This window comes from Urocitellus parryii, chromosome 11 (assembly GCF_045843805.1).
Source record: "Urocitellus parryii isolate mUroPar1 chromosome 11, mUroPar1.hap1, whole genome shotgun sequence".
Classification (NCBI taxonomy): domain Eukaryota; kingdom Metazoa; phylum Chordata; class Mammalia; order Rodentia; family Sciuridae; genus Urocitellus; species Urocitellus parryii.
The window spans coordinates 63,954,392-64,242,749 of record NC_135541.1 but is presented as its reverse complement, the minus strand read 5'-3'; the positions used below and the strand labels follow the sequence as shown (position 1 = coordinate 64,242,749).

Genomic DNA, 288,358 nt, shown 5'->3' with positions numbered 1-288,358 from the left:
AGGAGGATTGTGGGAGGTGGTTGTTGGTGTGTGGGAGAGGCTTGTGGAAGCCGGTGGTGGCAGTTGGGCTCTGAGGGTTTTTCCTGAGGAGCTGTTTTGTTTGGCGTTTGTAGTTTTAAAAATAAAGTTTGTTTCTTTTGACAAGTGGCTCCTGAATTGTGCCCAGCCAGACTGCGGCATTTGGTGGCTCACACGGGGAGCGACTGAGGGTAAGTAAACTGCTCGCCCCTGAGGGCAGGGCGAGAGGATGGGTAGCCATTCTAAGTTTACTCTTTTGTTTTGCTTCATTTTTGTTTTAAGTTGCCTATCCCTGGAGATGAGTGAGACGGAAGAAAAACCGCTCACATTTGAGGAAAAACTATTTGCGTTTGAGGAACAGATAGGGAGAAAGGTCGGATGGACATTTCAGTCCCTGGAGATGAGTGAGACGGAAGAAAAACCGCTCACAACTGAGGAAAAACTATTTGCGTCTGAGGAACAGATAGGGAGAAAGGACGGATGCACATGTCAGGAGGATAGAAAGGCTATAATGAAATTTTGTTGTTCCATTTTTATTGGATTCTGTCTCGGTTTGGTTTGGTGTTATCTTGCTGGGTTGTATTATAGTAGAAATACGGGATCAGCAATTAGTAAAAAACAAACCGAAAGAGTGTTAAGTAAATTGTTAGACGAAGGAGGCATCTCAGTAAAATCAAGAATACTCAGGGCATACGTTGATACAATACAAAAATATAGCCCATGGCTTTTTAAGGAGGAGTTGTTAGATATATCACAATGGAACCATCATGGTGAAGATTTAAAAAGAATAGAAAAGTACAACCCAGGGACTCTGCCAGTTGGCACATTGACATTGTGGGCAAACGTATCTGGTTTGCTTAGTCCAAAGCCTTCAGATCAGACAAAAGTAGAGGAAGGAGAAGACATATTGATTCAAGTAAAAGAGGTCTCTCAAGTTAGTCAGAATGAGGAAAAGATTCAAGTACAAGAGAAGGTCTTTCAAGCTAGTGAGACAGAGGAAGGAAGTTTAGAGCAGAAAAAGCCATCAGGGGAAAAGTTACAACAGGAGACTGCTAATAACACCTTTCTATCAGAGAGCGAAAGTCTCCAACCAACAGCACCACCTCTACAGGAGACTGCTACTAACAGCATTCTATCACCAGAGGGCATAAGGGTCCAATCAACAGCACCACCTCCATATGCTAAGAGACTCCCAACCCCCGCAGTTGATAGTTGGGATCCTGAGACAGGATCTCAAGTATGCCCTGTATTTGAGGTAGGAGGGCAGCGAATTCACCAGGGTTTATTTTACAAAACAGTGAAGGAGCTAAAAGAGGCTGTAACAACCTATGGTCCTCAAGCACCCTTCACTGTAAGCTTGATAGAATCCATTACCAACTTAAACATGACGCCAGCAGATTGGGCTAATATGTGTAAAGCTGTGCTAACTGGAGGACAATACCTGTTATGGAAGGTTGCTAATGAGGAATTTTGCAAGGAGACAGCTATGGGAAATGCAGCAGCTGGTTATCCTCAGAGAAATCTAGATATGTTGTTAGGAAAGGGACCTTATGAGGATCGGCAGCAACAACTTGCATATGATCCTGGTGTATACGCACAAATTGCTATAGATGCACTTAAGGCATGGAAGACTTTACAAGGACATGGAGGTTTACAAGGTCAATTATCTAAGATAATACAAGGAGCTAATGAACCTTATGCTGAATTTGTAGATAGGCTTATTCAAACAGCTACCAGAGTTTTTGGGAATACAGAACAAGCAATGCCATTAATAAAACAACTGGCTTATGACCAAGCAAATCGATGGTGCAGAGATATCATTAGACCATGGAAACAGGAAGATTTAAACAAATATATTAAATTGTGTAGAGACATTAATGAACAAGAGCAAGTCATGGCAGCTGCAGTAAAACAGGCTTTAGATGCCAGAGACATTAATGAACAAGGGCAAATTGTGGCAGCTGCAGTAAAACAGGCTTTAGATGCCAGAGACATTAATGAACAAGGGCAAATTGTGGCAGCTGCAGTAAAACAGGCTTTAGATGCCGGGCTAAGAACATGCTACAATTGTGAAGAAATGGGACATTTTAAAAGGAATCGCCCCATAGGAGAAGGGTTTAACAATACTAGGTATCAAAGGAATAGAATACCGGGTATTTGCCCACGATGCCGTAGAGGGAGACATTGGGCTAATGAATGCCGTTCTCAAACCACCATAGAGGGTACTCCATTATCAAAAAACGAACAAGGACAAGGTTTTTATCCACAATATCGTGGACAAAGGCATCGGGTTCCGTTGCCAAAAAACGGACAGGGGGCCCCAATGCTCCGGGGCCCCAAACCACAAATATACGGAGCTCTGGAGGAACCCAGCAACCCCAGCAACCCCATCAGGGTAGTGCCCAGGGCATCAGATCCCTCATCAGACAAACCAGAGGGAGCGCAGGGTTGGACATCTGCGCCTCTGCCAGAGCAGTACTAACTCCAGAGATGGGAGTTCAAATCATTCCCACAGGGGTGAAAGGACCTCTTCCCAAAGGAACAGTAGGCTTATTATTGGGACGCAGCTCTTCTACTCTAAAAGGACTTTTGATAAGTCCTGGGGTAATTGATCCCGATTATGAAGGTGAAATAAAAATTATAGCCAGTTCTCCAAAGGGTATATCAGTAATTTCACCAGGAGATAGAATAGCACAATTACTAATAATACCAAGCCTACATGATAAATTTTCCAGTCATGTTGTAGAAAGAGGTTCCAAGGGATTAGGCTCCACAGGTGTAGATTGGGCTATGCTTTCTTTAAATTTAGATTCTCGCCCCATGCTAAAACTAAATATTCAAGGACATGAATTTAATGGGCTACTGGATACAGGTGCAGACCTTAGCATTATCTCTCGTCAAGAATGGCCAAAACATTGGCCATTACAACAAGCCACTCAAACACTTCGAGGCCTAGGAGTGGCGAATAATCCCGATAAAAGTGCAATGGTATTAGATTGGAAGGATCCTGAAGGATGTGAAGGAACTATACAGCCATATGTATTGGATCATCTTCCTGTAAATTTATGGGGACGAGATGTCTTAGATCAATTAGGTTTGACATTAACAAATAATATCAATCAAAATGCGCCCACTATTATGGCTAGACAAGGTTTTAGGAAAGGAAAAAGATTAGAAAAACAAGAACAAGGTATAGCAGCACCAATACAAATAAATCAAGGAACAGACAGACATGGGTTGGATTTTCACAAAGGGCCACTGAGACAATAAAAATTACCTGGAAATCAGAAAGACCAGTATGGGTCCCTCAGTGGCCCTTGACTAAAGAAAAGATACAAGTAGCCCATGATCTGGTCAAACAACAATTAGTGGAAGGACATATACAACCTTCTGTATCTCCCCATAATACTCCCATTTTTGTCATCAAAAAGAAATCTGGTAAATGGAGATTATTGCAAGATTTAAGAGCCATTAATAATGAAATGGTCATTATGGGACCTGCTCAATCGGGGATTCCTCAGTTGTCTGCTTTGCCAAAAACTTGGTATGTTTTAGTTATAGATATTAAAGATTGTTTTTTTTCAATTCCAATTCATCCTGAGGATAGTCCACGTTTTGCATTTACTATCCCTGCACTGAATCATGAAGGTCCTGATCAGAGATATGAATGGAAAGTACTCCCTCAAGGGATGGCTAACAGCCCAACTATGTGTCAAATTTATGTTAACAAAGTAATCCAGCCACTTAGAAATCAAAATCCTGAGCTACAAATATTTCACTATATGGATGACATATTATTAGCACACAAAGCTAAAAACACATTGCTAGAATGTTATGCCACACTTACAAACTTATTAAAAAATTATAATCTAGAGATAGCAATAGATAAAGTACAATTAAATTTTCCAATTAATTATTTGGGAGTTCTATTATCCTCAACCATGGTTCGTCCACCAAAAATTCAAATACGAGTAGATCAACTCAAATCACTTAATGACTTTCAAAAGTTATTAGGAGACATAAATTGGATAAGGCCTTATCTAGGTATTCCAACAGGAGAATTGGGACCTTTATTTGATATCCTAAAAGGTCCATCAGATCCAAATTCACCCCGAATGTTAACGCCTGAAGCAAGAAAGGCATTAAAAATCATTGAAACATATATGGAAAATATGCATTTGGATAGAATTGATATAAGTTTGCCTTTATTATTTATTGTACTATCAACAAAAAATATTCCTACAGGAGTATTTTGGCAAGAAGGTCCATTATTATGGATACATTTATCTTATTCTCCTAACAATATTCTTACTAGGTATCCTGAGGCTGTAGGACAATTAATACTCAAAGGAATAAAAACAGCAAAGGCAGTGTTTGGAATTTCTCCTAATAAAATTATTACTCCATATACTATGAATCAAATTGATGAATTAGCTAATGAGTTAAATACTTGGGCAATAATCATGTGCAAATCTAATGTTTCATTTGATAACCACTTACCATCTAATCCTTTATTGTCTTTTTGGTCATTGCATCCTGTAATTTTTCCAAAAATGACAAGAAAAACACCTATCATGAATGCTCCAAATATATTCACTGATGGGTCAAATAATGGTACAGCAGCAATAGTTACCCCTGATCGAACTTTTACATTTTTAGTACCCAAACAATCAGCTCAAAAGGTAGAGCTTAATGCAGTATTACAAACTTTTGTGATGTTTAAAGATTCTATATTTAATTTATTTTCTGATAGTCAGTATATAGTTAATGCTATAGTATCCCTTGAAGATGCTGGTAGGATTTCCCCTTCTTCTACTGTTTTCTCTTTGTTTTCCACTATACAAAGTTTAATCTGGGACAGAAAAGATCCATTCTTTATAGGACATATCAGGGCACATACAGGATTGCCTGGAGCCCTTAGTTTGGGCAATGATTTAGCAGATAAAACTACACATGACGTACATATTTTCTCTATACTAGAAGAAGCTATAAATTTTCATAAAAGGTTCCATGTCAATGCTAATACTTTACAAAAGCGTTTTAAAATAACTAAGGAACAAGCTAGACAAATAATAAAACAATGTCAAAATTGTGTGACCTTTTTACCACAAGTTAATCTTGGAGTCAATCCTAGAGGATTGATACCTAACCATATTTGGCAGATGGACATCACACACTTGCCAGAATTTGGAAAATTAAAATATTTGCATGTTACAGTTGATACTTCTTCTGGATTTTTGATGGGCTCCCTTCATGCCGGAGAAAAAACTAAAGATGTTATAGCTCATTGCTTACAAAATTTTGCCACTGTGGGCATTCCAAAACAGTTAAAAACAGATAATGCCCCTGGTTATACATCTACTTCTTTTAAACAATTTTGCTCATCATTTGGCATTACTCATATAACAGGAATCCCATACAATCCACAGGGACAAGGCATAGTTGAAAGAGCTCATCAAACTATTAAAATGTACTTATTAAAGCAAAAAGACGGAATTGGGAAGGGGTATATATTCCCCAAAGATAAACTTAAAATAACCCTTTTTACTCTAAACTTTTTAAATTTGGATTCATCAGGACTTAGTGCTGCAGAAAGGCATATGTGTCCAAAAAATGTACATAAGCCCAAGGTACTTTGGAAAGATATTCTAACAGGACAATGGAAAGGTCCTGACCCAGTAATTGTCTGGAGTCGGGGGTCTGTTTGTGTGTTTCCACAGGAAGAACAGCAGCCGATTTGGATTCCGGAGAGATTAACTAAAGTCCTGACCCAGTGATTGTCTGGAGTCGGGGGCCTGTTTTTGTGTTTCCACAGGGAGAACAGCAGCCGATTTGGATTCCAGAGAGATTAATTAAAGCAATTTCTACAGACCAAAAAGAAGATGATTTGGCTCAAATCCATAACAGCTGATATCCAAAACTCCAATTTGGCTATCCTTACATCTGCAACAGAACCAGGATGCTTTTTTCAATATCTATTTTATTCTATTTTGTTTTTTGAGCTCATATAGACCTAGGTTAATGTTTTGCTGATCAGTTCTATATATATATATATATATTTTTTTTTACTATAGAGTTTTTAAACATTGCAATGGAGATTTCACCTGTAAAAAGTTATAAGGCCTTTACTATTATGTTATGTGTTGTATGTATTATATTATGTGTGCACACTTGTGTTTTGTGTTATATGTTTGAATGTACATATGTCCATATATCATATATGATTGAGCGCTCATAAAAAAAAAAATGGATCCAAAATTTTTTTTTTTATTCACGTGATTTAAATGGTTTAATTTAAATTGGGTAAATAACTGTTAAGAAGGTTAACAGATCTGTTTGTTTACTTTCACCTATTCTTTTTATTATATTTAATAATTCTTTTCAAAATAATGTAAATTGTTAAGAAAATTGTTTTCTTTTAGTGCCTTCTAGAATGTTACACAATTATTAATATTAACCATTATTGCCAAAATTCCTATCTTCATCCCAGTGCCAGTGAAGATAATGTAAATTGTTAAGAAAATTGTTTTCTTTTAGTGCCTTCTGGAATGTTACACAATGTTTTCTTTAGCTATTATTGCCAGAATTTCTATCTTCATCCCAGTGCCAGTGAAGACAATGTAAATTGTTAAGAAAATTGTTTTCTTTTAGTACCTTCTAGAATGTTATATAATTTTTTCTTTAGCCATTATTGCCAGAATTCCTATCTTCATCCCTGTGCCGGTGAAGACAAAGATAAAACTAATCTACAATCTCTGCAATAGCCATCACTGAACCGCTTACAGAACTTGCCTAAACTATGTGTCACATGTATGCATTGTGAACTCACTTGTATGCATTGTGAACTATCTGTTGGTGCAGCGACTTGTGGTAGTGTTGGAGTATTTTTGCTGATGATGTCATCGGTGGTACAATTTTTCCAACAAGAGCTGTCAATTGGCTTGGTATATCTTCCTCTCTTCTGCTTGTCATGATCGTTCAGCTATTTGGGGGCCAACAGAGGTGAGGCAAAGAACCTCACCCCCCCGCTGGTACCTCTCCACAGGTGTGGCTGTATACTGGACCGGTAGTCAATGACGGGTAAGATCCAATTACAATGGTTCCAACCTAAGACAGGAGGCTGACGCCCTGAGGTCAGCTCATCCGAAGACGGGTAAGGACCATATGTAGTATTGGACAACCTAAGGCAGGCACGGTCCCTAAGCCACATGCTTGTTGTTTAAACAGAGAGGGGGAGATGTTGAGAGCCACAGCCAAAGGGGCCCCAGAAAACTTCCAGCTGCCAGCAAACTCCCAGCTGCCGGCTGATGATTGGCTCACAGTGGCCCCAGCAACATCTAGCTGATTGGCTCCTCTGTGGTGATGTTCATTGGGCTGTTTCCCTGCCCTTCAGACTGCCAGCTGATGATTGGCTCACAGCGGCCCCAGCAACATCTAGCTGATTGGCTCCTCTGCGGTCATGTTCATTGGGCTGTTTCCCTGCCCTTCAGACTACGGAACTGCTCATTGGGGGACTTCTTTGGCTCCGCCCACGCGACCTAGCCAATCGGCCTCAAGAGCAGGAGGATTGTGGGAGGTGGTTGTTGGTGTGTGGGAGAGGCTTGTGGAAGCCGGTGGTGGCAGTTGGGCTCTGAGGGTTTTTCCTGAGGAGCTGTTTTGTTTGGCGTTTGTAGTTTTAAAAATAAAGTTTGTTTCTTTTGACAAGTGGCTCCTGAATTGTGCCCAGCCAGACTGCGGCAGCCAACTCCATTCCTCAGGGCTTGAGTTGAGGCAGAACATCATGGCAGAAGAGTATGGCAGAGGGAAGTGGCTCACAGTGTGATCAGAAAGCAGAGAGAGAAACTCCACTTGTCAGATACAAAATACATATCCCAAAGACATGCCCTAATGACCCACCTCCCCCAGCCACACCCTACCCATCTTTAGTCACCACCCAATTAATCCCAACAGGGAACTAATTCACTGATTGGATTAAGGGTCTTATGACCCCATGATTTTTCCTCTAAATCTTCTTGCATTTTCTCACACTTGAGCTTTTGGGGGACACCTTGCATCCAAACCATAACACCCAATCTGTGGGTATTTTGTTATAGCAGCAGGAATGGACTAAGACAGGTGAAGATAATGAGTGAATAATGCTGTCTTTACCATGTAAATAACATTTTTATTCCTCATTACTCTAGGATTTTTTTGGGGGGCCTGCATGTGCCAGGGATTCAACTTAGGGGCACGTAATCACTGTGCCACATCCCCATCCTATTTCATATTTTATTTAGAGACAGGGTCTTACTGAGTTGCTTAGCACCTCACTTTTTGCTGAGGTTGGTTTTGAACTCTCAATCTCCCTTCCTCAGTCACCCCAGCCTCTGGGATTGCAGGCATGTACTACTGCTCTGGGCTCCTCATTACTCTTGCCAATAGAGCAATTTCCATGATAAGATCAGTATCTATGAAGGCTGTGTTGATCAACAGTCAGCAGCTGCACTTAGGGATATCACCTGGCTAACTTTATAGCAGTGCACAATATCCATTGCAATCCACTTAAGTTTTGCAGACACGAAATAGACATATTGACAGAAGATACAACTCCACTCCAAGAACTACCACCCCTGTATTCTGCATTCCTTAAGTTTTTGATAGTGATACTATGGTTTGAAGTTCCTCCTGGAGTATAGTTGCTTCAATTTAATATTTTGGCTGGGATGGGAGTTGGGTAGTAGTTTTAAGGGCTTCTGGATGGTCTTTCCTATAAGAGTGGCTTGTATTCCATAGACCAGGGAATACTTTGAGGCATCTGCCTGATATTGAGTACATCTATTCCAAGTGTATACTTGACGATTGGGGAACGAACTATCAGGAAAGTTATAGATCCAAAGAACCTACTTCAGGACAGACTTAAACCAGAACTCCATTCATTACCTAGTTTTTATAAGCCTATCAAGGGTTGTAATGTCACTTCAGGATCCCTGGTATCAACATCAATTCATGTTCCATATCTGAGAATTCTGAAAGTACATGAGCAGTCCCTCCTCTTCAGTGCATAATTACCTTGATAATTGACCACAGATGTTTTAAGTAAAGTTCAAGGGAATATTTATCATATATACTTGTATTGTGTTGAAAGATATTTCCTCAAGAGGGTTTGGCTTCCCTTCAATCAATGTGCTTTGGGTTTGTGAACTGACATAGATACAAAATGTCTGAGAGACTACTATTTTCCATTGCAGTAGCTAATCATCAATGGCCAATTTTTGTTGGCTATACAAATTAAGTAACAGCCCTCATTAGCTGTCCATTTTCTTCACTCCCTAGAACACAGTGATATTTTGGCCCATCAGCACAGTTCCCCGTGAGTTAAAGCACCCTGATTGTTTTATGGTCTTGTTGTCCATTGTAGTCCTTATGTCCACATTGCCTCTAGTGTACGGAGCCACCACCTGACCTCTCCCTTTCAGGAACACTCACGAACAAGAAAATCAGTTCCAGGGTGATATCTTCTACTATCAATCCTGAAATATTGAGCTCTGTCATTCATTCCTCGTTGCCTTAGTTAAAAAAAAAAAAAAGTGTCCCCTGGGCTCTCCTAGGAAATAGTAGGATAATGGGTTTCCAGTCTTCTATATCCAAAGCATTATGCCAAACTATCCCAAAGTATTTCTAGTATCCTCACTTCATTCCTATAGGCATCATTACATCCAAGCTTCAAAATGACATCTCAAAACCATACTAAAACTGCCCCCAGTCGTCCTTGTCAAAACGCTGAATCACCAGGCCTGGGAGGATATTTCCATGTTAATGTAACTTCCCTTATTGGTCGATATCCCTCCATGAGTATTACTGCCAATCTAATCCCCAAAGTTTTCCCCTAGTTCCTACAAGTACTTCACAGCCAGGTCCGGAAATTTCTTTTGTATACAAGGTGCTTCAGGGGCTGGAGTTGTGGCTCAGTTGTGGAGTGCTTGCCTCGCACATGTAAGGCCCTGGGTTCTATCGTTAGCACCACATAAAAATAAATAAATAAATATGCTAAAGGTATTATGTCCATCTACAACTGAAAAAAATTTTTTTAAAGATATATAGAGAGAGAATTTTTTAATATTTATTTTTTCAGTTTTCGGTGGACACAACATCTTTATTTTATTTTTATGTGGTGCTGAGGATGGAACCCAGCACCCTGTGCATGCCAGGCGAGCGCCTTACCGCTTGAGCCACATCCCCAGCCTGCAGAACATTTATTTTAAAAAGTACTTCAACTCTTGTTACTTGCAGTAGTTATATTATATAAAGTCATCACATTAGAAAATACACAGGGCAAATATAGGGGTAGGTTTCCATGAGCTTCTGGTTACATTTTTCTTATCAGATAAATATATAACCATTTTTATATGTGTTTTGTTTAAAGATACTTTATTTAATATTTTTTACTGATTCAATAACATTTCTTTTAATTTTAAAATTTGTTTTTAATTGACTCATTAAGAATTGTATGTATTGAGAGCTGAAGTTGTGACTCAGTGGTAGAGCTTTTGCCTAGCATGTGTGAGGCACTGGGTTCAATCCTCAGCACCATATAAAAATAAATAAATAAATAAATGTCTATCTACAACTAAAAAAATTTTTAAAAATTGTACATATTGGGTAGTATATGATATTTTTATACATAAATTTAATGTTCAAAAAGAGTAAGCATATTTATCTCAACAAATATTTAACATTTTTTGTGAAAGCACTCAAAATCACTTCTTGCTTTTTTGAAATATACAGTACATTGTGATTTTATGTACTCATCCTACTGTGCAATAGAACACCACAACTCCTACTTAACTGTACCTTAGTACTCACTGATCAATGTTCCCCTCCCTCCATTCCTTCATTCTTTACTCATTAATGTGGAACTTGCAGCCAATAGCACTACATAACCTGAATGAAGCTTATATAACTCCTACATTTTCTCTATAAAGCACATTTTGTGCCAAGAAACATTGAGACAGCATTCTATCACTACATCTGGGGTCCATTTTGAACACTGAAATTACCAATAAAGAGCACAAAAATGGGAAAAATATGGTTACAGATAGACTGGCAAAGGGGCTCATGTTTACAGTATCAGAGCTAACATAAGAAGGCACAGCATGACCTTATTCAGCCTAACCTGAGAATGTATGCCATTAACACTCAAATTTTTGTAGTTCTGTGTATGACCTTGAATGACAGGAAAGTTTCATATGAGTATTGTCTTGTGGTTACAAATAAATCCTAGTAAGTAGGTGAATTTGCAAACAAAGTCCATGAATGAGGATCAGCTGTATTTCCAGATGAAACAGGCTACATCTCCCTAGTCAAGGCAATGGGTGAATGATGGAGAAGGTAGATCTTAAAGATGGACAAACATTATCGTTTAAATCTGTCTCATCTCAGGTTCTTATAAGGTTTTTAGCGAAGGGGAGGCTACTCTCTTTTAATAAGTGCTATTCAGGGTACTCTAGTGATATTAGTCTCAGGCTCATAACCCTGTCTTTGACACTGGAGACCTGAAAAGGTTGGGCATTCTCTCTTTATTATAACATTGCCACTCTTATAAACAGCTCCTGAGTCTAGTTTTCAGTTAGCCTGCATGAGACAAAGTGCAGACACTACTATTGACCACATACATAGAGTTAATGGGGTTTAATTAATTGAGCTTGTGTTTTTCTTTTTCAAAAGAATTTTTAACTAAAAGTTAATAAATGGCCTGCAACAACTCCAGTCTTCATAATTACCCTCTTTCTCACACCTGTCAAATGCTATAACTACTATATAGCCCGATACTTTACCTTTTACTTCTACTCCATTCTAATCCTAATTAACCACAGGAAAATTCTAAAACAGGAAACTAATAGGAAAGCACAAGCTTTATCAGATATTAAAATATTTTACTATCCAGGTAATAGAGGGAATCAATAGGAATTAAAAGACAAACCCATGGAATTGAATAGGAAAAAAGTGTAATGTATATGGGAAAATAGTGTATGTTTAAATGTTGTATTTCAAAGTAGTTAAATCATGGATGTTTGGTGGTGGTGTTACAGAGCTGGGTCCTTCCGGGAAACTGAGGCAGCATGAAGACCCTCCTGCTCTTCAAACTCTGATTCTTGCAATGAAGTCAGAAAGATTTCAGACATGTCACAGAGTGACAGGAAATGTGTTTAGTGATGAGATAGGCAAAAGGAGAGGGGACACTCTCAAGGGAGAGAGTAGGTCCTCTCAAAGAGGAGAGGGACAGTGTGCCCCTCCTGCACTCCAGTTTTTGGGGGGAATCCCAAAGAAATTTCCAGAGAGTCCCACCCAAGTTCACTTCCTTTTTAAAAAATAATTTATTTATTTATTTAAATTAGGTATATATGACAGCAGAATGCATTTTGATTCATTGTATACAATTGTAGTACAACTTTTTATTTCCCTGGTTGTATATGTGGAAATATATGTGCAGTCATACTGAAAGCAGGATATCAGACTTTCAACTCCCCAGTAACATGACCACTCTTAGGTCACTTTGGCCTATGCTAACTAGTTCTAACTGATTTTTTTTTTCTTTTTTTTGGTACTGGGCATTGAACCCAGCATGCTCTACCACATCTCCCTAAGTTGCTGAGAGCTTCAATAAGTTGGTAAGGTTGGCTTCGAACTTTCGATTCTCCTGCCTCAGCTTCCCGAGCCACTTGGATTACAGGTGTGTGCCATTGCACCTGGCTTCTAATTGGATTCTTAACCATAAATTCTTACAGATTTTATGATTAGTAGGAATTATCCTTATCTCCCTGAGTGTCAGGATCTAATTTATGAAAAGGGTCACAAAAGTCTCCCCCTTCAGGATAACTTGAGTTCCTCTTACAGATATTATTTTAGGCCTACTACATTTCTCCTGCAAAAAACAGGTAGTTTGCTGAGGAATGTGACACAGATTGTCCACTTAAGCTAGGCAGAGTTGAAGGTAATTACTTCTTGGAAAAGAAAGTGTGTGGAGGTCAGCACAGTGAGTCCATTTTATATTTTCTTGACCCCATAATCCCATCATTCCCATCTGTCTGTCCCCTAACATTCTTCACTTAAGGACTTTGGGCCCCTAAATTCTTTTAGGATATTGGACATTGACTCATTCTGGCTGTTTCCTGCTGAGAGAGGGAAAAGTTGGGGGAAAGTGATCAAAAGTCCTTGTTCTCTATCAGGCGGAGCATGGATAGTTAAGGGTATTTATTACCTCACCTTCCCACCACTTGCCACTGTCCTCTAACAGTAGAGGCAAGAGGATCTTTCTGATGTGTGTGAGGTGTGGAAGTTGAAGAGTCAAGGATAATTCCTGAGGAATGAATGAATGAATAATAGTAGTATGGAGGAGTGAGGGAGTTTCTGAATGAGATCAGAAAGATATTTCTGGGGAGAGAGTGCAGATCAACGTAGGGTGTCATGGGCCACGGTGAGAATTTGAGAATTTGAATTATATTTCAAGTGAAATTGTTATTGGGCAGCTGTAATACCAACTGGGAGGAAAGAAGCTAGTCCATAACACTCTGCTCCAGAAATACTTTTAGTCAAATTGGTAGGAAAGTAGGTTTTATTCTTTGAAGGAAGAAGATAGAAGCTTAAATTGTTTCAAAAGTTCCATTTCTGATAATCCTGAAAATAAGCATGACTTAATTTTTGTTTTAATACTGAGGATTGAACCGAAGGGCACTGAGCCACATCCCCAGCCTTTTTTTTTTTTTTTTTTTTTTTTAATTTTGAGAGAGAGTCTCACTAAGTTGCTTAGGACCTTGCCAAGTTGCTAAATCTGGCCTTGAATTTGTGATCTTCCTGTCTCAGTCTCCTGAGTTGCTTGGATTATAACCATGGGCCCTAGCCTAGCTTAGCAGAGTTTTAAAGAAGAGGAAGGGAGGTGACAAAAGGCAGGAAATGTACACATGTTGATTTACTGAGCTTGCAGTTAAGACAGGCCTGAGCAGGCAATCTCTGCCCCCATCTTCTTTGGTGCTTGTCAGGTTGGGGAATCAGAGCCTTTCAGCTTCCTTGCTCAGTAGGAGGAATGTGTTCCCAATTTGGGGAGAGAGGGATCCAAATTCAGTCTATTTAAATCCCCCTCCCATTTAGTTCATACCCTCAATCTTGAGGAAGTTGGAGTTTCCATGTCATCTGGTTGGCAGTTCATAAGAAGTTAGATGCTTATTCCTCAATGAAACAAATTCTGAAATTTTAATAGCTCTGCACAGGGGAAGTATTCTAGTGTTATTCTGTGTAAGAATTCTCTTTTCATGAACTTCTGGCTGTTTATTTTTTTGGTGGGTTTTGACAAGTGATTCTACATGATTTACACTCCCCATCCCCAACTGTCTCAGAATGATTCTCTCTGAAAAATCTATTGTTCATTTGCCAAGCATCTTGGCTTTGCCCTTGTGGGAGCTCTTTCAGTTCTTTTATCTGAGTGCTCCCATGTTGATGCGAAGTGACAGTTGGAGTCAGCAGTAGAAGACCCCCTTTCAACCAATTTTAAGCAACAGAGGTTTTCTGAAAGATTAGCTCTTAATCAGATGTGGTGATGCATGCCTGTAATCCCAGCAAGTTGGGAGGCTGAAACAGGAGAATTGAAAGTTCAAGGCCATTCTCAAAAACTTAGCAAGATCCAGTTTCAAAAAAAAAAAAATGGGGATTTAGCTCAATGGTAAATCACCTATGGGTTCAGTCCTCAGTATCAAAAAGGAAAAAAAAAAAGATTAACTCTTAGACCTAAAAAATATAAACCACTAATAAGAGGATAGCAATCCAGTCTGTATAACAGATCTGAACTAATGAACACAGTCTCTTTAGTTTTATCATCTTTATCCAAAGAAAAACAGCCTGTCTGAAGTAGAATCCTGTCAGATCTGCACTGGAAGAGTGCCTATTTAGCTAGAATCCTTTATATGTAAATCAAAACTATCAACTGGGTAGAAAGCATCTTCAGAATTAAGGTACATTTTACAGATTGTAAAAGCTTTGAAAAAAGGTTACAAGGATTAATGTCATTCCATCTATTAAGAACATACATTTACTGGAAAGTACTTTTTAAACTAAGTTGCAACACAATGTAAACAAGTTTAATTAAGAAAATCCCTTTTTAAAAAATAGCCAGTCTTACACATATATTAAAATCTTTAACTTTTAAATTGCCTTGAGTTGGAGGATGAATGAAAAAGAACTACCCTCTATGAACTACAGAGACATGGTTTACATTATGTAAAAATGACTGCAAACAACATAGAAGTTATTATTATTACTCAGAGAACTTAGCAACTTAGTAAAACAATTTAGTTACCTCTCTAATATGTTAAGACACTAAGCATGATTTACAGCATTATATTCAGACTGTCAGATTTTTAAAGCTTCAGAACATTTGTAGCAATAAAACATATGACATTACTTTTTTAAAAAGTGATTCATTTAACTAGAAGTACAAACTAAAAAAAGACACTCTAGAACAAATGAATATTTGAACAAACAAATCTTTGAACAAATCTTAATTCTTGTAGGACTTTATTTTCTTTTAAGCAATTAAAAGCATAACAAAATCAGCAGAAAACCTGAGATTATCTTGATAAAACATAAAATCTTTTTCAAGCCAATTCTCTGCAAATTTTGCTGAGTGACCCAGTTATTGCCAAATTATTGGATCCTTACTTGCAAATGTATTTTAAAAGTTATTTTTAAGTTCCTCTGGAATTAAAAGCATTGCTAGACTTTTGAAAGACACAGAACAAAATTCATTTAACATTTCAATAAGGCAGTGAAGCACTTTGTTGATGGGAATAATAAAACCCAAGAAGTTTGTGCAGTAAATACAAAACCATGAATGGAAATTACTTGAGTTATTCCATATGTATCACCATATCCTATATATTCTCTAACAGGGCGGGCATGATAATAAACTCAAAAGAGGCAAACTAGTTTTATGGCATTTAGGTTATCGGATGAAAGTACAGGTTTATAGTTAATTTCTGAAACTGATAGAATTTATAATCAGTTAACAACAACAAAAACACTATAATTATGGATCATTATAAAATGTTTTTCTAGAAATCAGAAATATAAACTATATATAGTTTACCAGCCTTTTCAATAATCTGTTATTTCCTTTGGCTTCTCAGGTCTGAAACAAGGGAAGTGTTACTGAAAGCTCCATCCTTGTCCCCAATGCCAATTCAACAATGAGAACATGATTTTGACAAAAAAGGAAAAAGCAATGTATTGCTTTGATAGAAAAGGAGAAACCACTGAGCCACAAAAAAACCACTGAGCCATAAAAAGCCCAGCCTTTTTAATATTTTATTTAGAGACAGAGTCTTGCTGAGATGCTTAGGGTCTCACTAAATTTCTGAGGCTGGCGTTGAACTTGCAATCCTCCTGCTTCAGCCTCCCCAGCTGCTGGGATTACCAGAGTGCACCACCAGGCCTGGCAGAACAGTGTATTCTTAAAGAAGCTATCAAAGGCTACATTCCAGATGTTTCCTGTAAGGGGATTATGATTCACTTCTTAATTTGGGACAAAGAGAAGAGGAAAAAACTTGTCTTTTAAGATAAGTTTCAGTGACGGAGCAGCAAGGGCTGTTTCATTCAAAGCATGAAGTGGACCAATGTTACAAGAGGACAGTGAATTTCCACATCTATCACATAATTAACATTGTAGATAAACCATGAATGTCATACATAGATTTATTATAGAAAAAACACATTTATTATAGAAAACAGAACACTTCTGATCTTAGAACACGATGATTTTTATCCCTAAATTATGATTTTATTGTAAAGTCAAAATAATTCTGCTACTTTTCCTAATAATTTAAAAACCTACATTTTTAAAAATTCAAAATACCTTTCCAATTTACTCACTTTAATAGCTATCTTTAGATTGCTCAGGGAACTCAAGCATAGTTAACATTTGAAAGTTTACTTTTTTTTTTTTTTGCTGAAAAGGTTCTAAAAGGTTGTTGTATACAGAAAACATTAAACACTAATCTCAAGCATCTAGAGCAAATATTCTAATCGGTTAGCAGGCTAGAAAAATGTTACTACGTTTTAAAGACATTCTTATTCTGAACAAGTTTAAATTGTTTGTTATAAATTTACTAAAGTTATGTAGATCTAAAGGCATTTGGACTAAGTTTCTATAAGTCAACTTAGTCCATGCAAACAGACAACTCAGGAGCATAGAAACATACCTAAAACTTAGATTTAACATTTGCTAGTTTCAAAATTCAGACTTTTGACCAGATATTGAAAGCAGTCAACTTTTAAATGTGAGTTTGAAAAAAAAAAAAAAAAGTTGTTGAGGTCAGGTAGAAAATTTATGTCTTAAAGATAATGGCAAGGCCTAGTGAGCAAGTTTCTTTTCTAGAGACAGACAAAACAACAACAAAAAATACTTTAGGTAGAGAAAAGTAAAAGCCTTGATTATGCAAAGCAAAAATATACAACTTAATCATGAAGAATAAAAAACTCAGTAAATTCACTTGATGTGATGGGTTAGGGCAATTTATAAGGTCTAATAAAGCAATCATGGATGGATTTAATTCATTTCCTTTTGATAGAGGCCAATCTGATGACTGAAGCAAAGACTATGCGGGGAAGATAAAGCTGTTGCAGCCCTCAGAGTCTGCCTAATAAGCCAGTAGTCAAATTAACAAACATGAAAGAATTGCAATAAATCAGTGGCAATTTTAGGAATTCAGGCCATAATATACTCTTTTTTTTTTTTTTTTTTGGTACCAGAGATTGAACTCAGGGGCACATGACCACTGAGCCACATCCCCAGCCCTATTTTCTATTTTTTATTTAATTTAGAGATAGGGTCTCACTGAGATGTCTGGTGCCCGATTTTTGCTGAAGCTGGCTTTGAACCCTCAATCCTCCTGCCTCAGCTTCCTGAGCCACAGGAAGTGCACCACAGGCATGCACCACAGTGCCTGGCTCATGATCTACTCTTCCAAAACAAAACCAAACAAATTAATATTCAACCAAATCAATATAATCCTGGATTTTTAAAAAATCTTACTAACTAGTACCCCAAAGCAAAGGTATAGAACAGTTTACTTAAGTTCCTGGCAGCTCAAGTCCCAAATGGGTCACTTAAGCCCAACCAAGGAAAGCTCAATGGCAGCAGATACCCAGTACAGCAAAATGATAGCCAGTACTACCAAAAATGGTAGTCCAAGTATTACTGGGTGGCCCAGATTCTGCTTGGGGAAGAAAGAGGCTAGGCCATAATACTCACCACTCCAGAAATAGTGGGAATAAAATTGGTAGGAAAATAGGTTTTATTGGAAGTTAGCTTTGAAGGAAGGTGGAAGAGACTTCATTGTTTCAAAAGTTGCAACTACAAGGAGCCACACATGGTGACACACATGTGCAATCTTACTGACTTGGGAGACTAAGGCAGCAGGATGGCAAGTTCACGCCAGCCTCAGCATCTTAGCAAGACCCTGTCTCAAAAGGAACTGGGGATGTAGTTATAGCTCAGTGGTAAAGTGCCCCGGGTTCAATTCCCAGCTCACTACACAGAGCAAGCTCTGGGAGGAGGAAAGCTTTAAAGAATGAAAGGGGTGCATTAGGACAAAAGGAGTTACAAGGTTCTGCCTTCTTCAGAGTCATTTTTTTTTAAGAGAGAGAGAGAGAGAATTTTTTAATATTTATTTTTTCAGTTCTCTGCGGACACACATCTTTGTTTGTATGTGGTGCTGAGGATCCAACCAGGGCCGCACGCATGCCAGGCGAGCACGCTACCACTTGAGCCACATCCCCAGCCCAGAGTCATTGTTTTAAAGAAGTTTTCCAAGTTCCAAGTACCCTCCCCAGCCTCCTAAGTTAGGACCTCTGGGGACCAGCATCTGTGTCTCCCTTTTAGGTAAATATGTTATCTTTTTAATTGAGGAGAAGAAAAGGTATTAGAGGTTTTCTTTAGAATTTAGAATAGGAAAAGTAAGATGTCAGATGCCACAGTCTGGCTGGACACAATTCAGGAGCCACTTGTCAAAAAAAACGAACTTTATTTTTAGAACACACACACACTGCACCACACAGCTCTTCAGGAAAACCCTCAGAGCCCAACTGCCACCACCTGCTTCCCACAAGCCTCTCAACCTCCCCCACCCCTCCTGCTCTTGAGGCTGATTGGCTGGGCCGTGTGGGCGGAGCCAAAGAAGTCCCCCAATGAGCAGCTCCATGGTCTGAAAGGGCGGGGAAACAGTCCAATGAGCATCACCGCAGAGGAGCCAATCAGTTGGCAGCTAGAAGTTTGCTGGGGCCGCTGTGAGCCAATCATCAGCTGGCAGCTGGAAGTTTGCTGGCAACTGGAAGTTTGCTGGGGCCCCTTCGGCTGTGACTCTCAAGAGTCAGAGATGGAGAAATAGATTGAAGAAACAGGGAGGGAGCCTCCCCAATTTCCCTTCTTAGCAAAAGGAAGGCATTCTCTGTTTCAGATGGTGAGGGTTGGTGGCAAGTTTATTCTGTTTCATTGGAAGATTCAATTATAGATCACACAAAGGAAGAAAACATGGAGGTTAACAAGGGGTTGGGCTTGGGATAACTTATGAAACAGAATTATGAAATCGGATTTGCTGATGAATTGGTTATACAATATGAGAGGAAGTGAGGTGTCAAAACAGACACTTTTTTATTAGCTAGAGAAATTCAAAGAATAAAATTTGACTTACTAAGGGAAGCATGGGGGAGCAAGTTTGGAGGGAATTGTAGAGAGTGGAAGTCAGGAGTTTGGTTTTAGACACATTAAGTCTGGAGATGACTATTAAATGTCCAAGTATAGATGTCAAGCAGACATCTGGCTATGAGACTGGAGTTCAGGTGAGAAATTGGACATGTAATTAAATGCCTGTAGTATACAGGTCTCTTTCAGAACTTGTTCAGTAGGTATGAGAACATGGCACAAGTTCCCTAAAATACTTGCCTTAGGGGCCAACCCCACCACTTGGGAACATATTCCTCCCTCTAAGAAGGAACCTGCCTGGGGGGAGACTGCAGCCATTGACCCTGATAGGCACCAAAGAAGATGAGAGCGGGGACTGCCCCTCAGGCCTGGGTAACTGCAGGCTAACTAAATCTGCGCATTTCCTGCCTTTTGTCCCTTAAAGTACTCTTAATTTTTAGGGATTTCCGAGATGGAATTTCTGAAACAATTAAATGTCTTCCATCTTCTTTCAAAATTAGCTTTATTGGAGTGCAGTGGCCCATCCCAGCAACTTGAGAGGAAACTGAGACAGGAATCTTGCAAATTCATGACCAGCCTCAGGGAGAGCCTGTCTCAAACTGAAAAATAAGGAATGTGGCTCAGTGTTTAAACGCCTCTGGGTTCAATCCCCCCCACACCCCACCACATGCAAAAAAAAAAAAAAAAAAAAAGTTGGCTTCAAATAAAACCCATTTTTCTACTAATTTGACTCCAAATATTTCTGAAACAGTGAGCTTTATGGACTACTTTATGTACTAGTCTCTTTCCTTCCTGGGCAGGATCTTGTGCCACTCATTATTAACAATATAATGAGGTATCTCAGTGTGTGCTTCAACACAAATTAATTTTTTACTTTGAAATGTGTCTCCAGGTCAAATTTCTTTCTTTCTCCTTCCTGCCTTTCTTCACCATCTGGTGGGCCCCTTACACAGTTTTGCCCTTGCCTTCTGATTGCTCAAGAGGGGCAAATGCTTGCCATAACAACTGGAATCATGTCTTTCTCATTGGCCTGTACTTCCTCAAGGGCCCTAGGGTACTGGGTGCTGGAGAGGGTCCCAGACTAGCATAACTCATGCTAAATATAACAGGAACAAGAAAAGGCACACAGTAAGTCTTGGTGTGTGTGTGTGTGTTTGTTTGCTTGTTTTAGGTAGCGGATGGAATCTAGGGATGCTTTACCATTGAAGTATATTCTCAGCCCTTCTTTTTCTTCTTCTTCTTTTTCTTTTGAAACGGGGGCCTTACTAAGTTGCTGAGGGTCTTGCTAAATTCCTAGAACTTCTGTTCCTTCTGCCTTAGCCTCCAGAGACCCTAGGTTTACAGGTGTTTGCCACCATGCCTGACTCAGGCAGTAATTTCTTCAGAAGAATATAAACCTAGCAAAGACCTATACCTAAACTCTGATATATATTATTCATCCCATGTAACTATGTACTAGTATTAAATTCTCTTGCTTATGGAGTCCTGTTTTCCCCTCTTTCATACTTCTATTGTAATCCATTTCAAACTTCACTTTGTTTTGGTAAATATAGCTAAAATGTTAGTATATGATGTCTAGAAATAACCTGTCGTAAGAAGAAACCTGATAATGTGATTAAATGAAAAGTTTGCCTTACATTCCCAACAAAATTGCTTAAGAACTCTTTCCTTATGATATGAATCGCTAGCTAGGCCAAATTCCTTTGTTATTTACTTTACTTCAGAATTTAACTAATTTTTCTCAAGATGTTTTCTTTGACTTTGTAAAGACAAGAAAATTATGAGCATGTTGTATCACTTGGTTATTTAACTACCTCTAGTTTTTCCTTACTGGTTTTAAAATAAACTAGAGTTTATTCCATGGCTTTCATTTGAGCTGCATAGTAATGTTAGTCTGTGGTGTTCCCCAGAGAAGAAAATTAAAGAATGAGGTCTTGAAACGTCTGGGGAAACATGATTAGGTGGGTTTTAGGAGGGCTCTTGGGGGAACAACCTGAAGATTCACAAGCTGACATCTGGGGAGGGAGTTCAAAATATAACGTAGAAGGCAAGTTTAGAAAAGTGGGGTTAAATTCCATTGATCCTAAATGGCTTTCATTAAGAATTTTATTTGGGTTGGACTACTATAAAATGGTATTTAATAGCAGTCAAACCATTTTATAGCATCTGAAAAGGGGACTAAGGTAATAAAATGTTCCTTAGGAATATGATCTAAACTATAATGTGCAGGTTAGTTTGTCTAGAGACTGTACTCTCTTTTTGAGTATTCTGGTATTAGTACAATCAATCAGAAAATGCTTGGGGTTGGCTTAATTGCATATCTATTTCTTTTAATTAATACTGCACTTCTGGTCTCGGCAAAGGAATATGCAGAGTTTGACAGTGAACAACCAATACAATGTCTTTCCTGGAGTCATGACCGGTGTCCATTTTAAATGAGATTTTCTTTAGGTTTAAAAATAAGAATGAAGATTGATTCTTCACCCTTCTTGTGCATGTGTGTGTATGTGCATAGGTCACATATAACTAAAATGAACAAATAAAAAACTTTTTTAAAAATTAGGAGAGTGGCATTCATCTACATTTTAAAAAATTCTTTACTATCTGGCTTGAGAGAGCGCAGCTGGATTTCCATATCTGCCTTTGCATTTAATCTTTTGTAAAATACTGCTTTGGTTGAAATATTTGAGGAAAGTCCACACTAATACAACTATGTAGCTGGTCTTTTCAAATAATTTAGTTATTCTTCTTTGATACAACACTCAATTTCAACAATTGCTAGTTTTTTTTTTCTTTTTAGTTTTGGGTACCAGGTATTGAACTCAGGGGCACTTGGTCATTGAGCCACATTTCTAGCCCTATGTTGTATTTTATTTAGAGACAAGGTCTCACTGAGTTGCTTAGCACCTCGCTTTTGCTGAGGCTAGTTTTGAACTCATAGTCCTCCTGCCTCAGCCTCCTGAGCACTGGGATTACAGGCCTGCACCACTGTGCCTGGATGATAATTGCTAGTTTCTTAAGGGTTACCTGTGATTTGGAATTTGAAACTTTTTCAATAAACTTTATGCATACATTTATATGAAGAAGAAGAAGAGGAGGAGGAGGAGATGATTATGATAGTGCTCTACTTACACATCATGGCCTAAGAAGTTATGTCACCATTCTGAGCCATGCAGGTACTCAGAGGCCGGTGAGTCTTGATTCCAGGGAACCCAGACACTGAGTGAGCTGGGCAGCAGACCGTGGTGCATCCACATTGTTCTGGTTCTGCAGGAATGCTGGCTGCTCAAGTTAAGAGGTCATGGAGTCTTCCACTGAGATTTCAAAGGAAGGCCTGAGAGGCTGGGCAAAGCGTAGCAGGGTCAGAATCCCTGTGTAATGTCCCTGAGAAAGTGATGCATAAAGCTATGAAGGTGAAGGTGAAGCTGGATTGGAGACCCCAGGAATTAAAAGATGCTGGTAATGTAGACTGTCTGCTGGTTGTGGAGAAAGCCAAGCTAAAAGAGAGACCATGTGCACTACAACCAGTGAGGCAAAGTGGTGGGGCTTCCCAAATCCTTTGGAAATAACACCTCAGGCAGATGTGTCCTAGATGCTATATGTGGAGTTATAAGAACTGTTTGTCCAGTGGATTTTGATCCTGTTTTGGCCCCATCTTTTCTTTTTGTGCCCCCATTCTTCCCTTTGGAAATGGGAATGTTTACTCTGTGCCACAATATTGAATATATATAACTTGCTTTTGATTTTTAAAACAGCTTACAACCAAGAATTTGCCTCGAATCTTAGAGGACACTTTGGATGTAGACTTTTGGACAATACTGAAACTGTTAGGAATCTGAGACTCTTGGAGATGAACATGTGAATTTTGTATTGTCAGATGGAGATAAGCTTTTGGGGGCCAGGGATAGAATGTTATGGTTTGGATATGAGATGCTCCCATAAGTTTCTATTAATGCAGGAATAGTCAGAGGTAAAAGATTTGAATTATGAAAGCAATAATCTAATCAGTCCAGCCTAGTTTGAATAGACTGATGGGATGGTAACTGTAGGTAGCTGGGTCACGACTGGAGATAGGTCACTGGGTAAAGTACCCTAGAAGGGTGAATCTTCCTGTAGCTCTTCCCAGTCCTTCTCCCTGACCCTGCCATGAGTTTGGCAGCTTTCCTCTGCTGGGCCCTTCCCCTATGGTGTGCTGCCTCATCTTGAGCCCAGAGCAATGAAGTTGGCCATCTATGGACTGAAACCTCTGAAACTGTGAGCCTCGAATAAATTTTCCTCCTCTAAATTGTTTTGGTAAGGTATTTTGGTCACAGAGATTTCAAAGATGACTAAAACAGGTACCATGTGTAGTTTTCTCCTTACAAAATCAGTGCATTGTAAGAACATTTTAAAATATACAATTATGTGTTGTTCATTCAATTTTGGTTCACACATACTCTTTTTTTTGTTAATAACACATTTTTAGAGTAGCAGATAAATGACTCTGGGACATTGCCTGGGCTATAATTTTTTTTTTTGCGGGGGGGTGGGGAACAGTACTGGGGATTGAACTCAGGGGCACTCAGCCACTGAGCCACATCCCTAGCCCTTTTTTGTATTTTATTTAGAGGCAGGATTTCACTGAGTTGTTAGAGTCTGTAAACAAGTCAGGATGGCGCCTGGCAAAATGCCAGAGGGAGTGGTTTGTGAAGTAAGGCCAGTGAGCCATTAAGTGTGGAGATTTCTTATTGGTTGACTGATGTATCTAGTTTATGCTAATTAAGATAAGCTGTGTGGAATGTATAAATACCTCTGTTGTCCTACAATAAACGGCTTCCACTCCTGCTGTATCAATGTACACAAGTTGTTCGTCTCCCCCCCCCCGCCCCCTCCCCCTTATTTTGCTGCAGCTGGACTGCAGCACTGAGTTGCTTAGCACACCATTTTTTTTGCTGCGGCTGTCTTTGAACTTGCCATTCTCCCATCTCAGTGTCCCTAGACGCTGGGATTACAGGTGTGTGCCACTGTACCAGGCTGGGCTACAATTTAAAGAAACATAATCATAATACCTGGAAGGCTAAGTCAAGTATTTCATGAAAGTAAGACATTGAAAGCACAGAAGCAAAGTATGTCTGGTTCTGCAAGTTTCAGAAGTGTTGAAATCTACTAACAGTAGAAAGTAAAAATAAAATGTGCAGATGTGTAAAACACGACTATAGAACTAAAGTGCTGGAGACTAAGATGCAGGTACAGCTTTCAAGGCCAGTTCTTGTGGTGTATTCTCTGTATTTCTATTTCATTAGCCCTCTAAGTCTCATTTCCTAAATATGTGAAACGAGGAAAAATAGTGTCTATCTTACGTTATTGCTACCAAGATTAAAATGAGGTAAATCATGCAAAGCACTTAACACAGTGTATGATGCACAGTGAATACTAAATAAAAATGTCAGTTACTTCTTGTTAGCATTGTTCCTATAGCTTTCATTCAGAGAAGAAAAATCACTACAGGTGTACAGACTAAGGAGTTTATTATAGGGATTAGACCTTTCACAACTGTGGTAGTTTGTCAGACTGCATAGTCTTGTACCTGTGATTGAGTCTAAAATCACAATAGTTCAACTGAGCTGTCACTTGGAAAGTGCTGGGTAACAAGTGGGGGAGAATCAGGGCAAATTAGAACTGCAGTGATGAATTGAAACCATGAGAACAACTAGACCCTTAATGGTTTGAGGAACCTGCCGAAGAAAGTGGTGCTTATGCTATGGAACGTCACATCTACCTAGCCCAGGACAAAAAGAAGGAATCTGGGGTGAGCTGAAGAAGCTGTTCAGTCCTGATGGTGCCCCATACCTAAAAGTTAACTAGAAAACCAGTGTGACCTGCCATAATTTCTGGTGCCATACCCAAACTTGAGAGCACAAAAATGGCAGTTAAAAAAAATGCCACCATCCAAACTATGATGGTTAATTTTGGGTGTAAACTTGATGGGAGTGAGGAATATCTGGAAAATGAGTACAGTATACTTCTATATTTGTTAGAGTGTTTCCAGATAAAAGTGGCACGTTGGTCAGTGAACTGAGTCGGGGAGAGCTGCCCTGAATGTGAGTGGCACCATCCCCAGATTAGAGGCTCAGATGGGACAAAAATAGCAGAAGAGAGGGACAGTCTCTATTGCTGTCTCTGTCTGTCATCTCTTCCTCTCCCTCCCTCTCCCCTCTCTATGTCTGTCTGTCTGTCTTTCAACTTCCTGGTTTGAGATTTAACCATTTGCTTCTAAACACATTTCTGCCATGATGTTCTGCTCTCACCAGAGGCCAAACCAATAGGGACACTCAATCTTGGACTTGAACTTCCAAAACCGTGAGCTATAGAAAATTGCTGACAGTTGACTTAGGCATTTTATTGTAACAAAATAAAGATGACTAAAAGAGAAGATTGGTAATGAGGAGTGGGGCCATTACTGTAACTATACCTGAAGATGTGTAGAAGCCTTTGGAATTGGCTAATAGGGAGAGGCCAGAAAAGTGTGGAGGATCAGGCTAAAGAAAGCCTAGAATATTGTAAATGAAGCATTTAGGGGCAATTATGGGGAGCCCAGACCAGAATGCTGACAGAAATGTGGATAGTAAAGGGCTGCCTGACTGACGAGGTCTCAGAAATGAGGATTTTAATGGAAACTGCAAGAAAGTCTTCCCTTGTTATACTGTGGCAATGAATTTGAAAGCCTCATGTCTATGCCCTGAGACTTAGTGGAAGGTCAATCTTAAAGGTGATGAACTAGATCATTTGGCAGGGAAGATTTCAAAATATCAAATCATCAGGTTGTGGGCAAATCATTGTCTATTTTAAGCTAATTTTTCAGTTAAGAATTAGGAGTGGAAAAAAAAACAGAGCAGCAATAGATGAAAAATTTGCAGTCTGGCCAGGAAAAGAGTGAAAAAGCATGTAAGGGTGTGAGAAGGAGGGTGGAGTTAGTTGCTAAGGAAATTAGAACCCATAAAAGGAAGCCAAGTTCTTTACATATGGACAATAGGAAAGATGCCACAGAGATACCTCAAAAGTCTTGGAGGCTGTAGCCCCTCTCACAGGTTTGGTAGTTTAGAAGTAAAAATTTACTTTAGAACTTCCAAGACAAAATTCTTCCAAGAAAGGGATACCCTGTATATCCAGGACCACCTTGAAATTTCTTTTCCCAAGTTCAACCAGCAAGGCACCTCACAGCCAGTGACATGGTGCAAGTTGGCCCAGGTGCAGATCTTGCCTCATTGATGTGATGCTGGTTTGTGGAACATCCAAAGTGGAAAAGATATAGGGTCATGGTGGCTTCCACCATGATTTCAAAGGAAAACCTGGTGGCCAGGCAGTATGGATTGGGATCAGCTCCTGTATAGAGCCCCTGATGGAGTGAGGTCTAGAGGATTTATAGAAGTAAAGCCAAAGCCAAAGGGGGGAGGAGAGAGCAAGAGGTGCAAGCAACATACAACACCCACCAGAGAAATCAGCAGGCAGTGTGCAAAACCAGCTAGCTTCAGAGAACTGCCATGTGGGATGTACCTGCAAATCCATAAGAGCAAGGCTGCCCAAACCTTGAGAACCCACCTCCTGTTACAGTGTGCCTTGCAAGCTGGATATGGAGCTTCAGTCTTATTTGGGTCCTATTCCTCTTTTCTATTTTCCTATCCCTCCCTTTTGGTATAGAAATGTTTTCCCTGTGCCTGTCCCACCAGTGTATCTTAAAAAGATAATGATTTGATTTTCATTTTTAAAGGGGCTCACAGCTGAGAATTTACCTTGAGTCTCAGATGAGACTTTGGGATTAGATTTTGAGCAAAGTTGGAACCATTAAGACTTTGGGATTTTTAGGGGCAGAATTTTGCATTGTGAGATGGATAGAAACCTTTGGGGACCAGGGGAAGACGATATGATTTTGATGTAATTTGAATGTCCTCCCAAGGGCTATTATGTTAAAGATTTGGTGACCATGGTAGCATTATTGAAAGGTGCTGTGGGCTTTTAAAAGGTGAGGTTTATGGGAAGTCCTAGAAGAGGACTGAAGAGGTGTCTCCACAAAAGGATCTGAGGAGATGCTGAAAGGAAGAGGGAACTTAATTCAGGATTAAAGGGGGTCCTTGATATGAAGGGAAAGGACTTCAGCATGTGCCATTCAGAGACTTATGGTCTATTTAGGAAATTAGATACATATTCAAAGGAGGATACAAGTTATTTCAAGAGTAAAAGATGCCTCTTGGAATTCCCAGCTCTTCTTCTAAAGGAAAGTTGGTACAGATGGGTATGGGAAAATATGGAGGAATGATATCAGTATAGTGATTTCAAGATGATTTATGGTGATCTGGTCAGTCTTTGCATCCTTAGGCTGACATGGTCTCCACTATTGTATCAATAAATGACACTGGAAAGTCTCCTGCATTATCATAGTGAGTGGCAACACTTGCAGACATCCTAAGAGAGCTCCTGTATTTCAGAAATATTCTTCCTTACTTCCATTGTGGAATAGCCCTGCAATTTCCCTGTAATAGTTAGGATCCATCACTCCAGCCAGCACAGTAAGTACCTTCTTTGATTCAGAGGGATGAGGAGTCCAAAGTAGCCATGTGACAGTCTTACATTCAGTTCAGTGGAATCATTGTCTTGTTGGAAGCATTCTTGCATTTGAAACTAAGACTCTTAGGCCAGCAGAGCATAAGGTTACAGGAATGGGAAGCTAACATTGTCCTACTGGGTCACCAAGAATGTTAGTGAGTGACACTATTTCTACTTTCACTCCTTGATTCTTGGACTTTAATCCTAGCTATAGGAGTAAAAGCACTATATATTGGATGCTGATTCAGAGCATATATAGCATTTCACAGTCAGCCTTCCATAACTTTAGGTTCCACATTCATGGATTCACCAAACTGCAGATTTAAAATATCTCCCCCAAATTGCATCTGTTTTGAATATTTACCAATTTTCTTCTTGCCATTATTTCCTAACTAATAAAACAGAACAACTATTAACATAGCACTTAGATTGTATTAGTCATTATAAGTGATGATAATTTAAAGTACACTGGAAAATGGGGTTGAATTACATGCAAATACTATGCCATTTTGTATAAGGGACTTGATCATCTGCAGATTTTGGCATCTTCAAGAAGTCCTGGAACCAATTCCTCATAGTGAAGGACAACTGCACAGCCTTCTGGAGAACCTTTATCAGCTCTGTAAGGTGTTGCCATCTGTCTGGCTCTATCATTGTGTCTTCAAAATGCTATTCCACTGTTCTGTCAAAAGAGCTAATCAGGATAGATTGGGGAATATGATAATGCCACTAAATTCCATGAACCTGAGCCCATTGCAGATTTTCTCTGGCTATGAAGTGAGTTCCTGGATTACAAGAAATGCTGTATGGACTGCCAGCATGGTATTCATTAAGTCATTTTTTTAAGTCCACAGTTTTGTGAGAAGCATTTGCATGCAGGGAAATCTGTATCTGGAATTAAGTATCTATTCTAGTAAGAACAAAATGCTGCCCTTTTCATGATGGAAATGATCCAGTGTCATCAACCTGCTGTCAGGTGGCTCACTGATTGCTCTAGTGAATGGTGCCATAACAGGATTCAGTGTTGGTCTCTGCAGCTGGCATATTGGTCATGTGGTCATAGCCAGGTCCACATTGGTGAGTGGAAGTCCACATTGCTGATTCCATGCATGACCTCCCTTCCTGGCACCATGATCACTTTGAGCACAAGCCCATTGAACAACGAAAGGGCTGCCCAGAGGAAGAGGTTGACTAATTATTTTATCCATTTGATTTTAAATCCTTCTCTGGGGGCTGGGGCTATAGCTCAGTGTCAGAGCACTTGCCTCTGACGTATGAGGCATTGGGTTCAATCCTTAGCACCACATAAAAATAAACAATAAAAAAGGCATGTTGTCCATCTACAACTACAAAAAAAATTTAAAATCCTTCTCTGATTATGTCACCCTTGAGTGATCATTCAAATGGGCATAAATATCTTCATGTTTTTTCCTATTTAGAAGACATCTATCCATATGCCTCTTCCCCAAATTTCCTTGTCATCTATTTTCCAATCACGTCCCTTCAAAATCCCTGATAATCCAGCTAATTCACTGATCATAGCCCATGAATCCACATATGTAATCACATGTCTGGCTATTTCTCCTTCCAAGCAAAGAGAACAACCAGGTTCAGGGCTTGAAGTTCAATCCACTAGGAGGATTCCCCTTCACCACTGCCTTCAAGGATATTCCTACCGGCATCTGTAAGGTAATAGCATATCATGTAGAACCATGTCTAAATTAGGCTGAAACCTTTTCTTCCTCTGTCAGCTTATCATGGAAAGCTTCCCGTAGGGTCAAAGGTGCAGTCTTGGAGACAGAAGGCAGTGTAACAGGGCTGCCACTTCTTCATAGAAATTTCTTGGGCTTTCAGGGCCTGCTCAGGCCCACGACACATATACCTTCTATTTGATAATGGAGTGCTATTGTACACAACCAACTTTATAGATTTATGGGCCAGATAACACCCAGATCATGATGGGAAGCTCAGGTTTCATGTTAGCTTAGCCCAAAGTTAAACATCAGTCTTTACTAAGGCCAGGCTGCAGGCCAAGAGTTGTTTCTCCAATGGCCAATAGTTATCTGTGGAGGATGACAAGACTTTTTTTCCAAAATCCTGAGGGCCTATATTGTGATTTACCTATAGGGACCTGTTAACAGCTACAAACAGTATCTCTGACACTTCAAATACCATTCGATATGCAGGATCATATGGTTCAAGAAGCAGAGAAGCTTGCACAGCAGTCTGGAGCTATTGAAGATTCCTCTCCTATTCTGGGTCCCATTCAAAACTAGCAGGTTTTCAGTTCATAGAGTAAATGTCTGAGAGTAGAACACTCGAATGAGGAATATGTTGTCTCTAAAGTCCACAGAAACCCACTTCCCATTGTGTTCCTGTTTTGGGTTGTAGGAAAGTCCAGATGCAACACTTATTCTCAGCCTTAGAAAATAGATCTTAATATGCCTCCTACTACTGGACCTCTAGAAATTTCAATAAGATAGAATATTTCTGAATATTGTTGAATTATTTCCTAGCCCCTAGCATGTAAATATCTTATTGATAAGTCTAGGGTAGGTGCTTCTTCTTGCTCACTAAGTCCAATCAACATAAATTCTGTCAATGTAATAAACAATGTAGAATCTTCTGGAAGTTATTCATGCAAAATAAATTATTCATAGGGCTAGAGAGTTGATATATCCCTGATGTAGTTCAGTGAAGGTGTATTGATGGCCTTACCATCTGAAAGCAAACTGCTTCTGGTGGGTATTGATGACAGCAACAGAGAAAAAGGCATTAGCTAGATCAATAGCTGCATTTCAGATGCCTCATAGGGATGTGTTAATTTGCTCAAGCTAGGAAACCACATCTGGTATAGCAGTTGGAATTGCCATCTGTTTCAGCTTATGATAACTCTCTGTCATTCTCCAAACTCCATATTTCTTCCATATAAGACAAATAGACTATTTAAATGGGGATATGGTGGGAATCACCACCCCTGCATCCTTCAAGTGTTTGATGGTGGCACTAATCTCAGCAGTCCTTACAGGATGTAGTAATGCTTTCGCTTTAGTATTTTCCTAGGTGGGGGAAGTTCTACTGACTTCCATCTGGTCTTTCCTGTTGTAATAGTCTTCCCTCTGTGGGTCAGGGAACCAATGTGTTTACACTAGAAATGGCAAGATTGTTTTCCTCTACTGAGCATAAATGGAGGGATCATGAGCAATTTAAGTTCAGTTACAAAGAAATACAGATGGCTTTGCTGCTGCTTGTCAATATTATGACTATACATTTTAGACTGCTATCCATTAAGCCTGTGGCATATAGGAAGCATTCTATAAATATTTTCAATTATTATTAACCTCCCACTCTCTGAATGCTAATTATTTGGTTCTCTATCCAGGAGTCTTATTTTAAATTACAGATTCTGCTTTCTTCCAGTGGTCTATCCCTGCCCTGGAGTTTTTCGGTGATACTATGGTTTTCTGTTACTGACTGCTTGCTTTACAATACATATTCTAGGCCCTTGCTGCTGTCACTTGCTATTCTCACGGTCCTTGCATTAGTCTGTTCAGCTGATAAAACAAGATACACCATACACATGATGGCTTAAACAACGGACCTTTATTTTCTTTTAGGACTACAGAATGGAAGTCCAAGATCAAGGTTCTAGTTATTAAGTTTCTGGTAAGTATTCTCTTTCTGGTTTGTAGGAAGGGGTCCTCTCACCCTCTCAGTATATCGTCTTATGTATTTTTCTTAGTGTGTGCACATGGTGGATTGGAGAGCATGGGGGAATAGAGGGAGGACTAGCTTTCTGGTATCTCTTATAAAAACATCAAATCTATAGGATCAGGCCCCACCCATATGACTTCATTTTACTTCACTTCCTTAAAGGGCCACAGCCACACTGGGGATTAGGCTTCAACATATGAATTTTGAGGAGGCCACAAACATTCAGGTTGTAACAGGTCTGCTCCCAGCCTGTTACTCCATCCTCTCCTAGGTTACTTTCTTTGCCCTGGGAGTTCCCACATTTGCTTGGCTGTGGGTATTTCTTTTCTATGCTGACCATTCAAGTGAGTCAAATATTCTTAAGCATTGTTTCCTATTTACCCAGTGTATTTAAACCTATTAACACGATAAACAATAAATGCCATTAAATTATTCTATTTAATTCCATTTATTTTGTTTTATTAATCACTAGGAGAGCATGGTGCATTTCCATGGAAAGGCATAAAATAACAATTTCATTTGTTAGTATACATTTTGAAAACATGTGTTTTCAAAGTTATTACAACATATTATTGGGAGAATAGTCTTGTCTAGTGTTTTGACTTGCCTCAAAACTGAGTAATAAGGCAGCCGCTAGTAGTTCTATTTATTTAAGTTTGATTGACCGTATTCGCCCTTTCTGATCCATCCCTATCACTTCCTATTCTCTCCTGGCCCTTTTCACACACACACACACACACACACACACACACCACACAAAGGAGAAGGAGGAAGAGATGAAGGGTGGGGGGTGGAATAATAACTCTCAACAATCCATTGAGGTAAATATTTATAGATGTGAGGACTGAGTATTAAAAAACATTTTAATAGGTAATTTGCATAAATTATAATAGCCTTGGGAACAGAGGTGACTATAGTGTTGGTGGCACCAGCAGCAGCAACTGCTGACTCAAGTTCCTGAAAGGTGGAGCAGAGATTCACAGCAGCAGTGGACCATGGAGAATGCATCACCAGGGCCTTGACAAGGAATGGGTAAGATTTCAGCATTGAATTTTGGCTTGTTCAGTAGCAATAACCACTAAAGAATATTCTCCTTGACATTCATTTTATGATATTTCATTTGAAATAGTAGTGAGAAAAGTACTTTTGTTAAATCATGACTTTAAACTTTTAAGAAATTGATATTTTGACCCAAACCATATATATATATATATATATATATATATATATATATATATATATATATGGTATAATATATAAGGTATATATATATATACCTTATTTTTATTTATTTATATGTGGTGCTAAGACTGGAAACCAGTGCCTCATACATGCTAGGAAAGTGCTCCACCACTGAGTTACCACCTTAGCACCCCAAACCCCTTAACCCACATTTGCTCATAAATAAAATGAGGATAATTATATTACCTAGTTCATGGTGTTGTGATCAGTATTAAACTATATAATGTATGTACAGTGATTTATAGTGTCTGGCATGCAGTAAGTGATCAATAAATGTTAGCCATATACATATATTTTGATGAATGGATAAAGATGAATTGGGCTTTACTGTGTTGGGTAGGCTGGTTTCAAACTTCCAGACTAAAGTGATTCTCCTGCCTCAGGCTCCCAAGTAGCTGGGACTACACATGCACAACACTGTGCCCAGCCAGTCAAGTATTTTTTAAAGTTCAAGGAATGAAAATTTAAGTTTGACAATATCCTTAATGGTAATGCTTAAAGACATATAAATAAATAACTATGATTCAGTATGAAAAATCGTTTAACAGAAGTATCTAAAAGTACTATAGGAAAACAAAACAAAACAAAAAAGTAATTGTGTAGGGTTAATTGGGAATACTGTGGAATTTACATGGTTGTTTAGTTAGAACAGAGAGAGGAGTATACCTCCCCAAGGAGAACACACATTGATGAAGGTTATTTAGGGAGAGACATCAAAGGCAAGAAATATTGAGAGTGGATGAGGGCCTGAAATGATCATTTAATGTTAGTTAAAACTGTTGAAATGGTTTTCTGTGTAATGAAAAAATTCTCATCTGTTTTCACTATTATAATCTTATTCACATCTGCAATTCTTTTTTCTACTCCCCTTTTAAACTTTAAATTTTATTTTAAAAATTCTTTCTCATAAAATGATATAACAGTCAAAAAGTTAACATAGTTTCAAATTGAATGAAAAAAAGTAGAATCTAGAAAAAGGAAAACGATAGACTCTATTCTTAAGTCAAAACTGAGAGTTTATTATTCTATTATATCTGCCTTGCAAATTTCAAATAAGAGTTCTTTTTAAATTTTAATTTGTTATATATGACAGCAGAATGCATTACAATTCATAATACACATATAGAGCACATTTTTTCATATCTCTGGTTGTAGGTCACACCATTCATGTTTTTATACATGTACTTAGGATAATGATATCCATCTCATTCCATCGTAATTCCCTCCCTCCCCTTTCATCTAATCCTTACATGCTTCCCACCACCACATTATGAATCAGCATCCTTAAATCAGAGAAATCATTTGGCATTTGTGTTTTGGGAGATTGGCTAACTTCACTTAGCATGATACTCCCCAACTCCACCCATTTACCTGCAAATGCCATGATTTTATTCTCTTTTAATGATGAATAATATTTCATTGTGTATATATACCACATTTTCTTTATCCATTCATCTAATGAAGGGCATCTAGGTTGCTTCTGCAGTTTAGCTATTATGAATTGTGCTGCTATAAACATTGATGGGGCTGTGTTCCTGTAGTATGCTGTTTTTAAGTCCTTTGAGTATAGACCAAGGAGTGGGATAGCTGGGTCAAATGGTGATTCTATTTACAGTTTTCCCAGGAATCTCCATACTGCTTTCCATATTGGCTGTACCAATTTGCAGTCCTACCAGCAGTGGATGAGTGTGCCTTTTCCCCTACATCCTCACCAACACTTATTGTTGTTTGTATTCTTAATAGCTGCTATTTTCTTTACAAATAATTGAAATATTCTTTGCTTGCAGTGGTCAGTTCTGAGCACAGTGACCAAGAGGGACAAGGCAAACTGTAGTGCTTTCAGATGAGAACAACCACTATAGTGATGAGAAATTTAAAAAATTACCTGTGAAAAACATTTGAATGATACAGAAATGATAATTAGAAAAGAGCAGATAAAAGAAAAGGAGGGGGGAAACAAATGACCACAGAAAGGAGAATCACTAGCTATACGAAGTTAAGAGAAAAACTAATTCCCTTAAATGTAAGGAAGAATATCCTAAGAAATCAAACCATCTCAATAATATGGCTGCTTTAGGAAGGAACAAGCTTGTGACCACTAAAGTTGCTTAAGCAGAAGTTTGTTGGAAATATCGTATACAATATTGTAGTGTTATATAGGGAACTAGGCCAAATGACATTAAGGTCCCTTGCCTATCTGAAGCAGGGTCTCCCTTTGAAATTTGAAGATATGTGCCAAGACCCCACTATGTGGATGGAAGTTAATGAAAGATGCTTAAATGATTATAGATGAGAATGTATAAATAATCTTAATGGTAGAGTACAAAGTAGGAGAATATCAAAAACCCTCTTGTAGCAGTTCACTTTTGTTAGATAAGCTGGAGTTATATCATTCCAAAATGTTGATGGCCTACCAAGAAAGTGTCTTTCTTACTCTCATTACATATTAACAGCAGATGGACAAAAATTCTGGATCACATATTCTTCTTATGGTATCTGGCTGAAAAAAAAAAAGCCAATACCTAGCCACTTGTGAAGATTCTTAAAACTTCTGCTTATTGTTGACATTGCCATTTCCACTCCACTTCATCAGTCACAGCGAGACGGATGGCTAAGCCTGCAGTCATAATAACAGGATGCATGACACTGTAAGGGAGAAACAGCAACTATTTTGACTACTTTTAATGTATTACATAAAATCTTGTAGTTCTGGTTTGACACTTGACAGTTCCACACAGTGGAATGACTTCTAAGGAGCAAGAAAAACCTTTTTATATAGCACTTATTCTGAAAGTGCTTATTCCTGCCTAAAAACCAGAGTAATTTAGAAAAACCAACGGCCTACTTCATAGCAGGAAAAGAAAACAGAACTCCCACTAATTCAAAGAAAGTACATTTGTAGAGTTGCAGGAAAACGTGTGTGTCCTTATTTTTCATAATTGCCTGTGAAGAGACATAGAATATCAATGGCTACTTAAAATGGATGATAAAGACTGCGTTATAAAAATAAACGTTTGGGCAATAACTATGGAATTAGAGAATCCTCTGTAAGTTTATGACCAAAATGGTTGGATGATGGAGATATGATCTTGTTGCATGTTGGAGCTGTGCAGCTGGGTGGAGGAGCTGGTGGTAAATTGGACTAGAACAAAAGAGATAAGCAGAGGGTAAATTTTCAAGCATCTGTTATATCAAATTAAGCATCTGGACTAAATTTAAAGCTCTAAAGAGTCAACAAAAACTTTAAGCATGGGAGAGGCTGGATCAGATGTGTGTTATTAGAACAAAATGACTTGGACAACTATATCGAGAGTGGATTAACAGTGGGACAAAATTTGAGGCAAGATTAGGTAACTGTTAAAAAAAGTAAGAGTAAATCTGAGAAGAAGTAAAAAGTCCTTGAAGTAGTCCAAGAACAATATAATCCAAGAGTAATATAGCAGTGAGAATAAATGTAAAACTATTATAGAGATCAAATGGATGAGTCTTGGTGGTTAATTGAGTGAGAAGGATGAAGGGCTCGGTTGATTGTCACATTTTGGGGCTGGTATAGATGGGAAAGCATAGTGAAATTTCATAGAAGTGCATACCTAGGTTTAAGTCCTAACTCCTCCGTTAGTGGCCTTGGATAAGTTGTTTCAACTTGTTGAGCCTTGGTTTATTCATCTGTAAAACTGGGTTGGTAGTAATATCCCCATCATATCACTGTCCCCAGTGCCAGGTTTTAGAGACCATTTAGAGCACTTTAGAGAGTTGGGGAAGACATGAATCATTGTGCCATTTTATTGTATTGTGTTTCTGGAAAAAGTTGGACCCATTGGGAAAAGAGAACATGGATGCCTATTTTTTTGTTTTGTTTTGTTTTTGTTTTTGTTTTTGTTTTTTTCAGAATGGATATTCTGAAAAGTGCTTTCTCAAGAAAGCCAAAACCTTTCCTCTCTTGTGCATAGTTCAATTCTGGTTTGCCTCATATAAGTTTCTGCTGGGTGGCTCTTCTCTCTTTAGTTCTGTACTAGATATCTTTGAGTTTGAGCTTTTACACAGCTCCAGATTCACTATACCAAGTACTGAGAATTAGTTTAGCTTTTACAGATCTGGTAGGAGGAATGTAGCACATTTTGGGATTAAAGATCAAATGTTTTGTTTAGCAGAAAAGGAAGCTTCACAGAAAAGTGGACAAATTTTAAAATTTTTGCATCAACTATCACTATAAGCTCTTGGTATGTTAGTGGAGAAATCACAGAATGCTCAAAAAATTCTACAAATATCAATCAGATAACTAATTTCCCAGCCTGCTGTCAGCAGTGAAAACATCGTTCCTATTAGTTTTATAAGCTAGTATTATTCCAGAGAGACGGCCAATTGAAGTATAGCCAAAAACTATTAAGAGTTCTTGAGATTCATGAAAAACCAGAAGGGAATAGCCAAATTGGAAAAATGTGCTTGTATCCATTCACTCTGGATACATAGGATGAGAGCTATATGTGTGATTGCTGTTTGTCTCTCAATTTTCATTCTTCCCTCTTTCTTTTAGTAATGGATTCCATGAGCTTAAACCTCAAGTGAAGACTGAATCTTCCAGTCTATTTTGCAGCTGGGTCTGACCATGGGACCATTCTGCCCAATGAGATATGAGCAAGAGAGGTCCTATTCTTGAGAGGCAGCTACTTGCCCTTCACTTCTGTGTTCCTTTCCTCATGGGAACTATGTGTCTATCAGGTGAACAAAGACAACAAAGGAAAGAGAACCATAAGTACCTGAATGATATTGTGGAATAGACCCACTTACAGTCTACCTATCTGTGGAAAGTTACATGGCAGAGCACTGATTTCTATTTTTTTAGTACTATATTTTTATTTTGGAGTCTCTTCCTTACAGCCAGTTAACCTAACACTCTAAATAAAACTCTTGATTCACTTCCAATCAACTGCAAAACAAAACAGCAAAAATTTTAAAGATGTATAAATGATTAAAATATGTAATTAAAGATGGTGTCTAAAACTGTTATTATAATTAAGTTGTAATTTTCTGAGTGCAGAAACCATCACACCTCTATAACCTGCCTGTAAATTGCTTAAAGTTCATACAAACTCGTTTCACTTTTTGAGGAATACATTAAGTAGGGGATTCTCAAGTGTTTTTAAAGACATGTTCTTTGGAGTGTTGTGGCTTTCTCTGGCTTCAGAACACAGATAGCAGAGCATTTGTCTTGGTACGAATTCCAATGGGACTGCTATTTAGTTGTTAAGTAAACCAGGGAGTCTGCTCCCACATCATGTATCCTGGATGTGCATGAAAGCCTTCATGTTACACCAAGGTAGCGATGATCACAGTGCTGAAGAAATAGAGAAGATGTGCAAAATGAGAGAGAGGGAGGGAGGGAGGGAGGGAGGGAGGGAGGGAGGGAGGGAGAGAGAGAGAGAGAGAGAGAGAGAGAGAGAGAGAGAGAGAGAGAGATTGATTTCTAATTATAAAGAAAGCAGTGATTTTTTTGTTGAGTTATTATTAACAATCCCAACTAGCACCTGCTCCTTTCTGTACCATCTTTTGATGCTTAATATATTAGATATTCCTCAAAACTCAGACAAAATAATCATTAGTATAAATGAATAGTGTCATGTGTCTCTGGATCTAGTCAAGCATTGATTAAGTTCACAGATTCAATTTTCTGGTATTTTTTCATTTAATAAATTCTGTATGTGTACATATTATATTTCCTGAGATTCTATTGCCCAGATTTTTTTCTTCAAGATTTTAAAACCACTGAATTTATATTTCTACAAATGAAAAGCTATCATCTAAGATAAATAACAGATGGACTTCATGGAAGTCAGGGCTTTGATGCCAATTCTTGTCATGCCTAACTATGTGACTTTGGCCTGGTTACATAATTGATTTGGTTTCTAAACTATAAAATGAGAGAATTGAACCAGATAATTTCCTAATGGTTATGTTCTGTAACTCTACAAATATGTGTATCATGAGATATTTTATCCACAGGGAGTCAAATTCTTTGTTTTAGCATATTCAATGCATGAGGAATGTACATTTAAAAAATATTTTTAGTTGTAGATGGACACCATACCTTTATTTTATTTATTTATCTTTATGTGGTGCTGAGGATCAAACCCAGTGCCTCACACATGCTAAGCAAGTGCTCTGCTATGGAGTTACAACTCCAGCCTAGGAATGCACATTTTTAAAGGTAGACATTTTTTCCCATAAAGTGTATGCATTGTATATTTTCATGCGTTTTAATGTGAAAAATCTGAACTTATGAGACTTTAAAAACAATTTAAAGGCTTTTATTGGGTAACTGCTAAGTTCTAGACCATATAGTGGGGAACAAGGCAAATAAGATCTTGTCTTCTATGCAGCTCAGGGAAGGAGAATATCAAAAAGTAGTTTACATGTGTATTCTGAGGAAGAAGTACAGGAGGCTTTGGCAGTATTAGAGAACTGAGGACAATCTGTGTAGGCTACAGTACAGCATGAATAGGAGGAGGTGAATTTTGAGGTTAACTTTTAGAAAATAAATGACTATTTCTTTTGAATAGCAGTAGAGTTTAGAGGTCAATATTAGCACTAGCACACACTGTGTCATTTTGGAAATTTTTTCTAAACCAGATTTATCATCTGTGAATTGGGGGAAGTTGAGAGTGCCTACTTCATACGGTTTTCAGGAGGGTTGGGTGGGATACTGCTATGCCTTGCAGGATAATCATTACTATAAATGAATAGTGTCATGTGTCTCTGGATGTAGTCAAGCATTGTTTAGTTCCCAGCTACAATTGATAAATTAACTCTGATTTGCAGCAGTGCTTTTTAAATTTGCAAACTAACAAGCAATTAGTAGTTTAACCAAAGCAGAGCTTCATAGAACTTCCCTAGGCTCTTTCTCTTGTGTCATAAACAACATCTCCTCTATCAATCAGATGAGAGGTGTAAAGGGGAAATGGGAAAAGAGCAAGGAATGAGCAAGAACTACTCCCTTGGGGAATTTCAGCCCATGTGCCTGACTCTACTATGATAAACTTGAATCTGTCACCACTCAGTTGCCATTCTAGCAGGATGTGGACTTGATCAACATCCATTGTATACAAGACATAAGCCTTATAAGTCATGATATGCTTAATTTCAGAAAAAATATTAACTGTTAAGGAGGGCAAACCTAAACAGGAGTGACAAATCATGGCATTTGCAGGTAAATTGATGGAATTGGAGGATATAAATGCTAAGTGAAGTTAGCCAATCCCAAAAAACCAAATGCCAAACGTTTTCTCTGATATAAGGATGTTGATTCTTGGTAGGGTTGAGGGGGTTAGCACTGGAGGATTAAATGAACACTAGATAGGGCAAAGAGGTGGGAGGGGAAGGGAGGGGCATGGGGGTAGGAAAGAAGATGGAATGAGATGGACATAATTACTCTAAGCATATGTATGAAGACATGGATAGTATAACTCTACTTTGTGTACAACCAGATATATGAAAAATTGTGCTCTATATGTGTACTATGAATTGCAATGCACTCTGCTGTCATAGATAATAAATTAGAATAATTTTTTTCTTTTAAAAAAAGGAGTGACAAAAACAATTCCAGGAGGGGCAAGAGAAACATTTTTGGCCAACCTACAACTAGATATAAGATTAATGTTGTATTAGGTATAAAAAATACTTGAGTCTGGATACCGATAAAGAAAAGAGGTTCATTTAGTCACAGTTCCAGAGATTCAAGGGCATGGTACCTGCATTTGCTAAGCTCTGGTGAGGACCTCATGTTAGATGGCACCATAATGACAAGACCATATGTGGGAGGGAGTGATCATGAGAACAGAAAGGAAGGCAGAGAGTAACTCAAAGACCAGGATCACTCTTGCTCTTAAGATAATTAACTGAGAGTCTTATAAGAGCTATCTTAATCCCTTCTGAGGAGGGCATCTCCAATGACTTAATGACTTGGCACTAGGTCTCCTCTCTTAGAAGAGATCCGAACATCTCCCAACACTGCCACACTGAAGACCAAGCTTCTAGCACATGAACCACAATCTCACTTCCTTCCATGTCAGCAACATCACACACTCCCAGGTACTTCTGTGCCTCTGCAGGCTCTGACGTTCTGATTTGTAAGACAATAAGCTGTATGCACCCATGTTTCCATCCTTTTTCATGTTCTTGCTACCTAGATAGCCTCATCTTTCTTACTCTTAATCAGGTTCAGTTGCCTGAAATTTAATCTTTAAGCCTTGGCTCATTCAAAAAATTTTAAAATATGATGATATGCTAGAATATGCTATGATATGATAATATACAGCAGAGTTATGAGCAAGCCTGGGAAGAGATATGATCCACTTAATATCCAAAATAGTCCAAAATGATAAACTAGTTGAGGTAATCACAGTATCAAGTCTAGAATCTCAACTGATTAGAGGTTGATGACAATTATCATTTCTCTACATCAACCTCTTCATCAGAAAAGAAAGTAGGTTATTGGAAATTAAGCTCAATCTTTCAGATTCCTTAGGTAACATCCTCTACCCAGAAAAGCCCAATCATGTGACAGAGAACTTTTAAACATGAAATCATTTTAAAAAGTGATAATAAAATAAAAACTAATATAGTGGTAAATGTTATTCTGCTTTTCTACTAGAACCCAGAATGGATAATAACATCTTGGCTAGTCTTTTCTTGAACTTATAAATAATATTGACATTGATTTTTATTATTAATATTTATATTTATGATTTATCACTTTATAGCTTTTAACCAAAACCATTCTGAAAACCATTACAATTTAACTATTCTGGTTCCTCACAGAATGACATCTCAAGAACATTCAGGGGACTCCCCCACCTATGGAAATGTACCACATACTTCAGTGATACTGGAATACACAGGCAGAGCCCTGGAGGAATATATAAGATTGGCCTTCAGACATGGCAGTAAAATCATCTGAGGTTCTCATGATCTTCTCTCATTATCTTAGGGCAAAGTGATGATGCCAGAATGTAAATACATGAAAGAATTGCCTGAAGACCCTGTCATCATAAAAAAAAAACATTCATAAAAGACAAACATCCAGGCTGCCTCTACTTTTATGTTACAAGAGATGAGCAAAGAATAAAAGCTTTTCATATGCCTTTCCCTGAAGAAAAATATCATTAATATTCCTACTAAAGACTTCAATAAAGTCATGTCAAAGGAGCAATTAAATAAATCTCAACTTACATTAATTTGAGATATACATAGGAGAGGTAAAAATAAAGTAAGTGGCTGTTCAGAATTGTCAGACAACTGGAAAATGCAATAGAACTGGAGCAAGAGCTGAATCATTTCAAAGATGAATAAAAAATTGCCCAGAGACAAAGGGAAAACCAACAAAAACCTTCTACCTACCAAAATCTTGATTCTTGAGGTTTTTAGTTATGCTACATGGTAAAAATGGAAAATTTTGTTCTCCCAGTTACCTCTTCCTTTAGTAGCAAACCAGAGATGACAGTGTGTCTATCACTTATTGCCCAAAGTTAGATGTTAAGAAAAACTACAATTTGATATTATTGCCTTTTCTGAAATAGCTTTTTTTTTTAAAGGCTTTTGTAATTATAAAAAGTTCTACCAGGAAGTGAAATGTATAATATTTTAATCAAGCACCTAGAATTTGTTTTAATCAGGTATGGTAAGACATGAAGACACAGAAACAGTTGTCATGAAAGAAGAAGTTGGTACTCATAGATCCCTAGAAACAGAAGAAATGGCTCAGGGTATAGGGACTCTCTTTAGTTGCCTGATACCTGGACCTGAGGCAGTTAGGACAGGTGGATCGTGGCCCAGGATGCAAGAGCCTCATAATGGAGGTGAATGGGAATATGGGCTCTGGATTGGTTGCTTTAGCTCTAGGAGACGTATTAGCAGGTGAACTACCTGCTGCATAGAAAATTAACTAACCCAGGAAAGAAAGTTCCTTCAGGATTGGCAAGATCTCAAATGGCAAAGCATGAAAAACAAACAGACAAAAAAACCCAAACAAACAAAAACAACCCTAGAAACTATGGTTATAACATAGAGATATAATAATAGAATTCATGCGAAAAATATAGCCAAAACATTAAAAATATACAAAACTTTAGCCAGGTGATGTGGCACACACCTGTAATCCCAGTGGTCAGGAGGCTGAGGCAGGAGAATTGTGAGTTCAAAGACAGCCTCAACAATTTAGTGAGGCCCTAAGCAACTTAGTAAGTCTAAAATATTTTTGTAAGAATACTTTTTAAAATAAAAAAAATATTTAAAAAAGACTGGGGATGTGGCTCAGTGGTCAAGTTTCTCTGGATTCAATCACTGGTACCAAAAAAAGAAAAAAACACACACACACAAAAAAAACAAAACAAAACAATACTCAAACTTTTAAAAAACATTGAAGTACTCATCAGTACCCAGTATGCAGTGTGACATCTGGTTAAAGGCAAATTATTTCAAAGCCAATCACTATGTATCTTTTAAAAAAAATACTCCAAGAACAGAAAATGACACTTTCTCACACTAAATTATTTCATTCCCCCTCAAAACATATTATCTCAAAAAACCTGGCACAGTGAAAGATTATCATGACTGTTCATTTTTTTAAATGATCATTCAAATATGGCCTATTTACTGCTTTAAATTCATCCATATGTGTTTTTATTTCTTTAAAAATTTTTTTTTAGTTGTAGATGGACACAATACCTTTATCTATCTATCTATCTATCATTTATTTATTTTTTGGGGGGCACCCAGGATTGAACTCAGGAGAACTTGATCACTGAGCCACATCCCCACCCTGTTTGGTATTTTATTTAGTTGCTTAGCGCCTCGTTGTTGCTGAGGCTGGATTTGAACTCCCAATCCTCTTGCCTCAGCTTGAGAGCCACTGGGATTACAGGCGTGCATCAATACGGCTATTTGTTTATTTATTTTTTAACTTTTAAAAATTAAAAAAAACACAATTTTTTAGTTTTATATGGAAGAATACCTTTATTTATTTATTTATTTTTATGTGGTGCTGAGGATTGAACCCAGTGCCTCACACATGCTGGGCAAGTGCTCTACCACTGAGCTACAACCTCAGCCCCATTATTTATTTTTTGCTCTCAATTTTATTGCACCTCTCTCAAGTTCTGGATTCATACATCAAACTTTGTATTTGACAACTCCATTTGGACATGTAATAAACATCTTAACATAGCTGAAACAGAACTATTTCTACCCCACTCCTCACAATCTTTAACAGGCTTCCATAGCCTGTGCAATTCCACACTTCCAATTAGTCACGATGAATTGGAGACCTTTTAACTTCTCTTTCACATTTCATATCCAATCCATCAGCACACCCTTTTAGATGGGTCCTGCTGAGTTTTCCACAATCCATTTCTTTCTATTGCAAATTTGTGCCCCCAATATTTGTTTATTAATATAAAATAGTTAAATGTTGTTTTAGTCAGGCTTGATAGTTTGTTTAGCAATATATTTCCTCAAAAATGTAGAAGACTCGTCTATTTCTTTGCTAAAGCTTATCATCAAATATTTATTTGGTATATCTTACATACTGTCAATCTCATTTAAACCTGATCTTTTTGTGTTTAAATCATAATGATTTTAAGGATTCCATCTGATGGTTTCACTATCTGGGCCATCTCTGAATTGGTTCTGCAATTGCTTTATAGCTTCACAGTAGGCTTTTTTTTTTCCCTTAATTTTTTATTCAATGTTGATCCTGAAGGTAAACAGTAGAGATGAAGGTAAAGAGTATTTATAGCAGATGTGGGCCTATCTCTTCTTCTGTCAGGCCTTTAGCCAGTAATTGAGCTAGATTTGGGAGTTATTTTTGCTTTTCTGCTTTCAGCAAACCACAGACTTCAAAATTCTTAGCAGTTGGGATACTACTACTTTTTTACTTCTTGGGATAGACGTCAGAGTGCTGAAGAAACGGTTTCTCTCATGGTTCCTGCTCCCTCCTCTACTCTCAGTCATCTTGGTACAGCTGTGTTGCAGAGGGAGTCTGTGCCCACACTCTTGCCTCACTTTCCTCTATGGTAGAATGCTGTTTCAGAGAGATTCTCTGGGGTCCTCTTCTAGTCTCATTATTAGTAAGACCCTGTACATCTGGGCTGAGAGCATAATGCTCTCTCAGTATTTCTGCACATTCTCTCGGTGGCAATGAAACTACTTTGTACCTGGGGTTGGTTTTGTGCAAAATATTCTGCTTTAATATCCCAGTACCAGCGGACTTCTTCATTAGTAGAACTATAAGATACACAACCCAGGAGTGTGTGTTTGTTTGTTTGTTTGTTTGTTTCTTTCTTTCTTTCTTTCTTTCGTACTGGGGATTCATTCAGGAGTACTCGACCACTGAGCCACATCCCCAGCTTTTTTTTTTTTTTTTTGTATTTTATTTAGAAACAGGGTCTCACTGAGTTGCTTAGTGCCTCGCTTTTGCTGAGGATGGCTTTGAATTTAGGATCCTCCAGTCTCAGCCTCTGGAGCTGCTGGGCTTACAGGCATGTGCCACCACACCTGGCTCCAGGAGTGTTTCTTGTGTTTCTTGCCTCTCTCTAAGAGGAAGATGGGTTTTGCTTCTACTGTTTCCTCATGCAGAGAGTCTTTGGCTGTACCTTGTAGGCAAAATAATTTACTGCACCTTTCCAAGTGATTTTTTGGTGTTTGCATCACAGGAGAAAAGGAATCAGAAGCAATTAAGGCCATGTGTTGCTAATCATTTCCATCACACTTAATGTTAGTGCAGTGGATCTTGAAGATTTAGCAGTTAATTTGTGAGCATAAAATGCTTGAGAGTGAATGAAATCTATTCTTTTTGCTGGGATGCCCAATTATCTCATACCCCATATTTTAAAGCCATATGAGGCTTCAAATGTTTTAAAATATTTTTAGCATCTGTTGTTGTTATTGACTTTCACGAGGGTCACTAGTTTTACCACATTCTACTGAGGGTCAAAAGGTTTATGTGTTCTGTCTCTCCTTGAAAGAACTTGTCCCTCTCTGGAATTCAGATTATTTAGTTGACTTATGATTGAAGATTTCTGAAATATTTAAGGCTGGTTGTACTTTTGTAGATTATCTAGCCTTTTTCTTGTTTTTAAGTTTAGCATGATAATATTTATAACTTGGTATATCCTAAGAGGAAATTGAAATCTTCTCTTCTACAGTTTTAAGTTATAGAAATCAATTTTGGCTAACTTAAACAAAAAAGACATCTTATATTGCTTTTGGGGATTTAACTGAATCCACAAGTAAGTTAGAGAGACAGGTTCAATATTATGCAAGGACCAGGGAATTTCAAATGTTGAGGCAACAAGAATTACTTGACTTGTAGTACCTCTATGGAAGGACACACTCCAACTATTCTTGGTTCTCAAGAGTGAAAGTCTTGGGAAATTTCTGATTGGTCAGCTTATGTCTGTCTCTTTCTTGGTTTTAGGAAGTACCACAGCAAGATAAAAACAGGTAATGCACCAAAATAATTGTTACATCATTGTAGTAGGGTAGGCAGATTCTGTGTAGGTAAGAAAAAGGTATATTTCTACTATGTCTATAGTTGTTACTGATTTGTTGATTTTAATTTGTTGTAATCTAGATTTCATTCAACAAATTTTTTGGGGGTCATCTTATATACAAGGCAATGCTATTATTGGAATTATGGCCAAATAATCACAACACAAAGAACATTTATGAATTAAATCAGTAATTTTATGCTTTATTTTTTGGATTTATTCTTGAACATTTAGGTAATAATGAACATGTAAAATACTAATCTACTTTGTTCTGGCAATGAGCAATAATGGAAGAGTAGAAAATAATACTAGGGTACCTATTTTTACTCAATGAAAATGCAAAATGATGATGTGGTTTATTATATGACACTTTAAGAAAACAGCATATCCTTCAGAAGAGAAATATTCTGCATAGTATAAAACTACTTTTCTTTCTGTTTTTATATTTAGATGAGCTTTAGTGATTGCTCTCTATGTTCTGAGAATATTATAGGATCTCTTAATCTTGGCAGTGACTTAGGCCAAAAGGCAAAGTCAGAGGCAGTATAGAATCACATTTGATAGGATTATTTATTATGAGTCAGGTTTTCATTCCTGTGCTTCTAAGAAAATTTCTGTTTTGGGAATCTGAGAGTGGGCCAAAAGGTTAGCAATTTTAATGTTATATTATTTACTTGGCAGGTGGAATAGATTTCCTAAGGAATTGGCCTGGTGATGAAATGCTTTTTGTGGGATACTTGAGTCCCCAGATGTGGTGGACTACACAGACTTCTCTTTCTTAATGAGGTAGGACAGTGAAGTGGGAAGGATGGGAATGTGCTGAGAAATCAGGAAGAGCCAGATTTAGACAAACTTAGTTTTAAATCCTGAGAAATCTTACAATTTCTTCCTTTGTGACCTGGAGAAGTTATTTAATATGTTGAAAATTTCAAATTCCTCAGGTATGAAATGGAGGGTATGTGGTCTTCTCATAAGGATTAAATGAAGTATTTTATACTGTGTATTGTGCTTACTGTAAGTTCCTTTAAAAAGTTGTTATTAGGCTGGGGATGTGGCTCAAGCGGTAACACGCTCGCCTGGCATGTGTGGGGCATTGGGTTCGATCATCAGCACCACATAAAAAAATAAAAATAAAAAATAAAAAGTTGTTATTATTACCCTAATAATCTACCAAGCTTATAGGCTAGGTAATTTGGTTTAGATCAAATTGCTTTATTTTATTACTTATTTAGTTATTTTGAGACAGGGTCTCATGAAGTTGTTTAGGGTCTTGCAAAATTGCTGAGGCTGACTTTGAACTTGTGATCCTCCTGCCTCAGCCTTCCAAGTGGCTAGGATTACAAGTGTGTACTGCCATCCTGGCTTGATTTATTTATTGTTTTATAGAGATAAATTTGATACACTGAAATCTTGTTGTTAACACATTGACTTACTATAATTATCAACTAGAAGTTTTAGTCTCACTCCTAAAATAATCAGACTTGCAAATTATAAGGTGTCTGTCACTGGGAGCAGCAAACAGAAAACCGAAGTCACATTCTTGACAGAGTGGAGAAGTGGGAGCTGCATTGAGTAATAAGAATCACATTCCTTTTTTTAGATCAGATTAAACTAGTTTGGGAACCATGCACATACCAGAGATCACTCTTTGCCTGAGGGACTCATGGAGGTAGTAGTCCTTAAACTCCATCATAAAAATGTAGAACCCTAATTGGCAGAACAAATATTTGAGAGGGTTCTTTAAAAAATGTTTAAATTTTCTTTGTTGGTGATTCCTTTAAATTGTTCCTTCTCCAAGTAAAAAAAGAGATATCACTATGCATTAGAAGCTAGATGAACCATTTGAGTCCTTGGATCAGCCATGGATTTCTTATGGGACTCTGGAGAATGATCATGTGACCCGGTTTCCTTCTAGGTCAAGTTCTGATTATAAAATTCTATTCCTTCCAACTTCTAAGACTGGGAGTAAAAAGGGAGACTTTGCTTGAGATTTCAGGAAATCAGTCTGCTACTAACTGTGTCACTTCTCCCTCGGTTTGCTAGTTGATGATAAAATGCTATACCTAAAATGGGAACCAGTTGAGACTAGGAAAAACAAAACAAAACAAACAAACAAAAACCCCCCAAGCAGCCAAGATCCGAAATTAAGAAACACAACTCACTCATCTTTGTCATGGCAGTCCCAAAAGTCACTTTTTGGGAGGTCTTAGTTTACAGTAAAGTAGGTTTTCTACTTTTGCTTGAGCTCCTATCGTCTCTGGAATTGAATCTGGGAGCTGGGCTAGAGGATAATGTGAGCAAAAGATATTAAATTATACCCAAATTACCTCTTTCCTCCAGCACAAAGGCATGATATTGAAGCTTGTGCACCTCACATCTCCCTAGGATAAGTACTTTTTTTTTTACTAGGAAATTCCTCAGTCTCTCATTCAGATATATGCTTGGCAGAAATTAGTCTTCTAGTCAAACCCTAACCGATCTTTAAAGTATGGACTACCTGGACCCAGTCAGGAGCCCTAGTTCCATTGTCCTTATGTATCCTTTTTAAAATATGAAAATAGATGTTAGAATATGCAACAACAACTGACTCAGACAGCCTGGCTCTATGAGGGTAGCAAAATGGTCAGAGGACTCAGAGTAGACGCCCACTTCTCCTGCCCCAACATCTTAGCTTCATATAAACTCCAGAATCATGGCCCAGTCCCAAGGAAAATGTGGGACGATCTTGACTTGAGACTAAATCATTGACTGATAGAGAAATTCAAGTAAAAGTTAATTTGAGTTATCGAAGAATATGGCTAGGCCTAAGGGATATTCTGGTCATATGTTGACACAAACCCTGCTTCAGTTTCCTTCATCCTCAGCTTTCATGCCTCTCAGAAGCCTTATGACTTCTGGCTTCCATGAGCAGCTATGTGGAAGTGAGGTCTAAGGCTTTGTTGGGATTTTTAGCAGAGGGAAATTAGCACAACACTTTCTCACACAAGGGATGGACAAAGAACACCATCAGGTAGCTAGTTAGAGCAAAGAGTATCTGTCTTTGGGAAATGCTGGGTGGTTAAGAGTTCTCTGGGTCTCAGAACAGAAGACAATGTTGGCTCAGATCTCCTGACCTTCACGAGGCCAAGAAAGAACTGTGCAGGAAGTTAGATCTTCCTGTTTCTCAGGCTGTGAGAGTACTGGGAGACTTGAGATCAGGGGTGGGGTGATTTCCTTTAGGACCAGCCTCTCTGTTTTAAACTGTAGGCCCCTGTAGCTAGAGATAGCTTCATCTTTTACTATCTGTGGGATTCCTGTCATTTAGCAACAGCACCAATGAGCTATTATAGAAGAATAATCCATCTAATAGCTCAGAGGAGAGCAGTCATAAGAACAAAATCACTATTAAGAGTGTTATGGAGGAGATAGTGACATCAGGAATTAAGAGTCAAGAACAGTAGGAACATCCTTTTGAAAATGACAACATGGCTCCCCATGCCAAACATAAGGAAAAGAACTGAAGGTGATGATAGTCTCTGTTGAAATCTGAATTAGTTGTCTTGAAGATTCAGGCCTAAGAAATATCTCAAAGCATAATGCAAAAAAGTGAACCTTAAAAGGAATTGAAAATGAAGTCCACTGAATCCAGCCTTTCTCCCAATTTCAAAGGGAGAGAAAATAACAAGTGGGAAAAAGCCAATAATGTAAAATAATCAGAAGAAAATTTCCCTGGTTTAAGACTTAAGTTTTATAAAATTCTTGAATGCTAGTGATATAGAAAAAAAAATCTCAAAAGTTTCAAAGCTAAAGAACAAATTATTTATAGAGGAAAAATATGTCAGATTTCTTACCTGCACTAATGAAAACTAGAAATAATTAACCAGTATCCATAGAGTATTTTAAGAATAAGATTACAGTCAGATAATTCATTACCTGGACAAGATATCATTCACCTCTCAGCAAGAAAGAAAGACATTTGTAGATACACCAGAGTTAATTACTTGTGTATTTCATCACAAGAAAATCTACAAGATGAAGAAAAACACTTTCAAAACATTTTTCAACTAAGAAATAGCAATGACTATAGAACTAATACAAAGCCTAAAGTTTTACATATTTATCAAATTTTTAATATTTACTTGTGAATACATGTGTTAAGATACATAAAAAACTTAGAAAAGGCAAAAGCATCTTTTATTTTTTGAATGTAAATTATGTGCACATTAAATAGAGACTTATTTAGCACAATTTTTATTAGTGTTATACTTCTAACTTAATATTTTCTGTCTCATTTGTACAGATTTTCAAGAAGAAAGGTAAAGAGAATTTAATACTGAAAAACTATATATGCACTACATACATTCAATTATAATTTTTTAACATATTTTTTCTACTAGGTATCCAATTTTTAAATGTTTTATTTTTAGAATTGTTATCAATTTTCAGAAATATTATAAATATTACAGAGTTTTTCATATACCCACAGTTTTTCTTTTATTATAAACACCCAGCATTATCTTGGTGTGTTTGTGAACACATTGACATATTATTATTTGCTAAATAAAATTTTATTCCTATTTCCTAATTTTTTACCCAATTTCCACTTTTCAGTTCCAGGATCCCATATATAATACAGACTAAAAAATGTTTTGAAAGTGTTTAGACTTATAGTAGACATAACTTACAAATTATAACAAAAATGTGATGTGTTCCATTAAATTAATATTGATGTACTGTTTAGAAAATACGTTTACAAGTGAATTAATTGAAGTATTACAAGTTGTTCTGAATATTTTCTATATCAAATATGTTTGTATGTGTATATGCAAGTGAATACCACAAGTTTGAACATTTTTAAACTCATATACAATATTTTAATATTTAAATATACAATGATAGTGGGGAGTTTTATTTTTATTTACTATTTGAACTCAAATTGCTCTCTCTGTAATTTATATGCAAATATTCAAAGTTATTCAGTGTTGAACTTCAAGTGGTATCTTACTTCTCATTTCTCTTTTGTGGAGTGTGCTCTTAAAACATGAATATTTTATAAGAGAGATGAAATGCAGAGACTAGTTTGTAAAAAACCTGAAAAATATTTTAGAATTTTGGTGAATGATAAGCACAAAATAACTTAATATTCAATAATTGAAGACACTTGAGTCAAAGTAATTTCTTCAACAGAATTTTTTAACAAAAATGTATTTATGATATTTTCCTTAAATCTGCGTGTCCTACTAAAAGAGGCACTGCTGTAACAAAGTTTTATATTTTAAAACAAAAGGTGAACAGACTGCCCATCAAAATCACAAAATCTTTCACTGAGTAGTAGTAATTTTACATATTTTATTACTATACACATAAAATGATATTTTATGAAATATGTGGTTTAATTGTTCTAAAGGAAAACTTAAATAATTTCATGTATAAATATATTTTTAGTAAAAGGAAGATTTTAATTCTTTACATTTACTTTAAGTTTAATTGAACTATATATGAGTTTAAATCACTATTCAAAATCTTTAAAAGAACAAAACATTTCCTATACTCTATAATCTTGATTTTTGTTATATTTTCCTGCAATTTTCAGCTTATTTGTAATTTCATATAACATTCAACCAGAATAAATTAACACTAAAAATAAAAAAGATGAAAAAAACCCAACCTGAATCAAATAAGAAATAGACTGGAGCAGAAACCTCAAAATAAAAAAAAGATGAAGAGAGAATTAGAATTGATAGGAGAAAAAGAACGTTAAAAGAGGAAGAAAGGAAAAGTTTTCTAAAACACTCAATGAAGGAAGAAAAGAGGGAAATAAAAGACCTGGCAATAAAAAATATTCAATACTTTGCTTTCATATGCTAGTCCAGTAATACTCTCTAATTAGGAGAGCAAGAGAAAGGATAACCATTTACGAAAAGGAAAAAAACTGTAAAGTTTGCAAATAAGTGAGAAAAAAGGTAATGAATGAAATCTGATCAAACAGGCATGTATAAGGAAAAAGTAAAAGTGGACAACATGATCAGGCGAATTAAATACAAAATAGGATGAAAAGTCAAGAATATCAGGTATTATACAAAATGTGAAATTCTTTTATTAAAAAAGACTTAGATTTGGTTACTAAAAGAACAAATTTAATTGTTCTTTGCAAAAGGCATACTTAAAACAGTAATAAAGAGATTGAAAATAAAAGAAGAATCAAACAAATCAATTAATACAAACATATACAAAGACATCAGAAGAGGAAACAATAGTACAAAATGTGGAATGTAAGATTAAAAACACCAAAAAAGATAAGGATAGACATTGTGAATTGCTGTTTTTAGCAGACAACATAAGAAACAAAATATATATAAATTTTTTAGGAGTATGAGAGGACATTTTATTAAAAAAAAAAAGTGAGGGCTGAGCATGTAGCTCAGTGGTAGAGCATTTGCTCAATTCCAAGTATCACACTATCTCCCTCCACCAAAAAAACAAGAAACAAAACAAAACAAAACAAAAGAATCTGATTTTTCAGCATATCTTTCCAGAATTGGAAACAAAACAAAAGCCAAAAAACTATATACAGATGACATGCTATAAATGAATGATATAACTATTAAACTTGATTCAACATATTACATATTATCTTTAGTACAATCTGACTAGTATAACAAAATGCCATAGACTGACTAATTTATAAATAATAGAAATTATTTCTTTGTGTTCTGGAGAGCAGAAAGTCCAAGATCAAGGTGCCAGCAGATATAACGTCTGGTGAGGGCTCTCTTTCTAGTTCACAGATTGTGCCTTCTTGCTGTGTCTCACATGGTGGAAGGGACACGTCAACCCTCTTTTAAGAGCACCAGTCCCATTCATTAAGCCTTGTCCTTATCATTTGCTTATCTTCCAAAGGCTCCACCTCTTAACATCAGCACATTGGTGATTAGATTTCAATGTAGGAATATTGGGAGGGTACAAATAAACATTCAGATCACAGAACAATTTAATATAGAACATTTTATGTATTGAATAGGACATGTACATATAAACAAAATATATTTAATTGTTCCATAAAACTTTTACAAAAATAAATCAGTGCTTAGCCAGAAAGAAACCTTTAACAAATCCAAAGAATTAGAAAGTTTATGGATTACATGGTCATCACAGTCCAAAAAAGTTAACAGGAAATAAAGAAACACACAGTGATTTATGTCTTGTATGAAAGAGGAAATTAAAGAAGAAATATAAAAATGTCAAGAAACGTTGGAAAATTGGACACTTTTAAAACAAGGAGGCACCATGAAAACAATGAGGCTGAGCAAAATCTGAACTCAGAAGAAAATACATGGCCTTTAATTATGAAAGTAAGAAGGTGAAAATAAAGAAAGTAAGTACTTATCTTAAATTCAAGGAAGAATGACAACACCAAAACAAAAGAAATTTTGAAGAAGTATTAATAATGATAAAGTTGAAATTATTAAAGTAGATGAGATAGTAGAAAAAGATAATAAATTTAAAGATTGGTTCTCTAAAAAGATAAGATTGATAAACACCATGTGAACTTACTAAGGAAAAAAGAATGAAATTAAATTAGGCAAGATTAAATATATGAAAAGAGTAAAGAGATTAAAAGAATTCTAAGTAAATTCTAGTAGTGACTTGGTATCAATATATTAACAAAAAAACAGAAAAAATGAACACTTTCCTAGGAAAATGCTCATCAGAACTGACACAGAAGCAGTGAAAACCTGCACAGACCAATTTTATAGAAGAGATTGGAGAAATGATTAATGATATACTATTGAAAAAGACTGCAGGCAGATGAATTCATAGCTGAATTTTTAATCTAACTATTAAAAATAGATAATTTCAATATTAGTTAAACTATTGTAGGTGTTAGAAAGATTGAACGTTCTTCAGATAATTTTATGAAGTCAGAATAACTCAAATAAGAAAGCCTAACAAGGAATCCAACAACAATTAAAAATACAGGCCAATGTCATCTTGACATAGATGACAAATATTTAAATAGCATATTACAGAATATAATGGAGGAGTGAATCAAAAGAGCAATACACTACAGCAAAACTGACTTTATTAGAAGAATAAAAGATCAGTTCCATACCAGGAAGCCTAGCTACATATTGATTGCATTAAAAATTAAAGGATAAAACCCCCTGAGCATTATCAATAGACTATGAGAGGAAATCAGATAAATATCTAGTGACCAATGCTAAGTGTAACTCTTAGCAAAATAGAAACAGAAAGAAGTAAACTATTTAAATAATAAAGGTAATCAACCAGCCAACACCATTATAAATGGCAAAAATTAAACTTTTTAACTAAAATCAGGTGTCAGATTTACATTGGTGCTTCAAGCAATCATAAATAAAACAACTTGTATAAATGACAGAAAAGAAGATAAATCTCTTGATAATGATCATATACCTGTTTTCTTTGAAATCCAAGAAACTCATGAAAAGGCAAATACAGCATTTGATACATTGAATTAATGTAAATAAATTGTAGAAATCACCAGCCTCTCTCTAGTCAGGCAAAATTACTTAGAAAAGGATATAGAAATAACATTTGATTCAGAAGACAAACTAAAATAATTTGATATAAATTTGGTAAGAAAGAAGCAAGATACAGTATATGAGCAAAACTGTAAAAATATTATTAGGAGATGTGAAACGAAATATAAACAAATGGAAAAGCTATCATATTTTTGGATAAGATGACTTAATATTATAATGCTAACTCTCAAAAATTAATGCATAAATCTATGCAGTTCTAATAGTCTTTTTTCTCTGACATAAATGCAATATAATAACTGAAAAGGGCTCAAGTTGTCTACATTCAACAGTATACAGTATCTGTAGCAGTAATTATTAATAATTTTAATTTTAATTGACTTCCATATGTATTTTTTGGGATCAACCTAACTACTATATATAACCATAAAGCTCTAAAATAAGAAAAAGTCTTTAACTTGGAGCTTCATAAAGTCTTATTGAGAATCACTGAAACAACACTACAAAAAGGTTCTAAAGACTTGAATAAAAGCATTTCTATTGGGGATGGAGTTGTGGTAGAGTGCTCTCCTAGCATGTGCCCTGGTTTGATCCTCAGCACCACATATAAATAAAATAAAGGTATTGTGTCCAACTACAACTAAAAAATAAATAATAAAAAAACAGTTCTATACAACAAATGTCAAATTATATATAGTAGGCTTTAAATATCCATCTCCCATTTCCTGCTCCATAAATGGTGGAGTTAAGATTAAGTCTAGGAGGCTGGATTTTTTTTTTTTTTTGAGTCCACATTGCTCTTGTCCTGTAGGGTGTAGTCAAACTTGATTGATGGATTGTGTGTGTTAGAGTCACCTATGGACCTTCATAAGAATATCAACTCAGGATTTCATCTGAGTTCCTTCATTCAGAATCTGCAGCAAGAGTTATAGGAATCATAGGCAAAGTTTATGCTGTAATGATCACTTCTATCAAGATCACTTTTCTGATCGCAGAAATCTAGAAAAGGGATTTCCACTAGAGGACGGTCATTTAAATCTTCTTTGTGAGAAATGGCTCATTTTCTTTTAGAAATGAGTGTTGAAAATGAATTTACAAAATATATACATATCAATTTTTTAATTAGAGAAATCTGCAACGTACACCCTGCTTTCTTATATCAGGAAGCAGTAAAAGTATGTTGACAGGAACGGTTTGTGTTTGAAACCATATTTGGCTCTTTTTAGTTTACCTGGTGTAACTCTTAATTTATTCATCTATAAAATGCGCATGATAACAGTATTTACTTTGCATGATAATCACACCTAAAATGCACAAATTCTTTAGTAAGTTTTAGCTAAAAGTAGACAAGCAGAAGTGCTATTAATCTCTTAAACAAGAGTTATTTGAAATAATGTCAGTCATAATACATGTCTCAACATGAGGCTAACATATAGTAGATACTTAACAAATATTCTTGAATTAAGGTTCAACATTGTATGATTCATAATGAAGTTTTATCAAAGCCATTAAGTATTCTTTTTCTGATTTGTTATTGGTATCATTTCAATGAAATATTTTCCAACATCCCCAAGTAATGCTACTTTGTGAATACAAATGAATTCACCTTAATATTCAGTGTCTAAATCAAGTTTAACAATCAGCTTAAGTAATAATTATTCCTCCAACCCAGGCGCCCTCATACATCACAGGAAATCCTCAGCTACGTGTCCAAGGTGCTCAGGGACAATTCTACTCCTTCTCTTCACTTCTGTTGGATTCGAGTCATTTCCTTAACCTTGTATTGGTCACAGTGTCCTTCCTGAGAATATGCCCTTGCTGGGCAGAGTAGTTCTTTATTGGTGTCAAGGCTGCCTAGAGATCTATGGCAGGCTAGTGGACACAATGGCTCTGTGCTGTTACACTTTGTCACCAGACTCATAGTAAGCAGTTAATAGACTGGAAAACTCACAAATTATATATAGTAGGTTTTAAATATCCAAAGTATTTGTGAAAATGATTCCTCAGCTTCTGGACCTACTGTCTTTCCATAGGGGGCTCAAAACAATTTGAAGACTCTGAGGGAGAGCAGAGACTTCAGGTACCATGCAATCAGGTCCCTCCATTCTTTTTGCCGGTTTTTCAAGGCTACCATCACAAAAATTCTATTCTTCCTTTATTCAGAAACATAAGTTCTAAGCATGTCACCCATAAAATAGATGGCTAAAAATGACATCAGTTCATCAGATCCATAAATGATAAGTTGTAAATCCCATCTTGGTTTTAGGTGGATCACTCAAGGCCTCATCATCCTTCCTATACTCTACCATCCAGCATCTGACATAAGGCCCTAATTGAAAAGGCATCTTGTCAGCCCTTGCTCTGTTCATGTCATTGCCTTTGAAAGTGAAATAAGTGCTCATGGAGAGAAGAATCACATTTCTGAGATTGAGTCATTGGGCCCACAGTCGCTGCTGCCTGGCTTCTCTGGGGACCTGGTGCTCTGTCTCCTCAGCAACATGGAGCTCTGGGGATTTCTGTTGTGCTGGGATTGACGTGTGAACATTGACAATAACAGTTTAGATAATAACAATAACACACCATACAGAAACAATTTAATCTTATTCTTGATTTCTGAAAAAGTTTTCTTGAGAAAACGTGAGAGTTGTTAGTGCCCTGTTAACCTGTTGCTTTTTTTTTCTTGAAATTTTGGTAAGGTGCATGAAGAACCATGAGAGTAGGTTTGTTGTAAAACTCCTGCTCCTTTCTGGGATTGGAAGATTGATAGCATAATATGGTTGAAGTGCAGCATAAAGTGTAATCTAGTGCATCGACTGTAAATGATTAGGTAAGACTGATTAATGGGAATGCAATGGAGAATTGCTCCTCATATCACTTGATCCTAGCAATGCACTGCTGACATTGATGTTTCAGTCTAATTCTGGGTGAAGTCCAGGCTTTTCTTTCTAATTCCTATTTCTACATCAGGGTGATGTCTACCTTAGATACACCCAAGGTCTCATCTCTCAACTACAAAACCCATTTCTCACAAATGAAAGTTAAACAAATTCACATTAGGTGCCAATCACAGATGTGATAAGGCTTAATATGTTATCTCTCCTATAGACACTCTTGAGGAAAGGCATTAGTTGAGAAGTCCAGGCAGCAAAATCTTCTCTCTTTCACTTATAGTCTATGAAAGTTTAACCCAGCACTACAAACACTTGAGTCCAGTTCCCCCATGTAAGAATTAGAAAAATGTTACCAATCTTACAGTTTTTAGAAGAATAATGAAGGGTTGAAATTGACAATACTCTCAGTACAATGTTTAGTTTATAGTAGATGCTGAACTTATGTTGACTTACTCAAAATAGGACAAAACTTCAATCTTGAGAAAATTACTTTAAATTGTAAAATTTCGTATTACTTGTGATGCATTTGAAAGGACCTTTTTCCCCCCTTTTAATCACGTTTTATAGGTAATTGTTAATTTTGAACTCACTTCTCTTTCTTTCTGTAAGGAAAACTGTACAATTGTATTAATCTTTGCTATGGTCTGAAATGAACCTGTGTAAGTTTGGTTGCAAAAGGGGCCAGAACCACAAAAGTCCAAGGAATGTCATGTATGGGAGCTTTTCCCAGTTTCTATAAAGTTCATTTCATATTCAGGACATGATTGTCTCCCACTTCCAGACATTAATATTTAACATGGTGAACAATGAACCTAAAATATTCCTGAATTTTTTTCCTATAACCTTTTGTAGATCTCTAAATTGAAACAGAGTCCTAATCTTATACATTCCAACTGCTGCAATTCCACATTTTGCTTAGAACTAAGTGTGATTCACAACTCTTCCTCACCTTCCTGTAGGTGCCTTGTACCTACAGGATGGGGCTGCACCTGTTTTTATTTTCTAACTTTCAACACGATCTTGGATACCCCTTTTATTCTTTTGCTTCACAGAGATGCTTCGTTAAAGGATGAGCACCTTCAAAAATTCGAGATGCTCCACTGTCTTGTGGTGAGCTGTCCTTGATAAGCCGCACAATACAGGACCTGGTGCCACCGGGCCTCAAGGTAGAGGTGGAGGTGGCACGCAGCGCAGCGCGCAGGCCAACGCCCTTTCGCATCTCCTCCGTAGGGGACACCGCCCAGGCGCTCCCGTTGCTAGGTCTTCTGTTTGCCGCGTTCTAAAGGAGCCCTGAGCGCGACCAAGGCTAAAGGGGAGGGGGGTGCCAGGAAAAGCTCCAACACTGTCTTCAGTAAACCGCGAGGAGAAGCAGCGGCCCTTCCTGTGGTCCCTCCTGTCCCCAAGCCCCCACCGCGCTGGGGGCGTCGAGCTTTCCCCTGGTTTTTGGTCGCTCCCAGCATTCGCGGGCCCTCAGCGCCCTCTGCGCCCGCGCTTCTCAGTACGATGCGCACCCCCAGTCGCGGCGGGCTAATGGTCTGGCCCGTCGGTAGCCGCCACCCCCTTGGGCAGCTACAGCTGTTCCAGCGGCTCCCGGTCGAGCGCCAGAGTCCGGAGCCGTGGCTGCCGCGGGCGGTGGGCGGGCGGGGTATCACCGGACCACCTGCGAAGCTGCCCAGCCAGGGGCAGCCCCCGCCGGCCAGTGGCGGAGCGCGGGAGCCGCCGAGGGACCGCCCGCAGCGGAGTGGCGAGGACCGGGGCTGGGCTTTTCTCAACCCGGTGAGTACCTTCTGCCGCCATCCTCCCCGACACCCTCCCACCGTCCCCTAACCCCGGAGGTCTGGGTCCCTACTCTGCCCCCACCAGTGACGGTCCCCCGGACTCTGTCCTCGGCCCGAGCTGCGGGACAGAGAGCTGCTGCTGTCAGGCTAATGATTCAGCACCATTCGCGCGTAGAGGTTTGGGCAGAATGGGGGAGGGGGAAGGGGACGAGGTCAGTTGCCGGGCTCACCTCAGTTTCTGGGCTCACTATAGAAGACCTGGGCGCCGGGGTCGGGTAGGGTGAATGGAGAGGAGCTCTGCTGGCTTGTTCTGTAATTCCGTGCTTTCCCCACAAGCTAGTGCAAACCTCCTTGAGTATGGGTGCATTCTGGAAAGTGTGTCAGATTAATGTCTTTTCCCCACATCCAAGTGAAGTATAGGGTCCTTGTAGGTACCTCTCAGTTTCTTTGCTTCTGTCTCTGTTGGGTCCATGCCATCATTTTATTTTATTTTATGCCACAGCATTCCTTCCACTAATGTGAAAGATGTCCTATCAAAGTTGTCTTGTATTCTGGGTGGGTTTGATTGGTCCTGGCACAGAAGGAAAAGATTTAAAGGAGGTAGGAAGTAATAGTTTCATATCATAGGTTCTTACTTTTATATATAATATTTCACTAAGTCCTCACAACAACCCAGGAACAAATGTGGAAAGTGAGAAGCAGAGATGTTAAATTACATTCTCAAGGTCACAGAATAGGAATTTGAATTCAGGTCTCCCTAAGTCCAAAATCCATTGTCCTTACTGTACTAAACAGTAGTGGGTCCAAAGTGTATATATATCTATACACACACACACTACTAGCTATTAAATACAGTGTTTTCATAGGAGTGATCTCAAACAATAGAACCAACAACCTGTAAACTTTCTGTATGTGGAATTATTGCTTTTTTTAGTACAAAAGAACATTTTTAGTTCTTCATGTGTAAAAAAATTGATTTTCTTAGAAAACACTTAGCAAAAAATAATATCTGAATAACATTGTAGAGGAGGGTTAGGTCATGATGGATGTTCAGCACATTTTTGGTAGTGAAATTTGGTGGGTGCCCATGGGGAAAGTCATGAAGAAATCATTAGGGCAATAAAAAGAAATCTGGATTATTTTTTTAACTTTAGGTGACATTTTAAATAAAATCAACCATTTGGTTCATGAGCCATGTGACATAATGACACACAAAAGGGTGACAGATAAACCTAGACTCAGATCATGTTATTTGATTCATTACGGCTCTGTAATTTGACAGTAATAACTCCATTTTGTAAACTAAGGAACTGAAAAACAGAATGTTAAAGAGTACTCAGTAAGTGGTGGAATGTGGACAAGGATTTACTCTTAGGTGCTACCTCTCTCAGTTAAAAAATATGTATGTAGTCATAAAACAGAATTCCTTATAGTGCAATGTTGAATTGATTTGTTTTTGCCCTACCTTTCAGAGTCAACAATTATATTGACCTTGTATATGCCTTCTGTAAAAATAATGGATGTGATGTTCTTTTTTCTTTTTTTGATGGGTTATTTGATTTGCTTTCATTCATGATTATGGAGTTTCTCTAAAGATGTCCAATCTTGTTGATGTCTCAGGGAGCAGGTTGCTACAGGACAAATGTTTATTTTCTCTAAGTTTCAGCATAGTATTTGATGGTAGATAGCAACATAGTCATTTAGTTTATCATTTCTAAAGTATTGAGCTATTTACATTGGCAAATTCTTTCTTAAGTTAGTGGGAGATTGATAACTAAAACCCACTGCCTACATAAGGACATAAAATGAGAACACATATTCATATTTGTTGTTGAGACAAGACTGTAAGTGAGGTAGGGTCCTATATCTAGTCTTAAACTTGATTCCTAGGAGGTCATTTCTTTTTGTGTTTATGTGTCTATTGGCTATACACTGAACCTTGGTGAGGCATTTTGCAATCCAATCTCTTGAATCCCAAGGGGACAACCAAATTGATTTGAATGAATAAGCAAAAATACAGCATCACTGCTGTTCAAAAAAAAAAAAAAAAAAAAAAGGAAAGTGCATGTCTTAGTGATGGATGGTCAGTAGCAACACTTTAAAAGGGAGACATCATGTTTTATTTAGATAACGTCACTGAAAGTATAAATATAATATCAACCCGGCTTTAGAACTATACTTTCTGTCTTTCCCTGTGTTTATGCAATTTCTGCTGTCAGCAGACCTTCTAAATTCCTGACTTAAGGAAATTAAAGTCTAGTTAGGGAGATATTTACTTAACACATGAGTAATTAACAACAAAATAACTTAGAATTGGCTTGTTATTGGAAAGAGGTGGTACAGAATTAAGTGTTATAGCAACACCTTAGGAAAAATTAGAAATAGCAGAGGTTGGGGTGATCAGAGGATCAGCAAAGCCTTCATGAATGGAAGTGTATTAAACCAACCTCAGAACTGATAAGCATTTCCAAAGGCAGGGAGAATGGGAGACAAAGGTTCATCTGAGAAGTGCTTATCTATCGTTTGGATACATGGTGACAGATTATGAAGAACCTTGAATGTCTGATGTGAGATCTGTTTCTGATTTGGTAATAATAGAGAATTAGGGTAGATTTCTAAGCAGGTCAAGTTTCTCTTGCTCATGTTCTCCATATCCCTTGCCCCAAATCCCCTTCCAGAAATCCATATATTTCTTGATAGTAAAATAATTTGATATCAATTAAATGAAGAAAAAGGTTTTTTTCCAAAAAAAAAGAAGAAGAAAAAGAATAAAGCTTTCCCTTTCAAAGAAATTTGCCTTTTTAAAAAAATGCCAAAATTGAATATGGGGGCAAGAAAGATGGGGGAATGAGATGGACATCATTACCCTAGGTACATGTAGGACTGCACATATGGTGTGATGCTACATTGTGTACAACCAGAGAAATGAAAAGTTGTGCTGCATTTGTGTACAGAGAATCAAAATGCATTCTGCAGTCATAAATACCTAATTAAAATAAATAAATTTATTAAAAAACCAATTTATAGAATTATGAACAATCTAAAAACTTCAAGAATATGAAAAGGAAAAAATTATCATAATCTTACTATGTAAAGACAACCATGATTAATATTTTGATTTTTTTCCATGTATAGTTTTAATGATGGTATATTAATTACTTTTTTATATATATCTTAATTTGTTCTATTTAGATATACATGACAAGAGTATATTTTGACATATTATGTATACATGGAGTATAACTTAGGAGCCTACTCTTTTTTTTGGGGGGGGGTGGTGGTACTGGGGATTGAACCCAGGGCCTTGTGCATGTGAGGCAAGCACTCTACCAACTGAGCTATATCCCCAGCCCTAGGAGCCTACTCTTGTCATTGTACTTGGTGTGGTGTTTTAGTGGTCGTGTATTCTTACATGAACATAGGAAAGTTATGTCCAAGTCATTCTACTGTCTTTCCTATTCCCATACTCCTCCCTTCCCTTCATTCCCCTTTGTATATATATTTTAACTTTTAACTCTATAACATTAGTTTTCACTGAATAACAATTAGGCAGTAAACATTTAAAGTGAATATAATCTTCCACTAGGTAGATGTACTAGAATTTCCTAATCATTCCTGTCCCTATATTATTACATCTTTGTTCATAAAAATTCTTTAGGATACTGTCTCTGGATATAGGGGTATGGATTCTTAGATTTAGACTAGTTTAAGCAAGTTTTGAAACTACTTCCATTTACACTATATATATATATATATATATATATATATATATATATGGAATATAGAATATTTGTATGTTAATATTGAAGATACTCAATACTGTCTATAGCTCCTTAGATTATACTCTTTCAGGTAACCTCTTCTTTTGATTAGAAAGATTAACTAAATCATAGTAACTTAGAGAAAGGTGGGTAGTAGGGACTATAGAAGAGAGAAGCTGTTTTAAAGTGGGAGAACAGGTTTGGGGAAAGTGAGCAAGAATTTATAGTCTTAGAATGGGCATACATGATCATTGATTTTCTGATCCTAGGCTTTTGTTAGAGGACCTTAACTTTAAATCTCCACCTCCCTTGTCTCACTACACACTGTACACCATATCAGTCTCCTTCAGACTTCAGCTTCTGTCCTCCTGTATCAGATTCTCAACTCTCCAGCTGCATTATCCTAGTAATTCAAGGCACAAATATGAGCTCACTCTTGCACTCTAATTTGGAGAATTCACATTGTTGATGATAAGAATTTGGGACCTCTGCCCAAATCTTAGCAGATACCCTGGGTACAAGGTACAAGGTACAAGGGTGTGTGTGGGAAGCACACTTGATGGACAATGCAGATTCCTGTCCCCTTCCTTAAGCACATTTGCCAAAAAATGACCTTTTTGAGAAGAATGGCTACTTGGAGAGGCATAGCGTTCCTAACATCACCCCCAAGCATCCAGATACTCCCTTCTCCTTGTTCCTAATATCTCTTCACCAGAGAAAGTTCCCCTCATGGAGGAGAGACACTTGCCTCAGTTAATTCTGTTCTAGGGACATATGGCATTTGCTCCTTATCATGAGAAGGACAGGGACCCAGTGTTGGACATGTGCTTTGGTCAGACCCCTGACTTACTCTCCCAAGTTTTCACTGAGCTGCTTTTGGGACCTGTTTCCACTTACCTAGGGCTACAAGGATGAGAATCTCTTGAGGTGCATAGGCCGTTAAGTATCTCTGAGTACCAGTGAAAGGGATGTCACAGATATGAATGTACCTTGAGGGCACAACTGGGCAGCAGAGGCAGATTATTATAATATTCCATCATTCCTGGGGAAGCCTGTAAAGAAACAATGACAACAAAAACATCATATTATAAACCTCAAACAGACCATTCTCCCCCTTTATCAAGTCCCAAGAGATGATTTCTGATGGAACTGGGCATTTGGTGGGCAGAGTACTTTAGATAGAATTTCTCCTGTGTTTATTTGAGACCCATTATTAAACAATTTGCTTAAGCTCTCAGAAGGTGGTAAATCTGTTTCCATTTCCCTCATGCATTATCTGTCAAAACTGAAGTGAGACTCAGAAGTTTCCCTAGTGTTTAAAAGAAAAGTCAAATTTCAGTACACTTTCCTATTTATTCTCTGCTAGCCTTTATTTCCCATTTGACATTTATTTGTTAACACTTCTGTTCTTAGTACACATAGTAGTTGACAGAGCTAAGGCACTGGGATTGTTTAGGCTATGGGAAGCTGAGTGATAAATAAATATTCTTCTTCTTTTTTTTTTTTTACTTGAAAGTACCCGATCATCACACACATTTCAGTGTAAATCGTTTGAAGATTTAAATTTAAGTGGTCAAGTGCTCACTGATCTTTTCTCTGGCTGGCCCAAAGATTTCTGAGAATGCTTTCCTTGATGAAAGTGATGATAGTGTTGGTCCACTGGATGTGCTGAAGTATCTACATTGTTTGCTTTTTCTAAATTGTGGCACCAGAGCTTCCAAACTTCTTTGTTATTTTTGTCCTTCTGCCTAGCCATGTGAAATGGAATGCTATATTTGACAAAGGGTTATTTTTGAACATTTCTCTTACCCACTGTTTTGTAAAGTGTGAACTGGTGCCACAGCTAATTTGACAGGATGGCAGTAGCCTGTTTCTGTAAAAAGTTGTTCTTGTTTCTCCTTTTGTGTAGGTGCAGTGACATTATCTTTTTTAAGTAATTTGAGCATTTGTAGATTTGGATGAGAGAGCAGCAGTAATCCAGGCAGCAGCTTCCAGATCATTTCTAGGATTAGGATCAGAATTTTAATGGATGCTTATGTATAACTCTTGGTTAAGATAGTACTGTCTTTCTTTTATAAGTGAAGTGACCCTACTTAAACTTTATGTAAAATCTGTTTTAACTGATGTGGTCCTACTATGTCATAAATGTGTGGAGTATTGGTAGAAAAAGTTAGGAACCATAGATTTAATTAGAATTATTGCATTTGTTGGAAAATTTTCATGTGTGATTTTCTCATTATTATTTAAAATCTTTTTTCAAGGTATGTATCAAATAAAATGTATGCCTATGTGTAACATTCATAGTGATTGCTAAGAAATTAGGACAATAATTTCAGCACATGTCTCAGTCTATATTTAGAACACTCTGCAGCTAACCAACAAATACACGATAATTCTGTGGAGAAAAATGATAGGAATTGCACACATTCTATAGTCAGTTTAATATTTATGAAATCAGATGAAGGCATTTTCATTTAGCTTTAGGTTTGATCACATCCAAGGTGATATTTTGTTACCTAGCATGTCTTTTTTTTTTTTTTTTTTTAAATTAGAACATTTTTTTTTTAAAGAGAGAGTGAGAGAGGGGAGAGAGAGAGAGAGAGAGAGAGAGAGAGAGAGAGAGAGAGAATTTTAATATTTATTTTTTAGTTCTTGGCGGACACAACATCTTTGTTGGTATGTGGTGCTGAGGATCGAACCCGGGCCGCACGCATGCCAGGCGAGCGCGCTACCGCTGAGCCACATCTCCAGCCCCTACCTAGCATGTCTTAATCTAGAATCCTGAAGATTGACACGTACTATGTTGTCCATTTTAACAATGTGCAAAAATAGAGCTAGAGAGGAAAGAAATAAGCAAAATTAACATTTAGAATCACAGTGATATTAGAAATTGGTCTGCAGCTGCCCCTGATTGGATAGTGTTTTTTTGATTTACTTCTTTAAGGGTTTTTAAGGAAAAAGTAATTTCATTGAATGTTTTTTACTGATCTCTGATATTTATTTTCAGTTCTCATCATCTTCTACTTTGTTCAACACACACAAATTTTAACTCATTATTTTTGGAATATATAAACAAGTTATTTTTACATCTTGCCATAATAATTAAAGGAAAATTGACATCCAAAAATACCAAGAGAAATTTGAAAGGGATGTCAGTGTTTCTCAAAATTAAGCAGACTGTATATATGTGCCAGTGCTTTTTCACATGTCAAACATCAGTGCCAAATAAACATTTTTTTGCCAGAAAGAACCATGTTCTACTACTGTGGTATTTTTACTTTGAAATAAGTGGCATTTTCTCTTTTAAAAATTATATTACGTATATAATACATTTTGAGAGCTATTTTCCTCCTTGATTAAGAATTAAAAATTAAATATATTCTTCATTGGTTATTATATAATATGGCATATGTACTTCCATATTGTGTTCAACAGTGTTACTCTGAATTTTGATTTTAGAATTTACAGGTAATTAGAATAATCAAATATAGGAATCATGAAGGTAGTAAAGTGTAGCATCTGCTGGGAACAAAGTTAAGGAAATTCACTGAGCAAAATCTATGAACAGAGAGATTTAGATCTCTAAGAAAAATTAACTACTGATGTAGCCCAGGTTTTTTTTTTTTTCTCTTCTTATTTAACTATACATATTCTGGCAATGTGAAAGTTATAATCATAGTTCTGGAAGAAAACAAATATAATAGTCTCATTATATATGGTATCATTTTCCAGGGTTTCAGTTACCTATGGTCTTCTATGGTCCAAAAATATTAAATGAGAAATTCCAGAAATAGCAATTCATAATTTTTAAATTGTATGCTATTCTGAGAAGCATGATGCAATCTCATGCTCTCACATCCTCTCCAGCCATGGATGGGAATCTGTTCAGTGTATGTAGGCTTCATATCTGCCCACTGTGAGTTACTTAGTAGTCATTTCCATTGCAGCAGCCCAATGCTGTGTTCAGGTAACTCTGCTTTTACTTAATGGTCCCAAAGTGCAGAGTAGTGATGCTGCCAATTTGGATAGGCCAAAGAGAAACTGCTTCCTTTGAATGAAAAGATGAAAATTCTCAACTTAGGAAATAAAAAAAAATCATATGCAGAGTTTCCTAAGATGTACAATAGAATAGACATTTGGAGAGGGAGGAAACAGTGGGACATGGGGGTGGGCACATTTATATTATTTTTACTATAGTATATTATTATAATTGTTTGATTTTATTATTAGTTAATATTAATTTCTCGCTGTGTTATAAGTTAAACTTTACCATAGGTATGTATGTATATGTATGTGTGTATATATATATATATATATATATATATATAGAGAGAGAGAGAGAGAGAGAGAGAGAGAGAGAGAGAGAGAGAGAGAAAGAAACAGTATATATAAGGGTCAGTACTAACTCAGGTTTCAGGATCTACTGGGCGTATTGGAATGTATTCCCTGCCAATAGGGTGGACTACTATATTTAACATTTTTTTCAGTATAACTTGTTTTTTAGAATAGTGTGAAAATATTGCTATTTATGTAATTCTTTGGGTGATATCTGACATGTAAGGATTACACAGGTACATACTTTTTTGCCAGTGAATATTTTGTAGTATTGGTTTCTTTTAATAGTTTTTATTGTGATAAAAATACACAATATTTTATGTGTTAGCCATTTCTAAGTGTATAGTCGAGCAAGTTAAATATATTCTCATTTTTGTGAAACTGATTGTCTAGACTTTTTCCTCTTGCTTACCAGAAACTATATACCCATTGGTAGCTCAGCTTACCTTCCTTCCCACTTCATCTAGCCCCAGACAGCCACCATTCTACTGTTTCTGTGAATTTGACTACATTAAATACCATAGATAGGTAGAATCATATGGTATTTATTTTTTTGTAACTGGCTTATTTCACCTAAAATAAAGTTCATCCATGGATATGTCAGAATTTCTTTCCTTTTCAAGGCTGGATAGTATGCCTGTTTATCCATTCATTCATCCCTGAACATTTGCCTTGCTTCCACTTCTTGGTTATTGTGAATAGTGCTTCTGTGATCTTGGGGATGCAAATATATCTGCATGACCTTGATTTTATTTATTTAGACCTAGAAGTGGGATTGCTGGATCACATAGTAGTTTTATTTTGTATCTTTTGAGAAAAATTCATAGTGTTTTCCATAGTATTTGTACTATTTTATAGTCTCATCAGTAGTGCACACAAGTTCCAATTTTACCAAACTCTTGCCAATACTTTTTGATTTCTGAGATAATACTTCATTGTAGTTTTGATTCTCACTTCTCTGAGGATTAGTGATGTTGAGCATTTTTATATGCTAATTAAACATTTTCATATCATCTTTAGAGACATGTCTATTCATGTTCTTTGCCTATTATAAAATAAATAGTGTTATTTGATTTTCTGATTCTTTTTGCTCATGTAACATTTATTATTTTTAGCAGTTTAAAGAATGTATTGTTGAAATAGTTTCAAATTGATGTTTATTGTTTTTCTCCTTATTCTTTAAAGTGTACAGGATTATTTTGCAACTATGTAATTATTATACCTGCCATAATTATTTTACAGATTATACTTAATTTGATTGACTTTTCTTTGTGAAGACCCACTTATGTATCTTTCAATGTGGGATTTTGTTGTAGTAATTTAACCAGATGTTAATAAGAATTGTGTGAAACCTATGCATCATTTTAAAGATAACTGACATCTTCACTATATTTATTCTTCCATGGCATATCTTTCCAGGTATTTAAGTCTTCTTTGGTGTCTTTCATCAACATGTTATAATTTTGATTATACATCTTGTACATGTTTTATTAGATTAATACATAAGTATTTAATTTTCTTTGGAGCAAATAATAGGGAAATTTAAATTTATGTTTCCATTTCTTTGTTAAAATGGGGAAATTCAGTTGATTTTGTATCTTGATCTTGTGTCATGCAGCTTTACTAGACTTGCTTTTTGGTTCTAGAGGTTGAAGATCTTTTGAATTTTTCTTTAATGTATAGGATTATGTCATATGTAAATACAAAGTTTTTTCTCTTTTTTATCTATATGCCTTTATCATTGTTGCCTTATTCCAACAACTAGAACTTCCAGTACTATGTAAGTAAAAGTGATGAGAGTGCCTTGTTCCCAAACTTAGAGGGAAATCATTTAGTCTTTCACTATTATTATGGTAATTGTAGTTTTTTTTTGTACAGCCATGCTTCTTTATCTGTGGGGCCTTCATTGTTCAGTTCAACCAGTCATACACACATTTCCTTCTTGTCATTGCTTGCTGAACAGTACAGAATAATAGCTATTTACATATCATTTATGTTGTATTAAGTAGTAATCTAGAGATGGCTTAAAGAATATAGAGAATGTGTAGACCATATGCAAATACTATGTCATTTTACATAAGGGATTTGAACACCCAGAGATTTTGATACACATGGAGGATCTTGGAAATAGTCTTCCACATATATGGAGGAACTAAAATTGTACATGATTTTTCTGGGGTCAAGCAAATTCCCCTCCTTTTTTAGTACCCTGGGTCTTTTGGTCCTATATGGTTGTTGAATTGCATCAAGTACTTTGTCTATGCCAATTAATATGGGTATATACATTTTTTCTTCCCTAGTCTGTTGATACAATGGATTACATTACTTGATTTTTGACTATTAAATCAGCCTCATACACATGAAACAAAATTTAATTCATCATGACTACACACTCACATTATTTACATACATACATCTGTATACACATATGAACACACATTGTTGGGTTCAGTTTGCAAAACTTTGATAAAGATTTTGCATCTAAATTCATGAGAATTAATGGTCTATAGTTTCTAATGGTTATAGTTTCCTTTTTATTGTGCTTTCTTTGGCTTTGGTTGTTCCCTTCTCTCTCATGTTCTGAAAGAGGTTGTAAAAAATTGGTGTAAATTATTTGAGTGTTTGACAGAATTCTCCAATGATACTATCTTGGCCTGAGTATTTCCTTTTCAGGAGTTTTTTTATGAAAAAAAAAATCAAAATTATTTCTCTAATAATTAAAGAACTATTCAAGTTATCTGTTTTTTTTTGACACTGTTGGTAATTTGTGGTTTGTAAGGAATTGATATATTTCTTGTAAGTCGTTGAATTTATGATTGTAAGGTTATTCATTGTTTTTCCTTATCCATTTTCCCCTATTGTTCTTTTATTGGCCATAGATTCTGTTGAGATATTCTGTTTTATTCTTGATATTGGTGACTTGTGTCTTATCTTTTAAAAAGATCTTTGTCAGTCTTTCTAAAGGTTTATTGATTTAACATTTTTTTTGAAAACCTAGTTTTTGTGAGTTTCATTTTTATTTTCCTATTGTTTTCAAGTTCATTGAAGTGTATACACACATACATCTATGTACATATATCTGTATTTTTTCTGCTTCTTAAAGTAGGGACTTAGATTACTGATTTGTCATTGTTTCCTTTTGCTTATGTAAACATTTAGTGCTCCAAATTTTCCTCTTAACATGGTTTTGTCTTTATCTCACATATTTTGGTGTATTGTGCTTTCATTTCAATTTTCAAAAAAAAAATTAAAAAAATTTTCCTTTGAAGCTTCCTTTTTGGCCCATGGACCATTGAGCAAAATTTCATTGTTTGTTTGCCCGTCTGTCTGTCTGTCTTTCTTTCTTCTATCTAGATATAGAGAGTTACTGTGTTGCTCAGATTGGTCTTAAACTCATTGGCAAGTGATTCTCCCACCTGACTCCTGAGTAGCTGAGACAACGGGCATGTGCCACCACATCTGAGAAAGCATATTAATTCCCAAGTGTTTAGAGATTTTGCTGTTATTTCTGCTGTTCATTTCTAGTTTAAGAAATGTATGTTCAGTCAGAGAACATACTCTGCATGGTTTAAGTTCTTTTAAACTTGCCTGTCCATGTTTTATGAACCACAGTGTAGTGCATGTTGGTGAAACTCTATAGGTTCTTCAAAGAATGTGTGTTTTATTTTTGAGTAGAGTGTTTTAATGTCAATCAGATGCTACTGGTTGATGGTGTTGCTCAGCTTTTCTGTATTCTTGCTGACCAGTTTTGCCTAGTAGTACTATCAGTAGCTGAGAGTGGAGTTTTGAAGTTCTCACTACAAATGTAAATTTTAAAATATTTTTTCCAACTTTATCAGTTTTTGCTTTGTGTATTTTGAAATGTGTATGTTTGACACATGCACATTTAGGATGACTTTATTTTCTTTGTTAATTGAGCTTTTTATTATTTTGTCATAGTCCTCCTGATCCCTAATAATTTGCTTTTTCTTTGAATTCTACTTTAGATGTTATAAATAAAGATACTTTTGCTTTATAAAATTCATGACTGCATGATATATCTTTTTATATCTATTTATTTTCAACATACCTATGACATTATGTGTGAAATTGAGTTTTGTAGACAATATGGAGTTAGATTATATTTTTTAAGTTTACTTGTTAATCTCTCTTTTAATTGATGTATTTATACCAGTTATATTTTAATAATTGATATGTCAAGTTCTCCCTTTACCTCTGATTTGTTTTGTGTATTTTCTGTTTCTTTTGTCTTTCTGTAGGAAAGAACATTTTAACATTTTTTAGAGTTGCATTTTTATTTATTTATTTTTTGTTATATCACTTTATATGGTTGTCTTGGTGGGTGCTCTAGATGTCTGTCACAGCCTACTGTAGACAATAAGCCATGGTTTAGAAAACTGTACTTCCATTTAGGTTCTTTTACCCTCTCCACTTTAAATATAATAAGGTATTTCTTCTACATACATTGATTACTGTAACAGTGTTATATATTGCTTTTCCTACAAAAATGATTAAAGAATTTCATGAGGTTAGTGACAGGCTATTATGTGTACTTCTGTTTTTACCTTTTTTTGTTTTTTCTCTTTTCCCTTTTGAAGGTCCCACTCCTCTGTTATTGTTTTCTTTGCATTAGAAGGTTTTCTTAAGACATTCTTTCAAGTTAGGTGTGCTAGTAGCACATTCTTAGCTTTCCAAATTCCTCTCTAGAATGCCTTTTCTATCTTCCATTGCTGAATGTTAGTTTTGCCAGATAGGGTAGATAGGGTTAATAAGTATCCTCTTTTAGCATCTGAAAAATGGGCGTCTGTTTCTGGCTTCTACAGTTTCAGATAAGAAATTTATTGTCATTTAGATTGTTGTTACCTTACGTATTATGTCAGTCATCTTACTGTTTTTAAGATTTTTTGTCTTAAGTTTCCGTAAGTATGATTTTGATGTGTATTGGTGTATGTTTGAGTTTATCCTATATGGGATTCTCTTAGTTTCTTAAATCTGGAGGCTTCTGTCTTTTGCCAAATTTAGGATTTTTCAACCACTATTTCTTCAAATGCTTTGTCACTCTTATATTCTTTTTCTTAATTACTAATAACATTAGTTTTTTTTTGTTATTATTCCTTAGATTTGGGAGGCTTTCCCAGCCTGCTTTCTCTATATTGTTGAGCTTGAATAAATTTCATTAACCTTTCTTAAGTTCAGAGGTTCTGTCCTTAGTCATTGCTACTTACTATTGAGACCATTCAGCAGGTTTTTAATTTTAGCAGTTATATTTTTAAGCTCTATATTTTCCATTTGATTCTTTTCCATCACTTTTATTTCATGGCTGAAATTTTGTTTTTTCATTTATTTCAAGAAAATTGACTATTGAGGCAACTGAAAAAAAGAGTTGCTTTAAAATTCTAGTTAACTCCAGTATCTGATTATATTGAGATTATTCCAGTGTGATGCTAATATTTGGCATCAGTTGATGGTCTGTTTTCATTCAGTTTGTGATTTTCCTGGATTTTGGTGTGACAAATGAATTTTGATGGCACCCGGGGGACAGTCTTGTTAGGAGACTCTCAGTCCTATTTAAAACTCTTAACTTTATTTAGCAGGCAGTCACTTATTTAGGTCTGGAGTGTAGGTTCTGTCCTACCTTTTTGTGCTTTTCAGAGCCTTGGCAGTGCTACTTTGGTCTGTTTCATTTTGTGGTGCTCCTGAGGCTTTTGCCTATCACCCTTTGCTGATGCTGTCTGTGGGGATGTGGTATAAGGCACTGCCCTGAACTGCCACTGGTGGGGAGACGGTGTGGGACTTGGGTCTCCTTATGTCTCTGGGTGGAGGAAGGAGAGACAAAAGTCTCTGCTGACACTGCCCAAGCTAGGGAATCATGCTGTCTGAATCACCTTCCTTGTGAATGGAGGTGTAAGTTCCTCTTTAGGTCTGTGTTAGACTTTCCTTTCCCAGTCTTTCCCAGTGAGAGAAGCCTTTTTTTTTTTTTTTTTTTTCTGGAGGCCTGTTGGTGGTCATGGGTGGAGGATTCTGTGATGCTCTGTCCTGGGGAATATGTGAGATTCATAGAAAACCCAGGGAACTCAGCACATTATTGTTTCTCACATCCTGAAGTTCCTAAGGCTAGTCTGCCTCCTTACTTTCACCTTTCAGAGTCCTTTTATCGTTTTATGATGGATAATTTCCAGAGTAGTCAGTTGTGTATAAAAAGCAGGATCAGAAAAAAATTAAATCTATTACAGTTTGTTCTAGAATCAGAGGACATGGTTTTTAATGTGCCATTTTACTCACAGCAAAGTATGCACGGAGCATTTCTGCTGTACATCAAAGTTTGATGGCTGCCTCAAGAAAAGCACTTGTGTGATGTTTTTAACTGCTTTTGAAATACCATACCATTTTTACTTGAAAGAAAAACTGACATAAAACAGTTTCTTTTTCAGACTTGAATGTTTGGCAGGCATTTTTCTTGAAAGTGAAATGAGCCTATTACTTCAAGAAAAAACAGTATTTGTTGCAAATGATGAAATTTGTGTTTGCAAGAAAAAAATCAGAGTTTTGGAAACTTTAATCCACCACTGTGAGCTTTTCTTCTTCCCAGTACCTAAATGTGCTTTTGATGAAATCATTTAGTGTTTTTAAAATACTGTAAAATGAAATGTACCAACCTTTGGAAGATCTGGATGGCTGAGGAAACCAATATTTTGCCATGATTAATGCACAATGTTGTAGAAGTACACAGAGGTAAAACTTCCCTTTAAAGCATAATATAGACCACTGAATTTTAAAAAAGTTATTAATATTATTTTTCACTGACAAATCACAATCGAATATATTTTGAGGGTTCAATGTAATGTTTTGATATGTATATCTACTGTGGCATGATTAAATTAAGTCAATTAATATATCCATCATGTCACTTACCTGTCATTTTTATTGTGAGATGTTTGAAATTTACTCTTTTAGTTATTTTGAGATATATGATACAGTTATGTGTTGCATAATGATGTTTCAGACAAAAATGATAGCCTCTAAGGTTATAATGGAACCGAGAAAGTTCTGTTGTCCAGTTTTTCTGTTCTATTTTTACATGTGTTCAACACATGAATACTTACTATTGTGTTACAATTGCCTACAGTAGTCAGTACATTAACTTGCTATACCTGTTTGTAGTTTAGGAGCAATGGTCTATACTATATGGCCAAGATGTGTAGTAGGCTGTTCCTACTAAGTACACTCTATGATGTTTGTACATTGACAAAATTGCCTAACAATGCATTTCTCAGAACATATCCCTGCTGTTAAGTATCACATGGCTATATTTTATTATAGACTACAGTCAGCTTTCCATGTAGTAAAGCTCAAAATCTCTTAGTCATAAATTTTGTGCCTTTTGACCTATAATTCAGCATGTTCATCCCCATCCCAGCCTTTGATAAGCGTCATTCTATTATTATTGTTATTATCATGGTACTGAGGATTGAATTCATGGGTACTTAACCACTGAGCCATGTTCCCAGCCCTTTTTAGATATTTTATTTGTAGACAGGGTCTTGCTGAGTTGCTAAGTACCTTGCAAAGTTTCTAAGGCTGGTTTTGAACTCTCAATCCTCCTGCCTCAGTTTCCCGAGCTGCTGGGATTACAGGCGTGCACCATTGTGCCTGGCATCATTCTACGTTTTATGAGTTCAACTTTATTAAATGTCATATGTAAATAAGATTATTCAATATTTATCTTTCTATGCCTGGCTTATTTCACTTAGCAAAATGTCCCCCAGATACATACACATTGTCACAAATGATGGAATCTCCCCTTTTAAAAGGGTGAATAGTATTCTATTGTGTATCTCTCTCTCTCTCTCTCTCTGTCTCTCTCTGTCTCTCTCTGTCTCTCTCTCTCTCTCTCTCACACACACACACACACACACACACGACCACATTTTCTTTACCTATTTCCTGTTCATTTGTTGGTAGAGACCTAGGTTGTTTTCATATCTTGGCTATTGTAAATAATGCTCCATCACAACAATGAACAACTCAGGAGCAAAGATATTCCTTCACCATAATTATTTCAGTTCCTCTGGCTATACATCTAGAAGTGTGATTACTGCTTTGTGTGCTACTTCTATTTTTAGTTATTTGAAGAACCTCCATATTATCTCCCATAATGGTCATATTAATTTATATTCCCACCAACAATGTACAAGAATTCCTTTTTCTTTACATCTTCCCTAGTACTTGGTACCTTTTGTCTTTTTGGTACTAGCCATTCTAACAGATATAAAGTGATATCTCACAGTGTTTTTTATGGACATTTCCCTGATAATTAGTGATGCTGATCAGTTTTTCATATATCTGCTCTCCACTTATTTGTATGTATTTTTTTGAGAAATAACTTTTCATTCTTTCCCCATCTTTTCATCAGATTATTTGCCTTCTTGCTGTTGAGTTTTTTTGAATTCTTTCTTTATTTGGCTATTAACCCCTTATCAGATGGATAGTTTGCAAATATTTTCTCCTATTCTGTTGTCTCTTCACTCTGTTAATTGTTTACTTTTCTATACACAGAAGCTTTTTTTTTTTTTTTTAAAGAGAGAGTGATAGAGGGAGGGAGAGAGAGAGAGAGAGAGAGAGAGAGAGAGAGAGAGAGAATTTTTTAATATTTATTTTTTTTTTAGTTATCGGCGGACACAACATCTTTGTTGGTATGTGGTGCTGAGGATCGAACCCGGGCCGCACGCATGCCAGACAAGCGCGCTACCGCTTGAGCCACATCCCCAGCCCCCACAGAAGCTTTTTAATTTGATGCCATTCAGTTTTTGCTATTGTTGCCAGTGCTTTGGGAATCATGTCCAAAAATTGATTGCCCAAGCTAGTGTCAAGAAGCTGTTCCCCTGTTTCCCCCGCCCCGTTTTCTTCTTGCAGTTTTACAGTATCAGTTCTTATGTTTAAGTTGTTAATCCATTTTGAGTTCATTTTTATAAATGAAATAAGGTTCTAATTTCATTCTTCCACATGTGGATATCTAGTTTTCCAGTATCATTTGCTGTGGTTGGAATATGATTTGTCACTTGCAGAACTCATGTTGAAATTTGATTGTCATTGTGATGGTATTGGGAGGTGGGCCCTTTAAGAGGTAATTGGGTCTTGAATGCTCAACTCTCATAAATGGATAGTCCATTCATGAATTTATGGATTCATGGATAAATGGGTTACTGCAGAAATGTTATAAAAGCTAGCCTTTCTTTGGCTTACTGGTTCTATCTCCTCATGTGGTGCCCTTCACCATGTTATGATGCAGCAAGAAGCCCTTCCTGGATGCCAGGGCCATACTGTTAGACTTACAGTCTTAACCATGAGGTAAATAAAGTTTTATTCTTTATAAATTATTAGGTTTCAAGTATTTTATTATAGCAACAGAAAATGAACTAAGACACCATTTATTAGAGTGACTGGCCCTTTTTCATGGTATGTTCTTATACCTTTGTCAAAAATCAGTTGAATATAAATGTGTGGGTTTGTTTCTGGGTTCTCTATACTTTTCCATTGTTCAATGTGTCTCTTTTTATGTCATTACCATACTGCTTTCACAATAATTGCTTTATAAAATGTTTTGAAATTAGGGAGTGTGTTGTCTCCAATGTTGTTCAATGCTCAAGAGTGTTTTAGATATTTGTGCATTTGATGTAACAGAAAACAAAAGATTTCACTCCTCCTCTTTGTAACTGCCTATCTCCCTGATGTCAGATTTTCTCATATTATCTAACCAGAACAATTTAGATTGAATGTGGAAGCACATGTAAGAATACAGTTGTCCTGTGTGAATAGTCAAGAGATTTGACAAAGTGTAAAACAGTTTCCCTGTTCTCCTTTTTTTTGTTTTGAAATTTATAGTTCTTTTTAAATAAATGTTTTGTTTTTATTAATATTAAAAATGAATAAATATTTTAACTATCACTTTTAATTTCTAAGAGGGTAGGTAATGAAGGTGTAAACCATAAAACTCAATAATTTTTAAGAGTGTAAAGGTTTCCTAAATCAAAAAGTTTGAGAATCATATCCTAAGACAGCCAAGATAAGAGGAAAAGGACCAGAGGTGTAGGCATGTGGCATCTCACATTTGCCTAATGAAGAGCTCTTATCTCACTGGGTTGTGCCATATGCTTGTTTTTTTCTCTCTAATATTTGCATTTCCATAAAAGATGCTTTTTCCTCCATATTGAATCATCGATATACATTTGTCTATCTGAAAATAAGTGTAGTAAACAGAACCCTACAATGTAATCTTTTTTTTTATTATTAGTTGCTCTTCACAACTAAATCCCTCAAAACTATCTCTGTTCTGACTTTATTGTAATCAATACAACATGTAAAACACAACTGTATCTTAATTATGAACTATAACAGAATAATAATTTTGGTTCAATGGTGACTCACCCAAGATAAAGTAATTAGAAAGTTTTACCAAGAACTGACTCAAAGATGATACAAAATATCTGAGTTACTTTTTAAAAAAAAATTGATTAATGTAAATGACTTTTGTACTTTTCCTCAGTACTTTATCAAGATATAAAAGTATAGTAAAACGTGCATCTGATTCTTTACAAGATTTTGACAAATAGCTTTCAAAGTTGCAAGTGGTTTGTGATAGTATGCACATGCAAGATGAGAGCAAATTGAGAATAGCAGTTTTAAAAAATAAATCGAAGTGATCTTGGGGAGAGATCAGTTGACAGAATTCATGCTCTGTAATCCTATGTATTTATTAGAACTAGGGCACTCATTTAATTCTTAGTTCTTTAACTTCCAGGTAAAGAAGGAAGTCAAAAGTTTAATGATTACTTAAAAAACTGATCCATAAGAAACAAATTGATTTTTCAAGAAGAACAAGTTTGTCTCTGTATTGAATCAAGAGTAGAATTTCTGCTATTGTTTCTTTTAAAGTGGACTTAGTATAGTGTAATTCACAATGTACTCAACATCCTTACAGTGAAATCTAACAGCATTCCATTTAGGCTGTTTCTTTAATGTCCTTCAATATGGGCCCATGACATGGCTCTATATCATCGGGGAAAGTAACTTCTCAAGGTCTTATTAGTTTCCTTTCTTTCTTTTATTAATTTTTTTGTAGTTGTGTATGAACAGTGCACCTTTATTTTATTTTTTTATTTTTATGCGGAGCTAAGGATCAAACCCAGTGACTCACGTATGTTCGGCAAGTACTCTGCCACTGAGCTACAGCCCCAGCCCTATTAGTTTCCTTTCTAATATGACAATAATGTTTACCCTTCAAGCATTTTGACATAGTAAAGATAATACAGTGAGTGCTCAATAAATTATAATTATTGTTCTTTTGTTACAGTAGCTGTGACAGGCAATGTGATATGATCCAGGTATGGAGTTTTCTGGTGACCTTATGTCAGAAATGGATGTTGCAATGTCCACAAAATGAAGGTCCTGCATTTTTTAAAAGAAAATATTTTATATATAACATATTACATTTCTTAGCTGAAAAAAATTGAGGGCTAGTATTAAGTTTTACTGCCTAAAAATTGCCTGCTATTATTTGTATCCAGTCAAATGAAGAATCACATGATTTGAGAGTTATTTAAGAAATAGGGGTCTTCCAAATATATGTATTTGAATAGAAAGTCATAGCACCTTTAGTAGGCTAAAGAAATGACTGTAGAGAGGTTTGAAAATTTCCTCCAAAATAACTTTGGGTTTGTTCCAACACAACAGAAGAGCTGATGACAGAAATTCCAGACTTGTGACATGAACTGTAACTCCAGATACCTATCTCAGCTAGCACAGTTTTATGTACAAATAAAACAGGCAAGACTACTGTCACTGGTAATCCTCTTAGAGGAAAGAGTAATTTTTTTTCTTTAGACCACAATGTTTTCTTCTGGAGTGTTCTTTCAACTATCAGTCAAGTCTCTATCAAAGGAAAGAAAAAACAAATTTATTAGGGTTAGGTAAATTCTCAGTCAGTGAAGGCTGAGTTAGGGCCTGGACTATATAAACTTTTCAATTTAAACAGAGGAGTAGATTAGCTTGTAGTAATTGCACAAGCATTCCACAAGGATGTCTTGCTTTGTTAGTGGTCTTTTAAAGTCAGCTGTCAGAGGAACCTATCAGGATTTTGATGTTTTAAATATTTGGAGTCTTTGTTAAGAGTAGGATTTTCTTTCTTTATTAATCCTCTGAGAATTTGACTTTAGCAAATTGTGCAGTTGCCACACATTTTCAACATCATTTAAAGCCACCTTGGGTTATCTACAGAGGACTAACCAAGATTTATCCTGTGTCTGCAGACCACTGAAGCTAGCGCTGATCTCCCCTGTCTCCACGGGGAGGCCCGCAGGAGAAAGGCCCAGGTTCTTCCTGCCTGAACCAATCCAGTGGGAAGATCGTGGTCATAAGAATCTGAGTCCACTAGGTTCTTTAGGTATGTGTTGAACTAATCAATAAATTAAGACTCAAATATATATCCTAGTCTCCAATAGTGTTGTATTTCATATTAGAAATTTTCATTTCGATAACTGTTAGATTGGAATTTCAGGGTTTTAAATAAATCTCTCCTGCCGCAGTCTGACTGGGCACAATTCAGGAGCCACTTGTCAAAAGAAACAAACTTTATTTTTAAAACTACAAACGCCAAACAAAACAGCTCCTCAGGAAAAACCCTCAGAGCCCAACTGCCACCACCGGCTTCCACAAGCCTCTCCCACACACCAACCACCACCTCCCACAATCCTCCTGCTCTTGAGGCCGATTGGCTAGGTCGCGTGGGCGGAGCCAAAGAAGTCCCCCAATGAGCAGTTCCGTAGTCTGAAGGGCAGGGAAACAGCCCAATGAACATGACTGCAGAGGAGCCAATCAGCTAGATGTTGCTGGGGCCACTGTGAGCCAATCATCAGCTGGCAGCTTGAAGGGCAGGGAAACAGCCCAATGAACATCACCGCAGAGGAGCCAATCAGCTAGATGTTGCTGGGGCCACTGTGAGCCAATCATCAGCCGGCAGCTGGAAGTTTGCTGGGGCCCCTTTGGCTGTGGCTCTCAACATCTCCCCCTCTCTGTTTAAACGACAAGCATGACAAGCATGTGGCTTAGGGACCGTGCCTGCCTTAGGTTGTCCAATACTACATATGGTCCTTACCCGTCTTCGGATGAGCTGACCTCAGGGCGTCAGCCTCCTGTCTTAGGTTGGTACCATTGTAATTGGATCTTACCCGTCATTGACTACCGGTCCAGTATACAGCCACACCTGTGGAGAGGTACCAGCGGGGGGGTGAGGTTCTTTGCCTCACCTCTGTTGGCCCCCAAATAGCTGAACGATCATTACAAGCAGAAGGGAGGAAGATATACCAAATCAATACTCCAATACTACCACAAGTCGAGACATTAATGAACAAGGGCAAATTGTTGCAGCTGCAGTAAAACAGGCTTTAGATGCCAGAGACATTAATGAACAAGGGCAAATTGTGGCAGCTGCAGTAAAACAGGCTTTAGATGCCGGGCTAAGAACATGCTACAATTGTCAACAAGCAGGACATTTTAAAAGGAATTGCCCCATAGGAGGAGGGTTTAACAATACTAGGTATCAAAGGAATAGAATACCGGGTATTTGTCCACGATGCCGTAGAGGGAGACATTGGGCTAATGAATGCCGTTCTCAAACCACCATAGAGGGTACTCCATTATCAAAAAACGAACAAGGACAAGGTTTTTATCCACAATATCGTGGACAAAGGCATCGGGCTCCGTTGCCAAAAAACGGACAGGGGGCCCCAATGCTCCGGGGCCCCAAACCACAAATATACGGAGCTCTGGAGGAACCCAGCAACCCCAGCAACCCCATCAGGGTAGTGCCCAGGGCATCAGATCCCTCATCAGACAAACCAGAGGGAGCGCAGGGTTGGACATCTGCGCCTCTGCCAGAGCAGTACTAACTCCAGAGATGGGAGTTCAAATCATTCCCACAGGGGTGAAAGGACCTCTTCCCAAAGGAACAGTAGGCTTATTATTGGGACGCAGCTCTTCTACTCTAAAAGGACTTTTGATAAGTCCTGGGGTAATTGATCCCGATTATGAAGGTGAAATAAAAATTATAGCCAGTTCTCCAAAGGGTATATCAGTAATTTCACCAGGAGATAGAATAGCACAATTACTAATAATACCAAGCCTACATGATAAATTTTCCAATCATACTGTAGAAAGAGGTTCCAAGGGATTAGGCTCCACAGGTGTAGATTGGGCTATGCTTTCTTTAAATTTAGATTCTCGCCCCATGCTAAAACTAAATATTCAAGGACATGAATTTAATGGGCTACTGGATACAGGTGCAGACCTTAGCATTATCTCTCGTCAAGAATGGCCAAAACATTGGCCATTACAACAAGCCACTCAAACACTTCGAGGCCTAGGAGTGGCGAATAATCCCGATAAAAGTGCAATGGTATTAGATTGGAAGGATCCTGAAGGATGTGAAGGAACTATACAGCCATATGTATTGGATCATCTTCCTGTAAATTTATGGGGACGAGATGTCTTAGATCAATTAGGTTTGACATTAACAAATAATATCAATCAAAATGCACCCACTATTATGGCTAGACAAGGTTTTAGGAAAGGAAAAAGATTAGAAAAACAAGAACAAGGTATAGCAGCACCAATACAAATAAATCAAGGAACAGACAGACATGGGTTGGATTTTCACAAAGGGCCACTGAGACAATAAAAATTACCTGGAAATCAGAAAGACCAGTATGGGTCCCTCAGTGGCCCTTGACTAAAGAAAAGATACAAGTAGCCCATGATCTGGTCAAACAACAATTAGTGGAAGGACATATACAACCTTCTGTATCTCCCCGTATGGGCCACCAAATGCCGCAGTCTGACTGGGCACAATTCAGGAGCCACTTGTCAAAAGAAACAAACTTTATTTTTAAAACTACAAACGCCAAACAAAACAGCTCCTCAGGAAAAACCCTCAGAGCCCAACTGCCACCACCGGCTTCCACAAGCCTCTCCCACACACCAACCACCACCTCCCACAATCCTCCTGCTCTTGAGGCCGATTGGCTAGGTCGCGTGGGCGGAGCCAAAGAAGTCCCCCAATGAGCAGTTCCGTAGTCTGAAGGGCAGGGAAACAGCCCAATGAACATGACTGCAGAGGAGCCAATCAGCTAGATGTTGCTGGGGCCACTGTGAGCCAATCATCAGCTGGCAGCTTGAAGGGCAGGGAAACAGCCCAATGAACATCACCGCAGAGGAGCCAATCAGCTAGATGTTGCTGGGGCCACTGTGAGCCAATCATCAGCCGGCAGCTGGAAGTTTGCTGGCAGCTGGAAGTTTGCTGGGGCCCCTTTGGCTGTGGCTCTCAACACTCTCCTATCATTCTCATTTATTTCTTCTTTTCCAAATACCAAGGTACTTCTTATTTTATTTGGAAGCCCTTGTGATATATTTTAGTTTAAACTGGTTCTTAAAAAATCAGCTATAAAGAGGTAAAATATTAAAATATCAATAATATTTTCATGATTGAGATTTATAATTTCTCATAGGAAAACTGGATGACTGTGTGTGTGTGTGTGTGTGTGTGTGTGTTTATCTGTGTGTGTGTGTGTGAGAGAGAGAGAGAGAGAGAGGGAGAGAGAGAAAGAGAAAGAGAGAATATGTGTGTGTGAGTGTGTGTGTGTATGTGTACGTTTTCTTTATTACTCACCACTTGATGGACACTTAGGTGGTTTCTGTTTCTTGGTCATTGTGAATAGTGCTACAGGAACATGGGAGTGCAGGTGTCTGACACACTAATTTCATTTCTTAATTTACATTCCCACCAACAGTCTGCAAGCATTCTTCTCTTTTCTCCACATCCTTATCAGCACTTGTTATCTTTACTCTTTTTGATATAAGCCATTTTTACTGGAGTGAGGTGATACTTCGTGGTTTAGATGAACTATACTTGATTTTGACATAGACTATTTCTTCTCTATAATATGTGGAATCATGAGCATACCATTCTAGAGAGTGATTAGGAAGGGTAATCCTTTTTTTTTTAAGTGACTATAATTTACCCATTTCATTTGCATTTGGGATAGAGTTTTGGTTAAGGATCTCTTTGTTAGGCTCTATCCTCTGCTTGTATTTTTATTTTTATTTTTTTTTTGTCTGTGAGCAGTCAGCTAAATGCTGAAAAGCTGAGAAAGAAAAGCCTTGTGGGTTCATGCACAGGCACATTGGTATCTCAATCTCTCTTTCTGCCTGGTGTCTGCATCATTTTTTATGATCTATTGAAGAGCGGCTTCAGATTCCATAGTGGATGTAAGATGATTATTTTTACTCTGTGATTTTTAGTTATATATTAAGTAGGTAAGATAAATGTTATATAAAATCTAATGGACTAAATGAGGAGAACAGGAAATGCATTGGTATAGACTTCTTGCAGGGAACAATATCTAAATGGCAATCTAAACTTTTAGTGAAATAGTCACTTAACTCTTGTAAATGGAATTGAGCAAATAAGAAAAACATGGCTCTATTCTAAAAACATACCTAAATCATCTACCATGAAATCAGATTTTTGGCTTTGAAAGGTTTTTTTCTTTTTTTAATTTTTTTTTAGTTGTAGTTGGACACAATACCTTCATTTTATTTATTTTTGTGTGGTGCTGAGGATTGAACCCAGGGACTCATATGTGCTAGGTGAGCACTCTACCACTGAGCCACAACCTCAGCCGGGCTTTGAATGTTTTTACATTTATGTTGTCCCATTTCTAACTTTTTTTTTTTTTTTTTTTTGGCTAGAAAAGGCAAATTGAAATTCAGACAGTAAGCTATGATTTGTCCACTCCTAGTTTTTCTATCTGTGCTCTAAGAGGAAATATTTGGCTTATAGCCAATTCTCTACCTTCTTTGGACATCATCCAACTGTGGGTGCTGTAGTCTGTCTCTTCCTGAGATAAATTGGCAGCCCTGCTTACCAGTCAGTTCCAGCCATGCTGGCTTTTGCTTCTAACAGCTAAGTCTGATAGTGTTATGTGAAGCTGTATAAAATAGAGGATCCTGATCTGGGCCAGAAATTTAAAGGAAAAAAGTGCTAAATAATTTTTCACTTTTGTTTTGAGATTTCATGATGTTTGAATATAGAGATTTTGAAGTTTAATTTCTCAGAAAGAGTGGCAGAATTTTTTCTGTGGATTCCTAAAATAGATTTTTATGGAGCAATGTCTGTGCTCTCTGTAATTCTCTCAAGCTTAATTCCCATTTCTGTCCTATAGTAATTTTAAACTTTTTATTTTTTGAGGCAGGGTCTTGCTAAGTTGCGTAGGGGCTTGCTGAGTTGCTCAGGCTGATCTTGGACTTGAAATCCTCTTGCTTTAACCTCCTGAGTTGCTGGAATTACAGGCATGTGTCACCATGGCTTTAATCCTTTTTTTAAAATTATATATTATACTAATTGGTACTTACTAGATGTAGTCAATAATATTTATTAAATGTCTTAATTATTTAGGTCATTGTGATACATAAGACTTTCTGCTTGTCAGGGATATAAGGTATAAAGTCACATATATATATATATATTGTATATATGCATATTTATTAAAATTTTTTTTGAATTATGAAAACATCCCAATATTTCATCTTAAGTTGAGAAATGGGAGACATGATAAAATGACTTTATTGATATGACCAAAGATAATGAAAAGAGTTTGATGGAGCTAAGAAGTGAAAATCAAGAATGTAGTTAGTATTTGGTGTTTTTATGAAATTCTTTTTCCATTACAATTCACAGCATAGAAGAAACCATAACTTATTTGGTGAATTTTACTTGTAATTGTTCAATAAATGCCTGTTAAATTAAAAGCAAGTAGAGAAAAATGAATTGGAAAAGTCTGTTTTATATTAAAGTGGGTAAGAGTATATAGTATGGAGAGCTGATCTACTTAATTAAAAAACAAAATCTGCTGTGTTAAGCTCTGTGCTTTATTCATATTGCTCAGAATGATACTGCCCTTTCCAATAAAAATTCAAAAGCAAATACTTAAAAATATAAGACATAATGTGGTAAGCATTGTAACAGTGGGAATGAACTTGTGTTAGCTTTTCATTGTTATGATCAAAACACCTGACAAGAACAACTTGAAGGTGGAAAGATTTATTTTGGATATAAATTAGTAGGTAGATCTTAGAATATAAAGAGAAGCCCCTTTGATATCCAGTATGTAGATTTGCATAGGAACTATTTGACTCCTTCTCTGCAGGATTTCAAGATGGTAGGAAACACTAATGACAGTGGCAAATTTGCCATTCAGAAGCCAACATGGTATAGTGCAAAGAAAATTTAGAGAGTTGACAGACTTGTCTAATTCTTTAACAAGTCATTGAATCTTTTTGAGTCTCAGTTTCCTCATCTGTAAAATGGAATCAATAAAGCAATTTATGAGGACAAAATGAAATAACTATCTAAACAGTGGTTCTCAAACTTGCCTGCACATTTAAATCACACAGGGAGCTTTACTAAGCTCTTACACCCAGGCTGCAATCCAGACAATTATCTCAGAAAGTTTGTGGCTGGGACCACCACATCAGTATTTTTAAAAAGTTCACTTAGTTTAGTCTATGTTGAAATGCTTGGTCATAAAGCCTAGAGTGAAATGTGTGTAACATGGTAGGCACTTGATACACATCTAGTTCCCTGAAACACACACAAATGACAGCCTTTAAGAGTGCTTAGTATATCATGTATAAAATGCATTTGCTTTGTTTTTACTATTGTTCTGTCAGATGATGGAATAACACAGGACTGAGATAAAAAGAGAGAAACTGCTTATTAGAGAGGAGAATGGCTACTTTTATTTTCAGACGCTATCAGTGTAATTATTTCAATGAATTATAATTATTTCAAAGACAGAAAACTTAAAAATATTTTAATTAAAATTTAAACCTTAATGGCTCACAGTTGGGGATAACCTTAATTTGATACAGAGAGATACTTGAAACATATAACAATCTTAATTTTAGCAAAGATATTCATATTATATAGATCATGTCTACATAATAAGTGTTCTACACAATATGCAGACATGTAGATATATTTTTTCTTTATAACAGTTGGTCGACTTCTAGTATTTGTGTGAAATATCGAAACTAGAGTTGAATCTTATAAAGACTGACATGTATTGTTAATATGATAATTTGCCTCCTGGTTTCATGCTGCTGTCATCATTATCAAATTATCTCCTCTGACCATGGAACCCGAGTCTCTGAGTATAGATACTTCTGTTAGCCACCAAAATCTATTAGGCTAACATCATGAAGACAAGAACATATTTTATGTGTTTATTAACATGATCTATATTTTCCATTATATCAAATAGAATATTTAGCAGTCTGCTTGTATACTTTTTAAAAATTATTGTTTGTTTTGACTTTGATCTTAGAAAGGTCATTTATTTATTGGAATTATTTTTTCAGTATGATTTTTTCCCCATAATAACTACTTTGAAAAGAACATCTAGAATAATACTTATTTGAAATATTCATTTAAGAAAGAACTTACTTATTCTTCTCATAGTCTTTACTGTTGCTAATTTTCAGCAATCATATATGTTCCTTACATTAGGTGCACATTCAGACAACAAAACAAACATTTTTCCCATTTCCAGGAAATTGATGTATAAATTGGTATATTAATTTTGCTTAGGTGAAATGCACATTTGTTTTCTTTTACTTTTGTGGTTTTTAGATCAACATGTTAAATTATTAGAACATTTGTAGACTACCTATATCCTCAAATTTAAGTGAGTTAATGCATGTAAAATTCTTTAAATAATACCTGGCACAGAGATTTAATAAGTATTTGTTATTGTCTGCTGTAAGCGGGGGTTTAGAAAACTGAATAATGTAAAAGTACATTATAACAGAGCCAGATACTTGCAAAATAAGTTAGAGAATTTAAAATTTTATGACTGAGTATAAAAGTTTATATTTCTGCTTTCTAGTGTTTACCTCCTGAAAAGGAAATGCTTGACACACCAATAGGTGTCTTGTATTCAGAGTTGAAATTAAGATTGAAGTTTCTGGTTCCAGGAAGGAAAAATAGCATTTGGAGGCTTAACTAATTTTGTTAAAAAACCCTGATATTAAGGATATTAAGAAAATTGAAGAATTATAAGCCTAGGGAAAAGCCCAAATTGTTGTTTCCATAGCTTTCCAATATGACAAAACCCAAACTGGTAATAATCCACTTGGATTGAATTACAGAATTTGTGAATCTTATGAAGACTGACATGTATGAGTATGATCATCTTCCTTGTGGTTCTACGCTTTGGTCATTATCAAATTACCTCTTCTGACACTGTGGAACCTTAAGAGTCCCTTGTGATTGACAGTTGAAATCTAGAACCTATCATGGATAGATTTTGGGACAGTATTACCAGAGGCTATATGATTTATTTAGGATTAATGATTAAACATATTTCATAGAAGGTAATGAGTTCATGCATTCCTATGTGACTAAGAAAACCGCTTGATTTTGCCAAGCAGAAAAATGTAACTCCAGTCCCTCTCTCTAATCTTCCATCTGCTTTCTTCCCTTACTATATTTTTTCTTCCTCCTTCCATTTCTTTTTGAAGAGCATCATTTTTAACTACATTCTTTTGAAAAATGTTCACATATAAACAGGGAAATATATTTTCCATTCTGTATTACCTTTCTTTAAAGAGCTTGGGATGTGTTAAAATGATGTTAATGGAAAAATAAGTAATGACAAAAATTGTTGGTCATGATCATATAATTGTGTTTTTAAAGGTGCTGTGTTGTGTCTTCTAATCATCTTTATTGACATCTGAAAAGAAGGTAGTGCATGTAGGGTTAGCTCACTGTGGAGGTTAGTCACGATAGGGTTGTTGAATCTGAACATGGAAAACAGTATAGGGATGAATTTGAAGCTTCGCTTCAGCAAGGTGGACGGATCAAAAAAAATTTTTTTTAAAGTAATGAACTGATGTTGGAATTGCATCCTCTAGATAATTAGGTAAGTCATAAAAATTGTTTAATCTCAGTTTCTTCATTGTTAAATGAAGAAAATAAATCTTTATTGACTTTTCAGTGTTGTGAAGAAAGCAGGGATTAAGAATATGAATGCCAAACTAAAACTGTTTTTGCTTAAATAGTAGGATACCAGTCCTATCACTTACAGCAGTGTATCTTCATCTTTTCATCTTCAAAATGGGAATGATAGTAGTACCAATTTTTGAGGTTTTGCTAGGTATTATATAAGATGACCTATATAATGCTGAACACAGTGTTTTAACAGAGATCAAATATTCATTCATTCACTCATTCAAGAAATGTTTATTGAATGCCTGTTATGTCCTAGATACTTTTGTAGGTGCTTAGGATATGTGAGCAGAACCAAATAGTACTCTTCTTTGCAAGTTTATAATCTAATGAGAGAGAATTAAACACACAATTACTATGCTAAATGTTGTAAAAGAAAGGCACTTCAGGCTATGAGAGTCTTGTCTGGGGGAAAGATGAACTGTAAGTAGGCAAAGGCTAAAGACAGGAAGGAGTGGATTCCAGGAAGAAGGAATAGAATGTGCAGAGTTCGTGTAGTAGGAATATGTGGTGGATGATTACCACACAGAGAGTGAAAGGGAAGGTGACTCAGGATCTGAATGGAAATACTGGAAGGCTAACAGGTATGTTGTTCTGTTGGGGCTTCCAAAAGGGAGGCAGAACCTCTGAAAATGATTTGGAATAAGGTGTTATAGGTACTTGGAAGATGGCTTCTGAGGACTGGTATCTCTGCATCTGGTGGTGAATCAGCAAGGCTAGCTAATCATGAAGAACAGCTGGACATCAATTGAAACTCACTAGGATAAAACCAAAGTCTGTATCAGACTCTTTGCAACCTTGACCATGTGGTTGACTTCCATGTGGAGCTGATGCTCTTTGCCAAGGAGCTGCATACATGCCTAACCTTGGGGGCCTGGGTTTGGAGGAGCCAAAGGAGAAGTGCTGGAAGGAGCCAGGGAAGTTGCAGAGTCAAGTGTTTTACTAAGCCAACAACGGGAACAAGCAGACCCATGCCATTATATAGGAGCTATAAAGGGACCTTATATTAACTTTCAGAGGATAATGATACATACTTTAATTCTGCCTTTCAAAATCACATGCTAACTTATTTGTCTAACTCCAACTTGGAACCAGGCAGGGAAGGGAATTGTATGGAATATTATTAGCTTAACTGACAGCATCTTTCCTCAAAAGGTCTTTTATTGGCTCTGATTAGGGTTTTGGTTTTCATGATGTGAACACTGAAAAGCCATCAAAAACAGCTGAAGTGTGGAGGGGATGAGAAATGGGAGAGTAACATGGCGAGATTTATATTTTGAAATCCTGCATTCCATTTCAGAAAATAAATTGAAAGAGATTTGAGGGTGGAGATAAGTACTGTTAGGAAGTTAGTACAGTGGTCCAAGTGAGAGGTGATGGTGGCTAGGATTAGAGATACCGGCATAGAGGATGTGAACAAGTAACAGTGTGTCCCAGAGATATTCAGAGGGTAAAGAACACAGGATTTGGGATGAAGTTGCTTAGAGTGGAGGGAGAAGAATACATTTTGAGTATTTGGTTGCTTTGAGAATATCCAGATGGAAGCGTTTAGTAGACAGTATAATACTGATATTAGTCATTGTTACAGGAGTAGAAGTGGCAGAGCAGTTTGTTTATATTATTATCATTGACTTATTTTTCAGAGACATAATACTATTTTAATTTTATGGGTACTCAGTACCCTGATTATTCCCTGGCATAGAAAGGGCTAGCTTTTTGTATCCCTCCTTTATTCTTTCACTAAATCTTTGCATAAATAGACATTTTTTACTCTTTTCTCTATGTCTGTTAATTCTATTTCCTTCCAGTTCCTAGATGATCCTCTTGACCTAGTTTGGGGGTCAGCGCACTTTTTCTCTATAACATCAGTTAGTTTCTTTTACAACTATTGAACTCTTATCTTTTTTAGGGCAAAAGCACATATGGACAATACATTAACAAATTGGGCTGGCTGTTCAGTAAGTCTTCCTGTCCTCTTCACTGTGTAGGTTTTCTGGTACAAATACTGTACCTACTTGACTCCTTTTAAATTTATTTATTCATTTTATTTAATTGATTTTAATTCAGTAAATCTTTATTTACAGAATAGGCATGAGGTGAATTTGTCCTATGAGTGGTAGTTAGACCCTTGTGCCTAGCCCATTATGTGCTTCACTTTTATTTTTAATTACCTTCAACCTACTGGCTCTCAAATATGTTCAAGTTTTTTTCTAACGTCTATACCTTTCCCTTACCGCTCTCCCAAGAAACTTTCATTTAGACCTTCTTTTGCCAAAATTATATATCATCTTCTTTCCTCTCACTTCTTGAAGGTTATCTCTTCCCATCTAGTTATCTTAGTAACTCTGATTTGTCCTATTGCTGCCTCAAAACTAATCATGAACTTTTCTAAATAAAATGACTTCCCTTTTTTCATCTTTCTCTTTGTGGTTGCCCAAGATGTGCCTTTTGGAAACTTTGTTCTGCCCTTGACTGCTGTAACCTTGGAGTGTGCCCTCATTCTCTTCCTCTCTCTGATGGCTGTATATCACTACCTTTTAAATACTTCAGGGATAACATATTTAGAATAAACTGCACAGATCTTAAGAGTCCAGCTTAGCTATACCCAGATCAATTTATAGAACCTCTCCAGCAACCCAGAAGTCTCCTTCACGACTCTTCCCATCAATTACCCTGATCCTTTCATCCCCCACCACATTTCTTTTCCTTTTTCCTCTCTAACTTCTATATATGAGAGAAAGCATACCACCCTTTGGCTTATTTCATTTAACATAATGATCTCAAGTTCTACCCATTTGCCTGCACATGACATCATGTCATTTTTCTTTATGACTGAATAAAACTTTATTGAGTGTGTGTATATATATATATATATATATATATATATATATATATCACATTTTATTTATTCATTCGTCTGCTTGTGAGTACCCAGGCTGATTCCATAGTTTGGCTGTTATGAATTGTGCTAAAGCGGCAGGCTTTATTAAACACTCTTTACTGGCTGCCTTCCCTTTCCTCTGATGAGTTTCTGGTTCTGTACCAGTGTTTCCTGCACTTTACAAAACTACTTGTATTTGAATCCTCATATCAAGGTTTGTTCCTGGAGAAGCTGAACTAAGACAGATTTCTTGGGTAATGCCTACAGCGACTTAACTTGTAAATATCCTCTAATTTTCAGCTGATTCCTGGAGTGACCACTTGGACATACCTCAAATAATGACATGTCCAAATAAAATCAGAACTTGAAAAATGAAGTGCTTCTGCATTGATTATGAAGAGAAGATATCTAAGATTTTGTCACTATGCTTTCTTTCTATTTATTTCTGAAGGAAAAATCTTTTAAATGATTCAGTATGTACTGAGTGTTCCTAATTTTCTCTGACTTGGGTGTGAATAGCACCTCATACAAATATAACTTATATTGTAGCTCACTGTTAGCTATTTTTGCATGATGATCTCAGCCTTGGCTTGGATTCCTGGAATATGGGATCAGTTATTTTATATTTTGATTTACCCTAGAAGTATTAACTTCAGAGGTGGTTTAAGAAATATTCAAGTACTGAAATAAAGACAAAATGTTGTAATTCATATATATAATCCTGTGTGCTACTGGGAATGGCCAAATTTATAGATTATTTTAAGAGGTTTTGTGAATATTATATGTTAACATTCATCCTGACATATCATTTATAATTTATTTTATTCTTATATTTACTTTAAAATATTAAGAGCTTTTAAAAAACAAATTGAATTTAATATGTGGAGTAGATAAGCAAGAAATATAATATACCAGTTTTTCCCCTGGCTAGGTTATAGTAAATATATAAAGATTTGAAAAAGAAATATAGTAGTTTAGACACATTTGTGTAGTTGTAATAAGATAAAAAATCTTTTTTTTTACATTATTCATTCATGGTAAAATAAATATTATTTCATTTAGTATAAATCCTTACTCAAATAATTATGTCCTTTCTATGCCAGGAAAATCTCTTCATAGTCACTTTTAAAGACAATATCATATTCTGTTTGTCCATAACTTAACTGTTTAATTTCTTTATTGTATACATTTCGATTGTTTTCAGTTAGCAATATTTCTAAATAATGTCTTGCCATACATTCTTGTTCACAAACTGCCTCAGTATTTTGGATATTATTAGAACTGGTTTCTAGAAGTGGAATTATCAAATTAAGAGCATAGCTATAGAACACATTTTAGGCTTTTGCTAATGCTTTCCAGAAGGTTTGCTTTAGTGATGGTCCAGAGAGAAAAGTTCCTATTTTTTATTTTTCCACATTTAAAAAAAATTTAATTCTAATTTGTTATATATGACAGCATTACAATTCATATACATATAGAGCACAATTTTTCATATCTCTGGTTGTATACAAAGTAGAGTTGCACCATTCATGTCTTCATACATGTACTTAGGCTAATGATGTCCATCCATCTCATTCCACCTACCTCCATGCCCCCACCTTTCCCCTCCCTGCCCTTTGCTCTATCTAGAGTTCCTCTAATCCTCCAATACCCCACCTCCTACCGCATTATGAATCAGCATCCTTATATCAGAGAAAATATCTGGCATTTGGTTTTTTGGGATTGGCTAACTTCGCTTAGCATTATATTCTCCAACTCCATCCATTTACCTGCAAATGACATGATTTTATTTTCTTTTAATGCTGAATAGTATTCCATTGTGTGTGTGTATCACATTATATATATATATATATATATATATATATATATATATATATATATATATATCACATTTTCTTTATCCATTCATAAACTGAAGGGGATCTAGGTTGGTTCCACAGTTTAGCTATTGTGAATTGTGCAGCTATAAACATTAATATGGCTGTGTTTCTGTAGAATGCTGTTTTTAGGTCCTTTGGGTATATACTGAGGAGTGAGATAGCTGGGTCAATGATGGTTCCAGTCCCAGTTTTTCAAGGAATCTCAATACTGCTTTCCATATTGGCTGCACCAATTTGTAGTCCCACCAGCAGTGTATGAGTGTTCCTTTTCCCCCACATCCTTGCCAACACTTATTGTTGTTTATATTCTTAATAGCTGCCATTCTGACTGGAGTGAGATGAAATCATAGTTTTGATTTGCATTTCTCTAATTGCTAGAGATGTTGAACACTTTTTCATATATTTGTTGATTGATTGTATATCATCTTATGAGAAGTGTCTCTTCAGTTCCTTGGCCCATTTATTTATTGGGTTATTTGTTTATTTGGTGCTTAGCTTTTTGAGTTCTTTATATACCCTAGAGATTAGTGCTCTATGTGATATGCATGTGGTAAAAAATTGTTGCCAAAATGTAAGGTCCCTATTCACCTTGCAGATTGTTTCTTTTGCTGAGAAGAAACTTGTTAGTTTGAATCCATCCCACTTACTGATTCTTTTTTTAAATCAATATATATAGTTGTAGTTGGACACATACCTTTATTTTATTTATTTATTTTTATGTGGTGCTGAGGATCAAATTCAGCACCTCACAAATGCTAGGCAAGCGTTCTACCACTGAGCCACAACCCCAGCCCCCATTTATTGATTCTTGATTTTAATTCTTGTGGTATGTGAGTCATATTAAGGAAGTTTGGGCCTAATCTGACATGATGGAGATTTGGGCCTACTTTTTCTTCTAATAGGTGCTGGGTCACTGAGTTAACTTCTAGGTCCTTGGTCCACTTGGAGTTGAGTTTTGTGCATGGTGAGAGATAGGGATTTAATTTCATTTTGTTGCATATGGATTTCCAGTTTTCCAAGAACCTTTGTTGAAGAGGCTGTCTTTTCTCCAATGCGTGTTTTTGGTGCCTTTGTCTAATATGAGATAACTATAGTTATGTGGGTTTGTCTCTGTGTCCTCTATTCTGTACCATTGTTCTACAAGTCTATTTTGGTGCCAGTAACATGCTGTTTTTGTTACTAGTGCTCAGTAGTATAGTTTAAGGTCTGATATAGTGATGCCACCTGCTTCACTCTCCTTGCTAAGGATTGCTTTAGCTATTCTGGGTCTCTTATTTTTCCAGATGAATTTCATGACTGTTTTTTCTATTTCTACGAGGAAAGTCATTTAGATTTTGATTGGAATTGCATTAAATCTGAATAGTGCTTTTGGTAGTATGATCATTTTGAATATTAATTCTGTCTATCCAAGAACAAGGGAGATCTTTCCATCTTCTAAGGTCTTTTTTAATGTCTTTCTTTAGCATTCTATAGTTTTTGTTGTGGAGGTCTTTCACCTCTTTTATTAAGTTGATTCTCAAGTATTTTTGTTTTTTTGAGGCTATTGTAAATTGGATAGTTTTCCTCATTTCCTTCTCAGAGGATTTGTCACTGATGTTCAGAAATGCCTTTGATTAATGGGTGTTGATTTTATATCCTGCTACTTTTTCAAATTCATTTATTAGTTCTAGAAGTTTTCTCGTGGAATTTTTTGGGTCTTCTTAGGTATAGGATCATATCATAGGCAAATAGTGCTAATTTGAGTTCTTCTTTTCCTATCCATATCCTTTTAATTTCTTACATCTGTCTACTTGCTCTGGCTAGAGTTCAAGAACTCTGTTAAATAGAAGTGATGAAAGAGGGCATCCCTGTCTTGTTCCAGATTTAGAGGGAATGCTTTCAATTTTTCTCCATTTAGAATGATGTTGACCTGGGGCTTAGTATAGATAGCTTTTACAGTGTTGAGATATGTTCCTGATATCTCTTGTATTCCTAGTGTTTTGAGCATGAATGGGTGCTGTATTTTTTCACATACTTTCTCTGCATCTATTGAGATGATCATATGGTTTTTATGTTTGAGTCTATTGATGTGATGAATTACATTTATTGATTTCCATATGTTGAACCAACCTTGCATCCCTGAGATGAACCCTACTTGATTGTGTTACACTATCTTTTTAATGCATTTTTGTATTTGAGTCACCAGAAATTATTGAGAATTTTTGCATCTATGTTCTTTAGAGATATCGTCCTGATGTTTACTTTCTTTGACATGCCTTTGCCTGGTTTTGGAATAGGTAATACTGGGCTCATAGAATGTGTTTGGAAGTGCTCCTTGTTTTTCTATTTCATAAAATAATTTGAAGAGCATTGCTATTAGTTCTTTGTTAAAGGTCTTGTAGAACTCAGCTGTGTATCCATCTGGTCTTGGGCTTTTCTTGGTTGGTAGGCTGCTGATAAGCATCTTCTATTTCATTGCTTGAAATTGATTTGTTTAAATTGTGCATATCATCCTAATTCAATTTGGGCAAATCATAAGACTCTAGAAATTTTCTATTTTATATGAGTAAAAATTTTCAAAATAATTTATAATTATCTTCTGTATTTCTGTAGTGTCTGTTGTAATATTTCCTTTTTCATCACATATGTTAGTAATTTCAGTTTTCTCTTTCTTTTCATTAGCATGGCTAGGGGTTTGCCAATTTAATTTATTTTTTCAAAGAACCAATTTTTGTTTTGTCAATTTTTTCAATTATTTCTTTTGTTTCAATTTTATTGATTTCAGCTCTGATTTAATTATTTCCTGTCTTCTACTGCTTTTGGTGTTGGTTTGTTCTTCGTTTTCTAGGGCTTTGGGATGTAATGTTAGGTCATTTATTTGTTGACTTTTCCTGCTTTTAAGGAATGAACTTCTTGCAATGAATTTTCCTCTTAGTACTGCCTTCATAGTGTCCCAGAGATTTTGATATGTTGTATCATCGTTTTCATTTACTAAGAATTTTTTTAATCACCTCCTTGATATCTTTTCAAACCCATTGTTCATTCAGTAACATATTATTTAATCTCTAGGTGTTGGAGTAGCTTTTATTTCTTATTTTATCATTGATTTCTAATTTCATTCCATTATGATCTGATAAAATGTAGGGTAGTATCTCTACTTTTTTATATTTGCTAAGAGTTGCTTTGTGGCATAATATATAGTGTATTTTAGAGAAGGATCCTTGTGCTGCTGAGAAGAAAGTGTATTCACTTGTTGATGGATAATATACTCTTTATATGTCAGTTAAATCTGTTATTGATTGTATTATTGAGTTCTATAGTTTTTTCATTCAGCTTTTGTTTGGAAGATCTATCCAATGGTGAAAGAGGTGTGATAAAGTCACCTAGAATTATTGTGTTGTGGTCTGTTTGACTCTTGAACTTGGGAAGAGTTTGTTTGATGAACGTAGATGATTCATTGTTTGGGGCATATATATTTATAATTGTTATGTCTTGTTGATGTATGGTTTCCCTTGAGCAGTATATAGTGTCCTTCTTTATCCCTTTTGATTAACTTTAGCTTGAAGTCTATTTTATTTGATATGAGGATGGAAATCCCTGCTTGCTTCTGAGGTCCATGTGAGTGGTACGATTTTTCCCAACCTTTCACCTTCAGTCTGTGGATGTCCTTTCCTATGAGATGAATCCCTTGGAGGCAGCATATTGTTCAGTCTTTTTTTTTTTTTTGATCCACTCTGCTAGCCTATGTCTTTTGATTGGTAAGTTTAGGCCATTAACATTCAGGGTTATTATTGAGATATGATATGTATTCTCAGCCATTTTTGTTATTTAACTTGACTTGGTTTCTCCTTTGATTCGTTTTTCCTTTAGTATACCACCTCCCTCTGCTGATTTTTATTTCCTCTTCATGGAATATTTTGCCGAGGATGTTCTATAGTGCCGGCTTTCTAGTTGTAAATTCTTTTACCTTTTTTAAATTTTATTTTATTGTTTTAATTGATTTTATTTTTTAAATACATGACAGCAGAATGCATTACAATTCTTATCACACATATGGAACACAATTTTACACATCTTTGTATATAAAGTGTGTTCACCACAAATCATGTCTTCATACATGTACTTTGGATAATGATGTCCATCACATTCTACCATCCTTACTAATCCTCTGCCTCTTCCCTTTTCCTCCCACCCCTCTTCCCTATCTAGAATTTATCTATTCCTCCCATGCTACTCCTCCCTATCCCACTATGAGTTATACCCAAAGGACTTAAAAACAACATACTACAGGGACACAGCCACATCAATGTTTATAGCAGCACAATTTACAATAGCTAAACTCTGGAGCCAACCTAGATGCCCTTCAGTGGATGAATGGATAAAAAAAAAATGTGGCATATATACACAATGGAATATTACTCAGCAATAAAATAGAATAAAAATCATGGCATTTGCAGGTAAATGGATGGCATTGGAGAAGATTTGCTAAGTGAAGTTAACCAATCCCCAAAAAACAAATGCTGAATGTTTTCTCTTTTAACTTTTGTTTATTATTTTATCATGAAATCTGAAGCTTAATTTGCTGTATATGAGGTTCTTAGTTGACATACTTTTTTTTTTTTTTTCTCAGAGCTTGGTGTATGTTCCAGGATCTCCTGGCTTTGAGGGTCTGGGTTGAAAAATCTGCTGAGATACGAATTGGTTTCCCCCTGTATGTGATCTGATTCCTTTCTCTTTCAGCCTTTAAGATTCTATCCTTATTCTATATGCTAGGCATTTTCATTATAATGTGCCGTGGTATAGATCTATTGTAAGTTTGTACATTTGGTGTCCTTTAAGCCTCTTGTATTTGATTTTCCATTTCATTCTTACGTTTGGGAAATTTTCTGTTATTATTTCATTGAAGATATTGTGTATTCCTTTGGTTTGAAACTCTGTGCCTTCCTCTATCCCAATAAGTCTTAGATTCTAAGTCTTTTGATGCTATCCCATAATTCTTGGATGTTCTGTTCATGGTTTCTTACTATCCTCACTGTGTGGTCAACTTTATTTTTCAGATTGTATACTTTGTCTTCATTTTCTGACGTTCAGTTTTCCAAGTGATCCAGTCTATTGTTGATGCTTTGTATTGATTTTTTTATTTGGTTCATTGTTTCCTTCATTTCAAGGATTTCTGATTTTTTTTCAAAGTCTCCATCTCTTTCTTAAAGTAATCTTTTGCTACCTGTATTTGCTCCATTATCTCTTTGTTGGTGTGATCAATTGATGCCTGCCTTTGTTCCCTTATTTGTTTATTGGTGTCATCAATGGTTGCCTGTATTTGCTCTCTTATCTCTTTGTTGGAGTGATCAATTTTTGCCTGTATTTGCTCATTTAGGTCATTCTTTAATTCACAGATCATTTTAATTATGAACCTTCTGAACTCCTTTTCTGACATTTCATCAACTGCACTGTCCATGGGTTCTGTTATTGTAGTGTCCTGTTTGTTTGGGGCATTTTCCTCTCTTATTTTTTCATGTGGTCTATGTGTCTTCCTTTCTTGCACTGTGGATCTGAGATATTATAGTTTCTGCCATATAATTTTGTAGTATCCCTGCAGATTATCTGTACCTCACCTTGGTGTTGGGCTTCCAGACCCTACCGGTGTCCCATGATGGATGCTACTGCAGCTAAAGATGAGGGTGACAATAGCAGAGGTAACCTGAGATAGCAGTGGAGGTGCCCCAAGATGGATGCAGTGTCTTTCAGAGATGGGGCTGAAAGGGTGGGCCTTACGCTGGTTTTGGGATGCCTGCTCCAGATGCAGATGCTTTTAGACCTTGTCTGTTATCCCAAGGTAGAGGCTACTATGTGGTGAAGGCTATGGAGTTGTGTGCAATGTCCCAAGATAGAAGTGGGTTAGGCCTGAGCTCTCAGGTGTGGGGAGGTGGCAGACCTGGGTCTACACTGGGCCTGGGTTCCCTTGCAGGTTGGTGGAGGTGGATCTGGTCCTGAGCTCTGTTTGGTGTCTGCTGGTCGGTGAAGGTGGTCTGGTCCTGTACTGGAGCCTGAGCTCCAGTTGAGGTCTGCTGGTGGCGAGATGGACCCGGGCCTACCCTGGGCCTGGGCTCCTGTGCAGGTCCTTTTCATATTTTTAATTGGTACATTATAATTATATACAATAGTGGGATTTGTTAAATATTCATACATGCACAGTAGAACAATATAATTTGGTCAATTTTGTACCCCAGTATCTCTTCTTTTCCTCCCCTCCTCCTTCCTCCTATTTCCTTTTCTCTACTGTTTTTTTTCTGTTTTCATGAGATTCTTCAAACCTTTTTTTTCCCCTTCTATTTTTTTCTCTAACTTCCACATTTGAGAGAAAACTTAGGACTCTTGACCTTCTGAGTTTGACATTTCTTTTAACATAATACTTTTAAGTTCCATCCATTTTCCTGCAAATGAAAAGAATTTTATTCTTCTTTTTGGTTAAATAAAAGTCAGTTATGTATACATAGCTCATTTTCCTTATCCATTCATCCATTGATAGACACCTTGGCTGATTCCATAGTTTGGCTATAAACAGGATATGCACATGTTGTTATGGTATGATGATTTAAATTTTTTAGGATAAATGCTAAGGAGTGGTATGGCTGGGTCATATTGTGGTTCCATTCCCAGTCTTTTGAGGAACCTCCACACTGATTTCCAGTGTTTGTACTAATCAACAATTCCACCAAGAGTGTAAAAGTGTTCCTTTTCCCCTATGTCCTTGCCAGCATTTATTTTTGTTTGTATTCTTGATGGCTGACATTCTAACTGAAGTGAGGTGAAATCTCATATAGTTTTGATTTGCATATTCCAGTTAATATGTGGACTATTTTATCATATATTTGTTGTCCATTTGTATTTCTTGTTTTGAGAGTTCCATTGAGGAAGTTATTGCTTTTGCCTGTATGTTGGAGTGTTAACCATATGTTTTCTTATAGCAGTTGGAGAGTTTCTGGTTTAATTCCTAGGTCTTTGATTCATTTTAGTTGAGTTTTGTGCAGGGTGAGAGATAAGATGTAGTCTCATTCTTTTGCATACGGATTACCAGTTTTTGTAGCATAATTTGTTAAAAAGTCTTTTCTCCAATGTATATTTTTGGCACCTTTGTCAAATATAAGATGGTTGTATCTTTTTGGGTTTGCTTTGTGTCTTCTATTTTGTTTCATTGATCTATGTGTCTGTTTTTATGCCAGTATTATGCAACTTTTAATTTTTTTGCTATAGCTCTGTAACATAATTTGAAGTTCAGTATTGGGACGCCATCAGCATTGCTTTTTAAAAACTTTTTTATTAGAAATATTTTTCTTTTTTAAATTTACATATATGACAGTAGTATTAATTTTGACATAATTATAAAAACATAGAATTTGTTCTAATTCAGTCCCCAGGACTTCTGCTTTTCTCTCTTTCTTCCTTACCCTGTTCTTTTCCCTCTGCTCTTTACTGCTACTGCTGTTTGCTTATAGTTTTTTTTTTTTAAATTAGTATCTTGTGGATGTACATTGTGGTGAGATTCACTGTGGTATATTCATATATGTACTTAGGAAAGTTAGGTCAGATTTATTCTATTGTCTTTCCCTCTCTAATCCCTCCTCTCTTCCCTTCATTCTTGTTTGTTTACTCCATTGAACTTTCTTCTATCCTTTCCTCTTATTTTGGATTATCTTCCACATGTCAGAGGAAATATTTGACCTTTGACTTTTTGGAACTGTCCTTTTTCACTTAGCATGATAGTCTCCAGATCCATCCATTTACTGGCAAATGCCATAGAGTCATTCTTTTTAATGGCTGAGTAATACTTAATTTATGAATACCACTTTTCTTTATCCATTCATCTGTTGAAGGGCACCTAGGTTGGCTCCATAGCTTAGCTATTGTGAATTGAGCTGCTGTGAACATTGATGTGGCTGGAACACTGTATTATGCTAATTTTTAAGTCCTTTGGATATATACGGAGGAGTGGGATAGCTGGGTCACATGATGGGTTTTTTTTTCCTAGTATTCTGAGGAATACTCCATACTCTGCTTTCCAGAGTGGTTGCAACAATTTGTGCCCATTTCCTTATGTCTTTGCCAAGGTTTATTGTTACTTGTTTTATTCTTGATAATTGTCATTCTGACTGGAGTGAGATGAAGTCTCAGTGTTGTTTTAATTTGCATTTCTCTAATTGCTAGACATGTTGAACATTTAAAAAAATATACTTGCTATTCATATATGTCATATATTTGTTCTTTTGAGAAGTGTCTGTTCAGTTCCTTTGCCAATTTATTGACTGGGTTATTTTTTTTTCCGGTGTTAAGGTTTTTGAGTTGTTTGCATATCCTGAGTATCAATGCCCTATCTGAGAAGCAGGTAAGAAAAAATTTCTTACATTCTGTAGATTGTTTCTTCACATACTTAATTGTTTACTTTGGGGTGAAAAACCTTTTTAATTTGATGCCATTCCATTTATTGAGTTTTTATTTTACTTCTTGTGTTCTAGGAGTTAAGGGAGTCAGTTCCTGAGGCAACATGTTGGAGTGTTGGGCCTACATTTTTTTTTAGCAGGTGTAGGGTCTCTGCTCTGATACCTAGATCTTTAATCCACTTTGAGTTGAGTTTTGTGCAGGGTGAGAGACAGGGTTAAATTTCATTCTACTACATATGAATTTCCAATTTACCCAGAACCATTTGTTAAAAAGGCTATCTTTTCTCCAGCATATGTTTTGGTGCCTTCGTCTAGTGTGAGATAATGGTATTTATCTGTGATTGTCTCTGTGTCTTCTGTTCTTTTCCATTGGTCTTCTGCTTTGGTGCCAAAACGATGCTGTTTTTGTTACTATAGCTCAATAGTACAATTTGAGGTCTGGTATTGTCATGCCTCCTGCTTTGCTTTTCTTGCTAAGGATTGCTTTGGCTATTCCAGTTCTCTTATTTTTTTTTTTTTTTTAAGAGAGAGTGAGAGAGGAGAGAGAGAGAATTTTTTAGTTCTCGGCAGACACAACATCTCTGTTGGTATGTGGTGCTGAGGATCGAACCCGGGCCGCACGCATGCCAGGCGAGCGCGCTACCGCTTGAGCCACATCCCCAGCCCTCTTATTTTTTTTTTTTTAAGTGAATTTCGTGACTTGCTTTTTCTGTTTCTGGTTGAGGAACATCATTGGAATTTCAATGAGAATTGCATTTGATAGAATTGCTTTGGCTATTCTGGTTCTTTTATTCTTCCAAATGAATTTTGACTGCTCCCTTCCAGTTCTGTGAAGAATGTCATTGGTATTTTGATGAGGATTGCTTTGAGTTTGTATATTGATTTTGGTAATATGGTCATTTTATAAGTATTAATTCTGCCTATCCATGAACATGATAAATCTTTTTATCTTCTAGTGTCTTCTTCAGTTTCTTTGATCAGTGTTTTATAATTTTCATGGTGGAGGTGTTTTTAACTTCTTGAATAGATTTATTCCTAGTATTTTTTTTTAGGTTATTGTGAATGGAATTGTTTTTCTCATTTCTTTTTCGGCAAATCCATTATTGGTGTATAGGAAAGCTATTTATTTTTGGATGCTGATTTTGTATCTTGCTGCTTTCCTGAATTTATTTGTTAGCTGTAAAAGACTTCTGGTAGAACTTCCTGGATGTTCTAAGTGTAGAACAATATCATTTGCAAACAGTGATAATTTGACTTCTTTCTTTATTTTTATCTATTTTATTTCCTTCTCTTGCCTAACTGTATTGGCTAGAATTTCAAGTACTATATTGAATAGGAGTGTGAGAGTGTACATCTTTGTATTCTGAATTTTAAAGACAAGTGTTTTCAGTTTTTCCTCATTAATTATGATTTTGTCTTTGGGTTTGTTTTATATAGCCTTTATGATGAGGTATTTCTGTTCATAATGCCTTCAGCATTTTTATCACAAATGGGTAATGACAGAGGAAAATTATAAGCTATCTTTAAATAAGCAAACCAATAACTTGAAATGCTTTCAGTTTAATTTTAGTAATTACTATGCCCAGTTTTCTAATTTAACAGTACTAAAGACAATGAATTATTCATGAAGTGATGATTTATATTTACAACAGTGATACATTTAATGTTGTGTTACACGAAATATTATTTGTAAATGACATTTCAAATTTAGTGATGTAACTCTGGATGGAATCAGTACAATCTAGAGTAAACTGAAAAATTACCATTGTCTATCATACAAGTATGTTCTCATGTACCTGCATCCTCTTTGGAAATCTAAATATCTACTTTATTAAATTACCCTTTTATTCTTTTACCAAGAGTAAACTTGAGGAAAGTATGGTAATCAGGGAAATACACTGAATATCAAATATCTGTGTTTACTTTGAGGAAATAATTATAAACAATAAAATTGAATAGAGAATTTTTCAGCTGCTGTTTAAAATTGTTACTTTAATTTAAAAAAATGTTTGAACTGGGGGTGGTGGTGCTTTCCTGTAATCCCAGCAACTTCAGAGGCTTGGTCAGGAAAAATTGCAGTTTGAGGATAGCCTCAGCAGCTTGATGAGACTGTCTCAAATTAAAAAACAAAAAAAGGATAAAGCACCCTTGGGTTGAATCTTCAGTACTACCAAAACAAAACAAAACAAAACAACAACAACAGCAACAACAAAAACAAAAAAATTATGGAATGCTGGAGTGCCTACCATGTTCAGAAGATGTTTCTTTATTAGTCAAGGGACAATTACTCTTTTGTATGATTCATAAGTACAAATAAGTAAGAATGGCCGTGTTCTGAGAATAAAGATTTTATGTTGAAATTAATGTTTGTACTTAACTCCTTATTCTTCTCATTAAGAAGAATATATTTATAAAATTTTAAATAAGAATAAATGACATGAATGCTTTCTATAAATAGCTTTAATGTTCCTCACTGATATCCTTATCACAACTCACTGCCTCCTTTCATGAAGGAAAATTAATTCCATTTGACAGTTACCTGATTTTCACTATGAAGTCAGCATTCTTACTTTTTCCTTGACAGCATAAGATGAGAACTTCATGAGGAGAGGTGTAATAATGAGGGACTTTGAATTGAGAAAGATACTTCAGCTCCCTAGCCTTAGTGTTAAAAGAGGTCAAGAGCAATGATAATTTTCCGGACCAATATCTTAGTTTCCTTTGAGTCTTCCAATATATATATATAATCTACTAATATTTGTAATAATGTCTTCTGCCTGGAATTCAGCTGTTTTACTGTGTTTTAGTTAGCTTTCTCACTGCTGTGACTAAAAGACCTGATCAGAACTATTGTAGAGGAGGAAAAGTTTTTTGGGGGCCTCAAGTTTCAGAGGACTCTGTTCATAGACAGTAGGCTCTATTCCTCGGGGCTCCAGGTGAGGCAGAACAACATGGGAAAAGAGTGTGGCAGCAGGTGAGGGGAAGTGGCTCACTTGATGATCAGGAAGCAGATCTCTCTTCCTGATCTGCTCCTGAGAGAGAGAGAGAGACAGACAGACAGACAGACAGACTCCACTCAGCAGATACAAAATATATACCCCAAAGGCATGCCCCAATGACCCACTTCCTCCAGCCATCTGCCTTAGGTTGCCACTGACTGAGTTAAAGCTCTATAACCCAGTCATTTCTCCTCTAAAGCTTCTTGCATTGTCTCACAAATGAACTTTTGGGGGGCATATTACACCCAAACTATAACATACAGTTTCATCTAACTAGAACCCAAGTGATAATCAAGAAGTAAATATAATTGAGTTCTGGTTAATCAAAGAAGAGAAACATCTCCATTGATAATGTGAATTTATATATTATCTGTTTGCCATTTGAAACCTGCTAATGTACTTATCTTCTTGGTAGATGAGTGAGGAGCAGAGGGTAAGGAAAGCAGAAAGAAATGTCAGGCAACGTCATTTTGGGGTTAAGTGAGATGAAGGGCTGGTACTCATGACACCCGTATTTTTCTGGCTAATTTTATTATTGCCCAGGATCATAACCACAAATACCTGTGATAGTGGCTCTTCATTATTATTTTCCACTGAGTTTGCTATTGTTTTTGGCAAGTCCAAAGGCACGGTGCTTTTCTGTAATTTGCTTCAAATCAAGGCATTTCCCCCCAGCATCATGGATTCTGGTCCTTATCCTGCCCAGCCCTGGAAGAACTATCAAAAACAAGTGGTGGATCATAGCCAACTTTTTCTTCTGTCAGACGTCGTGTCTCTGATTTGATATCAAGCTCCTTGATCCATTTTGAGTTAACTTTTGTGCATGGCGAGAGAAAGGGATTCAGTTTCATTTTGATGCAAATGGATTTCCAGTTTTCCCAGCACTATTTGTTGAAGATGCTATCCTTCCTCCATTGCATGCTTTTAGCCCCTTTATCAAATATAAGATAATTGTAGTTTTGTGGATTGGTTTCTGTGTCCTCTATTCTGTACCATTGGTCCACCCGCCTGTTTTGGTACCAGTACCATGCTGTTTTTGTTACTATTGCTCTGTAGTATAGTTTGAAGTCTGGTATCGCTATCCCGCCTGATTCATACTTCCTGCTTCGGATTGTTTTTGCTATTCTGGGTCTTTTATTATTCCATATGAATTTCATGATTGTTTTATCTATTTCTACAAGAAATGCTGTTGGGATTTTGATTGGCATTGCATTGAACTTACAGAGAACTTTTGGTAATATCGCCATTTTGATGATGTTAGTTCGGCCTATCCATGAACAGGGTATATTTTTCCATCTTCTAAGGTCTTCTTCTATATCTTTCTTTAGGGTTCTGTAGTTTTCATTGTATAAGTCTTTCACCTCTTATGATCTACATACCGTGGGGTCGGGCTCCAAATTCCTCAATAGGACACCCATAGTGCAAGAGTTAACAACTAGAATCAACAAATGGGACTTACTCAAACTAAAAAGTTTTTTCTCAGCAAAAGAAACAATAAGAGAGGTAAATAGGGAGCCTACATCCTGGGAACAAATCTTTACTCCTCACACTTCAGATAGAGCCCTAATATCCAGAGTATACAAAGAACTCAAAAAATTAGACAAAAAGACAACAAATAACCCAATCAACAAATGGGCCAAGGACCTGAACAGACACTTCTCAGAGGAGGACATACGATCAATCAATAAGTACATGAAAAAATGCTCAACATCGCTAGCAGTCAGAGAAATGCAAATCAAAACCACCCTAAGATACCATCTCACTACAGTAAGATTGGCAGCCATTATGAAGTCAAATAACAACAAGTGCTGGTGAGGATATGGGGAAAAGGGTACACTGGTTCATTGTTGGTGGGACTGCAAATTGGTGCAGTCAATGTGGAAAGCAGTGGAGATTTCTTGGAAAGCTGGGAATGGAACCACCATTTGACCCAGCTATTCCCCTTCTCGGTCTATTCCCCAAAGACCTAATAAGAGCATGCTACAGGGACACTGCTACATCGATGTTCATAGCAGCTCAATTCACGATAGCAAGATTGTGGAACCAACCTAGATGCCCTTCAATAGATGAATGGATAAAAAAAATGTGGCATTTATACACAATGGAGTATTACTCTGCATTAAGAAATGACAAAATCATAGAATTTGGAGGGAAATGGATGGCATTAGAGCAGATTATGCTAAGTGAAGCTAGTCAATCTTTAAAAAACAAATGCCAAATGACTTCCTTGATATAAGGGGAGTAACTAAGGACAGAGTAGGGACGAAGAGCAGGAGAAGAAGATTAACATTAATGGGGATGAGATGGGGGAGGGAAAGGGAGAGAGAAGGGAAAATGCATGGAAAGGGAAGGTGATCCTCAGGTTATACAAAATTACATACAAGAGGAAGTGAGGGGTAAGGGAAGAATAATACAAGTGGAAGAAATGTTTTACAGTAGAGGGGGTTGAGAGAGAAGAGGGGAGGGGAGGGGAGGGGAGGGGGGATAGTAGAGGTTAGGATAGAGAGCAGAATTCATCAGACACTAGAATGGCAATATGTAAATCAATGGAAATGTAATTGATGTAACTGATGTGATTCAGCAATCTGTATACGGGATAAAAATGGGAATTCATAACCCTTTTGAATCAAACTGTGAAATATGATATATCAAGTTAGATGTAATGTTTTGAACGACCAACAATAAAAAAAAAACAACAAAAAACAAAACAAAACAAAACAAAAAAAAAAAACAAGTGGTGGTGTATGGGAATGGTCCTAGGTTGAAATGCTGCTCCCACTTCTTCCCCAGGTTCATCACTGCAGTCCTTACTACAACTTACTACTTCCTTTCTTGAAGGAAAATTCCATTTGACCCTTAATATGACTGACTTTATGAAGTTTAGCATCCTCATTTTTCCAGCATTCTCACTTTTCCTTGAATCCAAGCTTCTTTATTTCTTGTATGCCTTTGGTCATTTTCCAGAATCCTGAAATGTTTGTTTCTTTGACAGTTTTGTGCAGTTTTATCATTGTCATTTGAGGAGAATTGCTGAAAGCAATCTGATTCTGATTCTATATCCTTTATTTTAAAACCAGAGATTGAATCCAGGGGTGTTTTACCATTGAGCTACCATTCCCAGTCCTTTTTATTTTTTGTTTTTGAGACAGGATCTCACTAAGTTATTGAGGATTTTGCTAAATTGCTGAGGCTGACCTTGAACTGATCCTACTATCTTACCCTTTGAGTCACTGGGATTACAGTCATGTACCACCGTGTCTGGCTCTAGGTTCATTTTCATTTGAAATATGAGAAGTTATATTTTTGGTGAGACTTGCATTAGAAAACCTATCTAGGTTATGAATGAATAACTTAAACCATTTCCACCTCTGGGTCCAAAACTTGTGAATTTTAGAACTAGAAAGGATCTGAGTTTCACCTTCTCTCTTTTTCACATTTATGGTTGTAAACCTGAGTGCCTTCTGCAGATTGTTGATGTCATTGATTTAGAAATAGCTCGTGCATGAGTCAGTCATTGCTTTCCCCTGCACTCTACAGCAGCAGGAACTGATGTGCTTCCTCTGTGCTCAGCCCTCTGACTCTGAGCTAATCCAGGTCTAAGTGCAGAAGGATTCTCAGCCCTGCCCATGGGTGAGTCTCATGTGAATTGTGGTGTATTGAACCAGAAGCACAAGCAGTCTTTGTTTCCAGGAGATTTGGATGCACATTCTAGTTTGAGAACTACTGGCATGGTGTAAAGGCTTAAAAGGTGTTTACTGCTGCCATGAGTTCTGTACACTAGACATTCTGATAGCTAGTAAGTTGCTGTTTCTTATTATAGCTAAGATCAATTGCATGCAAGACACCATTGTTTTGTTCACTTGGGCAAAGAACTGCAATTTCAATTATGTAACAGTGCTTTCTTAATATTGCAGTTTATTTCATACATGTTGAAAGAATCTCTAGAGGTGGTTTTTAAGCATCACATATCACTTTCATCCATATAAAGAAATGAAAATACAAGTAAAATACATTGATTAAAGCATTCCTTAAAAAATTCTTTACATTGGAAGAGAAACTCTTCTGAATTTCTTCTTGATTCAGTTCTCATACCAACTTATCCATTGAGAGTCAGTGTTGCAGTATTTTATTTTACTCTTACATTAAAAAAATATTTATTTATTTATTTATGTATCTTTAGTTTTAGGTGGATACATTAGTTTGTTTTTATGTGGTGCTGAGGATCGAACCCAGTGCCTCATGCATGCTAGGTGAGCACTCTGCCACTGAGTCACCACCCCAGCCCCTACTTTTACATTTTTTATTGGTGTATGAAAATTATGCACATAACTGGCAGTTGTTATTAAATATTCATATATGCACACAATATAACAATATAATGTGATCAATTTTGTTCTCCAGTACCAGTATTTCTTAAAAGAGTTCCACTCTTGTATATGGGTTTTTCTTTCAGCTTCCACACTGATGCTGTGAATTTTGTTGTGTATGCACAGACAATGATAAGACTGTCAGGACTGCCACCTGGCTGACAGCAGTGATAAGATACATCATAATTCTTAGAGGTTCTTTTTAAGTGGTATAAAAGAAAACAAAACAGTGTGGCTTAGAATCAAAGAAAAGTGGGGGTAATCATGGGTAGTATATTATCTCTGATTTCCTCACTTTTATTATAGATATAAATTTTATTGATTGTTATTTATACAATGTCCTCATCCATTTATTTCTTTTATAATAATCATCCTTGCTTTATATCTTGGTTATATTTATATGGTTCATCTTTTCATCTGGAATCTTCTTGCTGTATAAAACATTTTAAATTGTAATTTTAGTTATATGAAATATAAATGATCCTATGGAATAATGAATGAATTAGTCTGGGTTTGCCAGAGAAACAAACAATAGTTTGTGTGTGTGTGTGTGTGTGTGTGTGTGTGTGTGTATGTGTATGTGTGGAGAGTGGGGACAGAGGGAGGAAGAGGAAGAGAGAACAAAGATATTGATTGAAGAAATTGGATTATGTGATGATGAAGGTTTGCAAGTCTAGTAGGCTGGCAGGAAAGAGTTGAAATTGCAGTTTGAGTCCAAAGACAATCTGAGGCTGAATTCCCTCATTCTAGGGGAAGCTCAGCTTGTTTCCTCTTAAAATTTTAGCTGATTGGATGAGACCCACACACATTAGGAAGAGTTATTTGCTTTACTCAAAGTCTATAGATTTAAATATCAATTCATCTACAAGGTACCTTCACAGCTACATCCAGACTGGTATTTGAACAAATATCTGGGTACTGTGGCCTCTCAAAATTGTCATATCAAATTAATCATCACAATGAGATCACCTGTATGCATGATCTTAATCTTGTGATGCCAAATCTTGATCCGCCAAAGGTACAGTTTCTGAGTGAATTTGATCATTCCTGAGTGCTTGTACCATTTTTACCTATTGCTGTTTATTTAATAGTTAGTGGCAAGTTTCACTTCTCAGACTCTATGATCTTGGGATGTGTGGTGACGATGTGAATGTCAGGTCTGCTGATGAGAAAGAAGAGCTTGGAGTATTTAGTTCCTTAAACACATACTCACTGTGACTTACAAATGCAGTGCCTGATGCCCAGTGCTGTAGAGTGCAGGCTCTACACACTGCACCTTTGACCTTAAGAAACAGTATGGTACTGGCACCAAAACAGGCTGGTAGACCAATGGTACAAAATAGAGGACACAGAGACTAACCCACAAAATTACAACTACCTTATATTAGACAAAGGTGCTAAAAGCATGCACTGGAGAAAGGATAGCATCTTCAATAAATGGTGCTGGGAGAACTGGAAATCAATATGCAACAAAATGAAATTGAACCCTGTCTCTCACCATGCATAAAAGTTAACTCAAAATGGATCAAGGATCTAGGAATTAAACCAGAGACTCTGCATCTAATAGAAGAAAAAAGTAGGCCCTAATCTCCATCACGTGGGGCTAGGCCCCAATTTCCATAATAAGAAATTGCACAAGAATTAAAACCAAGAATCAACAGATGGGATGAATTAAAACTAAAAAGTTTTTTCTCAGCAAGAGAAATAATATGAGAGGTGAGTAGGGAGCCTACATCCTAGGAACAAATTTTTACCCCTCACACATCAGATAGAGCTCAATCTCTAGGGTATACAAAGAACTCAAAAAGCTAAACACCAAAAAAACCCAAATAACCCAATCAACACATGGGCCAAGGACCTGAACAGACACTTCTCAGAAGAGGATATACAATCAATCAACAAATATACAAAAAAATGCTCATCATCGCTAGCAATCAGAGAAATGCAAATTAAAACTACCATCTTACTCAGGTAAGAATGGCAGCCATTATGAAGACAAAAACAACAAGTGCTGGCGAGGATACGGGAAAAAGGTACACTCATACACTGCTGGTGGGACTGCAAATTGGTGCAGCCAATTTGGAAAGCAGTATGGAGATTCCTTGGAAAGCTGGGAATGGAACCACCATTTAACCCAGCTATTCCTCTTCTTGAACTATACCCAAAGGACCTAAAAGCAGCATACTACAGAGACACAGCCACATCCATGTTTATAGCAGCACAATACACAATAGCTAGACTGTGGAGCCGACCTAGATGCCCTTCAATGGAAGAATGGATAAAAAAATGTGGCATTTATGCACAATGAAATATTACTCAGCACTAAAAAATAATAAGATCATGGCATTTGCAGGGAAATGGATGGCATTAGCGCAGATTATGCTAAGTGAAGTTAGCCAATCCCCAAAAAACAAATTCGAATGTCTTCTCTGATATAAGGGGGTGACTCAAAACGGGGTAGGGAGGAAGAGCATGGGAAGAAGATTACCTCTAGATAGGGAAGAGGGGTGGGAGGGAAAAGGAGGGAGAAGGGAAATTGCATGGAGAAAGGAGACCCTCATTGTTATACAAAATACATGTATGAAGATGTGAGGGAAAAAAAAGAATAGTGTTACCTTAGATTAGGTAGAGAGAAGTGATGGGAGGGGAGGGGAGGGGATGGGGGGATAGGAAGGATAGTAGAATGAAAAGACATTATTATTACTATGTGTATATCTGTGACTGCACGACCAATGTGATTCTGCAACCTGTACACTCAGAAAAATGAGAAATTATATCCCATCTGATTCAAATGTATGATATGTCAAGGTCATTGTACTGTCATGTGTAACTAATTAAAACAAATAAAAATTAAAAAACTAATATTTTAGTTGACATGTATTTTAGAAGACATTCTAGTGAAATATTTAATTTAATAATTGAAAATAATAATGTAAGTATTTAAAAAATTGCATACCAAATATATATTGTTGTAAGACTTGTCTTTTCCATGTTCTTAATGTAAATAAGTCTGTTTTTGTTTTAATAGAGTGCCTAAGAATAGAGAAATGAAGTCTTTCAAAGAAATGTGTTAATATACATTTAAGCAATATAGCATGTTCATCTAAACCAGCTTAAGCCAGAAACAGATGAGTTTTGCAGTACATTGAGTAAAATTTTTCTAATAAATGTGATTTTTTTCCCCAGTGAAACTTTATGTTGGATAATTCTGAATACTAGGTATGATTAAAAAAAAGTAAGTCCAGATCCCATTAGGCACAACTTAGAAATCAACTGGCTTTGTTTTTTTAGTATACCAGTTAATTTACAGCACTAAGATGCACATTGTGGGTATATAGTTACATATAGTTTTATAGGTATCTAGGGCCAATCTTCATTCTTGAGTATGTTTATAGTTGATGAGAATAATATGTCACAGATTCTGGATGTGTTTTATTTTTCAAGTAATTTGTGAACTGATACATTTTCTAAAAGAAAAATGTGAACATCAAAGACGGGATGCACACACACACATTCATTTATTATAAGTATTAATGCATATTGATTGTACAAAGTGATGGAACAGTGACATTTCCATACCTGTATATATTGTGCTTTGATCATGTCCACCCTCCCGTTTACCTTTTTTTTTTTTTGCTCTCCCTTTTCTCCCTATCACCCTCCTCCCCTTTCTCTAATAGTCCCTCTTGTATTTCTAAGTTAGTTTGTTTTAGTTTCTGCATATGAGAGAAAATGTGATACTTGTCTTTCTCTGTGTGGCTTATTTTGCTTAAAATGATGTCCTCCAGTCCCGTCCAGCTTCCTGAAAATGACAAGATTTTATTCTTCTTTTTGGGCAAATAGTACTACATTGTGTGTGTGTGTGTGTGTGTGTGTGTGTGTGTCTTATACTTCATGCATTCATCTGTTGACAGGCAGTTCACCTGTTGACAGGCACTTGGGCTGATTATATATCTTGGCTGTAGTGAATATTGCTACAACATGGATGGCTATTCGGGTTCCTTCTTTGCATTCTGACTTCATTTCCTTCTCATAATAGCCAGGAGTGGATAGCTGGATCATATGGAAGTTCTGTTTTTAATTTTTAAGGAACCTCTTTACTGCTTTCCACAGTGGCGGTACTAATTTACAATCCCATCATCAGTGTATAATGGTTTTTTTTTCTCCATATCCTTGATAGCTTTTGTTGTTTTTTGATAATAGCCATCCTGACTGGGGTGAGATGGAATCTCAGTGTAGGTTTGATTTGCATTCCTCTAACAGCTAAAGATTCTGAGCATTTTTTTTCTTATATTTATTTACCATTTTGTATTTTGTCTTTTGAAAAGTATCTATTTGGATCATTTGTCCATTTATTTTTGGCTAAGATAACTTGTTCTTTTGTTGTTAAGTTTCTGAATTCTTCATATATTCTAGATATTAATCCTCTGTCAGATGAATAGCCGACAAAGATTTTTCTCACATTTTGAAGATTGTCTTTTTACTCCATTGACTGTTTTCTTTTCTATGCAGAAGCTTTTTAATTTGCTGTAATCCCGTTTGTCAATTCTTGCTTCGTTTCCTGAGTTATTAGAATCCTATTCAGGAAATTGGTACTGGTGGCAATATCTTGAAGTGTTCCCCCTGTTTTTTTCTAGCAGTTCCAAAGTTTCATTTCTTAAATTAAGATCTTGATCTACCTAGGATCACACAAAAGAAAACAAAACAAAGCAAAAAGATCATTGATCTATTTTGATTTTTTTTTTAACAGGGTAAGAGACAGGGGTCTAGTTTCCATCTTCTACACTTGGATATTCAGTTTTCTTAGCACCTTTTGTTGAAGAGGCTTTTTTTTTCTGTAATGTAAGTTTTTTTAAACACTTTTGTCAGAAATGAGTTGACTGTAGATATGTTGGTTATTTCTGGTCCTCTACATTCCGTTTGTCTACATGTTTGTTTTCATCCCGGTGTGCCTCTGCATGTCCCTGAGGACAGAGGAAGGCTATAGGATCTCAAAGATTTGTGCTGGGGGCATGATGGTGGTGGGTTCTGTGCAATTCTCCATCCAGTTTTGGTATTTTCAGTCCTTACTTCCCACCTCATGCCACCATGTGCAACTGCTTACTTTCCCAGACTCTAGTAGCTGGCTTGTCAAAAGGAGGCATGTTCTGTCTCTTCTGCCCTGATTCTCAAAGCATTGACCTCAGACAATAGGGCCCTTCCCAAGATGGCAGAGAACTTCCCCAGAGCCAGTTCATCATGCATATGTTTAGTCTGTGTTTCTAAAGGGTGCTGAATCCTGTGCCAGTGGTGTTTACTAGAACTCTTCCTCTTTCTCCTCTCCTCTTGCCAACCCCATCCCTGCCATGCTTCCATGCAGCTTGTTCATTCTGTTTCACTCTCTATTCACTTCTCTTCCACTATCCAATGTCTCTGTGTTTTTCCAAATCTCTTGGAGAGACTAGTCTGTCCACTGTTGAACTCGGGTCACCCACCTCACTGAGCCAGCTACATTGTACTTGTTTTCATTCTGTCTCAAGGAGATACAGGCAAGTTCTTGTTGCTTTTTATCTGCTGTGTTTGGAAGCATGTATATTATCTTTGGCATGTATTTTTTTTTCTAGAGTGCCCAACGAGATGATGAGCATTGAAAAATATTAGCTGCTTTCATATCGTCTGTAATGAAATAATGAAGAACAAATAAACTTCTAAACATATTGATGACACATCTTTATAGTATTTACCATGTGTGAGAAGAGAAGATAGTGGTCAAGAAAAGGAATGAAGGATTAAAAAAATGAATTTGAATTATTCAGAATATCTGTGGAGATTATATCATTGTCCACTGGTTAACTTCAGGACCCAGTTCTATTCTGCATTCCATTATTGTTTATTAGAGTGAAGGACAAAAATAGTTCTTTTCCTGTGCATTTCCATAAAAGGAAATGCCTCATGACAAAGATTGTGGTGAAAGAGAGAGAGTGTTTTCAAAGAGCTGGAATGACTTCTGGAAAAGAGTTCTATTTTAAAATGAGCTACACTTATTAAATATAGCTGATTTGATTTAATTTTCTTAACAGACAGTCTGTTAGATAAAGGGTGTTAATATTTTATTTCTCTTCAAAGGTTATCTTGTAAATTCACTTTGCATCTCAGCTAATGGTTCAGAAACAAACTAGTCTTATTATTGTCTTTCAAAATGTTAGACTCACATTCTAGCTTGACTAATGGAGGTATATGCTGCATTATGTGGGATAGGTCTATGGGTTTGCCTTATTCCACATGGATTTTGTGAACTTTGATTCTTGGACCATGCCATAATTTACTGGGATTTAATTTAATTGTGAGAGATTTGAAAGCTGTGACAAATTTATCTGATTCTAGAAGTTAGTACAATTAATTTCTTTCTAATTTTAAATTCAGAGACTTCTTAGAGAACTATAGCCTGTAATATGGTAGCTCAGCAGTTGTTACTCCTATGTTCCAGGATCTGTGTTTAGCATGGAGAATATGTAACTTAAGACACTTTGCAAGCTGTCTCAGAGAGAAAACAGGTAAGGGAGCCTTCTCTTATTTCATATAAGTTATGGCATTTTAGGCAAAGACATTTTGGAGGAATTTTCTTAATTCAAAAAAATCAAACCTAAATTATTTCTCAGGCTCTGCGTAGAGGGAAGATGGAGACCAGCATCTGTAGGCATGTATCTTCTCAGACTCAAATCTAGTTCAGAAAAATAACCTATCTTCCCGAGTCTGAAAATTAGCCCCAGTGCTGACTCTCACTGGCTTTCATTGGATCCATGTTCATTGCTGAACCAACTCCATGGTCAAGGGGATGGAATTCTTTAATTGTTTTAGGCTAAGTCATTGACCCATTCTTGGAGCTAGGATCAGCATCAACCCACTGAAAACACTTGTGAAGGAGATAATGCAAAATAGGCTGGTTGGCTGGCATATTGATTATTTCATGCTGAAGTTACCTGAAGAGCTGGAATGACAGAAGGGGCCATTTGACCTGATTTTCCCTAGGTGCAGGTTCTTTTGAAGAAATATCCTTCATATACTAGTTTGGAAATAGGTCGTGATTACCAGAGATTAGTAATGGGACTGCAATGAGCCTCAATAAGCAAAACCCTTGAAGTGACCCTTATCTCCCACAAGCTTCTCCTTCCTCTATACCTATACCACCCACCATAGATCTTTTTGTGACATCCCTAGAATTTGTTACCTTACTCAAAGTATCCATTTATCCTGTCCCATTCCTTCTTAGATTTTTTTGTTATTTGCCTAAAAAGCGTCATGTTCTGGTCATTTCTTCAGACCTTACTCTTTGTGATGATCCACTTGTATATCTAAAATTAGTAATTCTTTTACACCTTCTCTTGTTAATTGGCTTTTGTATTAATTGGGTTCCTAAACCAGCCAATGAGTATACGTAACAGCTAAAGAGGTAGCATGATCTCTTTTTCCCCTACACAGGGGTTGAGAATGAGGGAGAAGTGCTTCACCAGAGGAAAAATAGATTACTGTTAGCAGAAAATAGGTAAACAGACTGTGGCAAAAATGGTAGTGTTCAGAATCACTGTATCAGTGACTTTGCATTTGGCTTATGTATCTTTTTTTTTTTTTTTTTGAAGAACCAAAACAGTAATGTCTCATGGAGTAGCCTGTTCATTCAAAGGTGCAGTTAAGTGATTGTAACAGAAGCTTAAAGTAACAGTGGCTTAAACATGTTGCAGGTTTATTTTCTCTGGAGCTGGGCTATCTAAGGTTGACCCAGCATTTCCAAGACAAAATCAATGTCACTGTGCATTGCCTTAGCTTCTGCAATCACATTTTCTTTCCAGTTTGGAATGAAGAAAAATAAATAAGTGCTTTCAAGGTGTTTTTCTGGGATGTCCTGCTTAACGACTTTAATTTCCACCTCATTGGCTCATCAGTCCCCATGTTCATGGCCACATACACATGAATGTAAGGAAATGTGGGAAAGGGAATTATTTAAGCCATCTCTAATAAGCCTCAACAGGTGGTTTGTTTGCAAGGACAATTTAGTAAATACCTACTAGGTCGGTGACTAGTAGTGTTAACTAAGTGCTATTAACTAATATGGGTAGCACAGGAGATTTATTTAACAATTCAATGAATTTTATAACTTAAAATTTAAAATTCATAAAAGCAGGTGGAAATACAATTAGCAGAACTAATATATGCCCTGAAATTGGTACCAAGGTATACTTTGAATGAGTATTAAACAAGGAGTTCAACAGAAAATTAAAGATAACTCTGATGTATTTCTCTTGGATGCTTGACATTCCATGTTAGGTATATCATGATATCCTTTACCAAGATAGGAAACACAAAAGGAATATCAGGTTTTCAGAAAGAAGTTAAAGAGTTAAGTTTTGGATGTTTAAAACGGTAAATGCTGGCATCAGATGACATTTGGTTGATGTCATCTGTTCACCAGTTAGGCAGCTGCACATTTTAATATCTATTGTGCATTATCTGGCAAACAACGGATGGCTTGCTATTTTAGAAATTTTCCACTTCTCTTGTTCCCTCTCTTCCATCTTGTTTGATTCCCTCTCCCCAGGACCTTGGTTATGCTAGGCAAGTACTCTGCTACTGAGCCACAGTTCTATCCCATACTTTCACATTTTGATCCAATTCTAGAAAGAGCTGGGTCCAAAGAACAGTCAGTTCCAATGCCATAGCTTAGAACAAGAGTTCTTTGTGTAGTAGAGCATAGTTTGGGTGTTTGGAGGATATGAAGTTCAACTCTCCTGGTCTGGGTTCAGTATCTTGACTAGGAGGAGGTAAGGGGTTTGACAAAAGTAAGCCAAAAATGAGGAAGTTAACTGATATCATCATGTGAGATTTCTAGGGAGCAGATGCAATTTATTTTTAGTCTATTGGAGTACTATTTAGATATGAAGTATTATATTCTAGGGGAAAATATTATATTCTAGGAGAAATGTATCCAGTCTTTAAACTCATTTAAGCATTTGATAGATACATTATGAAATAATTTTGTCTTCTGTCCGTTTAAATAACTTAACCATAACTGTTACTTATTTTGACCTTTTCCATCTATCATTTATTGAGTGAGGTTTTTGCCTTTTTTATTATCCTAAGTAGCAAAAATACAGACATTAATAAGGAAAAATGCTTCTAAGATATGTTGTGTTATCATTACCTTTTTATCAGTACCCCTGCTTTTTATTGTCACTCTAGGCTAAATTCTAAAGACAAGATACACTACAGACCTAAGTGTAGGTGATGTAGTTTAATCATAAATATTGAGTAATAGTATTTGTCAACAAGCTTAGTATTTGTCAACATTAATTCATTACAGAATGAATAAATAGTTCTGTTTGTTGTTCTAGAATATCACAATTGATTCATTATAGCTATCAGGTTTATAGAAGTGGTTGATCAAATGATTCTTTCAAATATCTGGAAGAAACTACATCTTTAGCTATGGCTTTGGGGAATATGCCCAGCCGGAAAAAGGAGGCAAGAGTTACTATGTAGGGGAGTAAGTAGCTTCTCTAAACCCTTTACTTTGTACAATGAGTGGTGTCAATGCATTGTTGTTACTGGGGGCATTTGGGTGATGTCATTTGTTCACCACTCATGCAGCTGTGCATTTTGAAGTCTATTGTCATTTCTTGGCAGATAGCACAAAAATAGGATCAGTTATGCTTTGGAAGGGACCTTTCTGTGGTCCCCATTTATAAAAATAGATGATTTCTTTATCCTTTATCTCCAATTACAAATTAGCCTTCTTTTTTGTAGGCATTTTTTTTTTTCATTTTGATGCATGGTACCAATTCCCATCCTATTTCCTAGGTCAGAAATCTCCAAGTCATTTGAGATTACTTTTCCCTTCTTGATCACTGAGTCCTGTTGCTATTCTGTGTAGCAGTATTCTTCTCCCTGTGACCAAGCTCTTAGCATCTCCTTCCTGTACTTTAGAATACCCTTCTAAGACTCTCAGTCTCCACTCCTGCACTCACAAGAACTGTGTACTCTGTCAAAAGGAAACCTGGATTATGTTACTCCCCTTAGTGCCCTTTAAAGATGCCACAATGCATACCAGTTAGGAACACACTTAACTTTCCACAGTGTGATTTAGAACACAATACGTCCAAAAAGACACGAAATGGCTCAAACAAAAGTGTCATGGCTGTTTCATTTCCTACCTGTTATTTCAAAAGGTTGACCTGTGATCAGTGTATACTTGTTCTTTATATTAGGAAATATGTCTTTGATATGTAGAAGAATACAGATGCTCACCCTGTAGACCAGGGCTGGCTGTTGTGTCTTCCTCCTTCCTCTCAAGAGGTTATCAGATTTAGTGTTTGTCATTCCCACCTAGGTCTTTACATTTTTGTTTCATATGTATTTTCTAAGCTAAATAAAACATTATATATAGATTTGTAAATATATAAAACACACATATACTCACACACACAAACACATATAATAGTTTTTTAGATAGCTTTTATTCACTGTGTCCAAAATACCTGACAGGAAAAATTTAGAGGAGGGAAAGTTTATTTGGGATTAATGATTTCAGAGATTTCATTCTGTAGATGGCTGACTCCACTGCTCTGGGCCCAAGGTGAGTAACATATCATGGATGAAGGGCCCAGCAGAAGAAAGCTGCTCAGCTCATTGTGAGATCAGGAAGGGGGGTAGGGGGGAGGGAGGCAGGGAAGGGGTGGGGGTGGGGAGGAGGTGTCACAAGGAAGATGAACCCTTTTAGGGCATTCCTCCAGTGATCCTCCTCCTCTAGCCATGCCCCACATGTGTACAGTTACCACCCAGTCAGTCCATTCAAACTAAGAAGGACTGACTAGGTTATAGCTCTCATAATCTAATAATTTTACCTCTGAACATTCCTGTATGGACAGAAGCTTTGGGGGGCATCTCATAACCAAACTAACCAACTATCTATCTATCTATCTATCTATCTATCTATCTATCTATCTATCTATCTATATCTATCTATATCTATGTATCTATCTATTTCTATCTGTCTATCTATCTATCTATCTATATCTATCTATATCTATGTATCTATCTATTTCTATCTATCTATCTATCTTTCTATCTATCTATCTACCTACCTACCTACCTAATGAAAACATCACCATTCTTTGGTGGATATGTAGTGTGATCAAGAAATAGACTTTAATTATTTTAAGTTCTGAAATTTTTTTTATTTGAAGCAAAATATACTCTGCTCTGACTAATAAAATTTGTTTTTTTTTTTTTGTGGGTTTTGATAACTAAAAGTCCTGCAAAAGGATAATAATTTTGAAAATGAGATGGGGAATGAGCTAGATTCCAAAATGTCACATATGATGCTAGGTGACAAAAAGAGAACATAAAGGTTGATGGCTTTTGTTATAAATATGAAAATGTTGACACAAACTTTTATTATAGTATTTACTTTTTTTGAATAGTGAAGTATGCACGGGGCACTAGAAGGTGTTCATACAGGCCTGTCTCCCTTGGCCCTTTCCCCAGCCATAGTAGGCCACTACTGCAGTCTGTATATATTCCATATATTCTTCTGTTGGATTACCCAAGTGGCAGTATAATAACCTTTTTTTTACTTTAAAAACATGAAAATAATAAATTGTAAACAGTAACGTGTTTTCCTCTCAGAGATCCATGATTTTCCTCTGCTTACTCCCAGCTATCCTAGCTGATTTTTTTCAACTCATTGTCTTAGTCCATATGTTGTTACAACAAAATACCACAGATGGGGTAGGTTATCTATCATTATAATTTTCGTAATTATTAAGACTGGAAATCTCCTGATCAAGGGGCCAGAAGTATCCTTGTTCACTGAGGACTGCACTCTTTGCTTCTAGGCTGCCACCTCACTGCTGTGTCCTCTGGAAGGGATGGCCTTAGATGGCATAAGGGCTGGAGAGGCAAAAAAAGGGCCAAAAGCTGTGTGAGGGCTTTTTTATAAGGGTCTTAAGTCCCATTCATGAGGGAGGAGCTCTCACCATCTAATGAGCCTCCAGAGGCCACCCATCCCCAGTACTGTTGCACTGGGATTAGGCTCATCATGATTTTGGAGGACACATGAATGTTCAAGCCATAGCACTCATGAGCAGGTGCTTTTTGGACACTGTCTCAGGCATCATTCAAGGCTCTGGAGTGGAGGAATGAAAAAGATGGACAAAACCTACCTTGTTTAGGGGGAGCTTGCCTTCGTGGCTGGTGTTTATAATAGAGATATAAGTAAAGATCTCCATGGTAGACCAGAGGAGGGAGAAATGAATTTCTTCAAACACAATAAGAGGAAGATTTCAGGGAAAAGCGCATGTGTATCTGGACTTTTAAGTGATTGGTAGAAGTTCAGCGGGAAAAACTGGAAAGAAAAGATTCAATAGCACATTTGAACTGGAATTATTTTGGTTTTATTTCAATTGTGTGTTATCTATTGGTACTAGGAAGTTCTATATTCAAAGTTACTATTGGCTTGAAAATTTGGCAACTTCTCTTCTTTAAAAAATGATGTTTTGTTTCTTAGGAGTCATTTTCTGATGACCTACTTTTTTTTTTTTTTTACTTGTTTATTTAGGTGAAATAGACATGAACATTTTTATAAATGCTTTTTATCATTTTTTTTCCTTCTTTCTAAAATTCATAATAGTTTTTTTCTTTGTTTCACTTCTTTTAAATACTTTTTTATGCATATGTTATAATTTTATTTGCTTTAACGTCATTAGGTGCCTACACTCTCAACTTTGGATGCATTCTAAGAATTACTTGAAGAGCTTTAAAAATGCCATTTACTAGGCACTGTTTGTTTCTGAGGTTTAGTCTGGGCACCAAGATTTTCAAAAGCTCTTCAGGTGTTTCCCCTTTGCACTCAAACTTTAGAAACCATTGACTTAAAGAGTTTAGAAAGTAATTAAAACATGCTGTTTGGGGAAAGTAAATAACTGTGGCTCACCTGAGTAGCGTGATCAATGTGTCATCTTAAATTTCTTGTCTGGAATAAAGTGAAATAATTAGAATTGGGATGATATACATTGAAGTCTTCACATTTGATAAATATTTTTATCAAACCGTAAAAGGAATTAAATGAAGCCTATATATGGACAGAATAATTTCCAAAACTTAGATTCCTGCAAGGATGGGATAAATTGTCTTATTATTGTATAGAGTTCAAACTCTATACAAAAGAAATACAAGATTTGTTACAAATTAGCAAACTTGCCCACAGAGCCTGGTGGTGTTAGGTGAACATTGTTTTCAAACTCTTCTTGACTTTGGCACCTACTTTTAATGTACTGAGTACACTGATACTATAAAGGAGGCCTTTGTTTACTCTAGTAACAAGATGTTGGACATGACCTGGTAAACTCGTTACCTCCCGAAGTGTCAGAAAACCTCTCGAAAGATATGGAGCTGAACTCTATGCTTCTACTGTTTTTTCTTCTGTGATGTGATCTAGTCTGTGTCCAGCTTACAATAAAAAACTGAAGGGAGGTTTAGCGATGTTTACTATGATTTCACTGTTTGGTTTTAAGTATTGCAAATACTATTGCAGTACATATTACAAGACATGCCAGAATACAGCTATGTCTTGCAGTATGTACTGCATTAGAATTGTTGACTTCTTATATGCCTATGTAGCCTATTAGCATGGTATCTGAAAATAGTGAAATTCAATGAAGAGAATATTTAATTAGAATTGAGTTAAAAGTCTAGGTTTACAGTTTCTAAGCTGCTTTATCTTATCTCCAGCCTTAGTTTCTACATCTGGAAAATGGGGAAGAATTGAACTGAAGTTTAATGTTGGTTAATGAGATAAACTATTTTAAATATTAACACATTGCCACTGTTGTTCTGAAATAAATATCACTAGTTTTGAAATAATGGTATTTGGGATGATATATGTGAGTACCATTTAATGTAGCGGTATTTCTGAATTTCAGATGAACCAGATAAATTTCCTAGTAAAGGTGTTGGTAACATGCCTTTATCATAATAATAGGTTTCATAATTTTTCATTGTGCTTAGAGATGTTTTATAAAACTCAAAGATTCTTACATTTATGAAGGGAAAAATCAGAATGTTGATAATATAGACCTCACAATATAGTCAGGGCATAGAAACCTAAGTTTATACATATACAGTACCCACACAAAATGTACTGTAGGCCATGTTGACATGCAGATCAAAGTGGTTCATTCATTTTAAAATGCTTGTTGCATTCTTCTATATACTCAAATAAGATCATCATGGTGATAACCCCTCCTATTTTATACAGCTTAAAATTATTCTTATTTTTAAAGATACAATTCAAATGTGATCTATTTTATTATTATTCCTTTCTTCCCCCTTCAAAACAAATCCCTTCTCCACATTCACTCAGCAAGCTGTCTCTACCCTGGTGGTTATTTTATAAAATATCAATGTTTTACACATATTAAAAGTATCACTTCAGTTACATTTTAGGTATTAGATTGAAGATTGCATGGCTTCTGGTTAAGGAAGTCTGGCTCTGACATTAGAAGTATCTTCATTTTGGGGTAGGGGCTGTGGCTCAGCGGTTGAGCGCTCGCCTAGAATGTACGAGCCCCTGGATTCGATCCTCAGCACCACATAAAAATGAAGAAATAAATAAAATAAAGGTATCATTTCCATCTATAACTTAAAAAATAAACAGATATTCTTTAAAAAGAATCTTCATTTTAATTTCCACTTTTGTCTGTCAGCAGACAAAATTGTTCTTTACAATTCTTTACAATTTAGTTACCTATGATATGGAGACAAAAAAGCTTCTACCTCAAAGGCTTGCTGAAATTAAGTGGCATAATATAAAATGCTGAAGATTGTAAGTGTTCAATAAGTGGTAGTGAATTTTTTATTGTTGTAATCATGTAAAAATGATACATAATTTCATAAAACCCCCTCCACTTGACACACTCTTTCAGGACTGAGACCATCACTTGGCATTTTGTATAACTCTTTTTAATCTTTATTTTTTAGTTGTAGTTGGGCACAGTACCTTTGTTTTATTTATTTATTTTTATGTGGTGCCGAGGGTCAAACCCGGGCGGGCCCTTTACTCCCCCAACCCATTTTGTATATGTTTAAGAAGAAATTCATTAATAAATATTTGTTGATCAAATACATTAGTTTTTGTCATTACCTGACTTTAAAAAAATAGCATTGGCATATATCAAAAATTCATAAAACATTTTTTTTCTAAATTATTTTGTTTTAAAATCCCTATAGGTACCTTCGAAGTTTATAACTATCTTAAAATCTGAGGATTCCACCAAGATAATATGATAAGAACTCGCAATGATTTGGGACCACATCCTACTTAAACTAATGTAAGACGTGCAGATTTCATGAGAGTGTGGTACAGCTGCGAACATTGCTTTCCCATTGGCATAGGCAGTAATGCCATCTCTGCCTCAGGAGGGAGGTGAGCAGACTGGCTGAGCCACATTACACCATATGATATGTTGTAGATCATTACTGTTTACTGTTGAGTGTGCAAAATTACTTTTATACTTTTGAAGTACCATAATTTATAATTTTACCTTGTTGGGGGCATTTGTGTTTCTGGTGTGGATATTTTTTCCAATTTCTGTTATATTTGGTTGTTTTTTACATTTCTTTTAAAGTTATTCAGGGACCCTCTCCCCTGGATCTGAATATGGAGTTACCTTATCAAAGCACCATGAAAAGAAAAGTCAGAAAGAAGAAAAAGAAGGGAATCATTACTGCAAATGTTGCTGGGACAAAATTTGAAATTGGTAAGTCTCCTCAGAACCACGGGATTTTAAAAATTGCAGGAAAAACTGATTTGGTGTTGAAAACATCCTAAAATTGCAGAGAGATAACTATCTTTTATGTAATGGGTTTTTAAGTGCTTCGTATAAAATTTCTGACATGCTGGAAGGATTCTTTTTCAATGAAGTGGAGGATGATATCCTTAAAAAGATCCTAAGTGGTTTCTAAAATTTCAGTTCAAACAAAAAGACAGTTAAATAGCTTAGGTGAAAAAAAAAAAGTGAGAGTTTTAAACTTGACATTGTATTTTTCCTTAAAGCTCAACTTAGCTCTCTGAACTTTGATGTTCTTTATAAAAGGGATTTAGATATGACTGACCCTAAAATTTGATTTTGTGTATATAAAGAAAGAATAGATCTTCTTCATTCCTTTTACGCAACCTTGATGTTCCCAGCTCCACTGGTTTGTGTGCCCATAATACCCAGACTTAAGAAGCTTATCATACTCCCTGCTCCATAGCTGCCAGTTCTGTTTATCTCAAGTTCCTTTGTGTGAATTTTGAGAGGCCCCTGACAGTGGCTCTCATTTACTCAGGAATAGGTCTGCTCCTGAGCTGTTTGTAGACCAGTGAAAGAATTCTCCCAGGCTGTGCTGCTATTGTCCTTGCCCTCTGTATGAGCTCTAGGTGGCACAACCCTCAGGATGCCAGAGCTCTGACAGGAGGCAGGAATGGACCTTTCCTTCAGTTCTTGTGTGTTTGCACATGATCACCTGGGGCTTCCATACAACCCCAGGTTCCACTTGGCCTCCCTGGGAAACAGCAACTCCAGCTTAGCAGCTGTCTCCATTTCCCTCCCCTCCTTCACTGCATTTGCTGTTCTCTTCCTCATGCCCGTCATGGACACTGCTGCATATAGTATCCTTTCTTCTCAGCTAGCAAATGTTAGGAGGCCCTAGAACTTGAGACCAACAGGTGTGGGGTTATCAGTTTTCTATGTGAACTACGTCATTTCAACAATTGATACATCAGAGATAGGGTACTAGTAAAAAAAGAAAAAAAAAACATTAAAAACTTGTATAGTTTTTAATGCACTCTTATATAGTTCCTACATCATTGTGTTCTGGTTCAGAATTCTGTTGGAACCCCCAAATTATGCTAAGTATATTGCTTATCTTTATTTTAAACTTGAAATTTGTTGGAAAAAAATGTCAATATATTAACTGTGTTCAGAAAGGAATGCCTAAATAGTTTGCACTCAAAATGAAGTTTTTCTCCTGGTATTGATTTCCTCAGTAGAATGACAGGATTAGGTTGGAAGCACAGGAGGAGGGCCATATCTAAATTCTTCCTGTGAATTCTGCTACACTAGTTCATACTCAGAGTAAACACAGATGACTTGGTTTCAGGAGCCGAAAATAATTTGAACTAGGGAGGTAGAAAATCCAAGATAGGTATGAAGATGTAAAAATAGGTGCTATTTTTACATTTGCCCTTTTGTACCTATCTCCAGGTCATGAAAAAGAAGTAAGAGTGAATTTGTATCTCAGTCTTGTCTCAGCTGTTTTTTTTTTTTTTTGTTGTTGTTGTTTTCATTGTGCTAAAATTGACTACTTAACCCTTTGGGAGTTTATGTGCCTATTAAATCTGAGAGGACTAAAACTAGGGTGTTGCGTACAACCTAATACAGTTTTTGGTTATTTTGAGAAAAAATTGTTCTTAGATAAAACTGTTTTAATTAGAATTGAAGGTATGCTACAAGTAATGCATTTTTTTATAAATGAAATACTACATTAATTAGTTTGTATTATTTGTGACATTATATATTACATATATAAATATTTCAGAAGTATTTTAATTCTGGTTTAACTATTTGTTTGCAGTTCGCTTAGTAATAGATGAAATGGGATTTTTGAAAACTCCAGATGAAGATGAAACGAGTAATCTTATATGGTGTGATTCTGCTGTTCAGCAGGAGAAAATTGTAGAGCTGCAGAATTACCAGGTGGGATATTAATCACAACTAGTTCCTAGTATGAGGAAATTATATGGATTCCATCATGGTTTCTTTACATAGGCCCTTAGTCTGCTGACATAGTAGATTCCAGTTCTAGTTTACCTCAGCCTGTTTTGTTGCTTTGTGGTTGTGTCGACTCTGCATGAAGCCTGCATCCTTTTCAAAAAACTTAACTTTTAACCTCCTTCTTTCTTTAAATTATATTTAGTAGGAAAAAATCCTTTTCCCAAGAATGTGTTCTGCATTACACATAAAGAAGAGATTGCACGGGGAGATCAAGAAATGGAACTGTCTTGCAATGTTAGATATATGTAATTTGGCTTTTATTTTTAAAATGTAACATACATTTTTATTCATAAGAAAGTAGATATCACATTGAAAAACTAAATACAAGGACTATATAAGTTGATATTTTATATCATCCTTCTTCATTTGTTAATTTAGAGGATAGCACATAAATGGCCATTTTTTTTCTACAAAGCCTATGTGTATTAAGGTAGTAAATGTAGTATGCCCAAAACAGTTTGGATATTGAATTACCACATATTCAACACAGGACATTATTTACCATCTATGTAAGATCTTTCTCTGATTTCTTTAAAATTTTATATTTGTGTTCTCTATTATGACAGACTTCTTAAATCACAATTTAATTATAGATCATTTAATTTAAAATCCTTTACATTAACAATTTCTAGTTTATTAAAACAAAACTCAAAGGATGGGGATTTGATTGTATTTAGTATAAATGAATATATTCATTAACTCAATGAGAATATTAATATTTACTTTTTTTATTTTCCAGAGGATCAACCATTTTCCAGGAATGGGGGAGATCTGTAGAAAGGATTTCTTAGCAAGAAATATGACCAAGTAATCTTCATTTCCTTGTAATAGAGAAGAGCTGTTTGAGATTTTATACTGTGACTATTGTAGTGCTATCTTTTATGAGTTTACATTGATTTGAAATGATTTCTAGATGGAAGAGAATTTTAGAGCTAGAACGATCTTAACAGTTCCCTTGTTCTAGTCTTTCATTTTGCAGAGGTAACTGAGAATTAGAGAAATGATTATCTTGCTCAAAGTCAAACAAATAGTTAATAACAGAGCTGGATCAGAATTCATCTCATAATCTCAGTACTCTTTTTACTGTAATTTGTTGTATCTTTAGTAACAGAAATTTTTCTTTTAAATGTGAGTAGTAGTCTATGTGGCGTTCAATTGATACTTGCTTAGTTTTAGTTAAACTGTACAGTAACTAATTGGTTGCATTATATGCCATGTATGTGTGTGTGTGTGTGTGTGTGTGTGTTCACACTGGTTATTGAACATCTAACATGTGCCAGGCACACAATACACAGATACAGGTATGCATGCTCACGCAGGGATGTACATGCATGTAAATTAATCTCTGAGGTCAGTAACAATGTACTTTCAAAGAAAAAATTGTTAACAAATACTTCAGTGTTTTGCTAGATGAACTGTAGAATGTTTATGTACTTTATACTTTTGTTGTTTATGTTTTAGATTTTTTTTTTTAGTTTAAGAATGTTGAGTGGTAAGAATTTACTAAAAGGAAAGAAGTCTATTCTTAAAGTATAGTAAACTTATGTTTATAATTAAGAACTATTAATGTGTGAAAGTTTATAATTTTTCATCTATTCATGAGACAACATTTTTTTGTAGGTCTGGTATATGATCCAGAGGCTGCTAATTTTTAAGTAAAAGGATAATAAGACTTAGTTCCTGCCTAAAACTCACAATTTAGTTAGAGAGTAAGACTAATACGAAGAGTCATGGTGTTCACAGATCACTATTAGGGAGAGCTCACACTATTCGGGGGTCAGAAAGGTACAATTAAATATACAATGGATGTGGAAAATGTATACAGGGCTTACCCTTTGAGAAGGTAAGGAGCTCACAGCAGACATAGCAGTGGGAGAAAATATGTGAAGACTTGAACCAGCCTGACATTTGGGCACCTTTAAGCAGTTTCTATGGTCATGTATGATGTTGCAAGACTCATTCTGAGATGATGCTGGAAATTTATACAAATGCAAGGACACATGTGCCATGTTATTATATTTTATTTCATCATTCATTCATCTTTTTATCTACTCAGTAAAAAAGTTTTTCATCTTGAAAGAGGAAATTATTGAATAAACTTAAGCAGAGAAATAATGTCTTAGAATCATGGTGGCACTCTGCATAATGAATTCAATGAAGGTAGGAGTAGAGGGAGAAAACTGTGAGATGATTGTCACTAGTTAAGAAGTAATGACCATCTAATGAACCACAGGAGTGTTAGTGGGAATGAGGAATGGAGAAGAAATCTGAGTATTGTTAAAGATAAAATTAATGTGCCATCAGGGATATTAAAGGGATGGAATTGACTGAAAATGGCTTTGAGTGAGTATTAAAGATGGGGAGGGGAGAGGTTTTCAGGATGATTCCTAGGGTTTTGACTTGGAATATTAGGTAGGTAGCATGATTACAAGGAATATAAGAAGAATAGGCTTCAGGGGAAAGGGAATTTACCTCTGTAAAGTTTTGGGCATGTGTCTCGTTTGTCATTTAACACACTTATTAAGGACCTACTATGTACTATGAATGGTGTTGGGGTCTGGGTCCATAAGTCATCAACAGCAGATCTATTGTTACTACAACATTCAACTGCAACTGTGCTAGTGCTGTGAAGTGAAGGTTTGTAGTTCTAAACCTGTGTGTAGAACAGGAGCTCTGACCTAGTTAGGAAGGTATGGGAGAGTTTCCCTGAGGAAGTGATGTGGAAATTGATACATGAATGATGAAAAGGACTTTATTGGTACAGATACTAGATAAGAAACATCCAGGCAGGAGGAACAGCATGGGCCAAGGTCATATGAAAGGAGAAAGCATAAATAATCAATATACCGGAATAATGTCAAGTGCAATTGCAGCATAGAGGTGGATGGGGAACTGGGGAGAGATTAACTGAGGGTGAAGATGTTCAGAATTATGATCTTTATCTCCAAGCCATGGGGGAGGTAGGGGTTAGGAGACTGAGAGTGATGGTAGTGTGACCAGATTCTCATTTTGTGAAGATGCTTTTGGCTGCTTTGTAGATAAAGAAGTTTGTGTGAGAGAGGTAAGAGGATAAAGGTAGCTCTGTGAGCAGGCTACTGCAGATGGGCGTTTCTTATTCCACAGAATCCATGGAATTCTCCCTATGGAAAAAGTAGTTTTCTGTTGGATAAGAAGTTATAACCTAAACATAGAGTTAACTAAATTACTTATTTACTATTAGTAAGTCCAAGACAAAATAGAAATTATCACAGATATCTTCTTAATTAGAACTGAGTATTTCTTTTGAGCTAGATAACTTAAATGGAGTAAGTATTCACTTGAATATATGCATGCTTTGCTCTTTTCCAAATATGTATGGTTAGTTTTTGAGATGTATTATTCTGATTAAAAACTTTTACATGATCTAATTTTATAGAATTGTTAAATACATAATAAATTTAAAGGTGTTGGAAACAAAGACCATGACATTAGCACTGTTATTTTGCTTTGTTTCAGTTGTCTTTAATTTTCAAACCAACCTATGTTATTCTATTTTGTACTGAGATTATTTTAGTTTGTTGGCTTAAAATAGATTTGCCAGATGAAATGGGTAATTATTTTCTTTCTCCTAGGGGTAACTTTTTAATAGGATTCTCATGAGAAAGCACTTTTTAAATATAACTATATGAGTCTTCTGTTGTGTAACTCAAGTGACTGATATATTCCACACCCAGTCTTAGAATTTAGACTCTGATTCTGTGCAAGCATTACGCTATGACTCCATTTTATTTTTTATTTTAATTTCACTTGGGGGAAATGAAATTTCAGAAAAGATTTTTGGAAAAAAAAACTTCTTTAAAAACAATCAGATTTTCATTAGTAGGCAATATTTAAAAAACCTTTCTCATAATTTCTTCATTTTACTGGGAACTACTAAGTACAGAATTATTAACATTTGGGATTAATCAATATTAAACATTTTAAGCTTATTATTATTTCTAAATTATGTTATCTAATAAAAGAGGTGACCTAATTTATAGCAAAACAAAAGTATCAGGACCTACATCATAACTATATAATCACATGTACAGATAGTGCATACAGATAATAATCAACACCTCTGTTGATTCATATGCTTTCACATGGTTTCTCAGAAAAGCAGTTAAATTCTAAAAACAGTAGCATCAAAGGAAATTAGTTGCTCTCCATGGGTGACCCAGAAGTCATGTTTAAAGAGCCAGTGTGTCTGGCATTTGGCCTTGAGCTTCCTTGCCAGTTGGTGACTCACTCCAATGCCCTTGCCTCATATGCCATCTATGCACTCATCATTTTGTTTTGTGATTAACAGCCTTTCTCTGAATTCACTGGGGCAGAGACTATATTGCTTTTATGTTACTATTGCCAGTACCTGGCACAGTGTATAATCAAATAGATCTTTGGTGCAGTAATATGGAAATTACTACATAGTAGGGCAGAGATTTTTGATCTACGTTTTGCACTGATGGATCTAGAAAAGTGTAGACTAGTGTCTTGTACATAGAAGGTGCTTAATAGACATTTGTTGAACTGGATCTATAAGTGAGTGAATCAATGAAGAAATGAAGAAAGAATTGTAGTATCCCTAGCAGAGAAATAAAACAAAAAAATTTAATACAATTTATCTTTCATATTGTCTCTAATTTATAGAATGATCAAGTCTCGGCCTCTGGATTATACCTTTATTCCTCGAACATGGATCTTCCCTTCTGAATATACTCAATTCCAGAACTACGTGAAAGAATTGAAGAAAAAACGGAAGCAGAAAACTTTTATAGTAAAACCAGCTAATGGTGCAATGGGTCATGGGTAGGTTTATTGTTACCTGGAATATATAAAAATTTTTAAAATGGAGGAAAAGTAATAATGGGCATTATTGCTCGTGGTTAAGTACTGTTATGAAAAAATAGTAAAAATGAAGTTTTTAATTATTGTTTTTTGGAACTAAGTGCTTATAAATGCTTAATGAGGTTCATTCTTTAAACTTATCTCACAAGCTTTGGTAATTCAATTTAAAGATTAAATCAGTAGGTGTGAGACCTTTAATAAACAACAAAATGGAGGGGAAAAAAGCTGTATTCTACTTTCTTCATGAACATAAAATGCTCATTTATAATAATTTTAATAATCTTGGAGAGTAAAGTCATTTGCTATAGTAAAGATAAGGAAATGGAAGAGGAAGTTACTCTTTGTATAGCTAGAACCCTGAAACAGAATAGTATGATCTTTGCTGGATAAATAGTTTTTTTTTTTTTTTTTTTTTTTTTAACTGTAGCCATGATAATTGGGTTGGAAATGAGTAGAACACATTTTAAGCTACAGTGCCAAGAATTAGACATGTTAACTGAAAATAGAACGTGGACTTAAAATTCTTGTTTCCTTTTGCTTTTTTATATTTAGTTGTTTGCAATGCACTTTTAAAAAGAAAATGTTGCTGAAGCTATTTTTAATAAAATAGACTTAAGTGATTTAAATTTTTTTTATAAAAAATGCTATGGGGAAAAAGGATTCTTGGAAATGGTAGCTACTTTGGAAATTATTGTCCAAAATTTTCCTTTAACTTTTAATCATAATGTAATATTTCAATCATACATTATATTTAAATGTAGTTTGATAAACTAATCAAGTATGTTAGTGGCAATTTTGTGTCAACTGCTTAATGTTAAGTTGGTTTCCTATAGGTATCAAAAGGAAATTTTTTGGAAGGATTATTGAATTTTATATTTTTCCTCAATTTTAGTGTTAATATTTAATATAAATATATTTATATTTATTGTTAAAATGTATATAAGTAATAATTCTCCAATTTCTTTTTATTACAAAATAAAAATTACTGGAAGAGCAGATAATTGAAAGGGTATTCTGTGTTGCCTGAGTTTGTGTCCTATAATGCAACAGTGTGTATGTAAAGTTGCTTCTTTTCTTTGTTTAAAATGTCTGCTTCTTGCTGATTTTCTGTGAAATTATGGAGTACTGTTGCTTCCAACTGTTATTGAACTGTTTATCCCCTTGACTATACCAGTTTTTGCTTTATATGTTTTAAAGCTCAGTTGCTAAATGCATATATATTTGTACTTATTATGTATTCTTGATGTATTGGTATTTTTTATCATTGCATAATGTCATTTTTTACCTCTTGTAGTAATTTTTGTCTTAAAGTGTCTTTTATCTTATACTAGTATAGCTCTCCAGATTGTTGTTTACATATAATATCTTTTCACTTTCAGCCTATTCAGACCTTTGACTACAAAGGGAGGTTTTTTTTTTTTTTTTTGTCAATAGCATATAGTTAGACCATATTTTTAAAAAATCCATTCTGTCCAAGCCCTGTCTTTCATTAGAGAGCTAATCTACTTATACTTAATGTAATTACTGAAAAAGAGTTATTTCCTTTTGCTATTTTGTTCTTTATTTTGTATATGTCTTATTATCTAGTTTTTATTCCTAAATTTCTCCACCCTACTTTCTTTTGTGTAAATAGATGTTTTTTATAAACTTAAATTTCCTTGTCATTTCTTTCACTATAAGTTTTAGAGTTATTGTTTAATGCAATTAACAATAATTTATAATAATTTAGTATTCTGTGTCCATCAGCATAGTTTAATAACCGTTTTTTTTAATGCAGTTGTCTTTTAAATCATTAAAATAATGAAGAATTACAAACCCAAACTATATTGTTAGTAACTTTCATACTTATTTGTGTTGCCACCTTTCTGGTATTCTTTGGCAATTTATTTATTATAAAGTAGATATGGATCTCTTTGAATTTATTCTCCTTGGAGTTAAATAAGATTCTTGGATGCATAGATACATGCTTTCCATCCAACTGGGACGTTTTCTGCCATAATTTCTTTAAATCTTCTTTTTGATTTTTTCTGTTTATTTTTCTTTATTTGTTTTTTATGTTTCTTGTTCCATAGACTACATAATTTCAACTGGCCTATCTTCAAGTTTGCTGATTCTTTTTATGCTTTCCCCAGTACACTATTTAGTGACTTTTTCATTTCAGTTACTTTACTTTTTAACTCCCAAATTTATATTGGTTCTTTTTTTAAAACAATTTTTTAATGCTCTGTTTAATGAGACTTTTTTTTTCATGATTTTCTCCAATTATTTTATATAGTTTCTGTTAGATCTTTGTAAAAATTTTAAATAGTGATTTAAATAGTTGATTATTTAGTAAAGCCAACATCTAGGCTTTATTTATTTATTTCACTGCATATGGGTTATATTTTGTTTCTTATTTGTATAGTTCATAATTTTTGATTGAATATTATAATGTAGCAACCATGGAAATCAGACTCTTCCCCCCTTGTGTTGTTTGTTGTTATTGCTTTGTTGTAGCAGTTTTTTGTTTATTAACCTCTTGGAACTGATTTTGTGAACTCTGTATTTTTTGTTGTGTGTGGTCACTGAAATTCCTTCTCTGTTAGCTCATTTCTTAGCTGGAAATTTGACAGAGATAAAATCAAACACTTAGACCCAAACAAACAGCTTGGGAAAACATGGCTGTCTTTGCAGATGTGTGCTGTTTGTTGGGTGCTCCTTTCCCACTTCACTTTAGCCTTTAGTGCCTACTTGTTTGATGGTTAGTCTGAGATAAGAATGTGTGGTCTTTTCAGATATATTACTGACCACACACAACCTACTCCTGAGCATGACCATTGCCCTCTAGCCTCACTGGAGAAAGGACTTCTCAAAGTCCCAAAGATTTTCATTCCCAAGCATTTTCACCTAGTCTTTTTTAAGTAGTCTGTTGTTTGTTCCAAGTATTATTTGTGGCAGTAGGCAACAGACATTTACCCTTAAATATTTTCAACAATTTGTACCCCAAGGGGCACCTCAGCTCTGGTAGAACTCTGAGTTACATAAGATAAATGGAAAGCCTTGAGTTCTTCCAGGGAAACACAGACAGGTAAAATAAACAACTGCAAGAATAAGGTCCATTCGGCACATTCCAGAATTGGTACTTATGCTAGGAATATAGGCTGTTGTTTAAGGCCACTGCTCAGCCAGGATTACATGGTGGGACCAGAGTAGGTTAAAATGCCACAAAACTTTTTTTTTTTATATAGATTTAGCTGTTTTTTCCTTGATTAAGTGGCCTCTGGATTTTGTAGGCTTTTGATAAGTTTCTGGAGCTCTAAAATGTTGATTTTGACAGTTTTTAAAAAACTATTTCTTGCTTTTGTGGAGGGATAGGTTTTTGGCATTTCCTGTGTCATTATTTTCCTCCTGAGTATGTAGATGACTTTCTGAACATTTTGTTTCCATATCACATTATTCATTTTGGTGTTTCTCTTTAAACTTAGGATTTCTTTGATACGAAATGGTGACAAACTTCCATCTCAGGATCATTTAATTGTTCAAGAATACATTGAAAAGCCTTTTCTAATGGAAGGTTACAAGTTTGATTTACGAATTTATATTCTGGTAACATCATGTGATCCACTAAAAATATTTCTCTACCATGATGGACTTGTGCGAATGGGAACAGAAAAGTATATTCCACCTAATGAGTCCAATTTGGTAAGTGGTACCAGAGAGAATTTTTGGTTTCATTTATTTGTTTAATATATACTTACTGAAGTATCTATTACATATTTAAGATTGTATGAATCAAAATTGCTCATCTTAGGCTTTTATGATCTAGAACAATCATATGCCCAAACAAGACTGCTTCTAATTTTTGTTAGCACAACAAAAAAAGTAGGATTGTAAATTTACACTGATGAAATGTGAATTTAAGATATAATTTAGCAGTTTGTGTGCTTTTTAATGTTTATTAATCGGAACATTTTGTAGATGCTTTTTCATTAAGATTTCTTTTATGCAGCCATAACATATTCATGAAAGTCATACTGGAAACCATCAACTGTAATTTGCAATGTATGAAAGCCAGGTTGCAATTTCTTATCTCTACATAAAATTTTAGTTACCTTCTAATTCTATTTTTGGATCTACTATTCATAATAAAAATTGCAATTAATTATTGTTTTTTGTTTTGTCAAAAGCCTGATTATTGTTCCCTTCTAGTATTATGCACATAATTATCCCCAACAAGAGAGATCATACTTCAAAATGGAATAGTGGCTGCTCATAAATTTTGCTGTTCGATACACTGAAAATATGTAAACCTTGGCAAAGGAAGAACAAGGGAGCTGTCAAAGTTTTATAGGAAAGGCCATTAAAAGAAAGAAACATCTCATTAAAGGTCATAAGGAGTGGAGATAGCCAATCATCAAGAAATGTTTGAAATCTACTATGTTGTAGGCATTGTGCTGGCTTTGGAAAAAGAATGACCAGGACAGATACAGTGCTTGACTTCTCAGAAGCAACACTCTAGTGGGGAGGCAGAAAATAAAATAAGCAAATATAATTACTGATGGTAAGTGTGATGGTCTAAGAAACTGAGGGTGCTGTGGCAGTGCATAGCAGTGGCACCTGACCCAGTTTAGGATAAAGATTTAGAGAAGTAGTTTGTTTGTAAATTGAAGTCTGCATAATGGGGAGCTTATTCAGGTTTGGATGCAGTGAGGTGTGGGGTTGGCTGGTGCCAGACGAATGAACAGATCAGAGGTAAAAGAGAGGGTGGTATGTCTGGAGAAAGCAGAAAATTCAGTCTGGCTAAAGTACAGATGAAGTTGGAGAGTTCGGCACAGCAGATCTTTCAAGACTTTGTAGTCCATGGTTGTGGTTTGGTGTGGGTATGAAGTGTCCCCCCAAAGTGCCTATGTTATCGCAGTAATGTTCAGAGAGGTCCAGCCTGGCTTGAAGGAACTGACTGGGTGGTAACTGTAGGCAGGTGGGGTGTTACGGGAGGGAGGTGGCTCACTGGGGTATGCCCTGGGAGGGTTCCTCTTCCTTGCAGGCCCCTTTCCCTGTCTTTCTCTCTGCCTCCTGGCTGCCAGGAATGGATCAGTGCTCCTCATCACCCTCTCCCCACGAGGCACTGTCTTACTTGGGTCTAGAGCAATGGACTCAGACGGCAGTGGACTAAACCTCTGAACTATGAGCCAAAATAAACTTCTTCACCTCCTCTAAGTTGTTCTTGTCAGATATTTTGGTCACAATGACACAAAACATGGCATACCATGTCTAGGATTTTGGAATTTGATTTAAAATGGAAGGGAGCATTGTGAGATTTTAAACTAAGGAAAGAAAGGGCGAGATTTGTGTTTTAAAAAGGTCACATAGTCTGCAATGTGGGGGATGTGATTGGGGTGCAGATGGGTAGCAAAGATTAGAGGAAGGGAGACAAGAGACTGAGCTTTAGTTTGATCACAAATGAGAAGGGGAATGACTTAAACTGAAAATAACAGCATTGAGGCTGGACAGAGAATATGAAATAAATCTTGAGATTTATTTCCGATAACATGGATAAAACTGATATAATATGATGGCAGGTTGAATTTGTGGAATTGAGAGTAAGGGAGAGGAAAATCAAGAATAAAACTCAAGATCTTTGGCATGGGCAAGGGGGTGAATGGAACATTATTCACTGTGACAAGGATTTATCAAAGGTTTTGTGGAAAGTTTCTGTGTTCCTTTGAAATGTTTATGTGACCTCCAAGTGGATCTGTTCTGTAGGCATTTGGATATGTTGTATGGGCTTTTGAAGTTCAGAAGAGAGGTCTGGACTGCAGGTGCATTTGGCACATGCCAGTTCATAGATTATAATTAAAATAATTGGAATTGGTAAAAATGGATTATCAATTATGTGAGGCAGTAGTGATTTTTTTTTTTTTTGGTAGTATTGGAAAGAAGCCTTGGAAGCTTTTTTTTGGGTGCTTCTTTTTTTAACAAATGCTTTATTATTACATGTTAGGGTTGTGTGTATACAATTTGCTCAAGAATACTGGATTAAGAAATTATAATGAGTGAAGGGAAATGTGACCTCTGATGTCTCATTTTGCCAAGTGCTCTGGAATCACAAAAGCTCCTGGCTTTGGTTTTTCATAGAACAAGAATGTTTTTCCTACTTAGATGTCATTGTTAATTATCATACAAAATCTATAATTTAATGACTGAATTCCTAGATGAGGTATGAAAACTAAAAAAGTGAAATATTAAATTTTATGCAAACTGAGACTACAGTTATGTAAAAGGTCAGTTTAAGATAAAAGATTGGGGGTGGGGGTGGGGAAGAAACCAAACAGCGTTTTCACTGGTTGTTTTGGGTAGCAGGCTGCTGCATTCTCTTTTCCTATTTCCAACTTTTAAAACAGTGAACATGTATTGTATAATGAACTGTGTATTTCTATGAAACTTAAATATTTAAAAACTAAATATGAAAAGATTTTAAGGCAAGAATGTCAGTTGTGTTGACATATAAGAAACATTCTTTTTTTTTTTTTTGATCATTGTAGTGGTTGGCCAGTCCTTGAAAAGCTCTGATATACAGTTCATTGTTTTTGCACTGTTATATTCACAAACAGGGTAAGGTGGGATCATATCATTTTCACCCTTTGCAAGTTGCAAGGTAGACCAAGGAATGTTTATTGCTAGCTTGATAAAACCATTAATTTGGTATTAATCGATCATTATATGAGACATTTTAAATTTTGGCTTATTTTTTTTTTAAGTTTATTTAAGGAGAATATTGTCAACAAACTTGAGAACATAAAGAGACTAAAATGTAAGAGCCCCAGCATGGAGCACAGTGCATTTCCTGTTAATCATTCAGACACGCACAGCATCATGTGGTTCTGTCTGCCAGCTCTGAGTGCTCTGCCCTGTTGATGAGTTATAGTGACCTCCCGCTTCAGTAAAGGAGCCCTGAGGTTGTGTCTGGTAGTCCTGTCTCTTGATTTATGATACTTGTCTGAGCTTTTGTTTTTTTTACTTTTCTTTGAAAAGGCTTAAAATGCTTTTGCAGAAAATTCCTTTCCTCAAATTAGGGTGAAAATGTTAAGGACCCAAAATATTAAAAACAAAGTAATGAAAACAAATTGGGAACATTTTGCTGCTTAGCAATAGATAGTTTCATACTTTAATCTAATTATTTTTTATGTACTTTTTCCTTTGATACTTCTTTATGATAGATACTGTTGTGAATCCTATATAAGGTGATTTTGTAGGTGATTACATTCTTAATCCTTTGAAGGGAAATAGGCCATTCCATTTCAATTGAAAATTATCCAAATAATAAGACGATTGGCAATCTGTATAGTTTAAAACCATTTTTAATAATTGAATGCCTTCTTTTCTGTGAAAATATACAGTTGCAGAGTCTCCTAGGTGGTTACGACTTTGGTTCTTACTCCTTGCAGACCCAGTTATACATGCATCTGACAAACTACTCTGTGAACAAGCATAATGAACGTTTTGAACGGGATGAAACTGAAAACAAAGGCAGCAAACGTTCCATCAAATGGTTTACAGAATTCCTACAAGACAATCAACACGACGTTGCTAAGTTTTGGAGTGATATTTCAGTAAGATTGTCTCATTCAATTGTAACCATCTTTTCTCAGCATTAACTTAAAACACCATGAAGCACTTAAAATAAAGAACAGATTACTTCAGATTGTGCAGATAAAGAGCATTTTCATGAAGGAAGTGGACCTGGTGATGGACCTTGACAAGTAGGACTTTAAAAACTGCTAGAGAGAGGAGTTCTAGGTGAAGACAAAACATAGGTAAAGGCTTGGAGGTATGAGAGTAGTGATAGGTGGTGTAGGTTGTCATGTAAGGTATGTGGGAAATCTGGGAGACTTACTGCTGAAAAGATATGTGGGGCCAAATTTTAGGTCTGAAAAGTGAGGCATAGCTTGGTCAGCGGTGGAGATTTATTCAGTTTTTTTTGGAAGAGAGCAATATAACCAAAACCAATGCACTTAAAAGATATATCTAACAATAGGTGTAGTATGGATTAAAGGAAAGATCCAGAGTAGGCAGGGAGGGCACTTGGGAGTCTCTAAAAGTAGTTGAAGTGAAAAAAAATGGTCTGAATTGAACCTCAGTAAAAGAGGTGACAGTGAGGTAAATATTGGGGTGAACTGAGTATCTATGGTGGAGACGATTGGAGTCCCTTCTGAAGTTTTCAGGAAGATTTGTAGGAAGAATGTGTGTTGCATTATCTGAAATAGACTGAGAAGGAATTAATTTTAAGAAGATGTAGAATCTCTTTTTGAAGATGAAGGAAAAGAGTTTTATTCACTTATTCATTTGTTCATACATGGAATAAGTCTGTCTTTGGTTGATAACTTGAAAACTTAACAAAAGTCACAGCTTCGATGGTCACACACAAATTGTTAATAGAAGGCAGTGTCATGAGTACAACAGAGGCATGTGTTCCATACCATGGTGATGTGGAAGACCACCACACCTGGTAGCTGCAAGTGATGCAGACAGAAGGCAGAACTTCCTGGAGACACGGACACCTGAGCAGAGGTTTTTAAAGTGCATGAGGCTATGATGATAAGTTCCACTTCGGATATGGTGATGTTGAAGTGCTGTCTTAGGTAGAAGGTCCAGGAGACAGTGAAAAGTGTGTGTTTGGGGTACGACTGAATTAAAGCCGTGGCAGTGGTGAAATTCTAAATGGTGAAGATATAAAAGAAAAGGAAATGGATGCAAAGATAATCTTGGTGAAACAGATCCCTTATCAGTCCTGACGGAAGTATAAAAATAGTATTTATAGTTACAGTATGTCTGCTCAAAGTCTCCGTATAATTAAGACCATACAACTCAGCTGAGGTTTCTTCTTGGAATGATCAGATAATACATCTGTCATGGAAGATGGTCATGAAAGTTCAGAGTTGGTTGGACTTGGTTCTAGTTAAAAGGATCAGAGAGAAAAATATCACCTGACTTTTCTGATACCTCAGGGCCTGTGAATCCAAGGTCCTTAGGTACCAGACAAGTAAGGTGTGAAGTGATCTGCACAGAAGAAAGGCAGGGTGTGGTGTGCTGGGAACAGCAGCAATGTGAAGACAGTAAGAGGTCCAGAGTGGGTACGGGCTACTCAGCCTGAGCCTGTTGGTGCCACGTGATACTCTGGCTCAGCATTACTCATCTGCTAATTTGTTAGTAGAAGACATAATGATTTAGCTATATTGGAAATGAATTCAAGAATTTATTAAAAAATGTTGTCATCTGGATGTGGTCTGTTACCTAAAAATTTGTTAACTTTCAACTATATTTCCTGAGAGACTAAATACACTAAATAAGACATTTGATTATAAAAATGTGCAGTTATTGGTTTAATTTACCAAGGCCAGTTTTGTGGAAATTCCAAAAATTGTGGTCTACTATCCTAGTGGGTCGGAAGCATCCAGGTGGTGAAATTGATTTTCTTGGAGAGTACCTCACTGATGGAAGGTCATACGTAATGACCTCTGGATGATTAATTGAATGAGCCATTAGATGACTAGCTCAGTGATATCAAGAAAGTTTTACAGACCCTCTGGCATCCCCCCTTTTTTTTTTAAATCAAAGTTTTAACTGCCATGTGGGTTTGATTCTTTGAGGAGGTATTTGTGAAATCATGGGACCTGTTGGACTGCTTTAGGAATGTACAGGAAGAATCAGCCAGAGAGAGATGAGTATCGTTATCCTTGCAGACCTGGGTTTTAGGTGGTACTTTTTCTAGACAATTTAATTAGAAGAAGATACATAAGGAAGAGGGCATGGAAATTGACTTTTCCGTTATTACTTCAAGTGTAATTTTTAGAAGTTACCCCAAAATAGCCAATGTAGGCCTGTTGAACTCTGACATATTTCATGATCTTGTCTGTACGTGGGTACATTTTGTATCATTTTTGGCTGCTACTTAGAATGTTATATCAATAACCTGTAAATAACCAGTTAAGTCATAATATTTTTGCCAAAGATGTATGATTATGTACATAATTGTTGGCATACATATAATTATTTGAAAATATGCCTTATTAAGAATAGGTATGCTTTATATAGATATCTGTTTAAGGTGAATCAATGGTATAATATAAAAATAGAATTACAGGGAAAGGTAGAGAAAACTATTAGACAGGAAATTTTTATCTGAATGCCTTAATTTACAAATTCCATGAATTAAGGCTTTTTTAAAAATAGATTTTTATGATTTTATTTATTTTTATGAGGTGCTGAGGATCGAACTCGGTGCATCACCTTCGCTAGGCAAGTTCTCTACCACTGAGCTAAAGCCAGCCCCTAAGGCTTTTTTTTTAACAACCGATTTTTTAGATGCTTTTTTAAAAACGTAACCATCTGTATATGAAAACTAACATTGATGAATACCTTCTGTGAAAATCAGAGCTCAGAGCTGTGTGTTTTTTGTGCTGGTCAAAAATGAGTAAGAAACCAGTATTAAATCAAGCCACATGTATATATACACAGTGGAATATTACTCAGCCACAAAGAAGATGAAATTATGGCATTTGCCAGTAAAGGGATGGAACTGGAGACTATCATGCTAAGTGAAATAATCCACTCTCAAAAAACCAAAGGTTGATTGTTCTTTCTGATATGTGGATGCTAACATACAATATGGAAGGGAGAGCAAAGAATAGACGTTCACTGGATTAGAGGAAGGGGAATGAAAGGAGTAGAGGGGGATGGGAATAGGAAAAAAAGTAGAATGAATTGGACATAACTTTCCTGTGTTCATATGTGAATACATGAAACTCCACATCATGTATGATCTCAAAATGGGATCCTAATTAGAATTAATTATACTCCAGGCATGTATAATATGTCAAAATACACTCTACTGTCATATAGATCTAAAAAGAACCAATAAAAATAATTAAAAAGAAAGGCTACAGAGATTAAAAAATGAGTATAAGCACTCATAAAATCATCTCTACTGTGTGTTTTTTATACAAATATACTTAATATACAAATCATATACAAAATAAGGTCACTATTGGAAATTCCCTCAAATCGTGGTGGAATTTCATTTGCATTTGGTTATATCACTCTGAATTTTCACATCTACTTGCAGCTTTGCCTTTACCACTTTAAAGTGTTGTTTTCTGTGAAGCGAAAACACAAGATTTTTAATTCAAGGTCTTGTTACATAAGCCATTACCCTAGCCTGTGTTGTTTCAAAGAGATACTTATTGGCTAAATTTTAACTTTCTCCTACTCTTTAGAGGTTTCAGTGATATCTCCAAGGATTTACGTGACGTGGCTTTAGTCTCTTATATGCCATGGTTTATGGTGAATTTATTATCTTAACAAAACTTCCTGAGAACATCTTTATGTCATCTCTCATACTTATCCCCAAGTACGAGCTGTACTATGGTTGTGAGTAACTATGAGGTTAATGTATATATAACGACTATAATAAATATCGCTCCCACTAGGAAGTAGAATACTTGCATCAGACCTGACGTGAGATGGAATTCAAGAGAAATGATAGATTGGCAATAACAGTAATAGTAGTTAAGTAGCTGACAGTTATTGAAGGTTTACTCTATGCTAGGCACTATGTTAAGAGTTTTGCGTGGAATCTCATTCTGTCCTTAGGTCAGTCTCTTTCAGTTTGCATTTAGGAAAAATGAGACTCAGTGTTTAAGCAACTTGATTGAGGCTGCACAGATAAGAAGTAGCAAAGCCAAAGCCAGGAGTAAATCCAGAAGTCTGACCTAGAAATGTGTTTCTCAGCTGCCTTCCTGTACTGCCTGTACTTGCAGAGAAAGTGATAAAAAGCCAATGTTACACAAAAAAATTAGACAGGTAGATTTGCATAATCCATTGCTTTTTCTCAAACATCAGTGAAATTCATTTGGAAAAATAAGAGGTCCAAAATAGTCAAAGCCTTCCTTACTGAGAAAAGTAAAGCAGGAGGCATCACAATCTCGGACCTTAAATTATACTACAGAGTTATAGTAACAAAAACAGCATGGTATTGGCATCAAAACAGGCATGAAGACCAGAATACATGACACAGAGACAATTCCACAAAAACACAGTTAATTCATACTAGACAAAGGCACCAAAAATAAACCCTGGAGAAAGAAAGCCTCTTCAACAAAGGTTCTGGGAAAACTGGAAATCCATATGTAGCTATATGAAATTTAACCCTCATCTCTACCCTGTTCACAACTCAACTCAAAGTGGATCAAAGATCTAGGAATTAGACCAGAATCTGTGCACATACTAGAAGAAGATGTATGCCCAACACTCCAACACATTGGCTTAGGAACTGACTTCCTTAATAAGACCCCTAAAGTGCAAGAAGTAAAATCAATAATCAGCCAACGGAATGGCATCAAACTACAAAGCTTCTTCACAGCAAAGGAAACAATCAAGAATGTGAAGAGAGAGCCCATAGATGGGAGAAAATCTTTGCTACTTGCACCTCAGATAAAGCATTAATTTCCAGGATGTATGAAGAATTAAAAAAAAAAAACTTAACATCAAAGAAACAAAATAACCCAAACAATAAATGGCAAAGGGACTAAACAGACACTTCTCAAAAGAAGAAATATGAATGATCAACGAATATTTGAAAAAATGTTCAACATCTCTAGCAATTAGAGAAATGCAAATTAAAAAGTACACTGAGCTTTCATCTCATTCCAGTCAGAATGGCAGTTAAGAAGAATACAAGTAACAATAAATGTTGGTGAGGATGTGGGAAAAAAAGGTACACTCAGACATTGCTGGTGGGATTGCAAATTGGTGAGGTTGCAACCACTCTGGAAAGCAGTATGGAGATTCCTTAAGAAACTAGGAATGGAATCAGCATTTGAACTGGTTATCCCACTCCTCAGTATATATCCAAGGGACTTAAAATTAGCATACTACAGTGATACAGCCACATCCATGTTTATTTATAGCAGCTCAGCTCACTATAGCTAAGCTATGGAACCAACCTGTGTGCCCATTATTAGGTGACTGATAAAGAAAACGTGGTTCATATACACAATGGAATATTTCTCAGTCTTAAAGAAGAATGACTTTCTTATTGACTTTATGACATTTGCCGGTGAATAGATGGATCTGGAGACACTCATGCTAAGTGAAATAAGCCAATCCCCCAAATCCAAAGTTCAGAAGTTCTCTTAAGGGCAGGGAGGGGAAGAATAGAGGTTCAGTGGATTAGACAAAAGGAAATAAAGGGAAAGGAGGAGGCATAGGAATAGGAAAGACAGTGGAATGAATCTGACATAACTTTCCCATATACCTATATGAATATGTATGATATGTGAATCTCAACATTGTATACATCCTAATTGGAGTAAAATATAGACTAAGATATCCTCCATGTTTCTACAAATATATCAAAATAGGCTCTACTGTCATGTATAACTCTAAAGAACAAAAATCAGTAAAACAGCCTTCTTAAAAATAAGTGTTAGTAATTAATCCCAGTTTCTATTTTATGTTTCCTAACAGAAAATGTTGATATCCAGTTCTTTAATTGGAAATAGTGCCTTCTCAAATAAACCTTAAGAACTACAAAATCATCATGGTACCAAAAAACCAAACTCTAGTGGATTACATTTTTCTAGCCCTTCCATCCTTTGTCTCAGTGGAGGTCCCATGGTGTTATTTGTAAGATAATGAACTCTCCTTGAATTTCTTTTTTCTTTCCAATCACTCTCGTCCCTCTCTGTATGGGGCTAGCATATGCTCCTGATCTTACGTATTGAACAGATAGAAACCGCATGTATCCACTTTTTTTTTTTTTTTTTTGGTTACCAGTGTTTTTGAGCATTTACTAATGTGAGGCAATATTTTAGGTACTGAAATGGGACTGTAAATAAGACAGTCAAGGGCCCTTCTTTGACAAAAAAAAAAAAAAGCTGGTTATATAGACTGTGTCAGCTGGTTATGTCCTGTGTGTAGTGATGCAAAAAGCAGTCATGGTTGGTTATTTTTCAAATGGGTTTGAGAAACGCCTCTGAGAATATCAGAGAGTCAGACATGGGAGTGAGTGAGTACAGGATAAAGAGTGTTCCAGGAGGAGGGAAGAGCTAATGCATGGGACCCCAGTTAGGAGGAGGAAGTGCCATTTCCTGGGGAAACCCAAAGAAAGTGAGCATGACTGGGGCCTCGTGGGCATGGGAAACGGTTGGATGAAATGAAGCCAGAGCAGTGCAGAGGACAGATGCCATAAAGCTTAGTAAACATGGTCAGGTTGCTAGTTTGTAGGCCTAGGACATGTCATCCTGGTATATATGTAAATGAGATGCAAAGAAATAAGTCATCGTCACCTCTTCTGTCGTGATCTTTATAGGAATTGGTGGTGAAGACTCTGATTGTAGCTGAACCTCATGTCCTGCATGCCTATCGAATGTGTAGGCCTGGTCAACCTCCAGGCAGTGAAAGTGTCTGCTTTGAAGTCCTGGGATTTGACATTTTGTTGGATAGAAAACTAAAACCATGGCTTCTGGAGGTAAGGCACTCTTTAAAAAGTCAGAGAAGCTATCACTGTTCTGTATTTAAAACTTGTGTTTTACAAACGTGTTCTTGGCACCATTGTCCTCATTAACCGACTAGAATCAGGCCTGACGAGAGTATGTGGGAGGAAGAAAATGAAAATTCAGGGATTCGCATACTTCTAAGACTGAATCAATACGTGTGATATTACTTTCCCCAAGTAAAATTATCATTCAGTGAATTTCTAGGGTAGAGATTTTTGAATGTAAGCACGAATCTACTTTTCCTGAGTTGTTGAGTTAGTACTTACTTGATCTGTGAACTTTGGGTATTATCTTTCCTCTGTGTGGCTGCCTGGGCTTCAAGACCCAGCCTTCAGTGTGTCTCTTTTCAATCTCTCTAAGAAGACAGAAGTTTTAATTGGCCTATTAATCAATATTCAATGTCCGGTACACCAGGTGGAGTAAATTGTCCTTTAAGGCCATATTATATGCCTGGGGCTCCCCTCAGGTCCAACCTGTTAACTGTATGCCTTTGGGTTTGCTGCTCAACCAGGTAAGGCCAGAGTTTTCATTACTTTCTTTGATTATACAAGGTCACCTAAAACCATTTGAAAAATATGGAATAATATTACGGAGGAAACTAAAATTACCGCTGTTTAAGATGTTTATGTTTCCAGAAGTCATATTTATTTTACCCTTGGGAAATGTTGGAAATCATGCTGCCCAGACATGCTCCATTCTGCATCTCCCTCCAAGCTCCCTAAGCTGGGGTCATGGAACTTTCTCATGGCTACAGAAACACTGTTTAGGCAGCTGTCAGAAAAATAGCACATATCAAAGCAGTATTTACTGAATTAATAACATATTTCTACAGAAGTTATAATCAATAGTTACCTTTTGTTTTAAATCGATAATCTCTTTTTTTTTAGCCATTTAGTAGTTGGAAATTGCATCTGTAATACCAAATTTTGTGTAAGCAAGCTGAATGAGTGATAGGTGAGATCATGATGTTTGCAGTACCTATTTTATAGATACGAACTTTCCTAATTTGAAGGCCAAACCTCTGTGTGTGTGTTCATCTCTCTGGGCAAATAATGTGTATTATATCTTCATGTAAATAAAGTTCTCTGCTGGCTATTCATATTTTGGTCAACCTGGCACTAGCAGTAAGATTACAGTGAAGAATTTTGTTCACCCTTTGCTCCCTCCATTCCTTAGATAGAAAAGCATGACTGGATGGTTGAATTCTGTATGTTTTTTAAAGACTAGAAACACCATGTTCCTTCATTATTTATCCTCTGCATCATTATTTCCAGATCAATCAGAACCATTAAAAAACTCTAAAATAAACAAAATCTGTGTATGATGAACATTTAGTATATTAAAACAGTTAAAAGAATTTTTTTAAAGATCTTGGTTTGTATTTTGCACCCATCTGAAATTCTAGTGGTTCTGATGTACATTGTTAAAAACCTTTTGGCGCCATCAAGTGGAATAAAGTAGAAGCTACATCTGAGAATGTGACAGCTAACTAGAATAATTTCAGGTAATGATTGGTAGTGGTAAAACTTGAAGAAAATTTCAAACATAGAAAGCGTTTTTAAAATGAAAATTTGTGCAGAGTGTGAATATATTGTCAATACTTTAAGTACCCTTGAATTAAACAAGGACCCCTTGAGTTATAGACATGGTGCTAGGTGGTGGGGAAACAAGAAGAATCAGACAGAATACTTGCCTTGGTTTAGTGGAGACCCGGATGTGTGTTTTATGGTAATAATTGGAAGCATTAGCAAGGAAACAGAAAAACAGCGCAAAAAATAATGATTAATCTCTATGTGCAGATATGTATAATTGAGAATTTAAACTAACAAATGAAAAAAATCCAAACCAAGTCAAACCAGACCAAACCAAACAAGAAACCTCTATCAGTACATGTGCCTGAATTCCAGCAACTTGGAAGGCTGAGACAGTAGAATCACAAGTTCAGGGTCAGCCTCAGCAACTTAGTGAGACCCTCAGCAATTTAGCAAGACCTTGTTTCAAAAAAAAAAAAAAAAAAAAAAAAAGCTAAGGATATAGCTCAATGGTAAAGGGCCCCATTCCCCAAAACACCCCCTCCCCCAAATCAAAAGAAACAATGAGAACTTTATAGAAAGAACATCTGAGCAGTCTTTAAGGCTGACATAGGGAGTTGGGCTGGGAGAGATGAGTTGAGGGTCAGGGAAGAGCTGTGGGACTGAAGGAATTGCAGTAATGTAGGAGCATCACCTAAATTAGTTTTTCTTCTGTCTGTGCACATATTAGTTTATCTTGTATGGGTAAATCTTTCAAATACTAATTTCTTCTGTATTGTAGTAGATGGAAGAATATGGAAGAAAGAAGTATATGAAAATTGTCTTATACTGAGATGTCAGTAGCATCTTTGAGGAGGTATATACCTGGCAGAATTCCCCGCTGCAATTTGGAATGGAATAGCTAAATAATTCTACAAAGATAGATAACATTCTAGTGAAACCCTTAATCATCAGTTCCTAAATCTGGTTTACTTTATAATCTTGTTACATGTAGCAGCCAGAGCTATCATTAATCATCTTAAAATTTCCAGGGATTTGAATTAGTATGGTTGAAACTTTTTTCATATAAATATATTACTTTATCCTTTCTCTGCACTTGTAAGGGGGAAAGGCTTAGAGCTTTGAGGTAACAGATTAATAAATTCTGTTTTTCAAACTGACCTAGAATATATGGATGTTCTTATAATTCTCAAGCTATTTCCTTATCTTTAGACCACATCACACAAAGACAGGATTATGTCACCTTCTAAGTCAGAAATCAACAGAGAAGTCAAAATACTACATGACCTTTGTCTATGAAGGGAGTATGATGCATTCATCACAATGATGGCTTGATGAAAGATTTGCATGATACATTGTTAAGGAAAAACTTGGATTATAAAATAAAGTATGGTTAGTATAGACATGTATTTAGAAAATAAAATGAATTGTAATATATATATATGCATAGAAAATATCTGAAATACTCTTGACCAAATGGTTAAGAATATACCAGGGAGTGGAATGACATGTAATCCTTTGCTGTTTGCTTTGTTTCTATTTACTGTTTTTCTGCTGTGAAACTGTGCCACTTTTCCAATTAGAGAGATGACATTTCTGGATGTAGTTTTGAGTATAATGTGATATTTCCTCAGGTCTCAGCTGTAGAATGTAGAATTGTCCCTTGTGATGAATTTGTGTAATTGTGTCTAGAAGCATATACTTCTGTTGAGATAGTTTAAGGGGTTAGTTGGTAATGAAGAAATGAAGTTATAGTTTTAAACTCATCAATATTCTAACCAACTCATTTAGAGTCTCAAAAACCTGCTATGCCTGTTAATTTCCCTAACAACAACAGTATTAAAACCTAACAACAACAAATACAAAAAGAAAATCTCTAGCCCTCGAGATAGTACAGTATTGTACAAGGTGTGTGAGTGTGTGTGTGTGTGTGTGTGTGTGTGTGTATTTTATATATGTTATATATATTATATATCCTATATATATATAATTTTATATATATGTATATTTGCTGCTTCTTTTCCATCTTGATGAATTCCTGGGAATAACGTCAGAAAGTAGGATGGTCACAAATGGCTCATTTATCCCCATTAGTCCATTCTTGTATGGTTACAAAGGCTCTCAGAGATCTGCAGCTACCCTTAAGAGGTAGCATCTTCTCAAGAGGTAATGGAGGGAGGGTGGGGGAAAAGGAGAAGGAAGGACAGTGGAATAATACTCCTGTGTACACATGTGAAAACATTACGGTGAATCCCATCATCGTGTATATCCACAAGAATGGGATCCTAATTAGAATAAGATATATTCCATGCCTGTATAATTATATTAATATGGATCCTACTGTCATGTATAATAAAAAGAACCAATGAAAAAAGAGTATCTCTGAGAAATTTAGTCAATGCCATTTGAAATGAAAATTGATGAATCATTGTTTGAGCCAGCTAGAAACACAATTTATTTTCTATGCATCAAAAGGTGAATTCATCAGGAATATCTGAAGCAGTGAAAAGAGGGCACTGATATTTTCTACTTGCTAAAAATGTACATGTATTTATTATGGTGTTGGTAATGTGCATGTCACAATTACTGTTCTTCCAACTTGTTGTCAAGTTATGTTCCTTTTAACTTCTCTAAACTTAAAAACTCCAGTGTTGGGTTAAGGGGCTGGAGAGAGTGGCCAGGTGATGCTGATTGACAATCCAGATCTTCAACTTGAGACAACAAGAGCAGGAGGTCATGCTCCTAGTCTATTCCTTGCAAATCCTTGACCTAGGTTGATGGGCAGGTAAGATGCGGAGGTGGTGACTGGGCCTTCCACCACATAAAGCTTTGAGATTTATTGTGGCTCCTTCTCCTGATTGGAGATATAACATTAGATTAACAAACTTGTGTGGAATATGTATTGACCTTCCAACATTTGGCTGCCAGCATTGTTTTCTTTGTGAATTTCAGATTAATCGAGCCCCAAGTTTCGGAACTGATCAGAAAATAGACTATGATGTAAAAAGGGGTGTGTTGCTCAATGCACTGAAGCTATTAAACATCAGGTAAAGTATTTCCCCCATTTGTTGGAACTTTTCCCATACTTGGCATAGATAAATCACTTGTATATGAGACTGGCTTGTAGTCATTTGTATTTTTTACTTTGAATTTTTAATTTCAGTTTTTAAACCCATATAGTTTTAAAAAAATATTTCCCCCTTCTTCCTGTAAACTCCTTTTCCTGACTCCCCTCCCATATAATACTCTACACCTGCAGTAATTATGGTTAAATTATAGTAAGTACTGGGAATATAGAGTCTCCTATGGTTCCTAGGTTTCTGGCTTGGATTGTTTGATAATATGTCATTCATTGAGATAAAGATTATAGCAGAGTTATAAATGGGGAGGAGTTATGGAAGAAGAGAGGGCACAGAAGGGAGAGATATAATTCAATTTTAAACACACTAATTTTTCATTTGTTCTAATTACTATACATGAGAGTAGAATGCATTTTGATATACATAAATGGAGTATAACTTTTTATTCTTCTGGTTGTACGGGATGTAGGATCACACTGGTCATATAATCATATATGCACATAGGGTAATGATGTCTGATTCATCCTACTGTCCTTCCCACCCTTATGCCCCCTCCCTTCCCTTTACTCCCCTCTGTCTAGACAAAATACCTCTATTCATCACCTCCTCTCTTATTGTGAATTAGCATTTGCATATCACAGAAAATGTCCAGCCTTGGATTCATTGGGATTGGCTTATTTTGCTTAGGATGATATTCTTCAGCTCCATCCATTTACTTGCAAATGCCATAATTTCATTCTTCTTTAAGGCTGAGTAATATTCCATTGTGTATGTATACCACATTTTCTTTATCCATTCATCTGTTGAAGGGGGCACCTACGTTGGTACTATAATTTAGCTGCTGTGAATTGAGCTGCTGTAAACATTGATGTGACTGTGTCATTGGAGTATGCTGATTTTAAGTCCTTTGGGTATAAACCGAGGAGTGGGATAACTGGTCAAATGGTCGTTCTATTCCAGGTTTTCTGAGGAATCTCCATACTGCTTTCCATAGTGGTCACACCAATTTGCAGCCCCACCAGCAATGTATGAATATATCTTTTTCCCTATGACCTTGCTAACTTTATTGTTGCTTTGTATTCTTATTAATTGCCATTCTGACTGGAGTGAGATGAAATCTTACTGTAGTTTTAATTTGCATTTCTCTAATTACTACAGATGTTGAGCATTTTTTCATGTATTTGTTGATGGATTGTATATCTTTTTCTGAGAAGTATCTGTTTGGCCATTTATTGATTGGGTTGTTTTTTTAAAATTTTTTTATTCAACCCATTTATTGATTGTTTTAAAAATTTTTTATATCTCCTGGAGATTAATGCTCTATCTGAGGTGTATGAATATGTTAATTTTAAGATGATTTGAGACACAGAGGTAGAATTGTTAAATGGTAAGTTTGATACATAGGGACTCAGCAGGTAGAGATATCTGATTGGCACTCATATGTAGAGATTGCAGTTGATTCTAATGAATAAGATCAGACAGTTGGATTCTCTATTTTAAGAACTATAGAGGGGCAGAGTCAGATCACTGAGAGATGCTAGCATTTGAAGAGATTTTTATAAGCTCTGATATTCTGATCAGATAGTTTCCATACTATAAGACAGAGTTTAACTCCTTTATATTACATACAAGGTACTTTTTGATCTGGCCCTTGCATCTCTCTCCAACCCAATCATTTCTTGTTCTTTTTTTTCTCTGCCTTGGGATTGATTTTTCTAAGAACTTTTTTTGTGTTGTTCTCATTAATATGCTTTTTCACTTTCTTATATTTAATATTCATGCACCTTTGTCCCTCTGGTGAATGTCAAATATTTTTAATTGTGGTAAAATATAGTTAGCATAAAATTTACCATCTTAACCATTTTTAAGTGTGTAGTTGAGTGGCATTAAGTACATTCACAGTATTATGTAATTATCACAACCGTATGAGAACCCTTCATCTTGCAAAATTGAAACTCTACACCATTTGGTCCTAACTCCTCATTCACCTCACCTCCTAGTCCCTGGAAACCACCATTACACTCTTGATGAATTTGAGTGCCCTATTTTTATCTCACAAGAGTGCAATCATTTGGTATTTGTCTCTTTGTTAGTGGCACATTTCACTTAGCATGTCTTCAGGTTCCTTGTAACTTGTGTCAGAATTTCCTTCCTTTTTTAAAAAGACAGAGTAACATTTCTTTGTATGTTGTCTTAGATTGTTTTCTGAAGGGATACCTGACACTGGGAAATCTATAGACAACAGGTTTACTAGAGATCCGAAAGCATGGGGCAGGCATCTGCTCAGCTTCTTGTGAGGACTTCATGTTGCAGGGTAGAAAAGAGCAAAGAAAGGAGAGGCATGCAGAAGAGCATATTTACAATAGTGAATCAGGAGAGGCTGATCTGTTTTATAAACAACCATTTCTCGCAGTAACTAATTCAGTGCTGTAGTATCCATCTCAATCCTGCAAGGCTTAATGCAGTCTCAAGAGAACTAACCTAGTCTCTGTAGAAGAGCATTAATCCATTCCTGACAATGGTGCCCAATGATGTAATCACCTGCCACTAGGTTCTACTTGTTAAAGGTCCCATCACCTCTCAGTACTGTTAAATTGGGGACCAATAGCACATGAAATTTTGGGGGAAATATCATACCCAAACCATAGCATACATATTGATCATATGTTTGTCAACTCATTCTTTTTTTTTTTGAATTTTCAAATATTTTTATTATTTTTTAGTTTTCGGCGGACACAACATCTTTGTTGGTATGTGGTGCTGAGGATCGAACCCAGGCCGCACGCATGCCAGGCGAGCGCGCTACCGCTTGAGCCACATCCCCAGCCCCTGTCAACTCATTCTTAAAACCTTGCTCAAGCTTAATTTCCTGTTTGAAGCCTTTTATTAAAGCATCATGGCTCACTTCTCCCTTTGTGCTATCATGATACTCTCACTTTGCATCCATCTCCCCACTCTGTTTAAACTATCACCTCCTTGAGGGCAATAGCTCTATTTCTCTTTGCTTCTCCTGGGCTGTATCTACAACTAGTGTAGAGTGAGCAATAAATATAATTTTGGTTGGAAGACAAGCCTAGAGGAAGGATATTTCATTTAAGTTAACTACTTGTAGAAAAATAGGTAAGTGGAAAGACAAAGCAAAGCATGTTCATAAATCTTCCAGTGATTCTGTACTTCTGGAGCATGCAGCAATCTGAGACAAATGGTAAGAGAAATCCCTTGGATGGATTCACAGGGTAATGAGTAGTGGGAAGGAATCAAGAAAGTCATGAACAAAAATTTTTAGGACAGTGTATGGACACAGTTGAGTAGAAAAATGCTGATTAAAATGCTAAGTGAATCAGAATATTTTGGTCTTTGGTTAAATTTTTTTCTGGTCTGTGGAGTAAGTGCTGAGAGTCATTAGGTCTAACTTATGCCTGTAGTTATAGAAATGCAAACCAAGTTTTACAATGACAGTATTCTAAAGGCCAAATGTAAAGAAAATGATCTAATTAAAATATCATTATTATCTTAATCATAATTGCAGTTCAAGAGCTATCTTGTAGTACTGGTATTATAGTCTGATTTGTGAATTAAAGATTTAATTTTCCTGCTTATTATTTTGCTATTTTTTAAATGAAAGGCCATATAATAATCAATAGTAATTAAAAAAAAAACTCAGTGTGGTTGTCTTTTATTCTTTTTTAATGTGTCTGAGAGGACTTCTGTGTGAGCTTGTTTTTGTTACTTTTCTGTTCATGTGTGTTTGAGCTGTTTGTGTGTCAGTATCCTTGACTGTCAGAATCTTGTTTGCTGTGGATAGGATCTAGGACTATGTTTATTTCTTTTATAGCATATTAATTAAAATACCTCATTCCTTCTGTATTTGTCTTACCTTTTTTTTTCTTTTTAAAAATTTTACCTCCTTCTCCCCCACCACTCCTTATTTTCTGTTTGGTCTTTTCCCCTTTATATTGTTTTTGCTTTTTCCTTTCCCTCTCCTACCTGTAAACTGCATTCTATATAGAAATGATTTTTCTATATGAAATGGAATATAAAAAAAGATCAAGTATCAAGAGCTACCTAAACCACTGCATTACCTCCTCCCTTCACTGAGAAAACTCAAAGACAAATTGTATGCATCATTGGAAAAATGATATTCATAATTACCCACTCACCCAAATCAGAAATTTTGGTATGATTACGAGTTTATTCCTTTTCCTTATTCTGCACATTGAATTAGTCACTAGAGCATTCCCATTCTTTCTCCAAAATATTCTTCTGAACTCACTCTTTCTTTAACACGCTGCTGCTTCCCTGGTCCAGGTCTTCATATTTCCTATTGTTAGTGAAATAGCATCTCATCAATCAACAAATGGGACTTACTTAAACTAAAAAGTTTTTTTCTCAGCAAGAGAAACAATAAGAGAGGTAAATAGGGAGCCTACATCCTGGGAACGAATGTTTACTCCTCACACTTCAGATAGAGCCCTAATAACCAGAATATATAAAGAACTCAAAAAATTAGACAATAAGATAACAAATAACCCAATCAACAAATGGGCCAAGGACCTGAACAGACACTTCTCAGAGGAGGACATACAATCAATCAACAAGTACATGAAAAAATGCTCACCATCGCTAGCAGTCAGAGAAATGCAAATCAAAACCACCCTAAGATACCATCTCACTCCAGTAAGATTGGCAGCCATCAGGAAGTCAAACAACAATAAGTGCTGGAGAGGATGCGGGGAAAAGGGCACTCTTGTTCATTGCTGGTGGGACTGCAAACTGGTGCAGCCAATTTGGAAAGCAGTATGGAGATTCCTGGGAAAGCTGGGAATGGAACCACCATTTGACCCAGCTATTGCCCTTCTCGGACTATTCCCTGAAGACCTTAAAAGAACGTACTACAGGGATACTGGCACATCTATGTTCATAGCAGCACAATTCACAATAGCTAGACTGTGGAACCAACCCAGATGCCCTTCAATAGATGAATGGATAAAAAAAATGTGGCATTTATACACCATGGAGTATTATGCAGCACTAAAAAATGACAAAATCGTGGAATTTGCAGGGAAATGGATGGCACTAGAGCAGATTATGCTAAGTGAAGCTAGCCAATCCCTAAAAAACAAATGCCAAATGTCTTCTTTGATATAATGAGAGCAACTAAGAACAGAGCAGGGAGGAAGAGCAGGAGGAAAAGATTAACATTAAACAGAGACATGAGGTGGGAGGGAAAGGTAGAGAAAAGGGAAATTGCGTGGAAATGGAAGGAGACCCTCATTGTTATACAAAATTACATATAAGAGGTTGTGAGGGGAATGGGAAAAAAAACAAGGAGAGAAATGAATTACAGTAGATGGGGTAGAGAGAGAAGATGGGAGGGGAGGGGAGGGGGGATAGTAGAGGATAGGAAAGGTAGCAGAATACAACAGTTAACAATATGGCATTATGTAAAAATGTGGATGTGTAACCGATGTGATTCTGCAATCTGTATTTGGGGTAAAAATGGGAGTTCATAATCCACTTGAATCGAATGTATGAATATGATATGTCAAGAGCTTTATAATGTTTTGAACAACCAATAAAAAAAAAGAAATGGCATCTCATCTTCCTACTCCTGTTCTCATCCTCTTCTAGGCTACAGTACATATTGCCAAGGTCATAATCTTTATTAACATATGCAAATATAATTATGCCCCTTTTCTTTTAAAATTCATGTCTTTTTAATTGCCTAAAGATAAATTTGAACTCAATAACCTAGTGTCAACTTCTTATGATTACCTGAGTATCCTGCATTCACCCATGGTGGCTCCAACTGTACTGAATGGTTTCCAATGTTCTGGATATGTTTGTTTATTTTCTCAATAATAAACTTGTTGAATGCCTACCACTGAAGCTTCATTGTTGTCCTGAAAGAGAATGGATCAGTTTCCTAGCACTCCTACAAGTTGGGGTTGCGAGGGAATATATACTTGAGGCAATAGCAATTTCTTTACTGTCCAGTGTCTTGGTTTCATGTTTTCATTGCCATCTTCTGATGAATTGAATGGGACCGTATGTGAACTTAAGCACTTCTTTTACCTCTCCATGGCAGAAGGTGGCCAAATGATATCATGTCCAATTCCTTTTGATTTGCATCCATACCTGCACCCTGCCAACATAATAACAATATGAGGCATAGGCAAATAGGCTCTGTTTTTCCCCCTAAAGCTGAGGGCAGAATTCGCTATGATTTTCCTTTATTCCTGAATTCCACCCTGTTCTTGAGAAGTCTTTCAGGGGTCATTTGTAGGAGTACAAACTGGAAGAGTTGGAGAAGAGAACTCAGACTCATTGTAGCTACATCGAGGGAAACAGGAAAAAGTTTCTCAGAGGAAAATAATCCTAGGATTGGGTTTATTCTATAAAAACCAGAGACTTATAACTAAATTTTCATGAATAATCCAAAAATTAGAAAGACAGTCATTATTTGTTTGAAAAAGTTGCACTGTTAGGCTGGAATTTCAGTCATAACTGAAAATGTGCTCAGGAGTGGTCAGTATACATGAGAGTGCTTAAATATAAACAGAATTGGCTGAAGAGGGAGAAGAGAATGACTAGTTACCTATTAATAGCACCACAAATTGATTTTTATAAGATCTCTAGGAGGGAAACATTATTATTTTTAATAAAAAATATGTGGGAAGTAGACTTAGCACTTAATGGACCAGTGTCAGATTGTATAGCTGCCAAGGTATTAGTATGGAATATCAACCTGGGACTCTCTGACTCTTCAAGCAAGCACATAGTGTTTCCATTTTATCTTGGTATCATCTGTTTACCATGCAGAGTTCCATATTTGGTGGGTGATTAGATGAATATATGTGAATATACAAAATCAACTTTGATTTCAATCTGCACTACTCATAGGATAAGATCAGAACTTGTTTGAATTCTAGCATATGGTCTTGTGTTTCATACTTTAGGACCAGCGATAAAAGGAGAAACTTGGCCAAACAAAAAGCTGAGGCTCAAAAGAGGCTTTATGGTCAAAATTCAATAAAAAGACTCTTACCAGGTTCCTCAGACTGGGAACAGCAGAGACACCAACTGGAGAGGCGGAAAGAAGAGTTGGTATGAACATTTTAGCAATGTCCCCACAATTTCAATTGCATGACTCATGCATTGGGTTTTATTTGTAAACTCTTTATTTCTAGAAAGAGAGACTTGCTCAAATACGGAAGCAGATTTCAAGAGAAGAACATGAAAATCGACATATGGGGAATTATAGGTAACTTTGCTGCCATTTTTGTATGGACTGAAGGAAGTGAAGTGTCAAATAATCGTTCTATATTTTTAGACCTTTTATGCTCACTTGAAGTACAGTTCTTTTCATTCTTAGAATGTGCTTTCTGCTTAATATCTTTAAAGGAAGAAAAGGTAGTCAGCTAGTGAGCAAGTAGTGGTTCAGACTTGACAAATCTCCTGCCAGCTCTCCTTCCAACAGGCCTGTGGAGGGCCTGTGGGGAGTCTTTTTAATCAGCCCTTCTGGGCCTGGATTTGGTTATTATACACTATTTTAAGAAAGTGGAAATTTAGGTTCTAATAGTTTTCTGCCAACTCATAGTGGTTGCTGTTCTTTAAACTCAAATTCTAAGGAAACGGAAGAAATAAGAAAATATTTGAAGAAGTCAGGTAGAGACAGTAGACAGGGTTTGGACTGTGTTAAACTGGTACCCCTCATAGTATCATCCTTGACAGGATCTAAAGAGGCCCTTTAAGCTCCTGTGCTCTGGGAAGGTGTCCCTCCTTCCCAGCTTGACCTTGCTTCAATTGGCATCAGAAGGTATGGGCAGAGAGTTTCTTACAGGTGTCTTTCCTGTTCTTAGCACCCACCTCCTTAGTAGTGAGGGGAACACATTCTTCCCAACCTACTACTACCTAGTCCTCACTCCCTCACCCCCAAACATTAAGACGGATGCCTGCATTTTTGCATGCTTCAGTCACTACATGAAGTCAAAACTTCCCCAGTATCCCTCATCATCTGAACACTCTCCCACAAAGTTCTGTACTTTACCAATTCAACCAATTGCAGTCACTTTCTCTGAACCAAACCCTTATACCTTATCTTCTGGAACTACTTTGTGTAATGATGCTTCTCTAGATAAGCTTCAATTTGTACGGGTAACATGAATATTTGTGAACTTCTCGGAACTATCTTTGTTTCTAGCCATTAGCAATATTAACTGGCATGGAGCAGGAAGGCAATGATTTTCTAAACAGTCATCTTAACTATTGAGCTATGATTACTTCTTTTAAACAAATTGGGTTATCTGATTTTTTTTTTTGTAGACGAATTTATCCTCCAGATGATAAAACACTGCTTGAGAAGTATGAAAATTTGTTGGCTGTTGCCTTTCAAACCTTCCTTTCAGGAAGAGCAGCCTCATTCCAGCGAGAGCTGAATAATCCTTTGAAAAAAATGAAGGTAAGAGATGAGCATTGATACAGAGAAAAAAGGATGGAACCTAATAATAGTGTGTCTATAAAAACATCCCGCCTTCAGCCTCCATGTGAAAGCACTGTACTTTGATTTTATAGTGCACTTGAGGCTTTTCATTTTAACAGTTGGTAGTGTTTTACTACGAAAGGGACTTCATCAATAAGATGTCTAACAGGACAAATTATGGAGTAGAGAATTTTGATATAATATTGTAATTGTCATATGTCAAGAATATTCTTATTACACAGATTTTTTTTTGTATAACTGGATAAAGAAATCCATTGAATTAACTTTGTGGTTTGTGACACTCTTATTATTTGGATTATAATTAACACCATGCAGCATTTTTTCTTGATAATATATATATATATATATATATATATATATATATATATATATAGTATGAGAGCAAGTAAACCATACACAAACACATCCACACATACACACACACACACACACAAATACACAAATACACAAATACACACGTTTACCCTAATAAAAGGTCTATCAGTTGTCTATTTGCTTGCTCTTTGTTCTGCAATATTTCTGGGGGCCACTGAGTGGTTCTTTCACTGGTCTTGCCTGGAGTCAATTAAGAAATATTCAGATAAATGTTTCTTGCACTCACTAAGGGCTAGAATTCCAAGGTGATTTCACTCATGTATTTGGTACATTAAATCAGATAGCTGGAGTATCAGGGAGCTGACTGAGTGTGTCTTTCTCTTTATGTGGCCTCTCAACATGGTAGCCAGATCTCTTAATAATAGTATCTCAGTGTTCTGTTCCAAAAGGGAGTATATTAAGGGGATTCTCTGTCTTCCAGCAGAATATCTTACTTTCCTATGATAGACCTGATTTTTGCCCACATACGCTCAGTCTTGGCAAAGGACCCAAAGTATGCTTTGTTCATTTGGGAAGAACTTACCTTTCTCTGGAATTTGTTCTTTCACACTATTTTTTAGCTATGGCATTCTGTTTTAAAAAATCTCTTTAGTTCATCAGATATTTTTTGGCTGCTGCAATGAAAGCATTATCTGTTGTAATCTTTCTTCTGAACAGAAGCAGAACTCTGTGAGATCTTTTTTTAAATGCTGTTATCCACGGAATTCATTATAGGATTATTATTTTGTCAAAACTATAATGAGTCTTTTGGTGTTTTATTAGCTAATCTTACATAGATTGGGATGAAGAATAACTTATTTTAAAAATTTCTCTTGTATAGTGAAACGTCTGTATTTCAAAAAACATTTATGGGGAAGTTAAAACACAAATCATGAATATTAAATAAAGTTCTGATTTTTATAGGTGGAATAAGTAACAGTGAAGCAGTTGATTAAACCTCTTTCACTATAGCTACTTCTTTGGTTTGTTCAACATCCACTGGAGTGTATGTTTATATTTTTTCCTTTTGACTTCAAAATGTCTCTGTAAGAGCATAAGAGACTGGTATTAGGGCACTTCTGGAATGACACTCTCATTAATGCCTGTAGAAAAAAAAAAAAGACGCTTCATGAAGCCCTAAAAATACTTTTGTGCAGGGCTAGTGTTGTGGCTCAGGGGTAGAGCATTTGCCTAGCATGTGTGTGGCCCTAGGATCGATCCCCAGCACTACATAAAACTAAATAAATAAAAGTATTATGTCCATCTACAGCTAAAAATATTTTTAAAAATACTTTTGTGCAATAGTAAAAATTTATAAAAATTTTCATTAAGTGTTGCCAAATACTAATATCAGATTGATTATAAATGAAATTCTTAGTAAATGAAATTCTTAGTATAATCACCAATTTTCTGTCTGGAGTTTTAGTATTTTTTGGAGTAATTAGTACTGGAATGATTAATGAAGTTATAGTCTAGAAAATTCTGTGCTTCCAGAGATTTGAGTGTCCAAAATGCGCTAAATTATTGAAGTACTATATTCTAAGATTTTAATAACATATCATAATAGAAGGAAACATTTGTTTATGATAATTATTACTCAATAGATTTCGACTATATATTATTTGCATTGCCAGACTTTAGTGAAAGTTTCAAGAGAATTCGCCATAATCCTTTAGTTCCCCTTCTTTGATCTGAATGATCTTCACTAAGTAGTTAGAAGTGCTCCTTGTACATTATTTTATGGAGATTAATGAAGTTGGAAAAATTTTAGAGTCCATTAGTGATCATGATTTAAATCAAAATGTTTTTTGAAGGAGGAAGATATTTTGGATCTTCTGGAACAGTGTGAAATTGATGACGAAAAATTGATGGGAAAAGCTACCAGGCCTCGAGGACCAAAGGTGCAGTATTTCAACCTTCCCATATGTAAGAGTAAATGCTACCACGTGCAGCTGGCTTTCCCTTGATATTTCTCATTTTAAGAGTGGTGCCACTTTGGAGGAGTGGAGGTGGAGTCGGGAAGACGGTGCTATCTTGCACTCAGGAGTTTTGTTTCGTTTCCTTTTTCTTGGCTTTTCCCCTAGTGCTAGTGAGAACCTTAGGAGTCAGGCTAAGAGGGTCCAAGAACTAGTGTTCTTATTCTAAAGTCGCTATTAAGTTTTCTTTTTATCTTTTAGACAATAATTATCAAGGAGACATGTAGCATTAGAGATAAGAAAAATCATGACCCTGGAGACTCATATTGATAATTGAGTGAGCAACAACAATAGTGTTTTCATAAAAGTAAGTAGAGATCCTAGGAATAAACAATAAGGTGTCATGTAGGTAAGAAAGGGCAGGAGTTTGCTTTACATGCATCTTCTCTGTTGTGGTGACATCTGTATGTTTTTCTGACATCTGTTGAAATTTTTGCTAGTGGAGAAAGAGTTGAATTTGAAAAATCTTGGAAACATTTTTCATCCTGTTTTTTTTACCTTGTATTTCAGCATTACTAAACTATGTCTGCATGGTCAGATAATCATGCTCTGTTGTGCTGTCATGCTTTTTCATGCCTCTGGAAAGCCTGCCTACAAATAAATAAATAAATAAGTGAATAAATAAATAAAATCATGATTGGTTGCTTGATTGGAGACCCTTTCCTAATCTGCTGCCTTTGTGAGACCTGCCCTCTTTCTCCCAGTTGACACAGTTTCCCTCCTTCTCTTGCTGTGCTATAGACAACACTTTACAGAGCAGTTATAACAAATAACTATTTACCTGTCGGCCTTAGTATAAGGTGGTGAGCTCCTTGAGGTGGGAAGTGCATTTTCATCTTTTATCTCTGCTGTGTAACGTTGCCTAGCACATCATAAATTCTCAAACTCTGTTAGTTCAATTTGTAACTTTGGCAAGTAGAAGAGCAGATTGATAAACCCCAAAGCAGGAGACCATGTAGCAAATATACAATAGAGAATGTAAAGTGCTACAGTGGCATAGAGAAACGCAGGATCAGTAGCTATAATGGGAATGACCTTATAGAGGCTTTGCTGTTTTAACTGGATTTTTAAAAAGGGGTGGAAGAACATTCACGGTAGAGGGAAACTTAAAGGCATAGATAGACTTGACGATGTGTTGTAGAAACAATGAAAAGTTTGGTATGACTCAAGTGGAAGGTTCTTGGAGGGTGAAATGGTGTAAGATGGGTCTGGTGAGAGATCATATCTAAGGAGATTTTGGAGGATGCTTTCTGATTATCTGCTCTGTTTGTAGGCACTGTGGAATAGGTAGTTGAAAATACCTTTGGAACAAACATGGAGTTATTTGTAGAAGTGAATACCTTCATAAATCATGGCTTTATTTTGGGAAATGTTGGGAAGTTTCTAAGCCTATGTATCAGTTATTGCAGTTTGGCAAATCATACACCAAACCTCCTGGGGGCACATGGCAGAATGGCAAATGCAAAAGCCCCGAGGTAGTCAGACACTGTTGTTTCCCTCATAGAAGATTGGCCAGGGGCTGAGGATGTGGCTCAAGCGGTAGTGCACTTGCTTGGCATGCATGCGGCCCAGGTTCAATCCTCAGCACCACATGCAAACAAAAGATGTTGTGTCTGCCGAGAACTAAAAAATAAAATATTAAAATTCTCTCTCTCTCTCTCTCACTTTTTTTTTTTTTTAAAGATTGGCCATCCAAACAAAAGTACAACTTCTTATAGGGCAGAATTCACATTGTGTGTGTGTATACATACTACACACACACACACACACACAAATACATATGTTACATACATAATGTATATAAAATACATATTTTGGGTACTGGGGATTGAACTCAGGGGCACTCAACCACTGAGCCACATCCCTAGCCCTATTTTTTTTAATTTAGAGACCCTGTCTCTAAATTAAAAAAAATTATCCCTCACTTTGCTGAGGCTAGTTTTGAACTCCTGATCCTCCTGCCTTAGCTTCCTGAGCTGCTGGGATTATAGGGTTGTGCCGCTGTGCCCAACATTGTATATTTTTTAATCCTTTTCATTTTAGGCAAGTAGTGGGAGCTAAAAATGTATTTGTTGAAATAAAAAGAAATGAGCATATCCTGTAATTGTTAAAGCCAGCAGTATCTCAAAGTTGAAAGCTGCGTAATTAGTTTGAAGTAGAAGCATTTTTATAACTTTTATGTTTATGTTTTCAAGGGTCTAAATGGAGCAAACTTCAAAGCAGATTTTCCTTTTTAGAGGGCTGATACTGCGGGCCAAACATTGGTCTCTCTTTTTTTTGGAGATGACCAAGGTTAAATAAAACTTTCATTTGTATCAGGAGTAATACTAATTTTTTTCTTATTTTAGAATTTAAGAAATATTAATTAGTCATATAAATGATAAATGCCACATATAATATCAGAAACCTCCTTCTTCTTAAGATGGATGGTAAATATATGGATATTTATCTTATTCTTTACAGATATTTTACATAAGACTGATTTTATTGTAAAATTGCACATAAAGATAAGTAGTATGGTTTGTGTCAAACTCAATGCCTATTTCCAAATTCCATTTTATAGTGGAGGCACTATTGAAAGTTTATTCAGCTGTGATTTCTAATTAATTACTTGAACAGTGTCTTGGTCATAAAGTCCCAAATGCATATATGACACAAAGTTTCTGTGGTGGTTTTCTTTCCCCTATGGTTCTTCATAGGGTCAGACAACTCATTATGTAGTCAGGCTCCTTAAGAAACCTTAAAATGCCTGCTGCCTGAAGGAAGGTACTTCTAGCAAGTTCTGAGTGTGCTGCTGTTTCTTCTGTGTGTGCTAAACCTTTGGAGCAACATCCTTCCCCTAGAGATTATATTTCCTAACATTGTCAAAATGTTTGATGATTGTGTTACTGGTAAATGTTTTTATGCACCTCTCTTTGAACATTGTTAGTGCTCAGTGAAGATTAAACTATCAAAAGGAGAACAAGTGTTGAAACACAAGTGTGCCTTGGTGTATTAAACCCCTTTCCTGCTCTGGTTATATTTCATCCTTGCAAAGCCTGTAACTTTAAGAAGCTCATGCTTTGGCTTACTATGTATTCCAGGCACTTCACGAAGTGCCATTTCTCTGTCTTTTATCCTACACGATTACACTGGAGAATATACTTCTTTTCAGTGAAATCCCATGGTATGCAAGGATTTCATTATCATGTATGCTAACATCAAAACCTCTTTGTTTGATGTAACACAAGCCTCTCGTATGCAACGGCAGGAACCTCTCCCAGAGGAATAGGAGGCAAAGTGTGTGTGTAACAAATTGTCTGTTAAAATGACTGCATCACAGAACCGTCCTGTTCTCGGTCCTGTGCATTCTTTCTGAAGTGATGCCGTCCCATGCCTTTTTCTGTAACTTCAGCTGGCCTCTTTGGAAACTCGTTGATTGGGAGGATGGGAAACAATGATTCTGATGAGATCCTGAAACATACTAAGAGGACGTTTTAAGTCTTTACAGATCTACCCACCTTTGACCTAGGTCCCATCCTCTAAAAATATCCATGTCAAACTGATCTTCACTTTATTATCATTTTGTAAATTGTAGCACTGGCAAAAAAAAGCAGTGTGACTCCCTTATGGCCAGACTGGGATTGTCAAAGTAAGGAGTCCTCTGAGAAGAGACATGAGGTGTTCATGACCCATTTGGGAAATAGATAATTAGCTAAAACTTTTCATTTTTATATATGAGAAGGGTCAGGGGGTATAGCTCAGTAGTAGAGTGTGTGCCATGTGCACCAGGATCAATTCCCAGCAACAGGACTGACTAATATCATCCACAGCAAATTAGTACCTTGCTCTTGTTGTGCCTTAGGGCTCTGTTTTAAGATGTGGCCTTACTTATAGAGGCTTCTCTGGTTGTTGCTTTGTGCTCTTTTTGTTCTTCTTCCTTTGCAGCCTTTCTCCCTCCACCCCCACATTTACTGAGTGACTTGGTATGGAATGAAGAAAAGCCAATTACCTTTGTGATTTTGATATCTTTCTATCACGTTTTCCCTTAGTTTTCTTTTTTTTTTAAATTCTTGTTTACAGATACTTCTGGTCTTTGTTATGATCACGTAGAAACATTTTTCATGACTGAGCTATATTATTTAAGAAAGCGTATTTTGCAGGAACGACAATCAGTGAGTGCTCTGTAGGCTGAGCAGTCTACAGCAGTAGCCTTCAGTGAAAAGCAGCAAGCGAAGGGGAAATTGAAAATAGCAACTAATCATGTTAATGAGCCTTTTGAAAAATTCTAGCAGAATAACACATTTGCCTCTGTTTCAGCCTCTATGTTCTATGCCAGAGAGTTCCGAGGTAATGAAAAAGCAGAAGTATTGCAGCAGCGACAGCAGTTATGAGAGTAGCGGCAGCTCCTCAGAATCTGACGAAAACGAAGAATATCAAAATAAGAAAGGAGATGAAGAGCAAGTTCCATATGATCTTAAGCACTCCAACCACTGCAAATTAGTTCAACAATCCAGTAAGTCATTTTCTTCCAAGTTAACTAAATATATGAAGAATTAGGGAGTTGAATTTATTAAACTCAATAAAAGGTCCTTGGACCAAATGAACCCTTGTGTGTGAGAAGACCTGGATTCTACCCCATTTCCTTCCCTACCTAGACTTGGGCATATACATCCATCAAGCCCTGTCAGGTTCTGCAAATAGGAAACAATAGGCTTACCTTAAGGATCCACCCATCTATATTTCATGGTTTTTAAGGATTGCAGTTTTGCATGGGTCTTTCAAAATGTGCCTGACGACTCATCTGCTGGTTATGTTTTTTTAAAACCCATGTAGTCATTTTCCACTTCCCCCTCTCCTGTCACCCTCTTTGTTTGATACCACCACCTATTTTTTAAACTGTATGTATCCCTCTAGGCAATTCACTTGAATGTATCTGTGAGCCACACAATTGTGAAATAGTAGAAGTTTTGTTCCCTCCTATTTTCATCACAGGTAAGCACTAAAGTCAGGGCTTTTGGTGCATAGGAAATATTTAGGAAAGCACCCAACCAACTTCTCAGTCTCCTTCTCTTTCTGTTTCCTTTTCTCTCTCTTTTTTTCCACATATTTCCCTTTCTCTCCTTATTCTATCCCACGTGCCCTCTACTGTCCTTGTGATTCTTCTTTCATCCACAGATGTCCAACATAACTGATCTGCCTCCAATCCAGGACTTTATTTTTAACACCTGTCTTTGATATGGGATTATGTTCCAGTATGCACTGTTTGCCTAGTGTTCCAAGTCGAAGGGTTCTTTTAAAGGGATGCGTTCAGTTATGCAGTAAACAGAATTGTGAGCCTTTGTTGATCTCCAGCAATGGCTTAATATGTTAAGTCTCCAGTAATATGGATATCTCCAAACTGGTATTTCATGATTATGGCAAATTCCATGTGGAATGAAGAATAGATTTTAGAGGAATGGTCTTAATTTTACTTCCAAATTATTCCAGAAAGTTACATCCTATGACTGCTCTTTGAGCATTTGTATATTTGGAAATAATGTGTTTTATGTTCTGTATCATTTGTTTAAGGGGTGTTCACCGACCACCTCTTCCAGAGTTTGTAAGCTATTCTACCTCCTTTTTTTCTTAAGGATTCCTTAAGTGTGTCTTCAGTTAAAAGCCTCTGTTTTTGTTTTGGAAGCTGACATTTTCCTGCCCAAGTGTTGTCAGTTTTTGCCAGCTGCTCCTACTAGCTAATTGTCTATCCATAACAACATCAACTAGTGAGGGGTAAAGGAAAGGTAGAGAAAAAAAATTGCTGGGGTTCTTATAAGCTCTGAAATTCTTTTTGGTTCTCAGATCAATAGATTAAAAAATTGAGATAAGTACAGTTGTGTACTAAAACAGAGTATGGGTTTTAAAAAAAATGTTTTGAATATAAATGTTCATTTTAAACTAGCCCAATTCAGTTACAAATCTTTTTCCTTATTAGTTGTATTTTCTTTTACATTCATTAGGAATTATAACAAGGGTTTCACCTTGTTTTATATTCTCTTTAATCTTATACATTGTACCAACAAATTCTCCTTGAGTTTTGTCACTGAAGTGATGCAAATGACCAAGACATCATCCTGATTATATGTAGCACTATAGTTAACTTGGGAAGTTCAGATTTGTAATAGTTTCAAAGGGGGCTATGTTTTGGTTTGATATGAGATAATCACATAAAAAACTATATAAAATACTTTCCTTACATAATTTGTGGAAGTTACAACCATTTTTTGTTAATCTACCAAGTATCATTGGGGTGTCCAACTGTTTTAGTTTTTTTCTGTATGAATTTTCTGTGTTTGCAGATGAACAATGGGAATCTGTAATACTTTCCCTCGGCTTTGTGACAAATTATACACATCCACACCTTCGCCTTAAGCTCTGAGGTTAAGTGATCAGGACTCTAGTGTAGTTAGTAGGAAATGATTTGGGATATTTTCTTAGTAGAAGCTTGTTCTTTGTACATACTAAATATGTCCAGTTCTTTGTAAAAACAAAGAAAGATGGGCTGACCAGTAACTACTGGTAACTTCTCTAGAAGCAATGTGTTTTGCTGGCTTTTCTTTTTTCTTTTTAGTACTTTACCACTGAACTACATCCCCAGAACTTATTTTTTTTTTTTTAAGATTTTGAGACAAGATCTCACTGAATTGCTGAGGGTCTTACTAAGGAAAGTATTTTATATAGTTTTTTATGTGATTACCTCAGATCAAACCAAAACATAGCCCTTTGAACTTGCCATTCTCCTGCTTCAGCCACCAAATCATAGGGATAACAGATGTGTATCACTGCACCCAACAAAAGCAATGTGCTTTATTAATTAATTTATTTTGTTGGTTCTTTTAAGCTAAACCTGACAGTAGAATTCATTTTGATATAATTATACAAGCATGGAATATATACTGTTCTAATTAGGACTCCATTCTTATGGATGTACATAATGGTGGGAGTCACTATGGTGTATTCATATATGTACAAGGGAAATTTATTTTGGATTCATTCTTCTGTCTTTCCTTTCCCTATTCTCCTCTCTTTCCTTTATTCCCTTTGTCTAATCCACTGAATATGTTATTCCCTTCTCCCCCTCTTATTATGGATTAGCATCCACATATCAGTGAAAACATTTGAACTTTGGCTTTTTGGGGCTGGCATATTTCAATTAGCATGATAATCTCTAGATCCATTCATTTCCTTGCAAGTGTCATAAAGTAATTCTTTATGGCTGAGTAATACTCCCTGGTACCATATATACCATATTTTCTTTATCCATTCATCTGCTAAAGGGCACCTAGGTTGGTTCTATAGCTTACCTATTGTGAATTGAGCTGTTACAAACATTGATGTGTCTGCATCACTCTAGTAAGCTGAGTTTAAACCCTTTAGATATATACCAAAGGGTGGGAAAGCTGGGTCAAATGGTAGTTCCATTCCTAGTTTTTTTTTTTTTTTTTTTTTTTTTAAGGAAACTCCATATGACTGTCCATTGTGGTTGCACCAATTTGCAGTCTCACCAGCAATGTATGAGTGTGCCTTCTTCACGTTCTCACCAGCGTTTGTTGTTGCTGCATTCTTGATAATTGCCATTCTGACTGGAGTGAGATGAAATCTCAGTGTAGTTTTAGTTTGCATTTCTTTAACTGCTAGAGATGTTGAACATTTTTTCATATATTTGTTAGCCATTCTTTTTTCTTCTTCTGTGAAGTGTCTGTTCAGTTCATTTGTCCATTTATTGACTGGGTTGTTGTTTTTTTTTTTTTTTTGGTGTTAAGCTTTTTAAGTTCTTTATATATCCTAGAGGTTAACACTCTATCTGAGGTGCAGGTGGCAAATAATTTTTTCCCATTCCATAGGCTCTCTCTTTACATTCTTGATTGTTTCCTTTGCTGTGAAAAAGCTTTTTAGTTTAGTGCCATACCATTTACTGATTATTGATTTTACTTCTTGAACTGTAGGAGTCTTGTTAAGGAAGTCAGTTCCTGAGTCAACATGTTGGAGTGTTGGGCATACATCTTCTTCTAGTATGTGTAGGGATTCTGCTCTAATTCCTAGATCTTTGATCCACTTTGAGTTGAGTTTTATACAGGGTAAGAGAAAGGGGTTAAATTTCATACAGCTACATAGGAATTTCCAGTTTTCCCAGCACCTTAATTGAAGGGGCTTTCTTTGCTTCAATGTTCATTTTTTTTGTGTGCCTTTACCTAGTATGAGATGACTGTATTTCTGTATTGTCTCTGGGTCTTCTATTCTGTTCCATTGGTGTTCTTGCTTGTTTAGGTGTCAGTATCATTCTGTTTTTTATTACTGTCACTCTGTAGTATAATGTAAGGTCTGAGATTGTGATGCCTCCTGCTTCACTTTTCTCAGGAAGGATTGCTTTGACTCTTCTGGGCCTCTTATATTTCCAGATGAATTTCATGACTGCCTTTTCTATTTCTATGAAGAATGTAGTTGGAATTTTGTTGGGAATTGGGTTGAATCTGTGTAGTGCTTTTGGTGGTATGACCATTTAAATTCTTTTTATTTGTTCTAATTTGTTATACATGACAGTAGAATGCATTTTTGACACATCATACAAAAATGGAGTATAACTTCTCATTCTCTTGGTTGTACAGGATGTAGAGTTACACAGGTTGTATAATCATATACGCATGTAGGATCATAATATCTGATTCATTCTACTATCCTTCCTATCCTCATGACCCCTCCCCTCTGTTTACTCCCCTCTGTCTAGTCCAAAATACCTCTATTCTCCCCCTGAAACTTATTTTGAATTAGCATCTGCATCTCAAAGAAAACATTTGGGCTTTGATTCTTTGGGGTTGGCTTATTTTGATTAGCATAATATTCTCCATTTTCATCCATTTACTGGCAAATGCCATAATTTCATTCATTCTTAAGGCAGTTTAATATTTCATTGTGCATATATACCAAAATTTCATTATCCATTCATCTGTTGAAGGGCAATGGATGGTTCCATAGGTTAGCCGTTGTGAATTGAGTTGCTATAAACATTGGTGTGGCTGCATCACTGTTGTATGCTGATTTTAAATCCTTTGGGTATATACCTCAGAGTGTGTCAAAGGGTAATTCCATTTCAAGTGGATCAAATGATGGTTGCATGACAAGTTTTCTGAGGAATCTTCATACCGCTTCCCATAGTGATCGCACCAATTTTCAGTCCCACCAGCAATGTGTAGCATTTTGATAATATTAATTCTGCCTATCCAAGAACAGGGTGTGGGGGGGTCTTTTCACCTTCTATGGTCTTCCTCAATTTCTTTCTTCAGTGTTGTGTAGTTTTCATTGTGGAGTTCCTTCACCTCTTTTGTTAGGTTGATTCCCAAGTATTTTGTTTTATTGGAGGCTATTGTGAACGGGATAGTTTTCCTAACAAAGAGAAATGTTTGGGTATTTTGCCTGATTTTATAAAATTATTTAATTAATGAAGATTGATATATTCCCCAAGGGGGGGGCAGAGAGGAGAGAGAACAGACTAAATGAAACAGAGGTTATACAGAACAGATGAATTAAAAAGAGATTTAAAAATATTGATAGTATTGAGTGATAATCTGTTTCCCGGAGTCAATAGGCACATTTTATCAGGAACAATTGGATCTCTTTCTTATATATTCTCAGTGTACATTGGAGGAAGATATTCTGTTTTCTTTTCCCCCCTGAATAATTGTTCTGGTAACAATTCTATAAATCCATATGTTTTCTTCATTTAGATTTTTAACTATTGAAATTTAATCTAATTTTTTATTCACTTCTGTAAATAACATTGTTTAGTATTATGTTATAATAACCCATTATATATTTAAATTCCATTAGAATAATCTTTATATTTTTCTTCAAGGGCCTATATTCTCTAACTTACATATTTATCCTGAGCGTTTTCTAGACTCCTTTCCTGTCCTTCCTACAAATCTTATAATAATATTCAATCTGTAACTTATACCTAGGTTCTAATAAGTGACCAGTCTTGTCCCAAGAAGGGTAGATGGCATATCATGATATTATAGAAAGAGGGAGGCCATTGGATTTGGATAGGTGAAGATTTAAGCCTGAGCTCTCCACCATGTTGGAGTGTGTCTCTTAGCCTTTGGGCCATTAGGATTATTTTCTTCAGAGGACTTCTGTGAGCATGATATACCTGGCCTATAGAAGGTGCTCCATCACTGTTAATTTCCTTTCTTCTAGTTCTTTTATGTAATGTTTTGAGAACATAACATTAAAGTACTGTTTATAGTGTTATCCCATAAGAGCCATTCTTTGCACACTAGTGAGGTTCTACACCAAATTCGTTGTTTAAATTTAAGAATTAACTCCAAATTTATATTTTCATGATGATGTCTGTGCTTTGACATTTACCGCCACTCTGCTGCCACCTAGTTTGATCTTTGGTTTATAAAGACTTGCTACAGGGGGAAACTTCTACTTACACCACTACTGTACTTCCCTCTTTTCCATCATTGATAGATTCCATGAGGAGATCAGTCAGTTGCCCTCGGTCCATCTCTACTCACTCACCTCCCATGGGGGACATTCGCCCTGTTTCTGCTCAACAAGTGATATCAATATCACGGCCAACTTCAGCATCTCGGTCACATTCCTTAAATCGTGCTTCCTCCTACATGAAACAACTCCCTCCTGGTAATGAAGCCAACTCTGCCGACTCTGAGGTGGTAAGTCATCTGCTTTGCCTTTTCAGGATTTCAGACTGTACTCTGAATCTTGGTGGCAAAGGGAATCTGCTTCAAGGAGAACAGGTTGAGCCTCAGATCCTTTCTGTAGTTCAATTCATGACCTCCTGGCATTGGAATTACTCATCTATTTTAGGCTACAACTTAAAATGGACTTTTAGAATACAGACTTTATCACAGAACTCAAAGATGAAACTGAGAATAGCATTATTTTATTTTCTACTTGCTGATGTAGTAGGATAATATTGTTGAAAATCATCTGAGTGAATGTATGGTTTTGTAGTATGTTATGTAGTCTGTCTGTAAATTTCAAAAAATTTGTTATATAGAAAATTTCACTTACCAGGACTATTGATTGAAAAATATTGATAAGTTCTCCTTAGTGCACTTAAGTAACAATCTTGTTTATAACGTATATGTTAGTGCTTCTTAGAGCAAAGTACAATATTGTTTATATGTTGTTTATTATGAATATGTAAATTAACATACAACATTCTCTCTTTAGCGTGAATTCCATAAATTTAGAATTAAATAAGTCAGTGAATTTATTTTGCAACCAAGTACCTTCATATAGACCAGGGATTTAATTAGTTCATTTATTTATTTAATGTTGTTGTTTCCAAAGAGAAGATGAATTTCTTTTGGCGATGATGACTAAATATTTTTTCTAATTCACACTTGTCTAAGGTATATGTAGCAAATGAAACTGACCAGGAAGTCATTTTTAATTATTCATATTTTTTATTTTAGTTCTTTGAGCAAAATAAAACATAACTATGTAGAAACATGAAAGCTACCCTTGATATTTGTATCCATTTAATGACAAGAATTTGTAAATATAAAAATATATTTTTCCTTTTATTATTATTTTTCAATTAAAAGTACATCATTTTTACCTAGAAATATCTTTCAGATTATACTGGCACAATGAAATAAGACCCCCTCCAAATATCTGTATTCTTTCAAATTTAAGAGTGAGACTTTGCGGCAACTGAAATCAAAAGAACAAGACGAAGATTTAACAAGTCAGACCTTATTTGTTCTCAAAGACATGAGGATCCGGTTTCCAGGAAAGTCAGATGCAGAATCAGAACTTCTGATAGAAGATGTGAGTCTTTGATATATTTAAAATATCAAGGAGCATTTATTTATTCTTTGAATAGTAAAATTTATTTATTGGTAGCATTGTATCTCAATGACCAAGATTAATTGAGCTTCTTTTCAGCTTCTAGAAGCTTTACAAAATATAGGGAATTATTTTAATTACTATGATTCAGGAACAGCAAGATCTCATTTATAATCAACAATGCTCAGTATAAAGTCCTATTTTAATAAGGCTTTCATCAAGTGAAAATAATTAGCATTAAATAATTACTATTCCTAGCGATTAAAGAAATATCACATTAAAATATTTTATTAAAATTTAGATCTGAGGTGTGATGAAAAAAGTTGGGCCCTGACATAAAAAGACATTTTGAGTTTCAGTTTTTGGTCAAATTTTGAAATAGCATATGCTGAATTGTGTTTTTCTTTTTACATGCACATTTGCACCATCTAGTGGACCATTATAAAATGGCAAAGAATCCTGAATACTTGAGACTAGACTTTACATCTCATTCATAAAAGGTCAAAGTTATTAAGATATTTTTGGTGAAATAGCATTTTCTCACTCAAGTTTCCATTTCTTTATTCAAGCATGCTTTTCAAATGGTTATTCTTAGATAATTCCTCTGTAATGAAACATTGTTTGCTGGGATCCTCTTGTTGGGGGAAAGGGGTGTGGGGGAGGGGGATGTTTTGGTTTTTACAGAGAACTAGGCACCATCTAGTGGTCAACTGTAGAATAAAAATCCACACTTGGCCTTTTTAAAATTTTTAGCATTACTTTAGGCCTAAAGCAAGTATATACAAACAAAACCAAAAAACAATGAAAAAATTTTCTTTGGCTTAAAAAATACACAATAACAATTTATATTTAGTAATTATGACATAATTACAAATTATAAACCCCAAATATTATGCATTTTGTTGATATATATTACTAAAATGGCATTTTGTTTGAAGTGAGGTGATACATATTACATAAAAGAAAAGGGAAGAAAAATAGACACTGGCAGTAACGTATTATGCTAGATATATTTTTTATTTATGTATGCTATCTTATTCAATCAAGTTCTTTTCTAAGTAAAGCCAATGACTTTGTACTAGACACTTATCATTTTATGTATTTCTTAGAGATATTAATTATATTTTGCTGCTTTGAATCAGAAGAAAACTAGACAGTCATAGAGTAGAGCTAATATCTGTAGCTAATGTGACTGTTTACTATAAAGAACCTATAAAGGTTTATGTAATTGATAGTTGACATAAGATTGCTACATGTTCACTATATGCAGTTCTTTAATCTGTTTGCTATAGTATATATTATTAGGCTATATATTTAGAAATTCTGTAGATGTGTACAAAAGAAAGAGATAGCAGAATCCTAATTAAATATAAGCTACCTTCTAATGTATTATTCAATATTCTATTACTATGGATGATGTGGTTATTACAGCCCTGGGAATAAAGATAGAAAATCTATGTCTTGGGTTTCTTCCCAAAACATATGTGCCTGAAGACTTCTGCTTTCCACTCATTATAGATTGTGTTATTGGTACAACAAGAAGAGACAGCTGTGGATTCAAATACTTTCTGTACTTCATGTTGTAGGTCTTCGCACATGTCTTTTTCTGAAAGTTGTCATTTTTTATTATGAGTGTTATTATATTGCTTTCATCCCACAAATTAATTAATAAAATTGTCTTTCACCCCTTTATTTTTCATGTATTATTTTCAATGAACATTCTATAATAAATTCTTAATGTTTCTTCCCCCAAACAGATCATCGATAACTGGAAGTATCATAAAACAAAAGTGGCTTCATACTGGCTCATAAAATTGGATTCTGTGAAACAGCGAAAAGTGAGTAGTGCTCAGGAACAGCTCTGTCCATTTGGATTGTGTATTAAGCCAGGGTCAGTTAGTCAGATAGTCAGATCTGTACACGTTTGTTTACTCATATCTTCACCAAGTATTCAATGAGTACCTACTATGCTAGGCATTGTTCAAAATTCTGAGGATTAAAAAAAAAAAGATCCATGCTTTCATATAGCTTACATCTTAGTTAAGATGTTTGATAGGGTTGGGGTTCTGGCTTAGTGGTAGAGGGCTTGCCTAGCATGTGTGAGGCCCTGGGTTCAATCCTCAGTACCACATAAAAAATAAATAAATTAATTAAAGGTATTGTGTCCATCTACAACTAAAAAAATATTTTAAAAATTTTAAAAAAGGGGGCTGGGGTTGTGGCTCAGCAGTAGAGTGCTCGCCTCCCATGTGTGAGGGCCTGGGTTCCATCTCCAGCACCACATAAAAATAAATGAATAAAGGTATTGTTTCCAACTATAACTAAAAAATAAGTATTTAAAAAAATAAAATAAAAAGGTATTTAATATTAAACATGCAGTAGAATTTAAGATAGTATTAAGTACTATGAAGGAAGATAAAGCAGGATTAAACAATAGAAGGTAACTTTGGAGAAGAGGCTTAAATGAAACAGGAACCATGCTCTGCAGATACAATATTATGGAGCAGAAGGAAGAACTAGACAAAAGATGCTGAGGTAGAAATTAGATTGATGTGTTCGTGAAGCATAGCAAGGCACCATTATATTTATTCACTTATTCATAGTCCATTTATTTTTGCTGGAAAAGAATGAGTGATTTAGTGGTGAGAGATGCAGTTGGATAGATAGGCAGGGCTCAGATCACAACTTTATAGGCTATGAAAAGACACTGGGATTTATTCTTACTGGGAGGGTTTGACCTAACCAAGGGCATTTATTCTAATTAGAGGGAGGGCAAAGATAGGGTAGTGTAGTGGGAAAATGTGAAAGTTTTTTTTTTTTTTCCTGGTGGGAGATTTGAGAGGAGAATAAGAGGACTGTTACAGTTCTTTTGGAAAGTGGGAGAGAGTCTGTCAAATACACTGGAACAAAATTTAAAAAGGAGATATGCTGTTTTAATAGCTATAGTGAAGTTGCTGTATTCTTTCAGTAATACAAATTACCATTTGTCCTTTCTAGAATTTATTGTTAATAAGTTGAACTTGACATTGATCAGATTGACTTGTAAATTATATATTTTATCTGTGTCAGCTGAACCTCACTGTTATACATTAGTACATTCAACAGATATTTATGTAGTGTCTGTCACGTGTGAATATAGTGCTGCTATTGAGGAGGTTATATCAGAGCTGGTGACAGGGATAGACTGTAAATCATATGGTAACCCCTGAATCCATGTTTTCCTAGTCACTGGCTCTGGCCTTGATTGATGAAGATAGGGCATTTCATTAGAATTATAACCCTGAATTTCCTGAAGTCCATGTGATTTTTGCAATTTAAAAGAGAGAATAGTGTAGGTAAATTGTTAATTAAAATAAGAGTCCAGAAATAGGTCAAATTATTTATAAGACATGAATATACAATAAATGTGATATTTCAAATCAATGGAGAAAAAATGATTTTTCCAGAAAATGGTACTGAAACAATTGGCTATTTGTAAAAAAAATAAGTTGGAGTTTATCTCTGACCATATACAAAAATAAATACCATATAGATTATAGTTTGATATGTAAAAAAAGAAAATATTAAAGATTTAAAAGAAAATGCAGAAAGATTTTAAAGTAGGGAAACAAGAGAGACCTAAAAACTCCAAGTCTTAAAAGACTGATAGAGTCAGATTTGACTATATAAAAACTGATGGCAAAAGACATGTAAAACCAAGTAAACACAGTGGTAAAGAGAATTGGGTAAGAGGGGGTCGCTCAAGGAAGATAGATATTGTTGCATATAAAATGAAAAGTAACATCAGTAAACCAGTACTTCCTATAACTCAACTGCAAGGCAAACTAGTCTATAAATATCAACAAATAAAATGGCAACACATAAAAAAACGCCCTGAAAAGACAACTTATGGATCTTCACATTGCCAATTAACATGTAAATAGATCCTTAGCCTCACTAATGATGAAGAAACAGCAAATAAAACCCATCATATTGGCAAAAAGTAATAAGACAGATAATATCTAGTGATGGGAATAGTGTGGATAAAAGGGGATTTACCATACTATTAGAAGGAGAATAAATTGATATAACTCTTTAGAAAGGTAATTTGCAGTATCTATTAAAATTACAAATGTTCATATCCTTATAACTCAGCAAAATCGCTTCTGGCATTTTGCCCTATGGAATTACAGCCTGAATATATCAGAGATTTCTGTATGTGAGCATTCACTGCAGTGTATTTATGAAAGCAAAATACTCAAAGCTGCTTAAATGTCTTTCAATGGGTTTATGGTTAAAAAGAACTTTAGTACATTTATTCAATTCATTTGCATTCAATTGAATACTATTCTACAGTCACAGATATTAACCCGAGAGAGAACACAAGACTGTGACTTTGACCTATGAAACATATGTTAGTAAAGTTACCTACACTTTGCTAATTATGTCTGAAGGACACATGCAGGAAACAGCCAGTAAGTGCAGGGATTCTGAGAAGCTGAGTCTGTCTGCTCTCTGGTGCCTCTGTTGAGATACCCGGAGGCTGTCTGGGTTCAGAGTAACTCACAAGTGCCATATACCTGTGGCTCATGTTGGCACAGAGGGAGCCATTTAGATTTGGGTGGTTTTTATTTTTATTTTCTATTGGTCACCTGTGAGGCCTATGTGACTAACTTCCATTCTTCAGCCACATGAAATACAAATCGTAGGCTTATTTACCATGGGCTTTGTTCCACAGAACTTTCTGCAAGGATGGAAATGTTTGTACCTGTGATGTGCAGTGTAGTCGTGAATAGCCACATGTGGCTATCAAGCCCTTCAGATGTGACTGAGGAACTGAATTTTTATTTATATTTAATTAACTTTTAATTTAAAAGAGCCAACTATTTTAGTGGCTTCTGTATTTGAAAGTGTGGATCTAGATGCAGTGTTCTGAAACATTTTTGATGAGAACTTTCTTGGTTATCTTTCCCTGATAAATTCAGAGGGTTTGCAAGAATGTCCAGTAAGTCAGAATTTCCATGGGCATTTCAAAGAAGTAGCACCATTGTTAACTTTCTCACTTTGATACCATCCTAAAAAGATACCAAGATATTAAAGAAACAAGTTAATAATATATAATGTCCCCTTTAATCTACTTGTGTGTGCGTGCTACTCTAATATATATATATTAGATTTAATGCTATATATATATATATATATATATATATATATATATTTATTTATATATATTATTAAAAGATTTGTTTAAACATGGATACCAGAATTTTATAACTTATTTCTGGAGAGAAAATTTCTTAAGCCAAGTAAAGAGAGTAGTGGTGTTTGGTGTCCTTTTTCCTTTTGTTTTTGTTTATGTATATGTGTGTGTGTGCGTGTGTGTGTGTGTGTGTGTGTGTGTGTGTGTGTGTGTGTAATTGTGTTTATATATTATGTGTGTATACATATACACATATATATTTCTATTGTTATTATAATAATCTTTTTAAAAATAGAGGAACGGCAGGAAGACACAGACTTCTTTGTGGAAAGGCTCTGGTAATATAACAGGGATCTTAACCTGGCTTCCTGTCCCCAACAATGACCTCATGTTGAAGCAGGGACAAGGGAAAGAGGTGGAAAGGGTCTCTTGGGGCCTCAGGACCTTGCCCAGCTCAGCTGTCCTTGCTACCTGGACTCACTCTTCCAGTACAACATTCTTTGGGAAGGTACAGTTCATTTTCATGAAACCTGTCGGGGTTCTTCCACAGCCAAACATCATCCTTTCCTACTTGAATCTTCTTGGCACTTTGTCCTCAATTGTACTTGTGGTCTACTTTGAGATATTTATGGATTTATTTTTTCCCCACCCTTTTAAAAACAAGAGCGCCAGACTTAACCTATAGTCACCTGTAGGAGGCATCCTCTAAACACTTGTTAAATTGGTTCAATTCCAGACTTAGGAGCTCTGTTAATACCAAGCTCGTACCCTTTTTTCCTTGCTTCATTTTTTTCCTTGTTTGAATGCAATGAAAAATTAAGACAATGCTCTTCTATGTTTCACATGTGATATGAGAAGGCCTGATGAGCATTGTATGGCATGATCAACTGATGTGTCTGATTAGTTATAATATTTGTGAATAGGAAGAAATTATTTATTGCACTGTTATGCTTCATTGGGTTTCTAAATTTAGAGTAAAAATAAACACTTGCTTATCAACTTACTAGCATAGCACCTATCCTAGTATATCTATTTTTCCCCTGTAGATTTTCTCTAAGAATATTTGTATTATCTTTTCTTCCAGTTCTAAGGGTGAAATGGAATTTAAGTGTTCATCGTATACTGCTATATTTAGGTGGGGGTGGACCTATAGTGCTAAGGTGAGGGCAGGATCTTTGTTTACAATTTATCCATCCTGTTACCTGTTCTTTGAGCTCTTGTTTTGCCTCTTGCTTTGGTGTAAATGAACAGTATTATATTTCCTTTGTGTTCATAGACAGCAGCAAGATATCCCACCTGCAATAGGAAGCTTGCTAACATCCCACAGTTTGCACTAGCCAAACAGTTGCCATCATTCTTCTACATAGGTGATTTAATAAATAAATCTATTATTGACAGAAGAATTCATATATTGAATTTTGGCTCTTAAAGAATAAAAATGTCTGATTTTAAGTAGAAAAAGTTTATCTTGCAAAGAGGCCCCTGAAAGTGTCTGAGGAATGCAAGGCACAGGCTGTGAGCTGAAGTGAAAGCTCAGGATTTCCACATGTGCGACTTATTTGTAGCAATTTTTCATGCTATGGTCATGATTACTGTGGTTCCTTTTCTTTCTTCAACCATTTTGTTCTTTAAGAGACTTTTCCCAAAACAGACTCTACTTTCTCAGATAAATAGTGATGGGTGAGCCATCTGGGAAAAGCAGTAAGGCGAATCTTTCGGCATCATTGTGGGTTGACTTTCTTCCCCCACCACATGGTTAAGAGCTCTTACCCATGAGTAATCAGTAAAAGGAATGCCAAGACATATTTTTGTAAAACTTTTCATTTTTGTTAAATTAACTGTGCCAAAATATATCGTTTTCACTCATAATCACAAAAAGAAACATAATAAACATACGCATTGGAAGTACAAGTCATCAAGCCAGCCAGCAGTGGGGAGGCCCTGAGATTTCATGTAAATGAAGATTTCTTTTTGGAGTTTTAAAAAATATTGTGTCTACTTAATCAATAATATTAAGATTAATCAGGTGAAATACTTCAGACAGAAATAACTGTATAGCAATATTGTGGAGACCACCATGAGCTCAAACTTCAGTGTTATTAACATTAACTTACATATATAGAATATTAAACATTTAACTAATTTTTCTATGCCTTTTCTCTGCCTCAAGTTGATTTTAGATGAAAGAAGATGAAGAGATCACAGATTGACTAACTGAAAATGTTTTTCATGATAATAAGAAGGGTAAAACTAGAAAGTCAGGATTAGGTGGTGGAAAGAGGTACTCAGCTTATAGAATTATAGATTTGGGTTCATGACTGCCTTCATCCCTGCTCCTAGGAGGTAACTTCTTAGAACTTTTTAAAGACTAACTTAAGTCCTGAATGGCTCTTGTCAGGAAGTAGGACATAGAATGGGGTTATCATCTAGCCTTACAGAGGGTACAAGGCAGACTGATTTTTTTTCCCTTCATTACTAAGGATTCTCATGTCAGGGTGTTTCTCTAATGTATTTTATTTTACTAAGAAATTTTTCATATGCAAAATTATTTTCTATAGGATATGTAAAAATGAGGTGTATTTGGACATCAGTTTGAAACTTGTGCTATTTCCTTATAAAACTAGGAAATGCATCCAAGTAAACCAAAAGAAGCATGGAAATTTGGTCAGCTGAGGAATGCAGAATTAGGTATTATAAAAAGTCACCCATTTAGAAAGCAAGAACTTAACTAATTTACACTAGACATGGATTAATCAGATTCATCCTTTCTGTGGCTGTGATAATAGCCAACAACCATTGGAAAGCTTTGCCGGTTTAGTCCTCTGGGAAGTACACCCTAAGATGCAATTAGAGCTGAAGGAGACTTATATGGGACAATACCCATGAGAGATAAAAGGTAGAGAGAGCTGAAGAGCCTTTAGACTGCAATGCAGATCTGACACCTATGAATGGAAGGGAGGAAGATTGCATAGGAAGAGCCTCAGACTCTAGTGAAGTTCTAAGAACGTCTTGGTCAGGCTGATGGGCCCAGAGCCTGTTAGAGGGAACATGCTGGGTAGAAATAGCTCTTCACTGCTTGCTTCTTGGCTGGGAGCAGTCTGAGGAGACCACAAGCATGGCTTGGATATTACAGGGGATCCTGGATGGGAAAGCATCAGTTTTAAAACATGCATTCTTTAGAAAAAGTTAGTTTAAGTGGCAAGTCATTGTAGCTGCCACAAAGGCTGTGTGCAAATCAATTTAATTTGATAAACACTTATTGGTTTCCAGTTTTGTACAAGAATTTTGCTAGGCACTACAGGGGATTTTGAGAGTTCATTCATTTATTTGCTCTCTCAAACATACATTCAGCAGATATTTATTGAGGGATTACCTTGTCCAAAGCACTATTCTACATGGTATAGAATGCACATCTGAATTCTAGTTAGGGACCACTGTTGAAATATTTGTCTCATTTTTTTTCTGTTCCGAGATTAAGGCATTTTCTGGTTGTTCATTAGAATGTTATAAAACTAAGATTAGAATGCCATACAGTCTCCCACCTGCTTTCCTTTCTTGTGTTCTTGGAAACAAAATTATTTGCCTTTTCACATTTTCCTTAATAGGTATAAAATGTAAAGATCCTGGGTTACAGGAATTAAGTACTGAAAAGAATCCTCACCAGGTGAAAATGAAAATAGTTAATCTTATTCAACATCATGTTGTGGTAAATCCACACTTGCATAATTTAGCTTTCTGCCAAGGATGCAGTTGCCTTAAATAGTTTGCAAGGAATGTATATGAAGTATGAAAATACTGCAGTGTTGGTGGGCTGTGAAGAATGCCACATTTGCTGAAAAGCAAATCTGTTGTGATATCTAGGCATAAAGTAAGATTAGAGGATGAAGAGAAATCAGTAGTGGGATGAAGGTAGCATTTTATTTGCATTTATTTTAGGTTTCTTGGAAATCTTTGTTTATTCACTACTACTTCTCTAAATAGCAATTTATTTTTCATATCTACCCTTGTTACTTCTGCCTGCATTTTGGTTATGGTTTTCCCATCTCTTTTTCACATGGGCTGACATAGATGCTGCTCAAAAGTGTTGGTTTTTGCATCAGCAAAGATGCCTCTACCCTATAGCCACAGCTGCTGCACGCATCATTAGTACAGCATGTAGTGATTTTAATGTTATTTCTAAACTGCCTTCACCTTGTGCCATTATTTTAATTTAGGACCAACTGTTCAGCCATATGGAGCGGTTTGTCATTCAACATCTGAATGTTCTTACAAAATATGAATTTGTCTGTGTGCTTTATGCTTTCAAATGTGCTATATCTCATATGGAAAAGACAAATCTTTTTACTATATTAATGTTGTCATTGACTGACTCTCCCATTTATTTTTCCCATGGAGAACTTAATGTTGGACTGGGATGCTTTTAAATGTCATAATGTAAGGAAATGGATACCCACATTCTACAAGTTAGCCTCACTTGAACCCATAGATAAAAACAAGGGCACCTTGCTGACCATTTTTGTGTTTCACGGATTATTTATCTTCATCCAATTGCATCTAACCTTAAAATACCAGGAATAAAAAAATATCACAACTAAAACTGGCACTAATTTACATTATGTCAGTCTGATTTCTGGCCTGCCTGATCTCTGCATTCTTGAAATTATTCAATGATTGTTTTGCTAAGGTACATTGTTTCCCATACTCTTGTTATGCACCCCCCTGCTCTATTAGTACACAGTGGCCCTCTCCCTTTCCCAAATACATTTTCCTAGAGGTAAATGTGAGTCTAAGAAGAGACAGTTGGTTTCTCCACTCAGCTTTTGCTGTTGGCATCTGGGAAGACCGCATGGTGAGGCAGTGTTGGGAGATAGCTAAGAGCACAGGTTTGGATACACACTGGTCCACTTAGCAACTGTGTACTCTTCATGTTACTTATCTGTTCTGTGCTTGATATTTCTCATCCATAATATGAGATCCAAAATATTTTCACAACCAAAAACTTTTCATAACCCTTAGGCAGCAACACCTCACCCACCTTAACTCATTTGCTCATGATCATCAGACAGGAAGTAATGTGTTGTTTTTGTCTGTTCCTGAGATTGAATATTCACATCTTTTTTCTGCATAAATATTAATGTATATAATCATGGAATTTATCCTCAAGATTTTTAGGATGGCACTGTGGACCAATAATATCTATCTCATGTTTTTGTTTTGAGATTAAATGAGTTAATATGTATAAAATTGCCTGGAATAGTACTTAACATATTGTAAGTCCTTGATAAATGTTGGCTCTGATTTTTACCTTGTCTGCAAAGTTTTCACTTTCTTGCAAGGAATAGTTCACTAAGGTAAGCAACGACTAAGTGGTAGCCTTTATCTTAAGCCTTGGAGACAGGTAACTATATTACCAACATGGCCACAATTCCTCCCTTTACATAAATAGTAGTCTTTATTAAATGGGAAATTAAAGTGAGATGATTAATAATGGAGGAGGAAACAGGCACTGAAGAATAATATAAGTTTGGTAGATAAGGTCTCCTTAAGAAATGATGTTTAAGACAGAGTGTACCAAGTGAACAGATAGAAGGCTGTTATAGTCCAAAAAGAGCTATATGAAAGAGAGATGAAGCACTTGGATTCTTGTTCCCTTGGTTTGTGTCTCCTCCTCTACTCCAAGTCATGGGAGGGGTCTTTCTAACTACCCCTCTTCCTAGGACCCAAGCTTGCCTTCTTAGGGAGGGTGTTTGGAAACTGAAGGCAAAGGAAGCAAGGGGGGATGTACATTCTCAGTGTGTTACCCTGGAAAGGAAGGAGGAAGTGCTTGGGTCGCTCAGACCATGCCAATATCACCAATCTGGGAAATCGTTCCTAAGCAGGTGCAACATGCCTGGAGATTGTTCCATATCCATGTTGCAGGACACATTGAGAGTGAAGCAGAAGCATCTCCCATCCATTGTGAAGCTGCTGCTTTGGGCATATGTGGCCTAGGATATTGGACTATCAGCCTTTTCAAATTCCTTAGAATGAAGAGTAGTGTAGAATGGTGACCAAGAAAGACTACTTGAAGGCAGTGTACCTTGTACAATATGTGGCATAGAGTAGGAAGCTCTGTGAGTTGCCCTGTGTTTGGTTCTTGTGTAGCATATATTCATTTTACCATAAGATTATTTAAAGAGGACGAATAGTCCATAATCTCAACTGCTTTATCAATTAAAAGATGAACAATCTCTTTTATAACATAAGGTGAAAACTTTGATTTAGGGCAATCTTAACAATTCCCAGTGTTGATAACATTTTCAATTTTAATTATTTTATATAACTCATAATTTTTAGATTAATTTATGTTAACCTATAATTTGCTAGTTTTCCATTCTCTCCTTTCTGAATTGACTTTCAGCCTGTTATTCCTCACTGATACATTGACAGAAAATAGAAAATTGAGAAATTATTTAAATTTATCTTTTTATAATTCGTGTTGATTCTTCTATCACATCAGTTGTAAGTACTGCTGTCTACATTGAAAGAGAGTTAAAACTAATAGTGTCAATGAAAGTTGTAAAAAACAAAAGGCATAAATTAATGCCTAATATGCATATGGTATCAGCATTATTGTGAATAATTCATATTAAAGTTTTAAAAATTCTTCTTTTTAATTAAGCATTCATTATTTGTGTTAATGAGCTTTTCCAAGACAATTGTTTTTCACCAGCTTCTTTACTGTAGATTGCATTATCTGTCCTTCCCCTCCCCTTGCTGACAGACCCTGGTCCAGTCCAGGGTTTGCATTTCTGCCTCCACTTCACAGCGAGGGCAGCTAGCACAGGCAGAGAAGCAGTGATGCTGCTCAGAGTTCATTGTGAGAAACGTAGCTAGTATTCCAAACTCACCTTGATCAGGGAGAAATAACATCTCTTCCTTAACGTTCCTGTCTTAAAAAGAAGAAAACTTTCTTTTATATGTTTCCAGTTTTTCAAATGTTTGTTCTTTTTGAAATTATGTCTCTGCTCAGCCTTTCTATTTGACAGTCATTTTTTTTTCTGTTTTCATCTTTCACTCTCATTTTTATGGCATTTGCCATAAATAGATAAAAAAAGTGAAAAATCTAGTTTGGTGAACTGAAATTAAAGTGGCTGTATGTATTGACATTAATGTTTTTATGAAAGAGTTTTATTGGAAATCCCTGCACTGCATAAAAGTCAAATACTCATGCATTAGGCAAAGCAGCTTTCCCCAGAATGTTTTCTAGGACCACTTGGATTTCAGATATCCAGATCAACTGTAGTCCTTGTTCCATGATGGTGTCTCCTCATTAGTCTGCATACGGCCTACTTTTATTTATTGTTTTTAATATTATAACACCTGTGAAACCAACACCTAAACCAAGGCTGATATGTTGATGATAACCTATATCCAATCAAACGGATCTCTTTTATCCCTCTGTGTCCCTTGTCTCAGGGAACTGTTTTCTTGAATTCAGCATTCACCAGTTCCTCACTCTCTTTCTTTATATTTTAATATCATAATAATGTATTTTTCCAATAAATATTTTAAAAATTTCTTGTTTTTAATCCTCTTAAGACTGTCATACTGTATATAATTTCTGACATACATTTTTGTACTTGACAGTAGAATGTACTTTGACACATCTTACATAAATGGAGTATAATTTCTCATTCTTCTGGTGGTACATGATGTAGGATCACATCAGTCATGTAGTCATATATATACATAGGGTAATAATGTCAGATTCATTCTACTATCCTTCCTAGCCCCAGATCCCTCCCCTCCCTACTCTCCTCTAATCCAAAGTAACTGTCATCCCCTCTATCCTGTCACCTTATTGTGAATTAGCATCCACTTCTCAAAGAAAACATTCGACCTGGATTTTTTTTTGGAATTAGCTCATTTTGCTTAGCATGATATTCTCCAGCTCCATCCATTTATTGGCAAATGCCATAACTTCTTCCTTATTTAAGGCTGAGTAACATTCCACTGTGTGTATATACCACATTTCTCTTTATGCATTCATCTGTTGAAGTACACCTAGGTTGGTTGCATAGTTTAACTATTGTAACTTGAGCTGCAATAAACTGACATGTAGTTTTAAACCCATCACTCATTATACTACCACATTATTCTGTGTTATGTGTCATATTTTATTCAATTTTGAACGACTGCATAATAATCTGGGGGGATGAACCCATTTCTCCACTATAACTGTTCGTTTATCCATTCTCCCACTGTTGGAGAGTTAGGTCATTTCCAGGTGTTTATAACTGTGTAGCTGTTTGAACAATCTTATACATGCCTCCTATTTTTACCTCTGATAGATTCTCTTAGGAATAAAATTGCTGACACAAACAATGCATGAATTTTCAAGCTGTTTTTCAGAACGATTGCACTAGTGTGTACTCATACCAATAGGTCTGAGATATATGGTAGATTGCCATCCACTTGGTCTCATTAGACTTTAATTTTTTTTCATTTAAATGGGTATGAAATAATATCTTACAACATAGACTTAATTTTTATTCTTCATATTTATTTCCTCTTTTGTAAGATGCCTGTTCATAAATATTTGTCTACTTTTCCTAAGATATTTATAAGTTGTTAGAAATCTTTGTATATTCCCGATACTAGTCTTTTGTTGGAAGGAAGTATGTGTTTTTGAATATGTTTTCCAAATTTGTAATTTGGTCTTTTATTTCCTTTAGTGACCAGTAGTTCTTCATTTTAATTTGATCAAAATCTGTTAACCTTTTGTGGTCTTATTCCTATTTGTGACTTTAGAAAAGCCTCTTTCTAAAAGGATTTGAAAAATATTTACCCCTAATTTCCACTAAGATATTTGATGGTTTACTAGAATTGATTTTTGTTAGCTGAGAGAAGTAAGGATTCAACCTCATCTATTCTTTTTCATAAAGATTATTACTTTAAAATCTCCATTTATTGAACACTCACTTCTTACTCCAGTGGTATCACTTGTTGTCTCTGTTATATACCAAAGTTTCATGAATGTACGGATCTACTTGTGGACTTTTTAATTCTGTGCTGTTGCTCAGTTTTTGTGTGTGTGTGCCCATCTTTGAACATACCTAGATTTTTAAGTGCTTTGGTTTTTCCATTAGGTGTTGGACATAGTAAAAACAAGCATTCGCACAGTTCTTCCACGCATCTGGAAGGTAGCTGATGTTGAGGAAGTAAATTTATATCGGATTTTCAACCGGGTTTTTAATCGCTTACTTTGGAGTCACGGCCAAGGACTCTGGAATTGTTTCTGTGATTCAGGGTAAGTTCTAAGTCATCTCTTATTGTGTAATTTTTAAATATTTTACCATTTAGTTATAGAGGTAGTCCAATAAAATGGTTAAATTTCTTTTGATAATCTGTAAATATCTGCATGTAATTGTGTTAGTATTCACCTGTAATTTATATCAATTAACCTGATTTATATAAGATGATTAATATGAACATAACATCATGCAACTAATTTGAATTCAGTGGAGAGAAAGTAATCTTTAATTAATGAAAAAATTTAAATTACAAACCAATATCCTTAAATCTCTATGTAGGAGACTTCTAAAATTATGGCGATACCCTTCCTCCCCTCCAGAATTCCTGTGCTGCCCAAGTTGCTGTGACTCCCTGTCATTTGTTCTTCAAGATGTCTGAAACCAAAACACTCCATACCATTTCATTCAGAAATGTCTTCCCTTCCTGACTTCCCATAATCCTGATGTTATTCTCCTAATCATACAGGTGTGATGTTTCTGAGGTGTCTGCACCTTCCTTCTCAATGATATCTTTTTTTTTAATATTTATTTTTTAGTTCTAATTGGACACCAAGGTATTGTACCTTTATTTTTTAATTTATTTTTATGTGATGCTGAGGTTCCTTGAACCCAGGGCCTTACACGGCTAGGCAAGCACTCCACCGCTGGGCCACAACCCCAGCCCCTCAATGCTGTCTTTATTCACTCATTGGTGAAATCCTACCAGTTTTTCTGTCACATTATTCGGACTGTGTCTATTATAAATTGTTCTTCATTCATTCTTTCTACAGTCATCAACATTTAACTGTTGGGTAGATACTTTTGGAGATATAAAAGTGAATTTGATATAGTTGTTCCTCTCAAGAAGGTGATAAAAATAGTTAACTGTGCTACTTACTGTAGGCCAGGCTCTGTTTAATCACTTTACATGTATTTAAGTGGTTCATTCCTCATAGCATCACTTTGAATCAGGCTCTGTATTGTCTCTGTGTTATAGATAAGGAATCTGAGATGCATCCAAGGATAAGGACCCAGAGTAACTGGGATTTGAACTCCATTAGCCTTGACCCAAAAGTTCATGCTCTTAACCAATAAGCACCTCTGTCTTTTGTAGACAAAATATGATGTACACAAAAGTAAACAATATAAAAGAGGCACAGAGAAAGTATGACAGGATTACTGACAAAGGGTATCTTTTGATGGAAGGGCTAAGTGACATTAAAAGATTTCTAGGCATTTTTGTCTATAAAGTTTTGTTTTCCTTACTGTCTTACTGTCAGGGTCATTTCCCCAAATCTAGTGATTTCTCTCATTTATCTTCAAAGTCTAAATTTCTTATATATAAGCCTAATATGCTGATTATTTTTTATTTTTTTCAGTCTTCTCTCTTATTACTCTCCTACTGGAACTCTGCTCTAGAAAAGCAAACTCACTGGTTTTCCAATATTCTAAAAAAAATCTGTACCTTCTGCATTTTTCAAATCTTATGTAAAAACTGAGACTAGACCTATCTCTTTTTTAAAGAATCTTGAAGTGCCCATTTCCATATTCTAATCATCGGATGCTGAGTCATTCATATCATTTGCAGACTCCTGACCATCATCTTTTTCCTCAGCTGCCATTCATTCACTAACAGGAAGAATCCATAAGGCACTCTGGGGTGTGATAAAATGTGAGCACAATCCTGGAAATAAGTTATTTCTACAGAGTGAAATATTTGAACCATATTTCATAGCCCCTTAATGAATTGTTTTCTGTAAAAGTTCTCTCAGTCTGAATTCAAAATTGAATATTTTTTTTCTATTTGTTGATCCCTTGGTTTGATGCTGTATGTGGATCTCAGCTACTTTTCACTATGGATGGCAATGAGATGGTCTGATGCTAAGATTGGTGCTGGTGGCTTTGAGTTCCTTGGCCCTAGAGATACTTGAGGAGTATACTTCCTTGTCTCCGGGGCTCCTCTTTCCTGAGCTAATTTGCTAGCATACTCTAACTCTTTTCAGAATCTTTCTCCTGTCCTTGGCACATCCCTCCAAATTTCACTATTGGGTAGATACTTTTGGAGATACAAAAGTGAATTTGATACAGGTGTCTTTCACTACTATTAATGATCATGATGGTCACACAATTGAAGACCAGACACTGTTTTAGATGTTAAATACCTATAAAGTCCCCACAAAAATATTTTTGAGTAAACTACAATTATTATCCACACTTGACAGATGAGGAACTTAAAACAGAATATGTAGGTTGCTCACGTTCCCAGAGTAATTGGGTGATCCTACATTTAAACCTGCGTTATCTGAGTCAAGAGCCTAGCCCTTAATACTGTTCATTGACTTTCTTTGAAGTGGAGTTACCAGTGCCTGACAAGCTTGTTTTACTGCAACTCCAAATTCCTTGCCCATTTGTGCCTGGGCTGGTGGAGGAGAAATAGTTTTGACTTTAGAAATACTGTGGCTCCACTCTCCATCCAGCTCTTTTAATTTTGTGATGTGTAGAGGTGAATTTAACATCAGGTTTTATTTTGCAGCTTTACAAATGGGTTTCTTAGGCTTCCTTAATTTTAATGAAGTCACTTAATACCATTTTTGATTCTCAGCTTGGATCCAGCATAGTTAACACTTTGTCCTTTGAATCATGTCTAATCACCGTACACTCCTTTAACATTTGGTCTAACATCCTGTCAGTCAGAGTGAAACCCTACTTTTTCCAGATCTGAAGGAATTATTTTAATAAGAGGCACAGCTCTTTCCCAGTTAGGTGTAAAATCTTGGGAAAATATGACCTAATAACTGGACCATCTTGATTTCTGCCTCTTTCAACACACCCAACAATAAAACAAATTAAGCCATTCCCTGTTCACTTCCACAAACATCAAAGAGTAATGTAGTTCTTTTTGACACATTTCCTTAGAATTGGCTCATGAGTTTTATTGATGCCAAACAGAAAATACTCAAGGCTGAGCCCATGGCCAGGAGCCCTTCTATTACATGCAGCCCCCACTGAGAGTGTTGTAATGCCCCACGTTCCAAATATGATCTCTTCAGGGAAATAGCTCTTGGAATTTTTGTGAATAAAATTATCCTCCAAGTTGTATTGAAAGAAAGTAAGTCTAGGATTCTGTGGAACTCAAATTTAGACCTGACAGCTCAGGAAAAGTGGCTGTGGCTACTAGCATTTCAGCCGAGACCCACAAGAGGAATAGGAGTCAGCCACTTTAAGGCAGAAGGAGAGGCAGTGGAACAGAGGAGAAGGAATTAACAGTTTGCAAAAGCACCCTCTGTACTCAGTCCCCAAGGTGAAACACCCAGGTCCTTTGGACCCTTTAGTCAAAAGTATTTTCTTGTGGGAGTCTGCCATGTAAAATCTTTCCCTTCAGAATTTTAGTGTACAAATACACTTTAAGGAGCATTCTACGATAACTGTTGTTTCTGGGCTGCCTTATGCTGACTTGAATATACGTGCATAAAATATGGACTACCTAAAATGATGTGAACCTCCCTGTTCTCGTATCACTTTCAACTGGAGATGTTCTTGTTGGTATTTTTCAGCTTTCTGTGGGTGATCATTCATTCGGTTGATATATTGATTTAAAAACAAAACAAAACAAAACAAACCTTTCTTCTTTCTGGCCAATCAGTTAGTACTTACTTTTACAGAGGAGAAAAGAATGAACCAGTTTCACTCTTCAGATAACTGCCTTATTAAATGTTTTGATGAGAAAGGGGGTGAAAATTATTGGATCACTGAACAATATGAGGATTTTTAAATCTTTGGATTTTCATTACTTTTCCCCTTTGTTGTCAGACGTATTCCGTATTGTATATCTTATCATTATCTTACTAAAAAAGTCATTTAAAGTCATTCATTCACTGTCTTCTCTGAAGATTAAGGAACTCCCCAAAGAACTTATTAATCATTTTAATTTTTCTTTTTGAATTCATAGGTTTGGGTACTCCACTTCTTTGGAATTGAGATTAGAAAGCAGGCAGATGAGACCCTGGTGGCTTTGATAAAAGCACTGATATTTTTAACTATTTCTGCTTTCTCTCACCTTTTAGCACTGGCAATTAAGATACTGAGGTGCTAAGGTGGTGTTTTGCAGAACACAGCCATGCAGGGTGGTGGGAGGGGGGGCCTAGTGTGGGGTGCTGTTAGAGGCACAGGTTTCCTCTGTGCAGAGGGGTGCCATTAGCTTGGAGCTGCAGCAAGCTGGTCTTTCTCATTGTCTTTCTTCTTATTGAAGGATTTTGGTTTGCTGACACTTGAACATGGATTAATCCAGAATAGAATAGAGTCTGTGGCCAATAATGATGACTGTACACACAAGAAATAAACATATAGAGGACTTTGATTCATATATTAATTTTAAATATTTTAAAAAGAATAAGAAAATGAGAAGCCAAACCTGGTTAGATTATAACTCACATATTACTTAGAAAATTACATCAGATTAGGGTGTTGAAGTAGCCCTTTTGTTGTTCTCCCGCTTTGTTTATTCTTTTTCTAACTCTAAACCCCAAGTTGAGAAAAGGAAAAATTACCATAATGTAAGTGACCGCATAGTAGCTCTAATCAAATGGCTCCAAAGTGTACAAATAATACATCCCTGTTGAGAGTTGATGGTGGTGATGGAGGTAGACTTTTGTAGACATACTCAGAATTCTGTCAGCAAAGTGCTAGGCAGATAGTCAAAACAGGATGTTTTCTATGTGTATTTACATATATATAATTTTTTTAATATCTGAATCCAGAGATTTAAGACCTGGAAGGTTATGGAATATTGATTATAAATATAAATTTTCCCTATTTTTTTCAAATTAGGTAAGTTTATTTTCTAGTTACCTATCTTTATCTTGATGAACATATGGTTTTTCTTATATTTAATAATATTTTAAATTTATTTGAGTTAATTTAATTAGCATATTATTGTTTATTGAGTGAAAATGACTGTTACTCCTCTTTTAAGGAACAAAACACTTATTATATATATATATACTCTCTTTTTGGGACCAGGTTTATCCTGAAAAATAGAAGAAACCATTTGCCTTTCTAATAAAAATACCTTTCTGAGTATCTAAGGCACTTGGTAAAATCCTAAATATCTCAAATAGCCACAGAATTTTGAAAATAGAGTTTTTGAATTTTCCATTGGGAAGTACATTTTATCAGGAAAATATTTTTCTTAATATTTTTTCTGACAATCTACTGTTTTCTCTCTAAGGACTACATGAATTGGTTTATGTAAAATGAGACTTGAGCCATTACCGAGTCTCAAATCACTTTCTCCTCAAGGCTGAAGTGTTTTATTTACATTAGAGAATAAGTTTCTCTCTTTTTTTTTGGGTGGCTGGTGAGGTCTTTCCTGGTTGTTAATACACACACATACACACACACACACACACACACACACACGTACTTGAGGTTACCAAAGAAGTGTGCACTAGCTCTTGCTTTGGATTGAGCCAAGCATACTGAAAGAGGAAGGACACTGACTTTAGGATTGCTATGCCTCCACCTGTACTGCTGAGCCCCTAGAAACAGGCCAGGGGTGATAGGAGACTAAGAAAAACACTCAAACATTGAGAGAGAAAGCTGGGATCAGGCGGGATACTGATCTCTGGTTGAGAACAGGGATCCAGAGCTGGCTCAGCATGTTTATTATATAGGTTTTATCATTCAAAGGTTATTTGTGGGAAAGTTTCTGCAAAGCAGCCAGGCTTAAAGGTCACAGCACTGAAGAAACATTATGGTTTTCTCGCTATGCTCAGAATCCCCTTTCCCTGGGAGCTAGTATCTGAGTTTCAAGGTCAAGACTGATAACTCTGAACCTGTGCAGTTTCCTCGGGCAGGGTATCACCATAGCAACTGGGCAATCTTAACCTGTACATTTTTTGATAGGGGGTACTGGGAATTGAACTCGGGGGCTCTCAACCACTGAGCCACATCCCAAGCACTATTTTATATTTTATTTAGAGCAGGGTCTAACTGAGTTGCTTAACACTTTGCTTTTCCAAGGCTGGCTTTGATCATCCTGCCTCGGCCTTCTGAGCTGTTGGGATTAACCTGTACTTTTGCTAAGGGGGTTCCCAGTACAAGTGCACCACAACCACAAGGCAACCAAACACCTGGATCCAAATCACTGCTCCCCACCTTGCAGTGTGTTAGTACTTATGGAGATAATGCTAATTCTAGAGCACAGGACCTGTGCTCTGGGAATATCATGGATGTAGTCTTAAAAAGGGTTTAACCTAATTGTCCTAGTGCTAGTTTAACCTAATTGTCCTAGTTCACAGATTAAATTGTAGCAACTTTTTAACCCCTTTGTAGGATAGGATCATTATTAGTGTTAAGGTAAATACAAATTCTTAGAAAACCTAAATTCCTAGAATACTTAATTTTTGAGAAATCAGTTCAGTATTTTACAAAACTATAATATGGAGTTACTCCACTTTTTTTTTTTTTTTTAGGAGATGTTGGGAAGTCATCCTTTTAGCTACCAATGATTGGAACCACCAAAATCTTTAAAGACAAATAGTACATGAATTTGATGTTGGTTCTTTTATTATATAAAGATTAATTTCCTAATTAATTTGTATTTCTTATATACTTTTCAATCATCTGTATGTATTATAGATGTGTGAGAGTATTTCTGGCTTTCTTTATTGGTTTGTTGCTAGGTAAATGATATAGCTGGTTGCCATTTTTAAACGTGAACATGAAGTCATGTCTGTTTCCATGCCAACAGATCCTCCTGGGAGAGTATATTCAGTAGAAGCCCAGAGATGGTAACTCCTTTGCAGCTCCAGTGTTGCCAGCGCCTGGTGGAGCTTTGTAAACAGTGCTTGCTAGTGGTTTACAAATATGCAACCGACACAAGAGGATCACTCTCAGGCATTGGTTCTGACTGGGGTAATTCCAGGTACTGTTTACATTCTCTATTCCCTGAGATCTTGATATAAAATAATGTCACAGTACAGTTGGAAATTTAGCGTTTCTTTTTGCTTAGATAGGTAGGGATAAAAATCTAAAGGCTAAAAATTACACACGCAATAATCGACAAAATATTTTTAAGTGGCACATCTTTTCCTTTAAGGGACTAAACAAGGACAGCAATCACAAACCTGGACATGAGGGAAACAGCGTACATGGAAATAAACTTATTTGGTTTACATACTTATTTAAATACTTATATAAACTTATTTGGTTTACAAAATGCAGTAAGAACATCCAAATAAGTGGTAATAAATTCAACTTTTGTTTCCTAGTAGGGATATTTGAACATGTGTCCTGGAGCTTTCTTTATGGGGAAGATGCCTATGGTTTCATTTTATTGTTCAGAAAGCCTCCACTACTCCCTTCAACACCAGAAAAAAAAAATCTGTTGGAGTTGAAATTTTGTCAGGTTTCACTTCAAATTTGAGTTTTATGACAGCTGTTAAATTGAAATAGATAGCTTTCCAAAACTCAAAAAAACACCCAATATTGTTTTTAAGTTGCAAAAATACAGAATAAATTAAATAAGAAGCACATTTTTGTATTTCTCAAAAACAATTGTAGCTCCTACTAGAAATAAAATGAATATATTAGCTTTATTATGTGTACACATTTAGTACTACTCAATGTAGAAGGAAATAAGCCACAATAGTCAAAAAATGCAACTAATATTTAAGTAAACAGTGAGGAAAATGGAACCACAATAGTTTGGATTTTTTGACACAGCAGAAAATTGACCTGTTTATCAAACAAAATGATCTCAAGCAGGATCCTTAGAATATTATGCACAAAACCTTTTACAAAGATATTTTAAATCTTTGTTTTGGATTCTGTCATTGTACTCTTATAGTACCTTTAACCTATATTAATTCTTCTGAAAATAATAACTGATTAATAACAACCACGGCAGAAGTAAAATTAACCATTTTGAAAATATGTAAATATTAAACTTATATTCTATAGTTTTTATGGTTTAATTGAAGCAAATTATTGAAATAAAATTAATTATTTTCATGAATAGTCTCGTGATGTAAAAGAATGAAATCCATTTTTTAGACATTATAGTATATAAGTAAAGAGCCTTCTCATTAAGTGGTTATATTTTCGGAGCATGATCAGGAAAACTTTAAATTCCAGTCTAGAAAGGAATTCGTCCAGACTATGATGTGATTTCTGCAGTTCCAGATGTCATGACCCTGTTTTTGTGATGAATCATGCAGTTTTGTGGGTAGGCAAATAGGACAAAGTCTTTCTGCTTGCACCAGAAGAAGTTGTTATGCCTAACAGTTGCTTCAGGCCTTTTGATTTTCTTCTTCTTGTTGTGGTCAGGGGAGATATTCCTGACCCTGTAATGTTGTTCTGGACTTCTGATGAGTTCTGTAATGAGATCTGGACTTCTGAGGAGTGCTCAGGGTGACCCCAGTATTGTGAGTATAAGCATTTTGGAGTGTTAGTAAATACATTTTTATTCTGCCCACATTCAGAACCTTTTGAGAAAGAAATGTGGGAATCAGACACAGTCATGAATGTAGCTGTATTACTTACCAAAGTTACACTGGGGACATGGTTTAGATGTGAGATTAGTGGGTTTTCCAATATTGAATTCCAGAACTAAACTTACCTATTCCAAGGCAGAGCTGGATCAACCCAGACTTTCTTCTACCCTTGCCTGATGAAGTCTAGTGGGAGGGCAAGTGTGAATGTATCCTCTCTGCAGATTTGCTGAGCCAAGCATGCCTGTTTCTTTGAAATCCACAAATCAGATAACTCAATTGTAGTAAGAAGCCAGGAAGGTTATACTATTGGAAGTTAAACATGGAAACACAAGGAGCAGAGGGAGTTAAACATTTCTCCCTAATGTCTAGCCACTGAAACTTAAGTCAATGTTATGTTAAGAACATAAATTTTTCCTCTTAAGTAAGGGAATCTATAGTGTTTTGCTTTATATGTAGAGGTAACAATATTTGTTAGTAGCTTTATTTCATTTGTGAAGTATACCTGATAAAATGTACATATGAATTTATATTTATACATTAATTTTAAATATTTAAATAAATATGTAAATATTTTTAATATGCTTAGGAGGAGGCACACCTAAACTATTTATTTATTTTACACAGATAGAGTATAACTTCTTATTTCTTTGGTTGTACATGATGTAGAGTTACACCATTCATGCATTCATACCCATATATTGGGGTAATAATGTCCATATCATTCTATCATCTCCCCTCTTACTCCTCTCCCTCTCTGCTCAATCCAAAGTTTCTCCCTTCTTCCCTTGCCTCCTGCCCATTATGGATCAGTATCCACTTATCAGAGAATATATTTGGCCTTTGGTTTTTTGGGATTGGCTTACTTCACTTAGCATGATATTCTCTAATACCGACCATTTACCCATAAATGCCATAATTTCATTCTTCTTTAAGGCTGAGTACTATTCTGTTGTGTATTTATATCACAGTTTCTTTATCCATTCATCTATTGAAGGACACCTAGGTTGTTTCCACAGTTTAGCTATTGTGAATAGCTGCTGTAAACATTGAGGTGGCTGCATCTCTGTAGCATGCTAATTTTAAGTCCTTTGGAGATAGACTGAGGAGTTGGGATAGCTGGGTCAAATGGCATTCCATTCCAAGTTTGCTAGCATTCCATTCCAAGTTTGCTAAAGTTATCTCCATACTACTTTCCAAAGTGGTTACACCATTTTGCAATCCTATCAGCAATGAATCATACCTTTTGCCTCCACATCTTGCCAGCAGTTATTGTTGCTTGATTTTTTGATAACTGCCATTCTGTTGAAGTGAGATGAAATCTTTGAGTAGTTTTGATTTGCATTTCTCTAATTGCTACAGATGTTGAACACTTTTTCATAAATTTGTTGATTGATTGATTGTATGTCTTCTTCTGTGACGTATTTGCTCATTTCCTTATCCCATTTATTGATTGGGTTATTTGTTTTTTGGTGTTAATTTTTTTGAGTTCTTTATTTAATTTTAATTATAAATAAATATATAAATATTTTAATATGCTTATAAGGAGGTGCATTTATAACGTGATACATTTTGGGTAATTTATCTATACAATTAAAAAAGAAAAAAATAGAGTTAACATCAGTCAGGTTTATTGATAATGTTTATCTTGACTAGAGATCTGTGGGATATTTCCTAGAAGGCTTTAGAGTTGATGGCATTTATTACATGAAAGAGAGTGGCCTTCTCAGAAATATAATCATAGGCACAAGTAGTAAAAAGCCTTTCTCAGGGCCCATAATATCTAAGCAAATAGAACTGATATATACATCTAGGTGGTCAATTAGAATCAATCTAAGTATGTATGTATGTATGTATGTATGTATGTATCTCCCTATCTCCCTATCTGACATTAGCATTCTTGGAACCAGCTCAATATCTCACTGTAACTAGGTTTACTTGGGAAGCTTTAGGATCTCCAACCACTTTTTGGCCTCCTGGTTTACATGACTTCACTAGTCAGTTCTATCAAACCCACCCAGAAAACAGGAAAAGAGAAAACTGTATTCCCTTGTTTTACAAGGCTACCATACTTTTGATACCAAAGTATTTTGATACCAAAACCCAACTGGAGAATTATTGCAAAAGAGAACGAATGTTCAGTCTCAACGCTAACCATAGATATAAAAATTCTAAACCAAATAGTAACAAACTGAACCCAGAGAGTTTAAATAGGATAATATATCATGATCAACTTCTGCTTAATCCATAAATTTTTAAGGATGCAATAACATTATAAAGTGATCAGTATAATTTTCTATATTAGTAGAATAAAAGATCACTTTGAAAGACATAAATAAATCACTTGGTAGAATTCAGTGTACATTCTTGCTTTAAAAACTCCTTAGTCGCCTAGGGAAAAAATTAAATCCAGTCTAATAAAGGATAGCTATGAAAATATCACAACAGACAAACCTAAATGTTGAAGTGTTAAAGGCTTTCCTTTTCAAATAAAGGACAAAACAAGATTTCTCATTATCACTACTTCTATCCAGTATTGTGCTGGAAGTCCTAGATTATGTAATGAGGAAAACAAAATAAATTAAAAAATTAGGTTTGAAATAAAGAACTAAAACTCATTACCAGTAAGTATGATTATGCTGATACACATCTAAACAAATTTGTAGATTCATTTAAGTGAGTGCAACAATTTTGATGAAATCAAAGTCAGTATAAGAAAATCAATTGCATTTTCTGTATTAACATCAAATAGTTAGAATATGAAATTTTAAATACGATTTTAAATATCTTGAAATTATATGTAACCCTTAAGAATAAGTTTGTATGATATGTCAAGATCATTGTACTGTCATATGTTACTAATTTAAACAAATTTTAAAAAAGAATAAGTTTAACAAGAAAGGCAAGAAAGCTTAAAAAAATGAAAAGATATACCTTATTCATCATTGAAATGATTGTTATTAATATGTCAGTTCTTCGCAAATAGTTTTTGTACACATGTAGTTTTCAACTAATCTTATTTTTATTTACTTTTGGTAAGGAAAATATTAAACCAAAGCTTTTTTAGCATTTATAATACAGAAAAGCAAAGGAATAATCTTGAAATAAATTATGAACTGGTAGAATTTGTTAAGTACTGTGTACAAAAACTTATAGTAAAGATAAATTAAGCCAAGCTAATATGAAATTGGCAAAAGGATAAATAATTGAGCCATAAGTAAACCCAGGCCTACATTTTTACTTGATTTATGGCAAAAAAGGGAGGAATGCTTTACTTATGAAGAGTGGGAAAAAGAAGTTTGTTTAAAGAAGTGGTGCTGGACAATTGGATTTCCAAATAATAATTTAAAAAAGAACTTGACTTTACCCATGCCATAAATAAAAACTATTTCCTGGTGAACTGAGTAAACCAGTAAAGCAAAACTAGTGCTTTCAGGAGATAATATGGGATATATTCATGAATTTGAGATGTTTAATAGTTATAAAAAGAGGACTGAAAAGTGCTAATCATAAGTCAAAAGATAAATATATGTGACTATGTTAAATCAGAAATGTTTGTTCATCCAAATACTCTATTCAAGTGCAAAAAGCAAGCTACAGGATGGAGGAAGGTATTTACAACCCATAAGATACATTAAAATGTTCTTGTACATATTATATAAGAATTCCTACAAATTTCTAGCAAGAAAAAGAGACCACTAAATAGGAAAATGGGGAAGAAATTTGAAAAAAGACCAACAAACATTTGAAAAAGTATTTAAGGTAATTAATAATCAGGGAAATACAAAATCTCAAAAATAATGCATATCCAGCACTGCATACCAAGAGATAACAGGAATGTAGAGAAATGGGAATTCTCTTACATTGCTGGTGACAGTAACAATTGACACCTTTTATCACATCACATACTAAAGTCTTCCTGTTTTGCAGCTATTCTACTCCCAGTAAACTCTTGGTGGAAATGTATGGGCATGGGCCCCAAGACACTTAGTAGAATGAGCATTGCAGTATTTGTTCATAATATGTGAAAATTGGAAACAATTCAAATATCCATGGAAGAATGGATGCATTTTCTTGAACATTATCCATACAGTGGATATTAAACAAATTGCACATTCAGTATAACAACATGGATGAGTCTCAAACATAAAGTTGAGCTAAAGAAGTAAGATATAAAGGAATACATATTTTGTCCATTTATTTAAAATAAGAATATGCAAAACTAAATTATGTTTAAGGAATACATACTTAGGTGGCAAATAAGGAAATTACCACAAAGGTTAGGATAGTGATTACTTTATGGGGAGGGAGTGTGTGGAGATGCTGTAATTCAGAGCTGAGGGATGCTATGAATGTTCAGTTACCTATCCTGAGAGGTAGTTATGCAAATACTTATTTTATAATACTCATTAAATTGGATATTAATATTTTATGTAGTTTTCTGAATGTGTTTTATACTTTACAATTAAGAAGTTTTAAAAACTGAGGAGTTAAATACATGGCGCCATTTACGGCCCTACATTATGATAAGTTTGACACATGTTCTTGCTAGTGAGGCTGATGCTCATAATATATAAATTATTAGAAGTATTTCATTTATGTACACTATCTCATTGGCGCCATACTCTGTAGGCATGGCAGAAGCTACTGGACTTTTTTCATAACTGAGAAAACGAAAAAGTCTAAAGAAGTTAAGTGGTTTATCAAAATCCACATTGCTAACACGTGACAGAGGTGAAACTTGAAACCAGTACTTATCCCCTAATTCCCCAAATCAAACTTAAAAATCAAAACAATGTATATCTACTATAATTGGTATTTTAAAAAGTGCAAAATAGTAAGTGCTGGAAAGGGTGTGAAGTTGGAACCTTCCTGCATTGCTGATGAGAATGTAAGACAGTGAAGCAGCTGTGAAAAATAGTTTGGCAGTATCTCAAAAAGTTAATAGATTTACTGTATGACCCAAGAAATAAACTCCTAGGTATATACCCAAAGGAATCGAAAACAAAGACTCAAACAAAGAAATACTTGCACATCTGTGTTCACAGCAGCATTTTTTACAACAGCCAATAGGTGGAACCAATTCAATGGTTCATCAACAAATGAATGGATGAATAAATATGGTGTACATATATAATGAAATATTATTCAGCCATAAAACAAAATGGAATCTGATCTAAAACAACATTGATGAACCTTGAAAACATGCTGAGTTAAATAAACAGACACAAAAGGACAAATATTGTGATTTCCATTTACATGAGAATAGGGAAATTTGTAGAATAGGGAAATTTATACATGTCACCAAGGGTAAGGAGGAGGGGAATGAGAAATTTTTGTGTTTGTGTGTGGTGTTGGGGATTGAACCCAGGGCCTCATGCATGCTAGGCCAGTGCTCTACTACTGTACTATATTTCAGCCTAGAAGGATGGAAAATGGGAATTAATATTTATTGAGTATAGAATTTATGTTTGGGATGATGAAACTATTCTGGAATCTGTGGTGATGGTAACATAATATTGTAAATGTACTTGCTGCACTAACTGTATTCTTGATAATGGTAAAAAATTATAAATTTCGTGTTATATCATTTTACTATAATAAAAAAGTTTTCAGAAAATACTGGAAATATATTCTGATGAACTTTGCCTACTCTCCATTCCCCAACCAGGCAGCTGAGTTTATTCTGGTTTGGGGTGTGGGGGGTCAGATGTCTTTGGTCCTATTCCAGGAAGATCCTAGAAAGTAGGTAGAGCATACATTTCCCATTTCCAAGGTTAATTTCCTACCAGTTTTGAAATGCTTCATGTTCTAGAGATCCTCCACAACTGACAACAAGAGGGAACATAAAAGACCAATCAATTCTACATCAATCAGGAATAAATGAGTGTGTGTACTATGTGTATAGGAAGAGGGTATGTGAAGATGCTCGTGCCTAGCCTTAGAGAAAAGGCGTGAGGCTATGTGGATGAAGCAGATGGAAATAGGGTGATCTGAATTATTTCTCCTTGGCATGAGGCAGCTGAGGTAGCCTGTTTGGTATATAAAAAATAAACTAGCATAAAGATAAAGATGTAAATTTTTCAGACTTTTTGGTGTTTTACAAAAACTCTTTAGACTTGGTCTTTAAATTTGCTTCCTTGAGGTAGTTTTCCTGTTCAAAAATTCAAATTGTATTACTTAACTCCATTGCAAAGAACATTCAAAAATATTCTTTAGTGTTCAGCTAGTGTGGGAATCTACCAAGAGATAATAATGGAAATATTAAGACAAATAGTAAATATTATTTCTCTTTAATGCTTTAAGTAATCAAACTGTTTCTTCCAATTAAAGTTCATATGTACTTATTTATCTAATCTTAAAAAAAGCTTTTAACTTTTTTTGCTTCTATTGAAAAGTTTGATTTTGTGACATGTATAATACTTTTCTATTTTCAGCGTTATTTCATACTTTATATTTTTGTAAAAATTATATAATTGTACCTATTAGTTTAAAAATTTGGATTCATTCAGCCTAGATGCCCTTCAATAGATGAATGGATAAAAAAAATGTGGCATTTATACACTATGGAGTATTACTCTGCATTAAAAAATGACAAAATCATAGAATTTGGAGGGAAATGGATGGCATTAGAGCAGATTATGCTAAGTGAAGCTAGTCAATCTTTAAAAAACAAATACCAAATGACTCCTTTGATATAAGGGGAGTAAACAAGGACAGGGTAGGGACGAAGAGCTTGAGAAGAAGATTTACATTAAACAGGGATGAGAGGTGGGAGGGAAAGGGAGTGAGAAGGGGAATCGCATGGAAATGGAAGGCGATCCTCAGGGTTATACAAAATGACATATAAGAGGAAAGGAGGGGTAAGACAAGATAATACAAATGGAAGAAATGATTTACAGTAGAAGGGGTAGAGAGAGTAAAGGGGAGGGGAGGGGAGGGGAGGGGGGATAGTAGAGAATAGGACAGACAGCAGAATACATCAGACACTAGAAAGGCAATATGTCAATCAATGGAAGGGTAACTGATGTGATTCAGCAATCTGTATACGGGGTAAAAGTGGGAGTTCATAACCCACTTGAATCAAACCGTGTAATATGATGTATTAAGAACTATGTAATATTTTGAAAGACCAATAATAAATAAAAAAATTAAAAAAAATTTGGATTCATGTACAGTGACAATTATGTGAAATTGTCATGACAACATAGTATAGTGGTGATGAGCAATGACACTAAAGCTGACCTTCATGGCTTTGAATCCTGGTTCACACTTACTAGCTGTATGACCATAGGAAAGGAATTTGACCACTGTATGTATCATAGAGTTTATTTATACATAAAATGTAGCTAACAAGAATATCTAATAAATAGAATTGTTGTGAAAACTAAGTGAATTAACATCTGTAAGCTACAGAAAATGCTATTTAAATATTTGTTTAATTAAATAGAAGTTAGCTGTGGTCCAGGCTTTGCATTTTTATTTTTTTATGTGTGAAATGAAGATTTTTTAACACAAAAGTTTGTGTGAATATTACTGAAACATCAATAGTAATGTTTGCTTAGAAATTCTTTGTAAGAAAGTTGGTAGAAGTTACTGTTTACTATGTAATTACCAGTACAGTCAGAATGCATTTTCAAAAGAAGGTAGATTAACTGTCAACTAATACAGAATAGTGGGTTTTGATCAAACACTTTAGTTGATTTTATACCTCTGTCCTAAATAGAAAGGGAAGCTTTTACATAATAAAAGGTATCAGATTAATCATAACTCCACTAACTCTTGACATAATAATTAATCAATATAAATTACCCATGATGTTAAGAAAATACATAATCTGTGATATGAGAAATCAATTTTTTCATTACTCATCATTAATTATAGAATTTTGATTTAATTTACTTTGTTGTATATTATTTTACTGGTCTATTAACTTAATAATTTGAGCAATTGCTTATAGTTTTTGATGTTAGATAATAGATTTAGTGGATATTATTAGATAATTTATGCTGAAAATAATGTTTATGTATATTATGGAAAGTGCTGCCATTTTAATTTGAATGCTGTACAAAGTTGATTATAATGAATCCATTTTCTTTCAACAAAATTCAAATAAAACAAATATAAATGTAACTTTCCATTGACAGGTTACGATAGTTTCCAATATTGTCTAACATAGAGTAGTAGCTAATAGTATTCTTGACCTTCACTTTTTTCATTTATCTATGAATTTATTATTCTGTCACCAAAGGATTCTGATGTCAAATGAAGAGAATAAAATGAATAGTTTGATTCTTATTGTTTATTTTTAAACCACTGCTAATTACCAGTCTCCTTCTGTTGATACTTATCCTCTTAGAAATTTCTCATAGAGATCTGTGTTTTGACTTTTTAGCAAATTTCTTTTCAGGATTACTTGGACTTACACTTCAGAAAGAGTTGTTTATTTGTATTTTTTCATTTGGATTTCCTTGACTGTTTCTCTCTAGACATATAAATAAGACTGGCATAATGCTAATCAAGGTTTTTCAAAGAAAAGGGATTATATGGGTGTACAATTTTCTTTGGAAATTTCAAATTTCCAGAGCTTTGAGTGAAAAGTAATAAAAGAGCAGCAGGGAGCATTTATTGGCAAATATGACATTAATCAATATGAAGTTACTCATTGTCTTTGTCTATCTGATTTATTATGAACAGTCACATATTTTACTATATTAATATTAATAGTCTATTTACAGGGTGCTGCCCTGGGGTCCAGTAGAAATGTGTAGTATATATGCTATATTGTCTTTGTAAAATTAGGAAAAATCACATCGTCTAAAATACATTTAGTTGTAAGGGTTATACATAACCTGTAATGATCAGCACTGAATAGCCTAAGAATATAAAATTTCTAATCTAATTATTAATTAACATTCTTTAACTTTTTCTTTTAGATTACCATTAGATATAATACAAAAACGAAATATTTTAAATTCTAATCAGTATTTCCAGCTTCTTGGAAACATAATTACTGTTAATATGGTTTGTCAAAATTCTCATATCCCATATTTTAAAGAAATATTTGGCTCCACACATTACTTATGGGGACTGATGATGGATTCTAAATTAACACGAGCCACATAAACAGTTTCCTAGCATTTGAGTTCAATGATTGTTTATGGGATATCTTGAGAGAATAATATCATATGTTGCATCTATGTTCAATTCTTTGAGTAAAGTTCTATGAGCTTCCTTGATCCCTGATCTTGGGGAGGAAATCTTTTTATATGAATTGCACTGTTATTACAGTAACATTTTTCATGTAGGATGTGTAAATTACTAAACACATAACCCTTGAGTGAGAAATGTTGATACTAATTTGCTTGTAATAATCTAATTTTTTACCTGTCATTTTTAGGTATTTACTACCAGGAAGTACCCAGTTCTTCATGAGAACACCAATCTACAACACGAAATACAATTCTCCTGGAATGACTCGCTCCAATATTTTGTTTACATCCCGATATGGCCATTCATGAAACTGAAAGGAAGATCCATCATAGGTCATGCATAATAGCAATTAATTTACTGCCTCAAGTTGAACACACAAAGACAGTAACCATTAAGTGCTGTTTTATGTATATATGACATATATGTGTGGAAATATATGCACACATGCACTCAAATTATATATGTATATATATATATTTATTATAATATATGAAAGAAGAATTAGCAGAAAACTGAATATAAGATTTAACCTTTCTGGAAATGTAATAAACCATGTTAAATTGTTTACACAAATATGTGAATGTCTAGAATTTGCTAGGTTTATAATTCCTTCCTACTAGAAATGTTATTTTTGCTGCAGAGATTATAAAATGGAATTGATCTTGACGATCCCATTACAGTGTTAAATTATTTTCTAGATAACACAGCTTTTGACTTGAAAAAGCATTAATAGTATAATATGTTATAGTTCTGTTACTCACAGTAGCCATTTAAAATGAAACACAAAAGATTGAGAAGCCTGGTGTTGCTTGATGAGAGGATTAAGTATAAAATGGGCTTACCATTAATATACACATGTAAAGTACTAGAAAAAAATCCCAAACTGATTCACCTGCATTTTTATTCCTCTGTGTGGGAATTCATCAACATGTAATAAAGTACATTTTCAGTAAGGATCTGGTAAGATCATATTATGATCTAAAACAGAAGACAATCCATTGGGCTAACAATAAAATGTAATATAGTTTATATCTTTACATTTTATAGGGAGTCATGGAAAGGAACAGAAAATGATGGTAATGACAGAATTCTATATGACTGTTGTGTCTCATAATATTTTTATTTGGAAAATATGTCTTTGATGGGTAAACATATGCTTTAGTACAGTTCTTCAGCAGAAGTACAAGAATAGACATTTCAAACTCATTTTGGTGTTAAAAAATAATGCATCACACTTATTATATAATAAATCTCTCAATCTTGACACCAATTTACAAAGTTTAGTATGGTAGTTTCTCATTACACCATAGAAAAATCTAAATGATTCTGAATACAAGATTCTAGTAGCCACATATTACTAATCATTGAAATACCCTTGAGAAATTTGTTTTAATCAAAGTACAGTATGAAGTTTTCTTCCTGTCAGATGTGATTATGGATAAGTTTTATAGCAATTTACTTCCATTTCTGGCTTATGGTTTGAAAACCAATGAGTGAGCCTTTAGTTTTCCACAAAAATATAAACACCTCTGTCATTGAACTCCTTAGAAAGTATATTGCTTTCAGAAATTTATTGAAACTTCCTCACCCAGTGGTTCTTCTTATAGATGCTAATGTATTTGCAAAATTCATGAATGTTGTACTTTTTTTAATATCCTAAAATTTATTTCCAGTAAATCAAGAAACGGCCTCACAGCAGGAGAACTGAGACAGGCAGATTGGCCTGGTTTAATTCAGAAGCTGGATAGTTGACAACCCAGAGTTGTAAGTCAGACAGATTTTTGCTTTAAGGCCATCTTCTGAGAGTGTTGGACCGAAATGATTTATTTCTTTCCTAAATTATTGCTCGTTACTTTATTCTTTTTGACTATTTAACATCCACATTCCAGTTGTGAACTTTCTTTGCTGGATGCATCCCAATTAATTTGCCATTGTCATTGTGGGAAAAGAAGACAAGATATCGAGATGAAGGAAATTCCTAAAAAGTGTTTAGGACTCTATTTTGTGATTTCTTAAACATGGTGTAGCTTTTCCAAAATAAATAATGTAAACACTGGGCTCTTATAACACCACTGTAAGAATCTCAAAAAGTCAGTCATTTCATGGAGTATTTTTAGTCATTTTTTTTTTTTAATTCATGCTTTGGACGTGAAGGAGACACAACTTGCAGTGGCTAATAAATGCTGTCAACCCAGTTTGATGGTCATTCACTTGCTTTAGCTTAAGTCACAAATGGTCACTTAATTTTCTCTAGTGTATGTTTTAGAACTTCTGTCTTTATTCATACAAGAGTGAAATTTTTATTTAAAATTAAAAAATGAAAATGTTCAACACTGGGAGGAACCCTTCCTCCAGAAACACACTCACACAATTGAAAAATAAAAGTGAATTTAAAAGAATAGAATTACCCTGCTATTTGATGAAGTAAATTTTACTTCTCTAGCTACATACATCTGGCCTTATTTTGAGCACTAGAATTTTATTACCCACATTTGCCTTTTCATACTGATCTGCTTTGATATGATGAGGTTATGAATAAAAGCCATTTGCTCATTGTTTATATATGCTACCTGGCATGCTGTGCACTCTAGCTGCTGTAGTGCAATTCCCTAATGAGCAACTAAGAGGAGAAGACACAATAATGAACCATGAAGTCTCCAGAGACCATAGAAATGCTTTTGAGGCATAAAATATCCCTTAGTTTTTATTATAAATTTTTTATTCACAGGGTAAAAACATATCAGCATAAGCAATAGTACAAATTCAACTCTTTTTTTTTTTTTAAGGAGAGAATGTAGCTTTATTTGAAAAACTGTGAAAGCTATTCTCACCAGGGGTTTTAAAAGGGAATTTTGTTTACTTACAATGGAAGCATTCTTTCACTATGATATAGAAAAACATACCCCTAAATTGGGTAAATCTTAAAACTGGAAAGCTTACCAAAGCTATAAGATTGGGTTGATTTCCAGATTGTCTAGGAAAGAACCTTTTTACTTTAAATCATGCCATACCAACGCAGTCTGAGATTGCAAATTAGTTTTCACTCAAATATTCCAGCATTGTAGATTAGTTATCATTTGCTTTGTATGATATATTAAAGGTACTGTTCTTCATATTTTGATTCATTTTATAAGCAATAAATTTTAATGCATTTAATTTACTGTAAGAATACAAAAATGATGCTGTAGCAGAATCAAGCATGGAGATGGCAATGGTATTCTCTGTTTAGTATGTAGTTGTATATTACAGATAGGATGCCAGGATATGTACACAAATTTTATTATATGTCTACGTTAGGTGTAAATACACCAAAATTTCCTTAGTTCCTCCTCCCCAAATTAAAAAACTACCAAACCAAACAACAAAATTCCCTTTCTTTTCATTTAATATTTATGCACAATTAGATAATAGTGGCTTCTAGCCATAAGAAATTGAGGGCATCCAACTAAGTGATGTTCATCTAGCTGCCTGAACCACAGACATTGTGGCCTTCTGAATTTGGGGGTAATTGGTTACAAAGCAATAGATAACTAATACATCTTAGAGCCTCTGACTATTCTACTATTATTTTGACAATTTGTTTTTTAAAGAGATTATTAGTGTGGCGTATGTAAAAAAAAAACTGAAAATGATCTTATTTTAATTTTACTTTAACTTAGAGAGTAGATGAGTATGGAATTTTATCTAACTTGAAATTTCAGATGTTTTAATATAAATAAATTCAAATATTTTCTTCTTTAAAATGTGAAAGTCATTCTGTGTAGAAATTCTCTTCAACACACTACAATATTCAACATTTTCAAAAGTACCCAAAAAAGCTTCATAAATTTTATTATTTAATTTTCTGTAAAGCATTGATTCATTCTCAATTATATATTCTTCAAAAATAATAGGAAATACCTCAGGAGTGACAGAAGATGCTTCCCATTTTTGTTTTGTAATGCTAATTTACATTTTGAGTCTTGGTTTACCTCATTCTAAGAGTTAACAATAAAAAAATGTAACTATTTAATGAATTGTCTTCCTGTGATCTGATGATTTTTTAAGTATTTGCTCTTCTTTTTAAATTGAGAAATTTGTTTTTGAGAGTCATGTTATCTAAATATTAGTTATTTAAATATTTTGGACTAATGTTAACTTAAAAATAAATTAAAATTTAGAAATATACTCATGATGAAAATTTTATTCCTTACATTGCTTTCTGTTTCTCTTCTCCCTCTTATCTTTCTCCTTCTCTGAATTCCCTTTCAAGCTTTGAACTTTGCATGGACAAAGTCAAGAAAAGAGAAATCCTGCTTTTTAAACATTCATTGTTCTTGAATTTTATGGTATGTGTTTGCCTGAACAACAATAAAATTTAGATCCAATATGTTACAGGATCAAGTTCAGTTTGCTGAGATTTTTAGGAACCGGGTTGAAGTCTCTATGCCTAAAAAAGCATTAATTACTGGATCCATACAAAAAGCAAGATACGTGGCTACATATAACATTCTTACAACCAAAAGTTTTAATATTAAAACTTATTGCACACTTTGAGACTGCCGCCATTTTTTCTCTATCATAAATATGTATATAATATATCGAAGGAAAATTGTTCAAATAACATATTCTGTATTAACTGGGCTGTCTTACCTAAGAAGAGTAAATAAAGCTTTCATTTTATCCCCTGCTACTAACTTGAAAGCTATTGGTGAAAACATCATTCAATAGACTAATTATATTCTTAAATTAGTAAGAAGGCTTACCTTACAAAAGTGACCCTATAATGCTGATATTTCTCTTTAAAAGGCTAACCACAATTCCTTGTCCTGAGTTCATACAGTAATGATTATACATACTATAACATGTGATTAATGGATTTGCAGAAGGTTTTGGATTTGAGGATTAGCTTAAAAGCAGTACATGTACTAACACAAATCATGACTCAAATATCCCCATGTGCTTTACAACCTGTATATGAATCCAAATATTGTCACAGAAAATGTGCTTGAAATGTTAACACAGTATGCAATTAGCATTGCATTGTCATGCTCCAGCATGTGGTATCTGTATGGTGAAGTTATTTCAATTACTCAGATATGTTACTATAATAAAGAAGGTTTAACATAAGAAAGCCTACAGTATGTCATCAAATGCTTATTTCTGTTTCTCTCTCTCTCTCTCTCTCTCTCTCTCTCTCTCTCTCTCTCTCTCTCTCTCTCTCTCACACACCTCCCTCTCCCCCCGCCTACTTTAGTAATAGAGATTGGTTTCAAATAAAGCTTTCAAGGTGATGAGATATATTTTCACAATAATTTTTGCTGCTGTACGGACAGCAGTAGCACTATCCAGGATAGTGCTACCTGCCATTAAAGTCAGGTCAAGTAAACAAAATGGGTTTGAACTCCTCTTTTGGTTAACTGGAAGGCAGATAGTTCTAAAATTTAGAAATTTCACTTTTCTATCTTTCTAGTATTGTGGATTATAGGAACAGTATTAGTAATCTGATTAGAATTATGTCAGAATCTCAGGCATGAAGTTCATTTTTTTCTGGAATTTATAATTATTCATCGTTGTTGAAATTTACACACTAAGCTTCAAAAGGAAACGTCCTATTGACCTTCATACCATTGTGATTTAAGATAATTACATATAAAGAATTTAGAAATGTTTTCCTTCATTTACTTAGTTTTTGCAATGCTGGGAACTGAACACTTTGTGTATGCTAGCCAAGAATTCTACCTGTATACCTCACCTTAGAATAATTTTCCTTAAAAGAACAAAAGCACTTTGGATAAAATTCCTATCATGCTAGGGGCAGGGTTTGTTTACCTGAGAACTGAGCTCTTTAAGGCTGAGGCAAGAATTCAAGTTCAAGACTAGTTTGGGCAACTTAGTAAGACCCCGACTCAAAATAAAGTAAAAAGGCTGGGCATAATTAAAAGAGAATAAAATCATGGCATTTGCAGGTAAATGGATGGAGCTGGAGAATATAATGGTAAGTGAAATTAGCCAGTCCCAAAAAGCCAAATGCCAAATGATTTCTCTGATATAAGGATGCTGATCCATAATATGCTGTGGGGGTGGGGGTGGGTGGGAGAATTAAATGAACTCTAGATAGGGCAATGGGGAAAAGGGGAGGGGAAGGAAGGAGGGGAAAGGGGTTATAGGGGTAGGAAAGACAGTGTAATGCGATGGTCATCATTACCCTAAGTATATGTATGAAAACATGTGGCTGTCACATCCTTGCTTTACTATTAGAGATTGGTTTCAAATTAAGTTTTCAAGGTGATGAGATATATTTTCACAGTAATTTTTTCTGCAACAGACAGCAATAGCACTATCCAGGATAGTGCTACCTGCCATTAAAGTCAGGTCAAGTAAACAAAATAGGTTTGTTTATTTGACCTGACGTTAAGGAGGATGTGACTCTACTTTGTGTACCACCAGAGATATGAAAAATTGTGTTGTATATGTATAATATGAATCATAATGCATTCTGTTGTCATATATAACAAATTAAAATTTTAAAAAAGGCTGGCATGTAGCTCATTGTTATAACACTTACCTAATATGCACAGGTCCTGAGTTTAGTCCCCAATACTGGGGGGAAAATCCTATCATGTAGGTACTTTAATGTATGCATGCCTTGCATTAACAACCAGATTGTATAAATGTTAACTTTTCAAAAAATATATATTTAAAATCATATTATTTTTGTAAAGTTAAAATATTCTATACAGACTTTAAAAGTTGGATTCTTTGATTTTTTTTTCAGTGAAGATAATGATGAGGTGTGTGGTTTGGCATCTCCCTGTTTTACTAAATAATTGATATATATAGTCCATATTATAATTCCATTTAATTAAATTTCTTAAGCATTTTAAATTATAAAGCAAAACATTCTGACATAATTTCTAGTGTCAGAAAACTACATACAGTGCCTTGAAAATGAATATTAAGTTGTTTTGTAGACAGTAAGATACAGGCATTTCTAGTTTCCAAAAACAAAAACTCAAATGTTTTCACTGATATGTGGAAACTACCCCACAGTAAAAAGGGAGTGGGGAAGAATAGATATACAGTATATTGGGGAATGAAGGGAAGAAAGAGAGAATAGTGAAAGGAAAGACAGTAGTATGAATCTGAAATAATTTTCCTGTGTACATATATGAATACACCATAGTGAATCCCACCATCATGTATGTTCACAAGAATGGGTTTCTAACTAGAATGAGATATATTCCATGCTTCTGTAATTACATCAGTATAATACACCTATTCTATTGCTGTGTATAATTAAAAAGAACTAATTAAAAAGGATATAGGCTTTGAATGCTTATTCATTATGTATATAGAGTATGGTGACAATAATGCCCATTGCCAAGGTCAAGTAAAATTTGAAAACACTGACTGTAAAAGTTGGAATGTGTTTCTCTACTTTCAATACCTCTGAGTCTTTAGTATCTCAAGATGCACTTAGAATCCTAGAAGCGGGTACTGGAGATAAAGCTCAGCTGTACAATGCTTGCCTCACATGGAAAATCTAAATCACCCATCAGCAGAAAAGAACTTTGCATTATATTATGGAATATCTAGAAACACTTGACAGCCATCTGAAAATATAGAAACAAAAAGCTCTGTTTGTGGCTAACCCAAAAAGTTGGACTTTATTCAAAGTTTGTCGTATTATTTGTGAGAGTCAATATTATGTCAGATTTTTGTCTATGTTTATTTGTTTAAAGCAACATAGTAGGACTTCCTAAGCCTTAATAAGCTTTGTCACACTTAGTTCTGTTTTATCTCAGGTAAAAATATTGCCCTTTAAAAATATAGTACCTACCATTCATTATATTTAGGAAGTATATATTGAATGGTGCTATAGGTGCCTAACTGAACTGTTTCATGTATTTTTAAAAAATACTGAGATTTCTGTAGACTGAGTAGTGTGTTGTCTATTACACAGAAATAAGACATTAATTTTTGAAAAACTATATTAATGCATCCTTCAATATTTTGTATAGTAATGGAAACCTGCAATGAGAATAAGCAAATTCCAACTTTTGTTTTTAAGAATATATGCAAATAGATACCACCCCTTTAAGTACCGAATAAGTACTGTAGTGACAAAAACTTTCAAGGGCAACCACAAAACTATACACATTTCATCAAGCTTTGTTCTATTACAGCTCTGCTGTTGCTAGTGTTAGAATAAGATAATGTAAAAGATCGAGAGACATAAAATTAATTTTTTAAAACTGCAGCATGCTGTTAGCAGTAAAAATGTTAATATATTGGCCAGCTCATAATATATCTGATTTAGAGGAAAAGCATATGACAATGTATATGAAAAATCGAGAGTATATAAACCTTAATACAATCTAAGAAAACACCATTTCAGCATATTACCTCATTTTCATTAAAATGATGAAAATGTGAATACAGAAAATCACTTAGTCCTTAGGCTAAAAATAGGTAGATCATCAAAACCTAATACCATTTCAGCTCAAATTGGTATTTGTTCAGTAAATGTTCTACATCATAATATAAAAAGTACAAAAGAAAACTCAAATTTGGGGAGAACTTAAAGGGGTTTTTTAAAATAAGCAAATTTAACTAATTCTATTTGGACTTCCAAACTGAAGCAATAGAGTTATCATGAAACATTTACAACAAATAGAAAACAAGTAGATTCTTCAGAAATTAGTTTGAGTTTGTATTTTATCCTCAGGCTTCTCAGCCAAATATTACTTATATTGGCTTTTTGAATTTTTTCCCTTCCATTTCTCAGCTTCTAAATTTCATCTCATTTAGCTACACATTTTCTCATGTGTTACTCTACAAATGCTAAGTAAATCTTGCTTATTTTGGCTGTTTTTACTAAAACATTGAATTCTTACATTTATTAGAATGGGTAGAAAAGGCAAAAGCAATTCTATGAATAATAATTTACATTTTTTGACTAATTTTTTTTCTTTGCAATTTGGCTCATAGTGTCCTACTTGAGCTCAGGTAAATGATTATAACTTTTCTAAGTTTTGTGACTGCTCAGACTCTCACGAGAGTTATACATCCTGGTAAATCACAAGAAACACACTCAACGACCTGAAATGTTCTAATGTTGTTTCTTTCTACACATGCTAGAAATAGACTGCAGTTTGCAGATCTGACCTGGGTACCTGTTAGCTGGAGGATTTAGATTTCTAAAAGGCTACATAGAACCCTAACACTTCACCAAGTAATACAAAAGTTTAGGTAAAATTAAAAAAAAAAAAAAAAAAGCTCCTCTACTTTATTAGCGCTTATTATTAGTCTATTGTTTTTTTTTTTTTTCTTATGTAGTAGAAAATACTCTGGTATGGGAAGCAGAGGATGTAGGTTCCAATCTGGGTGGTGCTAAGAATCTGCTGGGTTGGGCGGGGTCTCTGTTTCTTAAAAAATAAGTACCACCGTGGTTTTTATGAGAGTTTTGTTGCCAGGAACATAGCAAGCACTAGTCTCTGGAGTAATGTATTACAGTTTCCTCACTGTATATGACAAACATATCACCAGTGATCAGAAAGAGTTATCACTGGGTGAAAGAATAGGACTCAGGAAACGTGTTACCAGGTGGTAATCATCTTCGTCCATGCAGGAACAATGTGTTGGGTACACGCTAACTAGCGGGCATGGGCATTCTAGCTATCACTGGGAAACAAGACTCCATCCCTAATGATTCTCCAGCTCCTAGAGCCGGGTAATATTTCCTGGGGGGAGAGAGATGAAGCCTTGCCTTCTCTCTGGTACAGAGGCCAGAGTGAAAGGCTGCCCTCACCCACCTTCCTGCGGCACAGCAGGCATCCCGCCTTGCTGGTGCTCTGCTCCTAAGCTCAGGAGTTGCTTCGCATCATCGTGGACCTGTGATGGACATGGAAAATGACATAAGACGGGCGTCCCGAGTGGAGTAGAACCTGTCACAAGGGCTGGCTCTTGAAGCGCTGGGACTCGGTGCTCAGGGAGGCCACTTTGGCACCTGTAGCCTAACTCCAGAAGGGCTTGGGGGTGGGGGAATGAAGACCTGGGGCGGGGGAGGGTGGGGGAGAGGAGGTGAGTTCAGTTCCAGACCTTACCAGGTCCTCCTTTCTGTCCAGGTGACTCTTCACGGGCCACATCACAAAGTAAAAGTCATGTAGCCAGGAATGTTTAGCCAAAATGAACCCCAAACTCCCTGATTTTATTATTTTCAATAATGCAACACTGTAATACAAGAGCAGCTTCAGATGCCACAATGACCTGAGTTTCAATCCCGGGGAGCCTTGGACAAATGACTCTGAGCCTCAATTTCTTTAGTTCATAACATATAGTTATGTTCCAAGGGCTCATCGGAGCGCCTACCTCCCAGTGAATGTCGGTTCTCACCACATGATGCCATCCCCGGACAAACAGTTGTGTTGAAATACTGGATTGAGAGCCCCCTACGCCAGTCTGGTATTCTCGGATGTGCTCCGCTTTTCCCATCACACATTTCCCCACCTTGCTGTCTGACTCCTTCTTGCAGGTAGCACATGTAAGTCGAGAATAAGGGGGCAGACAAGTGTGGTGGTTCGATTCCCTAGAAGTTCATCTGTGGGGTGAGTTCTCATTGTGTGAACAGAAGGAAGACTTGGGCCATTGTAAGGAGCAGTCTTCAGCATGGTCTTAGGAAATACAGACATCACAGCATTACCATGAACATGCTTTTTCTGAGAATTCATAAGAAAGAGGATAAGTGAAAGCTTTTAATTGGTTATTTCTGATTTTACCCAGTAGGTCTTGATTAATGTAAAAGCAGTCACTTGTTAGCACCATAAATACTAAAGCTACTTCCTGCTGAGCACTGTGCTCTGGGATTATGCAGAGCTCCTACACTGGGTGTACACTGCAGATAAGTAATATGATGGAGACAGGAGGCATTTGTGGGAATACAGCAGAAATCTTAAGTGTCCTGTGTGGGAAAGCTGAGAAAAGAGACCACTTCCAGTGGGTCTTGACATATGAGCAGAGTTTCAACAGCATAAAGCAAGGATCCAGACACAGGAAATATCAGAGCCAGAGGACCCAACTTACTCAGGGGACTGAGAAGCTCGGCATGTCTGAACTGTGTTTTGGGGGATGCTGTGGTTTGAATATAGTTATGTTCCAAGGGCTCATGTGTTAAAACTTGACATCAGTGCCATATTGTGAAGAGGTGGTGGGAACTGAAAGAGGTGAGGCCTAGTAGAGGTGAGGCCTAGTAGAAAGTCAATGGAGTGCTATTCTTAGAAGGGAGAGATCCTTGGTTAATTCTGTAGAGAGCTTTTTTTTCCCCTTTCTTCTTCTCCCTCCTTCCCCCCCACTCCCTCCTTCCTTCCTTCTCTCCCCCTCTCCTTCCTTCCTTCCTTCCTTCCTTCCTTCCTTCCTTCCTTCCTTCCTTCCTTCCTTCCTTCCTTCCTCTCTTTCATAAAGAGAGCAATGCTGGCACTGCCTCTTGTTCTGGCTTCCTGTCTGGAAGTATGATCTCTGTCATATCACTCCTACTACCATGGCATTTCCACCATGAGACCTTCAGGAGAGTTGAACAGAAGCCAGCACCAGGCCCTTAAAATCCAGAACTATGAGCTAAATAAACAGCTTTTCTCTATACCATTATCTAACTACAGGCATTTCATTAAAGAGATGAAAAATAGAGTAATACAGGATGTGTGTGGATAGGTGTAGTGGTTGGTTCAAATTCCAAATTCTTAGATGTCATGCTTTAGAGTTTGGCTTTTACCCTTTACACAATGGAATCAATACAAAATTTTAAAACAACTTGTGGGATTAGCTATGTCAATCTCTGTAGAGAAGTTGGAAAAGGTAGTTGGGGGTGGCTTGTTTCAAAAGAATAGTTAGGACACTGTAGTCAGAGTCCAGGTGAATTAAGAAGAGGCAGGATAATAATGAAGCAGAATTAAAAGAATGAACCATTTTTTAGACCCATGTTGTATAAAGAATAAAGGTGACAAGTCAAGAAACCATCTAAACACATTTTTAAAAAAAGTTTTAAAACTTCTTATTTAGTGCTCAATACATGGTTAACTCTGTTTAATATGTAGGCTGGGTTTTTCCTTTCAAAATTGTGTTTCTTGGCTGTGGTATGTGATTTCATTTTAACAGATGTGTTGAGTATCAGCTGTGTGTCAGGAACTATGCTAGCTAGCAAAGGAACAAATTATTAATAAGATGACAGCCTTACTTTCCAGGAGCATGAATGCTAGTACAGGAAAAAGTCATCTAAAATAATTGTTAAATATAATGAGAATAAATTGCAGAGGTGTCTGTCAGGAGGTTTATCACGTGTTCCATTATTGCTAGCATGGAATACCTTCATATGGTAAGAGGGCCTGTCTCTGGTTCCTGGATGGAATGGTCTCAGGCATCAGGAATGTGGGGTAATCAGTTGATCAGAAGATGAATTGCATGTATGCTATTGTAGAATATAAATAGGGGGCACAGAGTAGAAAGAGGCAAAAAAAAAAAAAAAGCCTAAGATGGAGATTTCTCTTTAGAAAGGATTCTTGGAGTTTGTACAGTTTTGTCTGTAATCCAGAAGAGATGTGTGTTACGCAGTTGCTATGAGGCTGGATTGAGGAGCTAAACTTCTAATCACATCACTTCCTAGTGATTTGACCTGTAAATTAGTTAATTAATGCCCTGCTTCTCATTTTTCTTATCTGTGAAATGGGGATTATAATGATAGTACTCATATGGTATTGATACAAACATGTATTGGGGCATTTCTGAAGTCAATGAGATGAAGCCTCATTTTCATTACTTATGATAGAAACCTTCAAAATAACTATACCCAGAGGTCATGTTTTTTTACTTTATTAAATAAATACCTTATTGATTTGTTGCAGTTTTTACAAAGTTATTTTAATCATATGGTTTCCCAGTAGATCCTGATTATCTGTTGTATTTAAAACTGATTCTCATATATCTTCAACTTAATGACTTGTAATATTAAAAATTACATTCTCATTGATTGTTCTTTGCCACATGATGATTCTTTCTTTCCATGTTACAGATATGATGATTTTCCTATCCTTCTGTCAATATTAGAAATAATCTTATATCACTAGATACCTTTTTTTATGCTGAGGTTTAAATGATAAATAGACAACTCTGGCTGATCAATAATTATGTTTTCTCTAACATCTTTTCATTTCAAGTATGCTTGTTATTGGTTTTCATTGTGAGGAAACACGTGCAAAGATGAATTTAAAAGGCTCTCTTTCTGCCTTCAATGGCTGGTACTGTTTATCAATTGCTCAGCTGTGCTGTCGCTGTTAGTGACATTGTTGGAGCTATTTAGCTGAACTATCGCTCAATTAGTTTCTTTTCATTATTTATATGTAATCATTAATTAATTAATATTATATTCTCTTCAATAGAATAGTCACCTTGAGGTATAACATATTCAAGCAGGTCCTAGGGGCAAAGGCAGAACTGGAATAATAATCAATCAAACCTTCCCTTGATAATCCTCCACACACAGCGAGCTGTACCTAATGCAAACGCAAGCTACTAGACCGTGCATTACAAGTTCATTTCCATGCCTTTGACATATGTGGGCTGCAGGAGACTGTGATACTTCAGAAGTCATTTTCTTGTCTTGGAGACAGGAAGTCCTACTCTAAGGTTTGAAACACTGTAGCCGTTGCTTTCCAGGTTGGTTCTCTAAATCTGTGGGTAAATCTCCCAAGGGAAAGGAAGATTAAAACAGCTTGGTCACCCAATCGTACCTTCTAAATTATAACCCAGTGAGCACTTGAGGGGCTTGACTTATGAAACATCATTTTCAAACCTTTACCAAATAGACTTTTACTTGTGTCTTTTACAGCTTCATTCCACCATCAAACACTCATGTCACCAGTCTCAGATGCAAAACACAAAAGCATACAAAACATTCTTTCACTTTGGTTGAGTGTGATATTTTTGATATGTTAAAAATTTTCTAAAGGTTACTCATTCCCATTTGATGACTGGTTAAAAATTGGTTAAAAAGGGGCTGGAGTATTTCTCTGAAAAGACTTGATTTGGAAGAGAAGAAATGGGAATTGTGAATAGTTTCTATTCTGACAATAACATATGTTATTTGATTTGTAAGTATTTGAAAGAGAGGGGGAAAGATGCCCTTTTGTTTCAAGGTACTACACTGTATTTAGTATTTTTCATTTATACAGTATTTAGTATGTAGTGAATTCCCCTGAGAAACCCTTTATTCTGCATTTATATTTATTGCAATTAGGAAAATTTGTTAATTATGTATCAATTGACTTTGGTCAAAGAGAAAACTTTTTATTGGTATGTTCTTTGGCATTTCTAGTGGTGTGCTGGTAAATGTTAACAATCAGTCTTTCTCTCTCTCTCTCTCTCTCTCTCTCTCTCTCTCTCCCACACACACACACACACACACACACACACATACACACACACACACAGAGAGAGAGAGAGAGAGAGAGAGAGAGAGAGAAAATCTTTATTTATAGTGTTTTTCTAATTTCAGTAGTGTAAATACTCCCACCATGACAGATTTCATCTGTCAAAATTATGTCACTGAACATGGATTTGGGACGATAACACTGTTAGCTCTTGCAAGCTGGTACCAGCTGGCTGCAGTGTGCCACTGGTTCTGATATTAAAATTGGTTATTGCAAACGGTTTTTTTTTACATGTTGGATTTCTGCTACCATTTATGTCTATCCAATAACCTTTTATTTTTTTAATGGATCATAATTTGTTTCTGCAAATAAACAAGTAGATGGAGCACTTAGGAGACTCTGCCAATATTTTCACCTTCTTTTACTGAATCAGATTTTCAAAGTCAAATTTCTTATATAGTTAGTACCCTCCTGCTCTTCATTTTATTTGGTACTTTGTTTATTACAAAATGAAATTTCCTGGAGTCCCTAAATGAAAACATTTGAGGTGTACTCCAACTGGCTTTTAATTCACATCAATTTAGAAACCCAGAATTATTTAAAGTAGTTCTAGCTGTTCTAAGGTTAGCAATTAGCACTCTAATTTGTGCAAATGGCACTGAAAATGCTGTATCAAAACAGACTGTTTCTCTTAACAAGAAAACCTTTCAAAGAAAAGTTTTTAAAAAATCAGTGGTAGTCAATTGGAACAGTACTACTTTTTCACCAAGAGAGAGCAACATAAGCTCACTTAACAAAAATGCGTCCAAGTGGCTGTTTTTCCATTGTAGGCAGTAGCATCCTGTACGTGCTTTATCCAGGAACCTATTACTTTACCTGCCTTTGAACTTGATGGATGAGGTGCAGCGATTAGTTAGGGTTACGACAACTGATGGTACATTGTATAGATATCATATTTTTGTCTTAAGACATTTTCTGTGCACAATATGTTTCTTCATTGTGCTTTCACTTATGGTCCATGTTTATGAGTTTCTAAAAATTGACGTTGTTTCTCCTGTCAGAAATGGCTTTCAACAGGACACATTTTCCCCATCTGTTATAGTGAGGTTAAGAAAAATCGTGAGTTTTAATTGTGTGATTTGTGGATTTTTAATTTTTGTCTTGTTTTAAAACAATTAACATACATAATATCAAACTTTTAGAGAACTGGTATGGCTGGAAATTTTCTTTAGGATGATTTCAGGACTGCTAAATGTAATGACAGTTCTATGAATATAAACAGTTGACACTGGAATAAATGGATGGGTGAAGATTTCACCACTAAATTTTGAACTTTAAAGAATTAATCATAATTAATTAGAAATTTTGCTAGATTTTTGTGGCTTACAGTCTTGCCTTAATTATTAGAGGGACACTGTTTCTACTTGCAGTTTTCATTCATCAGTAAAACAGAGTGTCTTTAGGTTGCAGTAACTAAATATTAAGATTATATTGCTTCCATATAACAGCAGGAGTACCTGCAAAACATATCAGTTAAAACTCGATAAGGCCAAATCTTAAAAATGCCAGTAACAAGTGATTTATTATATTATTAAACTCATGTTTTATGGATCTTTAGATTCTTGTCAGCCTGGTATAGGAGGAACATTTACCAAGGTGAAGGAAGGAAGAGAAGGGAAAAAAAAAAAAAGGTTGTGGTCACAAATAAATGCAATGGTTTCGTGCTTGTAGGAAAGGCATTTTCATGTTATTTTAAATTTAGAAAGATTCACAAAATACTTGTAATACATGTAAATTATTTTTTGTTAAAAGATTTAATTTTTGAAGTCTTCATAGGAAGAAGTTGGTGGATTTTTAAAAATTCTGTACAAATTTGTGTAATTTCTATAGCTTGCTGTTAGGAATTCCAACAGGCACATGTTAGGGACATCAATGCCACATGAAGGCATTTGCCCCTTGTACCCTTAAAGTCTTGTACATCTCATTCTTTCATACCTAGTTTTGAAAACATAGACGTTATATCCTAAAATCCCAGGTCTAATTCTATACTGTGAGTAGTTATTCAGATTATGACAAATTTCATGAATTCAGTGAACTTCCTATATATATATTTTTTTTCAAAATATTCCTGCATCATTTATATGTATCTTTATATCTGCAAAAGATGCCACTTTAAATATTTTAAGTTAATGACTCTACAAATATATACATATATCTCACTTCAGGGTTCATTTGTAGAGGAAATTCTCTTACTGAATCTAAAATAAAAATGGAATGAATTCTACTTTAAAGAACCATCAATCAACCAATAAGTCAGTTAGCTAAACAGATATTTGTTGAGCACATACTGTGTGCCAGTCACTTTTATGAGTACTAGAGACACAATGATAAAAATATTTCAGCCAATGAAACGCATTCCACTGGAGCTCAGAGGTCCTGAAGTGGGACAGTATAGCCTGTCTAAGGAACAGAGAGAGGCCAGTGTGGCTGGTGTGTGAGGAGTCAGGGTGGGTGGTACAATGAGAATGGAGAAGCAGCCATCCACATGGGACTTTCAAAGTCTTAGTGTAAAATCTGATATTAATTCAGCAGAAACTGGCTGGTAATATTCATCACTCAGTACTTGGAGTTAAGGCTAAGACTTCAAATAAAGAGCCTCAAAAGAAGATGAATAAGGTGAACAATCTGATTTTTAGAATGCTAGACCTTCATAAATTAGGATGCAACTAATATACTTTTAACACTTTATTTCATCTTATACCAGGCAGTTAATTACATGGGATCATGAAATAAAGTGAAATGGTGATTGACCCAGGTTTGATTTCATGTTATTTTCTTCGTACTTAGAACTATTTTTTCTTGCTTATAATCTGTCCATTTCCTGATTTTTTTTTAAAAAAAGAGTATATGTTATTGTTCCCAAATTAAATTGCATTATTCTGGTTCACATACTAACTAAAAACATAAATGAAGGCCAGGTGTGATCGCTCCCACCTGTAATCCCAGCAGCTAGGGAGGCTAAGGCAGGAGGGTCATGAGTTCAAAGCCAGCCTCAGCAACAGTAAGCCACTAAACAACTCAGTGAGACCCTAAATAAAATACAAAATATAGGGCTTATGGATGTGGCTCAGTAGTTGAGTGCCTTTGAGTTCAATCCCTGGTACCCCCCACCAAAAGAAAAAAAAATAAATGAAATCAAGTCACATCTAATGAAAATCATAGTGTGACTTTTGATATCAAACAGTGAGTAAAAAAATATAAATGGATAAACTTATCCTTCTATTCTTTATCCTTCTTATCATTCTACTTCACAGGAATCTGTTTATAATATAATATATATTTCTTACCTGGGAGTTGGGAGTTGTCAGCTTAGGAGATTTAGAATTTGATTTGTTTTCCTGTCAAGTTATACCCATATGTCAATGGAGAAAAATTCCATAAGGTCTACATAAGTAAATATAAAGACCAATCTGAAGTGTCGAAATTAAGGTTTAAGACAAGGGAATACAAGAATTAACAAATCTAACAAAATAAAATTTTTCTTGACTTACTAAGAAAAAATGAAGGAATTCAGGAAGTTTGAAGTTTAAAGTGAAGAGAGGGAGAGAAACGCAAAAAGAAAGAGACTTCTGACATTCAGATGGCGAGCTGCAAAGGGAGGCAGAGAGAAGCATATTTGCTCTCCAACAGCAACACAGAGTATGAAAGCAAAGTTCAACACACACACCCTTCTTATTTAGATAAATTGAACAGAAGGAAAGAAGAGACCACCATATAAATACACTAGATAAAAAAGATTATGAGCTCCCTAGAGGCAAGGGTTATTTCTCATTTATCTTTGTGTCCTCAGCTCCTAGCACACCAAAGTAGTTTCTTATTAAATATTTGTTAAAATGTTGAAACACAGAAAACAAATTTTTACTGAGTAATATCTCATCTTTTAGCCAATAAATGTACTTTGCAACTCTAGGCATGAATGGAATATATGTTTGTAATAATTTCTCCAAGGACTGTAAGAAGTTAGCTGAGTATTGAAGGTTTTCCACCCTATCGACATGGAAAGTAATAGAAGGAAGAAGTCCTTCTCTGAACTGTGGGGATCAGCACTGATAGGTTCTGAAATGCCCAATACAAATACATTTCAAAAGACCTCTTGGAAAATTTCTCTTTGGCCGAATGAAATGCCTATCTCTAGGGAGTTGTGAAATGTGCTATGGATTTTTTCTTTGGCCTGGTAAATTTTAAGTACAGCTGGGTGGCTTAACGACGGGGATAAGTCCTGAGAAATGTGTGGTTAGATGATCTCACCATTGTGCAAACATCCTGGAGTGTACTTACACAAATCAAGATGGCATAGCCTGCTACAAAGATAAGCTCAGTGGCATAGCTACCGCATATATGTGGACCATCATTGACAGAAATGTCATTCCAACCATGACTATTATTTAGTTTTGAAAGCGGAATATTACCAAACTCAATATACGGCAACTCTAAATATTTTTGTGTTGATTTGACTTTGGGGTTCTTTATAACCATACCTTCTCCACATATTTTCCCTCTTGTTTTTTTTTTTTTTTTTTGATAAGGCAAAGAATCTATTTGACATAACTTAGTTTCTAGAAGAGAGTATCCTTTATTGAAGTGTTCTTAGTAATATATGAGACCAAGGAAAACACTGTTTTGAAGCCCAGTTACCCGGGAAAGGCCATTTTTCCGCCATGTTCAAGTTAAGAAAGAGATTTTGTAGATAGCTATTGTGAACCACTTAGGGTAAGTCAAATGGAATCTTACCACATTCTGCATTTTTCAAATTGTCAGGTTTCATTTTTGTTGTTGTTGTTTTCCTGTAGGTCCAGCCCCTGTACAAGGTCTCAATGACTTCTTCGCCTATTTGCATTCTTACCCACTCTTGTTTTTTCTCTTCCAGCCCTCTGAATCTCTCTCTCTCTCTCTCTCTCTCTCTCTCTCTCTCTCTGTGTGTGTGTGTGTGTGTGTGTGTGTGTGTGTGTGTGTATGTGATGCTAGGGATTGGACCCAGGGCCTTGCTCATGCTAGGCTAGCATTCTGCTACTGAGTCCTATGCCAAATCTTTATCTCCTTTAAAGTATAATAATCTGGCTCTCCTTTGGTCTTTCTAAATAGTGTTATATCATAAACTTTGTTCTCGGAGTTCCTTTAATGCTTTGCTCTTTTTATTCCTTGCCCAATTCACCAAACCACACTTTTGGATTAAAAAAAAAACAACTAAATTTTTTCCTGCAAAATAACTGAGTTCTTGCATATAATAACTTTAACTTTCACACTTTCATCTTTGTTATCACTTTCATAAATCTATTTTAAATCTCAAAACTGAGCATTGACTGTGTCTTTTTTCTTTTTTTAATTTCTGTAATAATAAGTCTGTTCTTTCTGAGACACAAGGCCATTCATTATTATTTATTTATAATAAATAAACCACTGAGTTATATACCCAACCCTACCCACCTTTTTAAATTTGAGACAGGGTCTTGCTAAATTCTTACAGCCTAGCAAAATTGCTGAGGCTGGCTTTGAACTTGCTATCCTTCTTGTCTCAGCCTCCCCAGCTGCTTGGGACTATAGGTGTGCACCACTGCACCTGCTCAGGCCATTTATTATCAAGTGTTAGGAACTCATCAATATTTTGTGGAGTTTGTGGAGCCACCTGTGCTGGAAGAAGGAGCAGCTGTAAAACCAGCCTGTGCTCCCAACAGAGATCTGGTGTCACAGAGATGTGTATTTTCCATGGAGAAAGTGCTAGAAGTCACCAGGTTCAGGCTGCACTGATGGTTCTCCTGATGTGTGTGAGAGAGAGTGTGGGAATCATGGGTTAGCCAAATACCCACATTGAGGAATTAGGGATCTCTGAAGTAACCACAAATTGACCCTGCAAAAAAGTTAAGATTCAGTCATATCAATGGTATGTGAGTAGCCTGAAATAGTCAATGGAGACTTTAGGCAGCAACAGCTAAATGAAAATGCTTCAGCCTTTTCTCTAGACACTCATTCCCTGCTGCGACTCTAGAAAAGCCAGAGGTAATTGATGGAAGAGAGAGAGAGAATGAAGGAGCAGACCATGTCCAGCTTCTTTGCTGCAGAAGCCTGGATCACCTGGGGCTGAGCCCATGCTGGGAAGGAGAGAAGCTTTGAATGAGATGTGTGATTAAAATTTTAAATTTAACAGAGACTTTTACTACCTGGAAGTGATTCATAATTACTGAAATGTAACTGACTTCTTTTGGTTGAAAATGACTGGAAAGCTATGAGAGCTGCCTGATATGTCATGAAGGTATGGGGAAGGAGAATGTGACATATTGAAAGGCAGTAGTAGGAGGAAAACACAGCTGCTTCCTGTTTGTACTCATTATGTTCAGCCCTTTCAATAAATTGGTTATGCATCTATTGATTCTTATGTAGTCATACAGTGACTAATAGCTACTCACACTGCATCTCAATAGCATGAGAGCTAAAGGAAGAAGAATCATAGGTACAGCTTAGATATACCCAGGTTTCTCAGCCCACAGAAAGAGAGGAAGGAGCTCATCTATCCGTCTAGTGAGTCTATGCCTACAATTCATGGTTCTCTGTTTCCTTATCCTTCTCACTTTTCATTGTTCACTTTTTAACATCTTTCTCATTCTGTGTTTTCTGATTTCTTTTATCAAGCTAATCCTCACCATCACCTATGTGTGACCTTGTTCTTGACAGTTTTCAGCTTTACCATGCACATGAAGGATTAAACCTTTAAATTCTGTTTTGGCAATGGCTTTCAAAAATACTACTGCTTCAGATTTCTCATTTGAAGCCTTTATTAGGTTATTCACAAATGTTGGAGGGCTGTGGATTCAGTGTGGATAGACAAGAAATTCTTCTTGTCTGTTGGCCCTTGTGGTTTATCCAGGGATGCATTTGTAAGCCCTTTTAATTCAATGTGATAAGTGAAAATAGTGGATATAGGTTCAAGGTACAAGGGAAGAGTCTGGTGACGGCAATAACTGCTTAGCAGAATGGAGAAGAATTGTCATGGGAGGGACATTTGAACAGGTCTTTTAAGGGTGAAATACAGAGAAGTGAAAAGTAGGTGGAAAAGTAAACCAGCAAGAAACCAGCAAGCAGAGAGAACATTATTTGCAAAGGCCCAGAGATAATAAGAACTGCTAGTTGTTCCTTGCAATTGGAGCTAGAGTAAGGTGGGAAATGACAAGAGATGAGGCAAAAGAAAGATATTTTAACATGTAGATTATTTCTTTAGAAAAAGTTTCAAGAGATGAAGTGCCAGATGCTATTAATATTTTTGCTGGGGGTGGGAGGGAAACATGGGACATTCCAACAGAGAGCACACAGGTTTTAAGAAACGTGAGAGGATGTTTGTCTTTGTGTCTTTGTGTTGGAATGTGGGGCAGATAAAGCAGGATTGATTGGTTAGCCTAGTACACTGTGTCTTTTGTTACATGAGTTGGAGCCCTACTTTGTAGGGCATTGAAGAGCATGTTTACATTTTTAGAAATAATTCTAGCAGTAATGAGAAAGCCAGTCAGGATGCTCTTACAAATTGTGTAGGTAAAAGGTAAGGAAGACCCAAAGTAAGTTAGTGCATAGCATGGCAGGGGTCAGGGGAGAATGCTATGAAATGAAAGAAATAGTCAGAGAAGATTGAAAGTAGGCAGTGGCTGCCAGCCTGGCTGAATATCCAGATCACCTATGGATAATTATAGCTCTATGGATTTAAAGTCTGTCCCCCACCTGACTCAGAATCTGGAGGAATTGGCACAAAATCTTATGCCTAGATTTGGAAACCATTGCACTAATTGGTCTGCCTTTCCCTTCTCAGGAGAGAGTCATCCTTTAACACCTAGTTCTGATTCAGCTTAATCATCAGTTAAACTATGAGCTGCAATCAACTACTATTTGATCTCCCCCTACAAGTATTTTCTTTGCTTCTATGCCTTTCAGCTATGCCACTGCTTTTTGGAATATTTCATCTCCTACGTCCCTATTTGTCCAATTCCTATACAACCTTGGAGAACCACCTGATCTGAGTTGTGTCCTGAAACATTTCCTACATGGCCTCTTCCTTCTTATCTAGCCCCCTGTGAATGAAACGATTATCCTCTCTGGCACTGGTCCCTCAAGCTCCCGAGTCATTTCCCTGTGTGAGTACATTTTATCTCTTTCATTAAGCTGTGAACTTCTTGGGAAAGAGATTATGTCTAACATATAGTAGGTGCTCAGTAGAAAATAAATAAGTGAATGCCGGGCATCAATTCTATCAATTTACAATTAATGTATGCTGTGTGTTTTAGTCAGTTTTGTTTTCCAATGCTTTGACCAAAAGATCTGACAAGAACAATGTAGAAACGAAAAGTTTATTTCGAGGCTCTTGGTTTCTTAGTCCAAAGACAACAAATTCCACTGATCTGGGCCCAAGGTGAGGCAGACCATTATGACAGAGGGAGTGGTGGAGGAAATCAGCTCAGGACATAGCAATCAGGAAGCAGAGAGAAAGACAACTCCCCTCACCATGGACAAAACGTTAAACCCAAAGGCACACCGTCAGTGACCCACTTTCTCCAGTCACACCCTAGCTTATCCTATAGTTACCACCCAGCTTAGGGCATTAATGCACTGATTAGGTTAAGGATCTTACAACCCAGTGATTTCACTCTGAACTTTCTTGCATTTTCTCACACATAAACTTTTGTGGAATACCTCATATGTACACCATAACATTCTACCCTTGGCCCTCAAACACTCATGCCTGTTATACAATGAAAAATACATTCAGTTCATTTTGAAGAGTCCCCATAGTCTTAGCAGTTCCAGGATTGCCTCAAAGTCCAAGTCCTAAGCTTCCTCTGAGATTCTGGGCAAACTCTCAGCATAAGCCCCTATAAATATCAAAAGCAAGTTACATACATTCAACATATAAAGACATATAGTGAACATTTCCATTCTACAAGGGAGAAATATGGGCATAGAAAAAAGGGATAGGACCAAAATAAGAATAAAATCCAGCTGGGCAAATGAGTTCTGTAGCTCCATGACTAGCATCTGGGGCATGTGGCATTGTGATGTTCTGTCTAAAGGGCTCATGTAGTTCTACCCCTATGGTTTTGCAGGTTAAAGCCTACAAGCTCTTGGCTTATCAATTCCTGCAGCTTTCTTCAGTAGACATTCCACATTATTGGCATTTCTTAATGTCTCCACTGCAGCTTTGGCTACCTCCTCACATCTCCACACATTACCCTATCATGGCAGCCTGCAGGGACTCCAACCCTGTTGTACTTTGCCTGGCCTCCCAGGTTTTCCTTTGAAATCATGGTGGAAACCTCCATGACCCCCTAACTCTGGCATCCTTCCTTCTTGTAGTACCAGCACATGTGGTTGACACCAAGGTCTGCCATTATCTCAAGCAATAGCCAAGCCTCTTGGGACCATAGCTGTGGCAGCCTGTAAGTGATTGGGCTGCTGAGCTGGGTAAGATAATTCCTAGTCCTTTCTGTGGAAGTAGGGTACCTCACTGGTCTCTTTTCAAAGGAATTTTTACCTTTATACCCTTAAGTTTGAGATTGGTATTGTCTTGCCAATTCCAGAGATACCCTGAAACTATCTTTCATATTGTCCCTGGGTAAAAAGTCTTTATACTGTTTGTTTAGTGGCTTTAATCCCTTTTACAACCCCTTCCTTAACCCCAATTTTATTCACCTTTTTGCCCAAACTTCAAGTTTTTCAAATTTTTCTGCTCCGATTTCTGATCCTGATTATCATAATAAGATTGACTAAAAGCCACCAGCAATATCCATGACACCCCCTGAAGGCTGTGCTGCTTTGAAGTTTCCTCTGCCAGATTAATTAGTCAATCACCTTTAAACTTAGCTTCATAGACATGAGCAAAATGTAGGCAACTTCTTAGCAAGTACATAATGTGAATGGCCTTTAGTCCAATTTCCAATAGAGTCCTCTTTTTTTCTCTGAAACTCACGAGCCCAGTCTTTACTGTCCACAGTGCTCTTCTGGGCATCCATGAATTGCCCATTAAGCTCCACTTATCATATTCTAAAGCTTTTCCAGCCTTCATTACTAAACTTTCCAAAATTTTCCCCACAAACTCCAAAAAGTTCCAAAAGCTTCTGAACCATGTGGTCAGGTTAGTCACACCAATGACCCCACTTCTTGGTAGCAATTTTTATTTTAGTCAGCTTTTACACTGCTGTAACAAAAAGACATGACAAGAACAATTTTAGCAAGAAATATCTATTTGGGGCTCACAACTTTAGAGGTCTCTGTTCATAGATGACCTGTTCCATTGCTTTGGACCCAAAGGAAGGTAGAACATCATGGAAGAATTATGTGGTGGAGGGAAGCAGCTCAGCTCAGAACATGGCCACTAGGAAGTAGAAAGCAACTTCTTCTTTCACCAAGCACAAAATATATACCACAAAGCCACACCCTCAGTGGTCCACCTCTTTCAGCCACACCCCACCTGCCTACAGTTACCACCCAATTACTCCTGATTAATGCACTAATTAGGTTAAGGATCTCATAATCTAGTCATTTCACTGAACTTTCTTTCATTGTCTCATACATGAGCTTTTGGAGTACTCCTCATGTATAAACCATAATAGGAAAAATTGTTTTTCCTCAAACAGGGGGCAGAAGACACAGTCATAATCTTATAAAGTATAGCCATCTAATGTGATCATCCAGCTTGATCAATATATTTGCACAATTTTGCATAGTGGAGTCATATAATTTCTGCCTTTAAAATATAAATATGTCAATGTTATTTGTTCCTTATTTTCAATAGAGATTAATCTACCTTTAAAAGAAAGCCATTCATCTCTTTAATGATGAAACTAAAAAAAAATTACTCCCACAATTCTGTTCAAAATAGGAGAGAAATCTCAGGAAAAGAAATTCCAGCAGGTGACTGCCCACATTTCTGTAAAGCCTTTGAGCTCCTCTCCCCAAATTCACAGCAGACAGCTTTGCTATTTTCTACTGGGCATTTTTATTTTTTGCCTTGCATACTGTTGTGTCTTTAGGATTTACTGGAAGTCTAAGTTATTCCTAGTGAATTACAAGAAATATGGATCAATAGGCATGTAGTATTTCATTTTTGCCTCATTATGCTTTAGATTTGGGATCTCCAGTTTTGTAAATGATAGCTACGATATATCAGTCCATCTTTACACATGCTCATGCTTGAATGCATTCTGCTTCTCCTCCCATATGGAACCGTGTCAATCATGATGTACAACTGTTGTTAAGATACATCCTGTGTCTACAGAAAATAACACATAAGTATTTGTTACGGAATAATGTATAAGATTGCAGGAAAACACAAGAAAAATTGTCTTGACCTTAACACACACATATGCACACGCACCCACACCCACATACTCTCTCCTCCTCACACCTTTAGTTTTTAAATAGGGATGTATCCCCTCTTTTCAAAGCTTCAAGTTCCCCTCATAGTTATTGCTACTTTCCGGGTGACTGAAATGTGTATCACCATCTTCCAGTTCCTCAGTTTCTCCATTTGAAGATAATTTTGAGGTTTTAGAGTGTTTTGTGAAGAACAACAAATAAAAATGCTTTGGAAGTGCTTTGCAAGCCTACAGTACCCTGTAAATGCTTAATGATAATAATATACAGTAGGGCATCTTCCCTTGAAAACAGCAGGAGCGTTTCCTTCCATAATGACCTGACAGATGGGTTATGGTATCTAATCCCCTTAAACCCCCAAAGCTCTTTGATAGTGGATGTTGTAAAAAGCCAGATTAGAGCACATGCTGCTCTTTTATTGAGCCCTTTCTTTCAGAATCTATGCCATATTCAATTGCTTCCTTCTCTAAGTACGTTCCATGTTAACCTACTACCTGCAGGAACAATCAGGAGCAAAAATAGAGACTAAAGGACAGTGCACTCCAGTAGGAAAAATTAGTTAATGCTTGTTGTCCCCAATATTAAAAATCCACTTTGGCCTTCACATGTGGCTTTTATGGAAGGTTCCTGCCCTCCTAATTCCTGACTATTAATCTCAAGCTGTGGGTATTTGTCCATGTTGAACACAGGCTTTTTTTGTGAGATCGTCCTGTGTGTGGTGAGAATGGAGCTTTAGTGATATTAATTCTAAACCAGTGAGGCTTAGGAAAATCACAGGCAGTTTAGGATATTTGTAGCATTTATGTAAGAGTTGAGCTTTCAATCAGTTCAAAATGAGGAAAGGATGATTAGCAGGTATTCTACTGTAACCTTAATTCTGCTCTTGAACCTAGATTGGACCAAGAAGCTTTATACATTTCCGCTTTTTGCTGTGCTTGTCTTTTGAGAATAGTTATTAAAGTTATCAGTTTCTAAAACCTTTTGTGACAACCCCTAAACCCAAATTCATCATCTGTCCTTAGTTACAGAATTTGCCTTTTTGCATGCTTGAAGAAGTATGAGTTGTTGTGAAATCACCCATGACGTGTAATCTCTGTAATCAAAGAGAAGAAATAGGAACAGCAGCAAATAATAATAGTTTTTTTTAAAAAAAAAAACAACAACAACAGGATATATGCCAGTACTGCAGTACTGTTTTAGTACACTATCTCTTTGAATTTGGTTTATTAAAAACAAACAAACAGAATGCTTCTTAAAGGACTTTTCTGGGAAGTCCTCCATTTATATGCTGAATCTTCTTATCAGAGAAAACATTTATATGTTTTTGCCCTCCTTTTCATGCATCTTCTATATTCCTTATTTTCTGGATCACCCCCACAGTACTAAATGCTGAAATATCTCACAGTTTTATAATAAAAACCCTTACTTCGAACCCGCATTCCTTTTCTACTCTTCATAGTAGGACTCTCCAAAATAGTTCCTTACTTGCTATTTACATCTTAGTCTGTTTGTATTTTATAAAAAGTACAGATATTTATTTCTCACAGTTCTGGATGCTGGGAGTCCAAGATCAAGGCACCAGCAGGTTTGGTGTCTAGTGAAGGCTGCTGTCTGCTTCAAATATGTCACCTGTTGCTATGCACTCCAGAATTCCCTCCTATTTTTCTATTGGGTACAAATCCATTCACAAGAGCACAGCCATCATGAATTCCTCTCTTTGCAAAAGGTTTCCTCCTCTTAACACCACTATGATGAAGATTAAACTTCAACATGAATTTTGGAGGGGACACAGGCAAACTGCAGCAACTTCCCTTTCTACTCTCTCTTTTCATGTTCTCTTTCTCCCTGTCCCCACCTCTCTCCCTCCCTCTCTCAGGTGTGTGTGTGTGTGTGTGTGTGTGTGTGTGTGTGTGTGTGTGTATTCAACAGGTGCTAAATATGAACCATGAGTACTCTTGGAAACTTTATTCAGTTCACTTATAACTTTGTAAATCAAAACCACTATTCATTACATATGCAATGTCGATGGACATGAATACCCACGTAATACAGCTCACTCAAGATATAGATTATTGCCTAACTCCAGAATTCTCTTGTGCCTCTTTGTAGGCAATCCCCACAGGCAATCACTGTTTTGATTCTAGCACCTAGATTAATTCTGCCTGTTTCTGGATTTCATATAAATAAAATAATAAAGTATGTAATTTTTTGGCTTAACATGATATTCTTGAGATCCAACTAGTTTTTAGTGGTATCAATAATCCATTCTTTTTGTTATTGCTAAATAGTGACATAATGTATGAATATTCCACAGTTGGAATTTTGCATTTGTTTCTAATCTGTTTTTCTGTTGATGGACATTTGGATTGTTTTTTATTTTTTGACTACTCAGAAAAAGCCTGCTAAGCATATTCTTGAACAAGTATTTTTCTTAGCATATACTTTTATTTATTTATTTATTCTTTTTTGGGGGGGAGGGTAAATATCTAAAAGAGGAGCTGCTAGGTAACCTAGTAGATATACATTTTATTTTATAAGAAGCTGCCAGTTTTCAAAAGTGGATGTAGCATTTTTATGCTCCTCCCAGCAGAGTATGAGTTGTAGTTGCTGCACGTTCTCACCCACATATGGTGTTGTCATCATTTTTAATTTGACCATTCTAGTATGTACGAAGTGGCACCATATTTGGGGATGATTTTGCATTTCCCCAATCAGGACTTTTCATGTACTTATTGGTCCTTTGTATATTTTACGTAAGTTGTCTGTTCAAGTCTTTTGCTCATTTAAAAATGTGGGGGTATCTTTTTATTTTTGATTATAGTAGATTTTTTTGGTAGTCCTTATGCAAATCCTTTGTTAGATGTGTATATTGCAGTCTTTTCTTGCAGTCTGTTGCATGCCTTTTTATTTGCTTTAAATGGTGTGCTTTTTAAGAAGGCTTTAATATTGATGGCGTCTGTCTTATCAATATATGCTTTCATAGTTGTTGATTTTTGTAAACTACTTACCTACTTAAGAAATTTTTGCATGCTACAAGGTGATGCAGATATTCTTCAATGTTTTCTTCTCCAAGCTTTATAGATTTAGCTTTTACATTTAGATCTTTAATCTGTTTCAAATTAATTTTTGTGTGTTGAGTGAGATCGCATTAGAGTTCATTTACTTTTCCATAAGGATGCCCTGTTGCTCATGACCACTTGCTGAAAAGATTTTTCTTTTTCTATTGAATTATCTTAGCACTTTGACAAAAAAGCTCTTTATACATAAACCTCAAATTTTGTTTCTTAGTGTTTTTTGTTGTTTTTATGCTAATGTCACTTGCATATCACTTAATTACTATCATATCATAATCACATATCACTTAATTACTTGCATGTCACTTAATTATATTAAAATCTTGAAACCAAGTATTGTTATTCATCTAAATTTACCTCCACCCCCACCTTTTTAAAGGTTGATTGGTCTGTTTGAAGTTAAATTTTAGTATATATGTGTCAATTTTTATAAAAATTTTCTGGGTTTTGATTGAGATTACATTGATTACATTGGTGAATGTACACACTAATTAGGGTGAAATTAGCATCATCTTCAAATTTTCTAATCTGTAACCTGGTTTATTGCTCTCCATTTGTTTAGGACTACTTGAATATTTTTCAGAATTGATTTGAGTTTCTAATATAAAGGTCTTACACTACTTTTTTTAGATGTATCCCTGATATTCACATATTTTTGGTAACTTTTTAAAAGGAAAGACTATTTCATTTTCTAATTGTTTGTTACCAGGATATAGAAATATAATTGCTTTTGTTATCTTGTTTCAAAATTCCACCTTTGAAAGATTATTCATCCTGTACATTTCTGCCTGAAAAGAAAGGTTGTAGAAGACTTTCATTTCCTACATAATATGGCTTCTCCATTTTTGGCATTCAGTTAATTTGAGGTTCTTTTTTATTTAGTATTTTTGAAGGGTTTTAAAATCTTATGATTTTGTAGTTTATGTGCTTTGCTTTGGTTGGTAGGGTAAGAGTGATGGTCTCTTAGAACCCTCTATACCTAATCCCCAAATGGAATGACTCTTAGCATAGATTTAAAGTCTACAAGATATGGAGTGATATTTCCTCTTAGTAATTTGTGTTTTCTGTCTTGATTTCTTGATCTTTTTTTAAAATTCTTTTAAAAAAATATCATCCCTTGTTTTTGTCAATTTCCTCTGCCTTTTCCATTTTAAATATATATATATATATATATATATATATATATATATATATATATTTTTTTTTTTTTTTTTTTTTTTTTTGGGGGGGGGGTATCTACTTACCTTGGTTTTTATTTGCACTTTTCTTACTAGTTTTAGGTAGAAACTTAGATCACTATTTGAACACATTTTTTTTTCTTTTCATATATTTGTGTTTTGAGACTGCATGCATTCCCCTCTAAACACAGCTTTAGTTGCATTACACATATTTTGATAAGTTGCATTTTTATTGCCATTTAGCTGAAGATTCAATTAAAATTTGTTTTAGTTTTCATTATGATTTATTTTTGACCTGTGCCTTAGAAATGCATTGCTTTATTTAAAAATATTTTGACATTTCTAAATCTCTTTCTGTTAAAATCTTGAATCTTGAATCTATTTTACCTTTGTTGGGCTCAGATAACAGAGAGTTTTAGTCTATTCTATAAATTTTTAGTGTCTGGTTATTACCTATGTTTCTTTATAAGGGTCAATTACATCAAGTTGACTATTCAAACATCTATATATTTTTGTCTAGTTGATCAATCAGCTGTTGAGGGAGGGATGTTAAAAGAACCAACTGTGATTGTAAATTTGTCTATTTATTCTATTAGTTCTGTTAGTTTTCGTTTCATGTATATTGATATTCTTTAAGATTGCTGTATATCCATAAAAGGACATGATCAACAATATCAAATGACTACCAATGGAATTGGAGAAATCATATGGAAATCACTTATATGACTGGAGATTAATAACTAGAATACATAAGAAACTCCTACACCACAGCAACCATAAAGCAAGCAACCCAGTTTTCAAAGTAAAAAAGGAATTGGTAAAGATTCCTCCAAAGAAGACTACAGATGGCCAATAAACACATGAAAAGATGTTTCATATCCCTGATGATTAAGCACATTGAGATACTACTCCGTACCCATTAGGATAACTATTATGAGAAAGATAAACAGTAACAAGTGTTGGTGTAAAGATTGTAAAGAAATCACAACCCCTGTGCATGGCTGGTGGGAATATGAAATGATGCAGCCATTATAGAAAAACTACGGTTGTTTTACAAAATAATTAAGCAGAATTGCCATCTGACCCAGCAATTCCACTTCAAAGGAGTAAAAGGAAGGACTCAAACTTATATTTGTACATCCGCATTCATAGCAGCATTATTCACAATAGCAAAAAGTCGAGAAAAACCTAATTGTCCATCAACAGATGAATGTGTAAATAAAAAGTGACATATACATACACTGGAATAATATTAAACCTTAAAAAGGAATGAAACTATGACCCGTGGTACTACATGGATGAATCTGGATGGTATTGTGCTAAAAGGACAGATATCATGTAATTACACTTATATGAGGGATATGAAGTTATCAGCTTCATAGAGACAGAAAATAAAATTGTGGTTATCAAGGGGGAGCAGACAAGGGAGAATGGGTAGTTATTAAAATGATCAAGTTTATAGATGGATAGTGGTAATATTTGCAGAACAGTGTGAATATGCTTAGTGCCATTTAACTGTACATCTAAAAGTGGTTCAAGTGTTAATTTTAATATTATGTATATTTTGCCAAATTAAAAAAGATTGTTGTATCTTTCTGAGGAATTTATCCTTTCTACATTGTGAAGTGTCTTTCCTTAAACCTGGTAATACTTCCTGTCTTAAATTATCTTTTGTTAACCATCAATGTAGCCACACCACGTCACTTATGGTTAGAGACTATACATCTTTTGCTGGATATTGTTTATACATTTCTGAGTCTTTATATTTAAAGTCAGTTATTTTTTCTGTATACAGTATATTTTATTTTCTATATCAGCTTGACAATCTCTTATTTTTAATTTAGTTTGACCATATTTACTTTATGCAATTATTGATACTGTTGCCTTACATCTACTATCTTGATATTTATTTTCATTTTGTTACTATTTTTCATCTATTTTTCCCTGTGTTCATTTTCCAATTTTTCTGTCTTCCATTTTATTTCACCTGCCACCTCACTTGGTCACTGTGCTTCATCTACTGTAGTCAAAATGCCAAACACATTCCCACATCAAGGATTTGCTTATACATTGCCTCAGATACCCTGTAATCCACTGCCTCGCTTCCTTGCTACTCAGAGGTGACCTTTGGAGGTCTTTCTTCATCATCCTTATTCATGTCCCTAATACACTGCCTTAGTTTTCATCATGACACTTTTTACCACTTGACATTATATTCACACTTGTTTGCTGACTTTCTTTTACCAAGAATAGGATGAAAGCACCAAAAGTCAGGCCTTTTTCTTGTTCCTGGCTTATCACTAGCACTTGGAATACAGTCTGGTGAATAACAGATACCCAGAAATATTCTTGGGACAAATGAATGAAAAGGACAAGTGCAAATGATTGAAAGAAGGACATTTAATCATGGGTGATTAAAAGAGTGGAATAGCCCTATAATAATAATGTCAATCATATTAAAATGCAAAATACTGAGGTTTATTTTACATATTAAGAACTGATAGTATAATATGGACAGAAAAGAAAAAAACCCACACAATTCCTCAATTGTTTTAGTTTCTGTGTTATCTGTCAAGGAAACTAAATCTTCGAACTATCTATGATAGGACTGACATTATACAGGGAAAGTAGAACCAAGGGTGATAAAGAGATTTTAAGAAATCCTGTACATTCTAAAAAAACATTGCACCGCCTAGCATAGGTAAGTTCATACTCCAGATGACATTGTCCCTGTGTCCAAGGAACCTGCCAGGAACCCAAAGACTAGCTGAATGAGAACAAAAAAAAAAAAAAAAAAGAAAAAAGCAGAATACACAGGAGCTTAAAAGAGAGCTACTTTTATTAGTGGTGATGCCAGGTGAATATCCAAGGCCCCTAAAAACAAGAAATATAGCAATGTCTAATTCTGGATGTGACTTTGGTGATGACAAGCAGCACTTCAAGGTGATTGATCGGGGCATGGCAACAGTGCATAACTGATAGATTGCCCTGCTGTATAAAATTAGTAACATATATCAGAAGAAGGACACATTTTTGACTGGCAAAAAAGTGTTTTGTACCCCCAGCCTGGGGATTTGTGCCAGTCTCAGTTCAAATTAAAAACTGGACACAGGTTAGTCAGAAATATGCAATCACAAAATCCAATATATGTGATCAGAATTCTTTTATTACTCAGGGCACAAAATTTGCTATAGGATCACAAGGTAAGAAAGCTTCAGATAAAGTTCACTGATTGGGAGGTATATGACTTGGCTACTTTGTCTCAGGGACTGTTCAAGGCTGATCCTGCTCTTCACTGGATATTATTTCACCATATCTGAGACAGAAAACTTCTTGGTACATTATGGAGGAATTGGAAGACTAAAAACAATTAAAAATACATTTTAATAGTTCAAAAATGGAAAAAAAGGTGTTTGATTGAATTCCAGATTCCTTCATTTAACCTGTATTTTTTGGGTGCATGCTGGATGCTGAACTCTCAGGACACAAGGCAGTTATGGCTACCTGCTCTCACAGAGTTTTCAACAGACTAAATCAAAATATAAGTTCTAGACATTGTTGTCAATTCCAGGCAAAAATATAGGACAATCACGGAACAGATGGAGGGACTTACTAAAAGCAGAACATGCTAATCTGATTCTTTCCTTCAGAGATATTTACTGGAAGATCTTAGAAATGTATTATTTTATTTTGACTTTTGCCAGCTGTATCATAAGCTTGAATTGAGAAGATACAAGGGGTGCTCACGGGAAGTAACATTAGGTAGTGTAGTAGCAAGTTGAACAACTATATCCAAATATTTCTGATGAATTAATCAATATTAATGTGGTGGCAAATTTATAATATTTCTATCTTCAAACATGTTCTGTGTAACATTCTGTTAAAAGTCTGCTTGAAAATATGAAAGGTGTGATTTTCAAATGTGCTAATAAGATGAGGCTTGGAAGAATATCAAATATTTGATGCATGGAGACATCAAGAGATGAATTGGAAAACCTATTTCTCACATTTTCTTGGCCTCTATCGTAAGTTTTTTTTCAATATTGTGTAATAGGTGTGGCAAACGCTTCTTTCAGAACCCATCTCTGGATAGGTTCCTGTCCACCATCAAAGACCTTTGTGGAGAAATTCTGAAGTTGCTTGGATTAAGAGTTACTACTCTATTAGTAGTATAGATCAAGATACTGTGAAGCTGAAGGATAAGCAGAATCTAAGGGTAAGCATTTTATCAGAGTTAACTGTAAGGTCATGTGTATGGATTTGAAAAAATTTAAACGGTTTTAATGATGTAGAATTAGAGAAAGGGGATTGAGATAGAGGAAAAGACAGCAATAACCTCTACTTATAAAAACAATCAGGAGAAATCAGCCAAAACCCACATGAGGTACAGTTACTCAGGAGCTGACACGGTTTTAGTTTACCAAGATGAAGTTACAGTGTCTGAACTCATCAGAGACCATGTGAGATAACCAAGAGTGATAGAATCAAACAGGAGAGTGTTAGAGAAGGGCAACACAGAGGGTAAAGAGATTTAAAATCTTGCCATGAAGGGAAGGTGAAAAAGCTAGAAGCAGCTAGCCTGGAGATGGCTTGAAAGCAGCTGAGGACATGATAGAATTGAATAGTTGCCTTCATATACCTGAAAGCTGCTGAGAAGAAAGAATAGTCATTATTTGGTTTAATCCCAAGAACTAAAATAGGTACTAATGGATATTAGCCTACAATTTAGTGCAATGAAATGCATTTGGGGTCAATAGAAGGAGGAACTTCCTAATACTCAGAATGATCTTCAAGTGGACTGGGCTATTATATTGGAGTGACATGGGGAGGTTATAGAAATGCATAAACCTACTGCAGAATTCCTCCCAGTACTGCAAGTTTAGAGCTTGTGTTGTTGTAACCCTCTTAGGTGATTCTGTTATGAACCCAAGTTTGGAAACCAGAATGTCAAACAATCTTTTCCAGATATGATGTGTAATAGAATACAGTACTTGAAGAGGAGGTTGAGATATTGTCATGGTTTTAATACGAGGTATCTCACTACAGTTCCTATGTTAATGAATTGGCAAAGTGATTGCATTAGGTGAACTGTAACCTTATCAGTCCATCTTAGTTTGAATGGACTGATTGGATAGTAACTGTGGGCAGGTAAGGCACAGAAGGAGGAGAGTAGGTGGATCACTGGGGTAGTGCCCAGGAAGAGTTCCCACTCCTACCCCAGGCTTCCTGATCCTGCCATGGCAGAGCAGTTTTCCTCTGCTGGGTCGGTCCCATAATGTGCTGCCTCACTTTGAGCCTAGAGCAATGGACTTGGTGGAGTGTGGATGAGATCATCTAAGAACATGAGACCCAAATAAACTTTCCTCCAAGTTGTTCTTGTCAGGTATTTTGGTCACAGCAATGAAAAGCTGACCAACACACCAATAAAGCCTCTTCACCCCAGAACTCATAAAGTGGCATTTATTTTTTTTTCTAAATTCACCTTGGTTCAGACTCTGACCCTCACCCTGGCTGCTCTAAGAACTTAAATCCATCTTTGTCTTAAATGTAACCAGACTTTAGATCTCCTGAGACACATGAAAATAATATTTGTAGGAACTTGTGATGACTATCTTGTTTTTGGTCATCAAACATCTCTTCTACTTTTCTACCAGCCTATTTTGTTTGTTTAGTTGTTTGAGTTGTTGTTGTTGTTGTTGTTTATTTGTTTGTTTTGAGGGGGAATAACTCTCTTATATTTGTTGTCTTTGTAGTACAGTGAATTTTGTACCTGCCATTCTGCCATATCCTTCATCTATTATGGCCAGGAACAGTTATATGACTAAACGTGGCCAATTAGATTGTCTCTTCTCAATTTAACTTTTCAGCATATGAGAAGACACAGGATACATATGGAAGTCAGTCATCCTCACTGTGGTCTCTGTCCAGAATGTCCCAGACCCAAGACCATCCCAGTATCTTGGCTTCTGGTCTTTGTGGAGCTGTTTTTGTTCCTGCGAGGTCCTAGGACTGAATGTTCTGGTCTTCTAACAGTTTGACCTTCTAATAAATTCACTTTTCATTTCATTAATCAAAGTTAATTTGTATTGATTTCATGCAAAGAGTGCTCAGTGACACAAATTTATATATAAAACCTATAATGTATTAATTTACAAAAATACTGGATGCTTATTGGACAGGTGGTCTCTTCTTATAGAAAACCTCCATAAGAAGCTGGAATATCAGAATATTTCTTTTTTTAATTGATTTTATTTTTTTAAATACATGACAGCATAATGCATTATAATTCTTATTACACATATACATCATAATTTTTCATATAAATATGTTCACACCAATTCATGTCTTTTATACATATACTTTGGTTTTATTGCATTGCAATTCTTATTACACATATATACCACAATTTTTCATATCTCTGTTTGTATATAAAGTATGTTGACACCCAATTTGTGTCTTCATACATGTACTTTGGATAATGATGTCCATCACATTCCACCATAGTTGCTAATCCCCTGCCTCCACTCTTTCCCTCCCACCCCTCTTCCCTATCTAGAATTGATCTATTCCTCCCATGCTCCCCCTCCCTACCCCACTATGAATACACAATGGAATTTTACTCAGCAATAAAAGGGAATAAAATCATGGCATTTGCAGGTAAATGAATGGCATTGGAGAAGATAATGCTAAGTGAAATTAGCCAATCAAAAAAAAATGCAGAATTTTTCTCTGACATAAGGAGGCTGACCCAGAATATTTCTTGATAAGCATAGAATCAGAACAAGGGGATTTATGCATGAGTCTGCTGTTTCATTAAGTGACCTTGTGATTGTGGTATCTCCTTTGCACATTATGCACAATCTGCACATTATGCATGTTGGCTTGGCAGGATACACTTTCTCTCAACAATGTTTGATGAACACCCCTGTAAATTCCTTCTGTGACTCTTCTTCCTTGCTTTGAAATGAATGATCCAATTTAGATCTGCTATTTTTTTTCACTCAAGTTCCTGACAATCCATATAGGCCTCAGAGCCCATTCATTGAAGTAAATTGTGTATTCATTCCTCTCCATCCTTGAGCACTCTCAAAGTGTCCTTGACGCTTCTTTATATTTCCCACCTTTACTTGGATTTCCCAGGTCACCTCGCTCAAGAATTTTGTCTTCATTTTGGCGTGAAATAGCAACAATTTCAGCATCTTTGATTACCATATAATCTTCAAATTACCCCTGCTGGAACTTTCTTTGATGAAGAAAGGACCTTTTCTGCGTGCAGCCAGTTGGCATTTGACATTTAATTGTGGTCTATCTAGGATAAAATTAAAAGTTAACTGTCCTATAAAAATATTACCAAGTCTATGTATCATTATCCAGGGATATTCCTAAAAAGAATGTCAAAATTCACCAGTATTTAGGGTGATGTGTAGTCTTGGACATGATACAATGAGTTAGTGGAATTGCAATTTCTTTAGGGTCAAACTGGGTCAGATTGATTTTTTTTCCCCTTTCAGAATGTTTGCCTGGAAAGCCAGATATGCTAGATCTAGTTTCACTAATGACTTTTCCACATTACCTAATTGGCCTGTAATTGGCCTGCTGTTTGTTAGAGGTTGTACAATATGAGCCAGTCTCAAGTTGTAGATATTTACATAAGAACTATAACACTTACTGACTTGGGCCCTCCTCACCTAACAAGAAAATGGATTCTCAATTTTGTCAAATCAATTAGAGAATTAAAGTATGAAGAGTCAATTTACAAATGATTGATCTCTTAGATATAGAGAGCTTAGCCATGCCTTTAGATCAATATCCAAACAACATCTATTTGAGATACTAACATTATGAATTTTAGTTTTGCTGAAACATAAAATATTTGGGCATATCAACACATGAATATTGATTTAATCAGATAAGAATTCACTTTTCAGGGGAAAATAAAGATACTAGTGACAAATGTGTCAAATAGAAAGTCAAATCACAATGTTAAACTGGGTGAGAATTTTATTGTCACCCTTTATTAGTTGTGAGATCTCAAACAAGTTGCTTAAGTTTTCTAAACTTCATTGTCTATAGACTAGGGATACAAATAATTTTGCTATTATGTTTTGTACCAACAACAATATTTGTCTTAGCAGTGATATTGTCTTAAGAAAGATTCTGAGACTGCTGCTAGGCCTAGCAGCATTTTTTGTTGCCACATATGACATCTCTTTATTAATGTCTTTACTGGATATAAAAGGATGTTGAATTGAATTATTTCTTTGCCTAAGATTTGCAGGGAGTTCCCCCCAAATGAGGACAGTAAGCTTCCTTTCTAAATACAGGCTCCAAACAATTCTTCCAGACTTACTTAAGAGGTGGCAGAACTAGTCCTGCTATTATTCCCTTCATTCTATAAGGAATTCAAGGGGAGCAATCAGAGATGTTGTTAGCTAGCAGACAGTAGTCTTAGGACATCTGCCTTCTTCTGCTGGGTTTCTGCTCTCTCTACTGAAAGGCTCAGGGGTCACTCCAGTTGAACTAGGCTAACTGGGCTGTGCAAAATAACCACACAAGAGACACAAATACCTTTTTCTTTGGGGTCGTTGTGATGGCTCCTCTGACCTTAAGGGTCCACAGAAAGAGAGAGAGCGAGAGCACGCACTGACCCCTTTTAATGAGGAGAAGCTATTCAAATGAGGCAAGGGGTCAGGTTTCAGGGGGCTGAGTCTATCTTCATGATGTCCACTTTCAGCAGGTTGACTGACACCTGGGCAGGCCACACCCAAGGGTGCAGTAAGAGAAGGGGACACACACAAGGCACTTCCATGGAAGATTCTATCCTAAACAGGGCAAGGGGTTATATTACAAAGGAACAGGTGAGCATAGCTTCACCCATGGGGCTGTAGCAAGACACACCCATGCACGAGACATCAACCCACAGACCCAAGACGGGTGGGGAAAGCTCTGCCACATTTTGCGACTGAGCACCTCAGCACCCAGCCTGGGAGTGTGACTCAGTCACGGGTAAGGTTGGTCTCCCACATTCTTTCATAAACCAAATCAAGTGAGACAGGGCTAAGAAAGTCTTTTATATCTATAAGAATGGCTAAGAAAGAGAATGGTTTCTTCTCTCCAGATGGACGTCTCTGTGAGAAATTGGTAAGAGATATGAGTATGGGGAAAAGGAGGTGACACAAGATGGCACAAAAGAAGGGAACAGAAAAATTACCTACCATCACATTGCTCTTAGGTCTAGCAGGTTTACCTGAGTTTCTTCTGGACAGTTAGCACTCTGTTGGAGCTAGCTGAGCTCAAACCATCTGGCCAGCATCCTGACCATGTTACATGAAAAGACACCAACACTAGGAACGCTAGGCTGGGTCAGATTTAGAGAGAACATTGGAAAAAAATCATGTCAGAGAGCACCTCCCTTGAGAAAAACATGAGTTGTTTAGACCACGTCTCACAGTGTTCAGATTGTTCGATACACAAGTTGCACTTGCTTTCTTCTTAGATTTTTATCTGCAATTACAGCAGGATCACAATAATGGCGACCCAATTTTCCCAAACTCTTCCTATCAATTAATGTATCCTGTATTTTCTTAAAAAGTCTTTTGTTACAGCAGATCTCCACATATTCACCTGGCTATTTCTGCTCTATCACTCTCAGCATAGACCAAAATGCTCCCAGGTATCTGTGGAATGATCTTTTGCTTGCTCCAAGTGGTGAGTTCCAGTGGTCCTTTAGTCCTGCTCCAGTGGCCTTTGCATGGAAGTGGTAAGATATGCTCTTCTACTCTCTCTTGCTTTATTCCCTTCTCATCATCCCCGTGACTTAATATTTACTATGAGCATTTTTCTGTGGAGATAATCTGAGTGTCACCAGACTGAGATGTACTCTGTCCTTTGATCCTTAGGACTCAATATCTGTGTCCTAGATCAAGTGTTTGGTCTCCAGCTGCTGTTTCTGCTTCTTCTTCTTTTTAAGGAACTTATTTCCTCCATTAGAACATCAGTGTCCAGTTGAGAGCCACAGCCAAGTCGGCATGGCCCCTGGCATTTTGCCAGAAGTAATGGTTGAGAGGCGAGCCGTTAAGATGATGCTGGATTGATTCAATTGTATATAGAGCCCTGCTGTCCGCCTCAGGCGCCCGCTACTTTGGAGTTCTCGCGGGGATTTCCTGGGGAGTTCGCATTGGTTGGTGAAGTTCCGGTGGAGGGAGTTCCGGTTGGGGTGGTGCTGGAGAGGAGCCGCGTGGGTGGCGTTCCGGAGAGTTTCCCGGGAGTGTGCGTGGAGTGCTGTTGGAGTTCAGGCAATAAAGTTTCCTGTTTGAACATACAAGTGCTTTGTGGTGGCTCCGTGATTTGTGCCCAGCCAGACTGTGCAGGGTCCCATCATAATATTCATCATCCACCTTCATCCTGTCATAGTGTCCACAGAGGCACTCTGCTTGGCCTGTGGGAAACATCTTTCCTCAGAAGTTTAGGGATCTAAGCCCTGGCCATCAGGTAGGTGTCAGTCTCCGTATTTTTCAACACTTTCCTGACTGCTTGAGTTTTCCTGCAAAGGAGACCTGGCTGACCTTCCTTGCCAACCTCTGGGATGATTGAAGTCCATTGGGATTTGCAGTATTATTCAGTGTGGGACTTGGTTTTGGCACCTACTCATAGAGCAAATGATTCTTAAAGTAGGTGATGCTAATGGGATAAGAGATCTCAAGAGGAGCAGATACGCTCATAATATTTCAAAAAACTGAGTTTCTTTTCTGCCGCAGTCTGGCTGGGCACAAATCAGGAGCCACTAAAGCAGGAACAAATTTTATTTTTTCTACTGCAAGAAAAAACCTCACACACGCTCCTGGGGAATCCTCCCGAAAAGCCACGAGGCTCCTCCAGGAACCCCCAGCCGGAAATATCTCTCCGGGAAAACCCTCCTCCTGCCCTTCGCCAACCAATGGGAACTCCCGGGGAATCCCCGTGAGAACTAAAAATAGCGCGAGAACTCAAAATTAGCGCTAGAACTCAAAAGTAGCGGCAGAGGCGGATATTAACGCCTTGCCTGTCAATCAATACTGTTGGCAAAATGCCAGGGGCCATACAGACTCGGCTGTGGCTCTCAGCATCTCCCCCCTTCTGTTTAAATAAACAACAAGTAATGTGGCTTAGGGACCGTGCCTGTTAGGTAGTCCAATTCAACATATGGTCCTTACCCGTCATCGGATGAACTGACCTCTAGGCGTCAGCCTCCTGTCTTAGGTTGGTACCACTGCAATCGGATCATACCCGTCACTGACTACCGGTCCAGCATACAGCCATACTTGTGGATAGGCCTTTGCACCAGTGGGGGGGGTGAGGTTCTTTGCCTCACCTCTGTTGGCCCCCAAACTTGTCCTTGGTGCCAATGGGGGGGTGAGGTTCTTTGCCTCACCTCTGTTGGCCCCCAAATTTTAGACCATCACTAGTAGAAGGGAGGAGGATGAAAAATGCCATGACACCAAGCCAATTGAGGGCTCCTTTGAAAAATTGTACCACCGGTGACACCATCAGCAAAGATGCCAGCATTACCACAATTCGCTGCACCAACAGATAGTTCACAATGCATACAAGTGATACATAATCCAGGCAAGTTCTGCAAGCAGTTCAAAGTAGAGGAATCTGTCAATATGTCCATTTCTTCCCAAAGTAAATCTACTCCTTGATTGAGCATTACTTGTTGAGTTATTATTCACTGATGCATCAGTTTATACAGTTTGTTGATAGCTACCGAAGAAGCTGTAGTTTGGTTTTATCTTTGTCTTCACCGGCACTGGGATGAAGATAGGAATTCTGGCAATGATGCTAGGAAAAAAATTATGTAACATTCCAACAGGCATTAAGAAAACAATTTTTTGAACAATTTACATTATCCTGAACAGAATTATTAAATATAATGAGAAGGAAAGGTGAAAGCAAACAAACAGATCTGTTAACCCCCTTATTTGTTCACATATTAAAACGATTTTCAACAGCTGTTTACCCAATCTAAATTAAACCATTAAAATCACGTGAATAAAAAAAAATTCGGATCCATTTATTTATGAGCGCTCCTCATATAAGATATATGGACATACACACATACAGACATACAACACAAAACAGAAGTGTGCGCACATAACATACAACATATAAGACAATAATAAAGGCCTTGTAGCTTTACCTAGGTGAAATCTCCATTGCAATGTTTAAAAACTCCACAGTCAAAAAATAAAACACAGTCAAAAAACAAAACTGATCAGAAAAACATTAACCTAGGTTTGTATGAGCTCAAAAAATAAAATAGAACTTTATGATGTGGGAAAAATGCAATAATAAAATAGATATTGAAAAAAGGCACCGTGGTTAATCACTGTCGCAGATGTAAGAATAGCCAAGCTGGAGCTCTGGATATCAGCTGTTATGGATTTCAGTCAAATCATCTTCTTTTTCTGTAGAAATTGTTTTGGTTAACCTCTCTGGAATCCAAATCGGCTGCTGTTCTCCCTGTGGGAACACACAAACGGAACCCCGACTCCAGACAATAACTGGGTCGGGACCTTTCCATTGTCCTGTTAGAATATCTTTCCAAAGTACCTTAGGCTTATGTACATTTTTCGGATACATATGTCTTTCCGCAGCACTAAGTCCTGATGAATCCAAATTTAGAAAGTTTAGAGTAAAAAGGGTTATTTTAAGTTTATCTTTGGGGGATATATACCCCTTTCCAATTCCCTCTTTTTGCTTTAATAAGTACGTTTTAATAGTTTGATGAGCTCTTTCAACTATGCCTTGCCCCTGTGGATTGTATGGGATTCCTGTTATATGAGTAATACCAAAAGATGAGCAAAATTGTTTAAAAGAGTTAGAAGTGTAACCAGGACCATTATCAGTTTTTAACTGTTTAGGAACACCCACAGTGGCAAAATTTTGTAAGCAATGAGCTATAACATCTTTAGTTTTTTCTCCGGCATGAAGGGAGCCCATCAAAAATCCGGAAGAAGTATCAACTGTAACATGTAAATATTTTAATTTTCCAAATTCTGGCAAGTGTGTGACGTCCATCTGCCAAATATGGTTAGGTATCAGTCCTCTAGGATTGACTCCAAGATTAACTTGTGGTAAAAAGGTCACACAATTTTGACATTGTTTTATTATATGCCTGGCTTGTTCCTTAGTTATTTTAAAACGCTTTTGTAAAGTATTAGCATTAACATGAAACCTTTTATGAAAATTTGTAGCTTCTTCTACAGTAGAAAAAATATGTATATCATGTGTAGTTTTATCTGCTAAATCATTGCCCAAACTAAGGGCTCCAGGCAATCCTGTATGTGCCCTGATATGTCCTATAAAGAATGGATCTTTTCTATCCCAGATTAGACTTTGTATAGTGGAAAACAAAGAGAAAACAGTAGAGGAAGGGGAAATCCTACCAGCATCTTCAAGGGATATTATAGCATTAACTATATACTGACTATCAGAAAATAAATTAAATACAGAATCTTTGAACATTACAAAAGCTTGTAAAACTGCATTGAGCTCTACCTTTTGAGCTGATTGTTTGGGAACTAAAAATGTAAAAGTTTGATCAGGGGTAACTACTGTTGCTGTACCATTATTAGACCCATCAGTGAATATATTTGGAGCATTCACGATAGGTGTTTTTCTTGTCATTTTAGGAAAAACTACAGGATGCTTAGACCAAAAAGACAACAAAGGATTAGATGGTAAATGATTATCAAATGAAACATTTGATTTACACATGATTATTGCCCATGTATTTAACTCATTAGCTAACTCATCAATTTGCTCCATAGTATATGGAGTAATAATTTTATTGGGAGAAATTCCAAACACTCCCTTTGCTGCTTTTATTCCTTTCAGTATTAATTGTCCTACAGCCTCAGGATACCTAGTAAGAATAGTATTAGGAGAGTAAGATAAATGTATCCACAATAATGGACCTTCCTGCCAAAATACTCCTGTAGGAATATTTTTTGTTGGTATTACAATAAATAATAAAGGCAAACTTATATCAATTCTGTCCAAATGCATATTTTCCATATATGTTTCAATAATTTTTAATGCCTTTCTTGCTTCAGGAGTTAATATGCGGGGTGAATTTGGATCTGATGGACCTTTTAGGATATCAAATAAAGGTCCCAACTCTCCTGTTGGTATGCCTAGATAAGGCCTTATCCAATTTATATCTCCCAACAACTTTTGAAAGTCATTAAGCGATTTGAGTTGATCTACTCGTATTTGAATTTTAGGTGGACGGACCATGGTTGAGGATAATAGAACTCCTAAATAATTAATTGGAAAATTTAATTGTACTTTATCTATTGCTATCTCTAGATTATAATTTTTTAACAAATTTGTAAGTGTGGCATAACATTCCAACAATGTGTTTTTATCTTTGTGTGCTAACAATACATCATCCATATAGTGAAATATTTGTAGTTCAGGATTTTGATTTCTAAGTGGCTGGATTGCTTTATTAACATAAATTTGACACATAGTTGGGCTGTTAGCCATCCCTTGAGGGAGCACTTTCCATTCATATCTCTGATCAGGACCTTCATGATTCAGTGCAGGGATAGTAAATGCAAAATGTGGACTATCCTCAGGATGAATTGGAATTGAAAAGAAACAATCTTTAATATCTATAGCTAAAACATACCAGGTTTTTGGTAAAGCAGACAATTGAGGAATCCCTGATTGAGCAGGTCCCATAATAACCATCTCATTATTAATGGCTCTTAAATCTTGTAATAATCTCCATTTACCAGATTTCTTTTTAATGACAAAAATGGGAGTATTATAGGGAGATACAGAAGGTTGTATATGTCCCTCCGCTAATTGTTGTTTGACCAGGTCATGGGCTGCTTGTATCTTTTCTTTAGTCAGGGGCCACTGAGAAACCCATACTGGTCTATCTGATTTCCAAGTGATTTTTATTGCCTCAGTGACCCCTTCTGAAAACCCAGTCCATGTCTATTTATTCTTTGATCTATTTGTATTGGTGCCGCTATACCTTGTTCTTGTTTTTCTAATCTTTTTCCTTTCCTAAAACCTTGTCTAGCCATAATAGTGGGTGCATTTTGATTGATATTATTTGTTAATGTCAAACCTAATTGATCTAAGACATCTCGTCCCCATAAATTTACGGGAAGATGATCCAATACATATGGCTGTATAGTTCCTTCACATCCTTCAGGATCCTTCCAATCTAAGACCATTGCACTTCTATGGGGATTAGTTGCCACTCCTAGGCCTCGAAGCGTTTGAGTGGCTTGTTGTAATGGCCAATGTTTTGGCCATTCTTGACGAGATATGATGCTAAGGTCTGCACCTGTATCCAGTAGCCCATTAAATTCATGTCCTTGAATATTTAGTTTTAGCATTGGGCGAGAATCTAAATTCAAAGACAGCATAGCCCAATCTACACCTGTGGAGCCTAATCCCCTGGAACCTCTTTCCATAGTAGTACTGGAAAATTTATCATGTAGGCTGGATATTATTAATAACTGTGCTATTCTATCTCCTGGTGAAATTACTGATATACCCTTTGGAGAACTAGCTATAATTTTTATTTCACCTTCATAATCGGGATCAATTACCCCGGGACTTATCATAAGTCCTTTTAGCGTAGAAGAACTACGTCCTAACAATAAGCCTACTGTTCCTTTGGGAAGAGGTCCTTTTACTCCTGTGGGAATGATTTGAACTCCCATCTCTGGAGTTAGTACTGCTCTGGCGGAGGCGCAGATGTCCAACCCTGCGCTCCCTCTGGTTCGTCTGATGAGAGATCGGATGGATAATGTGTCCTGGGTACTACCCTGATGGGGTTGCTGGGTTCCTCCATGGTTTTTCTGGGTTCCTCCAGTGCCCCGTACATTTGTGGTCGTGGGCCCCGGAGCATTGGGCCCCCCTGTCCGTTTTTTGGCAATGGAGCCTGATGCCTTTCTCCACGATATCGTGGGTAACCACCTGGTCCTTGTCCATTTTTTGATAATGGAGTACCCTCTATGGTGGTTTGAGAACGGCATTCATTAGCCCAGTGTCTCCCTCTACGGCATCGTGGGCAAATATCTGGTGTTCTATTCCTTTGATACCTAACTTTGTTATACCTTCCTCCTATGGGGCAACTCCTTTTAAAATGTCCTGTTTGTTCACAATTGTAGCATGTTTTTGGCCTGGCATCTAAAGCCTGTTGTACTGCTGCCAAGACTTGTCCTTGTTCATTAATGTCTCTACATAATTTAATATATGTGTTTAAATCTTCATGTTTCCATGGTCTAATGACCTCTCTGCAGCAACGATTTGCTTGGTCATAAGCCAGTTGTTTTATAAATGGCATTGCTTGTTCTGTGTCACCAAAAATTTTGGAGGCTGTTTGAATAAGCCTATCTACAAAGTCAGCGTAAGGTTCATTAGGTCTCTGTATTACCTTAGATAGCTGACCTTGTAAATCTCCATGTCCTTGTAAAGTCTTCCATGCCCTAACTGCGTCTGCAGCAATCTGTGCATATACAGCAGGATCATATTGAATTTGTTGCCGCTGACCCTCATAAGGTCCTTTTCCTAGCAACATCTCTAGACTTCTTTGAGGGTAACCGGCTGCTGCATTTCGTCTAGCTGTCTCCCTGCAAAATTCCTCATTGGCAACCTTCCATAACAAATATTGTCCTCCATTTAGCACAGATCTACACATGCTAGCCCAATCTGCTGGAGTCATGTCCAAGTTAGTAATGGATTCGACCATGCTTACAGTGAAGGGTGCATGAGGACCATAGGTTGTTACAGCCTCCTTTAATTGCTTCACTGTTTTGAACTCTAACTCACGGTGAATTCGCTGCCCTCCTGCCTGCTCAAGTACAGGGCATGCTAATCTTTGAGGTCCTGTCTCAGGATCCCATCTATCAACTACGGGGGTTGAGGGGGTTGAGGGCCACTCAGCTATCTCCATAGGTGGAGCTGTTGGCTGAATTACGCCCTCTGGTGATAGATCGGTGTTAGTAGCAGCCTCCTGTTGTTGCTTCCCCCCTGATAGCTGTTTCTCCTCTAAGCTTTCTTCCTTTAAATTTTCTTCCTCTGTCTGACTAGCTTGAGAGACCTTCTCTTTTGCTTGATCTAAATTGTCTTTCTCCATGGTTTGAACCTCTAACAATTTATTTAACACTCTTTCAGTTTGTTTTTTACTAATTTCTAATCTGTTACAAAGATAACGCAACCCAAAAAGATAACACAAAACAAGACCGAAACAGAATGAAACAAAAATGGAACAAAAAATCGTTGTATCAATTTTCCTATTTTCTGGACATGTGCATTTGTGGTCTATTTCTATCTCTTCCTCAGGGGCAAACAACTTCAAACCTTGAGCCAACCATTTTTCCCAGTCTGCCTGAGAAAATTCTAGGGATAGGCACCTTGAAACAAAACCAAAACAAATCAAAGCAAGAACATATTGTTTTTTAAAATGGTCACCCATTCTCTTGCCTTCCCTTAGGGGTAAGCAATTTCACTTACCCCGAAGCTTCAGACGTTCCCCGTCCGGGCCGCCAAATGCCGCAGTCTGGCTGGGCACAAATCAGGAGCCACTAAAGCAGGAACAAATTTTATTTTTTCTACTGCAAGAAAAAACCTCACACACGCTCCTGGGGAATCCTCCCGAAAAGCCACGAGGCTCCTCCAGGAACCCCCAGCCGGAAATATCTCTCCGGGAAAACCCTCCTCCTGCCCTTCGCCAACCAATGGGAACTCCCGGGGAATCCCCGTGAGAACTAAAAATAGCGCGAGAACTCAAAATTAGCGCTAGAACTCAAAAGTAGCGGCAGAGGCGGATATTAACGCCTTGCCTGTCAATCAATACTGTTGGCAAAATGCCAGGGGCCATACAGACTCGGCTGTGGCTCTCAGCACTTTTCTCTGACGAATCATATCTTCATAATCCAGCTTTACCATGTTGGCTAATCTTGAGGCTTTGCTTCCCAAATGTTTTCAGAAATGCCAGTAGCTACAGGTGATTATTAACAACCGTACGCATTATTTTGCAATATAATGAATAGTTATAGAGTTTAATAAAAGGGAAAAGGGCCAAGTAAAAAAATTTTTGACAAGAATGGGGAAATGGAGCATTTAACAGGATTTGTTTGCAAGCTGTTATTTAGGAGATTTACATAAATCTTCTTAAGTACTTTAGTTTTTGAGCCCTAAGTGTGCTTTAGTTTTAAGATTTTTTTTTTTTTTAATTTAAACAGGGTAAATAGGAGCAAGCAAAAACTGTCCTAGTTACTGGGTGTGATGAAGTCTTCCCTCTCAAGTTCACAGAAGGTTTTACCATGAAATCTGTGAAAGATGCTTTCACACTAATTATACTACTTAAAAAGCTGTCTCCAATTCTTGTTTGTTTGTTTGTTTATTTGTTTTTAGCCAATGACAGTATTTTCTGGATTCCATCATTTTGAGATCAAAGTCCACATCCTGGGTCAGGCTAATTTAGGCAGATATTTCAGTGTTTCACAATCAAAGGTACATTCCTCAACTGTGAGTTCCAGCTTTCTGTCATAGAAGTCCCAAGAGTATATCTGTCAAACATGGAAAAAATATTTACATTAATTGGGACCATGCAATGGTTTTTGGTCCAAGAGGACCTGCTCACCCTGGGTAGGTGTGAATTGTCCTCTGAAAGACCTCGAGACATAGAGGTTCCATAACCTTCTGAGTCATCCTCGCCATCTAGAAACGTCCTCTGTGCATTTGAGGGTTTCCTATCCTAATTTAATTTTTTTTTCTCTCAGTGGAGATAAGAAACAGCTGGTCCATATCTGTATAAAATTCCTTTATTCATGATAGTCCTACCCTCCCCTTACTCTGATTAAAAAAGGAAATACTAATTTCTTTATTTAAAATATTCTTTAATTAATTAAAAACTGAAATCCCAGTTCCTTACGAGTTTAGAAAAAATTTGCTCCTTACTGAAACCATAGGGAACACATTGCTTTGAAAAAATGTCATTTGCCAGTACATAAAATTTCAAGTCTCTTAGTATCAAACATGTATTTAGAGGAGTATTTTTGTTACAAAAGTACTCTCTTCATAGACACTTAAGTAGGTAGGTGTGATCCATGTGTATTTTACCAGAAGCTGTGGCTTCTCAGGATGGCCTCAGAGGTCTTCCAGGACCGGCTCTGTCAGTTATTCTCCAGGCTCCCAAATTTATAGAACAATATATTAAGTATGACCCTGGCCATCTTAGTAATACTTTGAACCGTTTGATGAGACCATTGTTAGAGAATTCATTTAAACAATAGTGACGTGCTGAAAGACCAATTAGGAAAACAATACATTCAAGTCTAATTTTCCCCAAATTATCACAAACTTCAATAATTTTATTGTTGCTTCATGTAAAAGTGAAGTTTCTAAAAAGAATACTTTGGTTTGCAATAGCTAGATGTTCACAGCTGTGCAAGCTGGCTTTCTTCATATTTCTCAATTTATGACCATTCAGTGAGAAGAATGTTATTTCATATCTGGAGACATTTTAATAAAGCCTTCAGCCTTCATGTCCTTTCTCCAAATTTTTAACAGATGACAGTGTATCATTCTTGATTCTTAAAAAGAAAACTTGCTTTAAGCTGTATGAAAAACATGAACTTAATATAAAACAGTGATGTGTGTTTCTATGCCAGAGGCTGAAGACAGAATAACATTGTAGCCACATTAATGGTGGACTCATGTTCTTTTAAAGAAATGTCCTATTTCTAACAATACAATTAATGCAGTCATAACTTATTGAGGTGCTCTTATGTGTTGATCATGGTGCTCAGCCCGTTACATTTTACAACCCTAAGAGATAGTTATTACCTTCTCTACTTACAGCTCTATTAAATAACTGAACTTTCTTTAAGAGGACAAGTGACTTGTCCAAGGTCATTGTTTTAATAGGTGGCTGAGCTTAGATTTGAGCTCATGCTATCTGACTCCAAAGTCCTGCTTTCAAGCCATCTGCGGACTTTATTTTCCACTACAGAAATATGCCATTTATTCTGTCCTGAGGTCTCTAAAATCTCAAAGGTTTCCATTTTTAAAGCCACAAAGTCATATGCAAGCAGTTTAAAAGGATGTTGAGCTCAGCATCCTGAATGTCAAGACTTGTCTTTCCTCAGAGATTTAGTCTGGTCACCAGTGTTTCAGAGACACATATTGGTTGCAGCAATTACATTTCTCCATTAGCAGAACTCAGGGGAAAATATCTTATGCTAAAGATTTTTTTCTTTATTTTTTAAATTAGAGGCTGCCTTTTCCATTTATTAAAAAAGTTAAGCTTTTACCTAATTTATGTGGACTTGCTTATTTATGCCCTTCTTATCTAGATTTGACATTGCTTGCTAATTCCATTTCTCTTGTTCCAAGAGATTTTTTTTGAATGTATATGTATGTAAAACTTTATTTACACTTAATAGAAATTGAAAGGACAACATAAATCTAAATGCCTCAAGAACAACATCACATGTGAATGATTGACATGGCCAAACCTAAAGAATGATTGACTGGGGGGCAGAATTCAATGGTATAGTTTGTGTACACAATCTGCAAAGCCAAAAGATAGAAAGCATATCATAAGAAAGGCCAATGTTGGGAATATAAATGAATAAGAGCTACTGACTCTCTCTATATCCATGGATATCTTTTTTTATTGGTTGTTCAAAACATTGCAAAGCTCTTGACATATCATATTTCATACATTAGATTCAAGTGGGTTATGAACTCCCATTTTTACCCCGTATATAGATTGCAGAATCACATCGGTTACACATCCACATTTTCACATAATGCCCTATTAGTAACTGTTGTATTCTACTACCTTTCCTATCCTCTACTATCCCTCCTCCCCTCCCCTCCCATCTTCTCTCTCTACCCCATCTACTGTAATTCATTTCTCTCCTTGTTTTTTTTTCCCATTTCCCTCACAACCTCTTATATGTAATTTTGTATAACAATGAGGGTCTCCTTCCATTTCCATGCAATTTCCCTTTTCTCTCCCTTTCCCTCCCACTCATGTCTCTGTTTAATGTTAATCTTTTCCTCCTGCTCTTCCTCCCTGTTCTGTTCTTAGTTGCTCTCATTATATCAAAGAAGACATTTGGCATTTGTTTTTTAGGGATTGGCTAGCTTCACTTAGTATTATCTTCTCTAATGCCATCCATTTCCCTGCAAATTCCATGATTTTGTCATTTTTTAGTGCTGCGTAATACTCCATTGTGTATAAATGCCACATTTTTTTTATCCATTCATCTATTGAAGGGTCCAAGAGATCTTGGTTGAGCAACTTGAATAGGCACCATGCCATATGGACACCTCACATATTTCCAATCTGTGTGGAAGATGACTTTGAGCCTTTCTTTTCGCATGGATCTTTTTTTGTGTGTGCATGACTCTTAAGTCCTATGATTCACCCCAGTTGAAACCTAAGGCTAGAACTATTTTCAGCTTTTTGTACCTATAGTTTATTGGGAAGAAAGTTTTGACTCTTTCCAAATAATACAATCAGAACAAAACTAAATCAATGAGATATTATTTTATAATATCCACTATCCCAATTACTAAAAACTCTGAAGGTTAGAAATTGTCCTTATTACTTATAAAACTTTGGAATTTCAAATTCTAGCACATTGAGAATCAGAATTTCCCATACTTTAAATTAATATTTGATTTTAAATGTTAAAATCATAGATTTCCCCAAATCTTTTTAAATTTATAGATGTTGTTGTTGTTAAAAATTTACATTTTTAAATTGTTAAAAACTATAAATTTGAGAACAGTTGATCAAGTATTTGATTAACTTAACAAAATAATTTGTCTTCAAGCAGTCAGTCTCATTTACAAATGTGGCTATTTTAAATTGTAGCCATAAATGTAATACATTCTTTGTTATTTTTAAGCTTTTCAAGTACTTGACCAGACAAGTTCATGTCTCTAATGAGCAAAACTGTCTTGAGAATTTAAATGTCATTCAAGTGTAATAAATTATTAAACTTATAAATATAGTAAATCTAGTTCTCTTAAACCTTCTAATTCTGTTTACAAACTTATTAAAAAATCCTGCACCTTCAACTTGAAATCACAAGTTAATTACATATTTTAAATTGGAATCACAAGGCTAATCTGTCAGAATCTCTAATATGCCAATTCTAAATCTTTATAAACAGTTTAAATACTGAATATACACAGATTGTCCCAATGATTAAAAGCCTATTCCTGAACTTGACACAAAAGTATTAATACTTCATCATCTTTTATAATTAATTCTAAACCATCCTGGATTTGGAAAGATGCTCACTAAGGGAATACTTTTATCATCTCAGATGTGGAATCTGGAGCTTTGCACATGTGGGGTGATTTATTTTATTTTATTTTTTATATTGAATATGGACACCTGGAGCCCTTTTAATAGTTGCTATGGAAGTCTCCAAGCTATGTCCTATAGATGGGCACTGTTTTACAACACTTCTCCTCATGGGTTCAAGATACATTTTTATCAAGTTGTTTCAGTTTATTTGGGCATGGGCCAGTCTTAACACCCCCAACCAGGATACAACTAACTGCTAATGAGAAACTAATGTGACTCCATTTTTGAGAAACCAGCCTCTACCTCAGAGCAAAGCCTGTCCAAGGAAGGGGGCGTGATACTTGTCCTTGGAAAAACCCACAGAGCACTCCTAAGCCCATACCCACCCTGCTGAGTTGCTTGTCTGTAAATAACAGGAGAGGTCTGTGGTGCCAGGTGTCCCTGACTCAGTTAGGCTAGGTGAGGACCCATAGCAACCCCCTAGCAACCTCCAATCAGCATGAGACAGGGAAAATACCTGGAATGCCAGATAACCCCCAAGTAGTTTATGGTGGTTGATAACATGTTGGGAAACCATGTAGTTTAGCATGTACACCCCTCGTGGCCTAAACCAATCAGTTCAAATGAATTCCCCTTTTTGTACTAACCAATCACATCTACCCAACTTGTTCCCGCCATTGAATGTGCTAATCAATGTTAAGTGTTGTTGTTTGATTTTCCTGTGGTATGGAATGATTTGCTGTGTGATGTTGTGACGCATAGAGTATCTCCCCAAAACCTATAAAATCTCACTGAACAAAGGACCGGGACTCACTCCCTAGGACTGCTGCATCAGGAATGGTTGTGAGTCCAGGCTCCAGCTTGCAATAAAGACTCTTGTGTGATTGCATAGGGTTCGGCTCCTGGAGGTCTATTGGGGTCCCACGAATCTGGCATAACACTAACACCGTGCTCTTTATTCCCTATGTTTCTTGATTAAATTCTAAATCTTTTCCATATTTTTCCTGACTCTTGGGGCCATTACACTTATGGATATGTTAATGACATCTTTTTGGATTCGGCATATTTTTTATACTTGTAGAGATATGCTAATGACAGATACATTTTGAGGGAAAATATATTACAAATTGGAAACTGTTTTAGTAAATTCTTAATCAAGGACGAGTGGAGAAAACCATTAAAGACCCCTTTATTCTTTTACTGTCTTAATTAACAAATTCATTTTTTCTTCACAATTAGCCTGTGAGTGAAATAGTCAAAGTTTAAAAAAAAAACAGATATCTTTCAAAAATGATACCAGCAGCATCAGCAACAAAATAAAAATCAAATAAATTGGACTTAATTAAAATTAACAAAAACTTTTGTGGATAGATTGCCAAAATGGCTGAATAGAGATGCTCAGCACTTGCCTCTTCCTTTACAATAAAGAAACATAACAACAAACAAATAAGCTGCATTTTGCGTGGTGAAGGGTGAGCATTGAAACCCAGCAAGGGAAGAGATGGGAAGCCTGTAGAACATGGCAACTTGGAGTAGTGGCACAAAGAGTGAAATAAAAGAACCAGCAACTATAACCATGGTTCCCCAGCTGGGGAGACTCCTCATTGCAAGGGAAAGGGTGAAGAGATGAGGCCCCAAAGACCCTGACCTTGTGGATGCCAGCTACCCTAGTTATAGGAGTTTTTAAGAGGCTTGGAACCCAGTTAGGGGGGCTAATTGGAATCTGTTGTGTAGCTTTGTTTCACAGGAGAAACTTGCCTTATCTCTCTCCAAACCCCCAGGGCAGAGGTTACTGCTGTAAGTCATTCTTTTGATGGCTAATTGCTGAAGGCCTGCAATTAGCCAGGTTCCACCACTGGGCCTGAAGGCATGCCGACCTTGCTCCATACCCCTCCCCCCACTACTACTGTGGCTAGCCTGCAGTTAGCCTGAGTTGCCATAAACTGGGAACTTGGGATAAATGTATTATGTTCTTATTGCCTGCCTCTAACATGTTCATGCCCCAAACATCAACCCACATGAGCTGCTAGATGACTTCTTCCTCTGTGTGGTACCTCATGAGAGAAAGTCTCTTTGAACCCACTACTATATACCCAAAGCCATCAATTATAGCCAAAGAAGCCATAAGAAAATTACACTACAATGACCAACTGGAACCAAAGCGAATATAGTCTATCAAACCAAATAGCCTAAGACCTATTTATAGGAGAAAGTCACTTGCTGTAAAATCAATAGAGTCAATTGATTCACCAGATGCACAAATCCTAATGTTGGGGCATAGGAAATATAGACACAAGAAGTATGAAAAAACAAGTTGATGTGTGCCACCAAAGGAATACAATAACATTTAGCAACAGACCTCAAAGAAAAAAAAAAGATGAAATGCCTGATAAAAAATTCAAAAGAATGATAATAAAGAAACTCAATGAGATTCAAGAAAATAAAGACAATTCAATGAAACAGGAAAATAATTCATGATATAAATTAGAAGTTCAGCAAAGAGAGACCATTAAAAAAATCCAACAGAAAACTAAGAAATAAAGAATCAGAAAGTCAAATAAAAACATGGTTGACAGATTCAGTGACACAGTAGATTAAGTAGGAAAAAAATATTTAAACTTAATAACAGGTTTTTAAAGCTATCCCTAGTCAGACAAAAATATAAAAATTAAAAAGTGAAGAGAGGCTGAACTATATGGGGAACCACTAAGTGGATCTATAATTGAATTGAAAGTATATCTGAAGGCAAAGAAGAGAGTAAAGGTATATAAAATGTGTTGGTGTAGTAATAGCTGGAAACTTCCCCAATTGTGTGAAACATATGGGCATCCAGATAAGAAGGCCTATAGGATCTCAAATAGACATGACCTTTAAGATCCTCACCATTGTATGTTATAGTCAAACTGTCAAAAGTCCAAGACAAAGAGAATTCTAAAAGTAGAAAGAGTATCAAGTCAAATTTAAGGGAATCCCCAAATTAGACTAAAAGCAAATTTCTCAGCAGAAACTTTGTAGACCAGGAGGAGAAAGAATGACATATTCCAAGTTTCAATAGAAAACAAAACAAAACAAAAAACCAAAAACAACTGTCAACTAAGAACACTATACCTAGCCAAAGCCATCCTTCACAAATGGAGAAATAAGGATTTTCCAAGACAAGCAAAAACTGAGAATTATCACCACCAGAGCCACTTTAGAAATCATGATGTATCCAAGTGCATTCTACTCTCATGTATAACTAATTAAAAAAATAAAAAATTAAAAACAAAATTATGTTTAAAGGAGTTAAAAGGGAGGAAAACTACCAGTATGAAAACACATGAGTGTATAAAAACCACTCGAAGAACAGATACACAAATCAAAAATAGAATAAATCAAACTTTATCAATACTGTAAACAACCATACCACAGAGCTGGAGGAGGAGGAGGAAGAGGAAGAGGAAGAGAAAGACTTGCAGAATGGATTACAAAAATCAAGACCCAATTATATGCTGCCTACAAGAAACTTACCACATCAGTAAAGGCACAGACAGACAGATAGTCAAAGGTTGGAAAAAGATATTACAGGCAAATGCAAACCATAAGTAAGTAGGAGTAGCTACTAGAAGACAACATAAGGGAGATGAAACTCAAGACATCAGTATAAGCAATGATCGTTTTTTTGGATAAGACTTCAAAAAGCACAAAAAAATGAAGGAAAAATAGACAAATGAGATTATAAGAAACTAAGAATCTTCTGCATAGTAAACAGTGTGGAGAGACAAACTATAAAATGTAAGAGTATATTTTTCAGCTCTTCATTTGTAAAAGGATTAATATCCAGAATATATAAGAAACTAAAGAAAAAAAGGAAATAAAAGAATCCACTTAAAGTATGATCTGAACAAATACTTCTTAAAAGAGGAAATACAAATAATCAAAAAAGAAAAAAATACTCAATATTGTTAGGTGTCAGGAAAATGTAAATCAAAACTACAGTGAAATATCATCTCATTCCAGGTAAAATGGCTACAACCAAAAAGAAAAAATTAACAAATGCTGCTGAGGATGTAAAGAAAAGGGAACTCATATACTATTTGTGGGAATGTAAGTTAGTTCAGACATTTTGAAGAACAGTATGAAGGTTCCTCAAAAAATTAATAAGAGTTAAACTGATCCAGTTATCCTACCTGTACGTATATGCTCCAAAAACATTTGTAATATTTTTTTTTTGCAAATAGAACAGTCCAATTTTTCTGTCATCATGTTCTTGGAACACTTAGAATAAAAATTTACTATAGATTTAGTCCTCAAAATGAGCTCAAAGAATAGGTAGTATTATTATTTCTGTTTTACAGAGAGAAGACTAAGGAATAGTTACACTAAATAAATTGACTAAATATACTTAGCTTGTAAATAGTGGAAGGAGCATTCAAGTAGACAGTCTCAATCCAAAGCTAAGATTTTAAAACTAATGTCCTTTTCTATTTTGTCTCTTGTTCTGGTTCTTTCTCTCTCATCTGCAAGTTGGAAAGAATTTTGAGATGGTGAAAATGTAAGATGAAGCCTGTTTGGATCCTTCAGTCACTAGTAGAGGAAAATTGCCCCCTACCCTAGATACTGACGCTATAGCAGGCTTTGACATGAGTGGGAAGTGAGCAATTATTATGTTAGGCCATGAGTTAATTTGTTACCAGAGCATATCTTAGTGTCTTCTAAGTCAGGATTGTCATATGATAAATGACATAAAATTTTGACCCATGGGACAAAACATTTGCAAGGGCCTCTTGGTGCCTCCTTAGTGATTCTAATGGTAGTCTTGTGTTCTCCCTCTCCCAGATAGAGTTGTTGCACATATAAGTAGTTAATATGAAGTCAGTAGGGTAGACTGATTCAATATGGTTTTCTTATAAAAAGAGGAAATATGAACACAGAGATGGGCACACAGAAAAAAGGTCACATGAGATGAAGGCAGATTATTTACCAGCCACGGAACAGCAAAGATGGAGAGTAGACCACCAGCAGCTAGAGGAGAGATGGAATAGAGTCTCCCTCACCACTCTCAGAAGAAACCTGCCCTGCCAACACCTGGATCTTGGCCTTCCAGCTTCCAGCTTCCAGGATTGTGAGAGAATGAATTTCTGTTGCTGGAGCCAGGCAGTTGTGGTACTTTGTAATAGCAGCCCTGGCAGACCAACACAGTAATCCAGGAATGTTAAATCTAAGTGGAAGGGTGGTTGGGATGTATTTAGTCAGGGTCAGACAGACCAGGACATGGACTTACGCATTGGCAGCTGGGATTCTCCAAGTCCTTTAAGAACTAACACAATAAGAATCCTTTAGATGATTGTTTAAAATGGCCCAAATGAAGTAATGATTCTTTGTTTTAAAAGAAAATTCCTTTACAAATAAACATGGGCGGGATCATGGGGTGAACCCAATGTTCAAACAGTGATAGGGTGTACTATATAATACATAGCATGGAAGAGCTGGAGGCCAAGTAAGACAATTTTAAGGTCTGAAATTGAAATTTCTCACTAATAAATTCTTTACCCTGTGACAAAGGGGAGCCTTGAACGGGAGAGCTTGCTAACTCCTGGGAGCTTGTTCTGACACTGATAGCAAACTCAATCTTCCTGGGCCAGGCAGAGGTCAAGTCCAAAATGGAATCCTTTTTTTTTTTTTTTTCCTTTCTGCCTGTAGATTCTGGTTACTCCCCTGCCTGTCTGAGCTACTCTGTCTGCATCTGTAAGTGAGACACCTGAAGTAGAACTTGAGCTCAAAAAGGAAGAAACTTTCTCAAATACTCATCAGCTTTAGAAAGGAAACATTCGGATGCAGACAGCATCCTTATAAAAGGATGATACAATACAAGAAAAGCCCTGCTGTATAGATCTGTGCTTTGAAATTGCCTGAAGAAATTTTCCCCCATCTGAACAAGAACTATAAAAAAAATGGTTAACAAATCACCCCAGATAACCCCAAGTGGTACGCCTTAAATCTGAGCTGAGCCATACAGACCTTATGTAATTTTCAATCTTCATTATTTCCCCCTCACCAACCTTGAGTAGAAGTAGATTAATGACGATGAATCATGGTTGGGCCTGCTATTTATGTTCTCAGATGGTTTTCATTCCCTAAACTGAGAGTTTGGGAAAGTGGCTTGGCTTGGCTCTACCTGTCTACACCTTAGGTTCCCTGGCGAGGCCTTTCTTCACATGCCTCCAGAAAGGTTTGTTTAGTGAACAATGTAAGATATTGATTGCCACGGGGATTTCAAACCCAGCAGGGATTTGCAGGGATAGCATAATGAACATGGCCGGAAGGGAAAGGGAAATTATCTGTAAAGGACTTCAATTCTGACTCCAGGGAGTGCAGGACTTCAGTGCCTGTTTTCCCATCACGTGCTTTCCTTGTGCGCAAGGTGCCAAATCTGAGAATGGGAATAGTTACTGCTATGGCAATGTACTAGTTCTCCAAATTCAGGAATATCTGACAAATCAGAAATCCTCAACCTATCAATCAACAACCATTTCATGAGTGGGTCTGTTCAATTCAATTCAGTTGTCTCTTGAACTCTCATCACATTCAGAGCGGTGAGAAGGGCTGTAGAGAGGTAAACTTGAAAAATCCTGACCTTTCTGAATTTATAAAGAAGGGAAAAGTGACATGGAGGTAGGTAATGCAAGGTATAATGTGACGGGTATCTTAGTCCAACTCAATTTCATCCCACAAATATTTAGTACCTAGAAGGAGCATGGAAAGACAGTGAAGTAAGAAAATTCTGGCAAATTCACTTGTGTGGACTTCATGGAGGAGGTGAGGTGTTAGCCAGGTCTGAAAACTTGGTCTTTGGCTGATCCAGATGGGCAAGAGTATTCCAAGGTAGAAAGGGTGGACAAAGGCCACCAAGCTGGCAAGCCCAGGCCAGTGAAGGAGGGATTGGCAGTGAGGAGCATGGGAACAGGATGTGTGTGGAACGAGGGTAGCAGTATGGGACTGGAATGGGATATATCCAGAGAGGTGACTGAACAGAGTGGTGTTCATAGATCTGTTTCTGGAATAGTAGTCTGGTGCTCATATAATTTGAGGGAACTTCTTTAAGACAATGAATACAAAATTATGAATATAAAAGTATGTGTACAAATACAAAATACTTAGGATGAGAAAAGAAAAATAATTGGAGTCTTCTAGATTCAGGCAGATTTCTATCATCTGAGATCTTTTAAAGCAATTTACTAGAAATTCCTACATAGAAATCTTTTGTGATTGAAGCTTGGATTTTATTTCCTCCCAGGACACTTCAACTGCCCACATGCCCGCTACTTCCAGGAGCCTGTGAAGGTCCCTGCAAGAACTCTTTAGCATCACAGTAAATCCATCTCTGCAGAAGTTTCCAAACTTCCCTGATTTTTTTTTTTTCAGTGAAAATCTGTGGTCAGAGGATGAGGGTGCTGTGATGGTCCATTCAAGTCCGAATGTTTACTGCTATATCCAGGAGGGGATATTTGTGATAAATGGCATCTTCCTCCAAAACACATGATTCAAATTGGAAAAAGTAGTTTTCTGAAATAATGGAGATTGATGGACGTTTGGGTTACCAGCATAGTATTTAAGGAGAAAAGTGGTAAAGATGTAAAGAAGAGAGTGGAAATGGAGGGACTTTAGATAGGAGGCCCAATTAGGAGACTAGCCCAGGTCTTGGATGAAGCTGATAGTAGTAGGTAAAGAAATGAAGGATCAGCTACAAGCATCATCATGAAGAAGAGATTAGCCAGAGGTGGGACTTACAGATTTCACCCCCATTAATGAATTCATAACAACCAAACAGCCAAACACCAGGCACTTCTTAGGTATTGGTCAAATTATCTTGCTATCTTATTTCTACTCAGTGCCTTCAAACTGCATTGTGGATATTATCTGTGATTTATTTCAATCCTCATAAACATATGCCCACTCACCAATTCTTAGGGTAGAGGTTCTTGCCTTTTTATTCTTTCAAAGGGGTCACCACACATCTTGTCCCCCGTACATTGAGGTGGGCAGAATGCTAGTGCCTTGATTACTCAAAATGATCTCCTAGGACAGTTTTGGTTTCTGTCTTTGTAATGGTAACATCATGATTTCTTGAATACCAGTCTCTGGCCTCCTTATGAGGAACAGTGAGGTCCATAAACTTTGATACACTTAAACTAGTCTTTCACCAAAAGTTAGCAGTAAACAACTGACCTATAAAGCTTTCTAAGAGGGAAGAGAACGCTCGCTCTGTTGTATAATTATTACTCCTCTCTTTATGACGACCCTTGAGGAATATAGTTAGAAAAGCAGAGATACCACCTTTCTACTTTTCTCCATCTGTTTATTTTTTGAACAGTAAATTGCCAGCTCTTGTTTGACATAGGAGTAAAACACTGCTGTGCCTCTTATCTGTAATTCTTGAAAGTGCAGCAAAGCATATATCCTTTAATTCCAATATAATCAAGGATTTACTTTCCCCAAACTACATTTCATCTCTTTCTCCCTCATGTGGCTGTGGGTGTTTGGAGCAGTATCAGGTTGTTTGAGAATGTGCCTACATCAACAACATTGGCAATTTATTTCTGCACACAGGAAAGACAGAAAAATGGAAAGTCCAGTAAGGTTAATGGGAAATCCACCTGTGGCAGACTCATTCTCCTGGCCTGTGACACTATTACTCAAAGAATGCTTAATTAGGGAACACATTTATACCAACAGATGCCATGATCCTAAAGGCAGTAGGACAAGTGGCTGGATGCTAGTGTCATTTCATGAACCTCAAAACCTTTGCAGCTGAGAGAAATGGAACTTCTCTCATTATTTGTGACCCAGTTTGGCAATATCACTTAAGCCATCATGTCTCAGAATGGCATTGAGTGGGGAAGAGCCTCTCTCCCAGGGGATTTTAGGAAATGGGATAATTGATTGTGCTTTGAGTAGTTATGCACTTTAGAGATTGTGTGAGATGCTAATTAATTCACACATCCGCAACAACCAGTTCAGTTTTACTCAGCATGTACTTGTTTAGTTTGCCCTCTGTATCATATTATGGGCTGAACAGGCAAAGCTGAATAAAATATGGCCACTCTTCTCTTTAGTGAAGATTCTGTTGGTTACATCAGAATGGTGAATTCAGCAAGAGAACGTGTTACACAGGATAGCAAATGATGAGGGGTACCTGATAAAGTCTGTAGGAGGTGGGAGTGAAGAATGGGGCAGGATTTCTGGAGGAGAAGCAGCTGGCACTGAATCTTTAAAAAGGGAGTGAGACTCAGGGGAACTGTGATGGCAAAAGTTGGGAAGCCTGAAGGAGCATGGAGTGTATGGGTTACACCAAGCAGCTTGAATCTGTAGCAATTCAAGAGTGAGATAAAGAATGGAGGAAATGAGGGTAGGGAACAGAGGCAGAGAGAGATCAAGGAGCTGCTGAGATGCCATCCTGGAGAGTTGGAACTTGATTCTATAAGCAATGGAGCATCAAAGGTCACAAAGTGAGTAGCTAGCAGGGTTTAGTTTGGGTTGACAGCCTGGATAGAATGGATTTGAGAAAGGCAGATTGGAGATAGAGGACAAGGGACATTGCAGCAAAGCAGGAGAGAACTGAGGGAGTCTTGGGAAAAGATGGCAGATGAGACAACAGAGGGAATTAGGTGGACTCAGGGAATGCTCTGAGCTTGAAAGCCAGGGCAGAAGGCTGGTAGAGGATGGGGATGGTACGCACACATCAATACCATGAGGGCTATGCTAAAATAAGAATTCATACCCCACTTGAATCAAATGTATGAAATATGATATGTCAAGATCATTGTAATGTTTTGAGCAACCAATAAAAAAATAAAAATAAAAAAATAAAAAGACTGCCTTTTAAGACCAGGTCACACATGAGTATCATCTTGATGTGGACTGTGTAGAGCAAGAGAAAACAGAAAACAAAACGCTTAGCTCAGTTCTCTGGTGAACCAGCATCTTTCAGAACTTAAAGGAGAAGAAAGACAATAGAAACTGTGTAGAGAAGGGAAAAGAGAATCACCAAATAGTGGTAGGACAGAGTTAGATAAGCAGAGAGTTCAAGTTTCTCTTTTTCTTTTCTTTTTTTTTTTTTTTTTTTTGAGATATGTAGCCCAGGTTGACCTTGAACTTATCATCTTCCCACCTTGGAGGAATAGGTGAGATTACAGATATACCCCAACACATCCAGCTCTTAGTTGAAGATACTTTAACAATGATGTTGAATCTTCACATCTGATACTGTGCTGTGAAAGGTTGTGTGCATCAATTAATTCAACAAATATTTACCAAGTATTAAAGATGTATCACATAACTTACAATATTTTTAACTTTAACACACTGAAGGTCAACTTGCAAATGACTAGCAAAGTGCAAGCTACAAAGTGATTTGTTGGATTCCATTCTTAAATATTTTTCTGCTCAACATTGTTTTGGGTTTATTTCTCCAAACTTTAAGATTTTAAAAACTATACAAAAAGGCAGACTTCCTTCTGAGCATAGCATTCAGAAAGGCAGTGGCAGAGATGTTGCTGACTGTTGGTGAAATGGTACAATAGAACAAGAAAAAAATTGTTCTTTCCATCCCTCATAATTATCAAGTTGGATAGTGTAAGAGGCTGTTTCTCACTGTTTAACAGAAAAGGTCGCTTTTCATTATTCAGGTGGAAGAAGCTTTCCTCTTCCCATGTTTCTAGTTCCCATAAGGTGAAAATATGTCACATTCTTTGAACACAGCCATGCACAAACATACACTCAACGTCAGCTGAATATATGATATATGACACCAAAATCCAATTTGCTTAGGTCAATCTTCATGTTGGATGAGTTAAATTTGCTTTTAATCATATCCTAATATGTCAGGAAAGGTCCCTGGAGCTATGTATAGGTAGTTAAAGATGATTTATTATTTAAATATATATTCGTTTGTCATTATCTGATGGTGTGCCTGAACCTTACCCTAAAGTCAAAGAATTACCAAAGATCTGTTGATCCATGAGACCCGTCATTTTTTGGGCACCAGACATTTACTGAGCAACTTGTTAGGCCTTGCACTGGGACCCAGGGTAACAAAGACACATGAGCTCTACTTATAGTCTTTGAATTATTCATGGTCCCGTAAAACAATTCAAGTAGACTGCAGTTCTCCGTGAACTTTAAGTTCTTTCCCTTTAACCCTTGGCCTTTTAGATTGCATACATCTTAATATAAAGATAGAAGCAAGAAGGCAAGATGGGTTTTTGTGAAAAGGACATCTGTGGCAGGTAGTTGTAGATCTTTGTCATGGAACCTTGGTTTAGGGATGGGTCTTCAGATCCTTTCAGACTTCATTTACTGCACATGATCTGGCTCTGTTTTCTGGGTCTGGGAGCCCTGGACCATCACAGATGAGACAGTTCCTGTTCTGTCTGGGTCCCACAGGATTCTCTACTGGGAGAAATGGTTGGGAACACCCATGTTTCTATGTCAACATAAACATCAGTAATCGTACATCAAATCCCAATAGAATCACTGCATTTGAGCACTTGTAATTTCAGAACAAACAATATCTTATTAATTAGTTTAAAGCATGTTTAATGTAATATTACCAGCAATATGCCCTGTTCTTCTAGCTAAGCATTTATGTATATGGATTTGTTTTTATAGTTAAACATGTTATAATTACATTCCCTTCATGCTCACAAAATACCATTCAGCTTAAATAGCTGATGTTTTTTTTTCTGGTAAACTCCATGTGGCATCTGCTCAAACTACCCTTCAAACTACAGCATTAATTTGCTAAACAGTTGTCTCTTTGTACTTGTCTTGTGGAAACCTGTTTCTTGCTAATTCCCCTTTCCCAAAACTTTAATAAACTTACAGCAATACCTCAGTGTGTTCCATTTGGCAATATTTCTGTTTCACATTTTCCTATGTGGTGTACTGGTTATGTGTGTGGGCTTTAGACTCCATCAGGCAAGGTTCTGTGTCCCAGTTTTAGAACTTGATAGACGTGGTCTTGAACAATTTGCATCAACTTTCTGTGCTAGTTTTCCTCATCTGTAAAATGGGTAAACTGATATTAAACTTTTTATAGCATTTTTAATAGCATTATTGTTTAAAGTAAGCAGCTAGTGTCTGGTCTAGAGTACATGATGATCTTTTCTTTTTTCCCCATGGCATTGTTATAAGTTTCTTGGCATAGTAGGAAGAACACAGGCATTGAAATCACATTCTCTTTTAAACTATGTCACTGGACAAGTCAGTTGCCTGGGTCTGAGTTTCCTTCCTTATTAAATATAAAAAATAACATTTTACCATACAAAGATGCTACTATAAGTACTGATTAATATAAAACATGTAACAAAAAAATCTATCATGCTGTATGAAGTCATGTCATGGACCTTGTCATGACTCACTCAAAGAATCCTTTCTTATCATCAATCTCTTCCCTAATCTACAAGTATATTTAGCATATACTTAACATATAGGGGGTTTTACTATGTGTAAAATATATGCTTTCCTTAACTGGGGTTGTATGCTATTTACTAACCATTAAAGCCCTTTTATAATTATTTCTTCTTAGGTCCATGTATAAGTGTTTTAATTGAGAATATTTTGTCTTTAAGTACTCTTGAGATTGTCTTTCCTTTATGCCATGCCTTTTGCCTACCGTGAAGCACTGCTGGGAGTTTGCCAGTGCATACATGTGTTCACTCACTTGCTTGACAATGTCTGCTGTACGTCTGTTATGTACGGGGCAGTGCTTTCTGTGTTTGAGGTAATCAATGAGCAAGCCAAATAAAGATGTCTTACATTGTAATGGGGGAAGACAGACAATAAGCAATCACATTTATTTTATTTTATTTAAATTTTATTCTATTTGGTTATATATAATAGCAGAATGCATTACAATTCATATTACACACATAGAGCACATTTTTTCATATCTCTGGTTGTATACAAAGTATATTCACACCATTTGTGTCTTCATACCTGTGCATGTATTTTGGATGTCCATCTCATTCCACCTTTATTTCTAACCCCATGCCCCCTCTCTTCTCCTCCCATCCCCTTTCCCTATCTAGAGTTAGTCTATTCCTCCCATGCTCCCCCTCCCTACCCCACTATGAGTCTGCTTCCTTATATCAGAGAAAACATTAGTCATTTGGTTTTTTGGGACTGGCTAATTTCACTTAGCATTATATTCTCTAACTCCATCCATACACCTGCAAATGCTGTGGTTTTATTCTCTCTTATTGCTGAGTAACATTACATTGTGTATATATGCCGCATGTTTTTTATCCATTCATCTACTGAAGGGCATCTAGGATGGTTCCACAATTTAGCTATTGTAAATTGTGCTGCTATAAACATTGATGTGGCTGTGTCCCTGTAGTATGCTGTTTTTAAGTCCTTTGGGTATAGACTGAGGAAAGGGATAGCTGGGTCAAATGGTGGTTCCATTCCCAGTTTTCCAAGGAATCTCTGTACTGTTTTCCATACTGACTGTACCAATTTGCAGTCCCACCAGCAATGTATGAGTGTGCCTTTTCCTCCACATCCTCACCAACATTCATTGTTGTTTGTACTCTTAATAGCTGCCATTCTGATGGGAGTGAGATGAAATCTTAGAAAAGTTTTGATTTGCATTTCTCTAATTACTAGAGATGATGAATATTTTTTCATATATTTGCTGATTGATTGTATACCCTTTTCTAAGAAGTGTCTGTTCAGATCTGGCCCATTTATTGATTGAGTAATTTGGGTTTTTTTGGTGTTTAGATTTTTGACTTCTTTATATACCCTAGAGATTAGTGCTCTATCTGATGTGTAGGGAATAAAAATATGCTCCCAAGATGTAGGCTCTCTATTTACCTCACTGGTTATTTCTTTTGCTGAGAAGAAACTTTTTAGTTTCAATCCATCCCATTTATTGATTCTTGATTTTAATTCTTATACTATAGGAGTCTTTTTAAGGAAGTAGGGGCCTAATCCGACATCATAGAAATTGGGGCCTACTTTTTCTTCTATTAGACACAGGGTTTCCAGTTTAATTCCTAGGTCCTTGATCCACTTTGAATTGAGTTTTGTGCATGGTGAGAGATAGGGGTTTAATTTCATTTTGTTGCATATGGACTTCTAGTTTTCCCAGCACTGTTTGTTGAAGAGGCCATCTTTTCTCCAATGTATGTTTTTGGTGCCTTTGTCTAATATAAGATAATTGTAATTTTGTGGGCTACTCTCTGTGCCATTGGTTTATCAGTCTATTTTGGTGCCAAGACTGTGCTGTTTTTGTTGCTATTGTTCTGTAGTATAGTTTAAGGTCTGGTATAGTGATGCTACCTGCTTCACTCTTCTTGCTAAGGATTCGTTTAGCTATTCTGGGTCTCTTATTTTTCCAGATGAATTTCATGATTGCTTTTTCTATTTCTATGTGGAATGCCATTGGGATTTTGATTGAAATTGAATTAAATCTGTATAATGCTTTTGGTAGTATGGTCATTTTGATAATATTAATTCTGCTTATCCAAGAGCAAGGTAGATCTTTCCATCTTCTAAAGTCTTCTTTAATTTCTTTCTTTAGTGTGCTATAGTTTTCATTGTAGAGATCTCTCACCTCGTTTGTTAAGTTGATCCCCAAGTTTTTTTTTTTTTGAGGCTCTAGTAAATGGGGTAGTTTTCCTTGTTTCCCTTTCAGTGGATTTATCACTGATGTACAGAAATGCCTTTGATGTATGTGTGCTGATTTTATATCCTGTTAATTTGCTTAATTAATTTATTAGTTCTAGAAGTTTTCTGGAGGAATTTTTTTGGGGGTGGAGGAATTTTTTGGATCCTCTAGGTATAGAATCATATTGTCAGCAAATAGTGCTAATTTGACTTCTTCTTTTCTGATTTGTATCCCTTTAATTTCTTTCATCTGTCTAATTGCTCTGGCCAGAGTTTCAAGAACTCTGTTAAATAAAAGTGGTGAAAGAGGGCATCCCTGTCTTGTTCCAGTTTTTAGAGGGAATGCCTTCAATTTTTCTCCATTTAGAATGATGTTGGCCTGAGGCTTAGCCTTTACGATGTTGAGATATATTCCTATTATCCCTAATTTTACTAGTGTTTTGAACATGAAGGGGTGCTGTATTTCTTAAAATGATCTTTCTGTACTTATTGAGATGATCATATGATTCTTATCTTTAAGTCTATTGATGTGATGAATTACATTTATTGATTTCCGTATGTTGAACCAACCTTGCATACTTGGGATGAATCCCACTTGATCATGGTGCACTATCTTGTTGATATGTTTTTGTATTCGATTTGCCAGAATTTTATTGAGCATTTTTGCATCTATGTCTATTAGAGATATTGGTCTGAAGTTTTGTTTCTTTGATGTGTCTTTGCCTAGTTTTGGAATCAAGGTGATACTGGCCTCAGAATGAGATTGGAAGTGCTTCCTCTTTTTCTATCTCCTGAAATAAATTGAAGAATATTGGTATTAGTCCTTCTTTAAAGGTCTTGTAGAACTCTGCTGTGTAGCCATCTGGTCCCAGGTTTTTCTTGATTGGTAGGCTTCTGATGGTGTCTTCTACTTTATCACTTGATATTGGTCTGTTTAAATTGTGAATATCATCCTGATTCAATTTGGGCAAATCACATGACTTAAGAAATTTGTCAATGCCTTCAGTATTTTCTATTTTATTGGAGTACAAGTGTTCAAAATATCTCTATCTTCTGTATTTCTTAGTGTTTGTTGTGATATTACCCTTTTCATCATGTATGTTACTAATTTGAGTTTTCTCTCTCCTTCTTGTCAAGGGTCTGCCAATTTTATTTATTTTTTCAAAGAACCAACTTATTGTTTTTTCAATTGTTTCTTTTGTTTTGACTTCATTGATTTCGGTTCTAATTTTAATTATTTCTTGTCTTCTACTGCTTTTGGTGTTGATTTTTTTTCTTTTTCTAGAGCTTTGAGATATAATGTTCTGTCATTTATTTGTTGACTTTTTTCTTCTTTGAAGGAATGAAACTCTATGCAATGAACTTTCCTCTTAGTACTGCCCTCATAGTGTCCCACAGATTTCAATACATTGTATATGTGCTCTCATTCACCTCTAAGAATTTTTTAATCTTCTCCTTGATGTCTTTTGCAACCCATTGTTCATTCAGTAGTATGTTATTCTAGAAGTTGGAGTAATTTTTATTTTTTATTTTGTCATTGAATTGTAATTTCATTCCATTATGATCTGATAAAATGCAGTATCTCTACTTTTTTGTATTTGCTAAGGGTTGCTTTGTGGCATAATATATGGTTTCTTTTAGAGAAGGATCCATGTGCTGCTAAGAAGAAAGTGTGTTAGCTTGTTGAAGGGTGAAATATTCTATATATGTCAGTTAAGTCTAAGTTATTGATTGTGTTATTGAGTGCTATAGTTTCTTTGTTCAGCTTTTGTTTGGAAGATCTATCCAGTGGTGAGAGAGGTGTGTTAAAGTCACCCAAGATTATTGTGTTATGGTTAATTTGACTCTTGAACTTGAGAAGAATTTGTTTGATGAACATAGATGTTCCATTGTTTTGGGCATATATAATTATAATTGCTATGTCTTGTTAGTGTATGGTTCCCTTGAGCAATATGAAATGCCCTTCTTTATCCCTTTTGATCAATTATAGCTTGAAGTCTACTTTATTTGATATGAGGATGGAAATCCCTGCTTGCTTCTGCAGTCCATGTGAGTGGTAAGATTTTCCCAACCTTTCACCTTCAGTCTGTGGATGTCTTTTTCTATGAGATGAGTTTCTTCGAGGCAGAGTATTGTTGGATCTTTTTTTAATTTTTTTGATCCAATTTCCTAGTCTATGTCTTTTGATCGGTGAGGTTAGGCCATTAACATTCAGGGTTATTATTGAGATATGATTTGTATTCTCAGTCATTTTTGTTTATTTTTGTTATTTAACTTGATTTGCTTTCTCCTTTGATTAGTTTTTCCTTTAGTGTACTACCTCCCTCTGCTGATTTTCATTTCCTTTTCATGTAATATTTTGCTGAGGATGTTTTGCAGTGCCAATTTTCTAGCTGTAAATTCTTTTATCTTTTGTTTATCATGGAAGGTTTTTATTTCATCATCATCAAATCTAAAGCTTAATTTTGCTTCGATATAAGATTTATTGGTTGGCATCCATTTTATTTCAGAGCTTGTATGTTGCTCCAGGATCTTCTAGCTTTCAGGGTCTGTGTTGAAAAATCTTCAGTTATCCTAATTGTTTTTTTCCTATATGTAATCTGATTCCTTTCTCTCGTGGCTTTTAATATTCTCTCCTTATTCTGTATATTGGGCATTTTCATCATAGTGTGAGTTGGTATAGATCTGTTATGATTTTGTACATTTGGTGTCTTGTACGCTTCATGAATTTGGATTTCCAATTCATTCTTCATGTTTGAAAAGTTTTCTGATATTATTTCATTGGTTAGATTGTTCATTCCTTTGGTTTGGAAGTCTATGGCTGCCTCTATCCCAGTAACTCTTAAATTTGGTCTTTTTATGCTATCCCATATTTCTTGAATGTTCTGCTTATGGTTTCTTACCATTTTCACTGTGTGATCTACATACTTTTCAAGATTATATATTCTGTCTTCATTGTCTGAGGTCCTGTCTTCCAAGTGGTCTACTCTGTTGGTGATGCTTTCAATTGAGCTTTTAATTTAGTTTTTTTTTTCTTTCATTTCAGTGATTTCTGTTTGGTTTATTTTTAGAACCTCTATCTCCCTATTGAAGAATTCTTTTGCTTCCTGTATTTATGTAGCTCTTTGTTGAAGTGAACTTTTGCTACCTGTATTTGCTCTCTTATATTATCTTTTAATTCACAGAACATTTTAATTATGTACATCCTGAACTCCTTCTCTATAATTTCTTCTGCTGTGCTGGCCATGGATTCTAATAATAAGGTATCTTGATTTGTTTGGAGCACTTTCTTCCCTTGTCTCTTCATGTTGGTTGTGTGTCTTCCCTTCTAGCTCTCTGAGTCCTACGCATTGTCGATTTTACTCTATAGGCTTATAGTGCCCCTGTAGAGTTATAATACCTCTCCTATGTGGGAAGGACAATATTAACAGATCCCAATATAAACAATATACCACCTATAAACAATTCGTTGCTATGAAGACATTTACAGTTTGGTCCCAGTGTACAGAAATGTTGAATTCAATTATTATCTGTAATATAATCAGTAGGTTTGTAAAAGGGTTTACAGTTTCTAATGGTGGACAATGAACTGGGAGTGAGGCATAGGATGATACGCTGAGGAGGCAGGATGTGAGGATATAGAGCTAGTGTATCTTAGGAAGTGTGAAAGAGAAATCTAATGAAGAGGATTAGTAGCAAGTGAAAAGACAGAAAGCAATTTTGGGTAGACAAGTATGTGGGAAGACAGTAGAGTACATAAAACACAGAGTACACATATGTATTGAGAAAAATAAAGGATGTTAAAATAGTAAAAATTGGAAGAAAAAAGAAAAAAAAGGCACATACAACACAACTATAATATACTATTCGTATGTCCCAGTCCTCAAAATCCTAATTTATGCAAAGTGCTTGGTTTCACATATGTTAGGGATGTGAGTGTGGGAGTATAGAGAGTGAGAAGAAAAAGAGGAAAAACGAAAAAAAAAATTGAAGGAAGAAACCAGGATTGTTAATTGTTTTGGTTGGAGATCAGTATCTTTCCTGCTTCACTTCTCATCCAAATAGGTGGGGTTGTCTTTTGTTAGCTGGTATCTCTGCCCTCAGGATGGTGAAGGTAACCAGGATGGGAAGTCTGGTCCTGATGTAGGGCACCTGAAAGTGAGGTGTGGACCTGCCAGTCCCTGAAAGGAGACTGCACCTCAAGGGTCTCTTTTTAGGTCTGCTTGTATGACTCAAGGGCCTATACTATCTCCCTATCTTGCCTGAAGATTTCCAGCTCTGTTAGTCTCCAAACTGTTGCACCCTCTCCCTCTTCCTTACAGGTTCCCAATTAAGGGACCTCTCTCACTGAGGCTTCCATGGGAGGTGCCCCCGGTCACACTGTGCACCCATCCTACTGAGATCTGTATTGTGTTGGGCAGTTACTGTGCAAGGTTATGAGCTGCTGGGGAGAGGGGGGAGTTGGAAACTGAATATCTGGCCAGCTGGAGTTCCAATCTGGGAGCTTGGCCCCACCAAAGGTGGTGAGGAAAGTGACCCAAGATGGAGGCGGGTCTCTTCCAGCGCTGGGGTGTCGAGTTGGGTGTGGGGAGCTGAGTGATGGCGTTGTGTGATGTGTTCAGAGATGACCTGTGTGGAGTGCAGTGTTGTGGCTTTTGGCTGTCTTCAGAGCCTGTGGGATGTCCCCAGGTGTAGGTAGCATGTAAGGGACTATGGCAGTAGCTACTGAGTTGCAAGATGGAGGCAACTGAAGGGACCCCATGTTGGTAGATGGGAGTCTACAAGGGAGTGGTGGCTGGAGTTCCTGTAAGTAGGTAGCAGCTGAGTGTCCTGAGTGGGAGTGGAGCAGCATCTGGGAGTTCTGTGCCGGTGCTTATGCTGTGATCCCGCTAAGGCACTGGCGAGCCCTGCGTGGACTAGTAGTCAGGAGTTGGGTGAAGGGAGTCGGGAGTTGGTAGTCCTGCTCTCATGCTGAGGCCTGGAGTCCTGCATAATAGCGCAGCGCTGCTGATTTCTATATGGGATCAGCTGTGGAGGGGTCCTCTATCACTCTCAGAGAAGCAATATTCCCACTAGTTGAGACCCTGGTCATGGAGCAACACAGAATGCTGCCTTCATCTGGCCTGCCATCTTGGATCCCCTGCAAGGAATCACATTTATATAGACTCTTAGCAATTATATTGATTGGTTCTGTGGGGGGAAAAAGAAAGAGTAAGAAAGGTTAAGGCAGGTCAGGAGTCTGGGTGGAGCTGTAGTTTTAAATAGGGTGGTAGGAGTGACCTCATTGAAAAGGTGACATTTAGGCAAACATTTTAGGTGAAAGCTACACAGAAGCCATTTGAAGATTTTAGGACATTTCCCCTAATTTCATAAAACCACAGTACTTTCAACTTGGTTAACTTATAAAACATAAAGATCCTTCCATGAACAGCTTTTGCTTTACTTGGGTGTCATTGTGTTACTGCTGCCTCCTTCCTATCTTCTTATTTCCAGACCTGGTTTTCTGCAATTGATATTCTCACACCATAAAGTGATATCTAAAATATAGATTGAATTAGGCAACATTCCTCCTCAGAATGCCTAGTCTCTTTCTATTGCTCTCTGAGTAAACTCCACACTCTTTGGCAGGAGCACCATGGCCACAGGATGCTCCACCAACTTCCTCTTATGCCACATCCCTCCTTGGGGGCCATACTTCATCCACTCTGGTCTCTCTGCTCTTTATATTTCTTTCCCTTTGCCAACATGCTCACCAGAAATGTGCTTTCCCATGTTTCATGTTTAATATAAATTGTATTACTCTATCAAAGTCCAGCTCTATTATTGCCTCTTTCACGAAGCTTGACTTCCAGGTCAAGTTAATTGTTCTATGCACTTCTTCACTCTCTATGCTCTGAGTGATTTAGGTTAGATGCCTATCTTCTCTGGAAATGGTCAATTTAATTTATTTTGTACCAGTGATTGAAGCCAGGGGAGCTTAACCACAAAGCCACATCTCTAACCTTTTTTATTTATTTTTATTTAGAGACAGAGTCTTGCTAAGTTGCTTAGGCCCTCACTAAGTTGCTGAGGCTGGCTTTGGATTTGTGATCCTCTTGCCTCAGCCACTGGAGTTGCTGGGATTATAGGTGTGCACCACCACTTTTAACGTAGAGAAGGTGGTTCTTATTTGACATGGAATCATCTCAGAGTTTAGAACACTGCTTAGCCTGCAGGAGACAATCTTGCTTACTTGAATTAACCAAATTGAATAAGCCACCTATCATCCTTGAGCCTCAGCCTCATCATTTTAACACGAATTAAGGACATATTTTCATGAATAAAAATAAAAATTAGATGAGATTGAGATAATGTCTCACTATTTAAATGCTTCTTGTTGTGGCTGGCATGTCGTATGCCTTCTGTAAATGTTTTGTGAATCAGATTTTGTTTTCTAGCCTACCTTTCAGGAGCAGTAGGGTTCCATTATCCATCTTCTTACCCTTTTTCATTGCACAATGTCTTCATAATTGTCAGTATTTTCTTTCTTGTTTTTTGAAGCAAAGCCCTAGTTCAGTTTTGTCTTTCTAAATAGCTTCCATGTGGTTTTTCTTTATTTTGTTTTAATTCATAGTTTTTTTTTTTTTTTAAGAGCAGTATTAGGTTCACAGCAAAACTGAGTGGAAAGTAAATCCCACATACCTGTCCCTCCCCTCCACATGCAGCCTCCCTACCACAATGTCCTGCACCAAAGTGGTATATTTGTTATAATGATGAACTGACATTGACACGTCAATATCAAGCAAGTCTGTATTTTACATTAGAGTTGAACATTCTATGGGTTTATATTCTACGTTCTACAGTCTTGAGTTCTATGGGTTTCGACAAATTCTGTGGCATGATGAACATGGTGTAGATTGACATTCTATGGGTTTTAACAAGTTTATAATGACATGTATCTATCATTATAGTAACATATAGAATATTTTCTTTTCCCTAAACATCCATTATACTCCACCTATTCACCCCTCCCACTCCCACCGAGCCCCAAGCAACCAATTATTTTAGTCTCTCCATAGTTTTGCTCTTTCCAGAATGTCATATAGCTGGAATTGTGTGGTATGCCTCCTTTTCAGACTGTCTTCTTTCACTTAAACTATATGCATATAAGATTGCTTCACATGTTTTAAATGTAGCTTGATAGCTTTTCTTTATCATGCTGAATAAAACTTCATTGTGTAATACATATTTTTTTAAAAGACTGTCTTTACCCCATTTTGAACCCTGGCCTGAGGTTGCTCTTGAATACCTGATACAGTTCTAACTTTCTACTATCTCCCTTTTAGGTTCATATGCACCAGGCCATGATAACTCCATCTGGATTACCTCAAAGCCAGGTACTAGACAACTGGGCAAAGCATATATTCTCCAGAGCACTTGAAATAACTCACACTATTCAATCCCTAGACCACTTGCCCCACCTTGCTCATCCCTCCCTGAGGAAACCACAGTTGAGGTGCTTGCTTACAGATCCTTCTGTCTTTCTGCCTGGTGACCCTAGCGCTTTCTCTCTTTTGGGTAAATATTAAGGAGCATAATTGCTGGATTTTATGATTAGAGTATATTTATAAGAAATCACTAAACTCTTCCGTAGTAATTACCATTTTTCATTCTCTTTAGCAATGAATAGGAGTTCTTGTTCCTCTACAACTTGCCATCATTTGGTATTGTCAATATTTTGGATTTTAGTCATTTTAATAAGTGTATACTGGTGGTCACAGTTTGAATGTTGAATGTGCCCCAGAGGCCCATATGTTTAGACCCATATGTTTAAGGCTTGGTCTCCAAGGTGGCACTGTTGGGAAGTGATGGGACCACTGGCCTGGTGGAAGGTCCTTAGGTCACTGAGGGAGTGCTCTGGAATTTCTGTGTGAGGATTGTTGTAAAAGCCTGAGTTAGGTCCCATATTCTGTCTCTGCACCTGGTTTCAGGTGTAATTACTTGCTCACTCCTGATATGTGCATCCACCATTGCCATCTGCCACAAGCCATGAAGTGGTGCAATTGAGGGGTGGTCTTCACTGAGCCTATGCTTGGCCATCTGGAAGGTGAGCCTTCACAACTCTGACTTCAATACAGTTTTTTTTCTTTTTGTAGTTAGCTTTCTCAAGTATTTCATCATAGTAATGCAAAGCTGACTAGTACAGTAGTATCTTGTTCCCTTTGCAATTCCTGAATGACGTATGATGTTTAACATCTTTTCAATGCTTATTTGCCATCTGTTTATAAACTTTGCTGTTGTGTCTGTTGAGGTCTTTCGTCCATTTTTAGATTGAGTTGTTCATTTTCTTATTGTTGAGTTTTAAGGAATCTTTATGTATTTGGATAATGGATATGGCTTTTATGCACATTTTTTTGCTATTTGGTTGTCTAGAATTCATAGATTTGCTTTTCAATGGCTGGTCCACTTTAGTTTATTAAAAAGCATTTTTTCCGAGTATTTATTAAAGCAACGTATTGAGGGATACTAACTAAAAGTGGTTCTAAAACCACTATTGCTACTTATCATATGTTAGCCAATCAATAAGTCAATCAAATACTTAGCCACTTTATATTTTTTCCCTAGAAATATAGAAGATAACAAGGAAGTAAAAGGTGAGGTAACTCTTTTCAGTAGTATCATAGCTGTTTTGAGTGATAATTTAATTAAAAATATAGAGTGTATTTTGTGGTACTAACTATAAGTAGAGTAAAAATTTAGAGAATAGGCATCCATGTGGACAGAATAATTGAGAACAGTTTCAAGGATGACATGAAAGGTGACCTTGACCTAGAAAAGTCCACTTGTCCACAAGTGGCAAAAAATAAATGTAAAGTACGATGCAGAGCACCCTACAGTCAAGTGCCTCAAGCAGTGTAAACACTTAAGATTTTTATTGTATGGCTAGCCCATCAAGAAGGCAAATCAGGTTGCTTCTTTCTAAGTGATTGATTTGAAAGGGGCAGCAGGATCCAGTCCCTGTATAAAACCTCACTCCTAGTCTATATGCTCCTACCATGCCACACTAGACACTGATGCATCCGATTCTAGAAAATAGTTCATCTTTCAGAAGTCCTAGAGAAGGAAGAGGTGGTAATAACTGTAAGTATTCATTCATTCATTTATGTAATCTTTTATTTTTTTTTTTATTTAACAAATATATGTTGGGTCCCTCCTGCCTGGTAAGCATTGTGCAGGATCCTGGGTATAAGAGAAAAATAGGCTCTACCCCCTGCCCAAAGTAGCTCAGAGCTGGTGACCCTGTGTTTACCCAGGACCCCGGTACAAGGGGAAACATGCCCTTTTACTGGAGGGGAGAGAGTGGTGGAGGAACATGGAGATGGAGGCCGTGGCAATGATGTGAGGCTTGAGGGGTTATGGGAGTTGACTATGTGCGGGAAAGGGAGAAGAGAGTTTCTTTTCTTTCTCTCTTTCTCTCTTTCTTTCCCACTCCCCTTTGTTTTCATTCTTGAAAATTTTTCCTCAAAGCCTTTAGGAAGACTAAGCATAGTCGTGTCCTTAGGGGACTCTGAGGGGGTGCCTCAGTGGTCCTTCCAACCAAGAGAGAAAGGTGTCTTTGCAGGTGGGTTGTGGCCCACCAACATGGAGTGTTGGGGCCTAAGCGAGGTGAGAGGGGCTGATCTGCAGGAGAGCGTTCCAGTGTGGGGAGTTAAAGCTTAACTGCAGCAAGAGAGACAGCACTTGTAGCCATGGAGATGGGCCGAATAAGTAAATATATTAGAAACAACATGAGACAGATTTTTCACGGCCAGAGAAGGTAATTCCACATATGGAAATGCCAAATAAGAGTGAACTTTTTAGTGTTGAACAAGAATTAGAGTTATCAGTGTAAACTTATGATTTTTCTCTTTACATATGCACAGAAATAAATAAAGGAGTGGTGTATGCGTACATGTGTGTGTGTGTCTCTGTGTGTGTGTCTCTGTGTGTGTGTGTCTTCCTGTTCTTTATATTCAAGACATTTGAGAGCAGTCACAAGCCAATAGCAACGAGCTCAGCAAACACCCAGATCTTTGGTGGGGCAATTACCTTTGGGGTAGGGCAATTACAAGAGGAGCCTGCAAAATTTTGTTTATACTAGTGAACAATGACTTGATCAAAGAACAATGAGAGCATGGCCACAGAACACAGAATCCAGCTGGAAGGAGCTCCCACTGGTCAACCGGGGAGGTTTGAGCATCAATATAAGTAACAATAGTAATAGATCATAACCTCAGAATAAGATAAAAAACCATGTCCTCATACTGATGCAAATAATTAAGTGTGTTGAAAGTTTGATGAGAAACAGGGATGCTACAGAGGCTGAAAGTATACCCCACAAAATACTTATTAATTACAGAAGGAAAAAAAAAGTAATGTCCAGTGGAGAAACTTGGCAGAAACCACCTTCATTAAGTAATCAATGTTAACATCGCCAGAAATGGAAAGAGCATGTGCCGCATGGTGGAACGCAATGAGTCACACACAGCATCATTTCTGAAGTAGTCTTACTAAAAATAAAAGAAGCTGACTGTAATCATGGGAAATATCAGACAAAGGTAAAGAGAGGTTGATTTCATAAAGCCTTCCCTGTAATGTCTGAAGGTGTTGAGGTCATGAGAGTAAAAACAAAACATCGAGGAACCATTCTATGCTGAGACTAGGATGGCAAAATGCAGGGTGGAGGCTAAACAGAAGCCTGAAGGTCATCCATAGATTAGATGGTAATAATACATCAATGTTAATTTTCTACTTTTGATGATTTTATCTGATAATATAGGGGAAATGTATTTTTATTATGTAGTATATTTATCTTTATGATAAGACATATACATCACAGTATCTGGAGGTTTGAGATATAATGCTAGATATGGTTTGTGGAAAAGGCTTGGGAATGGTTGGACCCTACCAAAACTTCCATTGAAGCTAATAATGTTGAGAGGTGCTGGGCCATTTAATAGAGATTAATGGTTTTCTTGTGGGATTGATTGAGTTCTTGGTCTCAATGAAATGGATTGGTTACAGCATGAGTGGGTTATTATTAAGCCATCTGGGTACTCTCCTTGTTCTCTGTCTTGTGCTTCGGCTCTTTACATACACATGCTCTACTTCCTCCATTTGCTTTTCTGCCATGAGTTGCACAGTAGCATGAGGTCCCCACCAGAAGCCAGGTAGATGCCAACACCATGCTCTTGGACCTCCAGAACTGTGACCTAAATAAATTTCTTTTTTAAAATAGAGTTCCCAGCCTCAGATATTTTGTTACATCAACAAAGGTGTACTAAAACATGAATACACCCTTTTTTTTAAAAAAAAATTGAGATTACTTATTTTTAAAAAGAGGTAGGTGAGAGAAGATTCTATTGAGAGGCCTAAACTCATTATCAGCTAACATATTAGTGGGAATGCTGTCACTTGAATCTTTAAAAAAAATTTTTTAGTTGTAGGTGGACACGATACTTTTATTTATTTTTATGTAGTGCTGAGTATCAAACCCAGTGCCTCACATGTGCTAAGCAAGCACTCTACCACCGAGCCATGACTCCAGCCCTCACTTGAATCTTGAACATCTCCAAAGGGCTCATTTCTTAAGGGCTTTGTGACCAGCCTGTAGTGCTACTGGGAGGTGATAAACTTCCTAAAGAGGAAGTGTGGCCTAATGGAAGAAGTTTAGGTTATTGGGAGTGTGCCCTTGAAGGGGATATCAGGACCTTGACTGTTCTCTCTCTCTCTCTCTCTCTCTCTCTCTCTTTTTCTCTCTCTCTTTGTTTTCCAGCAACCATGAGTTGAACAAGCCTCCTCTGCTACGTGCTCTCAGCATGATGTACCGTGCAGGCCTGAAGCAACAGGGTCAATTGATCATGGACTGTCACCTCTAAAACCATGAACCAAAATAAACCTCCTTTTTTTTTTTTAAGGAGAGAGAGAGATAATTTTTTAATATTTATTTTTTAGTTTTCGGTGGACACAACATCTTTATTTTATTTTTATGTGGTGCTGAGGATCGAACCCAGCACCCTGCGCATGCCAAGCGAATGTGCTACCACTGGAGGCACATCCCCAGCCCTAAACCTCCTTTTAAATTGATTTAATCACAGGTATTTCTTACAGTAATTAGAAAGCTGATTAACACAGGGAGCTTCTTTGATAGTCCTTGGAGAACCCAGATATAGTTGTGGAAAATACAACACCAAACATGGTGCCTGTGTTAGCTCTAAGTATACATTTGGGGCTGCGATTCTAGGTGTGGGGCTCACAGAATTTAAAATTCAACTGTGGAATGACTAGGTAAAGCACCTACTGGGTGGCTATTTTCTCATCGGTAAAATAAAGGAGTCAGTGTAGCTCTCTTCTGGCACTAAAATTCAGTGCTGTGATTTCATCTTATAGCATATTATATAGCTCACTAACAGCTCTGTGGAGTTTTTGTTACAAAATTCTCCACATCCTTCTGCCCTAGGGAGGTCTCTGACTAACGTGGTGCTGCCTAGTTTGGCAGTTTGGTGACCTTGGCCTGATTTAATTCTCCTCAGGCAAGCAGGATTAGTGTCTCTGATGCACAGAGCTCTGAGAAAGGAGCATGCCCTGGTCTGATAATTTGAGATAAATCCATGCTCTCTTCTGTCCTGTATAATTCCAGCAGCATGACTTGAGTCTCAACTGGGAACTTGCCACAGAGAACATTCCCTTGGAGGGCCTCCAAATGTTAATTCTGGAGATGATGGTGGAGCCAGGAGGTGACGAGCCAGATGGATAAAACTGGACCGTGATGGGATTCTCAACTCTCCACACCCAGGCCCTCTGGGTTGCAGAAGACATCAGGAAACTAGCAATCTCCTTTCACATACATGCCAACCACACATTAAAAAATAGTCATTCCAGTTGACATTTGGTCAATGGAAATCAGTATACCACAGTGTGCTGAAAACTCTCTACTTAATAATAACCAGATTTAAGAGAATGAAAACAAGATGGAAGACTACTGAAAAATGAAGGGCAATGATTTGTGTATCATATGTTTTTGGATAGTATATATTTCCAAGTTTCAAAAGCAGTAGGCTTTATATATAATTAATTGAGGAGCTTTCTGCAGGTATTTGTTATTATGAATCGGTGATGTGATTGTTTAAGAAAGAACACCAAAAGTTTTAGGAATTTCTTTGCTCAATACCATAGAGACTGGCACATAATTGAGGCTCAGCAAATATTTGTTGAATGAAGGTATAAAAGAAAATAGCTCCTGTGACTAGGAAGTTCATGAAGGTGGACTCAGGCACCCAGCTATTCTTAAAGTATTGCGCAATTTAGGTTTTCTATAGAATTTGAAATCAGATGGAGATTAATTAAGAATTAGTTAAAACTAATGATAAATGTTTCTCAAATAGAATACGCAACCTGAAAAGTCTTTTTCCTGTGAGAATTATTTCCCCTTTTATTTTTTCAGCTTCAGTTGAGATAGTTTTAGGGGAGCCGTCTTCCTTCACACTCCACCCCTTCAATCTGGCAGGTAAGGGCACCATAAACTGGAATGATGCTTCCTCATGTGCGTGCTGAGATTTCTCTAGTGCAGCTCAACCCTGCCACGAGGATGATGGCTTGCTTATAAAGCTTGGGTAATGAATAGTCCAAGATTTATTTTCACATTTATTTAGGACAATCTTCTGACTGTCACTGTGCCAACATTATCAGCACAACTCAATGTTGCATAAAAAAGCACAAGCTTTGGAGAAAGAGGAAAGAAAAAAAACACGCAAAAAAACTGTTCTTCCCGTGTCTGCTCTGCCACTTATCAATTGCATGACCTTGAGTGGTTATTGAACACATTTGAGCCTCACTTTCTAATCAGGGCTGTTGTTCCACTTAAACAAGATCACATTTGTGCAGTGTCTGGCACCCAGTAGGCCTGAAATGTTAATCCCCTCCCAGTTAATTTTCTACATTTTACTTACTGTCACATCAGCCCTTACTGTCGAATCGCCAGCCTTTTGCTCTTTCTGCTTCTCTCCAGACTAACCTGAGGAAGATCAGGCAATTGGTAATTAATGCACAGTGGGACCATTTCTGTGATGCTCTTCCTAGGTTTGCATCTTCATGCTGCTCACGTAGAGAAGGTGAGAGTTAGGGTTTCTTGGAGGTATCCCAGGTTGACTTCTGCAGAACAGAAGTCTGTTACTTTGTCCCATGATGACATCAAGAGAAACACTGATAATTTTTAGGTCTGCATTCCTGACTTACATTCACATTACTCTTCAGTTTATAGAGCCCCATCATATGCTTTTTTCCCCTTTGAGGCAGGTTGAAATTACTTTGCCTCGATTTTTGTGGGTACTGAGGGTGGAGACACCAACAGTTATCCAGTCAACACAAGTACTGTGGTCACCTACAAACCATGGAGTAGCTGTCACCTGTCATTAAGTGTTACATTCAGTTTTTGACACAGCAGCCAGCACAATTCTTTAAAACATGTCAGATAATAAATGACACTCTCCTGCTCAGTGTCATTCAGTGGATTCCCATCTCTCTGAGAATAAAAGTCAGGTCCTTATGTTTCATGGCCTGGGTCTCTGTGTGACATGGCCCTGTCTACTTTCCAACCTCACTTCCTCATTTCTTCCTAATTCACTGTACTTCAGCCCCAAGGGCCTCTTGGTTGCTTCCCACTTCACAGAGCTCAAGGTCCTACTTTAGGGCTTTTGTACCTGTTGCTCCTCATATCTGAATGTTCATCTCCCCATATAGCCACATTATCACAATTCTGCTCAGTGTCACCTCCTCTGGGAGGGCTTTCTGGACTAGTCTGTCTAAATGAGCACCAGTGATACTACTCTCTGCCCTTTAATCAG

At 36.3% G+C, this 288,358-nt stretch overlaps 1 protein-coding gene and 1 non-coding gene across 8 annotated transcripts; one reads left to right on the top strand and one right to left on the bottom strand.

The window, feature by feature from the left end:
• Nucleotides 1-59,794: 59,794 nt before the first annotated feature.
• On the top strand, nucleotides 59,795-211,529 carry Ttll7 (tubulin tyrosine ligase like 7). Of its 7 annotated transcripts, XR_013344452.1 has the most exons (24): nucleotides 59,795-59,989; nucleotides 80,393-80,526; nucleotides 102,277-102,328; nucleotides 125,008-125,203; nucleotides 125,406-125,537; nucleotides 127,396-127,517; nucleotides 128,335-128,402; nucleotides 132,261-132,419; nucleotides 135,923-136,139; nucleotides 139,883-140,047; nucleotides 146,806-146,964; nucleotides 151,477-151,571; nucleotides 158,564-158,711; nucleotides 158,795-158,868; nucleotides 159,930-160,065; nucleotides 162,276-162,362; nucleotides 166,737-166,932; nucleotides 172,929-173,134; nucleotides 174,126-174,260; nucleotides 176,036-176,116; nucleotides 188,589-188,749; nucleotides 195,484-195,657; nucleotides 206,625-208,201; nucleotides 210,690-211,529. XR_013344452.1 is itself a non-coding variant. In XM_077803666.1 (23 exons), exons 4-23 carry the CDS (start codon nucleotides 125,179-125,181, stop codon nucleotides 206,743-206,745), a joined length of 2,661 nt encoding a protein of 886 aa, XP_077659792.1. In that variant the 5' UTR covers nucleotides 59,795-59,989; nucleotides 80,393-80,526; nucleotides 116,216-116,282; nucleotides 125,008-125,178; the 3' UTR covers nucleotides 206,746-210,095. The 7 variants fall into 7 exon arrangements, 6 of the variants coding, with proteins under 6 accessions (XP_077659792.1, XP_077659791.1, XP_077659793.1 ...); XM_077803666.1 differs by lacking the exons at nucleotides 102,277-102,328; nucleotides 210,690-211,529 and adding an exon at nucleotides 116,216-116,282 and having other exon boundaries at nucleotides 206,625-210,095; XM_077803665.1 differs by lacking the exon at nucleotides 210,690-211,529 and having other exon boundaries at nucleotides 206,625-210,095.
• Trnav-cac (transfer RNA valine (anticodon CAC)) lies at nucleotides 63,267-63,339 on the bottom strand. Its single transcript has one exon. It is a non-coding gene; the product is annotated as a tRNA-Val (tRNA).
• Nucleotides 211,530-288,358: the final 76,829 nt, after the last annotated feature.

Coding starts and splice junctions, on each gene's coding strand:
- Ttll7 (XM_026411158.2), top strand. CDS start 125,179: ATGCCATCTCTGCCTCAGGAGGGAG. Junction 166,933..172,928: donor CAAATTAGTTCAACAATCCA/GTAAGTCATTTT, acceptor CATCATTGATAG/ATTCCATGAGGAGATCAGTC. Junction 188,750..195,483: donor AATTGTTTCTGTGATTCAGG/GTAAGTTCTAAG, acceptor CCATGCCAACAG/ATCCTCCTGGGAGAGTATAT.